Genomic DNA, 288,358 nt, shown 5'->3' on the forward strand with positions numbered 1-288,358 from the left:
AAATGGAGTGTTCATTATTGAAACTAGAGGAAACAAACTCTTATATGAGATGCTTCACACCTAAATCTAGACACATCATTTAATATGTGCCTTAGATAGGGTGCACATTCCTAAAACCAGAGAAAACAAACTCTTACATGGGATTTCCTTGAAACCAAGCATGTATATGTCTTAAATGGGGTTACACATTCTCGAAACCAGAGAAATCAAACTCTTAAATGAGATTTTTCCAAAACTAGACATTTGCCCCTTGGCATTTATACATTCATTCGCATATTCGCCCCTTGGCATTTGCATTTACATTATATGTCTTAAACAGGTTGATGCATGCTCAAAACTAGAGGAAACTAACTCTTATATAGGGTGCTATATACTTGAAACCAGACATCACTTGCACACACACACGAGGATGAGTCAAACTAGTGGAACATGGCTAGAGTATTCCTACTCTCCTCCTCAATATGGATCACCTAGAATAACATATCTATGGGCAAGTATCCATATACTTTAGATCATTATTCTTCTCATGGATCACCTAGGAAAACATATCTAGCGTGTATCAGTGCTCTCTCTTTCCTTCTTCTCAAGAACCCATAGCTATGCTATTGGTGGTTCATGGATGATGCTTGATTTTCTCTTTTATGTGGTCGATTGGGTTCTTGAGATGACACTTTTCAAGAATGATATTAGTTGTTGAGATATTTTGATATTGAGGTCTCTTTGGCAAGTTGACTTGAGGTCTTGTTTTTGGTCTTTGGCTTTTGTGTTTTGTGTCTTTTGTCTTTGTTTGTCTCTTTGTCTTTGTTTTTCTTTTTCTTTTTGTCTTGTTTTGTGTGCCCTTGCATACGTTTCAATGTGTTAAGATCCTAAGATTGGGGGATTGGTTCCTTAAAATTAGTGATGTCCTATACTCTTTATGATTATGCTCCTCATTTCTCCTCTCCTTCATCTCTCTTTCATCTACTTTACTGTGAGTATTTTCTTAGGCTCATACTCTCTCTAAAGTGGGGGATAATTGTACCATCCTAAATTATACTCCCTTACAATTTGGTCCACATTTTGGCCCTCCTCTTAGTGTTCATGTCTCGAATGCAGACTAGGACCTAATTTTGCCCATACCATTCAAATATAGCCTCCTTTTCCATTTCCACACCACATGGCCCTTTTATTCTGACCCTATAATGGAGTAGGACTAGGGTGTGACACCATGGTCCTCATTGGGACCAGGGCATGGTGTCATGGTCTTCATTGGGACCAGGGCATGATGCCTTGGTCCTCTCAAATAGGACCTTAATTTGGCCACTCTTAATAGTCACAATGAGCTATCCGGATTGTGATCTCCATGTTGACCTATGTTAGAAAAAATCAGGTTTTTTTCAATGAGAAAGTATATAAGGAGGTCCATACCTCTCATTTGAATATAACAAGAGGGTAATAGGAGAATCATAAAATATCCATTCAACCAATCTATCATTCAAGCATTGAAGCATTCGTCAAGCATCTTTGGAGGTCTTCAATGCCACATATTATTCATCATCCATTGTGGAGCAACATTACAACATTCATATGCAAGCATGTGTGTGTGATTAGGGTTTTGTCATGTTCATTCTGTGTACATGTAAAATTCATCTTAAAAACAAGCAATCAATTAGAAGCAAAAGGGAAATCACGAATCCCTCATAACCAAAGAATTTAACAAATAAGACAATGGAATAACACAATCAAGCAAATAGGAATTAAAATAATCAAATGAAATCAAAACTCCCTATCCCAAGATCGTGTATTGCTTCCATTGCTCTTCTCCTCTTTGTGGTATGATGGCTCTCAGATATTGCGTTGGTAACCTGCAAGTGACACAAAGATTCAAAGTTCATGATTGTAACAATTGTTCAAGATTGAGGAGGATTGAAAATGGAGATTGAATGCTCAATTTATAGATTTTTTGATGAGATTGATTGAAAGGTGGAACAGATTGATCAAGAGGTGGAACTCAGGTGAGCTCACATGAAAATTCCTATTTGAACTGCTGATTGTAGGAGTGAAACAAAATAGATTGAATAGATTAATTGAGTCAACTGATTAAGAAAAAGCTGGTTGAAGGAAGAAAACGAATGATTGGTGGAAATAAAGAAGATGACTTAGAAAACTTAATTTAGAAAAAGCTAACTGAAAGATGGAAATAGAAGTTGAAGAGATAAATGATTTAATTAATTAATTGATTGAATTAATTAATTTAGCATGTGCTTGCATTTAGATTTAGATTTTCAATTTAATCTTTGCATGAGATTTATTCAAATAATTGAATTTATTTAACTCAATTTAGTATTTGAATATATTTAGAACTTGACTTCGATTTTCAATTTAGTTTTTGAAATCATGCACATGTGATTGAATTTGGGAGAAATTAGAAGAAATAAGAAATTAAATGAAATTAGAATTTGGGGATTTGGAAATGGAAGAATTAATTAGTTAATTAAATAATTTAAAGAAACTATTTAATTATTTAGAAATGGACTTTAATTAAATAATAAAGATAAATATTTAATTAATATTTAGAAGAGGGTTGATGATTAGATGATTGGAGATAGAAATTGAGAATTAATTAGTAATTTAAATAAAAAATTAAGATTATTTAAATTGGGGAATTAATCATAATTAATTAAATAATAAATATTTAATTAACATTAGAGAATGATTAAAATGATTAAATGATGATAGAATAGAAAATAGAATAATTAATTGGATGGCGAGGAAATATGAAATTAGAAGAATATGATTAATTAACTTAATTAAATAATTAAATAATTATTTAATCAATTAGAGGAATAATTAGTATATGATCAATGAGATATTTTTAGGTGTCTACACATTCCATTTCATACAACACATGTGATTACATTCAAGAAGCAAAGCATCATTATCACTCATTGCATTCCAATTTTTGCAATATTTCATTTAGGGTTAATTCCTAAATTGGGGCTTGACTTAGGAAAACCCCTATTCCAAACCTCTTATCCCTTCTTTCTATGTGTAGGAAACAGGTACAAAATCATGATCTTCATAATAAGAATTATTCATAGTGACGAATCGATCCCTCATTGGAGTGCGAAAAGTTCGAAGGACCAGGGCATGGGCGAAATGCTCTCGGATTTTTACGAGCTTTTTTGGGGAATAACTCTAAATCAGCTTACATTGCTCAGATCTAGGTTTGTGGCTCAATCTGACAACTATAGCTCATGTTTTCACATTTTTACCTTCATTTTTTAACATCTTTCCCCTAATTTCAAAATATTCAACAACATAGTTCAACCCACAAACAATATCCCATCAATCCAATCAGAGTTCTCAGTCCCGATCCTAGCTGGTTTGTGACTGGATCCATTGGATTGCAATTCTCTTTTGAATGTAATAATCTTTAAGCAACAAAATTAGCGATTTCTTCCTTTTATGGTGGAAACCCTGATATATTCATCATTACAATATTTATATTAATATACACACACACACACACACATACATACATACATACATACATACATACATATTTTGTAGGGTAAAAATAGAATTAGGTAGACAAAGACCTAATTCCATTCTCATCCACACATTGGAATATGAAAGAGCCTAAGGAGATGATTCACTTTGACTATCTCTTGGACAAGAGAGTCAAGGAATATCTTTAGGGTTTCTATTCCTTTGTTGCAATGAGAGGAAATGTACAAAATGTAATGATATGACTAATTAAGCTAAGGAGATAACTAAACATGCAAATGTAAACTAAAAATGCAAAAATATATAGATATGAAACTGAAACACATAACACAAGATAGGAAATGAAACTTGAATGTGCACCTGTCATTGGAAATTAGGCCTGATTGAGATCGACCAGGGTGCCACGTCGTGGTCCCTGATTTTTTGCACCGAGTTGTATCTCTGGAATCCGGGAGCTGAAACTCTGCAATGTTGAACTTCCAAAAGAAGATTAAAAAGGTAGAGGACTAGGGGTGCCACGCCTTGGTCTTGGACCAAGGTACCATGCCCTAGTCTCAGAAAACTGAGACCTGCTTCTAGTCTGGGGTCTATAACTATGTGATCTTCCGGTTTTGATGATTGTGCCTCCGTCAAATTCTTATACCTGCGCCTGTAACTGGGAAAATGGTGTCTAGGTGGCTATTTAGGGTTTTTCCTTAGTTAAATCCCTTGCTAAGTTGGTGATTTCCACCTCCACAAATAGGTAATGTAATGTTGAAAAAGTGTGTGTGCAAGAACCTTGTGTGTATGCAAGATCCTAAATGTAAATCTAGAGTTATACCCTACACTTTGAGAGTAAACCCTAAATGAATGCAAAATGCTTCAAATCTCAAATGCAATAATGGATCTAAAGCATGAATCTACATCTAAAAACAAGTGTCATCAATATCATACAAGATATGAGAATAACATGTAAGCATACCAAACCCTAAAGGAGAGGTTCAAGCCAATCAACAGTCGGTGATCTCCTATTATTCTTCAATATCCTCAAAGCTCCACTTGATGATGAAAATGTTTGATGTAGACTTGATAGAATGCTTGATTTGATGATTGAATACTTATATAAACACCTGCACTTTCGCTTCACAAGAGGTTCCTCCAATTGCTAGTTATTGGATCCTTCAAATGAGAAAAGGAAAGGCTATATGTATGAAACCTTAGAATTTATTTTGATCATAGGCCAACCTAGAAATGATATGTTTTCGCACCAAGTCAAGTTTTAAACATAATAATACTGCCAAAACATGATCCCAAAATTCAGGGAGAAAAAGTGGGAACTGATGTGATTCACATCGGTTCGATCAAATTTTTTCCAAATTTTTAGAGATGCGAGATATTAAGATTATAATATATGATTCTCAAGAAGATGCGATGATTTGACATGTTTTGATATGCGAAATCAGACCTTGAAGATAAAAATAGGACATAATTAGGGCTTTTGATGAATTAATTAATTGAAAGAATAAAATGAAAAGGGGCACACTTAGGATTAAGGGCCCCATTTTATGACGTGTGAAGGGGTAAAAGAAGACTTTACATTTAATTAAATTAATTAATTAAATGCGTAAAATAAATTTAAAATGCAACATGAAAACACACTAAGGCGAGTGATAAACCTAAGGGAGAAATCATACCACCCAATTAAGGGTGTACAATTTATGATGCTACATTTAGCCCCCACTTTAGCGATCATATGAAACTACGTGCATATGGAAGCTAAAGTACAGAAAATTAAACATTTCATGAAAAAGGATATATCCATAAGGTATCGAATGGAGCTCCCAGCGGTATCTATAGTATATTGTTAGGAACCACATCCTTCAAGACCACATTGTTAGATAAATTCACAAAATTACCTAAATTATTACTAAGGAAATGATGAAATTTGAGGGTAGCTATATGCCCCCCTATTTCAGCTTGCTAATTAGTAAGTTGAAACATGGTATCATGTTTACCACATTGAATTGATGACAAATACTCACAATGAGGCTCGATTCAATTTCAAAGCACATCATGGAATATTTGGAAAGAAAGAGAACTAAAAAATGATTTCAATGCAACTAACAGTGCATAAATCAGAGTTCTCTAGCTCGAGATATGAAGGATTAAATAGAAAAGGAAAAATTAGGGTTTAGAAAAAGTCAAACCTTAAATAGTGACAATGACATTTTTTTTGTCATTTTCACTTTTTTATGTCTTGTAGCGCAAGAGAGGAGCCCACATAGAACCCAATATGCCTCAAAGATGACTGGAGAAGCCCACAGAGATGGAGATGACATTCATCATCCAAGATCGTGCGCTCGACAAGGTAGGTCCACTCAACGTGACTTGTACTTTCTCGTTGACTTTTTATTTGATCGAGTTGACTATTTGGGATGATTCTACATCTTGATGGCACATGTGCCCCCAACAGGGCACCATGGTACCTATGGGTGCCCTGGTCCCATTAGGACGCCCTGGTCCTTCCAGAGCACCATGGTCCTTCCATGGTACCTTGGTCCCTAGATAGGGTGACCAAGGGTAGTCACAAGACTAGGTTGGATTTGCGAATAGATTACTAATTCTTGATTGTTGATCTGTAGAAATTACCCTACATGAGAGAGCATACCGCTGGGATGACTTATAGGAATCTGCAGAGCTAAATTCCATGTCTATCACAGGAAGATAGAGACATGCTTCAGGCAGTAGGTTTATGGTAGATTTTTAATATGCCATCCATCAAGTTCCATCTGGCGATGTTGATGGCACTGATGGAAAGATGGGACCCAAACACCTCCATCTTTCTCCTCCCAGTCGGAGAGATGATGGTTACTTTGGAGGATTTATACCGCATACTTAGACTCCCGATTAGAGGATAGAGAGTTGGATATATGATAGATCGAACATTAAATACACAGACGAGAGAGCAAATATACTGCATCGGGAGAGTCATGCCATCAGAGATGATGGGACATATTCTTATCCACTAGCTACTTCATCCTATTGGAAACATTCCTCTTTCTAGGAGATTGATGATAGCCACTATGGGGCTAGCCATATGTCCTAATGGATGAGGCAACCACATGCATAGTGGTCTCACATATTGCGATGCATGCAATGAAGGAGCAATGCACAATATTCTCATGGGGACGAAGCATGTTAGCCCATATCTACCATGATCTCGACAACTATTCTTATGGTGAGAATCACAGCCTGATGACATGTACACTTCTTCAAATATGGATGTTTGAGCATATCGCATGTACGAGGCCACCTAGGTGTTTGATAGATTTGGATTTTCACATGCCTAGGGCTTATGCCTATCCACTTAATAGATGATGGCAGTTAGGTGATCTATTGCATTGGAGGATCACTATAGATAGGTTGAGATGATATGACATTACATGGAGACCGTACCGATAGATGGCCATATGGGCAAGCCTGGATATACAACTTTGCCTTATGTAGAGGAACCGTTACCTAGAGGGTCGCCACAATTATATTATCATCTCATTCTACTTTGATCGAGTGAGGTGACAATTTGGTTTAGAGCAACACATTCCATCAGTTGTGTCAATATTCATACGACATTCTATATCTGTCATGAGACCGAGAGTAGTTCCTAGGCCTACCACAGATGAGGTAGAGTTGACATATTCTGATGATGAGGAGAGAGATGTAGTAGTATCTTTTAATGATGATGTCAGAGTCTAGCGCAGTTACATCACATGGTGGGACCGGAACTATCCTAGAGATATATTCCCTCTGAACTGCCCTAAGGGGAATCCTGGTCCATGGATGAGATTAGTTGATTCCAATAGTGAGAACCACGAGCCGTCCGAGGATCCTGAGGATACTCAGGATTACTAGGATGAGAGAGAGGAGGAGGGAGATCAGGAGGAGGTTTACATGGAGGGGGAAGGATGATGGGAGGGAGATGGATAAGAGGAGGATGAGGGGGATGATGGAGAGGAGGAGGAGGATGCTCCCAATCATATAGAGCCTCACCCCATGGACCCATATCCTCTAGCAGCAAAGGAGAGGGTCGAGGATGCAGTGAGAACAATGAAGGATACCACATTAGAGAGGTCAATCTCCATCCTACGTTGATCATCTCAAACAACCCTACATCTTGGGATACCTAGGCACTACGATCATAGAGAGGGGAGTGACTCTAGACCACATACGACCATGACACATGCCCCTATTATATCTGGCCCACACTGCAGGAGGGTGAACAAGGTATATTCTCACCATTGCTTTAAATTAATTGTATAATTTTTTAAATGATGATGTTTATGTAATTAACATTATTCTCTCTTTTGCAGTCGGTGTTCAGGAATGGTGAGCCCTCATCTAGCAGACACTATCTGATATCATCACTATTTCACATATCCCTTGATCATCACAAGTAATGCATAGATATCAGAGGAGAGAAGGATGACATGAGGATCTATTTGAGTCTATGTGGATAGAGTTGGAGCTCAGATGAGAGGAGAGGGAGCAGCTACGACATGAGCTAGAAGAGGCCTGACTAAAGTCAGCCATGTATCGGGACATAGTTATGTACTAGGATCAAAGGAGCTCATCTAGGAGTCACTCACGATCCTTCTCTCACTTCTATACACCTATGGGACCACCACGACAGGGACCAGAGGGATCGGGTAGCCACCATCTATAGATGGCGATGATGTACTAGAGACCACACTTTGTATATAGTGGACTAGGATGAATTTAAAATTCTTTTTGATGATATGTGTGTGTGTGTGTGTGTGTGTGTGTGTGTGTGTGTGAGAGAGAGAGAGAGAGAGAGAGAGAGAGAGAGAGAGAGAGAGAGAGAGAGAGAGAGAGAGAGAGAGATGATCTTTTAATTGCAAAACAATGCATGTATATTGCTTTGATTACAAGTAACAAATTTGGAAATGTACATGTAAAATTTAATTCTTATGTGATTGATTTCTCAATGCTACATGATTAAATTGATACATGTGTGATCTAATTAAATAACTAAGTATTTAATTAATTACAACATTTGATGATGTACAAGAACATGTTTAAGTTAGAACTACATAAAAAATGTGATCTAATTAAGCATTTAATTAAACACAACATGATGCATCCTAACTCAAACACATAAAGAAAATTGCATGATAAGTTAGCATAAGAAATGTAAATTCCTAAAAATTTACACAATGAATTCAAGACAATAAGACTTAAAAAGATGTATGTCAAGAATGAAGCAATATAGATCAAATAATAATTACTTAATACTACATGCTTTAACAAAGACATGCCAACACATCATACAATTTTAAGAGACAGAAAAGAAAGGAATTTAAGAATAGTATCTACGAAGATGCATAGCATTTATGAGTTCCTTGAGAAGCGTACCTTCCATATCCACTATTTTGTAAGCCCCTGACCCATAGACCTGAGTGATGATATATGGTCCAAGCCAATTCGACCTAAATTTTCCTTTTTCTTCGAGTAAGGCATTCACGTTATGTTGATTCTAATAGAGCACTAAGTCACCCACAAATAAGGAATGTTGAATAACCTTATCATTGTAGCTTCGTTTCAAGGACTTATGATATGCTTGAATATGCTCAAGATCGTTTATACGAACTATTCATCAAGCATTTCAAGTTGTTGAAGACGTTATTCTCGATAAGAGTCATTGTACACTATCCCCTTAAGAGAAATTCTCAGTGAGGGAATCTCCAACTCTAAAGGCATAAAAACATCAGTACCATAAACTAGATTTTAAGGAGTAACATCTGTGGCTATGCGAACACTGGTTCGATAGGCCCAAAAGGATTAAGTCAACTAAGTATTCCAATCCTTACCAATCTTGTTCACAGTTTTATGAAGAATATGCTCGATGATACTATTAGAAGATTCAACTTGACCATTAGATTGAGGATAATAAGGAGTTGAAAAGCGATGTTGAATGTGATATTTCTCGAGGAATCTCTTCACATATTTTTTTTTGAATGAAGTCTCGTTGTTAGAGACTAAAGTGGAAGGTATACCAAATCAAGAAATAATATTCTCTAGGAGGAATTGACACATTATTTCAGCAGTAGTAGATCAAAGAGGTACCGCCTCTACCCACTTCGTAAAATAATTTGTAGCCGTGATGATGAAAGTGTACCCTTGGGAGGAAGGAGAAATTTTACCAATGAGATCCAAACCCCATAAGGAAAAGGGCCAAGAGGCCACTTGGGATCTAAGTTCTTGGGCAGGGGCATGGATCAAATTATTGTGTTGTTGAGACTGATGACACTTTTAAACAAATGCAAAGGAGTCTTTTTCAATTGTTTGCCAATAATACCTCATTCAAAGTAACCTTTGAACCAAGGATTTTCCACCAAAATGCCCCTCGCAAGTACTAGAGTGTGCCTCCCCCAGGGCGATAGGGATTTTGGTTTTGTTAAGGAATCATAGGAGAAGACCATTATAACCTCTTCTCTAAAGGACATTAGAAAGGATAATGTATCTAGCAGCTACCTTGCAAATCCTATCCCTGGTATTCTTGCTAGCAAAATCCGAAAAGGTAGCATTAGTCAAATATCGAAAGATATGAGAATACCATTCATCATATTCTAAAGCATAACAACAAGCTACGTCACTAGATTTACTAGAAATAGCCAATGAAGAAAGGTTGTGAATAATGAAGGTGAGTTTCATTGAAGGGTACTCTGAGGATACAAGGGAGGCGACACATGCCATCGCATTAGCATATTGATTTCCCTTTCGAGGAATTAGTTCCATAGAATAAGAGTAAAAAAATTCTAACAAGGATATAGCCAAGTTATGATATTGAGATAATTTATCTTGCTTAGCTTGATACTCTCGAGTAATTTATTTAATAATCAATTAAGAATCCCCATAAATATGTATATGTTTAACATTCAAAGCCAACGCCTCTTTAAGACCAGCTATAAGGACTTCATACTCAGCAATCATGTTGGTACATATAAAACTAAGATGGTAAGACAAGGGGAGAGGTTTTCCAATAGGGGATATTAAAATAACACCTGCCCCTCAACCTGTCCGACACTTAGATCTATCAAAATATAACTCCCAAGTTTCTTCAACATTAATAGGAAGGAACAATTCATCAGGGAATGATTCTTGATTAGGTAGAGTAAGAGGTGAAGGTGCATCCACTAAATGGTCAATTAGAGCTTGTCCTTTAATCACCTTTTGAGAAATAAATTTAAGGTCAAACTTAGTTCACATCATAACCCATTTTTTTAAATGCCCTAAAAGGTCAATCTTGGAGGAAATATGTTTTAAAGGATCAAATTTAATGATAACATGAATCTCATCATTCAAAAGGTAGTGCCTCAACTTTTGTGTCACAAAAACAAGAGCCAGACATTTCCTTTCTATCATAGTATATCAAACCTCATAATCGAGTAAAGTGTGACTTATATAATAAACCAAACATTCTTTACAATCACTATTATGTTGTGCCAATAAAGTTGTGAGAGCATGAGAAGAAGCAATAGTGTATAGAAGAAAACTGGTTGAGTCGAGATAGTGGGTTGTAAGATATGAGGGTTAGCTAAATAAGTTTTTAAATCCTCAAAGGCTTGCTGACACTCCGCATTTCATTGAAAGGTAGTGTTTTTCTTGAGTAATTGATTAAAAGGGAAAGTACGATCCACAAGTTGCGAGACGAACCTACAAATGGCTTGAATCTTTCCTTGTAAACTTTGCAATTGTGAGATATTTTGAGGAGGTGGCTTAACTATCACATCTATTTTCTTCATATCCACCTCAATTCCATGATGTGAAACTATGAATCCTAATAATTTTCCACTATCCACACCAAAACCACATTTCTAGGGGTTCGAGCGCATGTTATATTTGTGAATTCTTTCAAAGATTTGACGAAGGATCTTAACATAATCTTGGTGAGATATAGACTTAGCTAAGATGACATTAACGTAATCTTCTAAGATTTTATGCATATAATCATGAAAGATGAGATTCATAGCACGTTGATAAGTAGCACCAACATTTTTCAACCTAAAAGGCATCATAACCCAACAAAACGTACCCCATGGAGTAGTGAAAGCAATTTTGAATTGATCTTGGGGATTATTGAAGATTTGATTATATCTTGAGAAACCATCCATGAAGGATAACAAAGCATGACCAGTAGTGGAATCTGTTGGTGTAAATAATTATTCATCATGGATATTATTAGACTTTACTTAAGTTAACTTAGGATAATGCATCTCATCGTAGTTTGGATATGAGACACTTAGGGAAGTGTGCACATAGGGATATAGCTTGTAGGAGAAATTCCACCTTTTGTGCTCTTATCTTGCTGTTACACTCCACATTCGGTGGGGCATCCACCTCTTATGGAATATTATATTATTTCTCCTACCTACCCCTACTTTTTCTTACCTACCCTTGTTTCTCATTGAGCCACATGTCATGATTGTGTGCTCCCATATCCATATGGCCTTGCCTATATAAGTAGGCCCATATTCATTGTATTGGTTAATCCATTTGATCATTTGCATATTGATGAGAATACAATTTGTTCTTGTCATTCTTTTGTCTCTCTTTTATGCTTTTCATTGTGCCCTTGATCTTGGCAAAATCTCACATGGTATCGGAGCTATTGGGGCTTCATTGATTGGTTTTGGGAGACATCTTAAAAGGCTTCTATTTTTGGATCTGAGGTACTGCATGTTTTGGAGGCATCCTCAAGCATTTTCAACCTCACCATTGCGTCTCGGAGGCAATTTCCATAAAAATCGAGTATAAACTCGGCCTATTTTGGCGAAAGTCAGATTTTGGGTGTGGAGGAATTTTTTTGCCCAATTCGGGCGGTATGGTATTGAATTTTCGGATATTAAAAAAAATAAAAATATTTAATTCTGAGCGAAAAAAAAATTTAAAATTTTTGGGGGGGTTCTGTGACCCACCCCCTCCGTACCCGTACCGTGTCTGCAAATCTGACCTGCCTGACAGTCATCGTACTCTACACCTCAGCCACCACGCAACGTCCACAGACAACTCTTCATCCCTCGCCGCTCGTGACCTTCTATGACCACCAGCAACCACCGACAACCACCTAGATAGCCTTGGGCAGCCACCTCGACAACCCTGTCGACCCCGTCAGTCGCCTTTCGGCCCCAACAACCCCACTGGATTCCGGCCACCGGTCACCTAAAACATGCATACCATGTCCACCACGGTGCAAGAGGCCACTAGCTCGTAGCAAACCTTTCTGCCCATTCATCCGTACCTTTTGCCATGTCAGCAACGTGCAGTCAACTGCCACATCAGCCTTGTCTAGGGGGTGCGACGACCATTTTTACAGTCAGATGACTGTCAAATTTAACATATTGTTTTTTTGACATTAGCCTACATCAGCATCTTTTTGAAAATTTTAGACTCCTCTCCATTGAGCAATTTGGTTTTTTGGGTCAACTTTGGAGGCTCATAACTTTCTCAATTTTGCTTCTTTTTGGGTGCAATTTTATTTTATTTGGGCTAATATTTTGTGCTCTTCGTAGTGGTATGGTTATTTTCCGATTTTGGTGCATAGGTTTTTTAAAATTTTCAGATTCTCTCTGTTGTACCTGTCCAATCCTCAATTTTGCAACTTCAAAGGCTTCATTTGAGCTCATACGACCTCCTTTCTAGGTGTCATTTTTTTGAAAGTGCATATTTTTTTGTCTAGTTTCATAAGCTATGATCAGTTTTCAGAGATTTTGAGTGGATATTGTACTTTCAGATATTGGTCTTTTTTTGGCCTACTTGGTACTTGTAATTTGCTTTGATCTTAGTTTAGATCTCTTGCATTATCAGTTTGCGTCTCCTTTGGCCTTATTGAGGCAGTTGTAAAGTTGAAATCAAAAGTCCGCTTTGCCTTTTTTTGCAAGTGGCCCATTGTACACGCACTAAGTATAAAGTGCCAAATCATCATTTGGGGGGGGGTTCTTTGATTGAGTGAATTTGGGGGGGTGTCTTGTGTGATTGTGCCTCTCTTTCCTTGTGCTCTTTCATTTTTGTTGCTATGAGTCCTCGTAAATTTCCACCTTTAACTCCACATAATTATGCATCTTGGAAAATTAAAACATGGAGCAAATTAATCGAAAAAGGACTCACGCATTACATAGATGGAACAATAGTAACACCACCTGATCCTAAGGCTGATCCTAATGCTTAGTTAGAATGGCTCACTAAAAATTGCATGGCTCTTGGAACTTTGCGTAAGTATGTATCAGATGACCTCATTTTTTATATTGAGAAGTGTACTACAATCAAAGAGGCTTGGGAAATATTTTAGAAATTGTATGGTCAAATCAGCGGTTACAAGATTGACAATGAGCTCACCAACTTGGATCCCAAGAGTTTTGATACAATCCAAGATTATGTCACGAAAGCAAATGAGCTACGAGCAAAGCTTAAGGATTGTGGAATTGACAAAAAGGATGCTCAGTTGATATTCAACTTGTTGGACAAGCTTGCACTTGAGTATGTTGCATTTGTGTCTAGCTTCCAAACTCATTGTTTGACAGTGGGGAGTTCCTATACTATGCCTTCATTTGATGCTTTCACATAAATGTTGATATTGGAATAATCTAAGTTGTTGAACATGGGGCTTCTCATCTTCAAAGTCCAAGGCTTTGGTGGCTAATCAAGGAAGTCAAGGAAGTCAAGGCAAAGATTCCAACAACAAGAAGAAGCAATCTAAGTCAAAGCCACAACAAGAAAAAGGGCAATCATCCTCTCCACCACAAGGCAATTTTTCATTCTCTTCCAAGAAGGGGACTCCACCTAAGAAGGATAAACCAACTTGTGCTTATTGCAAGAAGTATGGTCATGATGAGCATCGATGTCACACCAAGAAAGTTGATGAGTTGACAAATCTTCTTAAGAAAAATAACATCAACTTGTCATCCGCCTACACAAAGAAGGATTCATCTCCTTCCTCTTCCTCACAGTCTAAGAGAAAAGGGTGAGCATTTGTGGCTACAATAGGTTCTTCATAGCAGTGGATACTTTACTTGGGTGCCTCTTATCACATGGGTTCTACTAAGGAGTAGCTTTCTTCATTGGAGCCATCAAAGGTACCTCACATTTACATAGGTGATGATACACAAGTTGAGGTTGAAGGGAAAGGTTCAGTTGACATGGATGATGGAACATTTGAGAATGCTCTCTATGTTCCTAACTTGTCTACCAATCTTCTCTCTATCTACCAAATCACTCACTATGGGAATGGGAAAAAGGTTGAGTTTACACCTGATTCGGTTGTGGTAAAGGAACTTGATAATGATGCCTTGGTAGCAGTGGCTTTATTCATTCTCCCACTTTTTGCGAAGTTCTCCTTTTAGGGCCTTGCTTACTCATTCAAATTTAGAAAGTAAGCTATGGCATGAGCGGTTTGGTAACCTCAACTATCGCTATCTTTAGCAGCTCAACACTAAAGACATGGTCATAGGTCTACCTCGAATCAGTTTTTTAGAGGATGTATGTTCAGGATGTTCCATGGGCAAGCATACCAAAGATAATTTTGATAAGGGGAAAGTTTGGAGAGCTTTGGAAGTTCTTCAACTTATTCATAGAGATGTAGCAGTTCCATTTCCATCACCTTCATTTAGTAAGGCCCACTATGTCCTCACCTTCGTTAATGACTACTCCCGCTTCACTTGGGTCTACTTTCTTATTCATAAGAGTTAAGTTTTTGATAGATTTCAAGACTTTAAGGCTCGTGTGGAGAAGCAATCCAGGAAAGTGGTCAAGATTCTTCGCACAAATAATGGAAGGGAATATGTGAACAAATGACTTGAGGATTTTTGTACATTTGAGGGGATTGATCTTCAACATTTTGTTGCTTACACTCCACAACAAAACAGAGTTGCAAAGTACAACAATAGAACTCTCAAATAAATGGCTAGTTGTATGATACATTCACGTTCTCTTGATCCCGCCTTTTGGGTAGAGGCTATCAATTGTGCCACACACATCCAAAATTGGGTTCCTCACAAAGCTTTGAGAGGTATTACTCCAATTGAGGCTTGGGCTGGTAGGAAACCGATTGTGAGATATTTCAGAGTCTCTGGGTGTCCAACATGGGCTCACATTCCTCCATAGAAACGCAAGGCATTGGAACCTCAGACTAGGCCTTGTCTTTTTATTGGATATCTTGAGGGTATTAAGGCATATCGATTGATGGATCCTGAGACACATGAGGTGTTCATTGAGAGGAGTGTTCATTTTTAGGAAAGCTCTCCTAGCTTAGCCTCTCTACCTCCCCCACCTTCCTCCTTTGTGGATAGTGATGCTAGTGATTCAGATGATGAGACTCCTTCAACTTCGACTCGCAGGGTTACACCTCTGTAGAGTCCACTTGCAGTTGAGGAGCCTTGTTCTTCACCTCCACCTAGACCTCGTTGGGCTCGACAGACACTTGAGTCAGCGGGTTCTCTTGTTGGGGATCCTTTAGATACATGGAGGACTCGATCACAACATCAGGACCTTCCACATGCTTTCATTGCTACCGCTTCCAATCCACAGACATGTAGAGAAGCATTGGGGGTTCCTGAGCGGGACTACGCTATGGAGGAAGAGTATAGTTCCTTGATGAGGAATAACACATGGGTGTTAGTACCTCTCCCTAAGGGGAGAAATATGGTTTGATGTAAGTGGATCTATCAAACCAAGTTTGCAGCGGATGGTAGTGTGGATAAGTATAAGGTTCGACTTGTTGTGAAAGGTTTCTCTCAGGTTCTAGGTGTTGACTATACTAAAACCTTTGCGCCCGTAGCCAAGATGAACTCTATTCGCTTGACGCTTGCTATTGTTGCAGCTCATGGTTGGGATGTACATTAGATGGATGTGAAGAGTGTTTTTTATTCATGGGGATCTTGATGAGGAGATTTATATGGAGCAGCCATAGGGTTTCATCCAGGATTCTTCCTTGGTTTGCAGACTAAAGAAATCTCTCTATGGCCTTAAGCAGGCCCCCAGGGCTTGGTATGCCAAGATGGATTCCTTTCTTCTCTCAGCAGGGTTCACTAGGTGTCATTTTGATCTGAATGTCTACATTTTGCGATAGGATGACTCTCACTTGATACTTGTGCTCTATGTTGATGATTTGATCATTACAGGGAGCACCGCATCCATCATTAGCAGTGTCAAATTTGCTTTGCATGACAAATTTTCTATGACTGACTTGGGTCTTTTGCACTACTTTCTCGGGATAGAGATTTCATAGTCACCTTCTGGGATTACACTATCACAACCCAAGTATGCTCTTGATCTACTTGCATGCTTTCATATGGCTGATTGTAAGCCTGCACCAACTCCCTTTCTTTCAGGAGTCAAGCTTGAGGCTCAATTCTCTTCTCCACCAGTTGATGCCACATTGTATCGTCAGCTTGTGGGTAGTCTCATCTACTTGACTCACACATGCCCTAATATTTCATTTGCAATTGGCATGGTTTCCTGCTTCATGCAGGAACCACACAAGCTTCATTGGAAAGCCACCAAATTCCTCCTTCATTACATCTAGGGTATACATCATTATGGGATTCACTATGAAGCAGGCATAGGACTTCGCTTGGTTGGTTACACAGACTTCGATTGGGCTAGTGATCTTGATGATCGTAAGTCTACTTCAGGTTACAGCTTCCACCTTGGTTCAAGCCCCATTTGTTGGTAGAGAAAAAAGAAACATGCTATTTCTCTCTCTTCGACTGAGGCTGAGTATCAAGGAGCTGTTAACGCAGCGACTGAGACCATTTGGGTTCAACAGATTCTCACAAAGTTTGGGTTCACTACTCCATGACCAACAATTCTACATTGTGACAATCAGAGTGCTATTACCATCTTGAAGAACCCAGTCTAGCATCAGTGAACTAAATACATCAAGATCCACATGCACTATATCTGAGAGCTGATTCAGGAGCAGGTCATTGATTTGCAGTATTGTCCTATAGCGGAGCAGGCTGCAGACATATTCACCAAAACTTTCACCGACAGTAAGTTCCAACACTTGCGAGGTCTCTTGGGGGTGCGCGATGTCTCATTAGGGGGGGTCAGCTGACTTCTCCTTCCTCTCTTATGAGGGGGACTTTCTCCTCTTTGAGGTTTTGTCCTTCTTCTTTGAGAGTCTTTTGTACATTCATCTCTCTTTTGGGGGGGATTTATTTCCCACTGGGTTTTCTCCCTTTCTTCGTTTGTGAGAGATTGCATTGCATAGTATTGCTTGCATTTGCATTTTGTACATGGGTACCTATCATGGCCTAGTAGCCGGGACCCATCTTGCATTTTTGACTTGAGTCTTCATTCCCCTAAGTTGCACTTAAGGGGGGTGTTGGAGTAAATAATTATTCATCATGGATATTATTACACTTTACTTAAGTTAACTTAGGGTAATGCATCTCATCGTAGTTTGGATATGAGACACTTAGGGAAGTGTGCACATGGGGATATAGCTTGTAGGAGAAATTCCACCTTTTGTGGTCTTATCTTGTTGTTACACTCCACATTTGGTGGGTCATCCACCTCTTGTGGAATATTATATTATTTCTCCTACCTACCCCTACTTTTTCTTACCTACCCTTGTTTCTCATTGAGCCACATGTCATGATTGTGTGCTCACATATCCATATGGCCTTGCCTATATAAGCAGGCCCATATTCATTGTATTGGTTAATCCAGTTGATCATTTGCATATTGATGAGAGTACAATTTGTTCTTGTCATTCTTTTGTCTCTCTTTTATGCTTTTCATTGTGCCCTTGATCTTGGAAAAATCTCACAGAATCTACTATCATATTAATGTTAGGAAGCGAAAAATCATCTTTCAAAGAAGCCTTATCAAGGTCTCGAAAATTGGTGCACATCCTAATTTTATTATTAGGTTTGGCAAAAATGACAATGTTCAAAATCTAAGGGGAATAATCAATAGGGAGAATAAAGCCTGCGTCTAAGAGCTTTTTAACTTTAGCTTTAACAAGCAAGGCTATTTTTAGGGTTCATATTTCTAATTTTTTGCTTCACCGGTTTAGCATCAGGAATTAAGATAATGTTATGAGTGACGATCATGTTCTAATGATAAGTCACTTTGTTCATTACTAGGAACTAGGATTAATGTTTTTGAAAATTTTGCAGATCAATAAGGACTCATCTAGTGGGTATACCTTTGATTTTTGCACTTATGTATAATGGGGCATCAGGTGCCTTAATGGTCTCACTAGGATCAAATGTTATGCACAAATCCTTAAGAGGTTCTTGTTGATCTACACGGTTTACCACATTATTAGATTCTAGGCCAACATCATTGGGAGAGAAAGCAAGGTGATCAGTTTCAATCACATTAGTGGAATGGGATGGTAAAGGATCAGTGAAAATTTGAAGGTTCTGATTAAGAGGATCTATGGATTTGTTTCCTTTATCATTCATACCTGCCACAGATATGACCATGTTGTTACCAACCAATTCTTGAATCTTACTTCTCAATGAAAAACACTTTTCAGTATCATGACCAAGTTGACGATGATATTGACAAAAAGATTTAGCATCAAAGTAAGGGGAAGTTGTCTTAGATGGATCAATTGGTTTGATTTGGGGAAGTTTTAACACATTCTTTTGTATTAAATGAGACATAATGCTATGCAAAGATTCATTCAAAGGAGTAAACTCTTTTTCTTTTTTAAAGAATTTTGACAAAGGAGGCACATCTGTAGCACCTACGAGTTGATTGTTGTTCATGTTGTCATTGAATTTGATGAATCCTTTGTTTGGTTTGAACTTCACAAACAGTTGTTGAGCACTATCATCCTTATCACTCGGAGCCATGAAAGGAGATGATTGTTCCAATTGGCTCACAGTGAGTTGATAATTGTGAAGCACTACACATAACTGTGGAAAGGAAGTAAACTTAGTTAAAAGAAGTTTATCCCTAATGTATTTTTGTAAATTAGCAATAAAAATATTTTGAATGTCTTGATCAGGCACATGAAAAGAAATATGAGAATATAAATGCTTATATCTAACAATAAGATCAGTCACTTTTTCTTTAACACCTTGTTTACAATGCATTAAATCAGTCAAACTAGCTTTAGGACCAATATTATTGTGAAATTGTTGAATAAAAGCATTAGCCAGTTGTTGAAAGAAGTAATAGAATAAGGAGGCCAAGAGCAATACCATTGCAAATCTCTATCCCTTAATGTTTTAGTAAATAATTTTATTAATAACCTTTGATCATGAGAAAAGTCACTACACAAAGTTTGGAATGTTTTAACATGAGTTAAAGGATCAATTTTTTCATTATAAAGTTCCAATTGAGGGACTTCTACATGTTTAGGCATGACATCTCTAACAATGTCATGAGATAATGGGCTTGCTACATCAAATGTGGGCACACTATACTTTGATTGATTCATATAAGCTATTTGTTGTTGTAAGCAAGATAGTGTTTGGGAAAGGCTATTGATTGTAGCTTCAGTAGAAGGATTGAAATTAGACATGTTTGATTGAGAGGGTGGAGTAATATTGTTGAATGAAGGAAGAGATTGAGAAAAATGAGGTGGAACACTATGATAAGTGGGTAATGGAGAAGATTGGGTAGCACATGGAAGACTTGTAGGAGGAACGAAGGAAGTGTGATTAAAAGAGTTGTCCCCTTGACTAACATTTATAGGTGGTGAATGTGATTGGGGTATCAAGAGGAACACTCATGGTAGGAGAAATGAAGTAAGAGGTATTTCCCCCATGACTAACATTTGTAGGTATCACATTTTATGTAGAAGTATCCATGATGTTTGATGTGAAGGTAGGAACACTAGTCATAGGAATTGTCAAAGGAATAGAATGATTAACTTGACTAGGAGGTTGTGTATAACCTAGGTTTTCAGTACAACTCTTCATAGGCATGATATTAGAATCAACAATATGAGCAATACCACACAAAATATCAACACCATGTTTATCACTTTGAATCATTCTTTTTAATCCTTCAATCAATGGGAGAGCTTCACTTTTCGTGTATTCTTAACTCATCCATTGTTGAATATTACCAAATTGGTTGTCCATCTTCGCCAATTGGTCAACAAATACTCTACTTAGTGATTCTTCCTCATTGTGAGAATTATCAAGAGGATAAATGAGAATATCTTAAGGATGGGAAGAAGCAACAATGTCCTCATTGAAAAAGCTAGCCAAATTAGGCTCCATTTCTTCGGTAATTAAACCTTGGGCAACCTTAATTCTACAACTTCTTCTAACTGGGATACTATAGGTAGGATTAATAGTAGTAAAAATCATGCACTAGGGAAAAGAAATTGGAAAGAACAATTCAATCATCTAGGAATTTGAAATTTAAAATTAGGGCTTTGCTTAAATAACCTCTTAATTTTAAAAGTTTGAAAGGAGAGAAAATCAAAATTAAAATTAGGGTTATCCAAACTTAACCTTTTAATTAAAATTTTGGAATGTTAAAATATTGAAGAAATCAATTTAATTTTAAAAATTAGGTTATGTATAGTGAACCACTTAATTTTTAAATTCAAATTGACAATGGAAATATTGAAATTCAGATTTGTTTTTGACCTTAGGGTGATCTAAAATCAATAAAATTTCACAAATCTCTGGAATTGTGCAGTAAAATATAGTCAAAATAAGCTCCTGAAATTTGAGCAGAAAAAGACAGGACCAAGTAGGTAGCGACTTGGTTTGAACACATGGTCCAACCAACTTTTTTCCAAATTTTCGAGGAAGCAAGATATTGTGATTTTTATGCAAGTTCCACAAGGGTATGGAAACTGGAGATGTCTAGATATGTGAAATTAAGCCTTGAAGGTCGAAATAGGACACACCTAGAATGTTTGATAAAAGGATTAATTGAAAGGACAACAGAAAATGGCACACTTAAGGGCCAAATTTTTAAGATGTTTAAAAGGACAATAAGAAGCTTTACATTTAATTGAGCCAATTAAATGCTTAAAGGAAAATTTGAATTTGCACAAGATTGATTTAATTTTAAAAATTAGGGTTTGTTGCATAAATAACTTAATTTAAAAATTTAAATTTGAAATTTAAATATTGCAAAAAGGAAAATTGAAACAAAAACCCAAATCTGAAAATGAATCCAATATCTACACAATCCACAATGTCAATTTTAAAATTAAAAATTAGGGTTTTGTGATTCAACCACTTAATTTTAAATTTTTTAAAAATTGAAAGTGTAAATGAAAACTTTAATTGTAAAAATGAAGAGTTATGAGATCTGAAACAATCAATCCAATTTAGACAAATTACAAGCTCAACATTCAATCTAAAAATCAGGGTTTTTTTGAATTAGCCTCTAAATTTTTTAAAATTGCAAAGAAATTAATCTTGTAATTGAAAATTTAAATTTAAATTGCATGCACTTAAATCTGAAAACAAAAATCAGAAGCAAGCATAAGACACATCGAGTTCACCAAAATGTAAAGTTAAAAATTGGGAACCTTAGCCAATTCTCCACATAGAGGGAAAGGTGGGAACTTCACTAAGGTTCAAATTTTACTTGGGTAGACTTTACATTCAAAAGAGGGGGATGAATCTACTAGATCCAATCCAAAGGATGCAAGGATTGAATACTAAGTAGATTGGAATGGAATTAACCCTTTTGTAAGTTGATTGATTTAACTAAGACAAACTGTTAAAAATGAAGACAAAGTATGCAAAAACAACGAGCTACAGATTCAGGATTCAGTCGTGCACCCGGATCTGAGAAGTTTGAGATGTTTCGGAGTTGCTCTGTGAAATCTAACAAAAGTTGCAAGGAGCGTGTGTCTGGACAAGGGCGCCCTCCTATCGGTCCTCCGAACTTTTCGCGTGTCAAAAAGGGTTTTTCTGTCTCTTTGAATAAAGCTTAATTCTAGAAGTACAACCGCACACCTGTTTTCTGCACACAGAAAGAGAGGGAAATGTGTTGGGAATAGGGGTTTGTCCTAAAGACAAACCCCGGTTTTGGAATTAACCAAGTGGTTGAAATAATGTAAATGAAATGACTAAAACTAGAAAATCCTCCTCTTTGAGGGAATGTTGAATCTAATGAAATTGAAATGCTTATACCTCCTTGTGAAGTTTTGCTTGCCTCCACATAGAATTAGAGTTTCATGAAGTAGAATGTTGATCTCCTCTTCAATGCTTGAAACCTTGTCTCTATTACTACTTAAAAGCTGAAGGAAGACTAAAAATGCTCAATTGCTCTTGAATGTTTGATGTCTTGAATGCCCAAATGCTTGATTGAATTTCATGCATATGTGTGTTGTTGTCAAATGAGAGGGGAAATCCCTCTTATATACTTGCCAGTAGGTTTAATTGACTGAGTTTTCGACTTGGGCCAACATGGGGCGGGGGGGGGGGGGGGGGGGGATTTTCTTGCTCTAATTTGAGATGAGCCAAAGGGAGGGACCACAAAATAGGTCCCAAATAAGGGATCCAAGGGTGCCACACCTTGGTCACAGTGGATCCTAGGGCGCCACGCCCTAGTCCTGCCCTATTTTGGGGCAGGATCAAGGTGGCTTTGAGGTGTAGGGTTGAGCACATTGCATGTTTTGACTTGTATGAGCATATTCAAGTCTTCAATCAAGCTGAGGGGCACAAACACTAAGGTGAAGACCCAAATGCAGTCAAAAATTGTGAGGGGTGCAATTTTAGGACGTTAGAATGGTAAAGATAAGCTCTTGGAAAATGAGGGGGATCTAAGGTGATATAAGTGTTAAGAGTTTGATTGTTAGTGTATGAAGCATGTCCCTCTTGTACCAAGTAACCTTATGAGAACAAGATTAATTATTCTTCTTTAATGTAATATCTCCATTGGAGAAATCATTTATAAAAATTATTTTCTCATGAATAAGATATAGTAGAGGAGAATTGCAAGAACTATTCATCTCAACATCATCCCTAGGTGAATTTATTAAAGTTACCACTTGAAACATCCACCAAATCTTTAATGAAATCCCAGCTTTTAATGAACACATTTAAAAGTGTCATCATATAGCAACATGAAACATTTATGAAAGATTTGAGAGATGAAGTGAATGTAGGAAACATATTTGAAACACTTATTATGTAATACATTAAAAGGCAATTAATTAATGCAAACAACATAAAATGAAAAGAACCACCATTCAACACGTGATTTTCATAAAATATAGCTAATAAACAACGTAAATCACATGTAAAATTGCAAACCAATAAAATTTTGTGAAATATCTAGTGAAAATTTAGATTTGAAAGTGAAAATAATAAGTTAATTCATGTATAAGATACATTGAGTTCACCAAAATGTAGAGTAGGTAAATTAGATTCACAAGTGTAATTATGTAAACTAGGAATCAAAAGCCATTTACACTAACAATACATTCAAGAATGAATCAATAAGCCAAACTACAAACCTATTGGAGAGTTGGGCACAACAATATTTATTATTTTTTCTACATGATTTGATTTGATAAGAGAATGCAAGAACTAGGTCTCATGATGCAAAATTGATAGAAATCAACATATACAATAAGCTACAAAATAGATATATAGACTTTGAGTATAGATCTTGAAATAGGAATCATAAAGGAACTTGTGTCTACAATTTAAGCCTGAAAGTGTTGGAGTATGTGGCTAGGTGTCCTAGTATTGAAGGTGTTTGATGCAAATTATATTGTAAACAAAATCAGGATCGGGATATCACTCAAGATACCTCCTTGAAATTTCATCAGAAAAGTGTCATACTATGTGGCTAAGCCACAATGTCCAGGGTTTTCTAGCTTCTTCAAAGTCTGGATCTCTTTAACTTAGTCTATACTTTTTTAATCTATAATTCTTCTCTATGAAATTTGAAACTTGCACACAAAAGAGAGGAAAATGGTGTTGGGTGTATAGGGGTTTTCCTAGGTCAAACCCCTAGTTTGGAATTAACCCTATAATGATGATGAATAGAAAAAGAGAGCTTTACCCTTGCAAGGCAAAGGTTGGAACCTTAAGGAAATGTTGAATTCACAATATTATACCTTAAGATTGATGTTCTTGGTGATAATTCAATGCTCTTTGGATATGACCCTCAAGTGTTAATGTAATAACATGACATGACAAGAGAATATCAATCATAATAGCTCACTTGCATGAATATTGTTGTAACACGTTGCTTCATAATACTCAAATCTATAGAAATTTACTCATAATAATTGCTCTAGGAGTTGGATGGAATGATGTGGGACATAAATAAATTAGAAAAAATGCTCTTATATATGGTTCCCAAGGCATTTCAAAAATTAGGCCGACCTCCAACGATCATGTTCAAATATCAAGATCACAAGTCAATTGGTGAGAACCAATACACTGATAAGTTCAAATTTGAGCCCAATTTGGGGGAACTATGACACCTAGCACCCTAGTCCACCCAAAAAGGGGTGGGATAAAGGTAGATTCAATATACACAGGCTCACAACAGAGAATCGGACCATGATATAATCGTATGACATATTTTTTCAATACAAAGCTAGAAATATGCTTGGAAAAGAGCTATGAAGAAACACATTAAGGCAAGGGACAAAAGAGGAGTGTAAAATTGTAATTTAAGGGGTTACAACTTATGACACTACAATTAGGTTGAGTATCCATTTTATAGGTATTACTAAATCTTAGGTATGGAAAAAATTCTAGGATGTTAAGCACTATGAAATGGATCTAATATTTATTATTCATTATACATCAATAAGAGTTGATTCCTTGTCCCACAAATAAATTTCATTCCACATCAAGATACATGTCCTCTTTCATTCCACATGCATTACTTGTTAGATATAGGTAGATACAGATGAAAAAATTAATGTTTTTGATTAAATAAAAGTAAGTTTTCAAGGGACCTGCAACCCACAACATGAGATATTCAATCAGGTTCATAAAATTGACAGAACTAAGACAAGACAAAACAAAACAAAGAAAGGGTAGAGACCCCAAAGAGAAAAGTTATCTGAAAAGTAAAACCAAACCATAAGCCAACTGCAGGCAGACCATAACAAACAAAGAGCAACAGAGAGTTAAAAGAAAAGAAAGTTCTAGCTGCCCACAGGGGTAAAGACAACCCCCCTAACTTAGGATTTCCCTATGGAACCCTTCTTATGGGATCAAAGGGTCATGTCAAAAGAAGGCGAGGACCACTTAGAATGTTTGCCTTTAAACTTAATCCAACTGTCTTCAATTTTAGCAGCCTCATCTTGCCACTCAAACGAATCTAGCATTGGAAACCCAACAACCATGGGGTTACCAGCATATGACACAGCTCTAGCAGGACAAACAGGGCTGGGGCCATAATCAACCTCGGTAAAAGGATCAAGCCAAGGGACCACACCAACCATCTCCCCAGAGAAAGGAACAACCCCAAAAGACCAATCAGATCCAACAACAAGGGTAGATCCAATAACCAAAGAGCCAACAACATCACCTTCCATCCTAACAGCAATGGGAGGGACAACCTCAATAGAAGAAACACCAACCTGCAACCCACAACCCCCAACAGCCACCTCAGGCTGCGAAGAAATAGAGCCATCCACCATGGGGGAAGCCACCCCATTTATCAATGGGACCGTTGTGGCAGTCGGGCTGTCCTGAGTAACCACTTGGGAAAAACTTCTTTGTGAAGAATTCTTCACAACAGAATAATGCTGAGTTGAAGCACCATTCCACCAAGACAAAGAGCGTTTCTTAGTAACACCAAGATCACATTTGGAAGCAACATGACCCGATTTAAATCACCTTCTACATCTGAAGAGAATCTCTTCATAGTCCAAAGGTTGAATCCAATGGCCCTTAGGAGACATAAGTTTTATCTTTGCAGGCAATCCCTTGCACACATTAATGTCCACCAAGATGCGAGCATAGGTAGAATGGCGAATATTAAAGGAATAAGAATCAAACATCAAGAAGTCCCCAAGAGCCTCACCCACTTCCTCCATAAGAGAATCCACCCAAAGATGAAGTGGAAGGTTAGGGATTCTAACCCATAAAAGCATCTTGTTGAAAGTTTCAAGAGAGGGATTGAAATCTTTGTGCCAAGGCTTAGCCATTAACACAAAACGATCATCCCAATTGAAGAAATGATCACACAAAATAAATTTTTTGTCCTCAATAATGTCAAATTTTGCTATGAAAAACCCTTTATCTAAAAGGAAAATATGAATTGTACAAGAAATGAGGGGCTCCTAGTGCTTGGAAATCCATGCATGAAGTACCAGAAGGTTGGGCCAAAAATCCTTGAATCTACAAATGAGACCATGAGCAGTAAAAACAAAAGCAACATGATCAATCTCGGCCACAGTATCCTCCTCCAAAGAAAGGGCAATGGATCTACAAACGGGAAAAGGCTCAACAACCTTCTTCAAGACCCCAGCATATGGTCGGCTGCCCCCAGGAGGTGGAGCAGGCAAACCACTTCCAACCACAGACATTGGAGCACAGGGAGAAGAACGGGAAGAAATCCCCTTTGAAATGGGGGTGGCCGCAACAAACTTTGCGTCCAAACCCACATTCCAATCGCTCCCATCAACAACCAATGACTCAGAGATGCCACATATTGCAAAGGAAGGAGCATGAGCAAAAAATGCAGGATTTGAAACACCCATCGGGTGGGAATCGACCGCAATGTTTGTAACACCCACTGGGCAGGAAGCGAGCGCAACCACAATGTTGTTTGTTAGAGACCTAACCCATTTCATTCCACATCCACCTCACACCCAAGATATCTTCTTCATATTGACATTTTGTAAAATTTGACCTCTTTTATTATAGGAATTCTTTGTTGCACACACTTCTCTATGCTCTTGTTTGTCTTCACCCATCTCATCCTAGACAGATAGGAGCACACACTTTTCATTAAGGAAATTGATTCTTGTTAGGAGCAAAAAAAAGAACAAAGGGGAATTGACACCAAATAGAAGTTAGTAAGTGATATTAATTATTGAAAGGAGGGGCAATGAACTACTCTAAAAAGATGGAAACCAACTAATGGAAAAGAGATCCACACAAATAGTAATTAAAGAAGTGTTCAATAGAGGGAAACCATCTAGTTGAGAAGGGATACTAACTTTTTTATCCTTTAATTGTGGTTGACTAAGATATTCCCTTAGCTATTGGTTTTTGATATTTTAATAATAGATTAATGGTGAAAAATTATTCACACTCAAACGTAAAGGGCATAATTGTTCAAGGCATTGTTCAACTGCTTGTTTGAGGCCTTGTTAGGCCTCTTTATTTGAGGTCGAATGACTCAATAGTGGTGGAGAGATGAATAGTGAATCTTACTAATTGTCAAATGGTTCAATTGTTATTGAAGGCCTTGTTTTAGGTGTTTATGATGTCATATTCTCTTGATCAAGGTGATGGTGAAGTGTTAGTATAAAAATGAATTTACCTCTAGAAGTTCTAGTGAAATGACCATGCAAGTACTTTATGATGTTGAAATGGTGGCTGTGATGTTTCCTATGCAAGAACCATGTTCAAGTAGAACATAAGGAAGTTGAAGTGGACTATATGTATTTGCATCTACTTGATCTAGTAAGTATTATATTCAAGAAATGGTTAGTCACTCGTAATGGGTAAATAAGTGGCATCTTAGAATATAACGAAGTTGGAATTAGAAATGGTGATCTAGGATGAAGAAGGGAAATGGTCCATAGTCTATCAAGGAAGTGGACAAATTTATATTAAGGAAGTGACCATGTTTTTTTTTTTTGATTGGTAAGAGGCTGAGGCCAAGAATTTTATTAATTATTTTGAAATTTTACATTACTCCACTCGTGCGGGTGCCGGTAGGAAAGAGTGGAGGCGAGAAAACCTCCGGCCTTGCCCGGGACCATAGTCCAGCTAATCTTATCTCAATATACAATAGTATCAGATTTTAATACAAGGAAGTGACCATGTTGCTTACACCATTAACATGTAATTAACAAGATCATGAATATAATTGGATCTTCTAAAGTTAAATATTGAATGTTGATTTTGATACCATGTATATATAATTCAATATGAAGTCCAATGATAGAGTTGTGGTGAGATAAAAACACTCTTCCTAATTGGTGAGCCCCCCTTATGGCCTACCCCTTAAACATAAGGTTATAAGTAACTTCTTTGAAAAAATATAAGAAACTACAAGATACTCATTTGATGTCATACTAAGATTATTAAATATTCAATCTCTCATTTTGAATGTGCCAAAGCTAGATCAATTATAAGGAATTATAAACTTTTCACACCTTGGGGATGCATTTTATTATAAATTATCCATTAAATTGAAACCCATTCCATTGTTATTTATTTTATTTTACTCAAATAAACTAGTTGATAGATATATGGAGAAACTACATCTAATTCTTGAGTAAGAGATTTTCTCAAGAACTAGGAAATAGTCAACTTGTGATTCAAGATCTTAGCGCCTCTTCAACATGGTTATGGGATAAATACAACAAGGTAGATCCTAGGATAGCAACATTATGTGCATAAAAAGCATTGTCCCACCCCAATCTTTTAACTTATTCTCCCAACTAGATCTTGACACCAAGCATTATCCCCTAGAGAAGAAAATAATTGTGCTAGTGCCCAATGGGTTCTTGAGAGTCATGGTGGGAGGGGAGAATGAGGGGTCCCCACTTCAAACCAATTAGAAAGGGCGGGCCCTACTATTTATAGGGGTTGAGGATTATATCTAAGTTCTACTTTTTTGTCTACATCAATAATCATTTTCCTTATATTTTTCTTGATGATTTGTCTTGATTAATAATTTGATGTATTTCTAAAAAGTTGCCTACCCTAGCCAAGTTGTTGAAAATACTATCTCATTATTTTGTTGATTTAACCTACTATTTCAATTAATCATTCTACCATTATATGAAATTGGGGTTTCCAAGGTGGAGGACCTTGGTTGGCAATAGGTGGGATTGCACAATCTACCCTTTCAATTTAGTACATGGGTGACACCTCATTTTTAAAGTGTCAAATTTTAGTACTTATTTATAGTAGGGGCCTTTTCCCATTATAGAAAATATGACTCTTTATAATAGTAGGGATATGGATAAAGGGTTTATAAAAGGTAATCTCTTTCTATATCTATTATAAAGGTATGGAAAATTGAATTCTAGACTCAAAAACTAAAGCACCCTTAATGAATCGTATCCCTCCCTTGAGAGGTCATTATTATAAGTCAGGGTGGGCTAAAATCATCTGTTGCCAACTTTCAACACTTTTGATCAACAAAGTCTACCCCTAATGAGTGTAATATGCTTTGCCTTGATCAATTTGGTTGGTTCTAAATTATATGTTATGAATGAGATGGGAAGGGTCAAGCTTAAGAAACTACTCCACTAAAGTTATTTATGTATTTTTCCTTGAATTTGTTGGAGGGGGGTGAATATATTTGCACAATGCCTACCTAAATGATTGGAGTACAAGTGAGCTCAATCAAGTCAATCATTCAATTTTCCTGGATTCGGGAGAGAGCATGTCTCCTATCTATCCTTTAAGGAAAATGGAGCCTCCTCTCTCCATATGTGGACATTACCTCCACTCTTATATATATCTTATAGATGTGATGATAGAGTAGATCCATTTGAGGGCTCCTATCTATACTATAATATCTATTTATTACATACATAATATAGGGCGCTCGATCTCTAATTTGAATAAGATCTAATTGGGTGGAGACAAGGATACAAACACTGTGTGTGTGGACAGGGAAGACACAACTAATTACACTTTTAGTATAGTCAATTTTGAAAAGGATTCGTTTATGACCTACTTAAAGATGACTTAATTCTACTAGCACCCAATTAGTATATATATAGACAAAAAAGACAAAACTAATCACACTATTAGTATAATCAATTTTGAAAAGGATTTATTTATGACCTACTTAAAGATGGCTTAATCCTACTAACACCCAATTAGTAGATTGGTTGGGGCAAAACTATAATCAAAACTAATATTAATGGTTGGTTAGGTTTGAGTTGCTCTCAAAAACCGCTAATATACAAAATGATGTCTCGCTTGCTTTATTTTACATTCAATATTCCATGAACACTAAGGAGGTTATTCCACAAAAAATAAATTGGCACACCACAAATGGAAAAAAGCCACCCACGCCCACTCTATGAAAGCCGAGAACGGCTAAACTTCAACGACTTTGCTGACTCCCTGGCATCTCCTCCATTTTAACAGGCGGGGATGAGTCTTAACTTCTCAAATCCTGCGGACAAAATCCACACTAGTTCACATTTATCCTGAAACGCTACAAGCTATATTCTCAAGTCCTCTGTCCACCGCCATAAATCTACTTATCCAAACCCATTGTAATCTGCATTCCATTCAACACTCTGTTCATAAAACCCATTCAATATCTTCCAGTTTTTCCTTACAATTCACCCCTTTTGATTGAATGATACCCAAAAAAATTCATGGCCTGGTCTTCATTTTCTGTTTGTTTGCTTCTTCTGTTAGCAGTAATGCCCTCTTTCCTCTGCAAAGAATGCACAAATAGTGGTTCTGAGCTTTCATCTCACACATTCCGCTATGAGTTGCTTTCATCGAAGAACAAGTCATGGCAAAACTCTGTGTTTTATTCGTATAAACCCCCATCTCACACAGATTCAAAGGCCATGCTTCAACAGCAGCAAGACTTTAAGTTTCTTGCAGAACAAGAATTTGGAGAACCCATTGCTGAAAATTTGTTGGAGGAGATTCCACTGCACAACATAAGGCTGGACAGTGATTCTGTGTATGGAAAAGCGCAGCAGACAAATTTGGAGTATTTAATGATGCTGGAGGTGGACAGTCTGGTATGGAGCTTTAGAAAAACAGCTGGGCTTGAAACCCCTGGTTCTCCTTTTGGCGGCTGGGAAGCTCCAGATATGGAGGTCAGGGGTTCTTTTACAGGTCTGTCTTCTAACCTTTGTTCCTCTGTATTGAAGTATCTGTTTGATTCTTGGCCTGTGGCAATAAATTTGATGGCCGTATGGTTGTATTTAAATATATATTTTTTAAATATTGATAAAAATATAAAATTATTATAACGTATTTAATTTATATACAATTTTCTAATTAAAGCATATTTTATTATTTTCAAAATCAATTAAATAACTTGAAATTAATGCTACCAGATTTCTACAATCCATATTATAATTCTTTCAACTTTTTCTCATTTGAAAATTTATTTAAATATGTAAACTTTTTTTAATTTAAAATGAAAAAGAATTATTATTTTAATTAAAAATATATTAAAAATTAGATTAATTTATTTTTGGATGTTACTAAATTATAACTAGCATATTTATAAGTAAGATATCACATTTGTTCATTATTCCACTGAAAAATTATTATATTATTATATTGTAATTAATATTAAATAATTATTATGATATTATCATGTTGTAATTAATATTTAATTATTATAAGATATAATTATATTATTATGTTTTAATATATTCCTAATTTTATGTATGGACACTTTCAATCTTTCATAATTAATAATATTAGATTGATATATTTATGAAATTAACCGTTGCATGATAAAGATTGACAAAATTGATTAATAATCATGTAATTAATATTTAATTATTATTATTATATTATTATATTATTATGTTTTAATATATTCTTATTTTATGTATGGACATTTTCAATCCCCCATAATTAATAATATTAGATTGAAATATTTACAAAATTAAAACATGTCAAATTAAATCCTTCTAGTTTTTATTGACGAACATGATTGCATCCATATGTGAATATAATACACCTTCAACATAAATATTAACATAAATATTAATGTAAATTGAAATTTTATAATAATAGGGAGGGTGGAAATGAGTATATGATAGGCTATGTTTTAAAGTTATTTTATAATTCATTATTAGTTGTGTATAAAAACTCTTTTGGCATGTAGTAATGTTTAGAATTTGAGTAAATGAAATATTTTTGTTATACAAAATTTTATGATCATTATTATTTGTTTAAAGAAAAAAAAATATGCTATAATATTTATTATATGTATTTAAGAGTGGTCTACGTTCTAGATTACATTGATTCGAGTTTTTAAAATATGAACCTATTATGTATATGACAACAAACACAATTAATTGTTTGAAAAGAAAACATGCTACATAAATTTTTTGATTGATATGCACATATAAAAGAGTTAGTTTGCTTATCATATGCTTAAAAGTTTTAAAAACTAAATAAAAATATCAATAAAAAAGATTTCTCATAATATAGAATCTAAGGATAATGAATTCTTAATCTTATTCTTCACCCTTAATTTTCTTATACTTTATTAGGCCAATTGTATAGATTTCTAAAATCAATATTTTAAGTCCATCTTAAAAATGTGTCTATTATATAATTATTGATAAACACAACTACTTAGAAATTCATATGATTTTGCATTGGAGGGGTTAGAAAAAGTTGGCAAGGTTGACAACATCAGTGTTAAATAATTTAGAAGGTATGAAGTCCAAATTTTAGATGAATTAATGATATACCATGTGCATAAGCTTTGGTTGGAGTTGGGAAGTAAATAATGTCATTAAATTTTCATAGTTGTGATAAAAAGATAATACAATAGGCTAGAAGTATTTCATTTTTATTAAATATCATTTTGATTTGAAAGATTATCATCTCTGAATATAGATCAATCGGTAATATTGTTATGAAAAATCAAATATTAGTTGTTTGTTTGAGGTTGAATTGAATACCACTATCAAAGAGTGAGTTGTTAACCAAAGAGTTATAATGGCATGTTAGACTCAAACAATTGCCCTGAACAAAGATACTTAAGGTCTACAATCAATTTCCCCCCTTATCATTAAAAAAATTTAATAGCTAATTTGAAGCATTTCGTCATGTGGAAATGTTGATGCATGATGGTATAATCTATTGTCATATGTAGTCTTTCATTGTCTACAATGAGGGTGATAATAAATATGGTTAGATGTCAACAAAATGCTAGCAATTAATTTGGCCAAATAAAGGAATTATATCTACTTATTCTTGTAGTGGAAAAATTCTATTTTCTAGCTTGAAAATCTTTTATGCAAGGAAGAAACCTTTTTTTTTTGGTTGGTAATAATTTGATTTTATTAATAAAAGTATTCAACTTACAGTGCACTCCAAAAAACCACCCTAAACTAAAAAACAACCCATACATCCATTCCGAATTAAAAAACTCCCCATATAAAACCGAACAGTTTTCAAAACGAGCTCAACTAATCTCGAGTATAGTCATATAAATAAAAATCGTGTAAATTCTAAAACTACCGAATTAACAAAGAACATATAATTTTTTTGATGATGCAACAAATATTTAAACATACACATTGTAAACAGAACCTTCAGGTGGAACCATCACACAACCTGGGATGAGCACCATCCGCTTCCATCTTCCTCTTTCTTGGCCTTAGCTTTCGTCCCACCTCCCGCCTAGCTCCTCCATTGCCTCCCTCAATTCCGCCTCCACTCACATCAATTCCATGAAGGTCTTCATTACCTTCCACCAATGTCGAGCCAATGCCCTGATCCTTTCTTTCAGGTCACCTTCCTACCATCACATAAATGATAATTTATCTGCGGGATCATCTCCATTGATTCCTTCGACCACATAGAAGCCTTCTCTAGGCACCGCCCATTCAAAAAAAAAGTCCATACCCAACAAATACTACTCAGGAACCAGTGCCTTCATCACCATCTTCACAGTATCAACCGAGTTTTCAAATTCCAAACCCCATGTAACCATTAATAAATATACATCCATATTTGTTATGTAGCGGTGGCTAATATGATTGATTCCCTCCCACATGACCAATTTCACTGCGTCAATGAGCCTCTTATCCTTGCACCGAAAGAGGCCCTTCAATCTTTTGTCGAAGACTCGCCCAAAAAAGGGAACCAACCACTTCTCAGTTTTAAACGTGAAGCTAGCCTCCATTGTCTCCACTTCAACAGTGCCACCACCTTACAACCATGCCCTAACCACTCTGGACCCAGTCTCTGAGAAAAAAAGGATGAGTTTGTAGATAGAAATGTAGACATCAATCAAAAGAATAGCCATTCTAAAAAGTTGTAGCAACTATCAATGTGTTGTCGTAAAAGGCTTTGTGGTAATCCTAGTGAGAATTGAACCGGAGTTGATGTATAGCACCAAGATCATTAGCCTAACACTACGCCTCACGACTCGTCTTCACACCAACTCGGCTACACACGCACCTGAAAGCAAGGAAGAAACCTTGTTCTTTATAGTGAAAATATGTATAAGGGATTTTCCTTTTATTTTAACATATAAGTGCATTTCATGGGATCGCGTTTAATTAATGCATTTTATTTTTTTTAATAAAAATTTATATGCATTTAAAAAAAAAATGTTATCAAATTTAAAATTTATAATAAGATTGATAGCCAAAAAATATGTAAGAACCATAAACAAACATACCAACATGAAGAAAAAAACAACACAAAAAATTATAATTAAAACACAAAATATTAACAACATAAAACAAAATAGCTATAAAATTACTTTGATACACATTGAAAGAATGGGGGAAATGTCCCTTGAGTTAGTATTTAAAAGATTTCTTACCATTTTTTTTTTTTTTTAATTAATCATTAAGTGCTATCATTTATGGGGATAGCTCCCTATATTGCTTGAAATTATAGAAATTACATTGAGTTTAGATATTATAGACCCACTAGTTCATATGCATCTAACCCTCTACATATATATCCTCAACTTTGCATAATAGAAACATAAAGTTTTCATCCCTACTTTAGCCAATTGTACCCCACAAAAAATCCTACACACCCTCGGGATTACACTTGTCCCCCAATGGCTTGATAGATTACAGCGGCAAACTCACCAATACCAATTGCTTTGCGGGTGGAGTTCTCCGGAATCCACCAGTCATCTGACTCAGTAACCCTTCAGAATGGTTCCAAGTTTCCATTGAAGACCGCACATCTATAGCTCTCCCATGCCTCTTCCCCAAACATCTTCAGTCTCGCCCGCTCTTCCCTCCAAACTTCTTTGCGGGCCATTTCTCGAACATCCTCACTGTTCATTGAATCCTCCTCTCCATCATCACTATCCTCATCAACTTCCCCATCCTCATTGTCATCTCCATCGCTCTCACCATCATCCTCTGAATCTGTGTGAAGGTAGTTCTCAAACTGAAAATAAATCTTCAATATACTCACTCTGACATCTTCCTCTATGCCCAGAATGGATTCTGCGACCGTGTCTACGATAAATGGTTTTATGAAGCCTGCTAACAGTTTGACCACACGCTCCTTCGTTTCTATGATATCCACTAGTGGCAGGAGGACGGCTTCCAACACCAAAGCATCACACCAGTGTCTGCCAGTATTTAGTGTAATGCCAACTAACCCCCTAACAGAGTCGTAAACATACTCTTCAGTGCAGAACAAAAGATTTCTTAGCATTATTATTGTGTCTATGATACTTTTGAATTCTTAGACTTTAATTTATAAGATCATGTTCATTAAAGGCATTTATTTATGTTTGAAGACTCTATACCATGTAGTAGAAAACCTATTTGTGCATTTATTTATGTTCATTAAAACTATAAAAAATATTTACTTTAATATATCCAATGCTTTTTGTGCATTTCCAAATATTATTATGGTCAATGAGATGACATTTTATGACCGTTGATTATCTTCAGACAATCTCCACATGTCTCTAGTTTAATCCTAGGTCTTAGTATACTTTACTTATTGCACTTCAAGTGCTTAGATTCATGATTAAATAAATTTATATTATTATACACATTGTTGGTTGTTCTAACCGATTGCCCAAGTAACCCCTATGAGGTAGCCAATTTCAATCAACGGGGACTTGGATCAGTGACCAACTTGATAGGATCTTTGATTAGGGATAAGGATCTAATCAAAGTCCTCTGCACTTTAGGCTCTGTTAAACCAATTTGGGTGTACCTATATCTATACCCTTATAATCCTAAATCCTTGTTAAGTAGGTATTGTGACATATATGATCTCAATGCATGGAAGTCAAGTGGATGTATGATATCAACTGGATTTGGCTATATCCTTGATTCATAAGCCTTGGAAGTCTTGAGAACATATATTTCTAACCCTAAAACTCTAAAACTAAAATAAACTTAAAATAAAATAACATGGAAATGAAATCCGTTTTTGATATTTTAATAATATGCTAAAGTCATGAAGCCAAGATATATGATCGGTGCCTACCCTAAGGCAGATAAAGTCATGAATAGAACAAAATCTTTGAAACAACCATAATGTGTTGATCAGAAACACATATATTTTGTCTTATTAATACCTTATAATTTATTGATCAAACAATGATAATGAATTACAATCTCTACTTATTATTCAAGAAAAGACTCCACAAAATCTTTGTATTTGATTCCAGCATTTAATCTTCTACTTTTGAAGTGGAATTCAAACGCACATAAGTAATAAAATGCAAAGACAAAATCAAAGAGGTTCTTGATCATTGATTTCATAAGACTTTGGTATACAAATATTAGAGACAACCTGTAAATTTATGAATCTTGATTTCAAGATGTCTTGATATTACATATGCTTCAAAATGAAAACTATACTCATGAGCCAACATAAGAACTAGAACAAAAATTTCTCATATTCTTGATTCAAAAACTTGCAGATAGTTATGTTCTTAAAAAAAATTCCTATATGACTTACTTGGATCACTAGAAAAGGACTTGGTACCCCTAAAATAAGGCCTTGAATTCCCTTTTATATGATAAGGGAGCAACGAGCTTTAGAATTTTTACAAAGGATAAGTGGCAATAGGTAATCACCTAACACACTAGAAGACAAATAAAATTTTGAGCTACTGACATAATCAAACATTCTCCTTTGAGTTCTTCGTAGGTGGTAATTGTTGTTGATGGCTTGAAGTATCCTTTTTTTGTCGAAAGTTTTCTTATCAAGTTGAAGAGAGTTTGATAACCCTACAGACACATTAAGACTACCATGAGAGAGAGCAACTTATTGTAAATTTGTCATAAATGTGAATTCAATGCACAAATCTTTGCAAGTATTCTTCAAAAATCGTCTTACCATGATTACAATTGACCTAAGAATAAGATCTAACTTATTTGTATCTCCCAAAAAATAAAAAGAGCAAAATTTACAAAAAAATTAAATTGGCAGGAAACAATGACTACTTCCTATTTCAAAATTACAAAATTTTTTCTTAGAGAGAAACAAAAGATCACAAAGCTTGAGCTCCTTCTTCCTTGAACTTTTGAATCCTTTGGAGATTCTCTTGATAATCTTCATCATCAATTCTACCTCTTTCTATCTCCATCTGTGTCAATCTTGATTCAAACTTTGATAGAGCATCCAAATATGAATCCAACTTCTACATTCTTTCTTTCTCATCCACATGTATGTCAACTATCATTGGATCTAGAATTGTCTTGATTTCTACTTTCCACTTTGCTTTTGTTCTTAATTCCTTCCTTCCCTCACTGTCTTTCTTCTCTTTATCAAATAAGGGAGGCATATGGTAGGTAATAAGGCTTCTAAGCTTGGAAAGCTCTGTTATGATCATGTTTATATTTGTGTAGTGAGTGAAAATCGTTTGAATCGGAGCATTCAACTCTATCTTCATGTCATTACTCTTCTCATAAAAATATTCAGGCAAAGGCTTCACAAGACAAACTCCTAAACCATCAATAAGCCTTTTCAAAAAAGAAATTGAGCAAGCTCAATATATACCTTTGCCACCTTACATGGGACTCATTAAAGTCCATGAACTCCTTACGCTCATCCCATGTTGCTTCTGTATGATCAAGGTTTGCATTAAATCAAAACTCTAAAAGAGTCTCAATCAACTTTGTCACAACCTCAATCTTCGCTAGATCTAGATGTCCTTGTAGAGTTGATCAATTTCTTGCTTCATCCTTGAGTTTTCAATCCTTGCAACTACTAGGTCATTCCTTAGACCTTATGCCTCTACAAAAGTTTGGTGTCCTAGAGCTGGTAAATATTGAAAAGGCTTTGAATATAACTTCTCTTCTAATTTCTTGACTCTATCTTTAAGAGTTTTGTTTTCTTCTCTAACCCTTTTGGACACCTTGTGTGCAAATTTAGCAACATTCACTGATAAATCGGTCACTTCTATGGCCGTGGTGTCTAAAAATCTCTTTAGAAATAGTTGTCCATACAATTCATCCAGATGTTGGACCATTGAGGGCTTCTGAGTAGCTAGAAGACCAAATAGATAGTATGTCTAATTTGTCATCAAAGGCAAATCCAAATAATAGGTTCTTAGCATGCTCAAGATCTAGACTTTCAAGATCAACGCCTTCTCCTCAGACTTTCAAAAGCAATGATCAAGGAAAGTTCCCAATCCTCTAGAAGTAGGACTCCATTCTTCTTGACAATTTATCTTCCCATCTCAAGAGCCACGTTCTCCAATTTCTCATTAGCATATTATAAAACTTCATCCTTCAATCTTAGCTTTTCCCTTTCATCAAGGGTATCAAGTTGTACGACTCTTTCTTTCTGAATCTGATTTGCAATACACTTAAATAAGATATGCTTGAATTCTCTAGTTTGAATGAAGTTCTCATCACTCATGAACTCCTCAAAGGATGTAAGCCTCACATCTTTAGTAGTATCCTCTCCCAATTTGAAGTCACTAAGAACCCTTTTAGGAGAAGGATCTTCAATATGTACCCACGATCTTGTATCAAATATATGGGGTGGCATAGCTTGCTTCTCTTGAACATTGAATCCCTTATAGGATTCAAATGGGATATCTGACCAAGAGATAGGGTATGCAAAGGTGTTATAGCTCTTGGACTCTCAAGGACAATGAGAGGTAGGATCTAACATAGGTCTCTTGGAAGATGAGGCAATGAATGACCTTGGAGGGGGAAGTGCAATTTTAGGAGGAGATTGTGGAACTAAGGGGGCAATAGAGATGGGTGATCCAAAACTAGGTGAGAGTGGTGGATGCTGAGGACTATGTGGTGGATAGGACAATCCAATAAGAGAGGAAATATAAGCTAGTGATTCTAATTTTGCCTCAACAGGAGGGGAACTGGACCCTTCAAGATGCATTTGTGCTATAGGCCATTCATGGGGCAAAGGCATTTCATCCACATCCTTATAAGAACCAAAAATCCCTTCATTTTTGCCTCAAGAATCAAAATCTTCTCCCAATGAGGAGTGTAGGAGCTATCATTCTTCTTCTTTAAATGTTTATTATACATTATTTTGTACCATCTCTCATTCTTCTTAAGGACTTCTTGATAATCTATATATTCCTAATTAGGTCCTCCTCTTGGTCCCACTCATGATTAGGGTGTTTTTTCTTTGTAAGCCCTCGTACAAACCATTTAGAATCATAAAACCCATGCTTAGAAAAAGGGAGACTATACTTACCAAGCATAGTATCTAAGATGTCAAATGCCTCCTATTGGTGAAATGATATCCTCCTACCTAGACTTACGATGGGAGGAATGATCCTTTCTTATGGTCTCACCCTATAATGAACTTCTCTGCTTCATAAAACTGATGCATAATCTCCAAAAAAACAACTCTATCACACACTGTGACTGGAAGGTGCCTTGAATAATAGGGATACCAAAAACCCTAGTGATTGTATGATATTTAAAATCTGGAACCAAGACCCCAATTGTGATCTATTACTTTCTCCGGGTCAAGATCCTTTGGTTTAAGGATTTTTTTTGCCTTCTCACTCAGATCCCATAACACACTCCCTTAAAGTAGGGCCATCATCTTCTTAACAAAATGATTTTTAAATATAATATGATGTCATGGAAATGGGGACAAGGCAACAACAAAGTTCAATGTTAATAAGTTAGTTTCAACCTAAAACCAAAACAAAGAACTAAAAACCATTCCAAACATATCAAAAGAGATTTCAAAAAAAGCATGAAAGAAGTTTAACAAAACAAAAGAAAGGAGAAGAGCCTCCCTAAGATGCTTCCATGGTGCCTTTTGATACTTCTCTCTTGTTTCTCCCCTCTCCAAGTCCCAAATGAGTGCAGCTCTCAGCTTTTAGCACTAGCCATGGATGTCATATGAAGATTCAAGATGGTTGGACGTGATAAACAAATGCTATGCAAGTGTAGATAGTGATGCTATGAAAAAGCTCTATGCTAATATCGGTATAACAACGATACTCTAATGCTTCCTTCTTTGCTTGAGGAGAAGGGTTCTATTTATAGAAGAAATGGGGAAATGAAGGGTTAAGATTGAGCAATTTTAACAAGGGTTAGGATTGAAAGATATTCAATCCATGTCAACCCAATCCCATGTTGACAAGTGTCACCATGAGGAGGCTTGAGAGGAGAGATAAGGAACATTAAATGCTTGAGGGGACATGATTGTTGCCCTAGGGGGTTGGGTTAGGGTTAGGTTAATGGATATTCTTTTTATCCAAGGGATAAATGAATGTGCAAGGGTTAAATGGTTGCCTTAGTCAAAGAAATAAATGCTTTGAAGAGACCCATGAGTCAAAAGGATGGTTAAGTTAGAGGAAAGTCTCTAACCAAAGGTAAAAGGTGAGTTAACCATAAATGGTTATGTAAGAGCCTTTAATGGTTTAGAAGACTTTAGAGGTTAACCATTTGAAGACATAAAACCTTTAATAGTTATTGAAGACTTTGGAGGTTTTTGAGAAGTGACTTCCTTTTATTTAGGAATGTGACAATGATTAGGATAGGATTAGGCTAATTAAAAAGAGTTAGAAGAATCTAGAAGGGATTTAGGTATGCAAGTGGATTTTGTAGGAGAATGCAAGTGGGAGGAATTTTGGGATTTTCAATTGAAATAAAATCATTTATTTCAATTAAATGGTATAATTTGCATTTGAATAGATATTTAAATAAATATTAATTTATTTAAATGTGAATGTGAATTTTGGATTTTATTTAAATAAATCTTAATTTATTTACCTGAGAAAAAGGAAGATAAAGCATTAAATGCTTGAAGACTTTGAGGGAAACCATTAAAGGCTTGAGAAGACTCTAGAAGGAAGCCATTAAGTTTGAAGACTTTAAGGGAAACCATTAAAGACTTGAGAAGACTCTAGAAGGAAGCCATTAAGTTTGAAGACTTTAAGGAAACCATTAAAGGTTTCAAGTGAGTGAGGATAAATATGATTTTAAATAAATAATTTATTTATTAAAAATAGTTGTGCAACTTGCATTTGTAGAAAAATGCAAGTGGGTGGAGGATAAATGTGATTTAAATAAATGTAAATGTTAATTTATTTAAATGTGAGAGATGAGATTTTGGGGGATTTAAATAAATATTAATTTTTTTAAATGTGAGAAAAGATTTAATTAAACAAATATGATTTATTTATTTAATTAATGGTCTGAATTTGGTTAAGTGAATTAAATCAAATAAATTGAATAACTTATTTAATTAATAGGAGAAGAGGGTTAAGATGAATTAATTAAATATTAATTTAATTAATTATTGATTGATGGTTAAATAATCAAATAAATACTAAATATTCATTTAATTAAGTGGACAGATTTATGTGACTACATAATATAATTGAACTGCTTGTAGTGCATGTCCCACAAATATGTCCACTCTTGGACAAGGAGATATTACCCTTCTACCATGGGTCTCACCCTAAGGTCTTCATGCCAAACCTTAAGACCATCGAACAACAAGATATGCATTAGAATTCAGTAATACCTAAAATGAATTGAGGAGACTGACCTACACTTAGAAAGTGCATTATGCAACTTCTATGCTAAATGGCTTGCATAGTCAAAGGGCCTATTGTGATCTGGGCTCTGAATATCCATACACAAGACTAACATCCCATTGGGAATGAAAGCATCTGCATCCAAACAAAAAAATTGACACACATCAAAGTAATTATCCTTGAAATAGCCAACAAACATATCAATACTGTAAGGAGGTTGATCCTTTAGAGTCAATGTCATTCATCATAGGAACTTACACTATATCTTTGGAACTTATTCCTCCTTGTGAAGGAAAGTAAAGTGGAATGGTCTAGCAACATGACCTATAATGATTCTCTAGGTGTCTGCATTAGTTTTACATTAAGGGGACATGACATTTGCAACTTCTTTTGTTCCTTGATATTACTCTACCCATCATTGATATCTAATTAGAGAATTCCTTTAGGGACCCCCTTGGTCAATTTGTTGTTCTTGGCATCATGCTTTGACTCCCCTCGTACCTTTGCATGTGCTTTAATTTGAAAAATGTTTAAAATAAGTTATATATAAATTCTTCACAATTTCTTCAAAACACATTATTAACACTAAGATCCAAGTGTACATATTGTATTTTTAAGTAGTATATTATTTATTATTAAAATTTTAAATGAGGATATTAGGAATTTAGATACATATTTTCTCATGACACAAAACTCATTTTATACATACAAAAATCAAAATTTTCTTTCTTATTAATTTTTTTTGTCAACATAAATTGAAACTCAATTACCTTCCTAATTAGGCTATGTGCAAGTTTTAAATTGAAATGAAAGGGTAAATTAACCACCTAATTAGGCTATGTGCAAGTTTTAAATTGAAATGAAAGGGTAAATTAACCACCTGATTAGGCTATGTGCAAGTTTTAAATTGAAATGAAAGGGTAAATTAACCACCTAATTAGGCAATGTGGAATTTGTGGTTCACTTTAAACTAAATTAACCAAAGATTTGATCATCATAACATCATTAGGGACTTGAAAACCCCACATGCAAATGATTTGACCTTTAGAAACCTACATGAAAGAGAAATTGATCAGAGAAACTCTGTATGCAAGAACAAATTATGACAAATCAACAAAAGGGTCAACTGTATTGGTCTTCTTTTTGGAAGCACAAAAGATGGAAATTTTGATCTTAGATACCTACATGCACTCAAAATCTCACAAAAAACATTAGATTGGATGTGTGTTCACGTCGGGTTCACTAGATGTAGATAAGGAAAATCAGGTTAGACGGTTAGGGAAATCAAACCACAACATAATCAAAGCAAATCATAAACTTCTAAAATAATTTTGGTAATCTATGCTAATGCTACCAATAGAGACATTGAAACAAAATGTAAATAATATAAAAACTAAATACTAAAATTATCATTCCTTTAATCTGGCTCCATTGTTCTTTCTTTCTCCTCTAATTTGATGTCACTCTCATTATGGAGGTGCAAGTATGAATGAAAGCAAGGGTGGTAACAAGGATAACTTGAAAGTGCGATTCTAAGATGAAATGATTTTAACAAAATGATGATGCTAATTGCTAGAAGGCTAAAATGCTCGAAAATTAGATGGATAACTGGACAAAATGACAATGCTAAAAGTTAGTTTATTGCTAGACAATTTGACATAATAAAATTACTCAAAAGTTAGATGAATTGAATGAAGAAAGAGGTCTTAATTTATAGAAAACTCGAAATTCAATGGATGAATAGGATTGAAAAGATTTTTGGTTAGATGGACAAACTTGATTAAGCACATGAACATAGCTGCCATTCGAAGAAGGATGAAGATGACAAGTTTTTATTTGAATAATATTTTTTAATATAAAGCAGAGGAAATGATTATGTTTTTCTTTTTCAAAGATGCACATCTCTTTTTCAAATTTAAAACTTAAAATTAAAGAGATATTTCCAAAAAGATTGATTTTTAAAAATCAAAGAAAGATATTAGTTTCCAAATTCAAAAATTAAGAGGATATTATGAGAAATATCTCCACATAAGAACATAAGATGATAAAACAAAAGAATAAAAATTAAGAAAAACAGTAAATATCCTCACATACAAAAAGTAGATAAAGATGAATTGATAAATAAAATTTATTAATTATCTTTATTTTGGAGGAAGATAAATATGATATATGATTTATTAATTTATTGCTCATATCTATGAACTAGTTAATTAAATAAAATGAATTTATTTAATGGACAAAGGGGACAAATAAATAAATTATTAAATTTATTTATTTAGGCCTTAGAAGAATTGTTAGTAAAAGGGGTTTAATTAATTAATTAAATCTAAGAGGTCAAATTAGTCAAATTGACGTCCAAAAACCCAAATTTGGTCAAATTAAGTCAAATTAGGTCAAATTTGGAAAAAAATTAGAATAATTGGGAAAATCGGGAAAATTGGAAAAAATTAGGTTTGTAAAGACTATGCGCACGATATGTTAAAAATACTTGACAAAGCGTTGACCACTTTCTAGTGTCTACACCTTCAACATCATCAATTTTTAACTTGCTCTTGGCAGCCATCGAAGTGCTGACTGTCATTAGAACTCCTTCTTAGCTATTAGGTAATGAACATAATAACTAGATTGCCTTAATCTCATCATTCAATTGATTGACTAAGGTATTAAATTCATTTAGATGATTGGATACAATCCCACCTTCCTTCATTTTTAAATTATACAATTTCTTCATGATAAATACCTCGTGCGAAGATGATGCCATCTCATACATAGCAAAATTTTTTTCCCATAACTGCTTTGAAGTCTTCTTCGTTGAAATATTGAAAAGAATGTTGCTTAACAACAGAAGAAATATTGTAGCTCTTGCCTTCTTGTTCATTTTTTCCCAATCTTTGTCTGTCATTGAATTTGGTTTCTTTGCTTTCCCTTCTAAAGAAAGTGAAAGGTCTTACTTAATTAACAATGATTCCATTTGCACTTTCCATGGCCCAAAGTTCCGCCCTGCGAATTTATCTATCTTCCATTTTCCACTTCCTCCATAGTTTTGGAAATTCTTCATTGATTTCCAACCAGCTTCACCATCAAACTCTGATACCAATTGTAAATTAAAAGTGTGAATAAACAAGCATAGTAAAACAAAATCAGAACAAAGAAGAAACAACCACAGACAATTTATAGAATTTATAGTGGTTCACCATAAATGACTACATCCACTTTGTAAGCAAGAAAAATCTTATTAATCTTTATTTGTAAAAAACAACACAATATTTTGTATCAATAAATAAACATAAGCCTCAATAAGAATGCCAACAACTAAGAGGTTGACTGTTGGGCTTCAGTTATCCAACGATTTGAAATATCCTCAATCCAAGAATCAAGAAAATGAAGATATATTGGAGTATCCACCAAAATTACTTTAAAATCCCCTTATGAACAAACTTATTTACTGACATGATCAACATTGGGTGTGGCGGAATTTGGTAGAGGCGAATCAAGTAGAGGCATAGAGTTATCTGAGATAATCTAAGATTTGAAGAAACCCAAGCAAGTGTGACAAGGATTCTGCTATGAAAAGAGGAGCGAGGAGCTAGAGACAAGGGAATAAATGCTAGAGGAGAGCGGGCCATAAGCAATACCTCCTGCGAAGCCCTAGGTGAATCAGAAGAAAGAAAGTCCTTTGATTCCTTAGACGCCTTGGTTTTGGCTTTGCCCTTGTGTGCACCAGGGACTCCTGCGAAAGCCAAACACCCCCACAAAGGCTCCATAATTTGTGCTCCCCTATCTCCCATCCGCTGCTTCCCTTATGCCACAACCATTGTCCTGCAATGCAAACAAATTTACTTCAATTACAATTAAAAAAAAGATTTTCCACAAATTTAGGAACTTTTATTTAAAAACTCCTAACAAAATTATTTATGGAGGAGAATGAAAAAGAAGATATGGGAAGAGCATCACAAGTGGATTGCGTTCTAATAATTAATCACTCTTTGTGCATTCAACCTTCTAATTACTAATTTTGAAGGAGCTAGAAAAATGATAATGAAAAGCTCATTAATAAGTTTCACATGTACCTTGATAGCCGATCATTTTTTAGCTTTTTTGATCTACAATTGGCCCATTTGTGCACCACTACTGAGACATTTATTCACAACTACTGGGACATTTGTCCACACGTACTAACAATTTTGAGTGGATGGTTATTGGAACATCTTTAATTAGGTATTGGGTGACACTTTGAAATGTATACTTTTTGACCCTTGTGCACATAATTGATCCCACAACATGTGTCGTTACTACCCCAAAGCCAAAGCCTTAGCTATAAGCAGTTAAGCCGCATATATAGATAACAAAAAAAAAATCGTTGAAATCCAATGTACTTTTTAAGATATGTCGGTGCACAAAGCTAGCTATATACCACTACTAATATGCTTCCCCTAAGGTGCAAAGAGGGCTAGAGCTTTTACTTGAACATCAAGACTTGCTTGGTGGCCGTAGTGAATATGGAATCAGTAATTTGGGGAGGAAAATAAAAATAAGAAGATAAGATGTAGAGAGGGTGTCTCCTATAATTTAAGGTAATAAGGTGATATTAGTTTAAAGGAAGTAGAGTTCAATATAAGAAGACTACTCATATTGTGGAGAGAAAAGCTTTTGCTTACTTTGGATGCCCAACTAATACAACTAATGAATATAATTACAATAGTTTGGGAAAGAAAAATAAAAAGAGAAAGAGGGGATGCGACCTTTACTTAACTTTGTAGACACCTAATATTGATCACTATCATCTGGTCAATTCTATTCACTTTATTCCTTTATTTCATGAGCCAATCCTCCTAAGGCAATTAATTAATTAACTGACCTTACCTTTTGCCTTTCATCCATTCCTTAAATAAATGTTTCATTTATTTAATTAAATTCCTTATTTCTCTCTCACCTCTCTTTTCCTCCAAAAAGAAATGAAATTAAATAATTTAATTCTTCTTTTCTCTTTCTTCGTAGTTGCATCCTCCAACTTTTCCTACTTGCACTCTAATTACTTTCTAATCCCTACTTAATTATCCCCTAATCATTTATACATTTCCTAATCTACGGATTAGTGAGGGGTCAACTCCATGTCATTTATGACCATCCACTTTGTCCCCTCAACCTTAAATGCTCTCTTCTTTTGGAAGAAAACCCACATGGGCCCTCTTCTACAAGGTCACAACACATAATTTTAAATTCCTTAATTCCCCAAATTCCCCTATCTTTGGAGTATGAGACAATGAATACCCTTTTGACAAGATATTCCACACTCCAAGCGTACCATCTTGCTCTCAAGCTCTCCAATGTTGCCACTTGACAACATCTCATGGCTTGAGAGGGAACTCCTAAGTCATTCTCCACCCTTGTATCCTAGCCCTCCATTCCTTTTTCCTTTCATTCACACTATCAACCATTTTTCAGATCATACACATCCAAATCCTTTGTGCACTGTTATGTTGTCAAAATTTCATGAGCACACATCAAAATTGAGCATCTTGGGCAAATCTACATGACGAGGAGCACACCATACTTTGTTTACAATGGATTTTACTATGGTTTGAGGCTCTTTTAGCCTAATCTAGATTGTTGTTTGGTTTTGTGTTGTTGAATTATTTTTATTGCTAATTCCAAAATCACTTTTCCTTGAACATAAACCTTATAGATTTTGTTGGTGTTCGCAAGTAGAGTAATTTGTAAAGGATAAAGAAAACAAAGAAGATGAGATATGGATGGTTTACTTGATTTTGTAAGATTAATTGATAATAAGAGTGATGTGATAGTTGTGTTGGGATAAAAAAGAAAATAGAGTGGAAATAAATCAGAATCTTAATTCATGGAAACTTTTACTTGACTTTGTATAATATCTATTAAGTAATAAATAGAACAACTGACATTAATAGCTTAGCTTAATTTAATTGTCAGATATTTATGCTACATACGATACTTACCCAATGATATTGTTCATTAAGTTTCATATCAACCTATGCTCAGTTGACGTTGAGATTCTACCTAAAATAAACAATTTTTTTTCAAAATCCGGATATGAGCCAGTCATGCTTTCGTTATTTTCCAATCACCCGCAATAATCTGCGCAACCGTCCGCTCTCCCACTGGGAAACTAGATAACTGCACGCCTATAGTTATTTTGCTTAGATATAAGTAAATTAAAAATAAACATTGGAATCTATCCAGAAGCTTAGAGAAAGCATCTAAAATGTATTTATTACAAAAACCCTCGAAACAATTCCCGTCGGTGTCGAAACGGTCGTGGGCCTTCTTTGAGATTTGTAGTAATCATCATTTCGAATATCTGGCTAATTATTATGCGTGCACTCAAAGATTATGGTCTGCGTCTACTTAAACCCTTGAAAATTACAGTTGAACTGAATCAATTGTTTTTATTTAGTTTGTCCGGGCTTCTCACTATGAATCTGTAAGATTGCATTTGAGTATTCGTTACTTTTACGACTTGGTCTGTAAGATTTTTGTGCCTTTTTTTAAATCAAATTTTTAAATTTCAATTTGTGGCCGTTTTAAAGATTTTCTGTAGCCACGTGGAAGGTTTAATGCTTTATCTCATGCTCAATAAGAATTTTGATTGTTGAAATTTCAGGTAGGCTTCTGAAATTTTCAATCAAGATTTTGTGGATTGCGTAGCCTGAACTATTTGAATTTCAATGAGATCTTCTAAGTTTTCTATTTTGTTGACTGTTTAGCCTGAAATATTGAAATTGCAAGGAAATCGTTTTTTCAGTCAATATTTTGTGAACCGTTTAGCCCAAGCTATTGAAACTTCCAAGAAAATTTTGAAGTGTTCATTCAATGTTTCGTGAACTGTTAGCCTGCTACCATTTCATTGAACTTTTCAAAGTTTTTCTTACCAGGCATTTTGTTGAAGTTTGAACCGATCACTCCTATCTATTTGAATTGTTCTGTGATTCTTTTTTATCTTTTTTCTTTTGGCTGCTATTGAATAAATCGATCTGAACTTACACATTTATGGACAAAACAACCAGACTACGTGTGAATTCTGTATTCAAATTGGATCGCTGTTTGTGAAACTTAGACTGGAGTTTGAAGGTCAAGAAAGAAGTGAAAGGCCTTTCCTTATTGAAATGGAAAGACCTGCATTCAGTTCATTTTTGTTCGTATTTTATGCACTTATACCCTGTTTTCTTTGCAAGGAATGCACAAATAGTCCTTCTCAGTTGTCCTCCCATACTTTTCGACACAATCTTCTTTCTTCCAAAAACAAGTCATGGCAAGAGTCAGTGTTTTCTTCTTATAAGCACCTAGTTCCTTCTGATGATTTAGCCCGTTTTAATAGCCCTCATCCCACTCCCATGTGGCTACTACAACAAGAGCAAGCTCATCTTGGTGCTGAAAATGAGCTCAATGTATATGCAATAAAAAATTCTGCACAAGCCAATAGAAGGATTCTAAATGAGATTTCGTTACACAATGTAAGGCTGGATGCTGATTCTATGTACGGGAAAGCGCAGCAGACAAATTTGGAGTACTTACTGATGCTGGATGTGGACAGCTTAGTGTGGAGTTTTCGGAAAACGGCTGGGCTCGACACTCCAGGTTCTCCTTATGGTGGCTGGGAAGGTCCCACTGGCGAGCTCCGTGGTCATTTTCTAGGTCTGTGTCTCAATTTCTCAAACTTGTGCATTGACAATAATTAAGTAGTCATGTTCTTCACATGAGTTTGTTCATGAAAAAATAGCAAAAGAGAAACGTAGGTTTGTGTCTCAACCTATACTTCATACATAGAAATCTGCAGTTTTCCTTCTCAAACTGGTGTATTAGCAATAATTAATCAGCTATGTCTTGTGTATAGGTTTGTTTATGTACGGAGAGTAAAGTAGAAATGTAGGTCTGTTGCTTTCCCCATGTTCTTGCATGGAAATTGTAGCGTTCCTTCTAAAATTGGTGCATTGACAATAATTAGTCAGACATGTTTTTTTTATGAATTTAATTTACTTATGAAAAAAGAGCGAAGTAGACAATCTAGAAAAATGCAGGATATTCTTGCAGTTCTCTGTTTTCTTTGTTCTTTTGTTGTAGTTTCGAGGGTTTGTTGCCAGTACGCTGAATTTGGGAATATATGGAGAGATAGAGGTTTTTTCTGAGTTATGGCTGGGTTTTTTGAGTTTTATAGAACAGTTCAGCTTGTGATTAAGCTTGAACATAATTTTCTTTTGTGTCAGAGTGAAATATTAGTGACCTTAAAGCTCGATTTATATTTATCATGAAATTGTAGTTATTTTGAAGCCTTTTTTGGGCCAATGTAATTAGGTGTGGGAACCCTAAACCTGCAAAAATACTTGAGTGATTTTCATGTTACCAGTAGCTCAATGCTCTTTGGCACCACACTAAATGTGTCATAACACACAAAAGAAAGAAATTATTGCCCTCCATATCACCAGCCTTCTATCAGCCACTCAGCTTTAGCTTATCTTCTCCAGTTGCTTGGGCTATTCTTTTTTCCTTCTACTTTTCTGCATTCCTTAGCTCACTTTATACAGGCACTGTTTTTCACACAGTAATTCATACACATTGGAAACTGCAGACTTATGCTGGAAGGGAGAAACAGAAATAGTACCACGTATGATCATTATTAACTAAACTTTTGTTAACTATTCTCAGAGCTTTCTACCTCCTTCCGCCTCTTTTTTCTTTTCATCATGGCAGAAATACCAAAATTGGCCATATGTACGGTCAGTATAATGTACCAATAATGACTCCTTGATTATTTTCCATAGGATTTTTAATGCCTTATTTTCACTTTCGGTGACCACCCCTCCACAAGATGATTGACAGAGGCAGGTATAATCCAAACTAGATTGCATTTTTGCATGTAAAGATACTGGATTTCTTGGGCAAAGGGGCAATGTGTAAAAATGTGTTTACTGGGTTCCTTGCTTTCCCTGCATAATACATAGATTGAGGGTCTATTCAATCCTTTCTTCAATAATTTGACAGGAGTCAACAGGCTTTTTGAATATAATCCATAAAGAGTTAGCCTTTGGGTGCCCCTTAAAAGTCTATATCCTTTTAGAAGGTAAGTGTTTACAATCTCTCTGATTCCAATAAAACCTTTTTGAAGGCAGTGTTAACTGAGACTGTCCCACTTTGACTTCCATACTATATGAGGTACCTTCCCTCCTCTTGGATGGGAGAGGCCAACTAGTAAAAGGTGGTTTAAAGCTTATACCTTCTCCTCTGATTCTCGGGCAGGTAAATATTTCCATACCCAACAACTATTTTCTATTGCTGTATATTCTCTTACATTAGCCAATTCATCTCAGAATGTTTGTTGAGATCTTGGAATTCCTCTTTATGAGATAGTGGTGTCTGCTGAATGCCCACATATTTATAGAAATGTATGTGAATTCTTTCCCCTACCAGCCATCATAATTTTGGCTTTATTAAGAATTTACAGCCTCTTATAAAATTCCATATGACTGATCCCTGTGGTAGGGATTCCTGTATAGATAACTGAGACTTGTCTTGTGGATTGATTTCCATCTTAATATTTTACTCCGTAGCTTGCCCTGCCCGTCATAATATTATCATACTAGTTTAGCTCCGAGAGTTCTATTTGTTGCTTTGTGTGTCTGAATCCTAGTCCTCTCGTGGCTTTAGGTGGGCATATCTGATCCCACCCTACAATCTAATTTTCCTTTAATTATCTGTTCCAGTCCAATGGATTTGACCTTGAATGGTTGTGATGGAGTTGACTATAGTCTCAGGTATTTCAAGTGACAAAACCAAATATGCAAGAATTGATTGTAGAGAGGATTGTATTGGCTGAATTCTACCAACCATACTGAGTCACTTTCCTGTCCAATAACTTTTTTTTTGTTCTCCCTAGATGCTTTCCTGTCAACCAATGACATTCCTAAATATGAACTCAGTAGTTTGTCCAATCCAATTCCAAGTTTCTTGTATTTTGCGCTTCCTGAAGTCTGGGGCATTGATGAATTATATTTTGGATTTGTCCACATTTGTTTTTTTTCCTTGCAGCTGAGCATCGAAAATACTTTTGAGCTTCCTTGCCTCATCTTGGGTAGGGAAGCCAACTAACACTGTATTATTGACAAACTGCATATGAGAGACTCTTCTAGGTTAATTACTAAACATGAGGATAGTGAGTCCCATTGTCTAAAGCTCATGTTGACAGGGAAGAAACCAGCAGGCATGTCATTAACTAAGGCTGACAAAGTTGGTGTTGAGATACAGCTGAAGACTAGATCTTTCCATTTTTTTGAAAAGCCAAACTTATCCAATACTTTCCTCAGAGTCCCAAATTCACTTTATCATAAACTTTATTCATATCTAACCTAATTATTATTCCCGGCTCGTGTGTCTGGGTGAGTGAATGGCTTCATGGGTGATTATTTCTTCAAGAATTTGTTTTCCAATCATTAATGTACATGTGCTTATCAAATAATATTTTCAACATAAGGGCTTGTATCTTTGTTGCAGTCTTGTGGATAGAATTGCATGATATAATTAGGTGGTAAATATCAAAGTGCTCCACATCTTGATTTTTGATTTTAATTCGTGTTTGTCTGAGTTTTTGAGATGGGTGAATCAGCTTTGGGGATGACGATCTTTTGTCTTCCAGATTCTGGGTATAGCAAGGAGACAACTGTAAGAATAATGTATAAAAAATATTATTAAAAAAATGAATTACAAAAGCAGTAAAAGAAGTTGCAATTTTTCATTTATGTAACATTGTAAACAATATGAGTAAAAGAAGCTGAAATTTATACAAAGTTACAGTACTGCAGGACATTTTACTGTAGAGGTTAGAAATTCATATATTACTGTCCAGTAGAAGCCAAATCAGGTTAATGAGACTGAGATAAATTTATTTTATATAAAAGTTTGCAAGAAAAAGAAAGATAATTCATAAATCACAATTAGGTTTTTTGTGCATTTTTTTTATTGAGGTGGAAGAAAGGAATTTGAAGGTGAACATTGAGACTAAGAACTGCATTGATCACTCTTATGAATGTGGACTCTATGTTGGAACATCTCTCTGATGAATGAAAGATAATGAATCTCAAATGTTTTCACCCTTAACATGAGTGGATTTTGTACCATTGACCAAGACTCCACTATTAGGCTTGGAAGGATCATCTTCTATATTGTCTGATGTCTCAATGTCAGCCATGCTTTTGAGCAAATTTTGGCATTGTTGCTGTTTTCAAAGATGATAAAATCTATTTCCTTTCATCATCCGAAAAATTCAAAAAGAATACTGGGAATCAATAGTGTTCATCAAATGAATAGAAGTAGAGACACCACTGCCAACCAAATTTTGAACGGGCCATGCTATAATATTTGTTAGGAGCTTCAGCATGTTCCCAGGTAAGGGATTTAGTAGAGAATAGAACTTGACAAAGAGGTCTGCAAGGAGTTGCAGTACCAATTTACGTGTATAAAAAATCCAAGCATCTTCACTAAGATCATTTTATTTACTTTCTAAATCATTTGACTGTAAACATAGTAGCATTACTCAAACATGAGATTGACTTGGTAAACTAGAAGTATAACTGGAATTCAGTTACTCGAGATTTAATGTAGTGCAACACAAAACGATATTATTTTGGGTTGCTTTTTCAAATAAGTGGGCTTTTTGGGGGGTAACAAACACCAATGATGTCAAGGGTTAGCACTGCTTATGGGCTCTAGGTGCAGCCCAATTGATGCCACAAGGACCTCCATGGCACATACATATTTATTATGTTAAATGACTTTTTAATTTTTCAGTTTGTAGGGGAGTTCCTCTTACTCTCATCCTCGTTTGACAATTGCAAGACTGTGGGCTAGGATATTTAATAGTCTTTTAGGTATGGGGTCTTGTGGTCCTTCCTTTTAGATTTAGGGTTAGGGTTTTGTTTTTATTTTTTTTAAAGGGAAAAGGGTCTTTTTTTTGATGTGGGACGTCTTGCCATCCTCAGGATGTTTGAGGGACATTTGCATGTCACTTGGCTGTGTTAAGGACATTGAGACATCCCTAGGCACCCCACTAGAGAGAAATGTCCCTAGAGATATCCTTGCATTTGAAACGCTTGTTACAGCTGTAATGTCCCCATTTTTGGAGAGGAATTAATTAATTAATTTAATTAATTAAGTTGTCCAAATTATTATTATTTTTCATGGATAGCTTAATTAATCATTTTAATTAATAATATTAAGTTAATTATTTATAAAGTTATCAAATAAATTAAAAATTAAAAGATGACTTTATATTTAATTAATTTAATAAAGTGACTTAATTAAATATTATATCATAAAGTCACTTAAGTCAAATAATATTATTTTAATATTATTTCTAGAAGCTTCTGGATGATGGACTAAAAAACTGTAAAAGGGGATCTAGCTCAGCTTCTCATCAGCCAGGAATTGATATTTTATATTGATTGAGTTTTGTGGAGCCAAGGGGTTTCTGCAGATCTTTTGTCTTTGGGAACGAAAACTCCCATTGATAGCATAAGTGAGGGAGTGAAAGATCTCTCGAGGGGTTGCATTGAGGAGGTGATACTTCAGTCATCTCATTGGTACTTAATTGTGGCCAAAGGCTAACCTGCTAGGTTCGAACTTGAGGAGACATTGGAGACTTTGGAGGCAATAGGACCTCATTGTTAGTCTACAAAGAGCTGGTTACATCTACTTCACTTCTGAGTTTAATCTTAGTAATTTTCAGACTTATATCAGATTGGAGGAGAGCCACGATTTGGCTCATTTTGACCCACACTTGCATCTGCATATTTTGGAGGAGATTTCCCTAGGAGTATTTTGGAGGAGATTTGAGGTGGTTGCAGGTTATATTTCAGTCTGAAGCAAGTTCATATCAGTCCACCATTTTCCACAATTTTGCTCATATCTCCTTGCTTGGGCACCGAAATCTACATTTGATTGGAGCACCCACCTTTGGGAAAGATCAGGATGAAGTTAAGTGCTTAAAGGAGGCTTTTTGTGCTGGTATTAATTTTTTATCAGACTGCAGATCAGAACAGGGGCGAATTTGAAAAAGGCATGATTTGGCAAGGTGAATGCACATAGTGGAGTGATATTGCTTGCTTCTTCATCACTACACCTAGGCGCTTCATTCCAGGTTCATTTGGCATTGTTTATCATTGAGTTTTCAGTTGTATGCAGTAGTTAATTAGCTGCCATTGTTACTTAGAAAATTCTGAAAACTATTATGTTGTAAGCCATAAAGCTGGGTGTTCATAGTTGTTTGGGATATGCCTTCAATAAGGGCTGTTGTTGGGAATCTAATGTTTGATGTAAATGAGCATTTATGATCAGTATGTGTGCCAACTGTTTGACATAATGTCATTTGGCTGTAAGTGTTTATTTGCATCAGTCATCTTTTGTCTTGGCCCTCTCAAGTATTTTATAATCAGTACTGCATTAAATAAATAAGCTGTGAGTTTTATATATGTTGTAACATGTTGTTCAAATCTGAGGATGCATGACAATTGTTTGACAAAATGTCAACTAGATGATTATAATGTTTGTATGCTTAATTAGTTGGTCAATCATCCCTTAAAATCACTGCAAGCAAAACCAGGGCAAACTGCATAACACGCAGCATTATACAGCTGTCCAAAACCACATAACGCACAAGTTATATAGTCTGAAACCTGAACAATAGGTTGTCCGACAATTGTTTGATAATATTTCCTTGCATTTTCAGTCCTATATAAGCAGGGAATATTACAACAGCCAAGGTGATAGCAAGGGAGTGTTTTGTCCCCTCCTTTCTAATCCCTTCATTTTCCTTTATTTCAACACTTGTTGTCATTTGATCTTTTCTATTTTGTTGTTATTTCATCTAATAATTGTTGATGACAATATAATTTTTTTTTTTCTCATATCCTGCTTTAGCTACTAAAGATGATATTTGTGTTTCCAATATGTCACTTCCATTATGAGCATCACTTTAGTTTTGCCATGAGATTTTTCTTTTACAGCTTGATCTTGCCTTTGTCTATCCTTTTCTATTTCCGTTTGGAGCTTTGATCTCTTTGCTTCACGTTTGCTGCTTTCTTTTGGGAAAAAAAATCTAAATTCTTTTTATTTCATTTCTCAACTTCCTTATTTACATTTTTGAGATTATGTGATAGGAAGAATCTTTAGAGCCTGTATGATTCAATCCACCCTTCAAATTCTTGAAATGCATATTGATGGAATTAGAAGATTGGGAAACACATAAATTTGAAGAGTCTTGAACTCCACATGCCTATTAGTCTTTCCTTAAGCATCTTTAGCCATCCAACTTTAGTTCTTCCATAAGCTATTCGCTAAACTTTCAAAGTCTTGGGAATTCACTTTAGTTTCCGTAATAATACGATGTTCAGCTTCCTTTCCTCTATTAGGCATTTTGTTGAATGTTCTATCCAAGGCATGTAAGCCTTTGACATTCCAACTAAGAATCTTCATTGCTCTTTGGTGGAAGGAATCTCTCTTCTCTTTCATCTACTATGAAAGCTGATAGCATGATTCCTTTGAGATCCCGTGTAAGAATCTTCATTGCCTTTTTCTGAAAGGAATGTCCCTTTCATATATTATGAAAGTTGATAGTGCTTTTTTTGGGTTTCCTTTTGGATTTTGATTGATGTTGGCTTCCTTTGTCTAGGGGCTGAAGCTCTAGTGTGAGGCTGGGTTTTGGTGGGTGGAGTTATTATGGTTTTTGACATTCCTCTTTTTGGTTTGCTTGTGGCAATTGGTATGTGATGTCCCTCGTATTGTTTTTGAATCTTTCTATTATTTATTCTTCTTTTCTGATTTTGGAAAACAAACTGAAATGTAGCTGCAATCTAAAGTAAGAAATTAATGCTGATTAAATTTATATCTGACTTGAAATTACACCATAAACCCTCACAAAGCTGCAAATGCTTATTAATTGCATGGGACATTACATGTGAATTGTACAAGTCCAACTTCGTCAAAACATAGTGCTGTTTTATGACTGATAACCCTAGCAGCAATATAACATTTCTGGGACTGATGCTATGGATGATAGAGGTGATTACAATGTTACTGTATGAGGCTGGAAACAAAGTTGATTATTGAAACAGCAATTCCACTCATAAGTCCTCCTTGGATGGTCAATCAAACTGAAAAGACACCATGCCTGACTTTAACAGATTTGAATGATGGCTATTTGAGAAGCTGTACGATTGTTCAAGGTGCTGGGTGATGAATGGCGATTGGCAAGGTGTCCTAACAGCAAGCAAACCTCTGCCAACCTCCCCAAATGCTGGTGCACTTAATAGTTGGCAAAAAAATACAGATCACTCTCTCCAAATGTGCTTTGAAAGTGTATGGCTGCCTCACAATCATTGCCCCAGACAGTATGTGGTTGTCCCAAGACCAGTTCTCCTAGAAATAGTTAGTATTCAGTAGTAAAATCTAATAGCCCCACAATTTTTTTTTAATTATTTCAGTTTACAACCAACACAAACAACCGTTAAGGGTAGAAAATGAAATCCCACTACCGCTGAAAGTAACTATTTCCACCTTTTGATCACCGAGATTAATCTGGGAAGGTGAGAGCATACAATGTAGAGAGGATCGTTAGATGCAAGAAACTGAAATTGAATACAATACTTGTGCGGCAAGCCAGCCCCTTCCACTTTTCAGCGGGATAATAAGAACACTGAAAGATCACTTGGCGGTAAACTAGCCAAGGACAAGCCAAGAAACTGAAGCAGCAATCACTCAACCACTTTTCAGTGAGAGGATGATTATTACAACAAGAAAATAGATCACTCAACCACTTATGCAGTGGGAGGACCAGGAATGAAACAACAATCACTCTACCGCTTGTGCAGCGGGAGGATAGTCTTACAAAATTCCAAATGTAGGCGGCAAGCCAGCTTCTTCCACTTTTTCAGCGGGATTTGCTTTACAATCCAGAAATGGTTGATAGTACTACTATCTAGCCTTACAATGATGAGATATGAATCTTAGAATAGAGAGAAGATACTGTCCATTACAATGAATATTTCCAAGCTAAACACACTTAACAAACTCAAACACACCCATAGAGAAATAACACACCACTGACTCCTATTCTGAAAAAGTAATGTGCAGTACGCATAACACGCAGAAAACAACCACTACCTAAATCACTGAAAAGCTCATAACTCGCCCAAAACACCTTCGAATGACACAAGAATAGAAGCAAATGAAAGACAAGACAATGGCGATAAGACTGGAACCCCAAACCTGCAACATAGACGCCAAAACCAAACAGCCTGCAACCCGAGGCAGCCAAGGAATGGTACAGCCCAGCTGAGAAGTACGATTTGCAATATAAAATTCAAATCAGCAAATGAGGATCTGCAAATTGGTAGACTCCATCACGTAGGGGAGAGAAATAATCAGAGCCAATACCTAGAATGACTTGGCGAACACACAGGGACCCACAAATAGATTTCCACTTCAGCACACACACCAACCAGCAGCACGAACACTCAGAAAACACTCCAAACATCTGAATCTGAAACACAAATCTGCAACATTGTTCCTCAAATCTACTCCTCTGGATGAAGAGCAGTCACAAGCTCAATTAGTTGTTGTATTGCAAGCAAGAAACCAAGTGGTAGCTAGGAGGTATGCATTCCCCTAAGTTTCACTCCAAATTTTGGTAGCACTTTGTTATATTTTTCTTCATAGATGACAAATGAGGAGCCTAGCTCTCATATTTATAGATTCAGAGATTCAAATTTACATTCAAATGGCGCCCAAATTCCTATCTTCTCATTTGATTTTCATTCCAAACATGTCTATGACTTGGCGTCCCCCTCCTCTTGGCAAAATAATAAGATTTAAGTAAAATATATTTTTCCCTTTCTTAAGTTGCCCAACATAAACATTAAAACATGAAGTGTTTTTTCATCCTCAATGCCATCTGACTTAGGAAAAATAATAAGATTTAAGTAAAAATATATTTTTCCCTTTCTTAAGTTGCCCAACATAATAAATAAATATTAAACTTAGGATAAAGTATTAATATTTAATAAATCAGTTTTTTTTTTCAAATCAAGACTCATCAATGCCAAATTGAACCCGAAATTGAAGTGCTGAAAACCAACAAAACTGATTGGGTCGAAGCTATGCATTAAATTGCTAAAAATAGCAGAAATGGCACTTACTAAAAATAATAAGTCTTGAAAACAACTCCAAAAAGATTGCTCTTCGAACCCTGAAGATGAGCTCAGAAAACCCAGAAAGACTTATAAATCCTATCAGCTGCCACCTACTTACTAAAAGTAGTAAGTTTAGAATTCTTCTTGGAACTGAATGCATGTTACATCTCTGCGAAGCTTTCATAAAACCTAGAAGCAATCCACAATCAAAATCATAGAATTGCAACTAGTCAGGCATCAAACATGTCACACAACCTCCTCAAAAATTGGAAACCCTAATTTTTGCTTCCAGATAGCCTACGGGTCTCCAGAATAGGCTAATGGCCCACTGAACTCCACCTCATTGAGAAGGGGACATTACAGTCCACCCTCCCCAAGATTGCTTGTTCACAAGAAATCGCAAGCCTGGATGCTGTAGAATCTCTTCACTCTCCCAAGTAGCATCCTCTGCAGGTTAGTTTTTCCACTTCACCAAGTACTCCTTGATTGTCCTTCTTCTCAAGGAGCGCTCTCTGAAATCAATAATCTCTTCTGGAATCAGCACCAACTGCCCTTCCTCATCCAAATGAGGCAATTCTGAAGAGACCACAACATTGTGTCCAAGCGCCTTCTTGAGGCGTGACACGTGGAAGACATTGTGCACCTTGCTACTAGCTGGTAGCTCCAACTCATAAGCCACTGCACCAACTCTCCGGATGACCCTAAATGGTCCATAGAAATGTGGCTTGAGTTTCTCTACTCCACTCTTCTTGAGAGTAGTTTGTCTGAAAGGCTGAAGTCTGAGATAGCCCATGTCTCCAACCTCAAATGAATGCTCTACACGTTGCTGATCAGCGTACAACTTCTGCTGGTTCTGCGCAATCTGAAGGTTGTTCTTCAAGGTGTTCAGAATATCCTGACACTGCTGCACCATATCTTTAGCTTGAGGGGCTTTGCTATCACCAAACATCAAATCAGTAAAGCTGGGAGCCTCGTAACCATACAGTGCCATAAAAGGAGACATGCCGATGGACATGTGATATGAAGAGTTGTAACAATATTCCCCCAAATGTAACCATCTCACCCATGCTTTCTGTTGCTCCGAGACAGAGTTCCTAAGATAGCCTTCCAACCATTTGTTCACAATTTATGTTTGCCCATCAGTCTTTGGATGGTAACTCGTGCTTGGAGTAAGCACTGTGCAACACAATTTGAAGACTTCCTGCCAAAAAGCTCTTAGGAACTTGCTGTCCCTGTCACTTACAATGTTCTTAGGCAGCCCATGCAATCTAAACACCTCATGAAAAACACATCAGCAACTTGAGCTGCTGTAAATGAGCTGGTAATGGCAAAAAAGTGAGCAAACTTAGTCAATCTAGCCACCACCACGTAAATGCAATCCTTGCCATTAGCTTTGGGCAACCCAGTGATGAAGTCCATCAAGATACTTTCCCATTTCTGATTGGGAATAGGTAGTGGCTGCAACAAACCAGCAGGTGTAGTATGCTCATCCTTGTTCATTTGACAGGTGTGGCGCTCCTTGATGTATCTCAAGACATCATTCTTCAACCCTTTCCAAGAAAAGCTTTCTCGGATCTGCCTGTATGTCTTGAAAAAACCTTGATGACCAGCAATGGGGATGTCATGGAAGGTTTGCAAAATCTTCCGTTTCAACTTAGATTTGGGCAAAACAAGGATTCTTCCTTTATACATAATCAGCCCATCCACCAATTTGTACTTTACATCATGAAAAGTACCCTCAATGATGTTGGTTGCAAACTGATTTTTAGCATAATCAGCAAGCAACAAGTCCTTCCAATTAGTTGTTAAATGGGGTCTTCTTGATAGTGCATCAGCTACAATATTGTTTTTGCCTTTGATATTCTCGATGTCAAAATCGTAAGCTTGTAGCTTACTTGCCCACTTCTGCTGCCTTTCTTTTAAATCCTTCTGATGCATGAAGTGTTTAAGACTATTATGATCTGTCTTAACCATGAATTTGCTCCCCACCAAGTATTGCCTAAACTTGGCCAACGCGTGCATGATTACAAGCATCTCCTTGTCATAGATGGAGTATGTCTTCTTAGGTCCTCTTAATTTTCTACTTTCAAACACAATCGGATGCTTGCCTTGCATCAATACAACACCAGCTCCTTCTCCCGATGCATCACACTGAAGCTCAAAAGGCTTGGAGAAATTAGGTAGAGCGAAAACAGGGCACGTGCTCATGATTTCCTTGAACTTGTCAAAAACTCCTTGTGCCTTTTCCGACCATACAAAAGCTCTTTTCTTAGTGAGGTTAGTGAGGGGGGCAGCCAACTGAGAATAACCCTTCACAAACCTTCTGTAAAAACCACATAGGCCCAAGAACCCCTTTAGATGTGTCAAGTTCTCAGGTGGAGGCCAATCGACAATAGCCTTGATCTTTTCGGGGTCAACCTTGACTCCCTCTGCATTGATGATGTGACCAAGGTAAAGTAGTTCTCTCATTCCAAATTCACATTTGGATTCCTTAGCAAACATGGATTCTGACTCCAATATACTGATCACTTCATCCAAGTGCTGCAAGTGCTCTTCACAGGTCTTGTTGAAGATGAGTATGTCATAAAAAAAGCTTCCAAAAAATCTTATTCATGCAAGACTGGAATGCTGCAGGAGTGTTAGTCAAGCCAAAGGGCATGACTAGGAATTCAAAATGCCCAAAGTGGCACCTGAATACAGTCTTCTCAATATTTGACTCCCTCATGCAAATCTGACAGTACCCCGATCTGAGATCAATTTTTGAGAAGAAAACCACTCCATGTAGCTCATCAATCCAGGGGATGGGGTACCAATTCTTGATAGTCTTCTGATTTAATGTGAACCCCTTTAGATGTGTCAAGTTCTCAGGTGGAGGCCAATTGACAATAGCCTTGATCTTTTCGGGGTCAACCTTGACTCCCTCTGCACTGATGATGTGACCAAGGTAAAGTAGTTCTCTCATTCCAAATTCACATTTGGATTCCTTAGAAAACATGGATTTCGACTCCAATATACTGAGAACTTCATCCAAGTGCTGCAAGTGCTCTTCCCAAGTCTTGCTAAAGATGAGGATGTCATAAAAAAATATTAGCACAAACTTCCTTAGCTGCTTCTGAAAAATCTTATTCATGCAAGACTAGAATGTTGCAGGAGCATTAGTCAAGCCAAAGGGCATGACTAGAAATTCAAAATGCCCAAAGTGGCACTTGAATGCAATCTTCTCAATATCTGACTCCCTCATGCAAATTTGATAGTACCCCGATCTGAGATCAATTTTTAGAAGAAAATCACTCCATGTAGCTCATCAATCTGAGGGATGGGGTATCGATTCTTGATAGTCTTCTGATTTAATGCTCGGTAGTCCATTCACATGCACATGGTCCCATCTTTCTTCGTAACCAAAACCACCGCTGAAGTAAATGGACTCTTACTCGGACGGATAAACCCCATGTCCAAGAGCTCCTTGATGGCCTTCTCTATCTTGTCTTTCTGCTTCTTAGGATACCGGTATGGAGTGGTAATAACCGGGTTTGCTCCTTCCTCCAACTCAATGATGTGTTCAGATCCCCTATTGGGAGGTCTCCCAGGTGGTAAGTCCTAAAAGAATTTGCTTCTTTTTGTGATACTCCTGAATATTTGAAGGATATTGCCCCTTTACTTCAATAGGATCAGATGATATAATCATGCACTCCGCTGCCCACTCAACTTGACCATGGCGAATCAGCTTTTCCATCCTTTTTAGTGACACAATACGAGGGCCTCCGTTTGACATCCCTCTTAATACTACCCTCTTTCCTTCAGACATGAATTTTAACTCCATGGTTTGCAAGTTAAGGGTGATCTCTCCCAGAGATCGCAGTCACTGTATGCCAAGGACCACCTCATCAGTTCCTCCAATGTTGACAACATAGAAGTCATCCTTGACTTCATAGTTACCGTTGTCACAAAAGCTTTCACCCTTGCTGAGCTATCAACTCAACAACCTCGTGAAATATGGAAACAACCCCGAAGAGTGGGACCTTGCGCAAGGGGGTTGAATCTCCGGAGAAGGCCGACTCCCTTCTCAATCCAGGTGCAGGTGTTGAACCAACTCAACACTTCAAATCTTACTTCTAAGCCTATCCTAACAACTTGCAGAGGAAAAGGGAAGAGAGAAATGCTTAAAATGAAAGGAGGTGATGCACCAAGATAAGAGATGTTTCTCTCCCCACTCGAAATGGCACAAAGAATCAACTGAAATACCCAAGAGATGCACAAACTTTAGTTGCATGAATGACCTTAATGCACATATGGAGGTTAGAACTTGCTGAATGTCAAGAGGGGAGAAGGTTTCCCACAAGTCACACCCAGAAATAGGTTAACACATCATATATGTGAAAGAAAGCTACAAACATACTCTTATAATGAAGGTAAGAACACATACACAACATTCATAAGTTGAAGTAAGGCAAGAGTGATGATTTCAATTCATTCAAAGGCCAATGGCCAAACTTACAGTTACAAAAATGCAAAATATACAAGTCTTTAAGAGAAGTGAAAAGCATAAAATATCTTAAGCCAACAAGGAGAGAACCCTTTACAATGAGGCCAAACAACCTTATATAAAAAAACTGGTTGCAAGAGTTGTTGGAGCAAACACCATCTAGAAGTGGGAAAGACTAAGGAAGGGATCTCGGTGTTGTTGTATGTAGCTAGGTCAGAGCCCTTCTAGGGCCGACCTAGCACACATAGCATGTGTATGAGCCTATCGACATTAAAAGGCGTAAAACATATTTGTATTAATCATGCCCTATGTGGACAACATGTGTAACTTGTGGATTTATCTTGCACCTAGCACGTTTTGTTAACCCTACCCTATCTTGCCTAACGTGTGGGGTTATTTGGTTTTGGCGCCAAATTATATTTTTGTATTGTAATTTAGACTCCTAGCCGACCTAAGGCAAACTGATGGCTAGAGTCTCATATATATGTAATGCTAATGCAATTGCTAAGACACACATTCGGCGAATACCTTCAATCTGTCATCAAGCATTGAATTGTCTTCAGTGATCAATGAATCTCATTTAAAGACAATGATTATCATTGAGAGCACAACGAATATATTTAGAAGACGACAAAACACCTTTGAAGCATAGAGAACACCTGTGGAAGGTCAGCGAACTCCATCCAAGGGCAGTGAACTCCATCCAAGGGCAGCGAACTTCTCTGCTACTGCTCCTTCTGATAGAATTCTTCATTTGGAAGGTCATTGAACTATCATTGGGCTGTGGACATCATCAACAACAACATCTGCAGATAAGTTCACTATTACAGTGTGCCCTAGGTTGAAGATATTACTGTGATTAGTTTGTTGTCAGCTTCAAGTGTTGAAGCTCATTGTAAATTCAATTGATTATTGCCTAATCAAGATCTGATTATTGTTGCTGGGTTTTTCCTCCAAGAGGGAGGTTTTCCCAGGGTATCTTGGTGTTCTTGTGTATGTGTATTTGTTTATTTCCGAGTCATGATAATTCTGATCACTAAAATCAACATGGTATCAAAGCTTTGTTTGTAATAGTTGTGATCAGATTCACCAATTACAATCATTTTTTAGTCTAACCTACTGCTCAAGTTCAGGTCAACATGGCTTCTTATCTTAGGGCTGAAGATAGGTTGGAAGGTTCCGCCAATTACACTTCTTGGAAGGTCAGAATAATGATGGCCTTAAATGACCTTGCTGAATACGTCGGCAAGGGTACTGCTGAACCTCAAGACAAAAAGGAGAAGGAAGAATGGAAGAAGGACTGCCAAGCACAAAGGATGATTATTGATTCCGTCAAAGATCACATTGTGTCATCCATCTCCAAGAAGAAGACTACGAGAGAGATGTTCAACACATTGGAGAAGATGTACAAAGTAGACAACACTAGCTACATACTTGCCTTAAGGAATTAGCTCTCTCACATCAGATTGGAGAAAGGAGAACTTGTAGCTGCTTACTTCATGAGGATCTTTGAGCTAAGGGATCAGATTTCCACCGTTGGGAAGAATGTTGAAGACAACGACTTAACTATGATGGCTTTAAATGGTCTTCCTTCTACATGGGAGCCCTTTATTAAAGGAATCAGTGCAAGAGTGGAGCTTCCTCAATTTGATCGATTGAGAGGAGATTGCATTCAAGAGGAATCTCGCTTGGCTGCGAAAGGAAAAATTAGAAGTCCTCATGACAGTGATCATCATGTCCTCACAGCTAAGAAGGAAGGTGGCCATTGGAAGAAGAATAATTTCAAGAGAAATAGAGATTTCAGACCCTCTGCTCCTGATTCAAGGAAGAAACCAAAAGACTTGTCTCACATCCAATGCTTTTGATGTAACAAGTTTGGTCACTTTGCAAAGGACTGTTAATCTCATCTTGAGCAAGGAGAAGCGAACCTAAATGAAGTCTCGGAATAGTAGAATAATGAAGACTTCCTCTTTGTCTCAGCCTTTTCAAGCAATGTTCAATCAGACAGTAACACTTGGTTGATTGACAGTGGTGCATCTAGACACATCACAGGCTATCGGGAGCATCTCTTAGATTTGGTGGAGAAGGAGTCCAACCTTCATGTGACTATTGGTGACAATGCTCGTTATGCAGTAAGAGGTTTTGGCTCTACTTAAAATTAGATTTTGGTATTTCCCTTCATCTCAGTAATGTTTTGTTTGTACCTGGAATAAAAAGGAATCTAATCTCTATATCTGCTCTAGAAGATAAAGGTTATTAGGTCGTATTTTTTGAAGGAAGAATTCTTGCATGGCCTAAGGAGTCCAACATCAAATCAGCTCGTGCCATCGGGATTAGATATGAAAGCCTATACAAGCTTTCAACTCACACTTTCAATTAAGGATATAGTTGATAGATTCTTAAAACTATGATAGGAGTAAATCAACTAGTTTTTTTGAATCGTGTGAACTTATTACTTAGATAAGGATTAAGAGTGAGCTACATATTCCCCATAATCCCTAGTGAATGCATTGTTGTTGATTATATTTAGTAAAGCTTGAACATGTTGCTGTTTTCTAGCCATTGATGTTGAAAACTGATTTACAAACAAATTAATATCTCTAGTGTTGGATTTGAGAAGTATGGCTAACCATTTGAATTCAAATCAGTTTTGAATTTATAATTGTTATATGATTATTGCAAGGATGTTCTTGATTATGATTCTATGATAGAACTAACATGTGTTCTCTCAAATATACTTTGGCCAAGAGGGAGTTTTCAGCTCCTATGATAACATTGTGTGTATCTTCCACCCTTTGCGGAGTGCAAGGTGGGACCACCCTCTGCGGAGTGCAAGGTGGTAGTTTCTTTGAGGTGTAATACCTCTTCCACCCTCTGCAGAGTGCAAGGTGACAGTTTATACTTCTCTGTAGAGAAGTTTTGAGGTGTAAGACCTCTTCCACCCTCTGCGGGCAATGCAAGGTGGATCCACCCTCTGCGAGTAGGCATGGTGGTAATGCACTCTTCTTTGGGAGAAATTTGAGGTGAAAGCCCTCCTCCACCCTTTGCGAGTAGGCATGGTGGATCCATCCTCTGCAAGTAGGCATGATGAATGTCATGGAAGAAATTCCATGATATACTTGTGTTTTTCCACCCTTTGCGAGTAGGTATGGTGGACCCACCCTCTGCGAGTAGGCATGGAGGATATGTTTCAGCACTTGTGCTTGTTCACCCTCTGGAAGTAGCTATGGTGAACATCATCCATGGGTTGTATCCATTTGTATTCTTCATGGGAGCAGCCATGTATCTCAGATCTTGTGAAGGTCTCCTCCCTAGCTAAGAGGGAGTGTTGTTGTATGTAGCTAGGTTGGAGCCCTTCTAGGGACGACCTAGCACACATAGCATGTGTATGAGCCTATCGACATTAAAAGGCGTAAAACATATTTGTATTAATCATGCCCTATGTGGGCGGCATATGTAACTTGTGGGTTTATCTTGCACCTAGCACGTTTTGTTAACCCTACCCTATCTTGCCTAACGTGTGGGGTTATTTGGTTTTGGCGCCAACTTATATTTTTGTATTGTAATTTAGACTCCTAGCCGACCTAAGGCAAACTGATGGCTAGAGTCTCATATATATGTAATGCTAATGCAATTGCTAAGACACACATTCAACGAATACCTTCTATCTGTCATCAAGCACTGAATTGTCTTCAGTGATCAGCGAATCTCATCTAAAGACATCGATTATCATTGAGAGCACAATGAATATATTTAGAAGACAACGAACAAGGTTTAAAGCATAGCGAACACCTGTGGAAGGTCAGCGAACTCCATCCAAGGGCAGCAAACTTCTCTGCTACTGCTCCTTCTGACATAAGTCGTCATTTGGAAGGTCATTGAACTATCATTGGGCTGTGGACATCATCAACAACAACATCTGTAGATAAGTTCACTATTACAGTGTGCCCTTACTCCATATGGGACCTACTGCGACACCGAACCAAATTCAAGCAATTAGTCAGGCCTTGGTGCATCAAACCCCAGTCCTGAATCCAATTCCGCAAGCAACATACCCTAGCGTGCAGCCATCAAACCAATTGGTACTTCACCTAGGAGTTCCACTTTCTCAAGCCCCACCAGTGCATCCAGTCTACTTGCAAAGTGCATCAACATCTACAAGAACACAAGAAGAAAAAGATGAAATGAAAGAATTGATTGAACAAGTAAAAAAGTTGTCAACTGAAGTGACATACCTGAGGAATCAAAACAATCAGTTACGGAGCATGCAAAGAAGTAATCAAAGTTATCAAGCAAACAATCCAAATCAGCAAGCAGGGAATAATCAAGGTTTCCGAAACAATCAAGGATATCAAAGAAGGACATGGAATACGGCTCCTAACAATGGGAATGTAATTTTTTGCTGCTGGATAATCCACCCAATTCACAAAATCAAGATAATCGTCCAGCTGATAAAGTGTTCCTGGCTAAGGCAACATTGTCTAGTTGGTGCAGATTGCATAATACAAATCAACACTCGGAGCTCCAATGCCCTGAATTCAAGATAGCTGCGGATATATTTCGACAAGAAATGTGCGACACGTAGGCACCTGAAAATCCTCCAACAACTGGATATGAAATAGTTCCTACAACGCGATATGATCTAGCCTTAGTTGTGGAAAGCTATAAGCCTATTTCAACATGCTTAGAGGATCAATATCCCAAAGCTCCAATGGTGCCTCTAGGTTCTCCATTTCCACCTACTTCTGCGAATGGGCCCGCTGAAGAATCAAAATATGCGTTCCTTCCTCTAAATAACAGTGTTCTAGTTGAAGGCTTAAAAGAAGTCCATACATTACAACAATCATTGGGCAATCAAGGAACGAAAGTATATCAGAGGAATCAGAGAAATCAAGATCCACTAACAACTTCCATTCCTCCAAATAATTTCTCAACTCCACCTGATTCGAATGCTAGTAATATTCTAAGCTATCCACAAGATGCACTAGAGTATAGACAAAGGAACAACCCTCCTCCTCCTAGGGACGAATTGAATAAACTCAGGTTATATGTGCTCGAGGAGTTCAAGAAGGTCAAAATAAGCCTTTCATTATTTGAGTTGATGAAGGTACTTGAAATCAGGGAGACATTGGTCAACAGTTTGAGTGATGCCACAACAGCAAGACCAAATAGCCAGAATACCTCCAATACTTCCAGAGGAACAACCAATGCTCCCCAAGCCAATATAAATGTGATCCAACAAGAAGAAGTGAATGAGGAAAAGCAACCAGATAGTGATGAATGTATGTTTCAAGTTGCATCCTTCTTGACCAATAAAGAAGATATGTTAGAGGGAAAGACTTTGCTCAAAAGGGACAATAAAAGGACCTTGGAGACCCTGAAGATCGAAGAGAAGCCCACTTTGAACGTGATTACCTCAAGGAAAGAGACTACCATCAAGAAGAACTCAAATAAACAGAAGGCGTCAAAACAACAAAGCATTGAAGAAGGAACTTCAAAAGGGAGTAATCTCAACCTAAGTCAGACAAGTCAGCAAGATGAGAATGAGAGGTCTACAGTTTTACATCAAGGAAAAGATGAATCAGCTCCATTCTTACTTTCAATAAGAAGTTTTGGGAAACTCCTACACAATTGCTTATATGATTCAAGAGCCTCAAGCAATGTAATGCCGCTAGCTATTTGCCAGAAGCTTGGTATAACTCCTACACCTACTACCAAAAAGGTGACGCAGCTAGACAGGACAAAAGTCCCAGTAGTAGGAGAGCTTACTAATATCCACATGCAGTTGGCAGCAGACTCTAGAGTTCAGCATTTCATTGATATTTCAGTAGTAGAGATTCCAGATACTTATGGTATGCTTTTGAGTAGGGGTTGGTCCCGCAAATTGAATGGCTATGTTTCAACAAATTTTTCTCACGTGGCTTCCATGGAGAGTAGTTCCCAACCAAATCAAAATTAACAGCACTCCCAGGTTGAAGTCGATGATCACAAAATATGGAGAGGACAATGAAATCTTATTCCTGGAGACCTAGGAACATACAAGCCCAAGATAGAAGAAGTCTTAATGTTACAAGGTCTTGAAGAAGATGACAATGTACATGAAATCACAGAGTCAACTGAGGCCATTATTGAAAGTGATCCTGATTCAGATAGCGAAGGGATGTTTGAAAATTTCAGAAGATTCGTTCAAAAGAACATTCAGCAAGGAATTGAATTTGGGGGCCCAACGTGTATCCAAGATTTACTACTACCAAATTGGTGTAGGATACATAATGCCTTCCATTCAGAGCTTTCATGTGCCATGTGCAAAATTGCATTAGAATAAGTTTACAAGAAGATTCCCGTGGCTGCAGTGTTTGAAGAAATTGAAATTCTGGAGAGATAGTTCATCTGAAGAAGACAGTGCATCCAACTCATCATTAGAAGAGAGCATTGAAGAAAATTCAATCACATCAAAAGAGAAAGAAAAGAAAGATGAAGATCAAGTATGGACTTTGAGATTTGATGGTTCAAAATCAAAACAGGGATCTGGAGCCAGCTTTGAATTAACTAGTCCCTCAGGAGAAACTTATTATGCTGCCCATAGATTGCAATTTGCATGTACAAATAATGTTACCGAGTATGAGTCATTGATTCATGGATTGTTGCTCGCTATCAAGAAGAAAGCCAAGATCCTACATGTTTTCGGAGATCCAAAAATTGTCATAGGATAGATAAAGAAGCAATATGCATGTCATGACAAGAGGTTAACAAGATACCACAATCGAGTAAGGGATCTCATTGAGAGCTTTGAAGCTTTCAACATTCAATCAGTATATAGACACCAAAATCAAGTAGCCAACTCCCTTGCCCAAGCTGCCAGCTCATTAGCTCTGCTTGCAATGGAAGGATTGAAGAAGCTCACAGTCGAGCTAACTCCAGTACCTTCGGTTCCAGATAATATTACAACTTTTCAAGTATTTGAAGACAACAAACATATATTGGATTTTTTGACCAATTCAAATGTCTTCCTAACACAACTCATTGATGAAGAAGATTTAGAAGGCACTGAGTTTGATCCAGAAGGCATTCTGAATTTGAAAACTAACACCATTCCAAAAGGCATGATAGAATTAGAAAGAATATTCGACCCAGATAAATTGCAGGCAATCAAAAGTCACAATGTAGAAGGAGATGCTTGTGAAACCATTAATTTGGGTTATGAAGAGCAAATTAAAAATGTATTTATAGGCAAAATCTGTACCCCACAGGAGAAGGAAGGAATATTGAAGAACATAAGAGATTTCCCAGATATTATTGCATGGAGTTATGAAGATCTCAAGACATACGACACTTCAATCATTACCCATACAATACCTTTGAAGCAAGGAAGCAAGCCATTCAGACAACGACAAAGACCCGTGAACTCGCTTTTGGAGCCTCTAATATATCAAGAAGTCAAGAAATTGTTGTCAGCAAGGATCATCTTCCCAGTAAGACATTCGACGTGGGTCGCCAACCTAGTTCCTGTACGAAAGAAGAATGGAGAAATAAGATTGTGTGTAGACTTCCGTAATCTCAATCGAGCTTCAGAGAAAAGATAATTATCCTTTGCCATCACTAGATGAGGTTTTACAAATTGTTAATGGGTTGTAGATGATGTCCTTCTTGGATGGATATTCAGGATATAATCAAGTAATGGTTGAGCCAGAAGACAGATTGAAAACGACTTTCACAACTAAATGGGGGACATTTGCTTACAGAAGAATGCCATTTGGACTTATTAATGCAGGAGCCACCTTTCAAAGGGCCATCGACATTGCTTTCAAAGATTTGATAGGAAAATGCATCATCATTTATATGGATGACATCACAGTATTCTCAAGAAAAAGGGAAGAACATGTGGAAGATCTCAGAAAAGTGTTCCAAAGATGTAGAAGATATGGAATTTCATTAAACCCTAAGAAATGTATGTTTGGGGTCACATAAGGAAAATTGTTAGGTCATGTAATCTCAGAGAAAGGTATCGCGATAGATCCTGACACAATTAAAGCGATATCAACAATAAATTTGCGTGCAAGCAAGAAAGAGCTCAAGTCATTCTTTGGCAAGATCAATTTTGTGAGAAAATTTATTACAGGCTTTGTAGAAATAATCAGGCCATTAAATGAGATGTTAAAAAAGGATGCCAAGATTGAATGGACTACACAAACTAAGAAGGCGTTTGAAGAGATCAAGCAAGCAATTGCTGAAGCTCCAGTATTAGTCAACCCAGATTATACAAGACCCTTCTATCTATACTCTTTCGCTTCAGAACACACATGTGCAGCTATTCTCACCCAGAGAAGTGAAGAAAAGGATGAAAATCCTATAGCATTCACAAGTGCTCCTCTCAAAGATGCTGAATTAAGGTATCCCAACGTTGAAAAGCAAGCTTATGCGCTCTTGAAAGCAATCAAGAAGTTCAGGCTCTATATTTTAAGAAGCAAAGTGTGCGCAATTGTACTTGATGCAGCTATAAAGACTCTTCTCATGCAAAACGAATTAGGAGAAAGGAGAAGAAAGTGGGTCGCCACTATTCAAGAATTTGATATTGAAATCCAGCCAATGAAGCTAGTTCGAGGACAAGCTCTTGCACAAACTCTAGCAGTAGAAGGGCCAGGACTCATTCAGCAAGTATATCAATTAGATGATCTCGCACCAGAAGAATGGTACAAAGATATTGTGACTTACCTGCTCAATCACAAATGCCTCGCATATATGACTCCCACACAAAAGAGAGCACTTAGATTAAAGAGTCAACACTACATGCTTCAAGGCTCGGTTTTATATAGAAGAAATCATGAAGGAATTTACTTGAGGTGTGTGGGTAAAGATGAAGCAAAACAGATTATGGAACATTTTCATAACAAATTTGGCACAGGACATGGAGCTGGTTTAACCACATCACATCAGATATTGAGGGCTGGATACTGCTGAAAGTAACCCTTTCCACCTTTTGATCACCGAGAGCCCAATCTGGGAGGGTGAGCATACAATGTAGAGGGGATCGTTAGATGCAAGAAACTGAAATTGAATACAATACTTGGGTGACAAGCCAATCCCTTCCACTTTTTAGCGGGATAATAAGAACACTAAAAGATCACTTGGCGGCAAACCAGCCAAGGACAAGCCAAGAAATTAAAGCAGCAGTCACTCAACAACTTTTTAGCGGGAGGACAATTATTACAACAAGAAAATAGATCACTCAACCACTTATGCATTGGGAGGACTAGGAATGAAACAACAATCACTCTACTACTTGTGCAGCGGGAGGACGGTATTACAAAATTCCAAATGTAGGCTGTCAGCCGGCCTCTTCCACTTTTTCAGCGGGATTTGCTTTACAATCCAGAAATGGCTGATAGTACTACTATCTAGCCTTACAATGATGAGATATGAATCTTAGAATAGAGAGAAGATACTGTCCATTACAATGAATACTTCCAAGCAAAACACACTTAACAAACTCAAACACACCCATAGAGAAATAACACACCACTGACTCCTATTCTGAAAAAGTAATGTGTAGTACGCATAACACGCAGAAAACAACCACTACCTAAATCACAGAAAAGCTCATAACTCACCTAAAACACCTCCGAATGACACAAGAATAGAAGCAAATGAAACACAAGACTGTGGCGATAAGACTAGAACCCCAAACCTACAACATAGACGCCAAAACCAAACAGCACGCAACCCGAGGCAGACAAGGAATGGTACCGCCCAGCTGAGAAGTACAATTTGCAATATAAAATTCAAATCAGCAAATGAGGATCTGCAAATTGGTAGACTCCATCGCCTAGGGGAGAGATAATTAGAGCCAATACCCAGAATGACTTCGTGAACACATAGGGACCCACAAATAGATTTCTACTTCAGCACACACACCAACCAGCAGCACGAACACTCAGAAAACACTCCAAACATCGGAAACTGAAACACAAATCTGCAACTTTCTTCCTCAAATCTACTCCTTTGAATGAAGAGCAGTCACAAGCTCAATTAGTTGCTGTATTGCAAGCAAGAAACCAAGCGGTCGCTAGGAGGTATGCATTCCCCTAAGCTTCACTCCAAATTTTGGCAGCACTTCGTTATATTTTTCTTCATAGATGACAAATGAGGAGCCTAGCTCTCATATTTATAGATTCAGAGATTCAAATTCACATTCAAATGGCGCGCAAATTCCTATCTTCTCATTTGAATTTCATTCCAAACATGTCCATGACTTGGCGTCCCCCTCCTTTAGGCAAAAGTTCGAACTTTTTCTTGGTATACAATTTGCAACATAAATATTTTAAACATGAAGGTGTTTTTTCATCCTCAACGCCATCTGACTTAGGAAAAATAATAAGATTTAAGTAAAAATATATTTTTCCCTTTCTTAAGTCGCCCAACATAATAATTAAATATTAAACTTAGGATAATGTATTAATATTTAATAAATCACTTTTTTTTTCAAATGTAGATTGATCAATGCCAAATTGAACCCGAAATTGAATTGCTGAAAACCAACAAAACTGACTGGGTTGGAGCTCTGCACTGAACTGCTAAAAATAGCAGAAATGGCACTTACTAAAAATAGCAAGTCCTGAAAACAACTCCAAAAAGATTTCTCTTCGAACCTTGAAGATGAGCTCAAAAATCCGAGAAAGACTTAGAAATCCTGTCTGCTGCCACCAACTTACTAAACATAGTAAGTCCAGAATTCTTCTCGGAGCTGAATGCATGTTACACCTCTGCGAAGGTTTCGTAAAACTTAGAAGGAATCCACAATCAGAATCATAGAATTCCAACTAGTCAGGCATCAAACAGCTCACACAACCTCCTTAAAAATTGGAAACACTAATTTCTGCTTCCAGGTAGCCTACGGGTCTCCAGAATAGGCTAATGGCCCACTAAACTCCACCTCATTGAGAAGGGGACATTACACATGCAATATCCAAAACAACACATCTCACCATGCTTCAATAAGTTTTGCATTTATTTTGGTAGTATCTCAGCAACAGTTTCACAAAAGTCTCTCCTTTACAAATGAAATGGGTAAGCTTTGTATAGAGCTCACAATTACAACCAAGGGCCCAGATTGAATTGAAATCAATGGCCAAGATTAAGACAACAAAGCCCTAAAGGATGGTAGTTATAACCATTACCCCAACAATTAAGCTGACTAATCAGATAAAAGATATCCTCAACAACACAAACTACGAGGAAAGAGAGCAAATAATTAAATCCCATGCTGACCAGGATTACACAATCTCTTATCTAGGATGGTGTGCCCTTTATCTCTTTCCTTGATGGCAAATTTGAGGAACTTGGACATGATAATGTCAAGCACATCGATTGGTGCACTTGGCATGTTTTCCACCTTATACTCATTGGCTGCCAAGTCAGCAGTACATGTGGCAAGAGTCTTTTCCCACTCCGATCCCAATTCTTGGATGCCATTCATGAAAATCAGAAGTGAAGCAGCATTCTCCATATGATCCTCTGAAATTTAATTTGTAACCTTGAAATAGATACTTTGCAATTTCTACTTTAGATCATTTACATTCAGGTTTTCTTCATCATTCATTCCCTAATTAAACATTGCTTCCACTGAAACAAGAATTTTATCTTGATCCTTGATCATTTTCCTTAATTGAATGCAATCATTTTCTACCCTTTCAAGGACATTCTTTTTTAATAATTAAAACACAATATTAACTTTGGAAATTACATGCTTGGTTCATCTCCATCACATTTCCATCAACTAAATTCTGCTTAGGAATGTTCATTAATAAATGTAGACGTGGAATAGTGTTCTTCTTGACAACACATAATTCTTGACATAAAGCAATTATTGCTTGAATTCTATCCAAGAGAGAGACAACTCTCCCATACACTTGAACTAATTCTTCCATGAATCCATTTGCTCTATCTAAAACACTTCCACCCCATCCTTTTGCTGCTTGAGCTGTTGACCTCATTCCCTCCAAGTCGTCAATTTATTCCTTTGGAAGTGTTGCAGGAGGTACAAATGTTTCCCTAGCTTGCCTGACATGATTCATCAAATGTTGTGTGTAGTTTTTCAATTGCTTGTTTTCTATATTTTGACTGATTCTTTTTTTCTTCTTCCTTTTTGAATCTTTCCGTAATGGTCATTACAAAACTGTGCAATTCTTCAATTTCCTGTTCCTTTGTTGTCAATTCCAAGTCAAATGTTGTAACATCATATTCTTCTGGAACGATATCCTCCTTTGCCTTATGCACTCTTGGAACTGCAATTTGGATCTTATGGGACTTGAAACTTTCCTTTATGATCTGGGAATATTTCTTCACTTTCTTCTTTTCAACAGTCTTGTTTATCCAACTCAGAAATTCCTCCAATTCATCTGTTGAATCACTTTCTACCATAGTTTTCTTCTTTACCTGCTCCTTCAAACATTCAGGAATTGACTGTTCCTCATCCTCATCTAACTCTTCTTGTTGTTGATCCTCTTGCAATGCCGATTTCAGAACTTCACTCTGCTCTTTTGTTATAGAAGTATTGCTTTGCTATCATTGGATTCTTATTTTTTGTGAACTAACATAGATAACTGTACCTTGTTTTTTCTCAAGTCCAACTTACATAACATACATCATTAACTGTGAAGGAATTTATGTGGATGCCACAAAGATTAAAATCTCTTAAAATTGGTCAATTTCTCAATTCTTGCAGCTACACTAATCATTTTTTTTAATGTAGGGCTTTCAAATTTTTATTGTTGGTTCATATCGTGAGTCTCACATCTCTTAGCTGATGAATCAAATCATGTGAGCTAGCTCAGCATTCTAGGGAATGTGGACACAATATCTAACATTTAAAGAACTCATAGTCAGATTTTGCTTTGAACCTATTATTTCTGTTTCTAAGTTGTATTTTAATTATATAGATTTGTCTGCTAGTTGTTTTGTAAGTTGTCTGCTATGCAAAATCCTAGGCTTGACACAGATCAATTAGATATTTACCTTCTAGTCTGTTAATAATTACTCTTTCCCTTTTCTTGATTTCTGGAGTCATTATAAATACTTATATGTTTCTAACTACATCTTAAAGTGCATTGCATTCCTCCTCTGGACATCATTTCTTTCTTGTTTTTTCTGCGAGCTCTCACTTTGGACTGTTGGTGGGATTGAACTTGAATGGTCTAGAACTTCCACTCAAATACAGAGGGCTGCGTTGGGTCCTTCAACAGTACATAGAAAAAATCTATTCTTTCTCCTTTCTGCATAGACTGCATTTAATGACTCATTTACCTGGTTGTAAACAGGGATAGAGCATGCAGTGACATGTGAAACTGCATTGAGCATCTTATGAATGCATACTCCATGTTTTCCGTGACGATACTGGCCCAATTAAAAGGTTCTTTATTCTCGAGTACTTGTATATATGGAATCAGTCATATAATCTCCTAGTAGTTGGAAACAAATGAAAATTTCTTGGAATTATCTTTCCAGTTTTTTATGTAGATGGTTTGCAAGTCATGGCTCTTCTTAACAGTTTCAATGCAAACACCATCAGGGATATTATTCTGACAAATCTAGAATAATATCCTCATTGTCTACCTTAGTGATATCTAGCTTTGTTGTGCTGGGCAGCCTTCATCATAGAGAAGTCCTTAGTCTCAATTGAATCCTCAGTAGGACAAGTTTTGACCAAATGTTTGGTTGCTATCATAGTTGCAGGGAGACGTGTCTCTGACCCCTTGGGATGTGTCTCGGGGACTGCAATGCGTCTCTTGTATTGGAGATGTCTCGAAATCTTAGAAATTAACAACATATGTGATTCTATTTTGTGATACTAATATTTTTAGTTTTACTGTTAGAAAATTAATAAATTATTAAATTATATTAAAAAAGTGGTGTCTCCAAGTACCCCCCCGTCTCCTATTTATAGATGTACTGCGTACCAGTCTCCTGTACTAGTACCAGTACCAGTCTCTTGGCAACCTTGGTTTCTACGTGCTTGGATTATAATGCATACACATACTCATTTGAATATTGCCATAGCTGCCATGCTATGGACCTTTGCACTTTCAGTTTATTTGCTAGAGTTTAGTTGTGGTCCTTTTTCAACTAATGAAAAGTGCAGTTGTTGAGAGGAAGAAACCATTACTGCTTCTTCAGGGCTGTTTTCTCTTTTCCTTGTCTAGATTTTACGCCTTAGTTGATTTCTTCTCATTGGTGTCAGTTAAGGATGGACATTGGACTGTGCTACTTTTCTTGTTCTTTCTTTTGTGTGGTTACTTGTCAAAACTCCTTGCATAGGAGTGTGGGGGCTTCACTAGTGCATTAAAGGGGAATTCTTATTTATTTCAGTTGAACATGAACATTGGACTGTGTTACCTTTATTGTTCTTTCTTTTGGATGGTTACTTATCACAACTACTTGCATAGGAGTGTGGGGCTTCACTGGAGCATTAAAGGGGATTTTTTTTTCTAAACGTCTTTGGCGCTGCAGTATCCTTCATGTTTTGTGGTCTGAACTTGGTAAATATAGCAACTTTTGCAATAATTTGTGAATATCTAGATAGGCTATGATGTCTGGAAAGAGTGAAGCTTGAGATGTATCAAAATTCCAATGGTTAACATTCAATCTCTGGCAACGTCATATCTGAATGTATGGTGAGGTGACTCTTGCATAAATGTGATAATATAAGACTTAAGAAATGTCAATAAAAGCATTTTCCAACATTAAGCAATAACAATGTTGTTAAAGGTGCTCAGATTGAAGGAATGTATTCCCGAAGAACATTACTTTGTTGTTTTTTTATAGCCATTTCAACTTAATAAGTGCTGCGAATAATTTCAATCATTCGCTTCTTGTGATTTATTGTATTACTTGTGTATTCTTCCTTTTTATGGGCCGGTTAAGAATTCCATGTTTATTTGCTTTTTTATAATAGGAAGATTTATCATTTCAAATGTATCAACTTGCTAGTAATGAATATTATTGTCTGCAAAAGAAGCTTTATTGTTGCAGTTGTTGGACAACTTAGTTGAATAGTCATTGTAGAATTTTTTGCAAAAACATTAGAATATTCAGTGATTGTACAGGCTTCATCTAGTTAATGATGGATGCACTGCAGGGCATTACTTGAGTGCATCAGCACTAATGTGGGCAAGCACTCATAATGAGACACTCTTGAACAATATGCAAGCTGTTGTTGATGCTCTTTATGAATGCCAGCTTAAAATGGGGACAGGCTATCTTTCGGCCTTTCCTTCAGAGTTGTTTGATCGCTTCGAAGCAATTAAACCTGTGTGGGCACCATATTATACCATTCACAAGGTACTACTTTATCTTTGTATTTTAATTTATTTCAACAACAGTCAAATGTTTACGTTATACTAGAAGGTGAGATGGAGAGATGAGCATGTAACTGTGTAACATCTTGAAATTAGAAACTAAGGCATGCTCAACTACAGATCATGGCAGGATTATTGGATCAATACAAGTTTACTGGCAATGACCGAGCATATAAAATGGTCATATGGATGGCTGACTATTTCTACAATCGTGTCCAAAATGTTATATCAACATACACAATTGAAAGGCACTGGCTTTCCCTCAATGAAGAGACTGGTGGAATGAATGATGTTCTTTATCGCTTGTACTCATTAACTGTAAGCTTTCTTAAATGTTCCATTTTGAGAAAACGATTCAGAAAGGAATTACTAGAATGTTATAAACATTTCTACTATGTTTGGTTCTACCAGTCTTATATTTCAATAACATATGACATGTGGTATCTGACTAGATGATGCATGCAGGGAAATAAAAACCATCTACTTCTGGCACATCTCTTTGATAAGCCTTGCTTTTTGGGCATGTTAGCTGTCAAGGTATTTGCTCTTTTAAATGGAAAACTGTTGTAGAGATGTACATTTTTAGTGTTTTTCAAATAGGAAATGGATAGTTTTATTTCCTACCTGGTCAAGATACATAGCAGGAGATCAGACATGGAAAGGAATTTGCAGAGGGCCTAGTGCTCTGTTTTTCTTGGTCCCATAGACTGATCAGTCTTGTGGACGTCAGTAAAATCATTCATTCATTCATTGCAGTGATAAAACAGAGTTTAGATTCTAAAATATTTCTATATTTATTGAACACCTATGTTGTAGGGTAGATGAATTTTTTGAATGTAAAAGTTGTGAAAGGCATGCATCCTTGATGATGTGAATTCTAGAATTAGTAATAGCTCTAATCTTATGAAATAACTCAAGTATGGAAGTTTGACAATATTGGCAAAGTTTCTTTAAATATCTGTTGATCAAAACTAAGCATTTACTGGATACACATACTAGATTTGAATCCAACAAGCTCAATCATGCTATACATAAGAAACACGAATGGGAAAGATATTGGTGGTACAAGATATATGAAAGTAACTTGGTATAAAGAATGAATATTTTGATCTGGATGAATAATGAGGTACACATCTCTTGTATACATAATAGTCATTACCAAATCTTTCATTTTATAAAGTATGTCACATTTATTGATAAATTATCCCAGTAGTGACTACAAGCTAGGCCCCAGCAAATATAGGCTCACTCCAAGATACAGAATGTAAGCCCAAGCTAGATCCCAAGTAAACTACAAGTAAACAGTCTTATCCCTACTATCTTTGCCGCTACAAGAGTCCTCTAAAATAAATCCTAACATGAAACATCTCCAAAGATAAGAGTCAACAATTCTCAAAGTGCTTCATAATTTTAGTCTCAAAATAGCCACTCCAGAGAAATCACAAGGTACCAATTTCAATGGTTGATGAGGAGTGTTCAAACACAAAGACCTTGGATCAGAGGAAGATTAACTTAACCAGACTAGGATGCCTAATTGCATAGGCAGACAAAGGTACTTACCACAAGGGGCCAAAGGTCTCCAACTGCAAAGATGCCAAATGTATCCCCATTTGTAGAAATAATATGCTCAATCATCACAGATAGTAAATATGTCCCATCCTTGAAGGGCCAAATAGTGCTTAGATTCTTTGGAAGGCTGCTGTTCCAGTATTATCTTTAGATGCTCCATCAATATCCACAAAATTGTTGTGAGGTGATTATTTATCGTGACAAATAATCCTTTATCAGCCTATTCATCAGGGAAAAATCAAATAGCTGTTATAACTGACATTTGTTAATGTCAATCAGAAGTCACTAACTTGCGAGTATAAGTTCTTATAAAGACAACTATGTAGTCTGACATGTTCTTCTAGATGTATATCTAGAGATTCTAGACCATTTAAATGTAGTAGTTGGTTTACTTTCTTATCTTTTAAAAGAATAAGACAGTTTACAAAGACTGATTCACATTGAGACAATCGATATAACAGAGTGGATTTATATGACATTATATGTAGTGATTTAATTGAAGTAAGTTCCATAGAAAAACAAATGCAAGCAATCGTGTCTATGAAAACAGGAAATCTTGTTCAAGAAAGCTTATATTTAACTCTCTTAGAATCTCTAAATGATTCAAACAATATATGTACAAATTTCTGAGTATTGATCTGCACAAAATAGGAATGATAACCGTTTAAGGTTTTTCTCAACAGTTATCTTGTCTTGGAACTTGGTTTGATGTGTCAGTTATCTTTTGGGGTTTGAATAACTTTAGTGTCACATACTAGTTATTATATTGCAATGGAATTCTGTTTTTGCTAATGGAAATTTGGTTTGTTCTTCTTCATTTGTAAATTACAGGCAGATAGCATATCTGGTTTTCATGCTAATACTCACATCCCAGTTGTTATCGGGTCCCAAATGAGATATGAAATTACAGGTGACCCACTTTATAAGGTATGCAAAATTTACAAATACACACTTTTGTAAACATGCATGTGTGATAAGATATCCCATGAGCTCATTTTATGGGCATCAGTTTGATATATGCAAATATGGCAGTAAATTATTTCCGTATTTCTTGTCAGTTAATTTTATCTTTTCTTATTTTAAAGTTCAGTTCCGCAAATGAAGTATACCGATGAGTGATGCGTTCTGTATTCTATTGGCTATCCCTAGGATATCAAGTGCTAGATTAACATATGAAGGCTTTGCAATTAGCTATACCGCATTGCTGTTTTCTTTGATGCCTTTGACTTTTAACTATTTATGATCTTTTTAAATGTGTATCAAAAAAGAAACTGCTGAAGGAACAACAAATAAAAATGATTCATTATTGTAAGTTGAATTAATATTGAAATATCATGATCTGCTTTGTCCATGCTGTGCAACTTGTTGTAGGGTCAAACAAACTGCTATATGTTTTATTTATTACTTTTTTATTAAATGTCATGAAAAGAGATGTCTTTATTTATGCTTATCTCTATCCTCCTACATACTAGTTGACATCCTTATCAACATAATCATGAACTTGATGGATAGTGAGACGTGGCAACTGGATTAACAGACCAATTATTGATCTGTAAACTAAGTAGGTTAGTCCTAAACAACTTACCAATAACAGATTCTGTGAAGATTGCTTCTCACAAACACCCCTGATTATAGTACTTGATGTGATTTCTTAACATAGATTATTACAAGAAACCTGAATTGAAGTTGAAGGGAAATACTACACAAGCAAGAAAAGCAATGATAAACCAAGGATAGCCTGACAATGACTGTACACAGGATTTGACCTGAAGAATCCCCAAGATTGGGAAAAAACTCCAGCAAGAATCTGTTATGTGTTCATCATCCCTACTTTAGAATCAATCAATTACAGTGGAGTAGGACTTACGCATACCCAACTAAGCTCAATTCATCAACAAGAAGCTTGTACAACCTTCAATGAAGTCTGCAATCCTCAAAATCCTACTGGTCTGTGATATTCACTTCAACCATGAGAAGCCAAAAGGAAAGCATGAGTGCCACCCTTTGTTCAATGTTCAAACATATTTATTATAGGTTCCTTCACATCTCTTTGAAATACAAACATGCATTCCAAGGCCAAGCAGCTGAAATGAATCAATGAAACTCTTCATATTCCAACCCTTGCCTGACCTGTGTTGAGTTTGCTGGTTCTTCCAGGGGGTGAACCTCAGTTTTGATAAGAAATCCTAATACTTGTGATGTTTGCAGATAGCTGCGTTTTCCTCCTCTTTGCTCTCCTTGATTCCAGCCATGTTGCTGCTGTTGTTTGCATTTCTGTGTACTATACTTGTGGTGACAGTTTGATGTCTTTGGCTTTGTTTCCCTGACATTAAGAACCATTGTTTGCATACTCGGTGAGTTGCCGAGTACTCACCATTTTTTTTCATCAAGTTTATACTGAGTACTTGCCAAGACTCACCAAAAAATTGGCGATATTTTCATTTTAACTCAGCAACATGTCAAAATTGAGGAAAAAAACATGGGTTAGACTAAGTTGCCTGTTCGGGATCAGGTTCAATGGTTTGTTTCGCAGGTTTGGGCAAAATTTTTTGAGGCTTGGGTTTGTTGAGACAAAAACATATAAAAATCAGAAATGTATACATATCTGCAGCAGTAATCAAGTCCAAAATACACCACCAGACTAATAGTCAAATAACATAGCAAAATACAGCACCATATTAATATTCAAATATTAGTCAAACTTGACTGTCGTGATATATATTAAAGTTCAAAAATAATAACGTCAGGTGTCAACAATCAGCCATCATTGATAAAATATCTTATTGGTCATCAAAAATATCACCCTTCTCCATATGAGATGATGTATATTGTGGTAAATTAGAAGAACCACAAATAGTGCCAGTAGCACTGGCACTAACATTGGCACTAGCACTCTCATGCTTACTAGGTGGCTCATAGTCGTCATCAACTTCAAGTGCAGCAAAGTGGGACGCGGAAGCATCCAAGTCAATGCACTCAGGCTTGATATCCCACTTATTTGTCTCCCCTTCTTCGTAGGCACTTTCTTTGTGTGTAAGGAGCCACAAGTTTGAATGCACAAACACCGAGTCCTCTGCCTTTTTGAGTGTAGTCTATTGCGCTTTATTGAGTTGATGAATAAGTATGTGCTCCAATTCCTCTCAAATACAAATAAACTAACAACCTATCAAGTCAAAATCAGTGAGTTAAGAGTTACAAAATAAAAAATTTAAATGATAAAATTAAAATATAAATAGAACTTAAAAGATAAAAGATTTTTTTATTTTTACTTTTTATAGAGCTTGCAATAAAATTTTGATCGCAAGAGGTCGTAGGTCCGTGTATGATTCTCCATGGAAGTACCACCAACTATGAGCATTGACCATATACTTGTCCTGAAGAGTGTCGAGACCACAATTGCTGGAGCATGCGAAACCCATGAACTCAGCCCTCACTATATCTGGCATTTCATGATTACCAAAGAGTTTGTGAAGTGGTGCCTTGTACCCTTGAGCAACTTCATGCAATGCCCTCTCCCTAATTTGCCCTAAAATCAGAATTGCAACAAATAATGGTTAGGGTTACATCTTACCAAATAAATATCTCTTCAATAATGTGATTCTGGATTTGATTCTTGCAATCACATGAACAACATATGCAAATATACATATATATATTTAATTGTTAGCGTTAGGTAAAATTGCAGACATCATACATGAATAAATCAAGTCTGACTAATATGGGAATCTTAGTCATAGAAGATATGGAGTAAGGAGGCAGGGTAGGGTGCCCTAAGACAGCTGTTCTCCCTCCATGCAATCCTCCACACATCCATGGCTGGAGATCCTTATGTTCATTAACAGTCTCTCAATGTAGGGATTGGAAGGAAAATGGCAATAGGGTGCCTTTAGCCATTCTCTCCCTTTCACAGTGCAGTAGGGTGCCTAATAGTTGTTCTCTCGCTACTGGTCACTGTAGCAGGGTGCCCTAAGCTGTTCTCCCTAATTGCAGATTTCTTCCTTACCCTACATGATGTATAATCGTAATCATATCATTAAATGCATAGATGTTTAGATCAGACATTTAAAGCTGCATAGATTTGGTATAATTATATATCATATATTCATATCTACATATAATTTGTTAGAGTTATCATGCATTAGCTAATAATTATTTATTTAATTATTAGTCTATTATCCTCTACGCTTAAGCTAAACTTAGGCAAAAAGCAATAATGGCTCTGAAGAAGAAGATTATCATTCATAGAGGGAATTAAGTAAAGAAATACAATACAATCCTTATAAAAGGAGAATATGCAACCCTAAAGATGTGCAACCCTAAAGAAACCCTAAAGGGATAAAGTGTATTTAATAATTAGAATAATTATTAAATACTTACCATATTATTAAATGCCTAAGTTTAGCTTAAGTGTGATATAAGTATATAGATAAGTAATGTGTCCATTTCTGCATACCAGAACGATATTATTATACAGATTGGTCTGCTACAAAGTGGAAAAATTATGATATTATTCGATGCTGGAGAAATGGATCTGCCTTTGGGGAATTTGTAATTCCTGTTGTTGTGTTTGAAGATTTGCTTCTATATTGTTCGATGATGATTTGTTTTGATTGCTTCTTTTTTGAAGATGTAATTTCCAATTGATTGCTGATTGCACGGTTGCTGAGTCTACTTGGTGATTGCTGGTCACTATGTCATCCGATATTCCTGAAGATATATTTTTGGAACGATTCCCCCCATCCCCATCTTCCACCATCTGTCTTCCTTCTTGTACCTTCCTTCATGAATGGATGTGTTGCTTGAGATAGACCTTTCCCTTGAAAGGTCGTGTCTCCTCGTCACCACTCAATCGTTGCTTCCCTTGACTGTTGTTTACCTTCACAAGTCATTAGGAGACTTAATGCATTGCTCCTTATGCTATTCCCTCAACACACAATTTTTGTCTCTTAATTGAAATGTATGCCATATCCTTCCGTTGTCTAGGTTGTCATAGGGGAACAAACAAACATGTTATTTTCTGCGAGGGCATGATAATGTTACGATCTGTTCTTTTCCTTTGTGCCTGGCTGTAAATACATAACAATGACTTCTTTAAGATTGACATGGTAGCTATAGGATCCCATCATAGATAGCATCAATGGCTAAGGAAATCGAACATTATGATAACCTTGAAATCCCTCATTTATCTTTTATGCTAAAATTGTGATTTCTTTCCAATGCCTTGTCTCATCGGGCACGGGTATGGTAGGTTTCAGATTAAGAAAATTGTGGAGTCCTATCAATAAGACAATTTTTTGAGAAACGGTAATACTCAATCTTATTAGGAAAAGCATGTACATGGACTTGTTATTATTTGATTTCTTCCTGCTTAAGAGTGATTGAGAGACTATTCCATATCGGGTACATGACTCTTCAGGATCTCTATATAGGGGAACTCTTGTGCCAACATAAAGAAGCTAAGAACTATAATATATGGGACCCAATGCAAAGGCAAGAAGATGCAATGTAGTGGTCATTTTGTTCCATCTCTCTACTATGATTTGGTGTAGTTCTTTGAATAATTTTTCTTCAGGATCTTGCTCTTTTGCATTTATATTGACTTTCATCTTCGCAATCATTGAGTTGATCCCATTATATACCTCACCTAAACAAGGCCTATCCATGTTAGTATAATGGATCATCCTCAATATGGTCTTAATGAAATTGGGGAGATGCTCATCACGATCTGACTGAATGGCATCTAGGTTATTTGCTCATAGCAGCAAAAATCTTATGGGGAAAAAATTGGCAAACCAAAAGTATAAGATTTTTTGAAAAAATGGGAAAAATCAGATTTCAAAAAAAAAAAAAGTTAAAAATTATAGAAAAAGAGACAAACTACTTTTAAAATTTTTTTATGGGCATTTCAATTACATAGAGATACATAGAGAAAATAAAATAGAGAGTTTAACCCATGAATTGTTGAAAATAGATTCTTGCTGTTCATATTCATATGGCTGATTACATTGGATTGCACAAAGTATGCTTCATAGTGCATAAATAATAACTAGATGGTGGTAGTTGTACAAAGTCAATATATAAACTAAGCATGAAGTTCCAAAAAATCAAATGTACCCAATGAGCATTGCTATTGCAAATAGAGCTGTGCTAGAGGGTAGGAAGTCCTGATTATGAATCTCCTAGGTAAGAACCTGACCTAGCTTATTCAATTACATGAGGATCCACATTGACCACCATTAGGATCTCAAAATCATCAGTTTCAAGAAAATTATTATTAGAAGCAATCCACTTAGACTTTGGATCAATCTCATTAAGCTCACTTGGCTTGTGTTGATGTGTTTTTTATGACACCTTGAACACATAATAAAATACTAAGTATTCTATCCTCTATCGAACAAAGAAACCTTATATGCTAAACAATGTGATCAAGTAAGGCTACTCCAAGGTTTCTATAGTTAGGTCTTGATGTGCAATTGGAATCTGGATAGACTCAGTTGAAATGATGTGATATGCTGATAATCACAAAGGGACTTATGTTTTGTTGGAACTGGAATACTAAACTGACTTGAACTTCAAATAAAAGACAAAAGGAAAAGGTTTTAGAAAAATCTAAGTTAACACCTAACAATGCAAGAAATGCTTGCTGACTTAGTGAAACCAAAACAAGCTTTGCTTCGCCTTGACGAAATAACTACACAAAGATGGTGCAATCTCCAAAGGGTATGCAAATGATTTTCAAACCACTTTTGCACATCAACACCATGAACAATGAGCATAGAGCAATTGAAGTTAAACCTTCAATACGAGTTAAGGCTAACCATGCATTGCGATTTGCAATCAACAAAATGTATGAACATCTTCACCATTAATCAACAATAAGATCTTCCATTCAACTAATCAACTCCATGTGAACAAATCTGAAACTTGAGAAATAGAAATCATGCAACATGTTGAAACTCATACAAAGATCCATCATATCTTCAATGAAATCATGTATCTTCAATACTAAACTAACTTGAACTTCAAATAAAAGACAAAAGGAAAAGGTTTTAGAAAAATCTAAGTTAACACCTAACAATGCAAGAAATGCTTGCTGATTTAGTGAAACCAAAACAAGCTTTGCTTCGCCTTGAGGAAATAACTACACAAAGATGGTGCAATCTCCAAAGGGTACGCAAATGATTTTCAAACCACTTTTGCACATCAACACCATGAACAATGAGCATAGAGCAATTGAAGTTAAACCTTCAATACGAGTTAAGGCTAACCATGCATTGCGATTTGCAATCAACAAAATGTATGAACATATAGGCTTCACCATTAATCAACAATAAGATTTTCCATTCAACTAATCAACTCCATGTGAACAAATCTGAAACTTGAGAAATAGAAATCATGCAACATGTTGAAACTCATACAAAGATCCATCATATCTTCAATGAAATCATGTATTTATTCCAACATAGTCTTGGCAACAATTTCTTGTCTCCTCTAATCTATTTTGCTCTACGACTTCCTAATTTCTAATTAACCGCTTATAATTGAATAGGCTAAGTCTTTTATAGACTTTGTGTTACAATTCAAGGGCCTAGATTGATTTGAAATCAATGGTGAAGATTTCAACAATAAAACCCTAACGTGGGGTAGTTTTAACTACCACCACTTACATTTAATATTTGACCAATGATATGATTACACAACTTTGGACACGTTTCCTTCCTTTGAGTGTGGACCATTGAGAGATGAGGTAAGGTATAATAAATAATATTTAAATGTGACTCCACATGTCACTTTCTTCCTTGGATGAATTAGGTTCAATGCACTTGGACATGTTGAAGTGGCATCACTTGATTGGTTGAGAATGATTAGGCACCACATCAATGTAGATATCTCCTGGTACTCAATATCATCATCTTTTCGTATGAATGATTGTGATAACTCATATTCCCAAATTGCATCATCTTAATCAAGTTTCTAACTTTGATTAACTCTTTTGAAACTATCACAATATCTTCCTTGATCACATTTCATCTTCATGTTTTGGAATCTCCCTTGTGTTTGCTATTTTGCCTTTCCATTCTCATCCTTGGAATCATGAAATTCTTCCTTCTTGAACTTGTCTTTCCTTCATTTGTTTGCCACCATTGTGAAGTCTTCTTCAGGGCTTGAGCTTTGTCCTTAGTTGAGCAATCCTCCATATTGTTGAGTTCCTTCCTTTGATCATTTGGAAATCCAAGGTCGTTGTAGAATCTTCCTTGTAGTGCAATCTTTGAACAACTCCCTCTTTCATGTTGTAAAGTCCTTGTTGTCTTTCATCCAATGCATCATTCCCTGCATGACTTGATCCTTGATTCATCCTTATTGCATTGTTGGATTCTTCTATCCGCCTCTTCATTTTTCAATAATTTTCATCATCTTTCCATTCCTTTGCATGACTTGGACTTTGACCTTGATCTTCTTGTTGTCTCCTCCATGTGGCTGAGTCTTTCATTTAACTTTTTTTTATCCTTGCATCAAACCTGAAAAACAAACACATTTTGAATCAAAACACCATGGAATGAATGAAAGTAATATTTCACAAATCATGCTTCTTAAAACCTTCCCCAAATCTGGAAATGACACTTTAAGCCTAGAAATGTTGATGCTTCAGATCTGGAAATGATTTTTGAATCTGGAAATGCTCCATTCTATTATGGAAAACTGCTCCTAAACCATTGCATTCAACCTAGTCCACTATGTCAATGCCTTCTAATCAAGTTCACATTCCTTTTTGCTGCAACTCACCTCTTTCAGGTCTGATCTGCCTCTCATTCATCTTCAATTCACCCTTGAATTTCTCTCTTAACTCGCACTTTGAGTTGCTTGTGAATGAGGAGGTTCAAGGATAAGGTTTGCTGGTTTGACAAAATTTTGAAAATGGATTTTGGGTTCATTAGTACAAAAAATCTCTCTATATATATTTACATATATATATTTTATATTAATATATAATATGTATATTATAATATATATTATTATATAATATAGTATATATTATATTATATAATAATATATATTTATATTATTATATGATATAATGCTATATTATATTATATGATAATATATATTCTATTAATATATAATATGTATATTGCTCCCACGGGTTAGAGTAGTTGGTCCTAAGTCTTGGGTTTGCTCTCTGGGGTCTTGGGTTCGACTCTCTCTCCTAGAATTATTCTACCACGGATACAGTGGGGCGGTGCTGATGGCACCGTGGCCGCAGGGATTAGTCTCGCCCCCAGCTTGCCCCTTGCCTGAACCAGGGTAAGGTTAGGGCGTTGGGCTGGGGCTGCGGGGATACCCTGACGACAATAAATATATATATATATATATATATATATATATATATATATATATATATAAAATATGTATATTATAATATAATACAATATATAGATATATATTATATTATATTATATAATAATATATTATAATATATTATATTATATAATATATTATATTATATTATATAATATATTATAATATATTATATATACAATACAGTATATATTATATTATATTATATAATAATATATTATAATATATTATATATATCAATGAATTATGAATTTATAAAAAAAAGTTTTAAAGTTTAAAATTAATAAACTAAATGCTGAATTTAATATATTATTAATACACTATTAAACTTTAAAACATATAACACTGTCATTGCTATTAAGCGTGTGCAAAACATAAACTCCTTTGACCAATTGCGATTGCAAATGCCTTGTTGACTGCTAGAACCCACAAAAAACCTAGCTCAAACAAAAACCCAACTTGAACCCGAACCCACATCCAGGTTGCGAGTGCTAAACCCACTAACTCAGAGTATTATTGAAATCTAAAATTCATCTTTAACAAACACTCCATGAATTTCATACCATAACCATTAAAGTGCATATGCAAAATCTGGATGTTTCCACCAAATCATGGGCAAGGGTAGATCTTCCACCATCGTAACGGATCTTGCCAAGAGGGTTTTCATCCTCTAGAGACAAAAATGAACCACGTTAGATCTCCCAAACCGCAAGGGTCTTCTCAATAAGAGAAAATAACATATATTGAATAATTTGTATCATGCCAAATGAGCTTCAATCCCCCCTTATATAAGCTTTTCTAGGAACTTTTTGGAAACTCCATTATTAAATCATTTTGTTATTTGAATAAGCCTTTTAACTTCAAAAAGTGATTTATTTTATCTTTAAAACATTTCCAGCACTTAAAGTCACCTTTTAGATATAGCTCATAATTACACCCAAGTAGTGACGATGGTCGAAATGCATCAGAATTGAAAACTGATTGTGCAAGAGTGATACCGATGATGAATGATTATAATTGGACCCAACCGGGCAACTTACTAGAAATAGACGCTCCCTCCAAGAATCTTGGAGACCAAACTGGAAGCTAAAAACAACATTTTGGAAGCATCAAATGAATCCTCTACATGATCTAAGCTCACTAGTAACATCAAATTATCTCTCTAATCAAGCTGACACAAACCTAGAAAGTTAGCACCAATTGCGAAGCATGACAACCCAAAAAAAGGGACATTATAGAAGGCTGCAATGAACAATGAACAAATAGAGTTTTGAATGCCTACCTTGTAATCTTGAATCACTCTTAGTCTTGAATCTTGATGCCCACTTCCTCTTGCAAGAATCTCCCTCTTAGTTGGACATCCCAAAGTCCCCATTTCGGGCATTTTCAAAGGAAATGCCTTAGAGACGTCCCCTCTTAGAGGGAAACATACTGAGGATGGTGGAGATTTATGATGGATGCATCCCTGTGGATCTATGCTAAAAAGAAAAACAAGAATTAAATTTAGAGTACCACATATCATGCATATTCTAAGCAACACTTAGAACTACGATAAATATTACATAGAGATATTCAAAGATATTAAAATAGAGAGTTTAACTCATGAATTGTTGAAAATAGATTCTTGTTCATATTCATATTGCTGATTACATTGCTGAGAGAACTACTTATTGCTCCCATTGTGTCTTTGGCTTAGGAATGAGTTCATAAAGATGAGGCAAAAGATTAAGCCACTTGCAATGTGTTACAATGCCTTTTTCCCATTACTCATAATTGTCCTTTGTCAAAGGGATTACAAAAGGATGAGTTACATAACCCAAGATTACATCAATGATTCACTTCTCAAATGACAAATTAGAGATCAATTACATGAAATATAACCGAAATGAAGTAATTGGATCAAAGAAGCACCTCAACTTTCAAAATGTCCAAGTAATCCACTAATATGCAAAAATAGCAACACTGAATCACACATGTACTAGGAACAAAATTTGGAATAAGTGCATGGATGGCTTTGTAGAGCTCCTCAATACCTTTCCATTTCTGCAAGAATTGCAAAAATTGGAGATCGTGGCAAAAAGTTATGAGCTCAGGAGCAAAAAACAAAGATCTGACTTCAAACAACAAAAACACTGCTCAAACAGTAAAATTCTGAGAAATGATTGCCGACATTGGAAAATATGTGGAACCAACTTTTTGTTGATATCTCGTTTGTTTAAAACCAACTCCCTATCGAGAGTTATGCTAGTTTGAAAAAAATAGTCTATATGGAGCCTTAGAGGGTCAAAGGTGACCAAAAGGCTAATAATAATTTTGTTCTAATAAAGTGCTGTCATTGGTGGCCATTTTGCTGCTTAGTGGAGTGGTGATGGGGTGGTGGATGGCGTGCGCCCCCACCATAGCACTTAGCTCTCGGTCACAATGTGACAACACAGAGGAATTAATGCCCATTGATAAATAAAGACTGGTGGTATAAATTATACGCTAACATAGAGGATGATGCATGGTGATGTAAGTAGATGCAGGTAGCGGAATATTCCATGGAATATGTCCAATTTTTTTGTCAACTATGCTGATGCAATGATGGTACGATGCTGGCACAAGCACATAACCGTACATATGCATACAACTGCAATAATGGTGGAAAATATTCTCAGTGCATAGTGTCACAATGGCGGATTTTGACGATTTGATAGTCAGTTTTAGTGTTTTTGGGCCTTTCGAACACAATGACAGACTTTCATTTTGCCCAATTTGCTTGAAAACTTCAGCTTCATCCTAGATGAACAACTTTCCCAAGCTTCAAATCCTCGTAACTTCTCCAAAACACAACCAAATTTGACAAAACAAAAGCCAATCTTGACTTTCTTCGATGCCCTAGATTCAACCGTGATGTCAATGAAACCCCAATCTGCACCCAACAAAAGCTTTAAGACAAAACATAACTCTCAAATTTGGGAAGGAGTCTTCAGATCTGGAGCTCTAATACCATGTTAGTGTAACATGCAACATCATATGCAAATTTGAAATAACAACTTACATCTTTGCAATAGAAAAGAAGGGAAAAACTTGCAACTTTTTTTGTGTGTGTAAATAACATTGAACTAAACTTGAATTTAAAATTGAAAACTTGAATTGTTCAGAGATCTATGGTATGAGCAATATTAGAAGATACTACTGAAAACTTAACATTTCAAATTGAAAAGTAAAGAGAGGTTTAGAAGATACATTTGTCCAAATGCCAATAATCTGAACTCATAACTTTATCAATTGACCAATGAGGAGAGAAAGTATCATCAGGGCGCTTTTCCGTCCAACCATAGACTAACTAGTCCCCCGTGCCATATCCGATTGGATTGGCCCGACCCTTCGCAGGGAGGTAACAGGAGTATGCCATTAGAACTGATGGATAATCCTACACAGATTCCTTGTCGGTCATACGCTATAGGCTACCCCTAACTAGTTTGGCCTTCTGACTGGATTGTGTATTTGGATTAACAACTAGTTGATGCTTACAGAGATAACATCACCTTGGCTGAGGGTTTCTATATTAATGCATTCACGCTAGATCATGAAGTTAATTGTTTTTCGTCCTTCTTGGTTGGATTAAATTCCTAAAGGTATCCGAGTCCTCATGTCTGTCTCTATGCTACTGCATTCTGACTCTATGAGACTCATTGGCTGTCATAAATGTTTGGACTCAAGTTTCTCATGCTGGTCAACAAAATTGAGATGACTTACACTCTTAGAATGTAATCTTCCTTTGACGGAACCCTAGATTAATTTAATACAGAGTTTATACTTGTACCCTTGAGCTAGCAACTTGCTCTCTCATGAGTACAAGGATGAATAAAAGGTTAAGGAACATGTAAAATTCATTGTCCTTTTTATGAACCAATGTTCTATACAAATTTACTAAGCTTAAGTACAATGGTTAAATAGTCCGTAATTCACACAGTCTCAATGTTGTTTACACAAGAGAAGTAGCCCATACTTGGCCTTTATTAAATTGCATCCATCATTAAGTTGCAAATGATAAACATACGATGCCTTTCTCCACACATGAATAATACATGAATATCAGCAGTCAATAGTTCTCCCTAGTCTGGCATGTTTAATTGTATCGGCTGGTAGTCCACCTCATCCTAGAGTTCAAGGCCTTACTTTATATAAGTTGTAAATTGTTCCTTTTAGGTTTTATTGAAGCATGATTTTAACCGGTAAACTTACCTTAGTAAGGAAAAGATGAGATAGACAACAGACTGCTATCACCCTCATCAACATAAGCTTCTATGTTTTGTGCGTATTATGAGGATTCATGCTGCTACTATATTGTTTAGTGAAACTATTTATTTTGTTTGAATGCCAAACTGCATTAGGAAGCTTGGAAACTATGTATCTCTATACATATGACTATCTGTATTTAGAGGCGCTATAAGCTCCCTTGCCTATCACATCTTTTCGCACTACAGAAGGTTTGCTAAATGTCTAAGTGCGCACCTGTAGCATTATTATGCCCAACTGCATTAATGAATACTGAAATACTAATCTTGCTTGTCGTTTCTTACTAAACTATAGATAAATTTACCATCTTGATTGACTGTTAATCTCAAGTCTTTTGAGCAGCTTCCACAGCTGGAAGCTAGTACCCATCTCATATATAACTTTAATGTCTGAGCTAAAAATGCATTCTATACAGTTCATACAATTCACTTTTGAATAAACTTAAATATAAATGCTCCTCAATGATTATAAGTGTTTAATTGAGATTCCAACCGGGGTTTCATAACACAAGACTGCAATGACCAATTAAATAATTTAGGCAAATGTTTTCCCATATCATTTAAGATTGAAATTCCGCCATAAAATACACAGCCATACTGTAAAACACATCATTCCAGTTGTCAGGGGTTTACTCTCGGCTGGATAATTAATAACCAGCCATACTGGGAATGAACAGCCATGCTGTGAATGCAGAGTCATACAGTGTATTCACAGCCATGCTATGTATTCACATCATGTTCTTATATATATATATTTCTTATGCCAACAAGAAGGAAGACACAGCTATACGTTTAATAACATTGTGAATGTAAATTTTTTCTACTTCCCAAGGCATTATACACAGCCATATTTAGTTTAGCTTTAGAAATTTACTTCTATCATTCTGCCATTTGCTTAATACATAGTTATAAAAGATTTTTGTCATTTCTTTCAACCCATTCCCTTTAAGAAATTAAACTTAAGAAAAGAATGTTTGCACAAGCCTTGCTAGGCGTGGGTATAAGCTACATAACCTGGTGTAATAGGCGAATGTGATCTCCCTGTGGTCTCCTACCGATTTTTCCAGCTTCCACAGTAAGATCTGAAAGTCGCCTCTTCATTTTTATTTTTTATTTTTTTGATTTCCCTTACTTAGCAAGGAGAAATCCTCCACAAAATGGATGCCCCTCTCCTCCTTTTCATGCCCAAAATAAAAATATCTCCTTACGTGGCCACACCAAAATCATCCCTCCCAAAATGCTTTCGAGCCTCTCCCCCCAAGAATCACGCCCAATTTCTCTTTTTCTGGGCGAAGCTAAAGGTCACGCATAAAGCCTTCATGTTATTCTCCTTATTTGTTCCCGCTTTGCTTTGTGTTTTTAATCATTTATAATTCCTTTAGTTTCCACCCATCAATATATGGCCTAATACCAATATAAAGTTTAGTGGAGCTTATGAATTATTAGAAAATAATCTTAATTCAAGTGTCAAAGCACCCCTTTACGTACTTAGCTTTATGTTTTAAATCTATATAAGTATCATCGGCTTAGGAATTTAAAATAAATAAACTTCCATTGCTAAACATTAGCATTAAAACACCTATATATATATATATATATATATAGACACACACACATACATATTTACAAGAGGTTGCCCATTGCAAAATTATTTTCTTTTTAATTATAATAAAAAAAGAATTAAAATAATAATAATATTAATGAGAGAATAAATAATAACTTAGCTTGAAATACCTATTCCAAGACTTAAGATGCGAAACCCCAGACGCCTATTCAGACTGGAATAGGGTTACCTGTTACAACAGGTTGACGAAAAACATGGTCAAAGAAAGACAACTTGACTCAACTTACGGTCAGGGTTTTTCAGATGGCGTGAGTCCTCTTCTCTTTACCTCCCGACGTGATGATACTTCCCCTCTCTTCTCGGAGGACGACGAACTCCTGCACACACTTGGCCCAGTTTAAACAATTAGTCTGAAATCTTGTCATAACTTTGACATTTCAAAAATATTATTAACATAAATAAAACATCTTAAATTTCATCATGATAAATATCAAAAATTTACTCTAACCGTTGTAAGTCCTCATTTCGCCGTATTGGCACAAATACCATCTAGGGCATCATTACCCAGTTAAACATGAACACCTAGGGCACGTTCATTTAGTTACATCATGAAAAATCTAAGGCACGCTTAAACATCTCGCAAGTATAACATAGACAACTAGGGCACACATATAACATGGCATAATCACAACATATTAACAACTAGGGCACAAATGGGATGTAATAGTTGGAGTAAATAGGTGACTCCACAAGATCCTTGCAAGACCAAAATAACTTCCACAAGAGAGAATGAGAAGAATAGCTAACTTCAACAATGCAAGATGATTGAATATGATAATGGACATGTTAATGTACATGAGAGTCTTTGCTTATATTGTTATGGGACATTTTCCCGTGGAATGGAGTTATAATAAATAGTATTAAATAAATATAATTATGGACATTATAATTATTATGAAGGGTGATGACTTTTGTTACCACCCTTGAGACATTATTTAAAACCTATGAATCAATAAAGAAGGATACACGGAGAATAATACAGAGAAGGATTAATTGAAAGGAGCACAAGAGAGGGGATAGTTAAAGGTCTGGTGGTTGGGCATTGGGCATTGGAGAAGGGGCATACAGTGTGTGTCCAACTCGGGGTACAGCGTACACCTGGGAGTGTCCTGGCCAGGGCTGTGTTTATTTCATGCTATGAAGGCATGTGGGGTTCTGTGTAAGAACCGTGTTTATTTCATGCCGTGAAGGTATGTGGGGTTCTGTGTAAGAACCGTGTCCTCCTGGAGTGCTCCCTTGCCTGGAAACCCTATACCTATAACTAATCCTCTCTCTACGTGCAGGAAAGCAACCTCTCTGCGATTTACAGATATGTATTAATCAATTTTATTTATAATCATTGCCCTAATGTTTCATTGCTGCAAATTATTATCTCAATATTTTATTATTGATTATTGATGTACATTCATGTTTATAAAAGTTCATCCTTAATATAATTGTTCTATAAATGTTTGGAAGGTTCATTCAATATAAAATAATATAAATTAATGAGTGATTAGTTATCATTGCCTTGAATAATTACTTTTGAAACTTTATTAAAATATTGTGCAAACACTTCATAATAAATAATAAATTAAACACCTTTCTTTTAAATTATTTATCTTAGGTAAAATGTTAATTACATTAGGTTTAACTTAATATTTGCTTTATTTAATCTGTTGCAAATACTTAATTAATCATAGGGGAAAAGACCATTACATATATAGGCAAGGTATGGTGAGGTATGACAACTACCCTTGATACAAACATTAAATGCATGATGCAAATATTAAATGCCTAGGTAACTAAAAGTAAATGAGGTAAACATGGCTCCCTTATAACTACTTTTAGAATGGCACCGAGGATATAAGGACAACTAACTTAGGATGTGTTGATGTGTTTTTTATGCACATGCGAACACAGAATAAAATACCCAAAAGTATCTTATCCTCTCTTGAACAGAGCTTCTCAAATGCCGAAGATTGGCTTAAGGATCACTTGAGACAACTCCAATGTTTATAAATGTTAGGTCTTGACATGTGGATAAGCACAGTGGTTTGATGTGATTATGCTGGAATCACAAGGGGACTTACGTTGAATTGTCGAATGCTTGAATCACTGGAACTTGATCATCTGATATTGCAATCTTGTGATGTTTTTTATCCTAAACTAGCCCGAATTGATAAAAAGGGTGAAAGATGAAGGGTTGAGAAAGTATATTCTAAGGCCTAGAATGTAAGAAGATGGGTGAATGATTAGATGGAATCCTACTGGGCAAGGTCTCACCATCAACTTGAACAATTTGACACAAGCTCAGTGCAATCTTCTAAGGGATAATTCAAAGATATTCAAATCATTGTCATCAAACATTGATCACCATTCAAGTTAATGCATAAGCAATGGATGTATAACGATTTGAAGTTAAGCTCATATCATTCCAGTTGACCACACAAGGCGCACTTACAATGAGCAAGAGGCTAGTGGTATGGACTAAAGGATTCCACACAAATGCATTCAACAAATCTTTCCATTCAATCTAATCAACATGAAAGTGCTGCAAGAGTGCCTCGTACAGGTCCTCCTCTGTAATGTGGGAGTCCATCTTCAGTTTCAGATTCAACTTCATTATCCTCTGAATCTACATCAAAGATAACCTCAATGTAATGTATTTGTCCTTTGCCCAAACATTGGTGTCTTGGTTATTAGATTAATATTTGCCATATTTAATATTAATGGTCAATTATCTAATAGTTAGTTAAGTTAGCTAGTTTCTAAATTAGTTTTTTTGTTTCGTTTCGAAACTTCTTGTATGTAATCTCTTTATAAGAGTTTTCTTCTTTAATGTTAATATATATGATTACCATAACATGGTATCGGAGCTGCAAAAAAATCTTGGGTGAATTTTTCAAGTTTTTAATTTGTGAATTTTTTTTTTTCGTGTGAGATTTTGTGAATTTTTTTGGGCAATGCTTGTTTGAAATTTTTTGAGGGTTCTTTTCTTTTAAAAACCGCATCTGAGTTTCAGTGGTTTGTGTGCGGATCTGTGGATGAGTTTTGCTCGTGTGTAGGGTTTTCTAACCCGCGCGAAGTCGTCCTTCGTCGTCTGTGTTTCACGATGCAAAGCCTGCGAACTTTTGGTTTTCATGACTGTTTTTTTGCTTGCGCGATTTGGGTTTTAATGCGATTTTTTATTTCGCGTTTTCTATCTTCAACTCCGGTACGACGTTGGTTTTTTCCTTGAATCCATGACATTTTTTTGGGACCATTTTCTACGCGCGACACCTCTGTGGCCATTTTCAAGCACGTGGTATTTTGTTCTTTTTGCCGATTGCTGCCATTTTCTGCCCTGCGATTTCTACATGATGATTTCTGGGATGATCTCTGCACCAAACTGGCTAGGGTTTCATTTTAACCCTCTGTATTTTCTGCGCTTAGGGTTCTATTTTAACCCTCTGCTTTTTTTGTGCCTAGGGTTCTATTTTAACCCTCTGCTTTTTTTGTGCCTAGGGTTTTAAAAAACAATTTTTTTGGGCATTTAGTGCAACTTGACCTAGGGTTTCTAGAGTTCTACAGTGGAATTTGTGCCAGTTTTTGCTACCTCAAGAATTGTGCCATTTTTTTTTTTGGTTTTAGCGATTTCTTAAAAATTGTGAAAAATCACATCTTTGACAAATATTATGCTTGAAAGTAGTCACAAATTCAATGGGAAAAAGTATAATACTTGGAAGTAGCGCACGATGACTATCTTTGAATATCGTTGCTTGGCAGAAGTTGTTCTCGGCACCACCTCTCTCGTCCTACCATTGCTGGAAAAGACCATGACAAATGGATGAGTGTAATTGGGAAGCTGTCATGCTCATAAAACTTTCAGTCGCAGATGATCAGCTCCCTCAGGTGCCATCTAGTAAAACTGCTAAGGAAATCTAGGATCATTTGAAGGCCCTTCATGAAACCTCTGACAAGAGATGAGCATTCTTTCTCAAGAACACGCTGTTTTCCATCATGATGGATGAGAAAATGTCCTTACAGGAGCATCTGACAAAGATTAAGGACATTTGTGATTAGTTGGAGTCGATTGGTCGAACAATGGAGGAGGAAGATATGTTAGTTATCACTCTAAAGAGTTTGCCAAAATCTTATGAGCATTTCATTGAAATGCTCAACATTACTTCAACAAATGTTGATTTGAAGTTTGCAGATCTTTGTAACAAGCTTTTACAACAGGATTGTTGGAGACAACAATTTGGGAGTAGTGCCAGTTCATCCTCCACTGAGCATGCGTTCTCTGCTAAATCTTCTGCTAAGACCAAAGGGAAAGGTCAATCTTTTCAGCTGAAGGGCTCAGGTCCTCCTCAGGATACTAAGAAGAAAAAGAACGTTCAGTTCAACTATTGTCACAAGTATTGTCACATTAAGGTCGACTGTGAATATCGATTGGCTTCTAAGCAAAAGAAGCAAGGAGGGTCTCAACCCAAAGAAAATGTCGTAGAGCACTTTGATCAGAAAGAATCTGCCTTCTACGCCTTTATGGCCAAAAGAACTGCAAATCCAGTAAAATCTTCTGCCTAGTATATAGATTTAGGGGCTTCTTGGCATTTTACTCATCATCGGGATTGGTTCACAAAATTTGAACCATTCTCTGATTCAATGATCTTTGGAGGAGGAGAGGAGTATATTGTTGCCAGAAAGGGCAACGTGCATATTCACTCGGGAGGGAGAAATTTGATATTTATCGATGTATGCTATGTTCCAGGCATGGAACTTAATCTTCTCTCAGTTAGCCAGATCATGAGGCATTCTCCCTAGTTGGATATTGTTTTCAGTTCCCACACTTGCAACATTGTTGATAGGGAGACCCACACTGCAATTGCTATGGGACTTGAGGATCATGGTCTTTATAGACTTGTTGATTTAGGTGATTCTTGGGAACACGCCATGGCAATCTTTGGCATCAGCGTTATGGGCACTTGAATGTGCACTACCTTTCTCAGCTATCTTGGGAGGTTTTGGTTGCTGGTTTACTTGAGATCCAAACTCAAAATCATGGAATTTGCAAAGCTTGTTAGGCTGGGAAGCAGCATGGGTCACCATTCTCAGATGGCTATTCTTGGTGAGCCTCCAAGGTACTTTAATTGGTTCATGCTGATGTATGTGGACCAATGAACACTCAGTCTGTTACTGATTAGTAAGGTTCCTTGCATGAGAATCATAACTTTTCCTTTGTTCAGTTCTGGTAACATCCATTTGCTTAGTTTTTGCTGTAGATGTCTTAGGAGGCATTGTATTCTTTGGAAAAGGCCTTTTGGGCAGCATTGATGGGGCTGTCTTCTTGCCACTAAAACTATCTCTTGCTACTGAATCTTCCAAGTTAAGGGCTCTAGTAATGGCTTTTTAGAGAGTTATAGTATTTAAGGCTTTGAGTAGCCCTTTGAGAGGCTCAGCTAGACCTTGGGGAATCATTACAAGTCTTTTCCGTGACATGGGGAATCATTACAACCAATTTTTGGAATTCTGCTACATAATCCTCAACCTTGCCTTCTTGTTTCAGTTGTGCAAGGTCCTCTGGGTCTATCCTATCATATCTTTCAACAAGCTATTGACTAAATTCTTCTATAGTAGATAGAATCATGCCCTTGAGTCACCATCCCATGGTACCACCACTTGTGAGCTATTCCTTCCAAGTGCAGGCTGGCAAATTTTATGGCCTCCTCTTCGAGCATAGGATTCAAGGAGAAATATGTGCTCAACTTTCGTAGCCATGATCTTATTGATGTACTGCTTGTCCCATTGAAATTGGGAATGGTAATCTTTCCCAAACAGTCCTGGATATCTGTCCTCTCCTCATACCCTTTCCTCCTATGTGTTGAGACATGGACCAACTAGGACTCGAACCTAGCACCTTCCATATGTTGCTGGAGTGCTCTACCACTGAGCTACTGGCCCCTCTTAGACCAGTCCATCATCGGTCCGGGTGTGGCTTATTTCCAACAATAACACCCCCCTTAAGCCACACCTCTCGTGTGCTTGGGGCTCCTAGCCTGGACCTGGCTTTGATACCATGTTGAGACATGGACCAGCTAGGACTCGAACATAGGACCTTCCATATGCTGCTGGAGTGCTCTACCACTGAGCTACTGGCCCCTCTTGGACCAGTCCATCGTCGGTCCGGGTGTGGCTTATTTCCAACACCAACACTATGCCCTTTGGCTTTTAGTTCACAATATTCAGATAAAGTCATATCGTTCTTAACTGCTTCACTCAGAGAATTGTATTCACTGTGGAGGCAATCCATCTCACTAGTTTGATCAGGTTGGCTTTCGCCAACATCTTCATTTGTCAGAAATTTTGCCCTGAATGATTTGACTGGAACTCATTCTCCTTCTGCAACCGATTTCCCTCCATTGGAATTACTCCCTTCACTCCTCTTACTCATGGTCTTATCACCATTTTGTTTCTAGGTGAGACCTCTCAGCAACTGAGTCATTTCTCTTAACGTTTCCGACATTTTAACATGTAACTCTTAAGATTTTTTGAAGAATGCCCTAGCAGCATCGTCATTTCCATCCCCAATATTGCGGACTTCTTTTTTCGCTGTAGGTACCTCTGAGTTCTTTCGCTCATCAATTGACCTCATAGGCTGGCAGGTTTGTGAACTCTAATACCTCTGAAAGATTCCCACTTGTGCAGATAGGAAAAAGTTACTAATTTGACAATTTTATCATCAAAACTAAGCAACTAAATCTCAGAATCAGAAAACTTGATGATTCCAAATCCAATATCAGATTACATAGAATGCCAAAATTCACCAATTTAATCTATTAATCAGACTGGAACATAATTACAAATCTTGAAGCTTAGAATCCAGTTTACAATGTATATTAGAGATAGAAAGAAATCATCAACTTACTAATCCGTTGGTAGACTTAGTTTCCAGAAAGGCTTGAGGTGGTACCATATGTATTAGTGTTTGCGTTCCTAGGCGCAAGCATCGATTTGCCTAACTTTTTTTAGTGTTGCTGGATATTAGTTCTGACCATGGGTATTAGGAAGTCCTTAAAACAATGCGAGACACGCAATGGATTTCAAAGAATTGATTGATTAATCAGAATGAGCAAGACGCTCATAAATAATACAAAGCTATTTACAAGAATAGCAAGTTTCTAATAAGAAACTACTGAGAAGATCGAAGACGATCTGTCTAAAATAGAATATACACTGAATGAGCATTAATACTAAAATTAACATATTTTAATATTCTATTACCCTCCCTTAATGCTCAATCTATTAACTACACCTATAGACCCCCTGAATTTTACAAATTTATCAGGACCAAGGGGCTTGGTGAAGATGTCTGCTGGCTGCTCCGAGGTAGGAACATACAGCAACTGGATGGATCCGTCTTCAACCAGCTGTCGAATATAGTGACAATGCGTTTCCACATGCTTGGTTCTTTCATGGAAGACTGGATTCTTGGCGAGTTTGAGCACTCCCTGATTATCACAGAACAAGGGAGTAGGACTTGCCTGGGAGACATGCATATCCGCAAGCATTCGTCGAAGCCAAACCGCCTCACAAGATGCCTTAACTGCTCCCCGATACTTTGCTTCTGTCGAGGAGAGAGCCACAGCCTACTGCTTCTTACTAGTCCATGTGACAGCACCAGATCCCAAACTAAACACATACCCTGCTGTAGACTTACGGTCATCAACCGAACCTGCCCAGTCAGAATCTGTGTAACCACTGAGTATAGGATCAGAACTCCGAGTGTACAGAAGTCCATAATCAGGAGTGCCACTCACATAATGCAGCACACGCTTCGCTGCTAACCAATGATCAGCCTTGGGAGCTGTCATGAAGCGTGAAATGTAGCTCACTGCAAAACTGATGTCAGGTCTAGTGGCAGTAAGATAGATGAGGCTGCCCACTAGTTGCCTGAACAGAGATTCATCCACAACTGGTGAAGATGACTGAGCTGAAAGTTTGAGCCCGGGTTCCATAGGAGTAGAGGCAGGGTTGCAATCCTGCATTCTGAACCTGTCCACAAGACTTCTGGCATACTTGGACTGAGAGAGAAAGATACTGGTCTCAGTCTGCCAGACTTCAACTCCTAAGCAGTAATGTAGAAGTCCCAAATCTGTCATATCAAAAGTGCGGCACAAATCCTGTTTGATCCCAATGATCAAATGTGCTGAACTGCCAGTAATGATTAAGTCATCCACATAGACAACCACAAACAGAATATCATTACTAGTATGCTTGATATACAGGTTTGCATCAGATGGACTCCGCTGAAAGCCATGATCTGTCAGGTACTTATCAATTTTCATGTACCAAGCCCGAGGAGCTTGTTTCAGACCATAGAGTGCTTTGACTAATCTACAGACCTTCTGTTCTTGACCAGCAACCTTGAATCCTGGAGGTTGCGTCATGTAGACTTCTTCCTGTAAGTCACCATTCAAAAAAGCACTCTTGACGTCCATCTGATGGACTTTCCAACTGAACTGGGCTGCCAAGGCAAGAACGAGCCGTATGGTACTCATTTTGGCTGTAGGAGCAAAAGTCTCCTCGTAGTCAATGCCTTCTTTCTGTGAGAACCCACGAGCAACAAGACGAGCCTTATACTTGTCTAAGGTTCCATCAGCTTTGTATTTTACTTTGTACACCCATTTGCAGCTAATGGGCTTCTTCCCTGAAGGAAGATCAGAAAGGGCCCAAGTGTGATTCTTCTGAAGACTCTGGAACTCAGCTTCCATAGCCTGTTCCCACTTAGGTATACCTTTAGCCTCTGAATATGTCTGAGGCTCAAAAACACTGTGTATGTTAGCCATGAGAGCAAAATTGACTGTATGCTGCTGTTTGCTCTTATTACGAGAGGTTCTACCCTCAATGAGCTCAGTATCCCTGAGATCACCAATGGTCTTGGCCCACCATTTAGGCCGGAGAGTAGAAGTGCGAACATCTGGAGGAGCTGGAAGAGGCTCAGGATCAGGAACAGGAGTAGCAGGAGGAGGATTATTCTCCGGAGGGAACTCAGGTAGTGCATCATCGAAAATAGATTCTGCATCATCCCTCCCATCAGGCGAACCTAATGGAATAAGAACACTGTGAGGCTGATCCTCAGATATCTGCTCAGAAGAAGAGGACTGAAAGAATCCTCTGTCTTCATCAAATACAACATCACGACTGAAGATAAGACGTTCAGTGTCTATATCTATCAGTCTGTAGGCCTTATGGTGATCACTGTATCCTGTCATCATGAGTTTCTGACTTTTGGAATCCAACTTGGAGCGCTTAGCATCTGGAATCCAAACATAGGCAACAGAGCCAAAAACCTTCAGGTGGTTGATCTTCGGCTTCCGACAAGACCAGACCTCTTCTGGAGTCTTCCCCTTAACAGCCTGAGTAGGAGAACGGTTAAGTAGGTAGACAGCAGTAAACACTGCTTCAGCCCAATACTTATTCGGAACACTCCTGTGTTGTAACATAGAGCGAGCCATCTCAACAACCGTACGATTGCGACGCTCGACAACACTGTTTTGCTGAGGAGTGTAGGGTGTAGTCAATTGGCGTTTGATGCCATGGGTATCACAGAAGTTGGAGAATGCAGAAGAACAAAATTCCCCCCCGTTATCTGTCCTAAGAGTGATGATACTATGTCCAGACTCTTTTTCAACAAAGGACTTAAACTTCTGAAAGATACTAAATACATCTGATTTATGTTTAAGAAAGTACACCCACATCTTTCTACTAAAATCATCTACAATAAGCAAAAAGTATTTGCAACCAGTAACAGAAGATGTATTCATAGGACCACAAATATCAGCATGAAGTAATTGAAGTACCTTAGATGCGCGCCAAGACTTTCCATGTGTGAATGAAGTCCGATGCTGTTTGCCAGCTTGACAGGCGCCACATACTCCAAGATGCTGAGTCTGAATATCAGGTAACCCTGAAACAAGTCCCTCCTGAGATAGCTGAGAGAGATACTGAATGTTGAGATGTCCATATCTCTGATGCCACAAAGTGCTGAGAGGAGAAACACGAGCTGCCAGAGCCACTTCAGGAGAATCACCAGTGTCAAGAAGCCTATATAGGCCATGATCCTCTAGACCAACAGCAATAGTAAGACGAGTCTCCCGATCAATGATGGAGCACTTGTGAGCACTGAACACCACATCTAGTTGAGGAGAATTCCTCATAATCTGGCTGACAGAGAGCAGATTAAGTTCCATTCCAGGAACATAATACACATTCAGAAAAAGGAGAGTCCTGCCACCAGACTGTATCTGAACAGTGCCTCTGCCAACAACTGCATACTCCTCACCTCCGCCAAATACAATGGAATCACTGAAAGGAGAGAAGTCTGTAAACCAGTCACGCCGATGAGAAAAGTGACGTGATGCACCAGAGTCGATGTACCAAGCAGAAGACCTGGCATGATCTGAAGACCTCTTAGCCATAAAGGCATAAAAGGCAGATTCTTTCTGCTCGGAATGTTATGCAACATGCGCCTTCTGGTGTGACCCTCCCTGCTTCTTTTGTTCAGAAGCGAGCCTCTGACGGCAATCTTTCTTCATATGGCCGTACTTGTGACAGTAATTGCACTGCACATTCTTCTTCTTAGCTCCATCCTGTTTCTGAGAAGAGCCTTTCTGCTGAGAAGACTGAGAGGACTGAAATTTGCCTTTATCCTTCTGAAAGGATTGAGCTGTGAAGGCATTTTCCGAGGAGGCTGATGTAGTACCACTACCAAATTGCTGTTTCCAGCGATCCTGCTGTAGAAGTTTGGTGCACAATTCTGAAAACTTCAGATCAACATTAGTGGAAGTAATATTGAGGGTCTCAATGAAGTGTTCATACGATTTCGGAAGACTTTTCAGAATGATTACTACCATGTCTTCTTCCTCCATAGTCCGACCAATAGCTTCGAGCTGATCTCGAATGTCCTTAATCCTCGTGAGGTGTTCCTGTAAGGACATACGTTCGTCCATCATAATGGAGAACAACTGATTCTTTAGAAAGAATGCTCGGCTCTTGTCGGATGTCTCATGCAATTCCTTCAGATGCTTCCAGATGTCAGAAGCTGTCTTGCCGGAAGGAATCTGCGGTAACTGATCATCAGTCACTGAGAGTTTGAGAAGCATAACTGCCTCCCGATTGCGTTCATCAAACTTATCTTGGTCTGCACCAGGTGTACCAGGACTGAGCTCTTTTCCCAAAACAAGCTAGTTAAGACGCCTATATTCAAAAATGGTCAACATACGCTGTTTCCAGATGTTGTAGTTGTGACCATTAAAGCGTTGATTGCCTTCTAACATCAGATTGGTGAGAGAAGCCATTTGCACGTTTCCCAAAAAAAATTTCTGGCTGACCTAGAAAAATCCAAAGACAGCCCAGAAATGCGTGCAAGAAACCCAGAAGGATTCTCTTGTCAGAATCTGGATCCGCGGGCTCGAAAATTGAGGCACCCAGAAAAAATGGACAACAACCCAGATTAGGGTTTGAAAAAACCACCACGAATCTGCAAGAAAAATTGAATTTCGATAAAAACTGGAGGTAAACACCTCAATCGAAGATTGCAGAGGTCGTGGGCGCCATTGTTTGCAGAGAGTGACGAGTTGCAGGTGGCGACGCTGGAGGTGACGACGCCGAAGCCTGCAGACGTGCACAGAGCCGAAGTCTGCTGCCGATCACCGAACAACGCTGGGAACAGGTCGCAGGTGAACGACGCCGGGAACAGGTCGCAGGTGAACGACGCCGGGAACAGAGAGTTGCAGGTCGCGCGGGACGTTGTAGGCGGAGGTCGCGACGCGGAAGTTACAAACGGTAAAACGCGACGATACAACCCCGCAGGTCCAGAATACAGGTCACGGGATAAAACGCGACGCCGAAAAAAACGACGACCCTGCACGAACACAGGTCACGACGACCCTGCAAACAGAGGTTGCCCAAAAAACGACGAACCTGCAGGTCGAAAACCGACGATTCCACCCCAGAAGCCAAAAAAAACTTTGATAAATTTTTCCAGAAAATAATTTCGAAAATTTCCACTAATTGGAAATTAGGATTAAAAAATTTTCGAAAAAATTCCTCCTATGGCTCTGATACCATAAAACAATGCGAGACATGCAATGGATTTCAAAGAATTGATTGATTAATCAGAATGAGCAAGACGCTCATAAATAATACAAAGCTATTTACAAGAATAGCAAGTTTCTAATAAGAAACTGCTGAGAAGATCGAAGACGATCTGTCTAAAATAGAATATACACTGAATGAGCATTAATACTAAAATTAACATATTTTAATATTCTATTAGTCCTTTTCTAATCGGATGAGCTTCCTCGACAATATGGGACACTTCTGTCCCGTGAAAGAGTCTCCAAACATCCCTCGCTATGGCACTGGTTCTATTGCATCAAACTCAGACTTTGCTTTTTTGTATAAAAAGCAAACTAGATATCGTCTCCCAATCACAGTGATGTGGCTTCCCTGCGATTTGTCCCTTGATGTATGGCCGCCTCACCTCCACACAATGCTCAGTCCTATGCGGCTCTATCTTGTTCCTCATTGAAATGGACGTTCCAGCAAGTCATGGTGCACACAGGCACTTATCGTCATCATCTAAGCAATTTGAAGTTATGTAACCTGCTTGCCTGCAATGGTGTTTGTAACACAATTCTATGTGTTATTACAAGAAAGATGGTTTAAACTATAACAAATCAAGGAATGGGTTTTGTCCTTAACCTGCTATAGGTTATTGCGGGTGTCCTCCCAATACGCCTGCGTGCAGTCAGGCAAAGAATTATAATGCAAGCATTCTTCAATGAGACTCAACACCCACCTTTATAGAATTCCTGTGCTGTGTTAGGACATCACTGACTCTAGGTCGGCCCAAACAAAAACTTTATTAAAATTACTTATTAGACTAAAACTATCCTAGGCGGCCTAAAGACGACATAGGGAATTTAAACAATTTCATTTGTTTAAAATTCCCAATTATTTAAAATTGATAAAGCAAACAAAAGGAAGAAGGGTGTTGTGAAACACCGCCGGGCCCAAAGTCCTTCCCTCAAATTGGGAACATCATAGGGGGCCCAAGAGTAAAACAAATAAATCGAAGCTAGCTTTTTGATTCATATGTTTACTTAAGTTGAATTGTTTGGTGTGTTTTTTTAAAATATATTCTTAAATTCTACAACATTCAACTTAACCTTTTGTCTTTTATTAGATTCCGGAACATAAATTGCCTTTTACTAGTTTGTCTTTTACTATCTTTAATGATTAAAAATGCATTTTCCTAGTTATGAAGACAAACTTTGTTGTTTGCTGGTTTTTAGGAGAAAGCTCTTGAAGAGAAAGGGCATGTTGTGTAGAAATTTTCAAACCACAATAGATAGATTTTGCACTCTAAAAATTTACCTAATTGCAAAGTGTTGCTATGGATGGGGTACTCACATCTAGATAGTTAGGTTTACTTAGGGCATTTACTGTTTTTCTCAAGCCATTATAGTTACGACAGGTGTGGTAAAACATATGCTGTCCTAAATATCGCCCTTGCTTATATATACAATGGTTCACTTGTGATGTCGCAACTTGAAATTTCTTGCTATTCCACTTCAACAATGAACAAGAATGAATTCTTAACACTTTTAATGAATAAGAAAGCTTTTGGTAAAAATCAACTGTGCTATTTTATCATTAGGATAAGCAAATGAAGTGATGGTGTAGAACCAGACCAATATACCTAGAGATGCCAAAAGGATGTGTAAGCCAAAGCAAAATAAAATAAAATGAAATGACAAAATGAGGAGGGAAAAACACTAAACATTGGGGGTTATAGAAATAATCATAAGAGGATAATAAAGTAACATGAAATAAAATACTATAAAAGTATATGATGTAATCTAATATACTAAAAATATATAATATAATAATATATAAAAATCGAGAATGATGTTGAGAGAGCAAAGGGAAAGGAGGAGCAATTAAACAGAAAAGGGGAAATTACTAGAAAAAAAAGCCTTAAGTTTGAGCAATATGGAAAATGGGAAAAAACCAGAATGTAATCCTGTGTGGGTAACAAGATGATGCCTAATCTTTGCAGGAAAGAAGCCTAAGATAGGAAAAGTAGGAAGAGGTCCCAACGGGAAGACAAAGTAGAAATAGGAAGATAGGAGAGAAGAGCCGGGGAAAAAGGAGAAAAGGAGTGATGAAATGAGCTAGCTCACAAACAAATAGGAATCATGAAGGTGTGCTGCTAATATGTTAAAGGGAGTTCATGATGGGTTTCCATGAGAGGATAAGACCTCACCCCTCATCTCTATTAAGATTAGGTAGGTGTTTGCAAATTTCCTTTGCTTCCCTTAACTTTCTCTTGCAATATCTTCTTTCAAAAGGACGTGGGTGGCTTCTAATTTGATGTAGACGTTTAAGCATTTGAGTACTGGAAAAATTCAAGGTAGTATTCTTGTGTAGAAGTTTTACTTGATGTAAGAATATTCACTAGCGTCTAAACTAGTTGGTTTCATGATTGGAAGAATATTTTTAAACTAGTTGGTTTCATGATTGCCTCACAATTTTGTATTTGCTTCTCATATTTAATCACAGTAGATGTTTAGAATATTTATGAATGTGAATTGAAAAGTAGTTTGGAACCTGTTGACGTGTATTTTGTACACAACCAAACACAGAATAAAATACCTAAAGGTACCTTATCCTCTCTTGAATAAAGTCTCTGAATGTTGAAGATGTCGCGAAAAGGATCAATCGGGATGACTTCAAGGTTCTTTGCTGTAGGATCTCTATGTGTGGATAAGCTCTCTGTGGTATGATGTGATTTGCTGGAATCACAAGGGGACTTACACTTGATGACCTAAACGTCTGATTTGCTGGAATCACAAGATTTTACTGGCTTAGATTTAAAAAAAAGGAAAAAGGACGAGGGCAAGGAAAGGATCTAATTCTGATACTAAGAATGTAGGAGCAATGAATGATCTTTGATGAAATTCTAACTGAGTCTTGTTTTGACATCCCAGGACCATCTCCACAAGGTTAGTGCGATCTTCGAAGGAAAGCTTTATGATGTTCAGATCATCACTACAGGCATAGACACCATCAGGCTGATGCATATCAATGAAGAAGCGACAATTGAAGTTAAGCTTAAGCTGAATGATTCCAGTTGACTACACAAGGCAAGTCTGCAATCAACAAACTGCTAGTAGTATGGATATACGAATTTCACCATCAAACAAACACATTTCTTCCACTCATCTAATAACAAGAAATCAAATATGAGAAGTATAGAGACCATACAAATTGTTGAATCGACCCATGAATTTCACCATTTCTTCAATGAAGTTTTACAAGTCTTTTACAACAACATCTTGGCAACAATCTTTGCCTTCTCTCTCTACTCTACCTTAATTGCTATACTATTAGCTGACTAATTCACTATTCTAACTCTTCTCTATTCACGAACTCCTTTTTATTAGCCTTTACAAATGAAGAGCCATGGCTTATATAGTGCCCTTCATACAATTCAATGGCTAAGATCAATTTGAGATCAATGGCCGAGATTCAACAATGAAAACCCTAATTAGGGTTTGTTACAACAAACTCAATTCTGACCAATGAAATAATTGTATTAATTGGACACATGTCTTCTCTGGAAAATTCGACCAATGGATAGCTGGGGTAGGTACATCGAAGTCTGTGCCACCTCCCATGAGTTAGGTACATTGAATCTGGACATGCTGAGGTGGACCAATCCGACTGGAGGAGTGATGACTGGGATGCCACCTTGTCTGATACTTGCAACTTGGTAGATATCCAATTCGATGATGTTGCCGAGAAGCTAGCTTTAATTAACTCTTCTGAAACTGTCTGCTTCTTCAACGAACCCTTGCTCTAACCTTATTTTGTCTTTGATGTGCAGGATGATGATGTACCTCGCCCTGGAACACTGGATTGGAAGAAGTTATTCCTGAGGATGCTTGACCGAAGAAGGCCGTCCTTGTCGATGCTAGACGGGAGGAGGTTGCCCTTATCCTTGCTTGATCTTCTTGGAGGAGACCGTCAAGTAGTTGATCTTCTGACTCTGGGGCCGCCATTTGATGCCTACACAAAAATTCCAAAATTAGTCTTTAAGCATTATATCTTAAAATGTAGAAATTAAGACTCTCCAAAGGGAAAATTCAAGATATTGATTAGGAAATTTCATGATAAATCTAGAATTCTTCATTTCGTAATTAATTAATCAATACTTAGACTTTTCTAAAAAAAGTGCCCCAAAAATCAAGTCTTGAACAAGGATATTAGGATAATTTCGCCATACCTCCTCTTGAGTACTTAACTCTAAGACCTTTTGAAAATGATGCAAGAAAAATGGATTTCGCTAGGCAAGTTTTAAATCATAGCCCTCTTGGATGAATTGCGCCTCCTCTAGCTTCAAAGAATAAATTCCACCCTCCTTAGTCTCCACACTTAGCAAAATTTCGCCTTCAATCCTCTGGATTTCGCTCCTCAAATTGCTCCTCAATTTTGCACTTTAGAAGGGATGAATGAATGATTTGAACTTGTCCACAACACTCCTCTCTTATAGAGCGCTCACCTTGATTTACCATGAGGCCGACCTAGCAAATAAGGGGTAAAATAAATAAAATTTCCTTGAAAAGGTGGCCGACTTGCCTATAAAGGCAAAATAATGCCTTTTGAGCGCTCATTTGTATTTTTTTTTTAATTTCAAAATTAATTTTAGTGCCTCCAAGGTGGATTTTTTAATTATTTCAAGGCTTAAAATTAATTTATTAAATGCAAAATGTTTTAATTAATGCGCATTTAATTCAACCTTCCAAATGTTTCGAACTTGGCAAATTTGGTGAAATTTCGTGCAAACTGGAGAATATCAACGTTTGATCAAGGTTGAATGATAGGTTTGCTAATGATTTCGCCCTGGACCCTGTCCAAGGGTCAGGAGCGATTTTCCAATTTTAGCCTTGAATACTTCGCATCTTGACTCGAAAATCTCCTGGAGGGTAAATTGATATCCAGTTAAGGTGTTGCACTTCAAATTTTGACATTTTGCATGAGGAAAATAGGTGGAAATGTAGATTTCGCCCTGGACCCTCTCCAAGGGTCAGGAGCGGTTTTTTCATTTTAAGTTGTAATCCTCCTAAATTTGATCGTTGAACCCTCTAGGCCACTCCCAAAGTCCATTTCCTTGCACTATGGAGTTAATTCATCAACAATTTTGAAGGAAATGATGTCTTTAGAGGAAATTTCGCCCTGGACCCTCAGCAAGGGTCAGGAGCGATTTTCCATTTTTTTGCTCAAAATTAGCATTTTTCAACGTTCAAAATCTCTTCAAGACATTTCAAATAGATCTTCTCACTGGCCTCCAGACTTTGCTCTATCCAACTTGGGACAAAAAGTGCAATTTTGGTGTTTTTCGCCCTGGACCCTCAGCAAGGGTTAGGAGCGATTTTTTCAATTTTGACCACAAATCCTCATTTTTTTGTCAAAACACTTCTTCACCAAGCAAGATTATGTTAATACCTCCAAACTAAGCAAGAAAATCTCCCTTCCAGATTTTTCGCCCTGGACCCTCAGCAAGGGTCAGGAGCAATTTTTGCAAATTTAGGCCCAATTCATCATCATTTTTCGTAGAAACTTCATTCATCATGAGGTAATGTCCTTCCTCATCCACTCATTCAAGCTAGTTTTGTTTCTGTAAGGCAAAGTGGAGGTTTTTCAAATTTTCGCCCTGGACCCTCAGCAAGGGTCAGGAGCGATTTTGAGTTTTTTGAGCAAATTCTTGATCATTCAAACTTCAATCCACCTCACCATGTTAGGAAATATCTTTCTTCTTGCTCCCAATCCAAGTTTGATTTCGTTTTGCAAGGCAGAATGGGAGATTTTGAGATTTTTGCCTTGGACCCTCAGCAAGGTTCAGTAGTGAATTTCCTTTTCTAAGCTTGGTTCTTCCTTTTTCAAACTCGAAATCACCTCAATTTGATCAAACAAGGCAAGAAATGTCCTCTACTAAGATTTTCGCCCTCGACCCTCAGCAAGGGTCAGGAGCAAAATTTTGGTTTTAGACAAAATCCTTCATTTTTCAAAGTTAAAACTTCTTCAGGAGGCAAGAGGAAGTTTTTCTTGTTTCACTCATGCCTAAAACTTGACTTTTTTTTGCTGCAAGATGAGAGAAATCCAAAATTTCGCCCTGGGCCCTCAGAGAGGGTCAGGAGCGAATTTGCTTTTATTGCCCAAAATTCATCATTTTTCAAGTGTCCAAACCTTTGAATGATGTTCAACCTTCCTTCCAGGAGACCCTGCACATAAAAAATTTAGCCAAAATTAGTGATAAATAGGCTCAAATAGGATTTTCGCTCTGGACCCTCAGCAAGGGTCAGGAGCGAAATTCACAATCTAGGCTAAACTGCTCAGTCTTCAAGTTTCAAATCACTTCATAGGGCAAGGTAAGATCGTTTTCAAGGCCAGGAACAAGGTTTCAAGCTCAAACAAGGTGGCAAATGAAGTTTATAATGAATTTCGCTCTGGACCCTCAGCAAGGGTCAGGAGCAAAATTCCTAATCTTGGCCAAAATTCATCATTTTCTTCAAGGTTTTCAATCAATTCCAAAATCCCTTTAAAATGCCTTGCAAGTCAAAATTTGGTCAAATAAGGCAAGAAATAAGTCCTAGATTGATTTTCGCCCTGGACCCTCTGGAAGGGTCAGGGGCGAGATTCGCCTTGGACCTCCTAAGAGGGTCAAGAGCGAAATTCGCTTTGGGCCCTCAGGAAGGGTCAGGAGCGAAATTTGACTTTTTGAACTCTCCGTTAGGATAATTTTATGGAATATAACATTTAAGTATACTTTAAGTTATATTCCATATATACTTTCAGGATGTTTGAAAGTGGTTTCAGACCTCCAGGAGCTATATTGCAAAATCTAGTTTTTAGAGGATTTTCAGTTTCCAGACTTAGTCAAATTTCAAGATCAGGACATTCCAGACTTAGCCAAATTTCAGGATCAGGACATTCCAGACTTAGCCAAATTTCAGGATCAGGACATCACTCACCAACTTGACCTAACTCAAGTAGAACCTGCTATCCAGGTGATCCCCTTGGCGACACTCAAAACGCAAAGGCTGACAGACAAAACCCTAAAAGACCTAGAAAACAAACCCTAGAAAGCAAAAAGCAGGGGTCCCCATTTGCAATGGGGCGATGTGTGAAATGGTCACAACAGAACCATTGTGTACTGAATAATGTTTTAGAATGTATATTATACCTCGGTGTGAAATATAGGGATGTTTATAATTTTTGTTAAGAGGTTGAAGTATATAGATGAAGGTATTGTGCATATATAGGCGACATGATTCTGAATTGTTAACAAAGTATGTACTGCTTTTGTATTTACTTCTCGTATTTAATCACAAGAGATGTTTAGAATATTTATGAATGTGAATTGAAAAGCATTTTGGAACCATTGTGTATTGTATAATGTTTTAGAATGTATATTATACCTCAGTGTGAAATATAGGGATGTTTATATTTTTTGTTAAGAGGTTGAAGTATATAGATGAAGGTGTTATGCATATATAGGTGACACGATTCTGAATTGTTAATAAAGTATGTACTGCTACGTTGATTTAGTGCCCATCTTGTTTGTCCACAACATGCAAATCTAGAATTTTGTTTGCTTTTGTGAACTAGTGGATTAGTGTTCAGAAGTGTCTGTCTGAAGTGTAATATGGGGAACTCAAAGTGTTAAATTAGTTATGGTATCCATTAATGGAATTGATTTTCACAGGAAATTGGAACATACTTCATGGACATTGTTAATTCATCGCATAGCTATGCCACTGGTGGAACATCTGTTGGTGAATTTTGGTAAGTAGTATGAAAGTGACGAGTTTCACCTTCTGTTGAGTGTAAAGGTTGCATTAAAATTTCTTTTGTATTCACTAAATATTATTCTTTTTAGAAAGCTAAATATTCTATTTCTTTCAGTCTATAGTTGATTACATAGCTCCTCCAAATGACAGTGGATGGCAATAATTGAGTGAATGAAAAGAATCTGTTCGTGTTTCCTTTGTCTTGTAAATGGGGGAAAGAAGTCTTAGAGATTGAGAGAAATGTTTTAGATTCCGAGTAGTGCATTTTTTATTTAATTATAACCCATTTTTTCTATGATTTGATCATTCTTTGTCTAGCATGCTAAAATATGCCATCTTGTTGAAGGACTGATCCAAAGCATCTCGGTAGCACACTTGACACAGAGAATGAAGAGTCTTGTACCACCTACAACATGCTAAAGGTCTGTATTTATTCTCTTTGAAATGAAGGCAAATGCATTTGACATACATTGAGAAATTCCATAGAATGATTTTTAAGCCTACACACTTTTTTGTTTGGACAAAAAGAGAAACTTTATCAAAAAAGCCTTGTTACATTTTACAAGACAAATATTTTAATATAGTTAGAGCCTTAAGTGAAGCAAAAATATGGAAAAACTAGATGGCTTTGTCACAAGTCCATTGCCAAGAACATCCCAAAGAGCTCATCAAATAGGCATAGATCTCCATGAATGGGGATCTTTGATGAGAAAAGCTGATATAAACAGGGTACCAAACACGCCAAAGCAGCCAGCAAAGCTAGTGAATCTAGTGGTAGAATTTTGGGAGAAGTTCCAAGAAAGGTGACAATCCTCAGATTGGAGCCACTGTAGAGGTGTGAGGGAATCATCTAGATTGATCATTGTGAACAAGAACAAGAAGCTGAGAAGCTTTATTAGGAGATAGAGATCCCCACTCATAAACATTCCAATTCCAATTTTTGTTAGTAGCCCATTTGGCAAGACAATTTGCAACTGAGTTGGCTATTCTATATATTTCTGCTTGTACATGGTCGGGACTGCATATGTGAATTCTTGTATCTATTGCATAATCTCATGAATAAATGAATGGGAAGACAAATCTTTATGAAATCATTTTTGTGAATTGTCACTATTGTCTGTATCTATCATTCTGTTTACTTCCCTGATACTCATTCCAGTAGAGTTAGCGAGTAAACATCTACATCAATGTTTAGACAAAAAGAAACCAACATCATTCACCACCACAACACCCCAAAAGAGAAAACATAAACATGAAGTAAACCTAAAGCTACAATAGACCTAGAGGAATTGATTTACATAAGAGTGAAATAGGAAAAAACCCATAATCTTTGTCATCATCAAAAGGAGAGCAAACAACACTAGTGCTACCTTAAACAAAATTACTGTGCTTCCAAAACAACTAATAAAATTACGGAGAAGATGGGTGAGGAGGCATCCCCGGAGTTGGGTACACCGAAGATGAGGGAGTGGATGTTTGAGTGCCGATTTGGCATAGTCTAGAAACCTCCTCTGATGCACAGCTTGAGATGATGAACTGCTAACAATTCCCTTTCTTTCTCAGCCTTCACCATCTGTGCAGCCTCCACCAACTGGCACTTAGTCTGGGAAATCTACTTGTCTTTCTCTGCTAGTTGGTTATCTTTCTCTGCTAACTCTGCCTCCTTAGTCACCATTTTTGCCTTTTCAACTTCTGTGTAAAATCGCTTGCTAGTTGTGAACCAAAATTTTGCCCTTTTAATAGTTCACTTGGTATCATGAATGCACAGTTTCAGTTTTCCAAGCTAATGATGCTGGTTTGTATGAGCAGATTTATTAACTCAGAAATAAAGGAAACATGTATCGACTGGACAAACAACGTATAATCTTCCACATTGCATGAAGACTGAAATGGAAGAGTATTTCTTTTATTGCAATAGCTGATAAAGTTTACAAGGACAGAGGTGTAATTTCTGACCTTTCATTACATGTATCAAGTTGAGATATACAACTGCAAAATTACATGCACCAATCTGTAATTCACAGCAGCAACTGATATTCACATTAAATCCTTAATAACTTCTCTAACTCCGTCAACGTCCAGGTATGGAACACCAGCAACTGCATATCCTCTATGACAGTCTTAATCACCTAAGAGAATGCACCCACGATCAGCATAAAGGAGCATGAATTGCTCTAATTTGTCCCATTATCACTGCATTCCAATGTCAAGGATAGAAACAGCAAAACGTCCCTTTTCAAGAGCACCTCTTGGCCATAGAAGCTCACACCTGTAGCAAGAAATGTTACCAAAGAGAAATCAACCAGCATAGAAGTTTAAGATTACTCCACTTCTCTTATTAAACAGTCAATTTGCTGCAATGTTACATGCCTGGCCTGAGGTAACAGTGCCTATCTAGCAGTGATATCAAATAAAACACACACTTTGCCCAGCCAAGTATTAAATATGTCATCCACATAAGCACAACTATAAACTATCAATATTTGCAAGTATCTTAAAAGACTTTGGAAATTTGTCTCTACAAGGGACTTTACAAATTTTTTGATCTCATCTGTTAAATCCAAAGTGAGAAATCTGAATAATCTCTCCAACAGCTAGCTAGGCTAGAATCTTGCACTACCGAAACTGGCATGCTTCGGGTTTTCGTGCAACGGTTCCCATCTCCTCAAGAAGCTCTACATATTCCAAATGGAAGAAGAATAATCCAAGCATACCAAATGAGCTCCAACGACTTTCTTTATAATCACCCTTGAAGCCTCTAGAAAAACTTTTCTAATTCGTACTCTTTCTAATATTTCATTTAAATCCCAGAAATAAAGTGACTTTATTAATCTCCTTTAATATTAAATCACTATATTAAATTAATTGAATAATATTACCCATAAAATGTACTTTGTTAGATAACATTAAATAATTAAATCAAATTATTGTCTTCAACTTGACTTTAGCCTATGGGAATTAAGTAGGCTAATTAGTCGTTCCAAACTACTCTTTAGAAGGGGACATTACATTCTATAAGATGTGACTGTTGAGTGAGTTGTTGCTGGCATTTTCGCAAAAGCTCATTTGTCCTGGCTCATACCTTCTGTGACATGTTTACAACTTTATCTATTTAATGTGTAAGCTGAACAGTGGAAACTATTTGGCGTTTCAGCTTTATAGAGCATCTCTTTGTATGTGGCCCCCATCTCAAATAAATCTGCAATCATTTTACCATCCTTCCCTCCGACAGTAGGTTTGGCAGGGTTCCATACTGCTATACTCCCTAAGACAGGAATATGTTGTTGAATTCTCTCTTGTATCCTTCATGAATGCCATAATGTGTTGGTCCTCTCGCCACACTAGAGGAGACTGATCTTGGTCAAGCCATTGAGAGATATCTACTACTTGTATGAGAGTGGTTACTGACTACGAAGTCCTATATATCCTCCTCCTTAATAGGTGAATCGGTAGGGACATCTGTGGGTAGCTCATGGGTGGTGGAAGGCAGCTCTTTGGAAACAATGTTCCTTAATCATCTTTTTCAATTTCCTAGATGCGTAGCATATTGCAATTGGGTTGGAATATTTCATAGTTTTATTGCCAGTGAAAGAGTCCATTTATGGATCTTTCAAATTACAGTGAAACTAATATGATTATCTTTGTACTACAATAGACCCTGAACAATGTTTTTTTTCCAATCTTGGTTTGTAGATTTGAGCACTATTAGATTTGAGCACTATTGCTTCTCTTGTTTGAGTCATGTCTTAAAGTTCTTTTTAACTCTAGCATTTTTCTCTAGTTACTAGATGTACACATGACTTGTGTTGGTGGCCTATATCGATTGCTTATGAACTTTAATATAATGTTCATCTTTTTGCCGTGTTTTTCATCAAAAATGTTATTTATGGCCTTATATTAGTATGCTGAAGCTTTGCATTATTTGTTAATTTGGATGCATTGACCAAAATTATTGGACATAGCTTTCGATTTGTAATGCCTTTCTTCTTGTTGATATAAATACTCAAATATCGAAGTAGCATAAAAATGACAAACATATATGTTAATTGTAAATTTTGAATTAATTTACTTTATCCTTTTTGGCAAATCTTAGGTAGCTCGACATTTATTTCGTTGGACCAAAGCAATGCCATATGCTGATTATTATGAGCGTGCCTTGACTAATGGAGTGCTTGGAATACAACGAGGTGAGGAGCCCGGAGTCATGATTTACATGCTTCCTTTAGCTCCTGGAGGTTCAAAGGCTGTTAGTTACCATCGTTGGGGGACACCATTTAACTCATTTTGGTGTTGTTATGGGACAGGTAATTTTTTTGTTGTTGTAAACTCATGTGCTTGAGTTTCTATATAATAAGGTTGCCAAATAATGTTCTATTAGCTGCTGTAATGTAACTCATGCTTAATTTTTAGTGTTAAGTTTTCCTTCTCTCGAACCATTTATCTCTTGTTTCAAACCCTTGTCTCCTGCATGCCTCCCAGTATATAAAATGGTCTGGACAATGTATCAGACACGAGTTAGGTGATGTGAGTCTGCATGGCATACTGAGAAGAATGAGAGAAGAATTTGCCTGTCCCATTGTGAAGAAAGTCATAGAAAGTGGCCTTCTGGAAGCTGATGGTTTTCTACTTCTTGTTCCTTGTCTTGAGTTAATTGTTTCTTGTGCCAACCATCCCTGAATCCCATGAAATTCGAACTTCCAGCGGTTTGGTATTTGCTAAAATTGACCTTGAAATTGTGTCTTGAGTGCTCAAGCTTCCTGAACGGGAGCAATTTGTAAATGAAGAGCACACGGTTACACTGAGAGGAGGAGGGTGAATCAATGTAACAATGATCTTTTTCAATTTAAACTTTTTCAACTTCAATCACAAGTATATAACTTATCTAATTAACATATTCATTGCATTCCAACATTCATATGTGATCTAATTATTATGAACACAAATAGAACAAAAGATATATACGTGGAAACCCTTATGGGAGAAAACCATGGTCAAATCAATGCTTTTTTATATATTTATTCTTTTACAATATTTGTAGGCACCAACCTACTAGAGGCACCAACCCCTAACACTGTTTGTGAGCACCAACCCACTGGAAGCACCAACTCCCAAATCTGATTTGTGAGAACCTACCCACTGGAAGCACCAACTCCCAAATCTGAATTTTGTGAGCACCAACCCACTGGAAGCACCAACTCCCACTTCAGAGTTCGTGAGCACCAACCCACTTCACATAAGTCTGATTTTCCACCTTAACAATGTTGCTATAACAATGGATGATGGATGACTTTTTCTTCCACAAACTCTCTTCTTCAAACTAATATTATGGTGACAATAAATCTACCACAATATGTTCAGAATTTCTGCCTCTAACTATCTCCTCTTATAATCTGCAGCCAATCCTCTCAAGATACTATGTATCTTCATATATTCTTCATATAGATATTGCTCATATTCTTCATATACTTTTCTTCAACTTTCTGCAATACTTTTCATATTTTCTTTACATATTTTTACTTATATTTCTGTTTTATATTATTTTACATCTGCTCTACTAAGAATGATTATCTCATTGTAGACCCAACACTCCACACACACAATACTTCTAACTTTTTAGATTATTACATCAGCATTTTACATCACAACATTCACTTTATCAATCACCAAGTATAACCCTCTCTATATGCCGTTACCAAGAGGGATATATATTTCAAAAGATACAACTCAAAGTAAGTCACAAATCTTTACAAAGCTAATTACACCTTTTCTTAATGAATCGTACCCTTTTTAGATGTTTTAATACTTCTTTTATGAATCGCTTTAATTAATACGTTGCTTATTTAATTATACCTCTTTATCAAATGTGTCTTGAAGAGACTCTACAAGTCCCATCCTTCCTCCTTAACAAAACACAGCCTTTAGTGAACAAATTGCCATCTGTTGATTCAACACACCTTTTGATAAATACATGGAAACGGGTATTAAGTTTGTTTTGTTGTTATACTATGTAATCGACTATCATGTGATTACTTTTCTTTTACCCGTGTATTTACTTAATTATATTATTATCACTCCTTGTACAGACTTGCAGCATGATCAATTTGCAACATGAACACGATTTGCCTCAGAAATAATTTGTCATAGCAATCATTTACTAATTGCCACCTTAGCTTCCTTTGAAAATAGTCAATGCTTAAACAAATACTGTTATAAAGTCGCTGTCTTTATTTCATCGTTGCCTTTAGATTGTTGTCTTTTTCACCACTGTATACATTGGTCTTCTTTACTGCATAGTAATCATGTTTCTTTGCGCTCCTATAAAATCTCTTTTCGTTTATATTAATTTCTTAGATTCGCCTTACTTCTGAAAAATGAGAGTCAGCCATACAAAAATTCCAAATGGTAACTTTCTCAGGTACAGGTGGCAACATTATAATTGTGATTGATCGATGATAAAAACAGATTTATCTGAACACATTATTTGATATATTTGGCCCGAATCAAAATATTTCTGACAAAATGATGCTCATTATTTCATCTTGCTTATTAGGATTCGGGGGTTGCAGGTAACAATAAGCACACCAATCTGTGTATAACTGAAGCAAGGTTCGATAATATCTCACAAAAGATCAAACTCATGAACTCGATGAAACCCAATCTGGGAATGATTCAATGGCCTTCACAAAGATGCAACTTTAATTCACGTATTAGATATCTCCGTCTTCTGAACTTTGATATACACAGACCTTGGATATCTAACAAATCATTCCTGTCTAAAATATCTTCACTGTTCATAATATATCGCTGCATAGTAATCTCTGTCTCTGTTATAATGTTGAATGGTAAACTTTCCATAACTGATATAATCTGCAATTGATATGTTGTCTAATACCTTCGTTGTTCTCTTTTGTTCTTATATTAATCTTCTGATACAATCGCTGCTTTATTAACTCACCATATTCTCTTATGACTTTGTTTTTGTCATAAACGATGGTATCTGATTTTGAATTGTGAAATAGTCGTTCTCCTTGAATCAGCTTTGCTTATAGTCAACTGTCACATGATTTTTTATTGCTATCTTTATCTTCTATCGCTGCTTTAAAACATAAAACATTGTTCCTTTCTTAATCTTTATCGGGTTTGTTCCTTACCGCATTAGTTAGTTAATGATATAAATTTCTTTATGTTCCTTGTTTATAATTAACATATACACCTGTTATTACCAGCGATGCTTTATGGAGTCTCAATGCTGCCTTGTTCTTTGTCTTTAGCGCTGCCCTTTAGACACTATACTCATCGCTGTAAATAGACTTTCTCCGTTGCTATTTTCATGGAGTTGCTGTTTTGTTGATCTCTGATCATGATAGTATTCATGTCCTTGAGTCTCTCCACTTTAATTGTCGCTGTCTTTGTCTAGGTGCTATGTATTACTTACACGGTACTTCAATATTAATATCAACTTCAATACTGATTGTCGAAGATCCCGTGTCTCTTTATATAATTTAAATGACAATATCTTTGACTGAACCTCCTTCACAGTCAATATGATCTCCATATATTTATGATATATTTGTCAGTATTCTTTCTATATATCATTCTATGGTTTTGACATCAATAATAATAATTCCACTCTTGACATTAATGACAAGCTTATCTATAACATTGTCTACTTACTTTCTTGACATCAATGACAACTCTGTCTTTACTCCTTTGACATCAATGACAACATTTCCTACAGTAATTATATCTGTGGAGTCCGGGTGGGATTACTTTTCTGATAAAAAAGAATGGTGCCTGAGTCGAATTGCAACCGGATGGCTGAAAGTCAATAAGAAGGGCAAGTCCAGACTCCCTTCATTGCTGAAAAGGGTTCATTTATGAAATCTCTGATGCAATTACCCTTTTGCACTGTGTTGTGTGAAGTGCCATATTAGAGGAGTTTCCATTTTGGATTTGCTAGTTCATGATAGTCATTTGTGGTGATAATAAATACATTGATTGGGTGAGGTTAATAAGCCAACATTTGCATGAACAAATAGCTAGTTATAGCTAGAGGGCTTCTTTCCATATGTGCTCGTTGTTGATGTACATCCTTGCAAGCAGAGAATTGACCTAGCCTGACATACAAACCCTAGAGTCTCCAATGGTAGATGCACCTGTGTACGATTACTTCCCTCAGTTACAGAAGAAGGCAGGTATGAAATATTATCTTTGTGTCAATGATGCCTTTCTGTGGGTACTAATTAAGAGGATTGAAGGGTCGCCGAAGAAGAGGTTTTCTTTAGAAGTTGCAGCCATGGTGACTCAGTACGACAGCTATTTCATTCAATTCAACAATTTCTCCTACTTGAGGATTGGGGGTTTTGAAGATGCCTTGTGTAAATTGCCTAAATATGTTTCTAATTATTTTGTGTTTCTAGAAGTATGCCACCAAATGCCAAGAGTAAATGTCAAATATATAGAGCACATGAAGAAAATAGGGCACTCATTCCCTATTTCCTTGACAGATTTCGCTTGCAAGAGAAATGAGGCTGCCAAGACGGCAAGAAAAGTTTTATTGAAATTCAGTTTCCAATTTCTATCACAGAGGCCTTACAATGATAGTAAAGGCTATGTTCAAGCCCATTTTCATGGAGGAAAGATGTACCTACATCACCAATGGCTAGAGGACTACTGGGAAGATTAACTAGATGCTAGGGAGGTACAGAGGAGAGACTACATGAGGCTGACCCTGGATCAAGTCAGGGCCTTTAAGCCACCTCTTTCTATTCCTGAAAATTTGGTTGATGATGGTTCAGACATGATTGTTGAAATTTATCAAAATATTGCTCTTATACCCCTCCTGTAGCTCTCCTAGTTAGACAAGAATACCATGGATATAAAGAACAGGATCTCACATGTGCTGGAAAGAATAAGGAGGTGGGTTGACAAGAAGACAAAGGAATGTGCTAGTTCCCCTGCATTAAAGGGTATGTCAAACCCAGAACAAAGTGCATCTCATAATTCCACCACCTCTAAAGCTCCAACCATCTCAACTCCCACTCCCCAAAGAAGTAATTCCCAGTCTGGAGGTGATGGAGAGCAATCAAAGGATAATATGAAGTTGAAATCCGTATGCGAAGAAGATTTACTGACCTCCTCCAAGGGAAAGGCGGACAAAGAAGTTTCTGTTCCTGTTTCCCCCACACCTGACATGTCAACTATTGCGAGGATTGCCCAAGAAAATGATTCTTTTATTGTCAACCAGATTGGTGGAGATAATATTGCCAACACATTCTTTGATAGCTCCGATTTCTCTATACTCAGTGATTCTACTCCTACTGATTCTGCACCTCCACCACCCACTGATGCAATAACTAGTGTCCCCAGTTCATCCGTTGTTACCTCACTTCTGTGGCTAAAGAAAGTTGTAGAAAAGAAAAAGAGGTATATGTCTATGCCAGATATGGAAGTGGACACAGTGTCTAAATTGTTATAGGAAAGTCCCAAGCCTAAGAAGGCTAGGAGAATGTCTAGGATGATTGCAGACCCTATCTTAGGTCACAGACTCTTGGAAATCGCAGATCCCATCAGAGATAAAAATGAACATGAAGTCACAAAGCTGGACTTTAGTCTAGGTAGAGTAGATATGTGTTTGACTATTGTTGAAGGGGATATCTATCATGCGAAGTTTTCCGTGGGTTCTGTTGTGACGTTATCGCACATCACCCCATTCCAGATGTTGACCCCCTACATTTTAGGCCCTCTCGGACTTTTGGCTTTTGTTTGTTGGGTCTTTTCGTGATAGTCTCTTTGGTCTCTTTGTTTTGCAGGTGTTTGGGGGTCGATTTGATAAAGTTTTCTTTTCGTTTGGGCAATTTTGGCTAAGTCTAGGGCTTGTTTTGTTAGTTTTAGGGTTTTTCCTTCAGTCCTAGATTTTAGGGTTTTTCGAAAAATTGAATGTAGTATTGGAATCGGAACCCTCTAAGGAACCTACACATGAAATTTGAGTGAATTCTGAGCAACTTTCTATTTTTAGAAAGTTCCTATTTTTTAGGGATTTCAATGTCTCCCGGAATGTCTTCATTTCACCAAAAATCAAATTTACTATTTTTAGTAATTTCTATTTTTTAAGTTTCTATTTATACTGTCTGTGTCCTGTTTTGGCTCTAACTCTGACAAATTGAAACACTTTCTATTTTTGGAAAGTTTATTTGTGGCAGGTTCCTCGCAGGTAGATACTGAAGACTGAGCATTCCTGGACACTCCTAAATCCGGAATGTCAAAAAGCAGGCTAAATGGATCAAAAAATGGCTAAGTATGGACATCCATTCCAGAAGGGGAAAGCATGGAAAATCTTCTAAGTCTGGTCCATGGAAATCACTTCAATTCCCAAAATGATTGTCATGGAAAGTTCCAAAAATGCCAAATTCCTTGACCAAGTAAAAATAGCGCCCAAGTCAGGAATGGAGCGCCAAAATCAAGATGTCAAGGAAAAGCTTGAAAAGTTGAAATTTCCTCCATGACGAGGATTCCATGCCCAAGACAAAAGATGAAAATTTTCCAAGGCAAAGAAGAAATTGGAGGTCAAGGATAGATTGAAAAATAAATTCCCCTTGAGGAAAAATTTGAAAAATCCTCTCTTAGGCATCAGAATTCGTTCGAATTTCAAAATTTCTTTAGAATCGGCTAAGTGAGAGAATTTTCTCTCTCTTGGACCTTGGAACTCAAATTTGGAAATAATTCCCCAAAAATAGGAGATGCGAAAAATTGGTCAAAAAGCTCCTTGTGGACATGATGAATTCAAAGAGCACAAAAATTCCTTCTTCAAGGAACACATTTCTAGAATTTCTTCTCTAGTTCCAAAATGTGCGCAAGGTTGGAAGCAAGATGTAAAAATCAAGGTTCAGAAAGAAAGGTTCAAAATTCAAAGAAATTCCTTAGGGAAGAATTGTGCCCAAGAAGAAGAAATTCCAGGAAAGTGAGAAAATTGACTAAGTGTTGGGAATTCCTTCCTTCACGACATAATTCTTGGAAAAGGTGAAAATTTGGCCAAGTGTTGGAAATTCCTTCCTTCACGACATAATTCTTGGAAAAAGTGAAAATCTGGCTGTGTGGAAATTCCTTCACGATAAAATTCTGGGAAAAGGTGAAGATTCGGCTGTGTTGGAAATTCCCTCCTTCAGGACAAAATTCCAGGAAAGGTGAAAAATTGGCTAAGTGATGGAAATTCCTTCATGACAAAATTCCATGTAAAGTGAAAAAATGACTTAGTGTTGGAAATTCCTTCCTTCACGATAGAATTCTTGGAAAAGGTGAAAAATTGACTTGGTGTTGGAAATTCCTTCCTTCAGAACAAAATTCCAGGGAATGTGAAAAAATTGACAAGTGTTGGAAATTCGTTCCTTCAAGATGGAATGCCAAGCAAGGAAGAAATCACAGCCAAGGATGAATTGAAGATAAAATTTTTAAGGCAAGGAAGGAATCAAGGATGAACTGAACAAGAAATTTCCCCTCGGGAAAAAATTTGGAAAATCCATTTTTCGAGCATCAAAAATCATCCGAATTTCAAAATGTGATAGATTTGGATTCGTGAGATAATTTTCTCCCCTGGAACCTATTGGTACAACTTTTTCTCATTCACCGAACGTTAGAATAAAATGTCAAGGACACTTTACCCTCTCTTGATCAAAACCACTACGTATGCCAAGATTGCACAAAAAGACCACACGACGACTCCAAGGTTTATATATGCGAACAAGCAACTTTATGTGGATAGCTTCCTTGGTTATGTATGGTGAAATACAAGGGAACTTATGCTCAAAAATATCATTCACAAGCTAGGACTTAGACAAATTTGTCAATAAATGCTCTTTCTTCTCTCTTTTTTAAATTTTTTTTCGGATTTAGACTTTCAAAAAAGGATAAAAGGGATAAGGGTTCAGGAGGTCTATTCTACTCCTAGGAAACTTGAGAGACGGTATTGACTAGGTGAACTCAATAACCACACTTTGCTTTGCAACGCTTAGGACAACTACACAAAGTGATTGCAATCTTCAAGGGATGTGTTTATGATTTTCACGTCATGAATAATTACCATCAAATCGAACAATATTTATCTAGACAGAAGTTAAGCATCCACAAAGTAAGCTCAGACTAACTTTACACAATGAACAAAAATCATCTATTCATCAAAAGTATGAGCAGAGATTCTCCACAAATCAATACTTATCAGATCTTGCATTCCATTTAACAACTTAAAAGAAAATTCTAATCTATCGTGTTGAAGAAATTGTAAACCATGCCAATCATTCAGATAAAAGAGATTACAAGGCCTAGAAGCACACAAGCAATGTATTATCCAAAATGACCTCTCGCAAAATTTTATCAAAAACCTCACACTCTCCAAATGAGAGGAGGAAACCTTATATAGGCACACAAAAGTTTTGAACGGTCGGGATCAAACAATGATCAAGGGCCTAGATTGAAAGATCAAAACCCTAATTAGGGTTTCCCCAAACTTTATTAGTTCAAACAAAAGAGAACAAGACAAGTGGCATAGTTGCTATATTCAAGGAAGTGTGTGTCTAGTTTCCTTTTTGGGAGCTACAAATTCAATGTATCCGGACACGAGCAGTTGAACCTCCTCCATGGTGACATGTGGCAAACTGCTAAATTGGTAATCAATCATATCCATGTCATCAGTACACGTGGCGAGAGTGCTCTCCCAGTCAGTGGCCTGTGCTAGGAAGTTCTCATCAATGAGCAAGAAGCTCGAAACTCTTGTGAGATCATCCTTGAGAATCTACCTTGTGAAATTGAAGAAATTTCCCTGAATCTTGGCCTTAAGATTCTCTGCACGTAAATGCTTCTCGCGCACCTCATCCTGCCGTAGTACCTCAGCTGGTACAAGGAAAACCTTGTCCTGAATACCCCAGATGATCTTCTCTATCTCCACACACTTAGCTTCTAATTTCTTGAGAGATTCAACTTTGGTAGTCAAGGCAAAGTACCAAGTGTTGAAGTCATATATGTCATCGGGCTGAATAACCTTTCCATCAATTAAATCCTACTAGGGAAGCCCTCTGATGGTCTTCAAGCATGGGATTACTCTGTTCAGAATGTCCTCAATATCCTCCCAAGCTTCAGATATATCCTGGATTCTTCTTAAGAGGGAAGAGGTAGAGTCGTATGCTGACACTAAGTTCTCAACAAGTATATCAGCATGCTCTAAGGCATCGGAAGTCCATCCTTTGACTTCTCTAAAAGTGGTTCTCATGTCCTCATAGTCTTTCATTGATTCCTGTGGAAGGGACATGGGTGGAGTAAATGGGACCTCCTCCCGATCAATAGGGTTTGTCAAGTGTTGGACATACCTCTTTCACTGCTCATTTTCAGCCTCTAGCTTCTTTGTCTTCTCAACTTCCTTGTTTAACCTCTCCTTAAGGGTATTACAGGAATCATCAAACTCCTGGACTTCCTGAATTTTGGTGGTCTTACCCAGGCTTATTGTAGTGATCTCATATTCTTCAGGTGTGATATTGTCTTGAGCTTTATCTACTTTAGGCACTACTACCTGAACGGATCTGAATCCTGCACTGTTCCTTTAAATCAAAGAGAACTTCTTGACTGGTTTGGGTGGTCTCATTTTACTTGGTTTGTTCAACTCAGCCAAGAGTGTTGCTATATTATCTTCTTGATGAACTTCCCGAGGAACCTTGGCTTTCATCCTCTCTTTCAACCAATCAGGGATGGTTGACTATTCCATGCCGCTATCATCAAAATTATCTTGAACTCCTTTCGTTGCAGAGATTATACCATCTAGGAATCCTCCTTCAAGTTCAGGGTTTTCTGACTCTACAACTTTAGTGGGAATGGGCTCCTGAATTGGTTCCTCAATGATGGGAGAAGGAACTTCCATCTCATTGCCTCCCATTTCGTTATCTTGTTCATCAATCAAAATTCTGACTGGAGCTGTGGACGAAGCACTAATAGTAGAATGACCTTCATTGGACTTTTGCCGCCTGCTCACATCCTCTTCTCCAGTAACTTTTTTTTCCCTTTGCCCCTACTGAATTCTCAGTGGGCTCCTTCCTTTATCTTGATCCAACACTTTTTGGATTCCTTGGACCATTGGATGTCACACCGTGATTAGAAGACATGGACTCATCAATCCCCATGAGATCATAAGTGAAGGTTATATTCCTTGCTTTGAGCTCCTTTGTTTTCTGAGCTGTCCACCAATTAGAATATTCAATCACGGGCCTCATTAGATCACCCAAGTTAGATCTCTCAGAATCTGTCCAGTCAACTAGGGCAAGAGGCTTGTTCTTCAGGTTGGCATAGTGTGGCTACTCGTATTCATTATCTTCTTCAAATTGATCTGCCACACGGAAGACTTTAGATGACCTAATCAAACTCAATGGGATTCTAGACCAGAATCTTCTTCTTGTATCAAAGTTGTTAGCAACGTTGGCCCAATAATCTTCAAGATCTGGCCTATGCTCAAACTTCACTCCATCACCTATTCCCATTTGATGAAAAGGATCAAAATGACTCTCTGCTTGATACTGTAGGAATGGGTACCACTGAATCTCCTTATCTGCATGGGTATCCGCTTGGGCCGATGGACAAAACTCCAACCCTTTTCCAACATTAAGAGGAAAAGATGCTCCCGTCTTTTGCTTTCCTGTTTGCACAATTATAAAAGTCTCCAATTGCCTTATTACCTCAAGTAAAACCATCCTGTTTGTGGGAAACATGGGCAGTTTGTATGGGGGTTCAGCGAATCCTTGGATTCAGAAATATGTGAACTTGGGGTATTGGATACACCAATATCCAAATTTGCTTATCAAATCCTTTGACTTCTGAGAGAGTCGCTGATGAAGGCCTCCTCGAAGGGTTCTTGTGCATCATTGACCCTATTAAAATGAGATTTCTCCTTCAGGTGCAACTGTGGGTAGCAATCATAAACAACGAATTGGTTCTCCTTGTTTCCTACTATCCCTTTGCACACTAGGCCTCTGTATCCATATGTTCTGGCCAAGGAATAGATCAAGTAGGAACTCATGTAAAATGTTCCATTCTTCTTCAGGTGCCTAAGTTGATCGTCCAAATTATCACTGATGATCCTAGCCTAGCTTTTCATTTTCATGCGAGCTGTAACTTCATGGATAAAGTAGTACATCCATGGCTCGAAGGGAGCACCTTGGTGGCTGCTCATAACTCTGTTCAACAAGACAATAAGGTCGCCATAGTCTTCCTTGAAATAAGGTCTGAGAAGGGTCTTAGGCATCTTCGACACACTCTTCCTAGGTTTCTCCAACCATGAGTGGTTGATGTTAGCTTCATACTCTTATGTGTTGTCTTCATATAGTTTGGTTGCTTCCTCTTTGGTCATATAGACCGTGTTGTGATATTCGGGGATGCGGAAGGCCTCTCTTATTTCCACTTCTCCTATATTGGCGAGCACTCTACCATCAGAGGCTACAATCTCTCTATCCATAGGGTTGTAGTGTTTGGACTCTCAGCGATCAGCTTATTACAGTGGACTGCTAGAAGAAAACCAGCAGCTTGCGAAATTCCGTTTCTTATCATTCTCCGAGCAATTGGAGTGGGTAACTTTGTGTCTGTGCCATGCATTCTCTTCTTGAATTCACAAAGGTTGATGTGTCCAAGGTTGGTGTCTCCAACCTGCTTCCACTTTCAGTTCATCTTGGATTTTGGAGGGGAATCCTTGTCTACTTGGAACTTCATTTGAACTTTTCGCGATGATCCGACTCCTGAGGTCATCCAAGTCTGTAAAAAATAAAATAAAGAAAATAAAGTTAAAACCCTTGTTTTAAATGTGAATTTGGAGGTTTTAGCAGCTAAGTAAATTCTGATTTTTTCAGATTTTTCCAACACTTGCATCTTGAAGAGGTTTTCAATACTTAGATGTTCTGAAAGATCTTATGAAAACCTTGAAATATAACCAAATTTGGGAACCTTGGGTCCAATTTTGATCAAAATCAGACCTAAGAATGAAAATCTAAGTCCAAAACTTGACTAAGTATGCATCTATATCTAGTTCAAGGGGCAGAAAATAAGAAAGAATGGAAGGAATTTGTAGAAGATTAGTTCCTTGTCTTGAAAAATCTTGAGAAATCAGGTTTAGAAAACCTGATAATCTGCCCTTGAAACCAAATTTCACCTTCAAGAAAAGATAAGAAAGAAGGGAAAATGCTGTCTGTGATGAAAAATCAGAGGTTGCACTTTGAAATATTGTGAAAATAATCCTCAAAACTGTCAAAATCCTCTTCCAAACTGTGTTAAAATCTTCGAAATGTTGTTGAAGACCTTCAAACCTGCGTAAAACCCTTTAAGAACTTCCCAATTTTCTCTCCTAAGTTCAAACTTCTTGTGAGTGAATGAGAGAATGAAATGCTATTTGTATAAAGTCCTCATGAAGTTCGAATTTCCAAGTTAGAAACACAAAAATTCTTCTTTGATTTGTTTCTAATTACTCCTCAGTCTTTGAATTGCAAAAGAAAGTTTCTATTTCGAGTTTCAGTTGAGTTGGAATCCTTTGGGCAGGTTCGAATTGTGAGTTTCAGTCCAAAAGAAAGTTTCTATTTTGATTCCAAGTTCATACATCGAACTTAATCTTCAATCTTTCAATTTTAAAAACTTTTAAAATTCATCCTTAGTTCAAACTTGGATAAAATATCTTGTTGACAGCCATGAGAATATTCTTTCATTCCCAATTTAGCAAGTTTCTTAAGTTCATGAAGGCGTACTTGAAGAAGTTCTTTCCTTTGTATCTAGGCGGACTTCATGTGACTTGCTTCCTTAACTTGTAGTTTCCTCAATCCTTCGACGGACTTCCTTAACTTTGTGCACTTTGACTTGTAGGAGGGCCGACTTCCTTGACTCTTTGCACTTCCTAACTTGCTTCTTCTTTCACTCTAGGGCGGACTTCACCACACCCTTGCACTATATACCCTCTCCCTAGGGCGGACTTGGTTTGTTTCATTCCTTGCTACTATACTTCAAGGCGGACTTAGACATATCTTTGCTCTTACTACATGGCGGACTTGCTCATTCTGTGCACTTCACAAGGCGGACTTGAGGGGAGTTGCGCATCTCTTCTTTGTTAGGAGGACTTCTCAAGACTTGTACCCCTTTTGCATGGGCGGACTTCATTCATTCTATGATCATGCCAAGTCTCTTCCAAGGCGGACTTGATCAATCTTGTGCATAAATTCCAAGCGGACTTCATAACATTTGTGTACCAAGTGGTAGTGGACTTCATAACATTTGTGCATCAAGTGGTAGCTGACTTCATAGAACTTGTGCACCAAGGTGAGCGGACTTTGCAAGGCTCATTCTCCATGGAGGGTGGACTTGAAGAGAGTTGATCCCCATGATAACCAGATTTGAAACCTTCATAACTTATGCAATTTTACTCGGATCATCTTGAAATTCGAAAATCACACACCATTTTACTCTTGAATCCCTATCGATCCCTAAAATTTAGGAACTTAGCTTTTTCGGACAAAATTTGAATTTTGGGTGGAATTCTCAATCAATTTCAATATAACTTAGAGCCAATAGTGCAAACCCTAGATCCCCTTTCCAAAAATAGAAAAATCAAGGTTCCCTAAAAAATAGGAAAAACTTTCTAAAAATAGTCATTTCAGGGATTGTTCTTAAAGTGCCAAAAAACGAAACTTCCTAAAAAGTAGGAAAAAGTGAAAAAGCAAAACTTCCAAAAAATAGAAAGTTGTCCAAATTGACCCAAATTAATTGCAATCTTCGTCCTTCAGACCTTCTAAGCACATTGACGGTGTCTAGACTCTGTTCTGACCATGGTTTGCATAGACTGACTTATGACTTCCAAAACTCGGACCTTTCAAAACTGACAAAATGGTGCCGGGAAGGGTTGTGAGGCTCTTACAAAAACCCTAAAAAGAAAAAGCAAGGAGGGTCCCCATTCTTAATGGGGTGATGTGTGAAAAGGTCACAACTTAACCCTAATTTGAAAATTTTCCTAAAAAATACGAAATGTGCAAAATTGATGAAAAGGCTTCCCTGGAACAAGGTAAATTCGAAATTTCTGAAAAATTCTTCATGGATTAGGTTTTCTCTCTCCAAGGGTTTCTCGCCAAATGGCAGCCGAGTGAATGCATGAAGAATTAACGGAGCATCTTTTGCATGCAACCACCGCATTTATGATTTTATGACAGATTCCTTTCGCATGTCACTGTCACATGAAGGAATGATGGGCATTTATGATAGCGCAGGCAATTTTTGCATGGGATATTCAATGCATGTAGGGCGAACTTGATGTAAATGGTGCATTTAATGCATAAATGGATGCCATTTTGGGCATGTTTGAATTAATTGTATATGGGTTTCATGGGCATTAATTATTGATTCCCACCTTGTTGGATCATGTGAGGGGAATCTTTTGGGGTGAAACCCTAATTAGGGTTTCCATGCCTCATGGTTTGAGGCCTATATAAAGGGGTGACCCCCTCATTTGTAAAGCAGGGAGATTTGTATGAAATTGTTGCGATAAGTTTTTGAGATAATAACAGTGAAACATTGTTCTCTGATGGTGTCCACTTATGTTATTTTTTCAAAACTTGCATGGTTTCACCTTCCTCACTTAGAGTAGAAGTAGTATAGTGTTTTGGTTTCAATGGAGAATGTAATGGTGTTTGATGAATATCTATGGTTCATACTTTTTGCATCTTGTTGATTATAAGTTATAGTGTAAAGTTAGTTTGAACCCCCAAATTTGTGCTAAGTTCGATTGTGAATAGTTGTTTGGATTGTGCCATGTTGGGTATCCAAATGCACTTTTCCCAATGTAAAAATCCTTCAACATCCTCAGAAGATTGCACCAGTTCTTGCGGAGTTGTAGTAAAGCTTGGCGAAACAAAGCTTGGTTTATTTGGAATTCGTCCATCAGAGCATTATCTGTTGATATCACTACCCTTAGGAGTAATTTAGATCTTTCTAACCCTTTCCCCTTTAAATTCCAGTTCATTCTAGTTGAGTTCGTTCAAAGCATTTGCATCATAAAATTGCCATATCCAATGATGAAGTTCCATGCCACAGAAGGCCCCTTGGATTACCAGCAAATCACATTGGCCAACTAAGTCATGTATGTAGCATAAAGGAACCATGGAGTTAGCCATTTGATCTTTTTTGCAATCTTAGCACACGGCCTAACCTTGATCAAGAGAGAGTGAAGTGACCATTTAGGCAACAACTTTATTCTGTGTTAGACGTCGTCATAAAAAACACGTCAACAGGCTCATTGTCAAAAAAAGTCAAACTTGAGGTGCAAAAGAATTTAGTGTTGCAAAAACAGGTGAGCATTTTGACTTCCTTTATTCAATCCATTTTGCAAATAAGTGACCAGCCCATGGATCAAACTGGAAGTATTCCTATTGAGGAGTTGGACCCCAATAAATTGAAACAAATTAAAAGAAGTCAATCCGTCACTTCAACAGTAGATATGTGGGCCAGTAAAATTATATTGGATGGAATAATATGCATTGAGGAATCTATGAGAGCGTATACTCTAATATCGGAGAAGATGAAGGCTTGGAACAATGATCAGAAAAATGTGAAAGGGAGAAAAGTAATCTGTCATTGATTCTTCATGAGTTGCAAGAAGTTTCAAAGTTACCCCCCCTCCATTTGATTAATAAAGGAATAATTAGCAATCAGAGTGAGAATGAGTCTACCACGTGGGTAGATATATTGGAGTGGAAACTCTCCATAATTGATTATCTGAACATCCAAATAAGATTGACCTTGGCACAATCTCGGCTAGACATCAAGGATTTAAAGAATCACTTGTCTACTTTGGAGGTAATTGTATTCAAAGGAGATGGGGATAAGCTATGTAAGAGCACTGATGTATCCCAGAGCTTCAAGACAAGAATAACTGAGGAGTTGTTCGCTGAAAGGGTGAGTGAAAAGACAATGGAAACTTTGAAGAACTTGGCATCTTGTTGTGCATTGCACACGCTCCCTGTCGCTGGCAGGGTCCCCCTTCCTTTTTTGGGCCTTTCCGCCTCCGCCCTGTTGAGTTTCGCGCAGAGCCTCTCGCGTCCTTTCGAGCGAGCCCGCGTTCAGTCCATAAGATGACAATGATTGAGCAAAAGAGGTCGATAATTCCATTAGGTCAGTTGAGCCCTCGGGCATGAATTCCAAGAGATTGTTGAAACTTGTGAAATCGCCTTGAATAGGCGTGTGATGATGAAGCATCCGAAGTCCGCTGAGTAAAAGAATAGTGCATCCTGAAGTCGCGTAAGGACCCAAAGTCGCCAGTTTTCGCGTAGAGCGATGAGAGAGATTACAGGAGGTTTGTTTTTACAGAGTTTACGAGATTTGAATGAATGACGATTTTCGCCAGCTGGAAGAGAAAGAGGAGCGAATTTTTTTCTGCAAAGTGCCAAGGTTGACAAACTCACCCTAGTGCCAAAACTCGCACTTTTTGGTTTAAAAGGTAAAAAATTGCCAAAATCGCCCAGAGGGCTGAATTTTGGACCCTGGGGCTAAAATTTCAAAAGTTCAAAAGGTTGCCAAAATCGCCCAGAGGGCCGAATTTCGGACACTCGGGCTGAAATTTCAAAAATGTAAAAAATTGGCAAATCTCCCAGAGGGCCGAATTTTGGACCCTGGGGCTAAAATTTCAAAAAGGTAAAAAATTGCCAAAATCGCCCAGAGGGCCGAATTTCGGACCCTAAGGGCAAAATGAGAGAAAAAGTTTAAAAATTGACAAAAACTCCTTAAGGTCCGAAATTCGCTGAAAGTTGGCAAAAGTGCCAAAAGGTCCGAAATTTGCTGAAAGTTGGCAAAAGTGCCAAAAGGTCTGAAATTCGCTGAAAGTTGGCAAAAGTGCCAAATGGTCCGAAATTTGTTTAAAGTTGGCAAAAGTGCCAAATGGTCCGAAAAAGTTCAAAATTGCCAAAAAGTTCAAAAGGTCCGAAAAGGATAAAAGCGCCGAAGTTCGCACTTGGGGTAAAAACAAAGTTTAAAGTTTTTAAAGGGCCTCCATATCCTTGAAAGTCGCAAGCTGGAGGAAAAGCGCGAAGAAGCAAAGGTGAAAATTGGCGAAATGACCAAATGGTGCGAAACAGCGAAATGACCACAAAGTTCGCATTGCTCGCAAAACGTTCTTAAGGTCCGAAATCCGCCATATAGGCAAAGTCGCAACGCGTAGGGCAAATATAAGGAATTCGAAATTGGTAAAATCCCCCATTCCTCCGAAGATCACAACGCAGAAAGTGCAATAGGCAATAAAACGCGAAAGCACGCGAAGTTCGCGATTTAGGAGATGGAGATGTGAAGTTTAAAAGTCTACAAAAATCCCCCATTCCTCCGAAGATCACAACGCAGAAAGTGCAATAGGCGATAAAACGCAAACGCACGCGAAGTTCGCGATTTAGGAGATGGAGATGTGAAGTTTAAAAGTCTACAAAAACCCCCCATACCACCGAAGTTCGCGTGAGAGAGGATCGCGTAGGGTTTGAAAGGTGGAGCCAGAAAGCATAATTTGCATCCAAGGTAAAAACGCTGACATAAACCCTTCTAAACATCCAAGTTCAAATTGCCATTTCGCCCAAGGTAAAAAAATCGCTTAGGCTAAAACTCATAATTACAAATTCTTTTCCAACCACAGCCATGAAAATTTGAATTAAAAAGTTAACCGTTGGAATTCAAAATTACAGACCCTCCCCTTTAAAATTTGTAGAACTATCCATCCGTTCTTGCGTGGCAAATTGGGCAATTGCTCACCGTCCATTTTCACCAGGTAAGTACGCTTTGTCTCTCTTGATCATCTGAAATATTTGCAAATTGGATGGATGTCTGTGCGAAAAATTGATTAAAATGCTTAAATCTCCAAAATTCGCATCTTTTTTCCGCTTGTAAGGCGTCATGCAAAGCAGTTGAAACCAGAACTTACTCCTAAGAATCAGCTAGGAAATGCATTTTCAAACTCACGAAAATTTCTCAGCTTTGTCCATTTTGAAAATTAATCCCAAAAATGCGTAAGTATAAATTCGCGATCAAAAGCTTTATAAATACTTTGGTTTAAATCAATCAAGCTTTTAGTTAGCAATATCACGTTGTTTCCAATTCAATTTTTGAATTAGTCCTTGAATGTTGGCATATTCTCTATCTAACCTGCCTTACTTCTTTTATATCGCCTCGTAATCCGCGTTCAACTGTGCAGGATAAATGCCTAAATTGGCGGTGGAATCATCAAAGACGCCCGCTACAGCCGAGACATCGCGAGCATCCAAATCTGATATCCCACGCAAAGTTGAAAGGATGAAATATCAATATCAAAGAGGGGGACTGAGGGAGTCAAAAGTTCAGAGTGTGTGGGACAGCGTCAGTGATACCGACCTAGGCCATATTGATATCCAAGATTTCAGGAATCGGGTCTTCTCCCCTAACGCTTATGGCAGACCTAGACAGATGATGGAAAGTAGCATCGCCCAAGCGGCGGGATTTCCTCCAGCAGTGCAAAACTATGAGTTAGTGGTAGAAGTTGCCCGACATTACCAGCCAGGTTCTAGATTGGTGCTCCTAGAGAACATGACCCTTGCCAACTTCACTCCTGAGGCCATTGGTGACGCATTTGACATTCCCTTTCCAAACAACCCTATAGCAACAACTATGGACGAAGCACAGGGGGTGTACGATATGAATCCCACCAGGTGCAAAACACTAATGAATGAAAGAGTGGTACAAGGAGAGAAGACCTCCAAGCGTCAGAATTGGGAAAAAGACCCCTAGAAGCGACTTTCACAATGAGCATGGGGACATGGTTACATTGCTCAGCAGGATTATGGGACTTCCCCAATCCAACTACTTTGAAGAATGGATGTTTTACTTCACAGAGCAGGTCTTTGCTGGAAAATCCAAGTTTGATTGGGCCCAGATCATAAGCGACAACATCCACACTCAGCTGATAGAACTTGAAACAAAGAAATACTTCACTATGACCTCCTATCTGGTCTACATGTTCGCCAAGAATCAGCCACTGCCAGGTTTAATAATGAAAGGTCAAATTGGGAATGGGCCTGGTCAGGTAAAAGTGTATGATTGCTACCCACAACTGCATTATCAGGATATAGCTCAAAGAGAAAAGAACAGCCCGACCTATGCGGTTGGTCAATATGAGTGCGTCAATGACGCCTTCACAATGTGCCTAGTTAGGTTAATGCAGGGGGGATTGCATATAAGGCTCTCAGAGAAAGCTACTGTTCTGGTACAGAGATACGGAGCCTGGTTCATCTAGTTCCCAAGGTTCTCCTACATTCGGATAGCTGGCTTTGATGGTGCCCCTCTCCGGCTTCCACGGTACCCAACCGACAAGATAGTTCTTATGGAGGTCGCAAGGCAGTTGCGTCTGGCAGGCAGCTTACTCAGAGACAGGAAGCTAGCTGGATTTGCATTCCCCATGATTTTAGGCAATCAAGATGTCTATCTGAAAACCCCATCTCAGGCGGAGGAATCCTTCGTGGAGCTAGCCTCATATGGCCTACAAGAGCATTTTTCGAGGAAATGCTTTGATCACGATAAACTGGCGAAGAGAGCCTATGACAGGCGCTACAGAGCAAAGGAATCAATTGAAGATTATTGGAAAAACTGCTCTGATGACTATGATGTCCGAAGGCGTGAATATTCTAGGCTGAGTGTGCATCAAATGCGACTCTTTGAATATCGCTGGGTCCCAGATCAACTCATAGATTCAGGGAATTGTTTGCAAGTCCAGGAATTTGAGGCAGTAAGGCATCTTTTGCCAGGTGTTGATTGGTTGCAAGATCCGATCACTGATTTTGAGGCAGTCATGGCAGCCCCAGCAAGATATACAGATCAATGGTTGCATCAGCAGATTGAGCGACTGATTCATGAAGGAGTCCAGTTCACCTACCACTTAATGGGTAGCCTCGATTCTCAGTCCTCCGAAGATGAGGGAACTTCGAGTGCACCCAGGGAAGAAATTGAAAAGTCCGAGAAGAGAAAGAAGGCTAAGGCTTGCAGAGGGACTCGAGCATCCAAGAGAACAAGAAGGGAAAAGATTCCCATTAGGAGACCAGAGGTCACTTCATCGTCAAAGGACCCCAGTTCATCCGACGATGTGGTAGAACTAGACTATATACCTGCTTCGCCTTCCCAGAGCGACATTGATGCATTTGGAGTTGATGACCCTCCTGCACCCGACATGCTAGATGTTGAGCTAAGAGCTATTGAATCAACCGAGCCGGGTAACCAAATTGAAGAAGGAGAAATTCCATCCATTCAAGGGATTGAAGTGCACGAACCCACCCAACAGAGCCGCCATGAATTGCTGCTCCATAATACTACCAAAGATGACTCTATTGTTGAAGGAAAGCAAAAAACAGAGGAGACCCACGAGCTCAAAAGGACTGAAAAGCAACCATCACGTGAAGGCACCAGACAATTGTTCAACGAAGTGGGAGAAAATTCAGCTGCAAGCAAGGAACTTGACACCTCCTCCACCCCTCCGGTTCAACAACAAATTTGTGATGAGACGGCTAGGAATATCAAGGAACAAAGTGCAAATTTAACCGTAGCACCAGCTCAGACTGTACCTCAATAATGGTTAATTGCCAGAGCCCAGCGCAAAGCTGCCACCAAACCACCTATCGATTTGGAGGACATCTTCTCACGCATAGACCAAGCTAAAGCTAAGGGGAAGAAAAAGTCCAAGGCATATTCCAGAATCACCAAAGATGAGCAAAGGAACCGCACTCTTCACATCGCTACCCCGCCTGTAGACAAGCCAGCAGATCAGATTACACTGGCCGATTATAGCATCACGACTGTCCCCATCGGACGAGCCACTAAGGAGCAAGAAAAAGCCCAAGGCATATTCCAGAATCACCAAAGATGAGCAAAGGAACCGCACTCTTCACATCGCTACCCCGCCTGTAGACAAGCCAGCAGATCAGATTACACTGGCCGATTATAGCATCACGACTGTCCCCATCAGACGAGCCACTAAGGAGCAAGAAAAAGAGGAATTCAAGGATTCAGTGCAGAACATACTCAGGCAACTTGAAGAAATAATAGCTGAAAAGGATATGTATCGAGCTCGTGCTGAGCAAGCCGAAGGATACATCGATCAACTCTTGAGACCATTACACAATGCTTCTGAATCCCATATTCCCCCGATAGCATTAGCACAGAGAACCACAACAGAATTTGAAGGAGTGCGAGACACTGCAAGGGCCATCAGGGAATGGATACAAAACATCAAAAGAAGGGGAGAACGAATCCTTGAGGAAGTAAAAGAGATGGCCCACCATCGGGAGACCACCCTGGTCAAGCTGTTGGAGGTAAAAAGGGAATCCCTTAGCATGGATGAAGTAGCTGCCACTACTCTTCCCCTCATGAATGCTCTCTTTTGGACCCAAGCCCAGATCTTTGCACTCTCTGACATCCTGCACCCTCATGGTATCGGCGTTTTCAAAGAGTGGTACTGGATTGTCAACATGAAGAATGATGCAAAATAAATTATTGATAAAGAACACGATGCATGCGAGGCAATCCTGAAAGGCATGCAAGAACTTGGCAAGACGATCCTCCGATCAATGGTTTCAGGATGGGTAAATGACCAATCCGATGGTGTGATACAACCGGATTGGGAAGAAAGACTAGGGACGGATAGGATTACCTATTCAGCTAGGGACTTGAGTTTCGCTGGTCAGTTCCATTCAGACATGTTGTGCTTCGAGCATAACCGTTCCAGCTGGAAGGATGGTTTGAAGCACGTGGACCAATACCTCGAAGGCATGCAATATAAAATTCACCATCCTCCTATGCCTCCATTCAGTCTGCTATTCCAATTATGCATCAGGTTCCAGGAGTATGTTCGTGAGGAACGTGCGGCAGGTTGTGATCTTTGGCAGGAGTTTCTGCATGGTGAAGATGAGTTCCTGGAAAAAGAATGTGAAGCTGAAAAAGAAAAAGTGCTCTCCTAAAGTGCTTTTCCGTTTTAATTTTGAAAAGTGCACTTTTAGGCCAAAGGGTCATATTTGACTTCCAAGTCAAATAAATGTAAAACTTTATGTATGCACCTTTTGGATTATTTTGGATAAGTTTTAATTATCCTTTTTGGGTAGTTATTACTCCCTTTGGGGTGGTTGTTGATATTTGCCTCTCATTTATGGGTATGGGCAGCCATGTTTTATGGATGAATCTGGGCCACTTGTTTAGATTAAATCTTGACCATTCATCCATTTTTGAAGCCTATTTAAGGGATTGGTTTTCCCTCTTTTTTTGTAAGAAGTTCTTGGATTGTTGTTGAAGCTCTGGCGAAATTTACAGGATTTAAATCTTGGCCATTCATCCATTTTTGAAGCCTATTTAAGGGACTGGTTTTCCCTCTTTTGTTGTTGAAGTTCTTGGATTGTTCTTGGACTGTTTCAAGTTTCCTTGTGAGTGCATGATCTCCTTCATTAATTTAGAATTTTTCAATCATGTTTCTTTCCTTTATATAGCATTTTTAGATAAATATCCGATAGAATCCTTGCTGTTCACACCATTAGGGAATGGCTGATTGTCTTTCCTTCTGCATGGTTAATCTGAACCTTTCATATGCTTAGTTTGGTTATTGAATGCTCACTGAATGAATGTAAAAGTTCTGATGTTGTATTTGATAGCATGAAAATTCAATTTTCCTTTGAAGATCGCACTAGATTGATGCAAGTATTGTGCTTAAATGGCTGGTAATGCTTAGTCTAGTTATTTTGGAGGTGTCTGTCTGTTTACTGAATCGGCTATCTTAGTTAAAATTTATATTCTCTCTCTCTCTCTCTCTATTCCTCCTCTTTTTTTTTCTTGTTTTTACCAAGAAAATCCGCAGTCCTACTGAAAATAGTATCAACCCAACTTAAACCATTTGATAAGCAAGACCATTAAAATTCCAGGGAACTCATCCAGCAATTACCTATCCTACCGTAAGTCCCCTTGTGTTTCCAGCAAAAACACATCAAACCACTGAGCAATCCCGCAGTCAAGACCTGACAAACGAAACCTTGAGGTTGTCCCCTTTGATCAAACGAAGAAAATAGCAATAGGGATTTCCTTATTTCAAGAGAGGATAGGATACTCAGTAAGTTTATTCTATTCTGTGTTGGCCGTATGGAGTTTGCAGCAATGCGACTTTAGACATGTCAACACATTTTATCACCCAACTTTTAAAAATGAAGTCGATGATGTGTGCCCAAAAATCATGGAAGTGGATCGGAAGTTAAGTAAATATAAGTTGAGGGGACATTACAATAAATAAGTTGAGGGTGAACATTACAGTAAACCCTAATGCTAGATCATCATTTACATTGATCGTTTTCAAGTACAGGGCATACAGGGCAAAAATGCTAGCATGAGCGGCGCAAGAAGCACTTGTGAACAGTGCTGTAGAGGAGGCACCACGTGGAGGAGGAATTGAGGATGGAGGGGCTATCATCATTTCTTGATTTCTCGTTTTATTGTTGTTTCTACATTTCTTCCCTGTTTGGGTACCCAAAAACTATTGGCTCTTGAGGGCCGTTATCTTGTTTTAATTTATGTTGACTTTTTAGTTGCTTTAAAAACGGTCATCTTTAAGAGGTTGTTAGTTTCAAGACAGTTAGGCAAATATAGCTATATATGTTGTATAGATGCTTATGAAGATCTTTTGGCTATTTTTTCATATACTTGATTACCTTTGAATGGATGTTAATGAAAGAAATCTGAATGCACATTCATAGATCGTAAACTTTGAGTTATGGTTAATGGATTGGTTAGTCTTCCTATGTTGAATACTCTGTTATTTGGATTATCTTTTCTCGATATCTGTTAGATGCTTTATGAAAATAGTATATGCACATTGTTGTGAATGTTTTGGCTTTGAACAATTGGAATAGAGATGTTTTGGATGTTATAAATCCTAATATTTTGAGATAGAATCTTTGTATCCTACTCAGTTATTGTTCTGTTATGATTTTCACCTTTTAAAGCTTTCTAGTTAAAAAGCTTTGCCTTATTTGCTTTCTGGCTAGAAGCATACTTGGAATTTATTCCTTGTATATTATTAGAAGGTAGCTGCACCTTGTAAAATAAGCAGAGAACAGGTGAAGAATATCATTACACCTGGCTTAACTGTTAGTTTCAGTTGTCACCTCGATGGGTGAGAGAATATAGAGTTAGGTGACAAATCTGTTAATCAACAGCATATATGACATTTATATTTTTGTTTCTTGTCTAATGACTTTATTTCTTATATATCTGCATGCTTATGCACAAAGTACACATTGAAGGGAACAAAGAAAAGCTAACTAATGTTATTTTCTACTTGCTAGGTCACTAATTATGAATACACATCAAGGAGAATGGATAAAGGCTAAATGACATTATTTTCTCCACTATTGATATTCCTTGTAGGTTTCGTAGTCATTTTCACTTTTGTTGCGTATGATTTTTTAAAATATTCTGTAGTTTGCTTTGAAATTTTGCACACTATGAAGCTAAATTAGACTAGTAATAGAGCCAAGAGCATCAGTATCATATTGGTGCAGGTGTGCTCATGGTACTGATTTAATGAGAGCCATGTGTAAATCAGGCTCCTCTGCAAGCACCACACCAAACAGATGCCAGCCAACAAAATAAAAGCCACCATTGATGGGTCTAATCAAAGCAAAGGATGCCACACTCAAGAAATAAGCTCAATCTACCAGAATACCTTTTCAGACTTAGCAAAGCCTTGATAAGCATTCTCCATTCTTATAGTCATTCGTCTGTTACATATAACATAGTACAATACTACTAGTAGAATTAGCCTCATGAGTGCCATAAATAGAATTGAAATTCAGAATGGTGATTGCCATCAAAATGTATGATCTGTGACAATTAATTGATGTGTTTAATATTAATTTAGCAAATTTAATATTGAATACATATCCACAGACCTCAATGGCATTAGGCAATAATTTGAAATGTCTGGTTTTCCAATTGCATTATACAATACTATGGAATCTGTAGCATTATTGCACCCTGTTGATGTGTATTTTGTACACGACCAAACACAGAATAAAATACCCAGAGGTATCTTATCCTCTCTTGATTAAAGTCTCCGAATGCTGAAGATTTCGCGAAAGGATCAATCGGGATGACTTCAAGGTTCTTTTTGTAGGATCTCTACGTGTGGATAAGCACCAGTGGTCGTTGTGTATGCTGTTTCTTCAAGGGGCCTTATGTACTTTCAGAGAAAGCTTGTCTGTTTTACTCTCTTTCCAAATGAAGGAACAGGATTTTCCTAACACTTAACAGATTTTCAAAAAATGTCAAAAGGTAAGGGTTTCAAGGAAGAGATATTTAAACTATTCCTAAGAATGACTCAATGAAGGCTAGACTTGATAAGATTCTACCAATTTCAGTATCGCCAAGAAATTACAACTCTACTGGAATTGATGTGATCTTCTAAGGGGATTCAATAGTTTTTCAAATCATCAAGGATATAGATACTATCATAGAGATACATATCAATACTTCCAATAATGATTGAATTCTTAATCAATCTTAATGTCTCCAGTTGACCACACAAGGCGTCCTCACAATTAGTAAGAAGCTAGTGGTTTGGAATATGAATCTTATCAAAGGTCAAGCACAACAATTCGCCCTTCAAACTTAAAATCTAAATGCTATTTCGACTGAGAGTGATTCAAGAAGATAAACAATCATGAAGATAACCACAAGTATTGCAATAAAACACCATAACTTCAATATTTTATTGATCTCATAGCCAAATGGACAACAATTGTTCAAAATTCTTTCTTCACCACTCAACCTTGCTACAACAATAACTTTCTAACTTTCTTCTCTCTAAGCTCTCTCTCTTTTCTCTAACTTTTAAAACTCTCTAAAATGAAATGAGTGAGGGTATATATAGCATCCTCAAATACAATGAACGGCTTGGATCAATTCGAGATTAATGGCCAAGATTTTACAATGAAACCCTAATTAGGGTTTGTTATAACAAACTTAATTCTGACCAATGAAATAATTGCATTATTTGGACACATGTCTTCTCTGGAATATTCGACCAATGAATAGCCGGGGTAGGTACATCGAAGTTTGTGCCATCTTTAAAGAGCCAGGTACATTGAATCTGGACATGGTGAGGTGGACCAACCCGACTGGAGGAGTGATGACTAGGATGCCACCTTGTCTGACACCTTGTTAATGCTCAATTCGGTGATGCTTTTTTTCAAATGCTGGATTGGAAAACAGATGGAGAAGGTCGTCCTTGTCTTGGCTTGATCTTGTTTGATGAGAGTCTGCCAAATAGTTGATACTTCGGCTTTGGGGGTCGTCATTTGATGCCTACACAAAAATTTAAAATTAGTCTTTAAGCATCATACCTTAAAGCATAGCATATAAGACCTTCCAAGGGAATAATTCAAAACAATAATTTGAAAATGACATGATTCCTCAAATTAATTATGAATGAAAATTAGATCTTCAAGATTTAGACTTTAAAAATTTGCTATGAAAATCAAAATAAGTCTTGAATAAGAACTTCAAACAATTTGATTCTTCATACCTCTTTCTTTGAAAGCTTAACTATGAACCTTGGAAAATGGAAGAAAGAAGATCAGATTTTGCTGGACAAAAATTGAATTTCTGGCCCTCCTTGGATGAATTATGTCTTGATTAACCTTCAAAAGAACTTCACCTTCACTAGCCTCCAATACTTAGAAAATTCTGGAAATTTAGCCTCCAACTTGGTAATAAATTCGCCTCCAATCTGCTAGATTTCGCTCCTCCAATCTGCTCCTCAAAATCACATTTAGAACAATGAATGAATGATTTGCATTTTGAAACAATACTCCTCTCTTATATAGGGCGCTCACCCTAATTAACCATGAGGCCGACCTAGGTTTTTAGCAATAAAACAAATAAAATTCCCTTTAATAAAAAAAAAAGAGGCCGACTTGCTTGTAAAAGCAAATAAATGCATTTTGAGTGCTCATCTATATTTTTTAAATTTTAAAATTGATTTTAAGGCCTCCAAGGTGGATTTTGTATTTATATTAAGGCTTAAAGATTAATTAATTAAATGGTAAAGGCCTTAATTCTTGCGAATTTGATCTAGCTCCCCCAAATGTCTTGAATTTGGCAAATTTAGTGAAAATTTAGGAAAATGGAGATTTGATTGAGGCTTAATGAAATTTCCTTTCTCCTTAGGCTTTGAAATATTCCAAGTGATGAAGGTCTAAATTCACTTCAAGACTTGTTTGAACCCCTTATCCATGCTTGTTCTCTTGATGAAATTGAAATTTTCTCAACCTACATTTGCAAATTTCCATGTCTTTGTCTTTACAATCTTGCAATTTGCCCTAAACTTAATCAATCAAGGTTGAATGATAGGTTTTTTGATGATTTCACCCTGGACCCTTTGGAAGGGTCAGGAGCGATTTTTCAAATTAGGTCTTGAATACCTTATTCCCTTCATTCCAAAATCTCCCGGAAGGCGAGTACATGTTTGCCTTGCCCAGATCAAAGTCTTGTATTTCAATTTTTAGTCTTTCACATGAGGAAATTAGGTGAAACTGTGAATTTCGCCTTGGACCCTCTGGAAGGGTCAGGAGCGATTTTTACATTTTAGGCCAAAATTCATCTTAGTTTGATCATTAAACTCCTCCAAGGCAATCTCCAGGGTTCATTTCTCTCCATCATTGGGTTAGCTCATCAAAACTTTGAAGGAAATATTGCATTTTTGGGAATTTCGCTCCGGACCCTCTGGAAGGGTCAGGAGCGAAATTCTCTCTTGAGCTCAAAATTCTTATTTTTGAAGGTCCAAAACCTCTCCAATGCATTTCAAATGGGTTCTTTCACTGAAGTCCAGGCTTAGTTTTACTTGAAGTTTGGAGGAAAAGGTGACTTTTAGTACTTTTCGCCCTGGACCCTCTGGAAGGGTCAGGAGCGATTTTTCTTGCTTAGGCTTACTCCTTCATCATTTTGTCTTGAATCCTTCACTCAAAGCTAGGCAATGGTCTTCTTTATTCACTCCACCCAAGCTTGGTTTGTTCTTGCAAGGCAAAATAGGGGATTTTGAGATTTTCGCCCTGGACCCTCTGGAAGGGTCAGGAGCGATTTTCCTTCTATGACCTAGAATCATCAACTTTTGGAACAAACATCTACTCGAAAGTGGTCTCAAAGGCCTTTTCTACCTTGGTCTAGTCTTGCCTTAGCACAAACTTGAAAGGAACATGTTGGTTTTAGGATTTTCGCCCTGGACCCTTTGGAAGGGTCAGGAGCAATTTTTAGGTTTTAGGGCAATTCCTTCATCCTTTCAACTTCAAATCATTTCCAAGGCATAGAACATGATGCCTTACTCCTCTTTGAGTCCTGAAAACCAAAATCTAATCTTGAACTGCAAGGAAAATAGGAGGATTTGGAAATTTCGCCTTGGACCCTCTGGAAGGGCCAGGAGCGGATTTCCCTCTTGGCTTCAAAATTTGCATTCTTAGCATTCCAATTCCACTTCAAGGCAACTCAAATGTCTTCTCACACCCCTGCCTAAGCTTAACTCTGCCCAAACTTTGGAAGAAAGGATAGTTTTGGAGATTTTCGCTCTGGACCCTTTGGAAGGGTTAGGAGCGAAAATCATGGTCTAGGCTTAATTGCTTCCTCTTGACAATCCCAATCATCTTCAAAAGGCAAAACACACTTCCTCACACCCATTCAAGCCATAAAAACTAAAAAGTTGCCTTGACCTTGCAAGAAAATAGGTGTTTTTAGGAATTTTGCTCTGGACCCTTTGGAAGGGTCAGGAGCGAAATTCATCATTTGTCTCAATTCCTTCACTTTTTGATGATTTCTTGCAACCTCAATTCACTCCCAGGGGTAATTCTTTCTATGTTTGACCTTATCCCATACTTGGCTTAACAAAATTTGATAGCAAAAGGTGATTTTGAGAAAATTTGCTCTGGACCCTCTGGAAGGGTCAGGAACGAAAATTACAATCTTGACCAAAAATCTTCATTTTTTCACCTTAAAACTTCTTTGCCAAGTGGGATTTTATGTTTCATCATGCTAGGATTAAGGTTTCATATCCAAGAAAGGCTAAAAATGTGTTTATAAGGAATTTCGCTCTGGACCCTTTGGAAGGGTCAGGAGCGAAATTGCCTTTCCTGGCCAGAATCCTTCATTTTCTTCATTTCTAAACATGCCCAAGGTTTTCAACATGCTCATTCTTCCTTTTATCATGCCTTTGACAATTCAATTCGACCAAACTGAGCAAGAAATGTCTCCTATAGAGATTTTCACCTTGGACCCTTTGGAAGGGTCAGGAGCGATTTTTAGGTTTTAGGTCTATTCCATCATCAGTTCAAGTTGAATTCACCTCTCAAAGGAAGAAAACACTACTCCTCTCTCATCCAAACCATAAAAACCAAAGAGTGACTCTATTTTGCAAGAAAATAGGTGATTGAGGAATTTTCGCCCTGGACCCTCTGGAAGGGTTAGGAGCGAAAATTCTCCTTTTGGGCAAAATCCTTCACTTTCCAAGTTAAAACATCTTCAGGAGGCAAAAGCAAGCTATTTTCGTTTCATTCATGCCCAAAACTTGACCTTCTACATTGCATAATAAGAGCTTTTGGGAATTTCGCTCTGGACCCTTTGGAAGGGTCAGGAGCGAAATTTCCCTTCTTGTCCAAAATCTTACATTTTGCAAGCTTCCAAATCTTCAAATGTGACAGGAACGTCCAATCCTCCCTCCAAGATACCCTGCACATCAAAACTTAGCCAAAGTTAGTGAAAAATAAGCTCTAATAAGATTTTCGCTCTGGACCCTTTGGAAGGGTCAGGAGCGAAATCTCCATTCCAGGCCAAATTGCTCAGTCTTCAAGTTTCAAACCACCTCACAAGGCAAAGTTAGATCATTTTCTAGGCTAGGAACAAGATTGCAAGTCTATCCAAGGCAAAAAATAGTGTTTAGGATGAAATTCGCTCTGGACCCTTTGGAAGGGTCAGGAGTGAAAATCCTCTTTCAGGCATTATCTTGCTCTTCAAAAAACAATCAAATCCATCTTTAGGCAAGAACATATCAATTCACCTCCAAACATGCCCTAGAAAGCATCATTCAGTCAAAAATGAGAAGAAAAGGAGGTCTACAAGGATTTTCGCCCTGGACCCTCTGGAAGGGTCAGGAGCGATCTTGACATTTCCAGGCTAGATGTTACCTTGATTCGCTTCATCCTCCATCAAACTTAATCAGACCACCTCCTTCTCTTCACTGGCTCTACTCAACTGACTTAGACAGGGAAACAAATAGGATCCTAACAAGAAAAACTCTCTTTCAATCTAGACCTGACCTGAGACCTATTCTTCCTGTTCCTTGATCTAACCAACTTGACTCTCTTGAAAGGCATGCTTCATTCTGACAATCTTGAGGCTTCAGGCAGGCGACTAACAACCTCCCTAAACAAGACTAGACTTAGCTTGAAAGAAACCCTAAAACGAGCTTCCAAGGTTTAGCCCTAATCTAGCCAGCCCAGGCAGACCACTCACTCACTCAAAACCCTAAAAGCAGAGAGAAAAACAAGCAAAGAGAAAGCAAAACCTAAGGCAAAAAGAGGGGGTCCCCATTCTAATGGGGCGATGTGTGAAATGGTCACAACACACCCCTACAGTGTTTTCAAAAGAAAAACTAGTTTTTTAATAGTTAAACTCTAAAACTTGTCATTATTCCTCTGTCCATCCACTGAGCAGCATTTCAGGGCATCCAAGCCCTACAGAAATTTCGAAAGTAAAACTAGTGTTTTTAATTGTCATATCCCCAACCAAACAGGCATCACATACCAATGACATACTGATGACCCAAGGAGATCATTTCATAGCACTATAACATACATTCTTTAGAATATCGATGACCATGAATACAATCGGTACGCATGCTGTCAAGGAAGGCCATACCATTGTCAAGACCCATAAATAACAGTCAGCAGCCACGGGAATCATCAACACTTAGTATTGATTGAAGATAGGTGTCAAACAATACTGATTAAAGACTTACCAAATCCATCGACTAGTTAAAGTACATGATTATAACAACCAATTACAAAGGGGTGCGATTAATCATAAATAATCAATGTTCATTTACCATTAAGTTTGAACCATCTAAATAATTAATTGACAGCGATTTGGGAATAATTAATATTAAGCAGCAATTCTGAAACAAACTGTGCTATCATGAAGAGACGTGGATTATGGGGCATATCTCTTAAGGCAACCCTTCCCATCGTGCAAGATATATGATAAAGTTGGAATCTATTCAATCGGGGGTAAGAAGAAAAAATTACTGTAACTGCTGGAAAAGTTTGAAAGAATTAATGTCGCTGTCAGAGGATTGGGATTAAGATCAGTCCGTTTCTAAGGGGCAAAGACGGAAGGATACATCCAGCACCAGCACCCACATTAAGAGGATAAGAATCAGAAGGGCTATCTAATTACTCTTGAGACTTCATTTTCGAGATTGAAACCAGATATCCTAGTAAATAAAAAAGACACAAAGAATCAGTTACATCATTAAGATTGATTAAGGGTCATACTGTGACTACAGCCAGCCCAAACTGGGCTTATTATTTATAATTAAAAATAAGTTTCAGAACAGTTGGAATACTATTTTGTATATAAGAGATATATTTACTCTCAGACTTTATATAATTAACTTATATCAGACTTAATAGCCGGCTCATTCTGGAATCAATTTCTTCAATTTATCTATCATTCATCAGTCCAGGAGGAGAGTCTCTACTGGGGACATGTTGATGTGTATTTTATACACCATCATACACAGAATAAAATACCAATAGGCATCTTATCCTCTCTTGAGAAAAAGCCTCTAACTGCTGAAGATTCGCATAAAGGATCAGTTAGGAAGACTCCAAGGTTCTGGTTAGTAGGGTCTCTACGTGTGGACAAGCTTCCAGCGGTATGATGTGATTTGCTGTTTCCTTCAAGGGGTCTTACGCATCCGAAAGTTTAAGATTTTACTAAACTAAAGAAACTTTCAAAAAATAACAAGAGTAGGGTTTTCAAGAGGTCTAATCTAGTCTAACCCTATGAATGACTTAGTATGGACAAGACTTGGCAAGATTCAACCAACTTCAATTTTGCCATAAGATAACAACTCAATTGAAATTGATGCGATCTTCTAAGGTAATAAAATGATATTCAATACATCAAAGGTCAAGGACACTACCACGAAGGTACATATCCAAGATACAATAATGATTGAAGATTAAGGGACTCAAAGTATTCTCTAGTCGACCACGCAAGGCGTTCCTACAATCAGCAAGAAGCTAGTGGTATGGAAAGCAAATCCTACCAAAAATCGAATCTCACACTATGTCCTTCAAATTAACACACTACCTTGATTGAGCATGATTCAAGTAGATTAAACAACCATGAAGATAACCAAGAAAGTTGCAACAAAACACCATAACTTCAATATTTTATTGATTTCCAAGTCATCATGTACAACAATTGCTTGAATTCCTCTCTTCAAAACTTAATCTTGCTACAAAATAAAATTGCTTCTAACTCTAATCTCTCTAATACAACAAACTCTCTGAAATCTAACTATTGACTATTACCAAATGAAATGAAAAATGGGGGTATAAATAGCATCCCCAATTACAATGAAAGGTCCAGATCGAAAGTAGATCAACGGTCAAGATCATGACACCTAAACCCTAATTAGGGTTTGTTACAAATGGCCTCCTTTTTACTGAACAATATTAAATACATAGCCAAATATTAAATTTGGCACAAAAACCTAGGAGACATAAACCAATGACAAATAAGATGCCATGTCATCTATAACAACCTTTCATCTAGAATCTTATTCCCTTTCCAATGTTCCTTTTTGGCATATGCAATGAATCTTGTCACGATTCCTTCGATTTCTGCAATTGGAATCTCGGGAAGATTCTTCATACTCTCTTCCAAGTGGATGACCTGATCGAATGCATCTAGAAGAGTTGCATCCCAAGTAGATTCAAGTTCCTTCGTTCTTTCAATCAGGAGCATGGTGGCAAACATCTGATCATATTGCTCATCTGTAACATTTGCGTCCTTGCAAAAGATGACCTTGATTCTATCCTCTAATTCTTGCATATCCACATCTGTCTCGACCTCGATCCTTCTACCAAGAATGGTACGAAGTACCTCAAATGCTCTGTCCTGGATCGGATTGATCACCTCTTCAACTTGGCCACATCTAACACTGATGTCCTCGAAGAAAACACTCTTCATATGGAGTAAGGTTGACCACTGAAACAAACTGTGAGATTCTCCATCCAAGATCTTCTCTTGCGCTAAAACTTTCCTTGATGTGTGTCTAATTACCTTCAAGACAGGAATGACAACATCCTTGGTATGGGCAAATGCAGCTACTGTTATCATCAAATTGTGGATTATCTCAAGAACTTGGATAGCTTGATGAATAATCTTCATCATCCTTGTTACAAATTCTATGGCCACTGTATGAGATTTATCCATCCAAGTACTTGTACGTTGGACCATGTTCCTGAATATTTCTGCTTCATTGATTGATTGAAGTGGAAGTGCTTGCATTGGTGATCTAGCTGGATCCTGACGTCCCAAAGGTTCGTTGATGTGACTGAAATATGTCCTCCATGCACCGACCTCTCTCTCAAGCTTTCTATTCTTCTCCATTTCTTCTCTAAGCTTGTCCTTCAATGCCTCAAATGAGTCGGTAGCATCATCTAGTGTCTGCTCTGCTGTAGAGGGTCCTAGCTCAAATGTCTGTATATCATATTCCTCTGCTAGGATCTCACCTTCATATTTGTTTACTGCCGGTGTAGCTATCTGCAGTTTTCTGGATCCAGTCTCATCTCGAATCATCTTGGACATCTTGGTAGCCTTTCTCTTCTCTGTTACTTCGTGTGAACGTCCAACAAGGCTCTCTAAATCAATTGCACTGTCCTCGTCCTCTACTACGATCACCTTAGTTAATCTTTCCTTCAACCAATCTGGGATAATCGATCTTGTTTCTTGAACTTGAATCTCTTTGTGCACTATTTCTTCTTGTCTGGGAGGAGATGTCATTTCATTGTCTTCTTTATCTTCATCTAACTCATAGTCCTGGAGAGATCCATCTGGTGAACCATGCTGTGCCTGTCCTCCTTCCTGCCTGTCATTCTGTACCATAGACTCCATGGATTCTTCCACTTGAATTGTTCTCTTCTCAGGTCTAGAAGAAGTACCGGATGATCGATCTCTGTTAGCCTCTTGTTTCTTCTTGGAAGATTCTCTCTTTCCAGGTCTCTCTTTCCTCTTCGAACCTCTTGGATGGAGATTGCCCTCACTGGCACATCGAAGGTTACCTTCACCTGAATTTCTAGGATTAGGATTGCCTTCACTCACACTAGCTCCACCTTCGGCTGGTTTCTCTTCCAAAGTGAAAGACATAGCTATGCCTTGTTCTCTCAACTTCTGATGTTGTATGTCAATCCATCTGCGAGTACAAGACAAGATTGGTGCCGTCAAAGTATCTAGATCCATGACCTCGGGCTCATTCCAATCTAACCTTATTGTTTTGCTTTCTCGATCATAGGAAGACTGGATATGTCTGCCACTGTCCTGAGCTTGGTCGGCCACTCTGTAAATCCTGCATTTCCTGATGAAATCCAAAGGCAATCTAGAATGCATTTTTCGTTTCACTTCAAGATCATCTAAGAGATTCATCATAAAATCTTCTATTTGGTACTCATGCCTAAACTTTCTGCCGACTGTCTCCTCTAAATGTCCATGTGGATCAAAGCTTTCTCTCAAAGCAAAAGATGAAAAAGAATACAAGGCTAACTCCTTCTCTGCGTCATCCATGGCTAAAGCATTAGGACATACCTCAACTGAATTGCCCAAAATGATAGGTACTAGAACTCCATTCTGATGTCTGTGTCTGAATGCCTTCGCATATGCTGCCAACTGTCTTGTTACTTCAAGTAACACAATTCTGTCTGTCGGATATCTCGGCAACATGTATGGAGGTAAAGGACATCCATGCACTCTAATATAAGTGAACTTGGGAAACTGAATGAACCAAGCACCGTACCTCTTTATGAATTCCTGTGCATCCTGAGATAACCTATTGTGAATTCCACCTTGCAACGTCCTTGTGATGTGCATCGTGAAGGTATCATTAACTAGCTTGTAGTTGCTCCCTGGCGGATGATGCAAGTAGACATAAGAATCACAAACTCTGACCTCGCCGGGTCCTCTTCCAATCACTCCTCTGTGAGGTAGTCCTGCGTACTCAAAACTCCTGATCAATGCATAGATGACGTATGAACTCATGTGGAAGGACTTGGTAGCCTTGAGTCTCCTCAACTGTACGTCCAAGCAATGGCTAATCATTCTAGCCCAATGTATCGTACCTTTCCCTTGAACGATCACTTGGATGAAGTAGAACATCCACTTCTCAAAATAGAAGGCATGAGGGGCTCCTGTAACTCGGTTGAGCATAGTAATCAAATCTCTGTACTCCTCCTGGAAATCAATCCTGTGCGGTGTGTTCGGGATCTTGCTTAGACGGGGACGACTCTTGAGTAACCAGTTCTTATTGATTATGCTTAGACAAGCATCTGGATCATCTTCGTACATTGACCTGGCTCCTTCTAAGCTCTTATATATCATGTCCCTGTGCTCTGGAAGATGGAAAGCTTCACTTATAGCTTCCTCTGAAAGGTACGCCAAAGTGTTTCCCTCATTGGATACGATCGTTCTGGACTGTGGATCATAGTGACGAGCACACTCGATCATCAACTCATGGCACTGAATAGCTGGAGGAAAGCCGGCCGCCTTAATGATACCACTCTCGATTATTCTCCGGGCGACAGGTGATGGTTTGCCAATGTAAGGGACCTCTTGAAATTTCTTCGTGCTAAAGTTGCCTAAGTTTGTATCTCCAATGTTGCTCCACTTGGACACGATCTTAGTCTCCACTTCTTCGGTCTTCTGATCTTCTTTCATGAGAGCTGAACGACTGGTGGATGCTCCCGCCTTCGGGGTTGCCATACCTCAATAGAGAGCTAACTCTAGAATGCAAAATGAATAAAATTCGCCTAGGCAAAATTGACGTTAGATAGCTTTGATGTGATTTCTTCTTCAAAATATCAACTTCGCCACCTTTGATATGTCCTTGACGTGGTCTTCAATGTCTTTGATAAGTTCGCACAAATGGATCTTCAAATTCGCACCTCTTTGGATAGTAGTTAACGCCTTGGATGATACTTCGCACCACCTTGCATAAACTAAAATTCGCTCCCTGAATACAACTCGCACCTTCTTTGTCTTCCTCAAATCGCACTTGAGATGGTAAAATGATAATGTGAAAATGAAGATTTTCACCTTCCCTTTATAGCGCTTACCTCTCACCTCCATATAGGCCGACTTGGTAAATAATAAGGCAATTTAAACGACTTTTTAAACAAATAACAAAGCCGACCTTTATATACCAAGCGCAATATTTAATTTTTAATAATAATTTAACAATTAATTATTAAATGCCTTCATTTTTAATTAATAGACTTCGATTTTTACAAGGCAAAATAATAAAATAATACCAAGCGCAATATTTAAATGCCATTTAATCGAATTTTCAAAACATATCGAATTTTAGCATTTAAAATAAATTCAAAAATATTTGTTTTGGGCGCCAAAATTTGAAAATGAAATATACATACCTCATCGCCCTGGTCCCTGACTGAGGGACAGGAGCGATCCATCAATTTGGTCTTGATCTTTGCATTTTTGACATCCAAAGTCTTCATCTCCACGTTCAAATCGACATTTTAGCTGGGTCCTTCGAGTTCGATTGACTTGTTTGTGCGAAGGAATGTCTTTAAATGTGATATCGCCCTGGTCCCTTGGAGAGGGACAGGAGCGATCCTTGTCTTCTAGCTTGAAATTCATCGTTTTTGATTCTAACTCTTCGTTCATTGCCTTCCAAATGGCGTTTTAGACCCTTTGCAACTTGTTTTGTTATGATCTTCGAAGGATAATAGGTGTTTTGGCAAATATCGCCCTGGTCCCTTGGAGAGGGACAGGAGCGATCCTCATAATTTCTCCTTGACCTTTGTAAATTCGAGCCTCAATCATCTTTGTGAAGGACAAACAATGCTATTCTTTCATTCCATGCTCATTTCGCTTGAATTCCACAAGACATTTAAACGTTGGAAGGATCCTTGCCCTTGTCCCTTGGAGAGGGACAGGAGCGATCCCTGTGTCTTGGCTCAAATTTGCAAACTTTTGATCTTGGTTCTTTGTTCATTGCCTTCGAAATAGCGTCCTTGATATTGCCTATCCTTGCCTTGTCTTGGTTTTGACGGGACATGAGTGTTTTAGTAAAAATCGCTTTGGTCCTTGTCCAAAGGACAGGAGCGATATAGGCCTTTTGTACAAATTGGTAGCATTTTAACGTTCAACACCTTGGTATATGACCTTCAAAGGACGCCTTGAACCTTTTACGTCCTTGTAAAGTCTTGACTTAACGTGATTTTTGCATGAATTGGCCAATTTATTCAATATCGCTCTGGTCCCTTCCTGAGGGACAGGAGCGAACTGGGGGTCTTGATGTAATTCGTTCAATGTTGACGACCCTTGATGCTTTGTGCTTGATGGAGATGCCTTAAGACGTCCTTGCCACCTTGTTCTCCATCTTAGAAAGTCTTGAATTTGGAGGAACGATAGTATAATCATTATATCGCCCTGGTCCCTTGGAGAGGGACAGGAGCGATCCTGGCCTTGTGGGCTTCATTTCACTTTATCATCTTCGAAAACTATCTTCAACGGATTCGTAATGTTCCATTCCATTCACCCATGCCTTGGGGTCCATTCAAATTGAGCAAGAAAATCATCTAAAGTAAAAATCGCTCTGGTCCCTGCCTGAGGGACAGGAGCGAACTTAGGTATTTAGGTCCCTTGTTGATGTTTGATAATCTTCAATTTGTCTTCAATGGGTTCAATTCATCTCCTTTCTTGCCTTCAAACTTATAACTTGCTTGATTTTCGTCTGGATTTTGCCTTATGAAGAACTTCGCTCTGGTCCCTGGGAGAGGGACGGGAGCTACAAAGAATTTCGCCCTGGTCCCTGACTGAGGGACAGGAGCGATTTTGGCATTCTGGGTCATTCTCCTTCATGACGGCACTTCAAGTTATATTCATTTGATAAAACATATCTCCTTGGACCTCTTCAAATCGTCAAATCATTAAAATCCTGCAAGGACAAGGTAATATTTGATTTGTAGCTCCAGTCCTTCACTGAGGGACAGGAGCGATTTTGACTCCTGGAGGCACTTCCGTGTTTGTGAAATTCTTCAATTTATATTCAATGGAAAGATCACGCCATTCTTCATCACTTGCAATTCGAAATTCATCTTGACTCTGCAGGGACAGTAAGATATTTGAAAACTAGCTCCGGTCCTTCACTAAGGGACAGGAGCGATTTTGCTCCTACAGGTCAAAATATCATGATTTTGCACATTTAATCATTTCACGAGGCAAAAACAAATCATTCCCAATGCCCGGGATCAAAAATCAAAAAAGTCAAAATTTGGTCAAAATTACTCATTTGGACAAAAATTCACACTTCATCTTCAACACTTACACAAATTTAAGCTCAGCACTCAAAAATTCCAATTGAAAATAGACCACTATGGCGAATTCATTTCATTCAAAATTGCATCCTACAAAAGGAAGCTCAAAAAGCTCTCAAAACTGACTGGATTCTGGCCTGAAAAGACGGCAATTAAAACCCTAAGGCTTGACCCTAAATCCAGACAATTGACTGACTAACAAAACCCTAAAAGCGAAGCGAAAAGCGAGCGAAAAAGGAGCAAAAAAGAGGGGGGTCCCCATTTGCAATGGGGCGATGTGTGAAATGGTCACAACAGGACATTACATTAATAGAGTCTATCTGTTGTTCCAGCAGTAACAAGGCTGAGCTGTTTTGTGTCAAATCAAATAGAGTTTGTATATATAAACACTAAAACTTGTCATTATTCCTCAGTCCATCCACTGAGCAACATTTCAGGGCATCCAAGCAGTCAAGGAGCAGGTTTGTGAACAATTTAAATGACAAAGGTTAGAAGGAAGAGTGCTTCAGCAATGATAAACAATCTAATTAGGGGTTGGATGAATTAAGAGGAGGCACCTTTGCATTGATCAGCATTTCTAATGGACATAAGTCAATCTAGTTTGTGTTCCAAGTGACAGATCATATAAAATTGTGTGAAAGTCACCTGAATAATTGAGGGGGCCGTGAAGGCATACTTGGGAGGAACCCTGAGTTGAGTTAGTGGCATAAATGCTTACGAGAGCACCAAGATGTTTCATTGCTGATTTGAAGTGACAAAGGTCCCTCAAATGCATGTCTCGTTTTGTCTTGCATGCTTCTAATGGCTAAAGGAGGGGAGGAGTGCACTTATGCATAGATGATGAAAATAGGTGCTTAGGATAAAAGTTGAAATCTTTAGGTGACTTGGATGTGTGAAAGTTGCACTTGAATTTTGGTAAATGCCTAAATGATTAAGGTGTGCATCTAAAGCATCTCTACCAATGTAAATTGATAGCTATGAGGAAATTGTCTGATTGAAGCGTTTGTTGGTAGTAAATATTGTATGCCCCCAAAATGGAGAATTTTATGTTAGGTTGTGTGTTCATGTTAATGTTGTCCTATGTATATAATCGATTTGAGAACTATTCTAAGGTCTCATGTGTATTTTTGGGATTAAATTTGAGCATTGGTCTATATACTATATTTGTGCTCTTGTGCATTTCTTTGTGGTCTACAGATTTTGTGCATGCCTTGGAGGTTTGTTCATTTGGGCTTCTTTTTCCTTCAACTATGGTTTGTGTGTTTATGTTTAAACCTTAAGCCCTAATTTTCAATGCCTTAGCCTAATAATTGTGAAAAACCCTACATGTTAAAATTCAAATCAATTAGCCTAATGTTTATAAAAGCCCTACATGTCAAATTTTATTTCAATCAACTTTCCCAAAACACCCTTGGGCTTTTGATTTAACTGTGTGGCGATTTGCACATTGTCATCTTAAAACTTAGGGAGCATGCCTTTTTCATTAGTGATACTTTTCACTGGCTTTCCTTTTTTGGTGCTTAGTGCATAACAGTAACCATTGTCGATGTTCATCGATTTTTGCTTGTTGATATTTTTTGCTTGCTAAGGCTCTTGATCACTCCCCTAGTTATATTAAACACCATTTCTACTCGTTGTCGGCTCCCTTCACCAAGCTTGTGGTTCCTCGTGTGTCCTTCATTATTGCTTATGCCCCTGCCACATGTCACATTGTTATTGCAATGTGCAAGTGTCCTTTACTGTGGCAAATCTTTCAAGCACTCTCTTCCAATCACTCGAGTGCTATGTTGGTTCATGCCATCAATGGTGGTGGTGTAGTAGTCTGTCCTCTTTGCTTGGTGTTCTTCATTGGTCCATATGGACTCCTTGACATGTCATCATTTGCCATGTTTGCCTTTCGATAGTGGTGGGAATAGTCTTTCTTCACATGGTAATCCTTTTATTGTGATGCAATATCATGTAACAATATTTGAAACTCTCAATGAGGACAATAGGCTCAATATCTCACCACAATTGCTTGAATACACTAGGATGTGTGGCATTATTGGTTGACAATGCATATAAGCACTTGATAGTATGCATCTTGGTCATGAACCATGCATTGGCTATTGATCAAAACAGTTTGCATTGCTTGTCATCAAGATAAGAAAGAGGCCTTTCTGTATCATTTGGCAGAATGAAATGTATATACCAAGTTTTTTTACCCCACACAGTGTTTAGCCAGTTGTCAAAAAATCTTTTGGTGGGAGGGGTATTGCTATCTAGACAAGCAAAAAAAATAGCCACATTCTTGGGTCTCTTCTCCTTTCACAAGGGCAACAATCATTTCCTCATTAGGATCAACTTCAAAACCCTATGCATGAGAGGGTCTGGACCTCCTCTGCTTGGATACTACTATCTCCTCCTAGACTGAATCCTCTGAATCCCACATCGAACAAAGATTTTTTCGATGGTTCTTCTAAATCTTTTGCTTGCAGGGCTTCTTTGAATGTTTTATTGGCTTTGAGCCCTTCATTATGCTTGGTATGTGATGTATCCTTAAGGTCGGTTTCTCACTTCCCTTCATCCACAAGACTACTATACACATGGCTTGCATCAACAGTCAACACATTTGTGCAAGCGATCAATCACCTAGGCAAGCAGGGTACACATGGTATTCAATCAACAATTCAAAAAATTGGAAAATAAAACCATGAGACATCAAACTCTCAAATCAACTACAAAAGCATCAAGATCTGACATTCGGAACCTTGGAGTCGTCCAGCTGATCACATTGTTTAGCATTTGGGAAGATTTTGGCCAAGAGAGGATAGAATACTTTGTATTTTATTCTGTGTTGCATGAAGTCATAAAACACTCATCAACACTATGGCTGGAGGAAAAGCACTCGAGTGATGCTCTCCCTCACACAGAATCACTTTGAGACTTGAGATTCATCTCCCACATCTAAACTATAGTAGTATCTTAACTCTTTCTCTCTTCCTTATATGCTATGCTTCATTAATGCTTGAATTGAATAAAAGAAGAAAATATGATAGATGTATATGATTATTACTTGTTTAGTATTTGCTTCATGCTACTAGATGTTCATAGATAATGGTATGTACTTGTTATCTCTTGTTACAATGCTTAAAGTAAGAAAAAATTTTACACGCAATTTTTAGTTAGCTTCTTTTACTTAGGTAAATGTTATTATTTATTTACTATTCCATCTTAGTAGGAATATGCTGTTACATATGTTATTAGAGCTACTAGGTTTAGCACTGGACCTAGGAGATTGCCACTTAGAATTTTAAAAATCTAAAATGTAGTTAACCAAAACAAGGAATATGTTTGGTGTATAGAATATGGATCATAAAAACACCTAGGAAGAGGGTCCGCTTCCCATGACCTAAATTCCATCTGAAACACAAAACTAAGTACGATTATTTAGAATGCACCCTATTGACAAATACCAAAACATTGGCTGATGCAATTAAGTGACTTTGAAAGGAGAGGAGAAAATGGCTTAAAGAGAACAAGAACACTCCAAGACCTTCATCTTTTCTAAAGCTAAATGAAACGCCTAAAGAAACTCATGAAACCCCATCAAAGGGGATAAATGTTGAGGAAAAAGGGGATCTACGCGTCCCTACTCCTAGCTATAAACTTATACCATTAGATTTCGAAGGGTAGGAAGATCCCATAGAGACATCCTGCACTAGCGGAGATAATAGCTCTTAACTTGCAACTCGTGTATTGTACAGAATGGAAAAGTACCAAGATATTGTAAATATTGTACATATTTTTTTTGGAATGAATAGAAGGAGAACGAATTTTGTTGTGTGTAAATATTTATTTTTCAATTTAAAAGTTGGAAATGAAATGTCAATTGCTCTTTAATTAATAAGTATCCTTATGCATATCAGCAATTATTGTAGATATAATGGAACAATCAAGAGACAACTTTGGAGAGCCTCAAGGGGGGCCTAATCTCACTGATACCCCTATGGAAAAACTGGACCAGTTATTGCCCATTATGAATGATACCTTGGCCAGGCTTGTTGACGGGAATAATCATTATGTTATGTTGGTATATTATGTTTATGTTGTCGTCGGTAATAATGAGTTACGGCGGTCAGTTAGTTAGCCGACGGGTAGGTAGTTGGAGTCGCGACGGTTGTGTCGCACCCCTTCGGCTGTCATATATTGTACCACCTCCGAGTGTTGGAGGAGATGTAATATTGACGACAGATATAATATGAACATCCTTTGACATTAATGGCAAGATTATTCTGGTACTTCTTTTGTATTTGCATTGTGCATTACTGTTCGATTTCTGTATTCTTCCTGTTTACCCAGTGAGGTAAACATTTGGCGCCGCTGCCTAGACGAACTCGAAACGGAAGACACGGGTGGCGCACAGACCCAATGGGCCTACCCGTTGCTGAAATAAACCCAGAAGTCGACGATGCCCAAATAGAACTCTACGTAGGAGAAGACACCTACCGTGAGAACTGACGACAGCAAATCTTACGAGAATTTCATGAGCGCCAGGATGACGGACGTAGGGAAGACCGACGAAGGACAAATAATCCTTAAATTGTGAAGGGAGAGAAATAAAGAACATTGTTAGAAGCAGAAGAATTATGTTGATTGTATACAAAAGAATGAATTAATAAAGACGTGTTGTGTTTTGGTTTGTGTTGTGAAACATGAAATTGTACCACAATTAATGCCCAATTTACTGAATAAAGACAGAAATAAGAAATTAGAAACCGACGAGTGGGAGGCTACGCAGAAGGCTTTGATTCTGGAACAACGTGTAGAACGTAGACGGAGGCTGAGGCAACTTGCCGAAGGACGACCTGCCGAAGGGTTGCCCGAAGGGAACCAAGGAGGTGTCACGGAAGGTGCAGAAGCCGAGGGGAATTTCTACGCGTCGCCAGACTACTGTAGAGCGAGAAGCCTCGAAGAGTTTCTGGAGGAAACTAGGTCACGGAGAGAACTAGTTGAAGAGACACGAGATCGGTTCAAAAACTTATCTCTCACGCCACAAAGGGAGGATCACCGAAGGGAGCCGGACACAGGTGACGGCGAAGGGGGAGCTAACCGCACGGTAGTCGCTCTCACGCCACAAAGGGAGGATCACCGAAGGGAGCCGGGCACCGGCAAAGGGGAAGCTAACCGCACGGTAGTCGCTCTCATGCCACAAAGGGAGGATCACCGAAGGGAGCCGGGCACCGGCGAAGGGGAAGCTAACCGCACGGTAGTCGCTCTCACGCCACAAAGGGAGGATCACCGAAGGGAGCTGGGCACGAGTGACGGCGAAGGGGAAGCTAACCGCACGGTAGGTACAAGGCAGAACACCGTACCTTTGGTCACCACCACAAGAGACATCAGCGGCATCGAAGGGAGCAGCGCCGGAGGGCAGACACGGCCACAACCACCTCCAAGTGGACGACTTCCATCAATGGCGACCAAACAGAAGTTGCCCAAATTCAACGGGGATAGCAAAGATGATCCCGCACGGCATTGCCGTACCTGCGAAACCATCTGGACAGCCAACGGGGTGACTGACCAGGATGAATGGATGAAGCAGTTCCCCGCCACACTGAGAGGAGTGGCTATTGACTGGTATTCAGACTTGGATAAAACCGGGGTAACTACGTGGGATGAATTGAAGAAAGCATTCGAGAAGGAATTTCGGCTTCTCCGAGATGATAATGAGATAGTCTCGGAAATCTATGGAACAAAGCAAGGAAAGAAGGAGATCGTACGGGCATATGGCCGCCGGCTAAAGGAATTAGTCGGAAAGATGGAAAGCCAACCGGCTGATGGCTTAAAGAAGCGGTGGTTTGTCGAGGGTCTGAACCCTAAGCTACGACGAAAGATGAAAATTGTGCCTCCGACATCGTACGATGATGCATACAACCGGGCCATGGACTTGGAAAGTGAAAATAAGACGGCCAAAAAGAAGAAGAATAGATCTTCGTCATCCTCTGAAGATGATACGTCGAAAGAAGAGAGTAGCAGTGATGAGAAGCCGAAGAAGAAAGTCACGGCCCTTCAGAAGGATATGGAACGGATGTTAAAAGAGTTTAAGACAATGAAGGGGACCACAAGCAAGGATGATGAACTGTGGTGCACGGATTGTAAGGAGAGCGGCTACACAAAGGGTGCCTGTCCCAAGAAGGCATTCTGTGACATCTGCCAGATCATGGGACATTCTACGAAGGAATGCCCATACAATCTGAAGGCACGTAACCAGCAAGTGCTCTTTGACGTGCAGTAGCCCAACGTGCCTTGATCCTTGAACAGCAAGCGGAAAGGCGATAGAGGTATAAGCGAAGAGAGGAGGAACGCTCCGAAGGGGACGGTGAGGCCAGCTGCCACCCACGGAGTCGGGAGGAGTTACTTGCGGAAACCCGCCGTAGGATAGAGTGTACCAAAACTCAGTTGAGGGATTTGAGGGACTTGCCACACACACCAGAGGCTAGGAAAACTCCAAGGAATGGGGAGGAGGCAGAAGAGGGAGAAGACACCAGGGCTGCCAGGAGTGTCGGAGGGACACCGGGGCACGGCGGTCAAGCACCCCTTATAGGATTTGACCCATCCGGAGTAGGACAACAGCCACCAGTAGTAAAAAGGCAAGGTATGGCACAAAAACAAAAACTTCCAAAGTTCCATGGGGATGGGAAAGAAGACCCTGTCCGCCACTGTCGCACTTGTGAAACAATTTGGGGAGCGAATGGTGTTACCGATGAGGACGAGTGGGTAACACAGTTTCCCGCAACCTTGAGGGGCGTAGCCATCGACTGGTTTTCGGATACGGATAAGGCTAAAATTAGCACATGGGCAGACTTGAAGAAGGAATTTCAAGCAGAGTTTCGTCTCCTAAGAGACGATAATGAGATCGTAGCCGAAATCTACGGCACGAAACAGAGAAAGGACGAGACTGTTCGAACCTACAGCCGGCGGCTCAAAGAGTTGCTAGGAAAGATGGAGAACCAGCCGGCAGACGGACTGAAAAAACGGTGGTTCGTGGAAGGTCTAAAGAAATCCCTTAGACGAAAAATGAAGATAGTACCTCCCTCTTCATACTCCGACGCCTATAACAGGGCAATGGATTTAGAAAGTGAACAGAAGACGTCCAAGAAGAAGAAAAATAAATCCTCGTCGGAGGATGATTCCTCTTCTGACAAAAGTGATAGCAGTGATGACGACTCTAATCGGAAGGTACGGGCTCTCCAAAAAGATATGGAGCGAATGATGAGAGAGATAAAGGCAACCAAAGGAAGCACAAGCAAAGGCGACGAAGGGGATTTATGGTGCACGGACTGCCGTACCGACGGACACACCAAGGGGTCTTGTCCGAAAAAAGCATTTTGCGATATTTGCCAGATTGCCGGACACCTTACCAAGGAGTGTCCGTACAATATGAGGACCCGTAACCAACAGGTTCTCTTTACAGAACCATTTGCGTCAGCCGGCACGTCCCAACCTGCAAGCAACAACGCCTCGTCTGGCGACTATCGAAACAACAGGCGAGGAAGAGGTAATAATAACAATAACAATAACGGAAGCCGTATCCAGTATGACGCCAAGGGCCGGCCATTATCCAATGTAGGGCTTGTAATCAGTGGGGGCACTTCGCCCGTGATTGCACGAAGGAAGCCACCCCTCAGCACCTCTGCCGTTGGTGTGGGCCAGGCGACCATGAGGACGCAAATTGCCCGCAGGCAGGGGTTAATCTCCTCAACATTGAGAAGGCTGAGAAGACTGGTGAGAAAGAAGTACTGGCGATCACCCGCGCCCAGACGAAAAAAGCCACTTATCCCGACCCCCGTACGGAGAAGGAGCGATTACGGGAGGCAAAGGCCAATATTGAACGTGAGATGACGACCGAACGACGGGACAACGAGGTGGCGAGTACATCATTCCGTACGGAAGTAGAAAATAACATCATTGGGCAAATCTTGCAGATGGAGGTGCCGATAAAGGTAAAAGACCTTCTAGACTCTATGCCACAATTGAGGACTGCCATCCTCACCAATGTGCAAAGCACCGCATCGTCGAGTGCACCACAGGTAGGGGTTCCCGCCACCGCTACGAAGAGTACACCACAGGTGGAGGTTTCCGTCAGCCCTTCGACTGACCCGATGTTACTAGCCATGAGCAGTGGTAGACACCCAGCTGTGGTAGAAATGCGTATCCGTGGGACCATTTTGAAGGACACCATTGTGGACGGAGGATCTGGGGTGAATGTACTACCAAAAGAAACATGGAAGCGGCTGGGGAAGCCCACCCTGTGGCCACCCACATTCAACCTGGTGGGAGCGGACCAACACGGCATTAAGCCACTCGGCCTGTTGATGGCCCAGCAAGTGACAATTGGTACGCAACCATTCTTGTTAGATTTCGTGGTCATTCCCTCGAAGAAGAAAGGCTATGATGCCATCCTGGGGAGAGTGTGGTTGATCAACGCAAGGGTAAACCACAACTGGAAGGAAAATACACTTTCCATGGAGAAGGGAGGGCGAAAATATACCATTGACCTACACACCCAAAATGTCGGCGAAGAGCTCGCCTCTTCCGACTCGGAGGACTCTAATAAAGGGGAAGGGGGTCCCGATGAAAGTAAGGGCAAGAACGCGATGGAGCCGAACAGTGAAGGGGTGCTAGAATTGGAGGGATGTTCTGAAGATGAGGTATGCTCGACTAACGGGCTCTTCCACTGGCAAATGGAGGATTACGAAATGTTCCAAAGCTACAGGCTCGAAGTAGAGGAACCAGAGCAACCAATAGAGGTGTACCTGCCGAAATACAAAGAATATTGGAAGGGAGACGCCCCAAACCCTGGCGACGTAAATAATCCGAAGAGTGTTGGCAACGATTGGAACCCTGTGTGGAAGACCGCAATCTTCAAAATCCTTATTATTCTTCTTCTTCTTATGTACGGGAAGGAGACCATGGTCCCTGTAAAATTTGTGATTCCAGGTCTTCCTATGGCCATTGAAAATAGACTTGCCACCAACGGGTACAAATTGAAACCCTACCACGCGAAGCGCGCAAGGGACCCGAGAGGCCGAACGGACACCCGAGAGCCCGAAGGGGGACCCGAGAGGATGGAAGGGGACCTAAGAGGCCGGGCAAGCAACTCGAGAGGCATGGGACAAAAGCAGGAGACTTTTGGGCGAGAAAAACCGAGAAGGATGAAGGGCGATCCCAGAGACAGGGGACCCGAGCCGAAGACTCTCTAGACAACTTCAAAAAAAAAAAAAAAAAAATTGAAAAAAAAATCGCACGGTTGTACGACAGCGACCGTACAGTCAAAAAAAAAAAAGAAGGAAAAAGAAGGGGAAAATGGCCACCGTACGGTGGGACCAAGGTGACAAGGTGACACCACCGTGCAGTGGACGGTGCACCATCGTGCGGTGGAAGCACCGACGGTGGCACCACTGTGCGGTGGACGGTGCACCACCGTGCGGTGGAAGCACCGACGGTGGCACCACCGTGCGGTGGAACCACCGACGGTGACACCACCGTGTGGTGGAACCACCGACGGTGGCACCATCGTGCGGTGGTCACACCGTGCGGTGGGAGCCACCGAAGGCGGTCACCAAGCAGCTCACGGAAGAATAAAACGCCGCCAAACATCAAAGACGCCGCACAACACCACTGCGACGAAGAACAAAACAACCCCGCACACCACCATCACCGCACAGCAAGGGGTAAAGGGAAGAAGACGCCGAACACTGCACCACCACGTGATGCGAAGGGTAAAGCACGGGCCGACCGCCACAGGTAGACCAAGCAGCCGCACGATCGGAGGTGCCAATGCTGTTGTTGACCGTATAGGGAGGTTGTATGGCCGGGTAGCCATCGGGGACATTACAGTGCCCTTAAAAAAAAACAAAAAAAAACGACGATGACCAGATTTAAAATGATTTGCTGACATCTGGAGCCTGGACACTGAAAATATTGGAGTGTAGAAGAAGGGTTTTGACATCATAAAATATCACAGAAATGATGCGCTGCCCCTCGACCCCGCGGGGGCGTTGCCCCCTCGACCCCGCTGGGGGCGTTGCCCCCAGACCCCCAGTTTATTTTGAGCTACAGAAGACCACGGGAAGTGTTGTGCCTGCAGCTAAGCATTGGCAGGGAAGCCATAAGCCATAGAGGGAGACGGATTTGGAGGTTGGGAACAAACAGAGTTTGACGGAAGGCATTGCAAGTCTATGCAGTTGTATGACACCAGGGAGTTATTCAGTTCAGTTTTTAGCCTTTGGGGAGTGTGATGGAGGATTTGAGGTGGCTCCTAGCATTTGTGCCAACGGATTGTGGCCACCTCCAGGCATGACTGGTACGCTTTGAGGAACTCGGAGTATGTTTCGGCTGGACGTGAGGTTGCCTTGGTGGATGCACAGAGGGCTCGGGAGGAGCTGACCACCAGGTTGGAGGCACTAGTCGCGTGAGACTTAGTTCAGCGTACCCAGGAGTTGGATGCCGGGAGAGCAGCACAGGTGGCTATCGAGGACAAATTGGCTAGGGAGACAATATCAATTGAGTAGCAGTTGGTGGAAGCTGAGACTGAAAAACGTGTTTTGTAGACAAGTTTGGGTTAGGCACAGGAGGATTGTGATGGCAAAGGAAGCAATATTGGTGAAATCCACACTTGAGCATCGGCTGGTAGCAGAAAAGGTTTTCAGGCGAGGACGCAGCAAGTGTATAAGATCCGGGCCCGATTGGTGTCAGTAGTTCCTGCCGTTCATCTCTATTTTGTATTAAGTCGTCGGAGTCGACTTCTTTTCTTGGGGGGGATGATGTTGACGGGAATAATCATTATGTTATGTTGGTATATTATGTTTATGTTGTCGTCGGTAATAATGAGTTACGGCGGTCAGTTAGTTAGCCGACGGGTAGGTAGTTGGAGTCGCGACGGTTGTGTCGCACCCCTTCGGCTGTCATATATTGTACCACCTCCAGGTGTTGGAGGAGATGTAATATTGACGACAGATATAATATGAACATCCTTTGACATTAATGGCAAGATTATTCTGGTACTTCTTTTGTATTTGCATTGTGCATTACTGTTCGATTTCTGTATTCTTCCTGTTTACCCAGTGAGGTAAACAAGGCTTAGAAACCTTGAGTAGTAGGTCTTGAGTCAAGAGTAAAATGGGGGGAGTGAACAAGAAACTTAGAATAGGGAAGCCTTTAATAGGCATGAATGGAGTACATAGAGTCAGCACTGAGAGGAGCACTTGGAAGCCTGAACCCAAACTGAAATGAAAAATCAACTAGCTTTTGAACTCTCTTACGATATGAAGAAGGTCACACCCCCAAAGTTTGAAGGTTCGGTGTCAGGAGACACTGCCTGGCTCACTAAAATGGAGTACTTTGAGATCTGAAATTACTCGGACTCTCGGAGATAACCAAGGTGGTGTGGGGAGCATTTCAATTGTCTAGGGAAGCCGCAATCTAGTGGGAAAACAAGAAGACCCAATTAGGCCCAAAATCTACACTACATGCTCTCACCTTTCCATCGTGGGATCTTGGTGATTAAAAAACTCTTAATATTCTATATTAAATTTGTTTTTGTGGTCATCATAGAAGGTGTAATAATGATGATCTTAAATTGACAAAGGTACAAATTTAAACACAGAAAGTACCACTACAAAATCATGAAATCTTTTGTTTTGATTCATACTAGATAACCTGTACAATTTTGTTTAATATCTTATATGCAAGTTTGTTTAAGTTCCAAATGTTCAACTATGATTTCTAACTGTTTTGCCAATGCTATAACCATTTATTTTTTGCTAATGTTCTTACTAACTCAGTGAATTTTGTTTAGAACTGTGTATTTTTATTTAGGTTTTACATGTTCAAGGACATGTCATAATTTCTAGTGTATACAGCCACATCTAATTGTAGTTCTTCGAATTGTTTTCCGAAATAACCATTTATTTTTGTGCTAATATTCTAATCCTTATTTGATGAATTGGTTGTTTTATGTAGTTACCTGTTTGCTATAGTTATGATATGCTTGTGTAATGGGTGATTACATACATTATTGAATTTTAGGAACAATTACATGTGGAACGTGTTCCTTAGTTTAGCGTGGCACTAGATACATAAGTTTTAGTTATTTGATAAAATACATAAAGCTAAATAATGTTCAGTCTAATTTATTTATTTTTGAAACTTTCAATTCTTTAAAAACTGAATTGCCTTTGTTTGTGTAGGCATTGAATCGTTTTCAAAATTGGGAGACTCAATTTACTTTCAAGAGAGAGGCAAATATCCCAGTTTATATATTATCCAGTTTATATCGAGTACTCTAAATTGGGATATAGCAGGACTCACTATTAAACAAACAGTGAATTCATTGTCTTCGTGGGATCCATACCTTCATATTTCACTGGAGTTCTTCAAACTAAAGGTAGTCTATAAATTCATAGTTTACTACAATGTTAACTTGACATTAGCTAGCACGCTACTTGGAAAGTCAAAAGTATCAAAGCATAAGAAAGGGAGGAGCAACTTTGTATATTCAGTCAACAATCCTTTTGCATTTAAAAATAATTTACTGGCTAATTTACTGGCTTCTAGGCATTCTATGTTCGTAACTATTTTCCCTCTTTAATATAATGATTTAAGTATCATAAAAAATAAATTATGTTTAAAATTAAATCTGTTCTAGCAAATTATATGAGGTTTTCTTTCAATGAAATGAACATGTAAATTGAGAAGAGCAAATAGCAGGCAACGATTAGACAGAATTCTGAATTATTTGGAAAAAATTATTCAGCTGGACTTATGTCTATTTTCTATAATGCACTGAAAAATTAAATCTCTAATTTAAATTCTATGTTGTTTTCATGTTGAAATAATTAAGGAATTGGAAGAAAATAACACGGAATCTACTGTGAACATACGAATTCCATTTTGGACATTCCTGAATGGTGCTGAGGCTACCTTAAATGATGAGAAGTTAACACTGTTGGAACCAGGTACTAAGCAGGGATCATAGTTGAATTTATTTCCATCTTCCTGCAATTCTCTAATTTTCTCTCATCAACTGTAAGCTATTTTAATCTTTATGCTCCAATTCCAACGAAAAAAAGGAGAAGAGAGAGTTGAGAATATTAAATGTATAATTTTTCTATCTATTATTTGTTTCTCTACCATCTCTATAAACATTATTTCTTTTACTTGAATGCTAGCACATTTACAGCCTTTTATTTAACAATAGGTTTTCCTATGTTAGAGCATCTAATTACTTCCCCACTTGGACCTAACTAGACATCATTTTTTTTGCATAAAAAGAATGAAGCTTTCATGCATATTTATGGATAAAAATTTCGGCACACTATACTAGCATGGTTTAGGGATGCACTCAATTCCATCCAATATGTATTTTGTGACACACTATGAGCTTGGACTACATATCTGCTATGTTGGTGATGCCCAATTTGCTCCATTGAAATTCATTCCTTATGTGCTTGCATTCATTAATTAATCACAATATTGCTATCTCATATTGCTTAATTGATCATGTCATAGCTATTTCATATAGTTTTCTCATTTGGTTAATCAATTACATCATTGCTATCATTGCATCATAATCATTTACATTTGCAATAATTTTTATAAAGACATTAAAAGCATAAATCAATTTCCTAATCTTTGCCTCTTGTTTTCCTCTATTGCTTTCTAGAAACAATTGTGTTTTTGGAGCTTATACTTGTTTATGAGCATCATAACCCATTGTTTTCAATCTGAGATCCCTACAAGAAGTTGTCGACTCTTGGCTTCTCGTGGTTTAACTAGTAACGGTGTTGAGCCTAGGTTGCATGTTAACTTGTTCCCACCAAGAAACCTGAGAGAACCATCCTGCCTAACACACCTGAAAATCATTCCCCTCACGCTTCTCATGATGAGCTAACGAGCAATTGATGAAGGTTGACAAGGAGTTGGAAGGTCATCAACAATTTGTGAGTAGAACACTTGGCTGAAGAGGTAGTCACCTTGATTGAGAATCTAAGTTGATACAAGGTGATGCACATGGTGTGGATGTGCTACATAGCGTAGCTCACAAAGTGGATGAAAACACTACGATTGTAGCTAGTTACGCATAAATGCTTGGATATACTGCTCCTATAAACCAAGTTGAGATACCACTGCCTATGCCTACAAAAATGCCCACTATTCCTACATACACATACCAATACACAAAATGGTAATACCATTCATTTTAGTAATGGATCTAATCCTATGAATCAATATATCTATGTGCCATTTTCAACCAATCCCCCTTTTGTTTCTCAAAACATCCATCAACCATCTCCACCACCCACTTACCATATTGTTCCACATACCTACCATAATATCCCTTCAAATCCACCATCGCAATCCAACTTTTCACAAGTCAATTCACCTACCCAAGCCTCCATAAACCAATTGTTGCAAAATGTATAGCCCAATACTGATCAATTCTCCCATCATATGCACAAGTAGCCCACTTTCCATTCTGATCCTTTAAGATTCCCATCCCAAAACACATAGAGATTCGAGAGATGCAAAGGGAAAGGTGATCCTAATACTCACGTGTTGACATTTACTACTTTATGTAGTGATTTCATCTTTGAGGATGCTATTCTTGCAAAAATTTTCCCTAGATCTTAAGATAAACTGCGTGGGGTTGGTTTTTCTCTTTGCCTAATAATTCAATCAACAATTTTAAACAATTGATCAATCAATTCTTGCAACATTTTGAAAATAATATTGGGCCACAAGTTACATTAACTGATTTGGTGCACAAGGTGTTAAAGGGAAAGTGACTAATATCATTGGTAGATTTGAAACTTTGTATTCACAAATTTCTTATTCTCTTCCTGATGTTGATGTTGAGAGATTTTTCTTTGGAAATTTATAACCGCATATTATAGATAAGATCTTGTTTATGAAATATCCCTCTTTCACACAATTGTGCACAACACTTCGTGATCATCAACTTTAAGTTAGTCAATATGAAGGTTCTTCATTTGTGACTCTATTTGACAAGTCCAAAGAGGCTCATCAAACTTACGAAGGCTTTAGGAAGCACAACAAAATCTTCATTAAGATAAACCAGTGTTCCATGGGCGTTGTGTTGACGTGGCTAAAATTGTATCGCTACAACTCTATCCGGCCAATGCAAAATAGAATTTACTCGCTGAGTGCCCTATTCTCTCTTGAATTAAGGAAAGCCCTAATGCTGTTTCAAATTGATCAATGGGGATGATCTCAATGTTTTGACTGTCAGATCATGATTGGAGGATAACTCAACGGTCTGATGTGTTTTGCTAGAAACACAAAGGGGACTTACGATTAGGTAGAATCGGTTCTGTATGTACGGGTTCTCGAAGACTCTATAGTCTTGATTCCATCAGATTTTATCTTTGACATGATGCTGTTTAGGCTTCAACTTTGATAAAAAAATGAAAAAAGGAAAGGGAAAGAGAGAAAACATATTTAATTAGTCTATCTAAGATAGCATATTTAGGAAAATAGATGGAAACCTTAAAAAACCAAATTTAACATTATTAGCTAATAAAGCACAATGATGTAAAATCTAGTGCAATCTTCTAAGGGAGTTGGATTTTCATGCTACTAAACATAAATGCAGAATTTGACATCCATTCATTTGATGTTTAACAACCGAACTAAGCATATAAATTGGTTCAGACTAACCATGCAGGGGAAAATGGCACTCAGTCAATCCTTAATGGTATGAACACCAAGGTTTCTATCAAATATTATCCTAAAAATACTATCTGAAATCAAAATACATAACAGGAAAATTAAATGGTGAAGCAGGAGACCATGCACTCACAAGGAAACAAGACAACTTTTAATTTCCATTAATTCTGCATAAATTTCGCTAGAGTTTTAACAACAATCTTAGACTTCTTACAAAATGAGGGAGAAACCATCCCTTATATAGATTTTCAAAAATGGATGAATGGCCAAGATTTAATCTTACAAGTGGCCCAGATTCATCCTACAAAGTATGGCTGCCCATACCTATTAATAAGGAACAAAATACCCCCTACCAACTACCAACTAACTAATAGCGCACTCCTTCGAATTCAGCTGTAGTTTTCTGTGCCAACGCGAGTGGAGGAATATGGGACTCAGCAGTATGTTGTAGCTGTCTTAACAGGTGGTCTACGTATCCCTCGGCTTGCTTAGCACAAGCTCGATACATATCCCTTTTAGCGGTTATTTCATCTAGCTGCTTGAGCACATTATGCGCAAAATCCTTGAATTCTTCTCTCTCTTGTTCTTTGGTTGCTCTCCCTATTGGGATGGATGTGATGCTATAGTCGGCTAATGCAACCTGATCTGCTGGTTTGTCTGTGGGTGGGGCAACAATATGTATTGTCCGATTCCTTTGCTCATCCTTGGTGATCCTGGAGTAAGTTCTTGGATTTTCCTTTCCTTTATCTTTTACTTCTATTCGAGAGAATATGTCCTCCAGGTTAATTGGTGACTTGACAACCGCTTTCCGCTATCAACTAGTCGTGAGGGATGGTTTGTCCTGATGTGACTACCAAATCCCCACTTTGCTCTTTGGATGCCTCAGTTGATTCACTGCCTATCCGTAACTGATCAGACTTAGGTGGAGGATTGGGTGCAATATCTGGTCCTTTACTTACTGTTGAGTTTTCTCCCACCTCACTGAGCAACTGATGTATAGCTTCTAGTAGCGTCTTCTCCTCAGTTCTACTGGGTTCTTGGGTTCCATCTTCTTCCTTTTCTCCCTCAACTGTGGTGTCATCCCTGTTGTCACCTTCCTCCTGTTGCAACTCATGCCTGCTCCCTTGCGTGGGCTCTTGTTTGTCAGTCCCTTGATTTGGTATAATCTCTCCATCTTCGACCTGATTTTCAGGTCTCTCCAAACTAATGATTTGTGTCTCTATTTCTTGCTTACTTTGCGTCTACGGATCATCGATGCAATTGGATCATTTTGTGAAGGTGGAGTTGGTAGATGATCAAGCTCGACTACATCATCATCCGAACTGGGATCCTTGGATGAGGTAGTAACTTCTGGCCTCCTGATTGGTATCTTTTCCCTTCTTGTTCTTTTTGATGTCTGGGTTCCCCTACTAGCCCTTGCCTTCTTTCTTTTCTTTTCAGGTTTTTCAACCTCCTCCTCCCTTGGCGCGTTTGATGTTCCCTCGTCTTCTGAAGACTGGGAATCCAGACTACCCATCATATTATAGGTAAATTGGGTCCCCTCATGGGTCAACCTCTCTATCTACTGGGATAGCCAGTTGTCAGTGTATCTTCTTGGACCCTCCATGACAACCTCAAAGTCCTTGATTGGGTCTTGAGCCCAATCAATGGCTGGCGGGAGGTCTTTGACTGCCTCATACTCCTGAACTTGCAAGCAGTCCCCATAGTCTGTTACCTGATTTGGGACCTGGCGATACTCATAAAGTCGCATTTGCTGAACACTCAATCTTGAGTATTCCCGCCAGCGTACCTCAAAGTCATCTAGACAATTGCTCCAGTAGTCCTCTATGGACGCCTTAGCCCTGTAATGCCTGCCATAAGCCTTCTTTCCCAATCCAGCAGGATCGAAGTACTTCCTAGGGAAGTGCTCCTACAAGCAATATGATGCCAACTCGTTGAATGATTCCTCGGCTTGCACATAATTCTTGAAGTGCACATCAAGGTTGCCGATGATCGTTGGGAATGTGAATCCTGACTTCTTTTTGTCCCTGAGTATGCTGCTTGCTGGGTGTGCCTGTCTTGCAACCTCCATGAGGACCAATCTGTCTGATGGGTAATGGGGAAGCCGATACGGTGTTCCCTCAAAGCCTGATATTGTGATGTAGGAGAATTGAGGGAACTGAATGAACCACGCACCGTACTTCCAAATCAGTGTGGTAGCCTGCTTTGATAATCTTATGTGTAACCCCCATTGCATCAATCCGACCATGCGCATTGTGAAAGCGTCATTTACACGCTCATACCGACCAATTGCATACACATTGTTGTTTCTCTCTCTTTGAGCTATGTTATAGTAACGCCGCTGAGGGTAGCAGTCATACACTTTCACTTGATTTGGCCTGTTCCCAATCTCACCCTTTTTGATCAATCCTGGTAGCGGCTGATGCCGAGCAAAGATATAGACTAAGTAGGAGGTCATGGTGAAGTACTTTTTCTCCTCGAGCTCAACTAGCTGTGTGTGAATGTTGTCGCTGATGATTTGAGCCCAGTCAAAGTTAGCCTTCCTACTGAAGACTTGCTCGGTAAAATAGAACATCCACTCCTCAAATAGGTTAGAGTGGGGAAGTCCCATGACTCGGCTAAGTAAGGTAACCATGTCTCCATATTCGTTGTTGAACTCGCTTCTGCGGGTCTTTTTGCCAATCCTAGTGCTCGGGGCTTTTTTGTCTTTAAACCATTCTTCATTTATCAGTGTTTTGCACTGACTAGGATTCATGTCATAAGCGAGTTGGGCTTCGTCAATGGTTACTGCAGTGGCGCGCTCAGGATGCGGGATATCAAATGTTTCTCCAATAGCCTTAGGTGTGAAGTCAACCATTACCATCCCTCTTACCACCACTAATCTGGTTTCAGGCTGGTAGTGCTTGGCGGCTTCAACCACAAGCTCATAATTTTGCACGGTCGGTGGGAAACCAGCAGCCTGAGCAATACCACTCTCCAACATCCATCTGGGTTTGCCATATGCATTGGGGGAGTGCACCCTGTTTCTGAAGTCTTGAATGTCTATGTGCCCGAGGTTTGTATCCCCTATATTGTCCCAAATACTTTGGACTTTTGACTCTTTGATCACTCCTTGATATTGATATTTCATTTTTTTCAAGCTTACGAGGGATGTCAACTCTGGAGGTCTACAATGCTCCTAGTGCATCAGGTGCCTTTGAAGATTCTGTCGCCTGCTTAGGCATTTATCCTGCACACTCGGACACGGATTACAAGACAGGTTTTAATGTGAAAATATAGGTTAGCAGTGCCCGAAGATGGCGTTAGCATGAAAAATTGTTTAATAGCGAGATAATTTAGAACTTGAAAGCGTGTTAAAACAGGGTATTTAAACTATTTTTATTCCGTGTGTTTTAAATATGATCGGGACATTGAAAATTGGTTGTTTGGTTTTCTTGGTTTGAGCAGATTTTGAAAATGTTGCTCTCTATGCTGCTGAAGGGTGGAAAGTTACAACGATTAATTGGTTAGCACGAATAAGCGTATTAAATTTTCAATTTTGGTTTGTGCTGACTGTTTTGAAAAATGATCATGCGTGTTTTGAAAAGATGATTCTGTGTTTTTGCCAATTGGACCAAAATTCCTAAATTTTGCCTAAGTTTGAAGATTTTTTTGGTTGAAAGGTCAATTTATCAAATGATAGTTGTTAATTGCTGAAGGGTGTTTAGTTTTCAAAATTAATTTGAATTGTTTGTAAACCCTAGGTTAACAAACATGACCTTTGCACAAATTCAAACCATTTTGAAGAGAAAATTCCGACTTACCTGGCAGTGAAAAGCTTGCTGATTGCTAAAGGTTGAACCTTTGTGCTGAAGGAAGAAACTCGACACTTTGAGTCTTGAACGATTTTCGTTTTCGGCTAGAAGAGCCGATTTGTTAACTCGCCTTTGAAGACTTGGCTTATGAAACCCCTTTTGGTGTGATGCTTTGGATTGTTGAATGTTTTTCAGCCTTGAAGAAAACCCCTTCTCGTTTTTGGTTTGCTTCTACTATTCGACTAAGCAAGCTAACTTGCACGATTTTAGTTTACCTGTCTAACTTTGGCTTAGGAGATGATTTTGCGAGCTTGCGAAAGCTTTCGGCCTACTAATGCTTTTTGCGCGAATTTGAAGCCTTTATGCGAATTTGATTTTGGCTTTATAGCGCGATTTGATTCTCTCTAATTTTGGCCCAAAAGTCATTTTTGTGCGATTTGGAAATTGTTGATCATTTTCAGGCCTATGAAGTGTTTGGCGCGATTATGAAATGTTATCATTTTCGGGCCCTAAGGAGATTTTGTGAACTTGAACATTTTCGGCCTATAAGGTTTTTTTGCGAGTTCGCCTTAGTTTGACATTCTAGGCTTATAAAGGCGATTTGTGAACTTTTTGAGTTGTTACATTTTCGGCTTTTTAGGCTGATTTTATCTTTATCTAATATTTCGTCTTATAGAGCTGATTTGTCAAATTTGTCCTTATTTTCGGCTTATTAAGCTGATTTTGAGCCTTTTAACGATTTGAATTTCGGCCTTAGAGGCCGGTTTGACAACTTTGTCTCACATTTCGGCATTGGAGGTTATTTGCGTGATTTCGTCTCTCTTTCTCTCATTTTGGCTCTAGAGCCCGAATTGTGTGTTTTTAAGCTTTTGTGACTTCGGCTTAAGTTTTCGGCCAAAAGAGCCAATTTGAAAGTTTTAATCTTTTCGGCTTATGAAGGGACTTTGTGAGCTTTTTCTCACATTCCGGCCTTGGAGGCCGATTTGTGAGATAAAGTCAAATTTTGGCTTCTATTGTTATTTTGCAAGTTTTGTTGATTTTCGACCCACGGGGCCTTTTTGCAAACTTTGTCTCCCACTTCGGCGTAGGAGGCTGATTTTCCAATTTTTCTTTGAATTTCAGCCTTGGGGGCCGATTTGTGAGCATTTCTTTCATTTTGAGCTTAGAGGCCGATTTGTGCTTTTAAGTTGCCTTTTGACTTGAATTTCGGCATTTGTAGGCCGACTTTTAAATCTTTTACTTACATTTTGACCCTTTAGGCTGAATTTGAGAGATTGGTTTTAAATAACTTGCTCTTAAGTCATGATGCCTTGCCAATTTTGGGCATCTTAGAATTTTTGAGAGATTTTGACTTTAAGTTAATCATTCAACGAATTTGCTCGGCTAAATTGGTCATTTTGCGAGAAATGTCTTGTTCACTTATCCCACTTCACATTCTTTAGTCACTTTGCAATTCGGTCAAAAGGTGCACTTTTGATTTGCCTTAGGGATCCTGGCTTCATGCTTCAAACTTGCTCATGAGCAATATTGACTTGACAATATTTGCGATTTCACCTTAGGTTCTTCGTTCAACTTTCCTTTGCCAACAGAATCGCGGTCAACTTTCAAGGTGTGAATTCTCCAGGATTTAGGACGCAACAAAAAAGAGAAAGGGGGCCACTGTTGACGACGGGGAGTGTGTGCAAGGCACAACATGTTGGGGACGGGGGTATGGGTTTTGGGATGGGGGGACAAAGGGCCTAAGTTTGGGGACGGCGGCAAGGGGGTGATGGGGTGGTGGTGCTGATATAGTTATACATATACTTATAGTACTTGAAAAACTACTTTTGAAAAGATGTATAACAATATAACAGTATAAGAATTACATTTGAAATGAAACTATAGGAAATTAGTAAAATTATAACATAGCAAAATTTGAAATACTAAATCTAAATACAAAGATTTCTTGAATGTTAATTGCTAAATAAAATTTGACAAATTAAATTGTCAAATTGGAGATTTCTATTATATCGAAAATATGAATATCTGATGTGATATGAGATATCACAAAGTCTATAAAGATGATTAGATGATTCATCATTACAATTGTTAGATTTTAGTGATCAGATTAGTAGTATAGAACATAAAATCAGAATGCAAAGTAAATCATACACATAACACACATGTAACCTGGGAAAACCTTCCTCTTAGAGGAAAAACCCAACAATCAAAGATCTCAGATCTGATTAGATCAGATATAGCAGCAGATTACAATACTGCCCTTCTAGGGCATACAAAGAACTTATCTGAATCACCGTTCAGGTCAGATTTGAACAATCGCCCATATTGTTGATTGCAGATCATGTGAGGGAGTTCGCTTGCCCTAGAACAGATGTAGCACAACCTGAAGTAAGTTCAGCAGCGTTGGAGAGGCAACCTTGGGGCAGGCTCGACAGACCTAGGAGCAGGTTCGGCAGACCTAGAAAGATGTTCGCCCAACTAGAAGACAATTTTGCTAACTTCAGAATGTAGTTCGCTGATCTTTTGGAGTAGAACAGATCACATTAAGGCAGATGATATTCGCTTATGTTATATCACTTGTGACCTCAAGTCACTTCCTTTATATACATGCCCTTAACCCTTATGCCTAGGTCGGCTTTGGCGCCAAATTACAAATTCACAAGTTACTTATAGGGTCAGACCCATTTATAACCACAAGTTACATTTGCCATTATAGGGTCAGACCAATATCACAAATTACATCGGTTAGGACCTGACCAATAACACTTTACAAGTTACATATTAATAGGTCCTGACCTATTGAATTTACAAGTTACACAATATCCCAAATAGGCCCATTAAAAATTAATTTTAAGTCCAAAGGCCACATTAAAATTTACCAAGCTAGGTCAGCCCAATCAAGGGATACGACCTAGCTACATTTTCAACACTCCCTCTTAGCTAGGGAGGATCCCTTGATTAATCAAGTTACATCGTGACCATGCTTCATGGACTCTTTCCATGATATCCACCATGCATTCTCATAGAGGATGAATTCAATATACATCATGGACTCCTTCCATGATATTCATCATGCATACCTGCAGAGGATGAATCCTAAGTACATCATGGACTCTTTCCATGATACCCATCACGCACAACCGCAGAGGATGGATCCACCTTGCATTGCCTGCAGAGGGTGGAAAAGGTCTTACACCTCAAAGAAACTACCACCTTGCACTCCGCAGAGGGTGATCCCACCTTGCACTTCGCAAAGGGTGGAACAACTAACCTCAGACTTCTCCCAGAGAAGAATGCAATACCACCATGCCTACTTGTAGAGGGTGGAACGAGGGCTTTCACCTCAATCTTCTCCCGGAAGATTGCCTTAACCAAGGATATGGCTTCCTCTGAAACTGAAACAACAAACAAGCTCCCTCTAAAGCTGAATACAACAAGCTCCCTGTGGAGCTGAAAACAACAAGCTCCCTCTAAAGCTGAATCTGATCGTAGTATCATCAGCTAAGCTATGTCTCTTAGTCTTCAGCCTGTGATGCTTCCTCTTAGGATGTCTCAAAACCTTCCTCTTTTGAATACAATCATCATCTTTATGCTCCTCAGTCCGTCCTGAAAGCATTTATGAGAGGTTACTAATAGTTCAAGACTATCATACATGATTCACTATCCAATGAATTGATAACAACATGAAAAATTCAAAAAATACTTCTCTTATAAGTTGGTCCTCGACATTCTTTCATAATTTTGCTTAGCAATGAATTTACCATCCACTTAGGTCATAATGAAGTATCTAATGATGATTGCGTGGCCTTCGGGCCTCACCATCACTTATCATCTATCTTCAACTTAGTGACGACATGTAGGAGTTGCATGCAAGGATCACTCAAAGCTGTCAACACAGCAGACTGAAATAATAAAAGTAAGCTTGATACTAATTTGCAGCATTGTCAACTTGCACAAACCAAGTATCATGCCAATGTTGGGAAGTATTGTACCAAATTATAGCTTACCAAAACACTCATAATATTATTGAATAAGGACATTTCAACTTGGTAAGAGTTATTTTATGAAAGAGCAGATTTGTTAACTCAATCTGGCCAAACAGCTAGGTCAGCCAATAACAAACTTAATTAAATTCAATGAAACATCAGATGTTCACCTTGCAAGTGACTGGAAACTACATGTAAACTCAAGGAGCCATATAAACATTTATGATTAAAGGCAGCGATTCTCACCATGTTCACCCATCCTTACCTACTGACTATTATGGCCTGCTAGAATAGTAGGGCCCCTTCAATCTTCCTCCTTTCTGATCTGTTTCCAAACTTTTAGCAAGTGATGACATAATCAGCATAAAGGTATGGCCAGCATGAGGGTACGACCAGCTACAGGAGAACTGAACCACCAGTCTTTAAGCCTCTCAAACACCTCAAAAAACTTCCGATATACTTCACGAATCTATTAATCTGATTATGCTAATATGAACCTGGCTCTGATACCATGTTAGTTTTTAGTGATCAGATTAGCAGTATAGAACATAAAATCAGAAAGCAAAGTAAATCATACACATAACACACATGTACCATGGGAAAACCTCCCTCTTGGAGGAAAAACCCAACAACCAAAGATCTCAGATCTGATTAGATTAGTTATAGCAACAAATTACAATACTGCCCTTCTAGGGCATACAAAGAACTTATTCGAATCACAATTCAGGTTAGATTTGAACAATCGCCTAGATTGTTGATTGTAGATAATGTGAGGGAGTTTGCTTGCCCTATAACAGATGTAGCACAACCTGAAGTAAGTTCAACAGCGTTGGAGCAGTTTTGGCAACCTTGGGGCAGGCTCGACAGACCTAGGAGCAGGTTCGGCAGACCTAGAAAGATGTTCGCCCAACTAGAAGAGAATTTCGCTGACTTCAGAATGTAGTTCGCTGATCTTTTGGAGCAGAATAGATCACATTAAGGCAGATGATATTCGCTTATGTTATATCACCTGTGACCTCAAGTCACTTCCTTTATATACATGCCCTTAACCCTTATGCCTAGGTCGTCTTTGGCCCAAATTACAAATTCACAAGTTACATTATAGGGTCAGACCCATTTATAACCACAAGTTACATTCGCCATTATAGGGTTAGACCAATATCATAAGTTACATCGGTTAGGACCTGACCAAAAACACTTTACAAGTTACATATTAATAGGTCCTGACCTATTGAATTGACAAGTTACAGAATATGCCTAATAGGCCCATACACAATAAATTTTAAGGCCGAAGGCCACATTAAAATTTACCAAGCTGGGTCGGCCCAATCAAGGGATATGACCTAGCTACATTTTCAACAACAATGAGTAGCAAATACAGATACTAATAGCAATAGCATCACAAAAGACAAAATGCCAAAATGTCAAAACTCAAAATGTAGTGAAGGGAGGCCTAATCATCTGCAAACTCCTTATCATTGGAACTGCTGGACTCCACAAGATCAAGATCCCTCAAGCTCACACCAACCAGCCCTTCATTTGAAGTGGTAGGATCATCCTAATCGATTTGTGTTGGCTCCTCTGGCTCCACATCCCATCGTGTTGCTGGACTCTCCTTGTACACAAGTGTCTTGCGGTCCATGAGATGCAAAGCACTGTGTACAACCACAAGCTTCTTTGCTCTCTTAGAGGTAAGACTGTTCCTCTTAAGAGAGTGGATGAAGCTATATGTAGACCAGTTCCTCTCAACAGCTGAAAAATTGGAAACCTGGGATAACAGACGGATAGCTAGAGTGGTGGTCAAATGTTTCAGATGATGACAATTCCACCACAAAAGTGGGTCCTCTTGTGCCTGTGATGTCCCCGTCAAATTAATACTATTTGGTATTAATTAGGAATAAAGTGAACTTTCCTTATTTTATATTAGTTCTAATGTTGACTAATATATTATAATAAGAGTTCTTTGTTTTTTCAATAAAGATTAAAGTTAAATATTAGTTTGCTTAAAATACTTTTCTTAACTATTATTTAATTATTTAATCTTGCGGGAGTTTGTTTTCCTACGGGAATTTTACTCGCTTTTGTCTTTTAAATAAGGATTGACAAATAAGGAGGATAATTGAATTATATACAAACAACGCTTGAAGAGAAGTTTGATTATCTACGAGATATCAAAGCTTGTTAATGAATTCCTTTCGCCAGCCATAACTGGCCTATTGAAACTATAAACTGAGTGTTGTTCTATGGCGTGAGTATTGCTCGAAACTACTGAAACACATATTCATATACACCAACTGGAGGAGACTTTCAGAGGTTTGACAAGGTGACATACATATTCCATCTTTCATGAAGATTAAGGACAGTGTAGCAGAGTGCCTTACAAATCAACATTTTCCATCGTCTCCCGATATCGGGTGCAGAATTTAATCCAATCACTTTTCCGCTCACGTAAGTCAGAGACTCGATATCGGGTATAACTCCAACTTGTCCCTGCAATCATGAGGGTAGCATCATTGAGGGTGTAGCAGGAGTCACGTGTTAATGGTGTAGCCGAAGTTTCATAATTAACGGTGTGCGGGAGGATCATAACCGTGGTGTGGCAGAAGCTGAACAACGGAAGTATCATTACCCCATGTTGTAGCAGACGTAGACTATCGAAAGTTTCGCATCCGTAGTGGAGTCAAAAGTAACGTATCCGTGGTGGAGCTGTCGCAGGAAGCATACGTTTAAGGAGCTCCATCTTCTTTATACTTCACGGTGAATTTTCTGTAGATTTCTGGTAACCAACAACACGTGGATATCATCAACAGTTATAGCGTGGGTATCAGGTGCACTATATATACACTTCTTGAATAATGAATGACTTCTTAATGAATGCCTTGTTTTGTCAATCAATGAAATACCAGCAAGTGGGAAGAGAAATTAAGTTAGTGTGAATGAAAAATATCACTGTCTGAATGTTATTCATTGTTCTGCCAATAAATCACTGGGTATGTTGAAAAACATATTGCTGATGAACTGGATAAATATATTATAGATAATTAAGGAATTTTATAGTGGTATCAGAGCTTTTTGAATCTCGCCAGCCCGTAGGGTGTTTGGAACTTCATGAAAACTTACTGCACAGTTGAGTATGCACCAAGGAAATTATAATTTCCGAAGTACTAGGGCCCGTCAAAATAGATTTCAAAACTCTCCTTTAGCATAGAGTAGTTCATCTATTCCGTTTGAAATTGAGGATAGCCACACGGAAACTGACGAGGAATTTATTTTTGAAACCAACATGGGAGACCCGGATAAGAATAGTGACCTATTGGCTGCATTAATCAGAAGTCAGCAAGATATGCAAGATAATGTTAACAGAATGACCAACTTGATGACCCAATTTATGGCTAATAATATAAATCAGCACCAAAATAATGGAAGACAAAATAATGAACATCAAAATAATGGGGGAAACAATGGGGGTAGAGACGAACAGTCTGTCAATAATCAGCCAGAAAGAACAGGAACAGCTAGACCATTTATGTCTACATTTACTGCTAGAAACCAGCCGCCTGAAAATGAACCTACAATAAGATAATTATAGGAAGAAATACATCAGGATTGGTTAGGTTCTGGAGAAGAATTCAGATCAACAATGACATTTAGAGAATATTTAGATGTTAGAATGAAACATAGGCCAAGAGGACAGTGAGGAAACAACAGTGAATTGCAAAGGAAAATTGGAAAAATGTCCATTCCTTATTTTGATGGAACAGGTAAAAAACTGCTTGGCCATGGGTGCAAAAATTAGACACATACTTACAATTAAACCCTATGTTGGAAGAGGAGGCAATTAAATATGCCGCATTACATCGTGACGGTGTAGCACATGAATGGTGGCATCATGGGCAAATAACCTTGGGTCATAATTTGATAGGTACTTATGTTGAGTTCACTGAGAAACTTATTGATAGGTTTGATTCTAAAGATCCTGAATTACATCTTAAGGATTTGATTCAGCTTAAGCAAACTGGAATTGTTGAACAATATATTTCTGAATTTGAAAAATTGGCAGTCTTAGTTACTGAAATTTCAGAAAGACACAAGATTGTAATGTTTATAGATGGATTGTCTGATTCCCTCAAAGGTTGGGTTAAGTCCTTAAACCCTCTTACCTTACAAACAACTGTCAAAAGAGCAAGAGAATTAGAACCATCTTCAAAAGGAAATTTTTTTAATAAAGGTCCACCTCCTAAACCAAAAAAAGACAAACAACCCTTCAATAAAGATAATTTCCCTAAAAATAGGCTAGATAAAGAAGAAAGGGAAGAGCTTAGAAGGAAAAAACTATGTTTCAGTTGTAGGGAAGCATGGCAGCCTGGACATAGATGTTTAGGGAAGGGAAAAATTCATTATATTGAGGTTATGTCTGACAGTGAGGATGAAGAGAATATTGATCCTAACATAGAACAAGCATCACAGAACACAGAATCAGAAACAGGTACTTGCTGTGACGTATTCACACATCGCCCCATTGAGAATGGGTTCGCTTTGTGGGGTTTTGCTTTCTAGGTTTTAGAGTTTTGTCTGTTAGCCTTTGCTTTTCGAGTGTCGCCAGGGGGATCACCTAGATAGCAGGCTCTGCTTGAGCTAGGTTGAGTCTTTGGGGCCCCAGAATTAGGGTTTCTTTGAAAGTCTTCCTTAGGGCTTGGTTTTGCTCTTGTTGCTAATTGTGTCTTGCTTGGTGAGTGAGTATCATTCTTGAAGGTCTGAGCTAGGTCAAGTTGGTGAGTGATGAAGTCTGGAATGTCATCTTGATCTTCAAATACCCTAAAATTTGGCTGTCTGGAATGTCCTGATCTTGAAATTTGGCTGTCTGGAATGTCCTGATCCTGAAATTTGACTAAGTCTGGAAAACTGAAGAATCCTCCAAAAACTAGATTTTGCAATATAACTCCTGGAGGTTCGAAACCACTCTCAAACATCCTGATAGTATATATGGAATATAACTTAAGTATAAAAAATGTCACTTATACTTAAATGTTATATTCCATAAAATGATCCTAACGGAGAGACCAAAATGTCAAATTTCACTCCTGACCCTTCCAAAGGGTCCAGAGCGAAATTCTCCATAAGACATTCTACTTTGACCAAAACCTAGAACTAACGCATTCCTAGGCTTGAATGAAGGTAAAAACGCTTGTTTGAATGAGGAAATGTGAAAATGAAGTCAGGATTTGAGCCCAAGGATGATTTTCGCTCCTGACCCTTCCAAAGGGTCCAGAGCGAAATTCATTTTTCTCCACTTTGCTATTTGACATGACCAAGTTTGTTGATTTCTGGGGCGTGATGGGAAGGTTTTGATGCACATTTGTCTTTGAGAGGAGATTTGAGGTGACAAAATGATGGAAATTAGCCTAAAGTAGGAATTTCGCTCCTGACCCTTTCAAAGGGTCCATAGCGAAATTCTTGAAAACCTCATTTTCTCCCTTGTTTAGACCAACGTTCTAGTTTTGAGGTGATGGGATGTGAAAATGTGAAGGATTTTGGCCAAGATTAGGAATTTTGCTTCTGAACCTTCCAAAGGGTCCAGAGCAAAATTCTTGAAGACACTCATTTTTCTTTTAGCCAAAGTCAGGACCAAGGTGGAAATGAAAGGAAAGTAGTCTATGTTTGCCTCCCAAGGAAGATTAGAGTTTGAAAAATCAAGAATCAAGGTCAAAACAAGATTTTCGCTCCTAACCCTTCCAAAGGGTCCAGAGCGAAAATCCTTATATCTCTTGTTTTCTTTCTTATTTTGGCTTAAGCTTTGGCATGATGAAGAAGGAATTAGTATGTTCTTGCCCTGAGAGGGAGTGGGATGCTTTGGAAGATCAAGATTTTAGCCTAAAAGAGAATTTTGCTCTTGACCCTTCCAAAGGGTCTAGCGCGAAATTCACTATAAACCTCATTTGCTTCTTGATTTGGGCATTAATCCTTGTTCCTTAGGTGGAAAATGATCTAAGTTTGCTTCTTGAGGTGGTTTGAAGTTGGAAAAGTGAGTGATAAAGCCTAAACTAAGATTTTTGCTCCTGACCCTTCCAAAGGGTCCAGAGCGAAAATCCTCCTAAGACTCATTTCTTCCCTAGTTTGACCAAATTTTGATTTGCAAGACATCTTGAAAGGAAGAATGGACATGTTGTGGCCTTTGGGAATGTTTGAAAGAGTTGAGGAATGAGTGTGACCCTTCCAAAGGGTCCAGAGCGAAATTCCTTACAAGCATATATTTTTAACCTTGCTTGAGCTTAAAACCTTGTTCCTAAGGCGAAGAGAGAGGAGATTTTACCTTGCAAAGAAGATTGGGATTGAAAGAATGATGATTTTGGTCTAGAAAGGGAAATTCGCTCCTGACCCTTACAGAGGGTCCAGGGCGAAATTGTGCAAAACCTATCTTTTCCCTTAGTTTCATTCCAAATCTAGTGTGGATCATGATTAAAGAAGGCCTTAGGAATGACTCCAAATTGCCAATGATTATCAAGATTGAAGGAATTGAGCCAAATGATGAAAATCGCTCCTGACCCTTCCAAAGGGTCCAGGGCGAAAATTCTTCAACCACCTATTTTCCCTTGCAAAATCAAGTCAAACTTGGGTTGGATGTGAGAGGAGAAGTGTTTTCTAGCCTTTTGAGGTGAATTCAACTTGAAATGATGGAGGAATAAGCCTAAATTAAGAAATTCGCTCTTGACCCTTCCAGAGGGTCCAGGGCGAAATTTCACCAAAACCACCTTTTTTCCAAATTTGTGACAAGACAATTGCAAACTAAAGTGAATTGGGATGGAAGAAGTCTTTAGGAGTAACTTCAAGTTGCTAGGAAACATTGAAATTGAAGGAATTGAGCCAAATTAAGAATTTCGCTCCTGACCCTTCCAAAGGGTCCAGAGCGAAATTCTAAAATCCACCTATTCCTTTCACATTTAGACCAAGCCAGACCTAGACAAAGATGATAGAATCCCTTGAGATTGCCCTTGAATGGATTTTGGTCTCCAAAAATGATGATTTTGGGCTAGAGGAAGAAATTCGCTCCTGACCCTTCCAAAGGGTCCAGAGCAAAAAACACTTAAACCATCCTTTTCTCCAAATTTTGTGCTAAGTCAGGTCTGGACTAGGGTGAGAAAAACTATTTGGAATGCCTTGGAAAGATGTTTGACCATCAAAAGTGTGAATTTTGAGCTAAAATAAGAAATTCGCTCTTGACCCTTCCATAGGGTCCAGAGCGAAATTCATCTAAATCACTATTTCCCCTTTGTGTCAAGACAAGATTTTGATTCCTTAGGCATGAAAAGACTGGAGGGAGGTTATTTAAGCCTTGCAAGATGAATTGAGGTAAAGGAAGTGTAAAATGAAGCCTAAAGAAGGAATTTCGCTCCTGACCCTTCCAAAGGGTCCAGAGCGAAATTCCCATTATCACCTAATTTACCCATGTGAGAGGCTAAAAGGATGGATCCCTGGACTTTGTTGAACGAAAACAAGCACATGCTCACCCTCTGGAGAATTTTGAAGTGAAAAATGGAGTAATTGAGGCCTAATCAAGAAAATCGCTCCTGACCCTTCCAAAGGGTCCAGGGCGAAATCCTTGAGGAAGCCTATTTTTCACCTTGTTTGGGCCAGGCGAGCAGCTGGTTGTGAGGTAATGTTGAAAAGAGGTCTAAGTTGGCCAGGAATGCAAATTTCGCTCTTGACCCTTCCAGAGGGTCCAGGGCGAAATTCTTATAGGGCCTGTCCCTGGGGAAAATCTTGAGTAAGCTTCATTTTAATATCTTTTGTTGATGACTTAAGGTGTAAAATACTATGTTGAAATGAATTTATTATATGTCCTTAATCATCTTTTGGTTTGTTTTGCAGAGGAAAGAAGACCAGATCAAGGACGACCACCTCCAGTCCAGCATCATCGAGGACGACCACTTCCAACCCAACATCATCAAGGACGACCTCTTCCAGTCCAGCATTTGAAGGAAAGGTACACCATCCATCCTGCACATCAAAGACAAAGGAGGTCAAAGCAAGGGTCCGTTGGAGAAGCAGATAGTTTTAGAAGAGTTAATTAAAGTTAGCTTCTCAGCATCACCAAATTAAGCATCAACCAAGTGTCAGACAAGGTGGCGTCCCAGTCATCATCCCTCCAGTTGGATTGGTCCACCTCAGCGTGTCTAGGTTCAATGTACCTGACTCATCAAAATGACACAAACTTAGATGTACCTACCTCGGTTATCCATTGGTCGAATATTCCAGAGAAGACATGTGTCCAAATAATGCAATTATTTCATTGGCCAGAATTGAGTTTGTTGTAACAAACCCTAATTAGGGTTTTCATTGTAAAATCTCGGCCATTGATCTCAAGTTGATCTGAGCCATCGAATTGTATTGAGGGCACTATATAAGCCTTGGCTCCTCATTTGTAAAGGCTAAGAGTTAGTAAATAGTTGATAGTCGGTGAATAGGTAGTAGAATAGCAAATAGAATAGCAATTAGAGTAGACTAGGAAGAGAAGGCAAGACATTGTTGCCTTAATTGTAAAGACTTCTTTTTCATTGAAGATATGGTGAAATATGTCGTTTCGTTTCAATATGCATGGTCTCTTGTTGAATCTTCATTTTAGATGATAGATAATTAAATTGAATGAAAGAAGTTGTTGAATGCACCTGTGTGGAATCCGTCTAATCCATACCACTAGCCTCTTACTGATTGTAAGTGTGCCCTGCGTGGTCAACTGGCGTAAAATGAGCTTAACCTCAAGTCGTTACACGTCTATTGTTCATGCATTAACTTGAGTGATGATCAGTATCTGATGGTGTTCGATTTGAATATATTTGAAGCACCACCAGAAGATCGCACTGAGTTGGTGTTGAATTGTTCAATCTGATGGTGAGACCCAGCCCATTAGGACTCCAGCTAGTAATTCATCCATCTTCTCGCATTCTAGGTAGTAGAGTAGACTTCCTGGACCCTGCATCTTTTGCCATTTGTTTGTCTTCCAGTTATTTAATAGGACTTGTGATTCCAGCAAATCAGATGTTCAGGTCATCGAGTGCAAGTCCCGTTGTGATTCCAGCAAATCACATCATACCGTGGAGAGCTTATCCACACATAGAGATCCTACATAACATAACCTTGGAGTTACTCCGACTGATCCTTCGGCGAGATCTTCAGCAGTCGGGAACTTTGTTCAAGAGAGGATAAGGTACCTTTTAGGTATTTTATTCTGTGTCCGCATGTGCATAAAAAACACATCAACAATACTAAACAAGGAGGAGTAATAGCATCCATGACAGGAACTCCCCATTATAATATTTTCAGAGTTAGAGGAGTTTTGAATGGACAGCGTGTGATTGTTATGTTGGATAGTGGTTCTACACATAATTTTATAGATGCAGCACTTGTGGAAAGACGTGGTTTGCAGACTGAAAACATGAGGGATTTGATGTTAAAGTAGTAGGTGGAAGTAATTTATTTAGTACTCAAAGTTCCTAAATTGAATATCACCAAAGTTACCCCGAGTTTCCGGGACGAAGACGGCAGGGGACGGCGGGACGCGTTTCCGGGACGACAAATTTTTTTGCCAAATTTGGGGACGACAGGGGACGGCAAAGGGGACGGCTATATAAAATATAGGAAAAATTTAAAATATATAGGAAAATTTCAAAATTCTAAATGTTCATATGAAAACATGGATAAAGCATGCATACATACATTATATTCATATGAAAACAATAAAACATGGATATAGCATGTTTATGATACTATGAAAAGTTGGAAATCATTTTAGAATGTAAATTCTGAACATACAACATTGTTAATACTCAATAGACAATATGCAATTATGCATTCATAAATCAGAATTTCAATTCATTCACATTGTCAATATGCATATCAATAGACTCGGAGGTTAAATTTTCTCTACTTCTATTGACGCAGTTTCCCCCCATATTTTTCAACGGGGGTTTGGGGGCAGCGCCCCCAAGGTGAAGTCAAGGGGCAGTGCCCCTTGCGCGCTCCCTGTCGTGATACAGGGCGGGGTTGAGGGGCAGCGCCCCACGAGGCCAAAAAAACTTATTCTTTAATAAAGGCGTTGGGTGTTATTTTTCTATTGACTCGCCGAGTTGGCGATTTTCTAATCTCTGTGTCAAAATGCCCAAAGGCTACACTGCTGCCATATAGTTTCATTGTCAAAATTATGAATTAAATTAATAAATTTAAAATTTAATTAATGTTATCTTTTAATTTTTTTTACTTTTAATAACAATTTGAATTAATAAGGGGCCTATATTAGAAAATTTAAATAAAAAATTGAGAATACAACTTTTTAAATTTTTTTAATATTTTTTAAGGGCCTTAGAATGGGGGACGTCCCAGCCGTCCCCGGGACGTTCGGACGTCCCCCAGAGCTAGGGCAGGCGTCCCCCCGTTTCGGGGACGTCCCCTCAAAAAACAGGGCAATTTGGGGACGGGGTGAAACGTCCTCGGGACGGGGACGGGGGTTTTCAGGTCGGGGACGCGTCCCTGGGTAACTCTGAATATTACCCTTGGCAATTTCACTGTTACTGATGATTTTTATGTGATTGATTTGGTTGACACTAATGTTGTCTTGGGCATACAGTGGATGGAAACATTAGATGAATATACATAGAGTTTTAAAAGAATGGAATTCTCTTTTAAAATTGATGATAAGAAGGTAGTTCTTCGTGGTATGTCTAACAACGGTCCCAGGATTGTTAGTGCTAAAAGAATGGAGGCTATTTTCAGACATGGAGATGTGGCATGGTCAGCACAATGTTTAATCTCCAACAAGGTATCACGCTTTGAATCTAAATCTTATCAAGCTGATTTGTTAAAAGTCTTAGATTCACATCATTTGGTTTTTAGTGATATTCCTCTAGGAGTCCCACTTGATAGAGGATTTGAACATACTATTGAATTAGAAGAAGGTGCTAAACCAATTATCACAACTCCTTATAGACACCCTAAAACATTCAGGGATGAAATAGAAAAGGCAATTAAAAAATTATTGGATATGGGGCATATCAGACCTAGTTCTAGTCCTTTTGCATCATCTGTAGTGTTGGTAAAAAAGAAGGATGGAACTCTTCGTATGTGCATTGATTACAGAGCACTTAACAAGAAAACAATCAAAAACAGGTATCCAATTCCTCGAATTGATGAATTGTTAGATGAATTGCATGGTGCTGTTTATTTTTTCTAAAATTGATTTGAGATCAGGATATCATCAAATTAAGTTAAGAGATCAAGATATTCATAAAACTCCTTTTCGCTGTTATTATGGTCATTATGAATTCTTGGTTATGCCGTTTGGTCTAACAAATGCTCTGGCAACATTTTAGTCTTGTATGAATCATATCTCTAACAAACAGTTAAGGAAATTTTTGCTAGTGTTCTTTGATGATATATTGATTTATAGCAAAACTTGGGAAGAGCATTTGAAACATATTGATATAGTTCTTGGTATTATGGAATCTCAATCACTGTATGCAAAGGCGTCTAAATGTGAATTTGGAATGATTGAAATTTTGTATTTAGGGCATATGATCAGTGCCACAGGGGTATAGGTTCATCAAGAAAAGATAAGAGCCATTTTGGATTGGCCACCACCATGGAACCTTACAAAATTAAGGGGATTCTTTGGTTTATGTAGTTATTACAGGAGGTTTGTCAAAGGTTTTTCACAGCTTGGGGCACCCTTGACAGATCTTACCAAAAAGGGGGCATTCCGATGGACTGAGGAAGCTCAACAGGTATTTGAGAAACTGAAAGAGGTAATGAGTTCTTGCCCAGTACTTGCTCTTCTAGAATCAGCCTTTTGTGTTGGAATGTGATGCTTCTGGTGATGGAATAGGGGCAGTTTTAATGCAAAACAAACATCCTATAGTTTATGAAAGCAGGAAACTTAATAGCCTTGAGAAATTGTATTCTATCTATGATAAAGAAATGTTGGCAATCATGCATGCATTGACAAAATTTAGACAATATTTGGTTGGTAGCAGATTTGTAGTGAAAACTGACCACAACAGTCTGAGATATTTCTTGGGACAAAACGTATCGCTAGGTAAGAGAAAGGTTCACTTGGAAAGGATTAAAGAACGACGTCCTCCGCTATGTCAAGGAATGCACCACTTGCCAACAAAATAAAGCAAAGCAAACTTATCCTGCAGGTTTATTACAGCCACTACCTATACTAGATCAGAAATGGGAAAGTATATCAATGGATTTCATCACAGGTTTACTGAAGTCCCCAGGTAAAGATTGTATTTTTGTTGTGGTTGATAGATTAACTAAATTTGCACACTTCTTTTATATCACTACAAAATTTACAGTAGTTCAGATTGCAGAGTTATTCTTCAGAGAGGTTTTCCGTTTACATGGTTTACCAAAGACTATAATCAGTGATAGAGATAGCAGATTTTTGAGCATATTTTGGGGGGAGCTTTTCAGATTGACAGGTACAGAGTTGAATCATAGTACCAGCTATCATCCGCAAACCGATGGACAGACGGAAATAGTGAACAAGTGAATCGAAGGTTATCTTCGTAACTATGTAGCCGGTTATCAGTAGGCTTGGGTTCGTTGGTTATATTTGGGTGAATATTGCTATAAAACTACCTTTCATATGTCAATTGGTATGTCTCCTTTCAAAGCATTATATGGCTATGATGTACTCTCTTTTCTTGACCTTGCTTTTGAGTAGAGCAATGTACCTAAAACTCGTGATTGGCTTCAAGAAAGCCAAGACATTTTGTCAGCTCTTAAAGAGAATTTGCAATGTGCTCAGAATCAACAGAAAATCTATGCAGATAAAAAGTGAGTTGAATGCCATTTCGAAGTGGGAGATTTTGTTTTTCTCAGGTTGCAACCTTATTGGCAATCTTCTCTCAAACGGAGTGAGTTTGAAAAATTAAAACCTCGGTTTTATGGTCCCTATCAGGTAGTTTGGAAGGTTGGTGCAGTAGCCTATGAACTTGATTTACCAGTGGATAGCAAGATACACAATATATTTCATGTATCTTGTCTCAAGAAAGCTCTGGGGCAGCAGGTGTTAGTTTCCGAAGATTTACCTCCTTTGAATGATGAAGGGAAGCTCGAAATGATTCTAGAAGTAATTTTGGAAACACGGGATAGGCAACTGCGGAACAGAACTATCAGGGAATATCCCATCAAATTGAAAAATCTGTCTCAGGATGATGCCACCTGGGAAAATGAAAGAGTTTTGGAGTTGCTTGAGGGCAAGCAACACGAGGCAGGGGAGATTGTGATGTCCCCGTCAAATTAATACTATTTGGTATTAATTAGGAATAAAGTGAACTTTCCTTATTTTATATTAGTTCTAATGTTGACTAATATATTATAATAAGAGTTCTTTGATTTTTCAATAAAGATTAAAGTTAAATATTAGTTTGCTTAAAATTATTTGCTTAACTATTATTTAATTATTTAATCTTGCAGGAGTTGGTTTTCCTACGGGAATTTTACCCGCTTTTGTCTTTTAAATAAGGATTGACAAATAAGGAGGATAATGGAATTATATACAAACAATGCCTGAAGAGAAGTTTGATTATCTACGAGATATCAAAGCTTGTTAATGAATTCCTTTCGCCAGCCATAACTGGCCTATTGGAACTATAAACCGAAGAGTGTTCTATAGCGTGAGTATTGGCCGAAACTATTGAAACGCATATTCATATACACCAACTGGAGGAGACTTTTAGAGGTTTGATGGGGTGACATACATATTCCATCTTTCACAAAGATTAATGGCAGTGTAGCGGAGTGGCTTACAAATCAACCTTTTCCATCGTCTCCCGATATCGGGTGCAGAATTTAATCCAATCACTTTTCCGCTCACGTAAGTCAGAGACCTGATATCGGGTATAACTCCGACTTGTCCCTGCAGTCATGAGGGTAGCGTCATCGACGGTGTAGCAGGAGTCATGTGTTAATGGTGTAGCCGAAGTTTCATAATTAACGGTGTGTGGGAGGATCATAACCGTGGTGTGGCAGAAGCAGAACAATGGAAGTATCATTACCCCGTGTTGTAGCAGACGTAGACTATCGAAAGTTTCGCATCCGTAGTTGAGTCGAAAGTAACGTATCCGTGGTGGAGCTGTCGCAGGAAGCATACGTTTAAGGAGCTCCATCTTCTTTATACTTCATGGTGAATCCCTGTAGATTTCTGGTAACCAACAACACGTGGATATCATCAACAGTTATAGCGTGGGTATCAGGTGCACTATATATACACTTCTTGAATAATGAATGACTTCTTAATGAATGCCTTGTTCTGTCAATCAATGAAATACTAGCAAGTGGGAAGAGAAATTAAGTTAGTGTGAATGAAAAATATCACTGTCTGAATGTTATTCATTGTTCTGCCAATAACTCACTGGCTATGTTGAAAACCATATTGCTGATGAATTGGATAAATATATTATAGATAATTAAGGAATTTTACAGTGCCATAGTTTCTATATCCATCTTTGCTTCATCTGAATAGCCTCTAAGAGTGGCAAATCTTCCCCACTCAGTGCAAATTATGCCAGCATCTCTAGAATCATACATCTTCTCTATGCACATAAAGAAATCCGCCTTCACCTCATCATCTTGAATCGGTGTCACTCTACCCGGTCTAGCCTTGTACCACTTAGGATTCAAGGCAAAGGCAACCATATGCAAAGGAGTGTTCAACGTGTCCCATCTACAGTGAATGATTGACCGGATGTGCTCATTGTAGAATGCTAGAGAGGGGTCCTTCACTCACACAACAACCCTCATTTGGTCAAGCATAGAGTCGATGCACTCATACACTTCTCTAAGGTTAGGTGCATCCCATCTCCATATCTGATGGCCTGGAATACTAGAGAAATGATGGGGACAGTATATTTCGCATCAATCCAAAACACATCACTCTTCACTGTCTCCTTCACCCTGCTCCCCTGCTTTGTGTTGGCCTCAGCCCACCTATTCCATTGATTAGTCGTAACCATGAGTTGCAATGCTTCTTGGAACTCAATCATTCTCTCCAAGAGAATGAAATAGGATGCATATCTAGTCTCAACTAGTTCAATAACTCCTTTGTGAAGGTCCTGAAGAGTGCATTTGAAGTGTGGTGGTTGCAGATAAACATCTGCACATCTCTTGCATCGTTGATCACTCCTCTAATCCAGTCAATCTTTCCCATGTCCTTGTGTGCATTGTTCATGGCATGCACACAACATGGGGTCCACCAAATATGTCTATAGGCTACCTCAATGAGTTTCCTTGCTGCTCTACACACATGGGCTGCATTTGTCACTACTTGGACCACATTTTGTGGCCCAACCTCCTCAAAAGCTTCCCTGAGGATCTGAAACTGAAAATCAGCATCTTTGCGATGCCCTATACAATCAACTACTCTAAGGAAGTATGGGCCCTCTGCACGTGTGACCATGATGTTGATGAGTGGACGATGGCTAATGTCTGTCCACCCATCCATAACTATGTTGCACCTAGATGCCACCCAACATGCCTTCATCTTCTCCATCAAAATATTGATCTTGGAATAGCTCTTATCCAATATCAAGGTCCTCAATTTTGTCTCAGCTAGTGGCACATATGATTGTCCTCCCTTCGCCACCATAGACATCATCTCCCTATAATAAGGAGACTGTGCAACATGAAATGGGATGCCATTGGCAAATAAGAACTTGCCAATGTACTCATCTATCTCATCTCTCAGCTGCACATTAAACATATCAGCTATGGGGTTACTCTACGATGTTTGCAACTTGCGTTTCCCTGTCCCCCTAGCCTCTCGTGATTGGGGCATGGCACTAGAAGTGGAAGTGGATGGTCTAAACATCATTCCTCTTGTCTGCGATACATGAGGAGAAGTATGTTGCACTTGCTGGCTTTGCTGAAAGGCTGCTCTAGTAGACAAAGAAGTAGGGACTGAAGCATGTGTGTCATCTGGACCAACCCAAATCATCTCAATTCTGTAGTCTATATTTTTAGTTTCCTTCAAAAAATTACAATGATCTACACCTTTTCCTGTCCAAAAAAGTAAGTGTGCATCCAATCTAGTGATGCTACCAAACCATTCAACCCCACAAATGTTGCACTTCCACTTCCTTGTTCCCCCACTTGTACGTGATGTGCCTTCTACTCTTGAAGCAAATTGTCTTAGAGGTGATCTAGGATCATAAGCACCCCTAGCAAACTATGCCAACAACTCTAAAGGGCAACTTGTACTAGCTGTTGCACTCGCCATGGAACTAGATTGGGCTCCAGGATCAGCCCCATGGTCACCCCTCTCATTCTCCGGTTCAAATTCCGAATCATGTTCACTATGAGAATGGATTTCCATCTCATTCTCACTCATGTCATGGGAGCTCATTGTGATAGTGACATTGCATTTTACAAAATAAAATAAAAATAAATTCAGCACAGTTTAACAAATTGAAATACAAATTTGAAACTTCAATTTTCAAAATTTACAATTTATAATTTATATTATTTAAAATAAAAATAATAAAATTTGATATTGAATTTTAAGGGCAAAATGATGAATGATTCATTCATCATTTTGCCCTCAAGATTCAACATCAAATATGATTTTGAGATTAATAAATAAAAAAACATGTATAAACAAACAAAGAATTGAAAAACATAAAAAAAAAACAAAAAAACAAAAACAAAAACAAGAAAATCTGAAAAACCCAACCTTGTGCTTGAAAAATCTCTCCAAAATGTTGTAGAATTCTCTTCCTCCTCTTCTTGCTCCTTCTCACTCCTCTCACACTTGCACTCACTCTTTCAATCGCACTTCTCCAAGTTTTTCCTCCTCTTTAGCTTGCTACAAAAAAAAATCAGACTTTGAAAATGTGAATGAAATCACCAAATATGGTGGTTTTGTGTTGTTTTGGGGGAAGGGGTGGGGCTCACGTCATATTAGGGTTACCCCCCAACCCCCCAAAATAACACTTTTAAAAAAAATAAAAATATTTGCATTGCTTTTGACGTGTGGGTGATGGGAGACGTCTAGACATCTTCCCACCCCTCGAGAAACGGCTAGGTGTCTTCCAAGGAGACTTGGGGAGGTCTCCATGTCTCCTTGGGAGATGAGGAGACATTTCTCCGTCTCTGGTAGAGCACCGGTGGCGGTGGCAGGACGGCAGGAGATGTCACACCCTCGTTTCCCTGTCCCAGAAACGTCCTTGTCTCCGAAACGTGGCTCAAAAGGGGGGAAACACGTTTCCGTGGAATACTGAGATAAACACTCATTCATCCAATAATTGCATATGGATAAATCATGGACCCGATGAATTGCCTCGATAATATTGCATGATGTTTTGATTGATTATAAGAGTTTCAAAGTGAAAGACTATTTTTCCAAATTCAAAGATGAGTTTGCAATACTTCGAACCATGATTGAGGCCATGTTATCATTGAACATTCTGAGAAATCATGCAAGGTCATGTATATATTTAGGACTTTTGAGTCTTGAGTGTCATAAGTGTTTTGTACATAGCTTAGGGTAGGTTTTCTTTCTGTTAGTTTTAGTTTAGTATGCTTTTGTTGAGCCAAGTTGTTAATTTTCTTTGAGTCATACAACTCGAGATTGTTAAGTGGCTCAAGAGGTCGATTTTTTTGGTTTGTTTTCTTTAGTTTAGTTTTCTTTGAGTCTTTTAGTGTTAGTTTGTTTGCTTAGTTTAAGTTTCTTTTGTGGGAGCTTTGTTTGTGAGAAAGGAGTTGTGTTGTGTTCGCATATGCTAGCATGATTCCTATCTTATGTTTGGTCCCTTTCTTGGATAACTATTTATGAAGTTCTTTAGAATCCGAGGTTATTTTTCTCTAATTTTATCATTTGGTTAGGATTTGTGTTTGACTTGGAAGGGAATCACCTATTGTGCCTTGATACCAAAATCTTTTGATTACTATATTTTACAAATTTAATTAATTGCTCTAAGTCATTGCAATTTATTAGGAGAAGTTGTGGCTAGTGAAAAATCTTAAATCCTACTTTAGCACCATTGTAATTCTCGACCCCATTATGAGCTTCACTGCTTATGAGCCAATTTCGAAATGTGAAAAAATTAAAGAAAAGAAGTATCAAAGAAAAACGAAAAAAATGAAATGAAAAAGAAATATCAAAGTATTAGGCTTTGGGAACATGTGAATAACTCCATTGGGGCTATGGATGCCCAACAATATTTGTGAGATTACAATGATAACCTTATCGGGGCTCTATCTAAGATGCTTTTGAAGTTAGGACTACTCACATAGCTTGTCATGTTGGATTCTGAAGGTCACAATGGCCTTTTGAGAAGGAATGAATACATTTGCACACACCTAGGTAATCAAAGATGTGGCGCCTTGATCTAATTTGTGATTTTTCTTCCCTTTGAGAATTTTTTCTAGTTACTTGATAGGTTAGATGGAATTATTCGGAGGTTCTATGTGTGGATTGAGTCTTTATCTTTGAAATTTTTAGGAACATTTACTCAAATCAGCACTAGATGTGACGTTTTCACACATCGCCCCATTGCAAATGGGTGCCCCTCTTTTCCCTAGCTAGGTTTGGTGTTTTGTTAGTCTAGTATTTTTGTGGTCTTTAGCCTTAGAATGAGAGGGTTTTGTCTTGATAGGTCCAAGAGTGGGTTTGAGATTGAGCGAGAGGTCTTGAAAGATGAGGTTGCAATATTTCTTGCTTTAGTTGTTGCAAGAGTGGAATTTCAAGGTGCCCTTGCAGTTTCACCCAAATATTGCCTTTAACCTTTGTATCCCTAAGTTGCATTACAAGAGTTGCCTAAGTTGTGAGTGCCAAAAGTGTTTAAGTGATGAAAACTATGCGTGAGCACTGCACAAACCCACCATCCCTGCGTGACCATTGCAAAATCCTTGTTTTATACATGAAGTGCTCAAAATTCCTGTTTTATGCATGAAGTGCTCAAACCCCTGTTTTATGCATGAAGTGCTCAAACCCCTATTTTATGCATGAAGTGCTCAAAATCCCTATTTCCTACATGAAGTGCTCAAAATCCCTAAATCTTACATGGAGGTGAGTAATACCCTAAATCTTACATAGCATGCCTCCATATCCGATTTCATGCAAGATTGACTCAAAACACCCCAAAACCCTTGTGTGAATGCCTTGTGTTCTTTTAAAAAAAATCATTAGCTAAAGAGTTAAATGTTTTAAAACAAGTGGAAAAGAAATGACTAAGTTCAAAATCAATGCATGACAAAATCTTACATGAGCATTAAATAATCTCAATTTTGTGCATGAGAATCCCTAAAACCCAAATTCTTGCATGGGAGCTTGAAAAATTCGAAATCCTACATGACAGGGTGAAAAGTCCGAAATCCTACATGAGCATGTAGAAATCCCAAACTCATACATGAGGGCTGATGAAACCCAAAATTGTGCATAAAGGCATGAAATTTTCGAAAATGAAGGGGTGAATGCTTGTTTGTTCAAGTCGGCTACCTTATGGTGCAAGGTGTGTGAGGAGTGGTTGAGGCTGGAAACACGGTGATGGTCGACTTTGAGGAAGGCTATAAACTCTTTAGAAATATTTAAATTAATTAAAATCTGCAAAACCTTGCAAAGGCCGACCTAATCACTTCCCCAATGCATATAAACGCAAGGTGATGCTTATTCATTCTCGCCATTCAATTCCAATCCATTCAAACAGAGATAAGGAGCAGACCTGCGAAAGAGGAGAAGAGCAAACTTTATCAGCAATTGTGAAGGTAGCTTACAGCCTGTTGACGTGTATTTTGTACACTATCAAACACAAAATAAAATACCTAAAGGTACCTTATCCTCTCTTGAGTAAAGCCTCTGATTGCTAAAGATATCGCGAAAAAGGATCAATCAGGATGACTCCAAGGTTCTTCGTTGTAGGATCTCTACGTGTGGATAAGCTCTTTGTGGTATGATGTGATTTGCTGGAATCACAAGGGGACTTACATTTGATGATTGAACGTCTGATCTGCTTTGAATATTGCTGGAACACAGGCTCTTACTAGCTTTGATTTGAAAAAAAGGAAAAAAGAGGAGGGTGAGGAAAGGATCTAATTCTAATACTAAGAATGTAGGAGCAATGAATGATCTTTGATGAAATTCTAACTAAGTCTTGTTTTGACATCCCAGGACCATCTCCACAAGGTTAGTGCGATCTTCGAAGGAAAGCTTTATGATGTTCAAATCATCACTGCAGACATAGACACCACCAGGTTGATGCATATCAATGAAGAAGCGACAATTGAAGTTAAGCTTAAGCTGAATGATTCCAGTTGACTACACAAGGCAAGTCTGCAATCAACAAACTGCTAGTAGTATGGATATACGAATTCCACCATCAATCAAGCACATTTCTTCCACTCATCTAATAACATGAAATCAAATACGAGAAGTATAGAGACCATGCAAATTGTCGAATCGACCCATAAATTTCACTATTTCTTCAATGAAGTTACAAGTCTTTTACAACATCTTGGCAACAATCTTTGCCTTCTCTCTCTACTCTACTCTAATTGCTATTCTATCAACTAGCTAATCACCTTCTAACTACTCTCTATCTGTCTTCTAACTGCTTCCAACTATATTCTAACTATCTCTTTTACAAAATGAAATGCCAGGGCTTATATAGTGCCCTCAATACAATTCGATGGCTTAGATCAATTCGAGATCAATGGCCAAGATTCAACAATGAAAACCCTAATTAGGGTTTGTTACAACCATTACATAACATTTAATGCTTGACCAATGATAAAATTGTATTGCTTGGACACATGTCCTCTCCAGAAAATTCCACCAATGGATAGCTGGGGTAGGTACATCGGAGTTTGTGCCACCTTCCATGAGTTAGGTACATTGAATCTGGAAATGCTGAGATGGACCACACTGACTGGAGAAGTGATGACTAGGATGCCACCTCGTCTGACACTTGTAACTTGGTAAATATTCAACTTGATGTTGTTGAGAAGCTAGCTTTAATTAATTCATCTGGAACTATCTGCTTCTTCAACGAACCCTTGTTCTAACTTCCTGTGTCCTTGATGTGCAAGATGATTGATGTACCTCGCCTTGGAATGCTGGATTGGAAGAGGTCGCCCTTGATGACGTTAGTCCAAGGAAGGCCGTCCTTGTCGATGCTAGGCTGGAGGAGGTCGCCCTTGTCCTTGCTTGATCGTCCTTGATGGGAACCTGCGGACTTGTAGATCCTCCGGGCTTTGGAGTCGCCATCTTGATACCTACACAACATTTCAAAATTAGTAATATATCTTGAAATCTAAAAATTAAACTTTAAAAGGAAGACTCAAGATTTTAATTAGGAAACTTTATGATAAATCTTTGAATTATCATTTCCTAATTAACTACGCAATACTCAGATTTTCCAAAACAAATGTCTAAAAAATCAAACCTTGAACAAGGGTGTCAAGATGATTTCGCCATACCTCCTCTTGAGTTTTAAACTCTAAGAAATGATGTAAAAAAAAAAAAGATTTCGCTAGGCAAAGTGTAGATCAAAGCCTTATCTTGAACAAATTGCGCCTCCTTTAGCTTGGAAAAGAACTCCACCTTCCACTAGCTTCTTCAAGATTTGGAAATTCGCCTTCAAATGTCTTCAAAAATCTGGAAATTATCCTCCAATCTAGCAAGAAATTCGCCTCTCCAATAGCCTTCAATATGAATTTTGCCCTCCTTAGTCTCCACACTTAGTAGAAATTCACTCCACTCCAGCTAGATTTCGCACCTTCAATTAGCTCTCCAATTTCGCACTTGAAAGGATGATTGAATGATTTAAATTGTGAAAAAACACCCCCAATATATAGAGCGCTCACCTTCTACTTACCCATGAGGCCGACCTAGCAAATAAAAGGTGAAATAATAAATAAAACCTCAAAAGGAGTAAGCCGACTTGCCAAATAAAGGCAAAATAATGCCTTGTGCACTCAACTTTTAATTTTTTATTTCACAAAAATTAATTTTAAATGCCTTTATAATAGAAATTCGATTTTTTGAGGCCCAAAATTAATTTATTAAATGCCAATTTAATTAATTTTTTCAAATATTTTGAAGTTGATGATTTTGGCATTTCATGCGATTTGGAGGATATTAACGCCCAAGTAGAAAATAGTGAATGCCAATAACTTCGCTCTGGTCCCTTGGAGAGGGACAGGAGCGCCTTTTCACTTTTGTCCTCAATCCTTCATTTTTTAATTGCCAATTCACGTTGTGGGGCTAGCAATGATCCCTTTCGTCCCTTCAGCGCATGTTCAACTCATTTTTTGCAAGGCAAAATTGATGTTCTAGAGATTTTCGCCCTGGTCCTTCAGTGAGGGACAGGAGCGCCTTTTGCATTTATTGCGCAAATTCTTGATCATATCAACCTCAAGGCATTTTAAACATCATTTCAAATTCGTGCCTTGGCTTAGATTTGTCCAAACTTGGCGAGAAGGACTGGATATTATGTTTTTCGCCCTGGTCCCTTGGAGAGGGACAGGAGCGATTTTTGCAAATCCAAGCTTATCTGTCCTTTGTTAGCCTTCCAAATTATATTCAATGGATAAATCATGTTTTCCTTGGTCTCTTCAAATCATAAAATTGTCTTGATCCTGCAAGAACAGTGCAAATTTGAAATTCAAGCTCCGGTCCTTCAGTGAGGGACAGGAGCGAATTTTGTCTTCTAGGCCAAAATGCTTCACTTTTCACCATGAAATGTCTTGGCTAAGGAAGATATCATCTTGTTACACGCCATGAATAAGAGTTCAAGTCTAAGAAAGGTCTAAAAATGTGTATATAAAGAAAATCGCTCTGGTCCCTTGGTGAGGGACAGGAGCGCTTTTACCTTTGTAGACAAAAACTCCATCATTTCATTGTCTTTGATCAAGTCTGGATGCTCTATCATGCTCATTTTGTCCTTCACCATGCCTTTGATGTTTCAATCTGACCAAACAAGGCCAGGAATGACTCAAATAAGCCCCTTTCGCCTTGGTCCCTTGGTGAGGGACAGGAGCGCTTCGCCTTGGACCCCTGGAGAGGGACAGGAGCGCTTTTTGACTTTTTGAACTCTCTATTAGGATAATTTTTATGGAATATAACATTTAAGTAATGTCACTTATACTTTAAGTTATATTCCATATATACTTTTAGGATGTTTGAGAGTGGTTTCAGACCTCCAGGAGTTATATAGCAAAATCTAGTTTTTGGAGGTTTTTCAGTTTCCAGACTTAGTCAAATTTCAGGATCAGGTCATTCAGACTTTAGCCAAATTTCAGGATCAGGACATCACTCAAGCCGGACTTGCTATCCTATTGATCTCCCCAACAACACTCAAAATGCAAAGGCTAACTAACAAAACCCTAAAAGACCAAAAAACAAACCCTAAAAAGAAAAAAAGCAAGGGCCCCCATTTGCAATGGGGCGATGTGTGAAAATGTCACAACATAGCCGCAAGACATAAATCCAATCAAATATTTGTGAGTGCAAAGTGTTGATGATCAAAGCCAACAAGGGAGCAGTTGAAGTGTTGAGACATGGACCAGCTAGGACTCGAACCTAGGACCTTCCATATGCTGCTGGAGTGCTCTACCATTGAGCTACTGGCCCCTCTTGGACCAGTCCATCGTCGGTCCGGGTGTGGCTTATTTCCAACACCAACACCCCCCCTTAAGCCACACCTCTCGTGTGCTTGGGGCTCCTAGCTTGGACCTGGCTCTGATACCATGTTGAGACATGGACCAGCTAGGACTCGAACCTAGGACCTTCCATACGCTGCTGGAGTGCTCTACCATTGAGCTACTAGCCCCTCTTGGACCAGTCCATCGTTGGTCTGGGTGTGGCTTATCTCCAACACCAACATGAAGAAGGGTTAAAATCAGTTTCTACAGCAGAATATTAAACATTTCCAGATCTGCAATAAGAATTTCAAGGGGTAAAAGTGTTATTATCAGTCTGAGGGGAAGTATTTGTGGAGCAATCTTGTGTGAATTAGTAATACTGTTTTTGATATTGTTTCACATAACATGAATTTGTAGTGCAAGACTTGAGCTTTCATTCATCATAAACCTTTTGCTTGGCCTGTATTTGCATATGATTACAATCTAAGGTATTTTGTCTATCTTTTTGTCAGGAATGATTGAAAAGAATGATGGAAGAAAGGAGATTAAGTCATGCAAAAGTGGATTTCACAATGCAAGGGAGGAGATTACTGCATTTAAGATAGTAGTAAGAATGAGCATTGCAAAGGACTCACCAACAACAATGCTAATGCAAGATCAAGAACTAAGACATGGAAGACATCCTAACCTTGTAAATGGAAGATGCTATAACAATCTTGTAAGGATCTAGATCAAGGTTAGTACAACAAGGAGGTAATCCCAGCCAAGGACATCATGCATAAGTGATGACAAGAGAAGAGTATTGCAAATGTGAATGGAGGATACACTTGCAACGACAACACACATGAAGATCAAGCATTGACATCATGAAGGCAAGAAAGATGAAGGTGGAATGCAAGTACTAAGGACGAAATCAGTGAATGCATCTCTCAAGCAGATAGTTTGAGAAGAGTTAATCAAAGTTAGAAGATGATGCAATTTGGGAATATGAACAATCACAATCAATCAAAAGCCACATGATTGTGTTGAGTATCAAGAGATATTGCTTGCGATGAGATATCAAGTCTACAAGGCATGCAAGTAGCTGAGGTGGTGACAACTCACCTTCATCCACCAATCACATGCTTCCAAGTCAAAGCATCCATATTCATTGAACTTAGTTGAAGAAAGAAAGTTACAACTTATTTCTCATTGGTCCTAGGACACGTGTAATAAAAGAAATGTAATTTTCTCATTGGTCAAGGAGGAGTTATTTATAACTAACCCTAATTAGGATTTCATCTTGTAATCATGGTCATTAATTTCAAATCAATCGGAGCCATCCATATGTATTAAGGATGTCTATATAAGACATTGCCTTCTCATTTGTAATAGTGATGGTAGAATAGTTCAGCTGTAGAAGAATAGCTGGCTAAGTAGGAGTAGTGTAGAAGGGAAGACAGAGATTGTTGCCAAGAATTGATGGAATAAACATACTTCTTTCACTGAAGATATGGTGGATTTTGTGTGGGTATTTCAACATGTTGCATGGTTTCTTACTTCTGAAGTTTCAATTCAAGTTTTGGATAAAGTTCATCGATCTTAATGGAGAAATGCGATGATTTGTGATGAATTCCTTGGTTCATACGTTGTGTGGTTTGCTGATTGTAAGCTGTAGTGTAAAGTTAGCCTGAACCCCTTGTTACTGTGGTTAAGTTCGATTGTGGATATTTGTTCAAGTTGCACCGGGGTCCGGTATTTGGTATTTGTATGAATATTTGCAATAATGAATGGAGATTGCATTAGTTTTGTGTAGTTGTTATCATGACGAAGCAAAGCTTGGTTTGAAGGAGTTTCCTATGAAAGCATTATTCATTATTATCATTATACTTAGGATTAGCATAGTTTCTCTAAACCCTTTCCCTTTTGCCTTTTGTTTGAGTTTGAGCTAGTGTAGGAAGAAAGAGTCACTGAATTGCTACATCAAATGATCAAGTTCCAGCTGTGATTCATAAACGTAAGTCCCTTTGTGATACCATCATATCACATCATACCACTAAGTATATTTATTTCAATGTCAAGACTTGACTAAAGAAACCTTGGGGTTATCTTTATTTGATCACATTTTTTAGCATATAATGTTTACTTGTTCAAGAGAGGATAGAATACTTAGTATTTTATTCTGTGTTGGCAAGTGTCATAAAAAACACATCAAATTATTAAATTCTAGCGTTCACAAGCAAAGATTAATTAGAATCGCCACAACTTGATAAAATGTTATATTTATTGGCCCGAGAGGGAGGAGTTATTAATCAATATTTTTAACTTTCCAAAGTTCGGCTAATATTTGCAAACTAGGCGCAATCATAGAAATCCACGATTTCAAGAAAACATTTGCCCAAAGAAAACATTTGTCCAAATAAAAGACCCTGTGCAATCAAAATATGAGACACATCAATAATATTTGTGCAAGTACAATGATAATGGCCAAATATTTTAAACAACTCCAATATCTTAAAAAAGGGAAGTTAATTTTATTTGGCATAATAAATCTATGTATTTGGAAAAAAAATGTATCTTTGAACATAATTTATCTTCTGAAATCAACATTTGTTCTTTGGGCAATAAATCTCTCATGAATCCAAAAACCTCTGGAACAACTTTTTATTTTGGGAAAATAATAAAATAGCTTTTAACATTATTCCGCAGAACTCCCAACCATTACATACCAAATGAGAAGCATGTCTATCTTCTCCAAGTTTCACCTAGAGTAGATCTTCCTCTGTTGAAGTGGTGTTCCCAGGTTTCCGTCCTGAGCCAAATCTGAGAATTTCCTCAAAAGCAATACTGTGTGAAAAAACATAAATGATTCCATGTTTTCCACAAACTCAAAGTCTCCCTTCTATGATCTTAATTTTCAGACGCACTATTAATGATTAGTGACTCTAATTAAACTCGCTTTATTATTAATTAATATTATTTTTAATTATGCTTTGCATCATAATATTAAATAATTTAATTCCCCTTTTAAACATTTAACTTATGGAAATTATATATTTAATTACCCAAATCTGTCAAAATTGGGACATTACAAGATACAATATGGCCATATTTTTTTTTTCTGCTTGGCAAAAGATATTTGTATTATTTTGAAGATTAATAATGTTGTTCAAGCATGTCATGTCTGGTTTATTTCTGCTGTCTGCAATTTTTCTTTTTAGATTTTTGTTTCTATTAAATATAATGAGTTCGCAATCCAAAATATAACATCATCAAAGGTCTCCCAACCAAAGGTAGAACATACAGTAAAATCTTACTGCAAGCTAAAATATAAATCCTATCAGAGTCTCAGAGTCCTAATTAACCAAAACAAAACACCACAACTAAGTTAGAGAGCCCACTAATCAAGCTGTACATCATTGCTATTACATATAATTATTGCAGACCATAAAAGTTCAGAGAAAGGCTAATCAAAAGATATCTCTCCATTCGAAGAGCTGGAGTCTCCCATAGTTTCCACCCAAGCAGTTTATCCTCGCGGACCATCACACCACATCAGGACCTTGCCCCACAGTATGGGATCAATATACGGATGGATGAAGGGTTCAACAACTGGAATGTTGTGAGCCTGCACTTGGTAACCTCTGTCATGCTGCGTGTCGAGTTCTCTCATGAAGTTCTCCAAGCCTATCTCAAAGGGGGATCTGTCTTTGGAGGTTCTGGACCAGGTAAATCCATGAGATATCTCCCAGATGAATATTCTAACAGAGCCATCTTGCAAAAACCTTTCAAACTTCCTCCATGCTAACCTCATGGCCACAGTTATTTGCACATCAATGTCATGAAAAATGAGTCTTCTCAGAGACTCAGTAAGGTTCCTATCCTTGCCATTAAAGAGATTATTGTTTCTATATTTCCAAATCAGCCATAGTATTTCAGCAGAAAAGACAGACCAAAAAATATTAGCATTTTTCTTTAGGTTTTGGATATAACTAGTTACAATATCAGGGATCTCAATATTAATACCAATACACAAACCAAATATTTTCCACACTTCATTGGCAAAAAAAAATAAAAAAAGATGTGCTTGACAGATTCAGAAACTCTGCAATAGCAGAAAATACTGGACTCCCCATTGTGCTTATTGATGTGAAGCTTCTGAAGGATAAATTGCCAACAAAAATACCTCTTTTTGGGTTCAACAGGTTTGCACCAAAGGGCCTCAAATGTCTTTTGCCAAGAGGCAGTATCTAGGTTCAGATTCCAACAAGAGTTAACATGGGAGAGGATAGATTCATCATCAACAAGAGCCAGAGAGTCAGAACATGATATTTCTCTACTACTATTAGATTTTGAGAAGGCTTATGACAAGATAGAATGGAGTTTTGTAAATATGATGTTGGAGAGTACAGGGTTTCTTGAGCATTTATGCAAAATGGTAAATACACTGATGAGAGATGCTAAGGCATGTGTGGAGATCAATCGTAGTAAATCAGACAATTTTGACCTATCTAGATCTATTAAACAAGGGTGCCCCTTAGCACCAGCTATATTTCTGATTGCCCTATACTACCTGCTAAGAGATTCTATTTGTTCCCCCAAGGTGAAGGGGATCACTCTACCTAATGGGGAAGATTTATCTAAAATTCAGTTTGCTGATGACATTGCTATCCTTTCTAGCTTGGAGAAAGACAGTATAGATGCATTAATGGTCAAATTAGATATATTTTGTAAAGCTTCAGGGAGTAGAATTTCACTCAAGTCTATTTTGCTTGGATGGAAATCACAACCTCCTGATTGGTGCAGTAAATACTTTCTTGTGGGGTGGATCTAATTATTTGGTTATATACCTTGGTATACCATTTTCCATTGAACCAAATCTGAAGGATATGTGGGAATGGATTAGAGGAAAGATAGATAATAAGCTTAGAAAATGGAATAAACATTTCCTTTCTCTGGACGGGAGAGTGCAAGTCTATCAAAAAATTCTTTCCTCCTATAACATTTATTAGACTTCAGCTTGGCTCTTTAGTGATTACCAATTCTTTCATATCTAGAAGTTGATGTAATGTCCCCATTTTTGGAGTAAGAGTAATTAATTAATTTAATTAGTTAAGTTGTCCAAATTATTATTATTTTTCATGGATAGCTTAATTAATTATTTTAATTAATAATAATTAGTTAATTATTTATAAAGTTATCAATAAATTAAAATATTAAAAGATGACTTTATATTTAATTAATTTAATAAAGTGACTTAATTAAATATTATATCATAAAGTCACTTAAGTGAAATAATATTATTTAATATTATTTCTAGAAGCTTCTAGAGATGGACTGAAAAAAGTATAAAGGGAGATCTAGTTGAGCTTCTAATCAGCTTGGGAATTGATTTGGATATTGATTGAGTTTTGTAGAGCCAAGGGGTGTTTGTATAATATTGTCTCTGGGAACGAAAACTCCCATTGATAGCATAACTGAGGGAGTGAAAGATCTCTCGAGGGGTTGCATTAAGGAGGTGATACTTCAGTCATCTCGATTGTGCTTAAATTGTGGCCAAAGGCTAACTTGCTAAAGTACGATTTGGAGGAGTCAAGAGGAGACATTTTGGTGTGGAAGACTTCAAAGGCTGTTCTACATTAATGCTGTCTATACCTTAAGTTCACTGAGTTTATATCAGTCATCTTCAAACCTGCCACGGCTAGGGTGAAAATTACGATTTTGCTCACAGGAGATCATATTGGCACCGATTTTAATTGAGGACTCAAGGCAATTTCAATAGGAGATTGATTGAGGTGTAATTTGGGAGATAGCTGACCTTGAATCAGGTTTGAGACAGTTCGGATCTTTCCCTCCATACCCACAATTCTGCTAATATCACAGTGCTGAAGCATCATAATACACATTGGAGGACAGCGCTCATATTTGGGGCAAAGGGCGATTCACTCAGGAGTGTTTGGAAGAATCAATGGAAGGAATTCAGTATCCAAATCAATTCTGAGTCCAAATCGTACCAGACATCTAACTCCCATGGATTTGCATCCTAGTCTTCCATCTTGGCATCGAACTTATAATTCGGCAATAGCGATTTAATTGGGATATGACAGCGATTATTTTAGGAGTGGAGAAGAGAAGTTTGGCGCTGGAAATTGATGAGATATCAGATCTTGTATCAGCAGCAGGGGCGATCTGAAAAGAGGACTTTAATTGTCCAAGGAAGGCTCAAAGGCTAGTGATATTGCTTGCTTCTTCAACTATTCAGATAGGCGATTTTCCTTAAGGTTTCTTTGGTACCATTTTTATGTACTTTTCAGATAGTTGGTTAAGGTTCATGGTGTTGAGACATGGACCAGCTAGGATTCGAACCTAGGACCTTCCATACGTTGCTGGAGTGCTCTACCATTGAGCTACTGGCCCCTCTTGGACCAGTCCATCATCAGTTCGGGTGTGGCTTATTTCCAACACCAACATCCCCCCTTAAGCCACACCTCTCGTGTGCTTGGGGCTCCTAGCCTAGAAATGGCTCTGATACCATGTTGAGACATGGACCAGCTAGGACTCGAACCTAGGACCTTCCATACGCTACTAGAGTGCTCTACCACTGATCTACTGGCCCCTCTTGGACTAGTCCATCGTCGGTCCGGGTGTGGCTTATTTCCAACACCAACACATGGCTGTCTAATGTCCTCAGAATTTCTGAGTAATAAATGTTAAGAGTTTTGGCCATAAGAAAGGGGAATGTAAGAGCTTATTTGATCGTTGTTTTCTTTGAATGAAAGGAGGAATAAGGTTGCATCATAATTGTATGTTGTTTAAAGGTTTCATGGCAATTGTTTGATGGAATGACAGCTAGCTGTAGGTACATGGTTATGTGTCCAAATTGGTGTAAACTAGTGTTGTGACGTATTCACACATCGCTCCATTGCAAATGGGGACCCCTACTTTTTTTTGCTTTCTGGGGTTTGCTTTCTAGGTGTTTAGGGTTTGCCTGTTAGCCTTTGCATTTTGAGTGTCGCCAGGGGGATCACTAGATAGCAGGCTTTGCTTGAGCTAGGGTTAGTCCACGGGGCCCCAGAATTAGGGTTTCTTTAAGAGTCTTCCTTAGGGCCTAGTTTTGCTCTTGTCGCTAATTGTGTCTTGCTTGGTGAGTGAGTATCATTCTTGAAGGTCCAAGCTAGGTCAAGTTGGTGAGTGATGAAGTCTGGAATGTCATCTTGATCTTCAAATGCCCTGAAATTTGGCTAAGTCTGGAATGCCCTGATCCTGAAATTTGGCTAAGTCTGGAATGTCTTGATCCTGAAATTTGACTAAGTCTGGAAAACTAAAGAATCCTCCAAAAACTAGATTTTGCAATATAACTCCTGGAGGTCCGAAACCACTCTCAAACATCCTGGAAGTATATATGGAATATAACTTAAAGTATAAGAATGTCACTTATACTTAAATGTTATATTCCATAACTTGATCTTGACGGAGCGTCCAAAATGTCAAATTTCGCTCCTGACCCTTCCAGAGGGTCCAAAGCGAATTTCGCTCCTGACCCTTCCAAAGGGTCCAGAGCGAAATTCTCCATAGGACATTCTACTTTGAACAAAACCTAGAACTAACACATTCCCAAGCTTGAATGAAGGTAAAGCGCTTGTTTGAATGAAGAAATGTGAAAATGAAGTCAGGATCTTGACCAAGAATAGGGATTTCGCTCCTGACCCTTCCAAAGGATCCAGAGCGAAAATCCTTGAAGACCTCAAATTCTCACTTATCAAGGCCAAATTTCTAGTTCCTAAGGCATGTTTGAAGGTTTTTTTTTGAATGTTCTAGCCTTGCCAAGATTGAAAGATGCAAGATTTTGGCCTAAAGGAGAATTTCGCTCCTGACCCTTCCAAAGGGTCCAGAGTGAAATTCATCATAAACCCTATTTGTTGCCTTGAATGGACTAGAAACCTTGTTCCTAAGGTGGAAAATGATCCAATTTTGCCTTATGAGGTGGTTTGAAGCTTGAAAAGTGAGCAATCTAGCCTGGAATGAGATTTTCGCTCCTGACCCTTCCAAAGGGTCTAGAGCGAAAATCTTCTTAAAGCTCATTTCCTCCTAAGTTTGGCTAATTTTTGATTTGCAGGGTATCTTGGAAGGAAGTTTAGACATCCTTGTTTCCTTTGAAGGTTTGGAAGCATATGAAAATGAAGGATTTTGGACCAAAAAGGAAATTTCGCTCCTGACCCTTCCAAAGGGTCCAGAGCGAAATTCCTAAAAACTCATATTTTTTGCATTGAAGAAGGTCAAGTTTTTGATTTGTTATGACGTGGATGGGAGAAAAATAACTTGTCTTTGCCTCTTGAGGTCGTTTTAAAAGGGAGAAATGAAGGATCTAGCCCAAGTCAAGATTTTCGCTCCTGACCCTTCCAAAGGGTCCAGAGCGAAAATCTCTCTAAGAGACATTTCTTGCCTTATTTGGCCAAATTTTGGTGTCCAAGACATGATGAGAAGAAGAATGAACATGTTGGAATCCTTGGGGATGTTTAGAAGTTGTGAAAATGAAGGATTCTAGCTAGGAAAGGAAATTTCGCTCCTGACCTTCCAAAGGGTCCAGAGCGAAATTCCTTATAAACCTACTTTTTGACCTTTCTTGGACATGAAACCTTGTTTCTAGGGCAATGAAAGATGAAATCCTACATTGCAAAGAAGTTTCAAGTTGAAAAAACGATGATTTTTGGTCAAGAATGAGAATTTCGCCCCTAACCCTTCCAAAGGGTCCAGAGCGAATTTTCTCAAAACCTCTTTTTGCTATCAAGTTTTTGCTAGATCAAGTGTGGGATAAGGTAAAATCAAGATGAATTTGCCCCTAAGACAGACTTTGAATTGCTATAAACCATGAAAGATGAAGGAATTGAGCCTAGAAGTGATTTTCGCTCCTAACCCTTCCAAAGGGTCCAGAGCGAAAATCCTTAAATCAGCTTTTCTTCCAAATTTTGAGCAAAGCCAAGCTTGGACAAGGGTGTGAGAAGGCATTTGGATTGCCTTAGAGTGGATTTTGGTTGCCAAGAATGCAAATTTTGAAGCCTAATGAAAATTTCGCTCCTAACCCTTCCAAAGGGTCCAGAGTGAAATTTCTAAGATTCCCCTTTTTCCTTGCAAATCAAGACAAGATTTTGGTGTTTATACCCTAGAGAGGAGTGAGACAAGATGTTCTATGCCTTGGAGGAGATTTGAAGTTGAAAGGATGGCAAAATAGCCCTAAAACAAGATTTTCGCTCCTGACCCTTCCAAAGGGTCCAGAGCGAAAATCCTAAAATCTACCTATTCCTTTCAAATTTATGCTAAGCTATGCCTAGACCAAGGTAAAAGATGCCCTTGATATTGCCCTTGAGTTGATGGTTGTCTCCAAAAATGATGATTTTAGGCCAGAGGAGGAAAATCGCTCCTGACCCTTCCAAAGGGTCCAGGGCGAAAATCCTAAAAACTCCTATTTTGCCTTGCAAAAATCAAATCAAACTTGGGTTGGATGTGAGAGGAGAAGTGTTTTCTATCCTATTGAGGTGAATTCAACTTGAAATGATGGAGGAATAAGCCTAAATTAAGAAATTCGCTCCTGACCCTTCCAAAGGGTCCAGAGCGAATTTTCTCTAAATCAGCTTTTTTCCCAATTTTGTGCCAAGTCAAGTGCTGACTAGGGTGAGTTTTGATGGGAGAGGTCCTCAGGAATGACTTTGACTTGGCAATGATTATCAAACGTGAAGGAATTGAGCCAAAAAGTGATTTTCGCTCCTGACCCTTCCAAAGGGTCCAGAGCGAAAATCTTAAAAACACCTATTTTGCTTGCATGTCTAGTCAAACGTTAGGTTTTCATGGCTTGGATGGATGCGAGGAGACATGTTCTTGCCTTTTGAAGTTAATTGGTGTTGAAAAATGATGGAAATTAGCCCAAAACAAGATTTTCGCTCCTGACCCTTCCAAAGGGTCTAGAGCGAAAATCCTAAAACCCATCATTTTCTCTAAAATTTGTGCCAGGCCAAGCTTAGACCTAGGTAAGACAAGCCCTTAAGATTGCCTTTGAATGGATTTTGGCCACCAAAAATGTAGATTTTGAGCTAAGCAAGGATTTTCGCTCCTGATCCTTCCAAAGGGTCCAGAGCGAAATCCTAGATAGGTCCTGTTCCTGGCTAAGTTTTTGAGCGAATTCTCCTTTTTGGGCCTTATGAAGATCAAACCAATGTTGCCAAGTTGAGGAGTGGATTCAATATGAGGGAGTCCAGATGAAGTGAAGAAGATGAAGGACCAAGCTTAAAACTTGAATTTCGCTCCTAACCCTTCCAAAGGGTCCAGAGCTAAATTCCCAAAATCACCTAGTTTGCCCATGAGGAAGGTCAGGTTGTAGATTCCTAGCCTTTGGTGAGGAGAAGGATAGCGTATGCTTGCCTTGGAAGACATTTTGGAGTAGAGACATGATGGAATTTGTCCAAAAATGCAAAATTCGCTCCTGACCCTTCCAGAGGGTCCAGGGTGAAATTCTTATAGGGCCTGTCCCTGGAAAGAAGTCTTGAACTAACTTCATTTTAATATCTTTTGTTGATGATTTAAGGTGTGAAATACTATCTTGAAATGAATTTATTATGTCCTTAATTATCTTTTGATTTGTTTTTGCAGATAAAAGAAGATCAAGCCAAGACAAGGACGACCTTCTCCAGTCCAGCATCAAAAAGGACGACCTTCTCCAGTCCAGCATCAACAAGGACGGCCTTCTCTGGTCCAACATCATCAGGGACGACCTCTTCCAGTCCAGCATTTGAAGGAAAGGTACACCATCCATCCTACACATCAAAGACAAAGGAGGTTAAAGCAAGGGTTCGTTGAAGAAGCAGACAGTTCCAGAAGCGTTAACTAAAGTTAGCTTCTTGACATCATCAAATTGAATATCTACCAAGTTGCAAGTGTCAGACAAGGTGGCATCCCAATCATCACTCCTCCAGTCGGGTTGGTCCACCTCAGCGTGTCAAGATTCAATGTACCTGACTCATCAAAGATGGCACTAACTTCGATGTACTTACCCCAGTTATCCATTGGTCGAATATTCCAGAGAAGACATGTGTCCAAATAATGTAATTATTTCATTGGCCGGAATTGAGTTTGTTGTAACAAACCCTAATTAGGGTTTTCATTGTAAAATCTCGGCCATTGATCTCAAATTGATCTGAGCCATTGAATTGTATTGAGAGCACTATATAAGCCCTGGCTCCTCATTTGTAAAGGGGATAGTTAGTCAATAATAGCTAATAGTTAATAGTTAGTAATAGAGGCCAAAATAGTAGAATAGCAATTAGAGTAGATTAAGAAGAGAAGGCAAGACATTGTTGCCTTAATTGTAAAGACTTCTTTTCATTGAAGATATGGTGGAATATGTTGTTTCTTTGCAATGTGCATGGTCTCTTGTTGAATCTTCATTTTTGATGATAGATGATTAGATTGAGTGAAGAAAATTGTTGAATGCATCTGTGTGGAATCTGTCTAGTCCATACCACTAGCCTCTTACTGATGGTAAGGCCACCCTGCGTGGTCAATTGGCATAAAATGAGCTTAATCTCAAGCCGTTACACGTCTATTGTTCATGCATTATCTTGAATGGTGATCATTGTCAGATGGTGTACGATTTGAACGTATTGGAAGCATCCCTTAGAAGATCGCACTGAGTTGGTGTTGAATTGTTCAACCTGATGGTGAAACCCAGCCCAGTAGGACTCCACGTAGTCATTCATCCATCTTCTCGCATTCTAGATAGTAGAGTAGACTTCCTGAACCCTGCATCTTTTGCCATTTGTTTGTCTTCCAGTTAGTGAATAGGACTTGTGATTCCACCAAATTAGACGTTCAGGTCATCGAGTGTAAGTCCCCTCGTGATTCCAGCAAAATCACATCATACCGCGAAGAGCTTATCCACGAGTAGAGATCCTACAAAGTAGAACCTTGAAGTCCTTCCGATTGATCCTTTTTGCGATATCTTCAGCATTCGGAGACTTTACTCAAGAGAGGATAAGGTACCTTTAGGTATTTTATTCTGTGTTTGGTCGTGTACAAAATACATCATCAACAACTAGTTGCATAACCATCCTAGACAATCATTCTATCATTAGGAAGTTGTTTGCCAGTCATTCATTGATAAATATTTATGGTTAACATCTCCTCAAGAAGTCTGAAAACTCCGAGACAGCTGAGCTGCATAACACGCAGAATTATACAGCTGTCCACAACCGCATAACATGCAGGTTATACAGACAGAAAACTAGATCAGCAGGTTGTCCGTCAATTGTTTGACAATATTCCTTACATATTCAGTCATTTATGAGCAGGGTATATTACAGTTGATCAGGGAGTTTCTTTGGTCAGATGGGAAAGGACGCAAGAAAAGACATGCTGTGAAATGGTAGTGGTGCACTATGAGTAAGAATAAGGGTGGTCTAGGCCTTAAGGACCTAAGATGGCAAGGAATCTCCCTTGCAGTTAAATGGATTTTTTGAGCTCTACAGGGAGAGGAACCCTGGAAAATTTTGATTAGACATAATCTTAGTAAATCCACCCCTAAAAGAAGCCCTACTTGGAGAGGGTTGGCATTAAGTGATATCATTGCTGGGGATTTTGAGGTTAGACCCTCTGGATCTCCTGTCTTCAGATCAATTTGGAAAGCTTGGGAGGTGGTAAGAAGCCATATTTCTCACAATAGTGTTATTTGGGAGAATGGGGAAGTATGTGGTGAACGCTCTATATGGTGGAACTTGAAGTACAGTGGTAAACCTCTGGCTTTAGTACAGGGATGCTCAGGCAAGTCTTGGGCAGGGAAAGGATTGTAAAAACCGAGGGATGCTCAGCCAAGTCTTGGGCAGGGAAAGGATTGAAAAAACTATCTGATGTTGTTAGAAATGGACACCTCTTGAGTTGGAGTGACATCATGATGGAGTATGATGTGCCCACCTCTCAAAGGAAGACTTACACTATGTTGAGAGAGGCCTCTTCACCTCTTAATCTCCCCAAACCTTGCTCTGATGACAGTTCCAGGTTTTGCCTTTTTGGATTTTGGATTTAAGAAATCCAAGGATGAATTGACAATTAAATAGCAAAACTATCTGCTAGACATATTGAGAATTGTAGTGATACAGTTAAACGGTTAATCTGCTGAAGGGCTTGAATGAAGGAAAAAAAAAAGAACTATTTGAAGTGTTCTGAAAGGAAAGATCCATTAATTATTTTTTGTACATCAATTTATTTGATTGCTGTTTTAATCAATTGTTCTGATCACAGTACTTATCTGTATAATATTTTTAAATAGTCTGTCTATTGATTGAGTTGTTGAGAATTGAAGTGATACAGTTAAACAGTTAATCTGCTGAAGGGCTTGAATAAAGGGAAAAAAAAGAACTATTTGAAGTGTTCCGAAAGGAAAGATTTATTAATTATGTTTTGTACATCAATTTTATTTGATTGCTGTTTTAATCTATTTTTCTGATCACAGTACTTTGTATAATATTTTTTAAACAGTCTTTATATAGATCGAGCTGTGTCAAAAGTTTTAATTGGTCATGCATTATAATTTATTTTCATAAGAGACGATGCTCAGAATAATATTAATTCTTATTCCAATGTTTGAAGGGAACTTCCTGACTATTACAAGGGAATGGAAAACCGGAGATAAGTTATCTCTATTGTTTCCTGTGGGAATTAGAACTGAGAGAATCAAAGGTCTGTATTACTAGTCCAAGTATGTAAATTCTCATTTCTGTGGATCATCTTTTAGTACTAAAAGACATTGTCTTCTCCTAAATAACTGGTTACTGCTTTTAATGAATTTCATGTTTTACAGATTACCGTTCTCAGTTTGCCTCTGTCCAAGCAATTCTTTTTGGACCTTACCTGCTGGCTGGAATGACTCGTGGGGATTCAGATCTCAGTGTAAAGAACAAAAATTCACTTTCAGAGTCAGTTACTGCAGTTCCCAACTCATTTTCTTCTCAGTTGTTTTCCTTCTGTCAGAAGGGAAAGATCTCACATTCTCCTGTTGTGGACAGCTCTACACTAGTCTTCTCTGAAAGCAATAATAGAATTTTGATGGAACCATTTCCAATGGATGGGACAAATAATGCCACTAGTGCTACTTTTAGAATAATAGAGCTTCTTTCAGAGACCAAAAATCTTGAGTTCAGAAAAAGGGAAGTCAGTTCTATCAAGGATTTTGTGGGAAGTGAAGTTTATCTTGAGCCCTTTGCGTTGCCTGGAATGCTGGTCTCTCATGAAGGTGTTAATAATCCCGTCTCTATAATAAATCGTCCTCAGTTTATTGTTGGAGATGAGCAGCCTTGTACAGCAGGTATCTGCAATCTGCAGTCCCCAGAAATGGATGCTGTTTTCAAAGTACGGTTAGGACTGGATGGAGAAAATGACTCTTTTTCTTTTGAGTCTGCAAACCTTCCAAATTGTTTCTTGTATGGGATAACAAGTTATGAAGTGGGGCAGGCTGTCCAATTACGTTGCAAGCCAAGTGCAAGTGATCCAGCATTTATTCATGCAACAAGCTTCACCGTGAGTGCAGGGATTGCTAAATACCACCCAATTAGTTTCATTGCTAGAGGCTTAAGGAGAGCTTACCTTCTTTCCCCTCTCAATGCCTTCAGAGATGAATCCTATACGGTGTACTTCAACATCACATCATGAATGCTCATGATATCAGAAATACTTTACATGTTATCTTAATGATATTTGGAACTGTGCTACCATGATTAATCTTCCAACCCTCGCTAACTTCTATCTGATTGATAATATTTAGATCCAGTTGTCAATGATTTTGCTTCTCGGAAACAATAGCTGTTTCCCCATAAAAGAATGACGATTTCAGGTAGGCTAGTTGGCTGCAGAGATCTGTAGAACCATGGATTGAGTTGGGAACCAAAATTGCTTAGTGGCAAGTTTTATGAACTGGCAAAAAGTAGTATCTGTTAAAAAACACTCTAAATTAATAATTTGATAAGTCTTCTTTTTCTTTTGTATGGTGATGGAAATCAATCTTCATTCTTGGTTGTATGCATGGTAGAAGGAGCATTGAAATTAAAAGAATACAAATAGCCGTTAGAAGACAAAGGCGGATGAAACAAGCAACGATTCCTTTCACTATTTTTATATTATAGAAATTTGAAGTACTTTGGTTTCTGTACCCGGTTTTCAGAACTTTGTAGTCTGTGGCCAAACTTTTATCAATTATAAAGTTACTGCATATATCTGTACAAGCATGTTGTAGAGAACAATGCTACATTATCGAATGGCCTATGAAGTTGACATATCAAAGGGAGAAACTTACAAATAGTTATTGGTCGATTAATGGTGGTTAGCAAAAGATAAATAAGAACCAATAAAACATAAGGAAATCTGCTAATTAACAAATTAATAGAAATTAATTTGCCTAAACAGAAGAAATTAATATTTGCCTAAATGAACTTCACGCCTGTTTTTTTCAAAACGTTAATACATTTTTTCCATCTTGTTTGCACGATTGTTTTGTATTCAACTTTGATGCCTAATTCTTGGTTATCTCATATTTGTAGATAGGGTCTTCACTTTCTATTCTTCACATGAATGTAGATGAGACAATGGTGGGCCTTTTCTTCCTTATCTTTGCATGGACGTAGACAAGATCATGGCAGGTCTTTTCTTTCTTATCTTCACATGAACTTAGTGGAGAGTATGACAACCTTGTCTTTGTTGATTAGATAAAAAACATGGTAACTAATGTTAAAGGTGATTGCAACTTGCTTGGTGTTACCATGGAAGTGACTTAAGTTAGTCAATGCACATCAAAAGCTTAGTGTTCAAACATACATATCCTACATAGCAATCTCCAACTATGTAATAGTCACTTTTCTATAGCCAAAGACTTGATATCTATATCAGACTTGAAACATCTGATGATTTTATGTGCGATACCTTGATTTAGAGTTTAGGAGGGTTGGTATGAGTTTGTTGTTGGATATTCCATTTGTACTCCTATAGTTTGTTTGATTGGTTATAGTTTGTTTATTTGTTAGTATAGTATAGCATATGGTTAAATATTTTGTTATACGGTTGGACTTGTAGATGCTATTTAAAAGCATACAGTTCATCGATATTATTCTTAAATATTTGTAGACCTTCAGTGAGAATGATATGGACGATATTATAATTCAATGATAATCTCTCATATGGTATTAGAGCAGGGAGGATACCGTGAGATTTATTTTTTCTTTTGTATTTGATATTGCTATTATCAAGGTGCAGATTATGCCATATTAAGATTATTTTATTTCAGCATAGGTGTCGGAAGAGGAGATTTGGTTTCTGGAGTCTAACTCGACTATGGAGGATATCTTGCCATCAATATCTACTGGTTTGCAGTGTAGAGCAATCGCTACTCCCTCAAGTTGGTGAACAATGTTGAAGGCCTGAATCAACGCAAAGGAGAAGCGGATGTCCTCGGCCCGTTTCATATCGACCAGAGTCATTTGAGACCGGGTTTTTATCATATCTTGCCCGAGCACAAGATATCGACCTCAATGAAATGATCCTGGTACATAAACTACTTTGAGATATTTTGATCAGCCCCATTCATTTAGCCTTTGTTCTGCTTGAATCGCATCACTTTCTGCGAGAGAAAGGGCTGGATCACATCGCTATCTACACAATAGGCTGTGAAGATTTTCATTAAGATCGTATCTCTACTTCCACTTCTACGAATTCCATGATCAATGACAAGATCAGAATCAATTTGTGGTTTTTTCACCCATTGCTACGTTTTGTTAGTTGGGACATGGTTAATGTAATCTGCTTCTTCAACCAATCGCCTTCACGACACTTGCTAGCAAAGAAACCTGGTGAATACTTCCCCTGATAGCGTAATTCTGGTGCTCGAAATCCACTGGGCAATTTGTTTTGGCCTGTTTATCATTTGGCAAGCCCATTTATTAGGTTCAATCTAGTTCCTGATTTTTATCACAATAGCAATTAGATTTGACGGGCTGTATTGTCAAGCACATTTATAGTTTTTGATGTGTCTATGCGAATATGTAGTTCTAGTCTGCTATTACTCCTTGTGGCTCGTTGGGTGAATCGGTGACAAGAGATATTGTATCCCTTTGCATGTCTACTACTGCTGTATTCAAGAGTTTGAGGATCTCGATGAAGACACGCCTGCAAAAGTGCATAATGTAGACATGGCAACTTTTGGCAAATGTGCATATGATAGAATTTTTTTGAGTGTAGGAGTGTTCTTCCGTCGGTGAGTCTACTGTAGCTAGGGAATTTAGGTTGTGTACAACAAAAAAAGAAAAGGATAGTACTCTTTATTTGCTTTAGTTTTGTTTTAATGTACATAGTCGGGTATTAGTGTTTGCTTATCATTTTGGCAAAATGTTTCATTTTAAGTCATTAATTGTCATGAATTTATGTCAAAATGTAATAGCTTCAAACCTAGCCTAGGAGACATTTATAATGAGGAGTTGTAAGGTTTCTTTGCAAGCCATATTTTAATGGTGTTTTCTGATGAGAAATAGGATAAAACGATATCTAATTTATATTAAGCTAACAAAATGGCTAGCGGTTCTCCAAAATTCCTTCTTGCAAACCCTCAATTGCTATGCGAAGATAACTATTCTGCATGAAAGACCAAACTCAAAACTCAACTCGAGTTTGAAGAAGTTTGGGATGTGGTCAATGGTACCACAACACGCCATAGGACAAATGTCGATGAGCAGAATAAATTTGATCAAGCTGATAGAAAGGCAAAGTTGATCATTTTATTTAGTGTCTGATGAAGTTCAACCTTTCATCCGAGACTCATCCACAGCCAAAGATGCATGCGATAAGCTATGAGGCGAAGAATAAGAATTAGATCATGAATTTGCAGAGTTAGCTACATAGCCCGAAGATGAAGAATGGAGAACAGTTAGAATTCTTCTTCAATAGGATTGTAAAGTTGAGAGCTTTCGTACAAGCATTGGGAAAAACGATTGATGATGTGTTTTTGGTGTCAATTACTCTACGAGCACTACTTGCCAGATATAAAGTCTTTGTGACGGCATTAAATGTCATAGAGACAACACCCACTTTTGAGAAGTTGGTCAATCTTCTCCAAAAAGAAGAGTCTATAAGCTAGGAACATGATTAGGATGATCATGCAATGAACAAACGAAATAAAGGCAAGAAGCCTATGAAGCAGTCTAGTGAACCTCCCAAATCTAGTAGTTCTTCCAATACGTGAAAGAGTTGGACATGATGTGAAAAAATGTTGGTGCAATAACTTCAACAAAGGATCATCCAACAAATCACATCAAAAGAAGCCATTCCCAAGTGACAAACCACGATGGGAGAAAAAGGACAAATAGAAACAACAAAGCAATATTGTTGAAGCAAAAGATTCTCCAGATGAAGAATACGTTCTTTTAGCCCACTTTAAAAGATGGTTCATAATCAACCTCAACATGGTATGTGGAATCAAGTTCTATAAAGCACATGATTGGAAAAAAGAAGTGGTTTCTCCCATTGAAACCTCATCATGGTAGAGTCACAGAGACGATACCACTCATGACATTAAAGGTATTGGTGACATCTCTTTGAAGTTTGGCATACATAGTTACAGGCTTACTAATGTTTTGTACATGCCAACACTTACCAAAAATCTTCTTTTTGTTAATCAGTTTCCTCATCATAACCTTAGGATTGAGTTTGATACCACTTGGGATAAAAAGATTTGTCTTATCAAAGATAAGTCTAAAAATGAAAAGATTGTTGGTAGTGCTAGAGAGATTGGTAAAATGTTTCAATTTGATACAATTGCTAATAATCAAGCTTTAGTGACTAAGGACAATGATCTTGCTATGCTTTCACATCATAGATTTGGTCATTTGAGTAATAGTTACCTGCTTAAACTTAGTCAGAAAAGCATGGTCAAAGGGTTTCTGTCACTTGAGAAGTCAAGTGTTCTTTGTTCTAGCCGTCTTACTAAAAACCAACACATAGCACCCTTCTATCCAAATGAGCATCATGCCAACCAACCTTTGCAACTAGTGCATACCGATTTGTGCGCCCCATGACACCTAGTCATAATGGATACATGTACTTTTAGTTTTTTATTGATGATCACAAAGGAAAATGTGGGTATATTGCTTGTAGCATAAAGATGAAGCTTTTTCCTATTTCAAAGAGTTTCGCACTCATATGGAGAAAGATACGAATCATAGTATTGGTGTTCTTTGCTCAAATCAATGGGGGGAATGCACAAACATAGAATTCTCCACTTATTTGAAGGAAAATGGAATTGACGTCAATTGACTGTAGCATACACACCTAAACAAAATGGAGTTGTCGAACGAAAAAATCGCATCATTGTGGAGATGGTCCACAATATGTTGAAAGATTCTCAACGAGAACATGCATATTGGGCTGAAGTTGTGCACATTGCAGTTTATATCTTGAATCGTGCACCAACTAAAGCACTTGATGGCATCACACTAGAAGAAGCATGGACGGGTAAAGTCTTCTATCTCTCATCTTCGTGTATTTGGATGCAGTGCCTATATGCACATTCCTAAACAAAAAAGGAAGAAGCTAGATGATAAATCAATGCAATGTATTCTTCTTGGATATAGTAATGAATCTAAGGCATATCACCTTATGGATCCTAAGACAAAGAAGATATACATTATTAGAGATGTATTTTTTGATGAGAAGAATGATGTAAGTGCTCTTCCCACATCATCATATGCTTCAAATAGTGCTCCTATATTCAACATGGATGGTAAAAATAATGAAAACATTTATAGTCAATCAAAACCCACCATTGTCACAAAACCTTTACCAAAGTGGTATACTAGTACCCTTTGAGATGCAAAGCTAGACGGAGTTCCAAACACCTCAACTTTAGGTCCGAGGACTCGTAGCATGACTCAATGAGGTAAACTTATCTGTAATGACTATAGTTGTTGAGAATTTTGAGCCATCTAATGTTTAGGAAGCACTAGAATCAAGGCCTTGGAAAGAGGCTATAAATGCAGAGTATCAAATCTTTGATGAAAAATAACACTTGGGAGCTTGTAGATCTACCACCTAGTAAGAAAGCTATTGGATGCAAATGGATATTCAAAACTAAGTATAAAGTAGATGCTAGTATAGATAAATATAAGGCTAGACTTGTAGACAAGGGTTATGGCTAAAAAGAAGGGATAGACTATGAGGAAACATTTTCTCTCACAACAAAAATTTAAAACAATTAGAATGATTGTTTCTTTAGTTGCACAATTTGGATGGAAATTGCATCAAATAGATTTAAAAAGTGCATTATTTCTCGATAGAGACCTTAAGGAAGAGGTCTATATGACCCAACCATAGGGATGTATTGCACCTGGTAAAGAAGAAAATGTATGCAAAATAGTCAAGTCCCTATATGGTCTGAAACATCCCCCCCTCCTTGGTGATGAGCATGTTACCCCCTCTACCTAGCTTTGTGATAACATGTATCCTGGTTGCAATAGCCATAACTCTAGTTTTAACAATGATAATGTTTTTTTTTTGAGATTATCACTACAAATCCTCTTATCATAAATACGATACCCAATGGTGACCATGGCCTAGCCATAGTTCCATATGATGGGTCTTGGATGAGCTATAGTGTTGTTGACACTAAGCCCACTCATTAGAGTCAGACCTAGAAATCATGTCTATGTCTAGTGCCTCATCCACTAAAGAGGACCAATTTCTAGGCCAAGATCTAAAAAAGGGTTCTACTAAAGAAGATTATGAAGTTCTAATTCTCGTTGGGAATGGGTAGTTCACTAAGGCTAAAAGAAAGAGGGGGAGACCCAAAGGAAAACAATCCCCTCTCCCTAAGAGGAAGGACAACAATAAAGATCTCCCCAAATGTTTTGACTTTTAAGGCTGCTAAGGACATCATTATCTAATGTTTCTGATGGTTTTGAATTGCATTTCTTGGAATGTTAGGGGACTTGAATCCCTAGACAAGAAACATGTGGTTAAGAGATTCTTGAACCGACATAAACAAAATGCTATTCTTCTTCTTCAGGAAGTAAAAGACATCCATTTCATTTTAGAAATGAATCTTAAATACATTTGGAAAGATGGACTGCAATTATCTACTAATCATGACAAAAGGGAAAGGGTGAGTTGCTATTCTAATTGAGGAAAATGGACTAACAAGGTCATTGGTAATGGCTCCTCCCCATGTAATAGGGCTGTGTGGGCCACTAGTAACTATCATGATTCTATGTTGGTGTTTGTTCTTTGTATGCCTCTAATGATTATAGAGATATGATTGAATTATGGAAATGGTTGTTTACTCTTCCAGACATTCCCTGGATTGTTGGAGGAGACTTTAATATGATTGAGCACCAGGAAAACAAATTAGGTGGCTCAAATTTTGTTTGGAAGAGTGGTGAAAAGTTATATTGTTCTCGAATGAAGGAAAAACTCAAACTGTTTGACCCCCTTGAAGGGATGAAGAATAATTATGGGTCAATTTGGTATATTTGTTGTAACTTCCAACAAAGAAGGAAAAGGGTCTATTGCAAAAGAGAGAGATTCTATGCTAACAAAGACTTTTCCTATTTCAAGCAAGATGTGGATGGTACTATGATTAGAGTATGTCCATATACCCTCTCAGATAACCATCCCATTGAGGCTCAAATTTCTTTAAACAACAATATAGTCTCTCCTACTAAGAGGGATGGGAACTTTATCCTCAACACCAACCTTCTAAAGGATCAATAAAATAAGTGTGCTATACATGATCAAACATAATAATAAATGAGATAACCACATCCATTATGGTTGGAACAAAAAGGCTATTTGTTGGAAAATTCCCCTCCAAACACTAGGGAAAAAGAAGCCGAAAGATGAAAGAAAACTTGAAAAAGACATGGTAGATAACCTCATGGCTTTGGAGCCGCAAAACTAAGTTGATCCTACTAATCTAACTCTTTCTCAATCTTTGTCCCAAACCAAAGACATATTAAGAGGCTTACAACATAAGAAGATTCAAGAAACCAAACTGAAATGATACAAATTATAACGAACACAATACTTTATCTTGTGGAAATCCAATGGGGAAGAAAACCACGATAAATTATTTAAAAGTTTCTTTTACAATAAATTTAGAGGTACACAACCCCTTACTTGATTTGTGGGCACCTACCCACTGGAAGCTCCAACTCCCCAAACTGACTTTGTAGGATCCAACCTACAGGAAGCACCAACTCCCTAACATGACTTTATAGGCTCCACCCTACAGGAAGCTCCAACTCCCTAAACTAATTTAGTGAGGGTTAACTCACAAGGCTGAAGCTTCAACTCCACCTAATCCTTTCAATCTCTCTGTAGTTTGAGAAAATTTCAGACTTATTTTCTTCATTGATTTGGACTTACATATTCAACATAATATTTAGTCACCTATATACTTCAGAAATTTACATAGGATTTACAATATCTGTCTGATACACAAGTTTTGCACATTCTTATTATCCATATACATATCACAATTCCTTTTTTATTTTTTTGGGAACCCTCTATTCTTAGAGATATAGATTCAGAAATATATTATATTAAAAAATTATTTCTATATAACTTCTTCAGCATAGTTTTCACACTCCTCTTCGACAACCTTTTCACACACACAAATATTCGTGAAGAATTATGACCTTTCAAATAAGGTCACACTTATTCATTTGAACCATCACGTCCTTCATATCCATAATACCTTTAATTATGCTTTGACTAATTACGGACGTGTTTGATAGGAATTATCTTTTCTTAGTCACCGATAAGGAAATCACGATACATGTCTTGTGAAAGATGATAATACATCTTCCGAATAAACCATCATAACATGTTCGAGGATTTCTGTGTACACATGACACATATTCAATAATTATATGACGATTTCTTTCTTACCATGAAATTATATCTTTGCATTTTTGAGTCACGACAATGACTCTTAAAAAGTCAATTCAATGAATTCCGACGCCAAATAACACGACCCAATATATTCACCGCTTAGCATTGATTGTGACCGAGTTATTCAGAATATGATCTTTGAACAAGTCGTCTAAGAGTTGTATTAATTTACAATTTAAATGTTATCTATTAATCCCCCATGTATTGGCACTTGGCATTGTTTGAAATAAAATTTATCACTGGAATGTGGTCTTCGAAGGTGCATATCTGTATAAGATGTGGTCTATGTATAACTTGTATATAATCTGTGTATAATGCGGTGTGTATATACTGTAGTCTGTGTATATGATGCGGTCTATGTATAACTTGTATATGATCTGTGTATAATGCAGTCTATATGTGTATCTCTGTATATATATATATATATATATATATATATATATGCCTTCCTAACACTAACATGGAGAACATAACCCATGATTGTAATCTTCGTAGCTTTTCTCTGTCTTATGACATCTTAAGTATTTAATGATACTGTATATTGTCTATATTATAGTATATATATATACACACATATAAGGTATATTGTTTGAGATTACACAATCATATTGCTACTACTACGTATGCTTAATAGCATACAACCTTCTTTGACATCAATGACAATTTTTCATCAATCTGCCCCTTTGTCATTGATGACAACCTTGTAGAGGTATGATGATTAATGTTCCTCCTTAGTCCAATTTCTCCCCCTTTGACATCAATGGAAAGGGGTATTCTGCTGCTTGTAACCTTCATTTTAATGAAAAGATGAGAGTGATGTTACTCCCAATTTCTCCCTAAGATACTCAAAAGTCTCTTTTGGAAGAGGCTTTGTAAAAATATCTGCTATCTGCTCCTTGGTTGGGACATGTTCCAACCTTACTTGCTGCTCAAGAATCTGCTCCCTTAGAAAATGAACTTTGATTGGAATGTGCTTTGTTCTGAAATGCATGAATGGGTTCTTTGACATGCTGATGGCACTCATATTAGCACAATAAATGGAGATAGGATGATCATACTCAACTTTAATATCTTGCAAGGTTTGTTTCATCCACAATACTTAGGTACAACATGCTGCTGCAATATACTTTGCCTCTACAGTAGATAGAGACACTAAAGCTTGTTTCTTGCTTAGCCAAGTTACAAGATTGTTGCCAAGGAAGAAAGCCCCTCCACTAGTGTTTTTTCTATCATCCGTGTCACTCACCCATTTTGCATCTATGTATTCCTTGAGAGTGAAATAATCACCCTTTGGGTACCACAACCCAAAATCCATAGTACCTTTCAAATACTTGATGATTCTTTTCACTGCTTGCACATGTGTTTCCTTTGGTGCTTCTTGATACCATGCAACCACATCAACAACTTGCATAATGTCTGGCCTTGTAGCATTCACATAGAGAAGACTCCCAATCATAGATCTATATTGAGTTTGATTCGCATTAGGAGATTCATCTTCTTTACTAAGCTTGCAACCTGTGACCATGGGGGTACTCATAGGGTGGCAATCCTCTATTCTGAATTTTCTCAACATCTCCTTAATATACTTTGTTTGTGAAAGAAATATTCCATCACTTGATTATAAAATCTGTAATCCCAAAAATAAGGAAAGTTCTCCAAGCATAGACATTTCGAATTCTTTTTGCATATTAGAGGAAAATTATTCACACATCTTATTTTTGCTACCACCCAAAATAATATCATCTACGTAAACAACTACAATCAACAAATCATTACCTTCATCTTTGAAGTATAAATTGTTGTCTGCAACTCCTCTTTTGAACCCTTGTTTTTGAAGGTAGTTGTCTAATTTGGAGTACCATGCTCTGGGGGCCTATTTGAGGCCATAGAGAGGCCTTTTAATCTGCACACATAATCTTTTTGTTCTGATAGAATGAATCCTTCAGGCTACTCAATATACACTTCCTCTTGTAAATATCCATTCAGAAAGGCTGATTTTATGTCCATTTGCTAGACCTTGAAACCTTTATGACTTGCAAGGGCCATAAACATTCTAATGGCTTCTAATCTTGCAACTGGGGCAAATGTTTCTTCAAAACCGATCCCTTTCACTTGTGCATAACCTTTACACACAAGCCTTGCCTTATTTCTTGTAATTTCACCATCCTCATTCATTTTATTACAAAAGACCCACTTGGTTCCAATAACATTTTTGCTTTTCGGCCTTGGAACAAGCTCCCATGTGTGATTCCTTTCAATCTGGTCCAACTCTTCATTCATAGCTTTTATCCAAAACTTGTCTTCACTTGCTTCATCAAATTTCTTTGGTTCTATCTTGGAAAGAAGGCAAAAATGGACATGCTCTGTTGTGTTGGGAAGTTTTCTCCTTGTCTGAACTTTTGTATCCAAATCTCCAATTATCAAATCTTCTGGATGGTTTCTTTGAACAAATTTTAAAGGAGTCTTTGATGGTGTTTCAAAACTATCTTGTTATTGTTCTTCATCCTCAGTTTCCTCCTTTGATTCTTCTTCTTCTTTTGTTCCTTAGGATGATCTTCTATAACTTCCTCAAATTGTTTAGCTTCATCAATTTTTACATTGGCGCTTTCGACTATTTTTTGAAGCCTTTTACTATAGCATTTATATGCTTTGCATCTTGTGGAGTATCCAAGAAATATTCCCTCATCTGACCTAGCACCAAACTTGCCCAAATCTTCTTCATCTCTCCTAATGTAACATGTTCTTCCAAAGATTCTAAAGTATTCGACTATTGCAGGCCTTCCTTTCCATAATTCATAAGGTGTTTTATCATTGTTCACCCTGATTTGTGCCTTGCTCAAAATGCACGTAGCTATGTGAACACCTTCCTTCCAAAAATTATCAACTATCTTGGATTCATTCAACATGGCTCTTGCCATTTCTTGGACTGTCCTATTTTTCTTTTCAACAACTCCATTTTGTTGTGGAGTTCTTGCTGCTGAAAAGTGTCTTCTTATCCCATGCTTTGTACAATAATCTTCAAACTCATTTGAGGTAAATTCCCCTCCTTGATATGATCTAAGACATTTTAGTTTTGCCTCCATTTCATTTTCAACTAGTTCATTGAAGGTTTTAAACTTTTCAAGGGCCTCTCATTTTTCTTTCAAGAAGGTGACCTAGGTCATCTAGGAATAATCATCTATCAACAACATAAAGTATCTTTCCCCTTGCAAGCTTTTTGTTTTGGTTGGTCCACATAGATCCATATGTACTAGTTCTAAGGGTTTTGAGGATGAATATTCTTTAGATTTGAAACTTGATATGGTTTGTTTCCCAAATTGACATTGTTTGCAAATGATATTTGATGACTTTGTGATTATTGGTATATCTCTTACTGCTTTCTTTTTACTTACCTTTACCAGATTCTCAAAATTAAGTTGACCTAGTCTTTTGTGCCATAGCCAACTTTCATCTTCTTGTGCTAAATTACAAGTTTCATTTTTTGCTTCATTTAGAATATATAATTTTTTTGTTGTTCTATAGGCATTTGCAATTAATTTTTCATCCTTCTTAATTTCACATTCTTTAGACAAGAAAGTTACAACATGTCCTTGATCACAAAGCTAACTTACACTTAGTAAATTTTCTTTTAGTCCCTTAACATATAACACATTTTTAGTTTTAGTTTTACCATGATCTAGGCTAAGTGTTCCTTTACCTCTTATTTCCCTTTTGGTATTATCACCAAATCTTACTGTTCCTTCATCTGCTGGTTCAAAAGTGATAAATTTTCTTTTATCACCTGTAATATGTCTTGAGAAACCGCTATCCACATACCATCTATCCTTCTTGTTTTTGGCATGTAGAGCTATTTGAACAAATAAGGATTCCATCTCTTTTTCTTTTCCTTTCTCTTTTTCTTGCTGCTTTCTTTCCCAAGTCATTTTGGGATACACATCATTTTTGATCGGTACAATCTCCTTTATGTTTTGCTTTGGTGGATCAGCAAAGATAGTTCTGCAAAAATGATCTTTGTGTCCAAAATTGTGATATTTGTAGCACATAATATTACAATCCATTAAAGGAGAGAATGGATTAGTATATTTTCTACAATTAATAGCTTTATGACCAAACATGTAGTATGAAAAACAATGTCCATTGAAGGGATAAAGATTGTTAGTTACAAGTGATTGTCTGTCGAGTGACCCTCTCCCTTTATTTGAAGGAGAAGTAGTCACTTGATAATTTATTCTATTTCTTTTATTTTTAACCACCTTCCATGAGGTATCCATGGTTCTTGCTGTTTGATTTTTCACAGAATTTGTATTGGTAACTGTGGGCCTTTAAGAGTTAAGAGATGTGTCAAACTCCTTAGATTCTTTATTCTATTTTAAGAGGACAATTTCCTCTATTAATTTGTTTCATTCTTCATCTTTTTCCTTGAGGTGATTGATTGTTATTTCCTCCACTCTTTTGGCTTCTTCTATTTGCATTTTCAGGTCTTCTATAAGCTCAATTGATTCTTGACATCTTGTTTTGTATTTTGAGACCTTTTCCTTTAACCTTTCAATTTTCTTGTATGCATAGTACAAATCTTCTACAAGATCTACATCCTCTTCAACACAACTCACATCTTGTTCTTCTTCTTTCTCCCTTTCATCATTTTCTTCCAATATGGCCATGAAAAGTATTTCTTCTTGATCACTGCTAGAGCAATCCTCAAGACTCTCTTCAGATGAGCTAGAGTCTTTCTTAGAATAGAGACTCTTATTATGTTTGGAGTAGTTCTTCTTATATTTTTTATTACCTTTCCTTTTGGAATAAGTCTTCTTATCATCTTCACTACTTTCACTTTCATTTTGAGGATAATTTAAAGCATAGTGTCCAATTTTCCCACAATTGTAGCATCTAAAGTTTCTTTCGTTTTTGCTCTTACCCTTTTTGAATTTTCTCATGAAGTAAGCATTTGTTTCTTCTGATTCACTGCTTGAACTTTCATTTGGTACATGATGTTTATCCTTCTTCTTTGATTCCTTGAAGGATACTTCCTTTTGTGATGGCTTGTCTTCCCTTCTCATTTCATAGGTTGTGAGAGTCCCATACAATCCATCCTTTGTTAGCTTGTCCAAATCTTTCATTTCTTCAAGCACATAAATATTGGAGTCAAATTTCATTGTCAAGGATGTTGTTAAATATGGATCGAAGAATAATGACAACGATTTTGGAAGATTGATTGCCGTGAGTTATTGATCGTCTCCATCATTGAATCCGGTTTAAATACAAGAGGAAAGGTTGCCTACGTAGGGACATGTCCATACGTGGCAGTTGCCATGTATGGACATGTCCCTATGGAGGCAACCGTTCATAACAATTAGTTTGTTTATGTTTAATTTCCAAACTATATGTTCTGTTAATATATCACTCTCTAGATGATAATCGATTTACCATTAGTTAGATTCATGAGGGCTATATCTTAACACTCTCTCTTAGCAAGAGTGGATCTAAGTAATTTTCTTGGGAGCATATTCTGTCATGACTTCCGACACAATTCAGGACAACATTTAATATAGTCTTGTCATGACAATAAACTCAATATCATGATATCTGGCTCAGTCTGGGACAATCACTTAAGAAGTCAATCATGAGATGATCACATACTTTAGGATCAAGATATCCGGCACAGTCCGGGACAACAACTTAATGTAGTCAATCTTGACACTTGGTCAACTATTGTCAAGATTGTCACCTTGAAATAGTAACCTTAAACATAAGAAGATCGTCATCTTCTTGAACATAGTTAGAATATTGCAATATACATTTTATTTATTTATTCATAAATAAATTACACATGGTAGGAATTTCATCCTAATAATCTCAATTATAATCTATTCATACCAAGTTTACTTCTGAAGTATTCTATCTTCAATCTTGCAAGTGGCTTGGTGAAGATATCAACATTTTGTTCTTCAGTACTGATGTACACTAGTTTTATGACATTTCGATCTACCATATCTCTTATGTAGTGATAAGGGATCTCAATATGTTTGGATCGATTGTGAAAAATTGGATTTACTGAGAGCTTGATACAACTCTGATTATCACAGTGAATTATTGTTGAATTCAAAGTTTTTCCAAATAATAACTTTCTTAGCCATACCGCTTCACGAGCTCCCATGGAGGCTGCCATATATTCTGCTTCGGTGGAGCTTTGTGCAACTGATGACTGTTTTCTACTGAACCAAGATATCATAGCAGAACCAAGACTGAAGCAACACCCTGTAGTACTTTTACGGTCAGTGGTACTTCCGGCCCAATCAAAATCAGAATATCCTTCAAGTTGAATCTCAACATTTTCATACTTTAAGCCAAGTCCGATTGTGCCTCGTAAATATCTTAGAATGTGTTTAGCAGCCATTAGATGTATCTTCTTAGGTTCACACATGAAGTGACTTAATACATTTGTAGCATAGCAGATATCAGGACGAGTATTTACCAAATACATGAGTGAACCGACGATTTGTCTGTAGAGTGTGGGATCTGTAGGTTCTGAATCTTCTGCCTCAATTTTCAGCTTGTGCAAATTAGTTTCCATCGGTGTAGCTAATGGATTACACTCCATCATCCCAAATCTAGTTAGAATATCCGTGGTGTACTTTCCTTGATTTAGGAAGATGTAGTTTTTCTTCTGCCATACTTCTAATCCCAGAAAATAATGTAGAAGCCCTAGATCCTTCATATCGAATTCTACTGCCAGATCTTGCTTACATTTCTTAATGAGATTATCCTCTCCTGTTATCAAAAGATCATCCACGTAAAGGACCAATATAATCATATTGCCATTTGAAGCCTTGAAGTAGATGTTGGGATCTGCTAGGTTCTTGGAGTACCCTAGTTTGGAGAGATAGTTGTCTATCCTTGCATACCAGGCCCTAGGTGCTTGTTTTAACCCATAGAGAGCTTTTTTTAGTTTACAGACATAGCAATTTTTATCACGTATGGTGAATCCTTCTGGTTGTTCTATATATACTTCTTCTTCAATTGAACCATTTAGGAAGGCAGTCTTTACGTCCATTTGGTGAATTTTCTATCCTTTGGATGCTGCAATTGCAATGATTGTTCTTACTGACGTATACCGGGCAACTGGGGCAAATGTCTCTTCATAATCAATTCCTGCTTTTTGAGAGAATCCCCTGGCCACAAAGCGAGCTTTATGTTTTTTAGTGCTGCCATCATATGCATATTTGATCTTGAATAACCACTTGGATGAGACAACTGATTTGTCTTTTGGTCTAGGCACTATATCCCAAACATCATTCTTTAGTATAGATTGATATTCTTCAACCATAGCATCTTTCCAAGCCTGTTTTGATAAGGCTTCTCTGACATTTGTTGGTTCAGAATTTGTGAGTTCGGTTAGAAGTGCAGCATAACATTTTAGAGTTCTTGTTCTCTTATTTTCTTTGGAAATTTCATTTGGTTCTACATTATTCTCTTCAATCATTTTCCTTGCCCATAGAGGTCTTTTCTTGTTATTGAGTGTTTCAATATTTTCATCAACAAGAGGTTCATAAGCTCTTATGATGTCCTCCCTCTCAGTGTCTGAAGGTTTGGAATTTTCTATGATATTCTCCCTCTCAATCTCAGTTATGTGATCTTCTTCTTCTTTAGTAATGTTATCATCCTCAGGTTCTTTGAGTGTAGTGTTTTCTTCAAACTTTACATCTCTACTTATCTCAACAGATTTTTTCCCTAGAATGTAAATGCGATATCCTTTAGTATTTTCACTATAGCCAATGAAGATACCTCTTTTTCCGGATGGTTCTAGTTTTGTCCTCTTTTCTTTAGGAACATGTATATATACGGGACAACCAAATATCCTTAAATGACTTAAGTCTGGTTTGTTCCCTGTAAAAGCTTCTTCAGGAGTTATATTTTCTAGAATTGAGTGTAGACATCTGTTTTGAATGTAGACTGCTATATTTGAAGCTTCTGCCCAGAATGAAGTGTGTAAGTTTTGGTCATGCATCATGGCTTTTGCTGCTTCAATTATGGTTCTGTTCTTTCTTTCTACTACTCCATTTTGTTGTGGATTATATGGTACAGTATACTCCCTCTTAATCCCAACAGAATTACAAAAGTCTTTGAAGTCGTCAGATGTATATTCTCCCCCATTGTCGGATCTTAACACCTTAATTTTCTTCCCTGACTGGTTTTCTACTAGTGCCTTGAATTCTTTGAACTTAGATAGTACTTCATTTGAGTCTTTGCACTTTAGAAAATATATCCATGTTTTTCGAGAGTAGTCATCAACAAAGATTATGTAGTATAAGGATCCAGTTAGGGATGGTGTTGACATGGGACTGCATAGGTCTGAGTGAATTAGTTCTAAAATAACTTTTGATTTGTGCTCGCTCGAGGGAAAAGAAACTTTCACATTCTTTCCTAAGGCACATCCTTTGCAAATGCCTGTGTGTTCAAATTTTAGCTGGGGCAGTCCTGAAGTAATCTTCTTTATGTTGGATAGACCACTATATCTTAGGTGTCCTAATCTTTTGTGCCATAATTCATTATTATTTGAAACTTCAAGATTTAGTGCTTCCTTTTGATCACTGCATAGTTTGTATAGGCTACCATCTCTTGAACCTACTGTTATGGCATTTTTGATATTTGTATTTTTAGGCCAGAGTAGAACTTTATCTTCATTGAAGGTAACTCGATATCCTTGATCAGCTAAGCCTGAGATTGAGACTAGATTTCTTTTTATTCCAGGTACAAACAGAACATCCTTTAATTGTAGAGATACTCCATTTCTTAGTTTGATAGTACAGGTCCCAATTCCTTTCACAGGATATGTGGAGTTATCTCCAATAGTAACCTCTTCACTTGCGTGCCCGTTAAGTGTTTCAAATTGATTTCTGAATCCAGTTATATGCCTTGATGCTCCACTGTCTACGATCCAAGTATTTTTATTTGTATTTATTTCGCTTGATAGGGCTAAGAAGAAAAGTGAGTTTTCTCCTTTGACTTCGGCTAGACTAGCTTGTGTTTTCTTCCTTTCTGGACAATTCCTGTGAGTGTGCCCATATTTGTCGCATTTGTAACACTGAATTTTAGACATATCTCTTTTCTGATGGTTTTTATTTCCTCTCTTCCATTTGGAGAACTTTTTCTTTTTGTTGAAGGTATTTGTATTAAGTTCTTGGATTTCTCCTTCTTTATTTGTCCCTAATCCTCTTGAGATTAGTCGAGATTCCTCTTGAATGCACTCATTCTTAAGTTGTTCAAATTTGGGTAAGGGGGGTGTTCTACTAATACATTGAATGTAGGATTCCCATGAAATTGGTAATCCTCTTAGGGCTATGAGAGAGATTTCTTGATCATCTACATCATTTCCAATAGTTTGTAATTGGTCTTTTACTTCAGATATCCTTGAAAAGTATGTAGATATTGTATCATCTTTATTCATCTTTATGTTTAAAAGTTGTTGTTTCAAGGTTAACATTCTGCTCGCATTGTTAACTTCATATGTATTTTTAATGGTTTTAAATACTTCATATGCTTTAGGCAGTTTGGCTATAGATGGAAGAATATGATCTTTGACTGAGTCAATAATTATTTTCTTTGCTTTATTATTACGCCTTTTCCAGGTAGATTTCTCTGGTTCATCATTTGGCATGTCTAGATTTTCTTCTATGTAAGACTCTAATTCTAGTTCTTCAAGAATGGCAATGATTCGTATCTTCCAGGAAACGAAGTTGGAGGCTCCTTCGAGTCTATCTTCCACTCTCATATTACTTTACATTTTGAATATTTTCTTAGTCGGATATATCCTCTATGTATATAGCCTCTGCGTTGATTTGTTATTTACTTCCGATAAATGCTTATGAGTAATATGGCTGTCTTATTTATTCTCTTAATATGCTGGCTCTGATACCATGTTGTTAAAAATGGATCGAAGAATAATGACAACGATTTTGGAAGACTGATTGCCGTGAGTTATTGATCGTCTCCATCATTGAATCCGGTTTAAATACAAGAGGAAAGGTTGCCTACGTAGGGACATGTCCATACGTGGCAGTTTCCACGTATGGACATGTCCCTATGGAGGCAACCATTCATAACAATTAGTTTGTTTATGTTTAATTTCCAAACTGTATGCTCTGTTAATATATCACTCTCCAGATAATAACCGATTTACCATTAGTTAGATTCATGAGGGCTATATCTTAACAAAGGATATAAGCAATTTTCTAAGAAGGGACTTCTCTTCAACTTCTTCACCCAAACCTTGGATTGCATTTACTATTTCATTCACACATAGAAAATAAGTTACACCATATTCATCTTCCTTCATTTTCAAATCTTCAAATTTCCCCCTAAGAGTTTGTAGTTTTGCTTCCTTCACCTTTTCATCTCCTTCATACATTTTCTTCAATTTTACCCATATCTCTTTAACTGATTTGCAATGCATGACCTTCATGAATTCAAAATCAACAAGGCTACATAGAAGTGCATGTTTTGCTTTTGCATTATTCTCACTTCTTTTCTTTCCCGCTTGATCAGTTGGTGGAGTGGATGGAGATGTATAACCATCTACCACTAATTGCCATACATCAAAGCCAAGTGCATTCAAGAAGGCTTCCATTTTGATGCTCCAAAAAGCATAGTTTGTTCCATTGAAAATTGGATTTGTAACTGAAGCATAACTATCTGCCATGGTGCTCTAGAGGATCTTCCTTTGAGTTGTAAAGCTCTTGTCAAAGGAACCTGCTTTGATACCAATTTAAGAGCACTCAAATATACTGAGGGGGGGGGGTGAATCAGTATATTATATATTTTTATTCTTTAAACCAAACTAAAATGATACAAATTATAATGAACACAATACTTTTTCTCGTGGAAATCCAATGGGGAAGAAAACCATGATAAATTATTTAAAAGTTTCTTTTACAATAAATTTAGAAGTACACAACCCCTTACTTGATTTGTGGGCACCTACCCACTGGAAGCTCTAACTCCCCAAATTGAATTTGTAGGATCCAACCTACAGGAAGCACCAACTCCCTAACCTGACTTTGTAGGATCCAACTCCCTAAACTGATTTAGTGAGGGTTAACTCACAAGGCTGAAGCTTAAACTCCACCTAATCCTTTCAATCTTTCTGTAGTTTGAGAAACTTTCAAACTTATTTTCTTCACTGATTTGGACTTACACATTCAACACAGTATTTAGTCACCTATATACTTCAGAAATTTACATAGGATTTACAATATCTGTCTGATACACAAGTTCTGCACATTCTTATTATCCTTATACATATCACAATTCCCTTTTTAATTTTATGGGAACTCTCTATTCTCAGAGATATAGATTTAGAAATATATTATATTCAGAAATTATTTCCTTATAACTTCTTCAGCATAGTTTTCACATTCCTCTTCGATAGCCTTTTCACACACACACATACACACACACACACACACACACACACACACACAAATATATATTTACTCAAACATTATTTTCAATGATTTGGACTTACATATTCAACATAATATTTAGTCACCTATATACTTCAGAAATTTACATAGGATTTACAATATCTAATACACAAGTTCTGCACATTCTTATTATCCATATACATATCACAATTCCTTTTTTATTTTTTTGGGAACCCTCTATTCTCAGAGATATAGATTCATAAATATATTATATTCTAAAATTATTTCTATATAACTTCTTCAACATAGTTTTCACACTCCTCTTCGACAACCTTTTCACACACACACACAAATATTCGTGAAGAATTATGACCTTTCAAATAAGGCCGCACTTGTTCATTTGAACCATCACATCCTTTATATCCATAATACCTTTAATTATGCTTTAACTAATTACATATGTGTTTGATATGAATTGTATTTTCTTAGTCACCGATAAGGAAATCATGATACGTTTCTTGTGAAAGATGATAATACATCTTCTGAATAAACCACCGTAACATGTTCGAGGATTTTTGTGTTCACACGACACAAATTCAATAATTATATGACGATTTATTTCTTACCATGAAATTATATCTCTGCATTTCTGAGTCACGACAATGACTCTTAAAAAGTCAATTCAATGAATTCCGACGCTAAATAACACGACCCAATGTATTCACCGCTTACCATTGATTATGACCGAGTTATTCAGAACAAGATCTTTGAACAAGTCGTCTGAGACTTTATTAATTTATAATTTAAATGTTATCTATTAATCCCCCACATTTGGCACTTGGCATTGTTTGAAAAAAATTGTATCACTAGAATGTGGTTTTCGAACTTTCCATATCTGTATAAGATGCGGTCTGTGTATAACTTGTATGTAATCTGTGTAAAATGCAGTCTGTATATACTGCAGTCTATGTATATGATGCGGTTTGTGTATAACTTGTATATGATATGTGTATAATGCAGTCTATATGTGTATCTTTGTGTATATGTATATATATATATATATATATATATATATATATATATATATATATATATATATATATATATATATATATATATGCCTTCCTAACACTAACATGGAGAACATAACCCATGATTGTAATCTTTGTAGCTTTTCTCTATCTTATGACATCTTCAATATTTAATAATACTATTTTAATGATACTGTATATTGTCTATATTACATTATATATATAAGGTATATTGTTTGAGATTACACAATCATATTGCTACTACTACATATGCTTAATAGCATACAATCTTCTTTGACATCAATGAGAATTTTTCGTCATATGTAAGAATAGAATTTGTAGAAAATTGAATGTAGTTTATAATCTACTAGTTATTTTCTGAAAAAAGATAAATCTATTTGATAAAAAATTAAAATTTTAATGTAGTAGTACTAAAATTTCAAGAAAAGGATAAGAAGCAGGTGTCTGTTTGACCACCCTAAACACAATCAAATCATAATATTTTTTTATAAGATTTTATCTATAGGGTATGTGCACAAAGATGGTGGTTAGAAAAATGGACACCATATAAAAAAACATGAAAAAACAAGAAGCGTGTATGCGGTATTAAAATTTGAAATCACCATGTACACGCTTACGTCCGTTGTTCCCGAACCTAAAGAAAGATACAATGTATGCGGTGTTTTTAGGAAAGTGAGTGCGTACGCGGTTTTAAGTCCTAAAAAACCGTGTACGCGGTACCTGTAAAAAAAAGTTAAAAAAAAAAGGTCCGAGTCTTATTTTCCCCATGATTGCAATGTTTTTTCCTATATTTTCTCCACAAAACCACGCACGGGCTGCCACATTTCTCCACCAAACACTATGGATCAAGGTTAGTTTAGCATTAAATTTTATCTTTCATTCTCGTTTATTCAATTTTTTTTACGTTTTGAATTATTTCATTTATTTTGATTAGGTTTTTTTATTTTTTGTTTCAAAAACCAGATTCTGATAATCCACAACAACAACAAGAAGATGCACCTCCTGAAAACCCTGAAAAAAACCCATAAGATACACCTCCAGTTCTTCCTTTTGATCGTACACCCGAAACAAAGGAGCAATTGATTAATCAGTTAGGGCAAAACATGTCTAAAAGAAATAGACTGATTAATAAATTGAAAACATTTGAGGTTGAGCATCATAAATTCCTTGCCACTAGCCTAGAAACATTAGCTAGTGGTGCCACAGTTGTTTCCACACAAGTTACAAAATGGGAAAACTTTAGGGATATGAGGGAGTGAAAAACAAAAATATTAGTAAACAACAAATATGTGCCCTTTTTGTTGATCCTAAAATTGGTCAGTTGTTACCTTTTAATACAAAGAAGTTTCCCATACATTGGTGTACCAATGTACAGATGAAGAAACTTTTTTGGCAGAGGTGGTGGATGGTCTTTGATGATCCACCTTGTAATGATTATGAGGTGCCATTGTTTTTTTTGAGAAAAGTATACTGTGAGTTTGTCCTCAATGTGTGAGTGACATGAGAGAGTTCCATGGTAGAGGCGACAGATCTGCCCAAGATAGACCTAGAGCCCATAGGCGATTAGCCTCGGAGAGTCGCTGCCCCCTATCACCCAAGGCCAAGGTGCATCAGGTTGTCCCAGTAGAGCTGAAAGAGTCGATGGAGCTACAGACTCTTTAGAAAGCCAAAACATTGACTGGTTGCATCTTCCAACATGGGACATAATTAGCACACCCTCTTATACTGGATGATGAGCCATTAGTTGCTCCAGGTGGTGACAGGGAGCCCATTCAACATGTGTGTGTCAGTTGCTCGAGGATATACACATGGACGGATGACGAGGTCGCTGCAGATGGATCCACATCTCATTCGTGCATGATTTGCAGCAGTAGATGTCAAACCCACACGACTGAGGATGTGGCATTGACAAAGGAGTTGATGGACATGTTGTTTGGCCATCATCTGTAGACACATGTGTGTTGATTTGAATTCATAACATTTTATTTATCAGTCACTTTAAATTTGTAATTACATAAATGAATTTTCATTTATACATCGATTTAAATTGATACAAATAATATGCATTTTGGGATGCAGCAGTGATATCCCATACTCCTCTCATAATTACTACAACTTCAACTTCGACGCTTGAGGTATAAATTTTGTAACATGTTAAAATAGAATAGTACAATTTGAATAAAAAAAATACAAGATATACTAACTATCTTTAATGCTTGGTCCAATTTTTGGTTTGTAGGTGTTGACAGGGGACCAAATCTCCAAGATTGATGACATCACGTGTAATGCCCTGCTAGGAACCCTAAAGGAAAACAACACAACTAGGCAACTACAGGGTGAAATATTTAAAAAAAAAAGATTAAGTGCATTAATTATAACCATTGCACATTTAATAAAACAACGAAATCCTAACACATGATTTCCTAAGGGTTACCAACGAAGATCAATTCGTAGATTATATTAACACCATGGTTAATCCAATTATCCATTTAATTAGATAAATTAAATTCTTAAGATTAAAACTACACATACATATAAATTCCATAATGAAAGAATCAAAGTATTCCAATGCATTTATTTATCCATAAACCATCTATACAAAAGATCAAAGCAACTGAATTAACATACAATCTACTGACATAATATTACAATATCCATAAATACATTGCTTCCAAAAATACCACGGAATCCAAAATTTACAATATCAAGGTTACATAAAAGTTTGATACAATGACCACAAGGTCTCAACTGAACAATGATCACGAACATGAGCTGGTACATTAATCATGAACCAAGAAACACTAGTGAAGCCTTTCCTCGCCTGAAGATACAATCCAGAACATCCGATGGGAAGTGACACTACCACCTGACCATGTGATCCAAAAATGGAACCACCCCATCGTGCTAGGAGATAGTAGAAAACCATCAAGCAAGGAAAATAAGACAAGTACGAAAGAACTACAGGACTCCGCAAACATCCATGTGACTCAACTCACAAACACTAGTGACTCTAAGGAGAGAGTGTCATCGTATGGCTTATGATGGTTACCTTGGTGGGCCTCCATAGGTCCCGACCCCCATCTTGGGTTATCCTGGTAACCTCTCCCGAACCTCCGACTCCATCTAAGTCTCATGCGGACCCTACCAATCCTTTCGTGAAGACAAGGTGGTAAGTTTGCCATTCCAGGCCTTCTCACCACATCCTGAGCCTATACAAGCACTCAACCATGTGTGAGGTACATTATCTTAATTAATATTATAAACTACCCACCCCCTAATCAATTATTAGGTTATCACTTTTTAACTGACTTTCGATGAGTTATCCTGCCATCCACTTCGGGCGCGACGCCCACTCAAAAACCACTCTCTCTCATAGGACAATAACAGGAAAGGTCTCTCTCTATGAGAACTCTACGACGAAACAGTCAGCCATATCTAATCCTGACAAACCACAGGTGAAGGATACACAATCACTAACCCAAGATTGACCATTTGGAACAAAACACACAATGGCTCACATCAGCAAGGTTATACAACAACACCTAACCAAGGAGATATAACAATATATGACATAATGACAACTCAACCAGAATTGCAACGAAATTAAGCTTGACCGCAAATACCATTTACACAAGATCCTAATATAGACAATCTTTTCTTTAAACAACCAAAAGCATAAAATACTTGCAATTAAAGATTTTCCAGAAACTAAGAAAATACAACTATATTAACACAAGGAAATCAATGTTGTCGTTTGTCCAATAAGGTTAAATAAAATCACATAAAAATTAACCCCCTAACATATATTCATGATTAATTAATAAAATAATCTAAATATATGCTTCCAAATAAAATAAATTAACTCCAATAAGTATATATATATAATAATATAATAATATAATATATTTATATGAATATAAATATCATACAAACATATATCATATTAAAAAAAAAAAATATATATATTAAAATATAAAGACTAAATTCCACGATTTTAATTCCATTCTCAAATATTATAAGACTACCATTCTTTTAACAAAACCTTATATTTATATATATATATATATATTATTTATTTATTATATATATTTAAAAAAATAAAAAAATTTAATAACAACCATCTATAGATGCAGTGCTACATGCACAAAAAAAACAAGGCGATGTGTCGAAGCTCTTGGTAGCTTTGCTGCCAAATGGTAGCGCTGCTACCATACGACAACAGTCGCTACCAAATGGTAGCGCTGCTCCCATACGGTAGCAGCCGCTATGCTTGGGTAGCGCTGCTGCTATAGGTAGCAGTCGCTACCTTTGGGTTCGGGTAGCTTATGCTACCGTGGGTAGCAAGCTCTGCCTCCCCACTCAATTTTTTTTTTTTTTTTTTTTAATATATATATTTTTTAATTAATTTCTTTAAAAAAATACAATAGCATAAAAAAAACAATAACTTCCAATTCCAATAAAATTTATTTTCACAGAATTTTAATTTATACAATTTTTCCCAAAATAAATAAATAAAACAATTTTTCCAAAACTTAAATAATCCAATAAATTTAATTAATAATTAAATTTATTTCTAAAGTAAATAAATAATTTCATAGAGATACACAAATATTAAAAAAGATTGCCATAGCTAAATATCGAAACAAAAATCAAACAAGAGAGAATGATTTCTCTGGTAAATCCCATTCCTCCCAAATCTTGCAATTTCCATGCACAATAAAAATCTTGGCAAAATTTGCCATATTAACTTTTCCCAATCTTTTCAAAATTTTAATCTACAAACATCCAGGAAATAACTTCTTTCCATAAACTAGAAATTAAATTCAGGAATGGACTTAAGCCAAGAACAAGAAATAATCAGACGGGATTTTAGATTTGACAAACATTTTAACACATATCATTCAGAAAGAAGAAAGAAATAAAATATTTTCTTTAAAACAAACAATCAAACAAAGCCACCCAACCTGGTATAGCTTTCTTGGAAGAAAATTTGTAGAAGAGAACCAATCCTTCAACAAGCTTCCAAATAAATTTCTCTTCACCTAAATCCTTGACCCGTTTCCTGTGTCCCCCTAAAATAAAGACCTATTCCCCTTTTTAAACTAAAATTCTAGGTTGCATATATTTTTTCCCAAAAAACCCTAATATTTAATTTTAGTAATAAAAGCAACTTTATTTTCTTTTCTAATTTTCTAACAAAGGATAAGTTAACATGCAATAATTAAAAAACATTTTTCTTTCTTTTCTTTTCTCATGCAAATTAATTAATTTTCTAAATAAAGAAATTAAAGCAATACTTCAATTCTAATTAATTCTTTTATTCATTTATTTATTTAAAATTCTAGGAAACAATAAATGAAATTAATTTAATTTATTTTTCACTAAAATTTAAATAAAAAATATTTTTAATATCATGCAGCTTGCAACTTAATTTAATAACTTCTTTTAAATTAACTAAATTTATAATCTCAATGCATAAAATACATAATTCCCGAGATTACCAACTATGAGACAAATCCATAAATTTAATTAATTAGTTAAAACCACTAAACACACAACTGAACAAACCCCAAGCAAAGACTCATAAAAAAGTCAAACGACAATAAACGAAGGCCGAACAAACTGATAGGACGACCAACTAACGACACTCACACGAGTGTAACTGAGTAAAATAAGGTCGATTACTACCTCCTACACTTCCATCAAAAAATATAAGGCACACTCAGACCTGTGAAGCCAGGTGGAGACGATACCCCGTACCTACCCGGTACTTGTACCTGCAAAATCCTGCATCACCGAACCACACATGCATATATATAATATAGAAAGCATGACATACACACTGATGAAGGAGAATCACGATGTTCCTTGTCTCACCGGAGTGAGTGAAGGAAAATCATCCCCTTGCATCCAATACACTTGCAGACACGCAACATATAATTTCACATTGCATAGATAAAATAAAGTGTTAGTACATAGCAATAATCCATAAATGCCATAAATCACAAGTACTAAAATACTGCAAATAAATTATGCATCTCATATCCAGATAAAGCATGAAATAATGTCATATAAATTTGAATAACACATCATGGTAATGTATCCATTGAAAACAAACAATAATAAAATATGAGTCTAATGAGTTCAAATGAGGAGAGGTACTACATCACACTCTCAGCGATCGATTTTGGCCTACAAGGGTATACAATATCATATTTTGTATACCCTTTTTTATGTATTGTTTTGATGGAATATGCAAGTCATTTTATTTTAGATTTATAAAATTATGTTTAATATATTATCTGTACTAATATCTCATGTTAATTTTATTTTTCTATGGTACCCCCTCCACGTTTAGGCCTTGTCCTAAGAAAAAGAATTCCTCGAAGATGCCAAAACATGGGAAGAAGTTAATTGAACACATTTTTAGTTGTACAATTGTTTGAAAATGTTAAAATCGTCTTAGTTGGGATTTGTAGATTGATTAGTGTTTTTTGTCTATTTTACATGTACAACGACCATTGAGCTATGTGGATTTGTTGAATGCACTTGATTCGCCCATGGATCGAGAGAGGACAAAGGTATCTATCTCTACTTTATTTTCTTGATTTCATGATTATATGCACGTGTACATGTGAACTTGTGATAAATTATAATCTTATAATTTTGTGAACTTGTGATAAATTATAATCTTATATCCATAGTTGCTTCATCAATGACGAGCCCTCCTTTGTGCACTGGAGAAACATCTCAAGATCCGGTACACTTTTGTTTGATATATTACATTAATTTTTTTTAACCTAAAATATTTGTCATTATATTAATTGTATTTAATATTTGATCATTTTTTGTATAGGTAATAGCAACAATTTCTCCATCGATGGTGAACCACCCTCACTCCATTGGAGAAGCATCTTAGGCATCGGTACATCATTGTTCTCTATATTATAGCTTTTAAGTATTTTTGATGTATTTATGTTAGTACATTGTATTAATTGTACATTTAATCTACAATAGCCCCCTTCGCAGTTCGGCCATAACGTGGATCCTTTTAAGTTTATCTTGAAGAAAACTCCTAAGACTGACAAGGAGAGGAGAGAAAAGACATTAGATCTAAGATCAACTGATGAGGTAATCTACATCTCAATTGCAAAGAAATTATAGTTAAATGCATAGTTATGTTGTTAATTGTGAACTATTTTCTACAAAAGAAATCTAACTTGGTTTTTGAATTGTGATTTTGCTGTCATCTACAGAACCACATACTGCATCGAAGAGGCTCGATTTTGATGATCCACCACAAGTTTAGGATCACATAGTGTTAGTTGTGGTCATAGAATGACCAATACATGTAAAAATATTCTACATTTTTATTGTATATTGATTTGGACATGGCATATGCCACATTTTTGTAATACTTGTATTGACTTGACAGACATGCCTTTTTTTCATATATATATAAATGTTGATATTTGATCCAATAAATGTGTACTGAGTTCATTATTATGTATTCGTTGTATTTCATGGCTTCCCTTTTATAAAGTTAATTGATAATTTGCCTATGTAATCAACAATATGAATATAAACACAAAAATCTATGATATATAAAACATTGCAATCGTGGAATATTTGCTAAAATTTCTAAAATGTTGAATTAACCCTACAAACTCCTTGTATTCAGGTCATTATTGTGTATTCGTTGTATTTGGTGGTTGTCCTTTTATAAATTTAAATGAATATTTGCCTATGTAATCAACAATATGAATACAAACAACAAAAATCGATAATATGAATATAAACAACAATATGTGTGTGGTGTGAGAGCACCCTCATGCTCGCAATGGTCAAATTTTGGTTCTCGTGTTTGGGGTCATTTCGATCAAAGCTGTAAAAGTTTCTCAATTTTTGTCAAAGTTGCTCAATTGTCATCAAAGTTGTCAAATTTTGGCTTCATTTGGATAAAAGATGTAAAATTTGCTTAGTTGTTGTCAAAGTTGCTCACTTGTTGTCAGATTTGCTCAGTTGTTGTCAAAGTTGCAAGACAGGCTAGAATTGATTCAGTTCGTCATGTGTACAAACCAACATCAAGAGCATGCTCAGGTGGGAAGGTTTATGATATGCATGCTCCTCTCGTGCATCCCAAAGTGTCCGAACGTCAATAGTCATACCCTATCGACGCGATCTCTCAAGTGCCCTGAGTCCAAAAAATTGTCAAACTTTGACAGACTATTTCTTCCAATCCAAGATACATATGATTGATCCATTTGGACCTATGGGGTCGAGTGAGGCTCCTCTATAGTGGACTATCTTGATTTTGACGACTTGAAGCCATTTTCAATTGGTAGCATTTTTCTCCTGCTGCAAAAACTGTCAGTTGCATGAAATGCAAAGTTGCAGGATAGGCTAGAATTGATTCAGTTCATCTCGTGCATAAACTGACGTCACGAGCGCGTCCAGGTGGGAAAATTTATGTTAGGTATGCTCCTCTCATGCATCCCAAAGCACTGGAACGTCAAGAGTCATACCCTACCGACGCGATGTAGAAGTTGCTTAACAACTTTTTGACAACTTTTTTGACAATAATGACAACTTTTGCTCAAATTGTATCGAGACTCAATCTATGACTCCTATGACCCGATAATGACTCAAATAATTATCCATGATTATACAAGAATCAAGAATGCTCATGATTTACCTTATTGATAATGGTCATGATTGACCTTATCACAAAACATAAACACAAAACATAGTCACAAAACATAGACACAAAAAATAGTCACAAAACATTGTCACATATTATTCAAAAAATTTGCCTCTAAATATGGTCAAATCAGCTCTTGGCTATTTGAATATACAAAAAAATGTCTTACAAATCATCTCATGGGATTTTATACAAAATTTGGCATTACAATATGTGCGATTCAACTTATCGCCATTTTAATATACAAAATTTGACATCTAAATATGTACAAATCACCTCATTGCCATTTAAATATACAAAATTATGCCCCTAAACATGTACAAATAAGCTCATGGGTATTTATATATACAAAAAATCAATATAGAACATTTCGTTGATGATATATACAAAATTCTCAAAATAATTCTACTCTCAACCATAGAGTCAATCAAGTGAGCCTTCAAGATCGACTCTAACCCGTATCATGTCAAGTATTGCCTCATGGTCAGATTCATGAACTTTCCATAAAATATTGTTTTGAGGTCTACCACGATACTTCATCAAATAAATATTTATTGCAACAACAAGGTTAGAGAAATGAAGAATATGTCTATGTGTTTGAAAGTCGTCAAACAACCAAACATCAAATTCTTGATAGGCTATCTCCTAAGCCATGTTCTTTTCACGACAATAGACCCTATTGGGTACTCAATACCCTCTCTGTCAATGATTGTGGTTGTCAATTTTCTTTTAGGCTCAACACAACGACACAAATAGTAATCCGTTCCTTCTTCATTGTTCTATTCTACAACAACTGAATACACATTACCTGCATTTTATAGTGATAATTAATACCAAAAATAAAGTGTGATGTACAACAAAATGAACCAAAAAGAATACTTGCAAAACAATTAACTCAAAAAATCACCTAAATTCACTAGGTCAGATACATGGTCCAAATCCACTGATGTCTCCATCTGGCTCAATTGTAGTGTTTTGGGAATTTGATATGTATCAATGGGAACCAACAGTCTTCAAGACCATTTGTCAACCCACTCTTGTGATTCACATTCTTCCCACAAAAAAAACATGCATGAAGAGTGAAAACATACCATCTGTCTCGTATAAATTACTAGTGAACTTGCATTTGAACTCATAAATGAGTGCATGTCACTCGATCCTGCAACTGTACAACAATCTAGATATTTTTCAATGTTAGATTCAGTGATCAACCAAAAATATCTACAAACCATTGATGTACCTGGATTACCTGAACCCATCACTAATACATTTGGTCTAAAATTCCGACGAAGGTTTTCGACGGAGAAGGCATATTGTGACCAAATTTGATTTTTTTTTTGAAAAAATGCCTGCATTCGTCAGAATTCCGACGATAATTCAACATTTGGTTTTGACGGAGAAGGAATTGGCAATGAAATTTGTGTTTTTTTAAAAAAGTGACCGCGCTCATCGAAATTCTGACGACCGCGGGCATTACTTAAAAAAAAAAAAAGAGCAAGTCATTTGATAAAGATTAATCCCGCCTCTTTGTCCTGTTGACCTCTTCCATATTCACAAAAAAAATGGGCATTACAAGGAGGGAAACAATTCTGGATTGCGGTGCCGCCAAGATCTGGTTGAAGAAAAAAGGTAGGGCAATCAACCAATTCATTCACAGGATTTTTCTTGAAGAAAAAATTGTTATGTTTATGACAATGAGTCTAATTTGCTTTATGTAGTGATGAAATTGTTTGAATTTTACATAGGAGGTTGCATTTGTGTTGGTTGATGATCAAGTTTTATCTTTATTATAATGAATTTCCCGCTCATAATTTTTTTTCCCTAGCTCATATTCATTGTCTGGTAGAAAAAGATATAAATAAGATTGATTTGGATGGTTGATCAAATGAAATGATCAATTATCCTCTTTATAGGCATAACCTCTTAGTGCAGACCCTAATTAAGGAGCGGGATGACCTAAACCTGCGTGATCAAATAGCGAAGAACATAGATTGTGCCACTCTTGTATCCGACATCCGTTGGAAGTGGCCTGAACATAGGCTCTAGTTGAGGAGCTTACCTTGGGTATGAATGATGGTATATATGGTTGTGATAGAAACTCCCTGCTGCAAGACTATCAGACCACTGTGTAGTGATTGAGTGCCATTTTTTGTTGGTGTTTTGGAAGGGAGGATAAGCGTACCATGATAGGAAGGTGGTATAAAATGGAAGCTGAGAGGTATAAGGTTATGAGGTGTGGGTTAGGATAAGATAGGGAGGTTAGTGATGAAGGATGTAATGGTGAAAGAGTAAGTTAGGATATGTTAGGGGTTTGGAAGGTAGGAAAGTGAATGGGGGGAGATAAAAGGATGTGAATGATGGAATGGGGCTAGGTAGGAGAAGTAAAAGTAAATGTGTATGAGGTTAAGGTTTAGAATATGATGTAGGAAAGTGAAGGAGGTTAAGAGAGGGGATATGAAAGGTAGATGGAAGATAATAATGATAGGAAGTGAGGTAAAGGTTAGAAAATAGGGTGTAGGAAATGGAAGGAAGGGTCATCCATGCTGTAGTACTTCAAGAGGAGCACATTCACATGAGGGACATGAAGAGTAATTTCACACCATAGTGTACCTCCTTAAACCTTCCACCAACACCAAAATCAATACCAAACTCTTTCCCAATATCGCTAATGGACTAACTCAACTCACTATCAAATTGTGACAGTCAATGCAAGGTTTAGGACAATAGTAATTAGGGTCTTCTAATTATGGTGGGGCCTAGCCAACATAGGGTTATATGAGATAGGAGTAAGTTCAACAGTGATGTGTATTAGATTGTCATCAAAGTTTCCTGTTAGTGTTACTTTGTATCAACATTAACCACTTATTGTCATTTCATTATAATCAGTTTGTTATTCCTTATAAGAATTTACAGTATTACCATAATTTGCATAACCTGAATCTGATTGTATTATGTATTCTTGAGATTATGCACGCACGCACACACACACACACACACACACATGTTATGTCTGGTAGTAACTGTTAGGATTCCCACAGATACCGAGAGGGGGGGGTGAATCAGTATCTAATCGGTGTATTGAATTTCTTAACTTAAAACATGTCGAGCATATTATAACAGTGTACCGGTAAGCAAGAAATAATGCAATAAACAGAGATAAGAACAACCACTTGAAAACACACCATAACACAAGGATTTAACGAGGAAAGCCGATGTCGGAAAAACCTCGATGGGATTTGTGACCCACAATATTCACTTACTTGCCAATAAGAGAGTATTACTGCTACAAGAGGGGCCTCCACATGCAGGAAGGCCAAGTCCCTAGAGCTCACTGCTCAAATACAAAATAGGAAGTCTCACTGACTTACAAAGTGGATTATATAAATCCAGTGTCTTGTACTGCTTCAGAATAGCATCTCTAATGCCAGATCCAGTACTAGTTTCTGTTCAGCTTCTTACATAAACCCTCAACCTATAATTCGCATAATAGGTCTGCCTTATTTCACCTAATTATATTCTACCATCTCTTTTTCAATGTCCTAAAATAATCTCTTATATATATGAGTCATTTTACAATGTTGCCAATTTGGCTCACAATGATTTTACAATAATACACAAAATATATTATGACAAAAATCCTATCGGCCTCTGTGCCGGTATGCTTCCTTTCACTACTGGTGGAGGTAGTCTTAGTGCCGGTGTAGAGTCTGATTTGTTGGTGCTGGTGAATGTCTTTGCCGGTCTCATAGGGTTGTAAGGTTGCCATCAATGACAAAACCTTCAATCACCTACAATGTCTCATTGGAGTGTGCATATGCCAACAATCTCCCCCTTTGGCATTGATGGCAACACTCATGAGAAAATAAAAAAATGTGTTATCCAAAAATATGTGTCCAAAAAATATGTGAACCAAAAATGTGTGAACTCCCCCTGAGTAGATGATTCTTTACTTGATTATTTTCTCATACCACTACTCCCCCTTTGGCATCAATGACAAAGGTTGGCAAGGTGTCAATGGAGTATGGTTTCATGTGTCAACCTTGAAGCTGGGTGGTTATAATTTGAAAAATATTCACCAAAACCAAATTTATGCTTTCCATAAATTTCTTACTGTCTTTCAAAGCTATCTCTGTTCTTTGAACTGTACCGGTGAGTTGTTGCATATGCTCTGTCGGTGTTTTCTGTCCTTGTATTAATGCCTCAAAAATTTCTTTCCTCAATGATGCTAGATAGTCCAGTCTTGGACTCAATCTTAGTCTTAGATTCTTAGCCTTGTTTATTATTGACTCCTTTTTTCTTCCTAACTTAAGTAGTTCTTCCTCAAAACTTGTCATCTTTTCTTCAAAAATTGATAATGTATCAGGTGAGTTAACAAAATTGTCAGCAAGTTTATTGATTTCATCCTGTACCTTGCTCATTTTCTTATCTATGTCAACTGTCAAAAAGTTTGTATTATACACGTCTCTGTATAGAGTTTTGAATTCCTTTAATGAGTTGCATAGTTCCGGTAGAAGTGTGTCAAATTCTCTAGTACACTTCTTTATTTGATCTTCAAAGAATTTTTGTTTTTCTTTTTCCAACTTTTCTTTGAGCGCATCTTCCTTTATTTGGTCAACCATTACTGTGTTCTTAGTAATGTACTTTGACAGGGTGTCAAGTTGACTTAAAGAATCCTTGTTATCTATGTTACAGTTGGGAGCTATCATTTTCAAAACTGGGATTGTATCATCTATAGCTTTGTAAGCCTGTGAGATACAATCTGTTATCCTTTTAATGGAGTCCAACAGAACTTCAGTTACATTTGTTGATTTGTAACCTGCTGAGGAGGAACCAACATTCTGAATTCCACTGATGGAGGATGTAATGAAGCTTGTAGTGACCTCTGGTAGGTCAGTCTGTGTTTCTGTTTCCTTAAGCAAGGGTTTTTGTTTCTCTCATGTTGCCGGTGGCACTGTTTCCATTTGAACCTGTTCCTATTTTGGAGCCTGTTGCTCTGCTTGTCTCTCTGTTTGTTGGCTTGTCTCTGTCTCTGTCTCTGTCTGTGGACCGGTGCAGTCATCTGCCAACTTCTCTGTGTTATCAACTTTGTTAGTTACCGGTGGCTCACTAGCCATGTTAGTCTTTCCGGTTGAGTCCCTGTCTACTACAATGTTGACTATGTGAGTGTTAACATTTACTGTGTATAGTACCTCAGGATTAGGATTTGTATCCTTTATATCCATACTTACATCTGCCGGTTTGTCTTCAGTTGTTGTTACCGGTGGAGTAATCAGAGGCGGTGGGGGCAAGTTATCTCTTACTTTGATGTTGGGAGGTCCACCAACCTTTCCTTTACCCTTATCTTTGTCCTTTTGATAGACTTTGATGGGCTTGGGGTTCCGGTACTCTTCCTGTTTTTCTTTCTCCACAAGGAATATATCCCATGCATTTTATGTTTCCTCTGTTATCTCATTTACTCTTCCAACCATTAGTCCAATATGCTAGTGTGCAGTACAGAATACTGACCGGTTGGCTTCTGTAATTAGGTCATCTATCTCCTTTGGTGAGTTTACTGGGTAAACAACAAGTAATTTTTCAACTTTAATTTTCTTATCAAGATCTACAACAGCTTGTCTTCTTGCTTCCAGTCTCTTAAATAATTCATCTGGTATGTCATCTACTACTTCCATTAAGAACTTATAGATGTCCAGTGTATAATGACACTGTTTTCAACTTTGTCTTTCTCATCTGCTGACAGTGTATCATACATTTTCTCTATGTTCTTGATTTTTCCCTCTTCTATGATTTGATTTAGTAGTCTGTCAAGAGGAGCAATATTTTGTTTAGTCTTCTTCTTCCTTGGTGTTAGCTTTTTCTTTGGTGTTGTCTTCTTTACTGGTGACCTTACTGCCTGTTGTTTTTGTCTAGTTCTTCTAGGCGAAGGTGTGGATGCCGGTGAAGGATCCCTTTTCCTTACAACTCTTTTGAATGTTGCTGGCATGTCATTCACTGAAGAAGTTGCTATCGGTGATAGGTGAGTTTCAGGCTGTAATGCCTCCAACTCATCTTCAGTGATACTGGTTTGCTTCAGTACATCTTCTTTAATAGCCTTTGCTTGCCTAGATCCTCTTCTCACAACTGCTTCAACCTTTTTCACTCTCTTCTTAGATTGAATTTGGCTTTCTATGGTCTTAGCACTACCAAAGAATTTTTCTTCTGGTTCCCTGGGTGCTTCAAGAAGAGCTTTTGCATAAGTCTCAATGATGTGATCATCAGTTTCATAGCCCATCTCAGTAACCTAGATTGTTCTTGGGATTACTGCTTCCATCCAGATCTCATCCTTTTTAATCACAAAACATATATCATCTTTGTACTTGTCAACAATTTTTTGTGACAGTCTGATCCTTTTGTTCATTTTGGCTTTTAGTGCTTGAAAATACTCAGTAATGTTCTTTTCCTTGTTTTCACCCATGTTGTTGAGTAGGTTTGACAACTGTTTCCCTATCAGTATATCAAATCCAAGGCTTTTGTTGCCTATACCGGGAACCTGTTTGGTTATGTGTAGCATCAAGTATACAAGTAGATTACCAAATCTAAAAGTTCCTTTCTTATCCTTCTTGATTTTTCCTAGATTATCAATTAACTCATCCTTTAGCCATTCATAGACATCAATCTTCACATTTTCCTTAGCCATATCATGTGCACTCTTTATGCATAAATTGGAAACTGAGTTAAGTCTATTAGCATGAGTTGCTTTGCACCCTAAAATCATGCTAATGAATCTCATATTTGTATCAGTTACATCATTAACCCTCAATGATCTTTTGTTGGATGTTGCACCAGTTAGTTTTTTTACTAGGTCATTTGAGACCTTCTTTGTTTTCTCTGGCCTATTACTGGTGGAAGGTAACCCTGTTACAGCTTTCACAACTTCCTTTGTAATTTTGTGGACCGAATCAAGCCAAAAGAATTCACCATTTGTTCTACTCAATACTATCCTAATCACTTCCTTGGGAAATTTTGGAATGCTAAGGATCTCAGTGAATCCTAGGGTTTCAACATTTTTATGTTCAGGTTTTACATTTCCGAAATCATCACAGATAACTGTTTTGTACATGTCCTTGATTTCTTCATCTCCTAGTTCTTCCATGTGACAGTGGATATAAATTCTTGGGTCTTCTGCATAAACAACTCCTTTGGGAATTTGGGAGAATGCACCTACATTGTCATCCTTCTTTGCTATCTCGGGAACTAATTGAAACACGGGCCTAGGGCATTTGATAACCTCGACTACTGCAGGGTTTGCTATGAATTCAAGTGCAAAGGAGGATGCCATGATAATAAATACCTTTATTTGCCTTTGAAAAGATGAATGTTGAAATCCTTTGCTTCTTTGCTCGAAATGCCTTAGCTCTGGAGATTTCGCGCTCTTCGAGTGTTTGAATTCATAGTGAAGTGAAATGAAGCCAAAACCACTAATTTATAATGTCAATTTCGCTAACTACCACAATTAATGCATGTCGGTTAAGTAGTTACTTAAAATTGTCTGCCGGTATAGAAGTAATTTTCAACTTCTTACAATTAACCGAGGGAATAATAGCATATGTCTCATTTGATTGCCAAATCCTCAAAGAAAATTTTCTTCAATTTGATGAAGAGCTTCCTATCGGTGGAGTACTACTCTATTCTGCCGGTGGAGTGTTGATTGGTTCTATCGGTGGAGGAGTATTTCCAACATTATTTAGGTCTGACTTTCTAATCCATTGTTTTGAGAATTCTTGCTTAACCTCTTCAACTTTTTCTTTTCCTTTCAAACTAGAACTTTTGTTGTCTGCTGTTTATCCTTTACTTCTGCAAAATTTTGCAATATGCCCAATCTTGTTACAAGCATAACAGGTCACATTATTTTTCTAAATATCCTTTCCATAACCTATACCGGTTTATGTTCTACATTGATTAGATAAGTGTCCAAATCTTCCACAAACATAACATCTTACATTCATTCTACAATTTTCAGAGTTATGACCAACTATTTTTGCATTTTGAACATTGACCGGTGGGTGTGTTGATGTTCTGATAATTTCTAGATTTGCATTGATTTGCTCTATGACCATATTTATTATAGTTAAAGCATTTTCCATTGAATTTATAAGCATTAGGTTGCCTTACCGGTTTGCTATGATCCTGAGTGTTTGCAGTACCGGAGCTTTCACCAACTTCAAAGCCAAGCCCATTAGTGTCATCATTTGGTTTTTGATTTTTCAATAAGTCGCCAAGTTCTTCTGAGCTTTTCTTGAATTTATCTTTGTGCTGATTTGCAGTATCCAATTCTCTTTCCAAGAATTCTTTCTATTTCATGAGTTCATTTGAGTCATTCTGTGTATGCATTAGATCTATCTTCAACAAATCATTTTCATAGATAAGTCTGGTGTTCTCATTTGCTGCATCACTTGATCTTCTAGTCAAATCTTCTTCATTCTTCTTTCTATCTTCAATTTCCTTACAAAATCTCATGGTCATATCCTGCATTTCATTCTTTGTTGTCATGTTCTCTTGCTTTAGTTTGCCTATCATATCATTAAGAGTTTCTTTTTCATCATTCTCAAATTGCTTCTTTTCACAAAGTTCTCTTCTCTTGTTTCTTGCAATAGTAAGATTTTCTTGAAGTGCTTGAATAATATCCTGAGCTGCCTTTAGATCATCTTCAAGTTTGATTTTTTTCAATTTCTCCGTATCATAGTCTAAGAGAGCCGCTTCATAATATTTTCCATCTCTACCGATGTCAAGATCTTCCTCAAGCTGTTAGGCTTCTGAAAATAGAGGATGAAGCTTTGATACCAATTGTTAGGATTCCCACAGATACTGAGAGGGGGGGGGGTGAATCAGTATCTAACCGGTGTATTGAATTTCTTAACTTAAAACATATAGAGCATATTATAACAGTGTACTGGTAAGCAAGAAATAATGCAATAAATAGAGATAAGAACAACCACATGAAAAACACACCATAACACAAGGATTTAATGAGGATACCCGGTGTGGGAAAAACCTCGGTGGGATTTGTGACCCACAATATTCACTTACTGGCCAATAAGAGAATATTACTGCTACAAGAGGAGCCTACACATGCAGGAAGGCCAAGTGCCTAGAGCTCACTGCTCAAATACAAAATAGGAAGTCTCACTGACTTACAAAGTGGATTATATAAATCTAGTGTCTTGTACTACTTCAGAATAGCATCTCTAATGCCAAATCCAGTACCAGTTTTTGCTCTGCTTCTTACATAAACCCTCAACCTATAATTCACAATTTCACCTAATTACATTCTACCATCTCTTTTTCAATGTCCTACAGTGATCTCTTATATATATGAGTCATTTTACAATGTTGCCAAGTCGGCTCACAATTATTTTACAATAATACACAAAATATATTATAACAAAAATCCTGTCGGCCTTTGTGCCGGTATGCTTCCTTTCACTGCCGGTGGAGGTAGTTTGAGTGCCGGTGTAGAGTCTGATTTGCTGGTGCCGGTGAATTTCTTTGCCGGTGTCATAGGATTGTAAGGTTGCCATCAATGGCAAAACCTTCAATCACCTACAATGTCTCATTGGAGTGTGCATATGCCAACAGTAACGTTATGTTATTTTAATGCTGTTTGAATAAATATATAAAATTTACCTTCTTAACTTAATATGATATTAACTGTCACTGACTTGATTAAGAACATCTTAATTTATATTCAATGATGCACAAATCTGAATTTAAATATGTATATCATACTGGCTGATATATACTCTAATGCTAACTTAAGAAATTCATGCTTATATGTACCTGACACTGAACTTATCCCTGTCTTTATCCCTGCTGATAAACTATCATTATTCATCTTGCATGGTCTCTAAACTTGGGCATTAAGGTTGTCCTATGCATTATCACATGACTATTTTTTCTTGTTCTTAGGGTTTCCTATTGCTCTAAACATGATTAGGCTTTTTCACTATGTTGACTACCACCTTTAATGGACTTCCATCATGAAGACTTTTACTATTGCCCTCTTTGACTGTCACAAGATGACTAAAATGTTTGCATAGGTGACTAGATCTATTCATGTGAGTTCTCTTCATAATATTGGTAATTGTCATACTTTGATCGTAAGGATACCACCTTAGCAGTAGTGAGAGAAAAAACAATGATCACCCCATACCCAAAACATGGTGATCTTGTAAGCTAAAGATTAGAACAAATATGGAAATACAGTGCACAATTAATTCTACAAGAGCCTTCATGATCATTGAAAAGACAAGATAGAGTTGCAGACTAAATCTTCTGTTCAATTATCCTAAAGTGTTTTGGTGTTTTGAGACTTCTCTCTTTCCTATTTGATAGTGAACATCCGTTTACTACTTTATCTCTATTCTTAGATTTGGTCTGAGTCTTTTATGTATATAATTTGACAATGATTTTATTATTTTGACTATGTTTCCAATGAAAATGATGGGCCATTTTTATTTCTTTGAAACATTGAATCTACAATAAATATTATCAAACACAATAGATAGTGATGGCTCTTTTTTACTGTGTTTGCCTACATGTCGCCCTCCTACCAGCCAAATATATATGTTTCTCTTAACACTATCGTAGAAGATATTTACTATATTTTCAATGAAACTTGGCTTTGTTTACTTCTTATTCACTATTTTGTTGGTGTAGCTATTCCTTTCTATGTCTTCTTTTAATGTGTGCTTCAAAGTGATGTGTTGCTCACAATTCTTTTCCTTAGACCTATACATAAGGCTTGTCATTGTCATCTACATACTGCAGTTATACTATGCTCTCAAACTTAGGCATATCTATGTTTCCTTGCACATTTACAAATGTGCGTGAGAGTCCTCTTGAACCAGTTCTAGGGAGGTATCTAACAGAGGAAGCCCCATAAAATTACAGTTTGTGTTAATATGTTCCAAACATATATGTAAATAAAAAATTGATAAATATACCTCAATTTTGAAATGCTTTAATGTTTATAGAACAGGTTAGTGTATGATTTCATCATGGAAAAACATAATGTAGTTGATCATAACTAATGTAATAGAGTTGTATTTTTGAATGCCTTGTTCCTTGATTATAGATCTACGCTCAATTGATTTGAATTGCTTGATTGAAAATTTGGTAGATGTGGATTGGAGTTTATAGGGGTTTGAAATGAGAAGTAGACTTGTATCTATATGCAACTTGCACCTTTTCAAATTGAACTTTTGGAAAAGTGCAAATTTGGAGAGGAAATTCCTACTATTTGTGAATCCAACATTCATCTTAAAAAATTTAGGTCCAATTTCCAAGAATAAGGGTTCCCAAGACCCTAGTCCTATAAAATTGAGCCATGAGGAACATCATGAATAAGGGAATGAACCAAATTTATGGAAACATTCTGAAACCTATGTACAATTAGGCATAAATAAGGCACAACCACTAAAGTGAGTCCAAACCTAGTGTATATTTATAAAGAGATACAACTTATGATGCAATATTTAGCCCCCTTTTAGCAAGAGTGTGAAATTATGCTCATGTACTCTTGGGAAAATATGGAGAAACCAAATATTCTGAAACCAAGATATTGAAGAGTCAAGATGACTACAAGTTTGGAAAGGTGGTAGCTCCCAAGACTTATGATATTGTCAATCTACAATATTGAGATAAAGGGGAAGTACAAAGTGAGTAATATGAGTAACATTGGTAAAACACATGGAACATGCAAAACACAAAGTTATGACTTTTAGAACTAGTAAGATTCATATACTCTCACTAGGAACCATATAAAAAAGACAAGGCATATATCTAGTACTAGTTAGATCCTTATATAGTTACTAGGAGTCATATCAGAGACATATAAAAGCATGATACCCAAGTTAGTAAGATCCTCTAGTACTTAGTCATAGATCACATTACTAGGAGTCATATCAGAGACATATAAAAGCATGATACCCAAGTTAGTAAGATCCTCTAATACTTAGTCATAGATTGCATTACTAGGAGTCATATCAGAGACATAAAAGCATGATACCCAAGTTAGTAAGATCCTCTAATACTTTGTCATAGATCACATTCTAACAACAAATAGAAGGTCATATCTTGGTAACCTAACTAGTCCATGAGTATTAGCTCAAAATGTTATCAAAGATAGGTTAGGTTAGGAGCCCCAAGAAACTATAATGTGTCTTATAATGGGTGTTGAAAATAATCTACACTCAAGCCAACAATGGAATGGTAAGAAAGGGGGCAGTAGCTCAATGGTAGAGAAATTTATTAACAAATAGAATGCCTTAAGTTGGATTCCTAGCTATTTTATGAGTATTAGCTTAAAATATTTTCATGTGTAAATAATATCTACTCCCACCTCTACCATAGATCCAACTTCCACCATTTCTCCTTCCACAACCTCTAGTCACCTTCATGTACCAAAGCCATTAGTGCCACACCTTTAATACTTACATCCTTCACTTATCATCCACCATATGGCCTATTTATCAAATTTATTTCTTCTACATGTAAAAGCCATATGCACAAGATGGAATGACAATTGGTAGATTTAAAAGCCATATTTCACAACCTTTGCTAAAATCCTTTCTGCTAGTGCCAAAATGTGAGGTTTGTAATGGGGTGTGACATCCATCAAAGCATAACAGAGATGAGATTTCTAACAAGATGGCAGATCAAACAATGTAGGAAAGCATCAATTAAAAATAAATACAAGATTGCAGTTTATAGAGTTAACTTCATTTTGTCTTTTTGTGGCATTGAATTTCATAGTGTTTTAAAGAAGATATCATAGTTTTTCCAAAAAATGTCAAAACCCTGCCCAGTGTCTACCGAGAGGAGTAAATAATGTATAGTTTGGTCTCCCATGCATATAAATTCATCCAAATGTGTGGGAAGACCTTTTTTCATGCTATGTATCATATTATGTTGTGTGTAGGTCTCCAGATTAGATTTGGTACGTGTTTGGGCATGAGGACAGTCTGATATCTCTACGTATCAGATAGTAAAAGGCAGCAAGAGTGAAGAATTTGGTGGGAAGACCAAGCGATTGGTATTTTGAAGTGGTTGATGATAGAGAGAGGGGTGAGGCAACCCTATGGAACCTTTGGAAGGGTTTGTGGATCAAAATGAAATGAAATAGATTAAATTTCTATGACTGTCCTAAGGGTATTGATTGTCACAGTCATAGTTTTACTAGTGATATTGTTTTTTTTTGTCAGAGTCATTTTTGTAAAGCCAAGTGTGGACATGTAATGGATTCATGAGATGCCTTAAGACTAAATCAATACTTAACAATAACATAGTGTGTAGGCACCTAAAATATGAAAGGACTACATATTGGAAGGAGCGTGTGATGATGCCATGAAAGGTTTGATATCCCTATGTATCAGACTGAGAAAACCAGTGAAAGACAAAAAAAATGCATTGAGAAGGAAAAAGGCTGAATTGCCTAATGTTTGTTGTTGAAGTGATGTGTGGGGACCCTGCCAAGTCAAATACCTTGTTGTAGTTTCAAAGGGTGGAAAAAGAATAAGCATTTTATTTACCGTCCTAATAGACCATCCATCATATCAATGATTACCAATGATGTGTGCGTTGAAAGCAAAGTTATAGAGGCAGACTCTTTCTATTGTAATAACAAGTGAGTGTTCATAGACCTTGTATAGGGTCCTCCAAGCCTAGAGTAAGGAGTTCGAAGCCTAGATACATTGATTTGGCCTTGTGGCCATCAATGAGTGTTGACCCAATAGGAGAAGTCTTGAGACTGACAATTTTGGAAGTGTGCCATTGTTGAGAGCCAACACTTAAGTGTGAACCCCATCTTCACATATTATGATTAGTTTCCATGATACTTGACCCTATCCTCATGGTGTTGGATCAATTCATATTAGTGTATTTTGTTGAAGAAACATGATGTGAGAAGTTTGATGCAGAGGAAAGGGTAGACCTCAATATTTCATATTAGGACAACAATCACATTGGTTAGGCAATTAGTTAGATAAGGTCTCTCCAATGTTTAGGATACACAAGGGCATCATTAGTCATGCAAGTATGCATGAGAATGGGAATGGATAGTTACTTTCCTTTTAGACTGATTTGGACAGTATTGAGAGGATCCTATAAGGAATGACTATCACCATACCCTCGATGACTTCAAAACATTGATAATGAATTCACATTAGACAATCATGGATTACCCCAATTACACATTAGTCAACTTAAGATATGATACAAGGATTGCATACCACAAAGCCATTAGAGATGTTTTGAGATGAAAAAGAAGAGTTAAATGGTTTTGGTTGTGGCCATGAATGAGTGTTGACCTAATAGGAGAAGTCTTGAGACTGACAATTTTGGAAGTGTGGCATTGTTGAGAGCCAACACTTATGTGTGAACCCCGTCTTCATGTATTATGGTTAATTTCCATGATACTTGACCCTATCCTCATGGTGTTGGCTCAATTCATATTAGTGTTTTTTGTTGAAGAAACATGATGTGAGAAGTTTGATGTAGAGGAAAGGGTAGAACTCAATATTTCATATTAGGACAACAACCACATTGATTAGGCAAGTCAGATAAGGTCTCTCCAATGTTTATGATACACAAGGGCAACATTAGTCATGTAAGTATGCATGAGAATGGGAATGGATAGTTGCTTTCCTTTTAGTGATTTGGATAGTATTGAGAGGATCCTATAAGGAATGACTCTCACCATACTCTCGATGAATTCACAACATTGATAATGAATTCACATTAGACACTCATGGATTACCCCAATTAGATATTAGTCAACTTAAGATATAATACAAGGATTGCATACCACAAAGACATTAGATATAGTTTGAGATGAAAAAGAAGAGTTAAATGGTTTTGGTTCAATTTTGAGTGAGGGAAATGCAGGAATAAAAAATGAAAGTGAGACATGTAGTAGGTCTACAATAGGGAGATCAACAAGAGGTCAAACAATTAGAAGAAAATTCAATAAACACATGAAATTTTTCCTTGCTCAAGGGGGGTCATGTTCTTATGATGATGAGGCCAAAGGCAACATTGAGGTTCCATTGAGGTACAAACATCTATAGAAACAATGGGTGCCCAAGGATCTTCCTCCAATAAACACCGATTTTTGTGTTAACGATAGGATATATTGCATAGCACCTTCGTCGTTACATGGTTTTGGCCTATTTTCCATGGACGAAATAAAGGTCTGTTATAACAAAGTTTCTGAATTGATGGAGTTTGTCGTACCTTGTTATAATTACAATAATTGGATGCAGATTGTTCGATATAAAAAAAGTATGTGTAGGTATGCACGATCAGCAAATTATATACAACAAAAAGATAATGATCAAAGTAAACAAGTGGCTGTATATATTGATGGTCGGCCAAAAGCAATAGGGAATATTGCAGGTTTAATAAATAGTACATGACCTGGGTCAACTAATAAACAACCCAATTGTATATTTGAGGCGCATGAGGAAAATCATGTATTCGTATGTGCGATAAAATCAATAAGTGCAGGTGAAGAGATTCTAATCAATTACAGTTTGAATCGTATAGATACAAACAAAGTTAATATCATGGGGGTGGTACGTACTATATACCATTTAAATTAACCAACCTCCAATTAATGAATCCAATATACCATTTTATTATCAAGTTTTTTTGCTAAGTCTATTGGTTTAATTTCACTAACATTTTTTATTATGAAGTTTTCTTTGTCACAGGGCAACATGGATCCATCACATAGCACAGACAGGGATGTAGGTCGCGACACTTCTACTGAGCAGGTAAACCTTATTATAATTGTACAAATTAGATTGAAGCAAACTATTACATTATTATGTTATTTTTTTGAGTGATTTAGACTAATTTTGTAATTGTTAATGATATTCTTGACACAGACAAATGTTTGGGGAAAGGGAAAGGGAGCTGCAGTACCTGAGCACCTCTCTAGGGATGTGGACTCAATAGGATTAAGCGATGATGACCCTAAAAATTCCAAACACCCTATGGAATTCATAAAAAAACCTCTTAGAAAAATTAGTAAAGAGATTGTTACTTTGGCAGTCGTGCATCCTATGACTCCTGAGATACGAGAGAGGGTGCAAGTATTTATTCAGACAACAAAAAACTTGCAAGTAAACAGTAATGAAAGATTTAATTATAACAAAAGTTCAATAATGGTTTATATTTTATTCTCTTTTATGTTATTAAGTAAAATATGTACGTGTTGTTTTTACAACAATTTATGCGCCCTCATGAAAGTGGTAGCCATGATTAGGGTGTTGTAGGTACTTTAGGTGGTGACAATTTTCTTGGATTATCACTTGCTTGGCTTATCACTTTGAGTACCCAAGACACATCATACTTGATACTGTCAATGTTTATAATAAAGGTTCATCCTTGTTTACAATTCTTGCACTTTTCATATATTTAATGTTTGATATATTTAATGTATTATTCTTCAGGTGCTGTCAATGTTCCTGTGCAAATGTCACTGCCACCTCATCAGAGGTTGGCCCCACTTGTATTGCCGACTGCAATGTCAGCAACATGTAGCATGCAGATATCCTCTATTACACGTCATATTGGCCTACCCACTATTGGTAGATCCCTCTTTTTCTCTATCTTCTGTTATGTGTTTATTTCCCTTCAGGCGTTCTTTCTTGGGGCCATTTCATAGTGGATTCATTTTCTGTAGGAGGAGATGAACATGAGGATGCGCTAGAGGCGACTACTACTGATAACATACCATCATTTCCTGGATCTTCTCGTATTGCTAGTACGGGAACGTTGCAAGCCACATTGGTGGTGAGCGATGAAGAAACGATTCCCTTAAAGATACAGAAGGTTCCAGGTACTTTAAAATTATTATTATATATAGTCTAATTGTAATTTACTTTATGATCCCTTGTTTTGGACTAATGATCCCATAAATTTTTTGAAGGAAATGATATTTTTTATAAACATCTTAGTGACATTGCATTGCAGATATTTGGGCCCACCATACGTAAAAGGTGGTACATCATATGTGAACTAACCCTAATCCACTATTTTGATTTCATATCATTGCTAGAATAGTTTTCCTTTGATCCATTTCTTGAACTATAATAAATGTAGCTTCAATTCATTTCTGAATCTAATAGGTTTGTTTTTGCTTTAAAATGTGGAATGAGCAAGAAAAAAGGTTAAAAGATGAATTGGCAAACCAAATGGTTGAATGGTTTGGAAATGACACCTTTGACAAAACCAAGCTCCTTGAAAAAGATGGCACATATCTAAAGTATGTGAGAGACCAATACAAGACCCATTTAGAGAAGAACCTAAAGTACGAGCATCCCCCCATAATTCTAGAGAGGGAGTGGAAGGACCTGATTTTGGATGCCAAGGAGAGAATTGAAAGGACAAAAGGAAATACACCACCAGATGCCAAAAGAAGGTACGAGATACTATTAAGAATGTAATTATGTACTAATTAATTACTCTTTATATTTATATAATCTAACATATTTCAAACTTTTTATAGACTGAGTGACACGTCAAAGGCAACCAAGGAAAGACAATAAAAGCATGGGCAACACAGACTCGGCTTTGGTGGTTATATGAAACTTGCTGCACAAATTGTAAGTATCTCATGTAAATTAAATATTGCATCAAAATATTAATAAATTGTAAACGATTTTTTTTTATCAAACAATGCAAGCAAAATTCATGATACCAAGCAAAAATTCAGGGCTCTGAATTCAATAGAGCGCCCATAGAAGATGACAAGAGAATTGCCTACCAGCAAGGCTATATAACCGTGGCTAATCAGCTATGAGAATTGAGTGGGCACACACAATATTTGAGTGAATCCGTCACACAGGTAAATATGTTAAATGGAAATTGTTTCAAATTGAACTTTACTAATAATCTAATTGATGTTGAGTTCCAACATAAAGTGACTATATTTGTTTTAAATAAGCAAGCAATGATAACATTGTGCATGACATTGGAATGCAGCCTACTAATCGTGAAAAACCACCTGCACATGAAGGTTCAGATGTGCAACCCAGTAGTGGAAGTATGCATTTGCTATTCAAATTTATTTATGTAGTTATTAATACAATTAAATATCTTAATTTGTAATTAGAGTAGTAATTAATAAAACCTTTTTTGTTAATATTTTAGAGCATGTAGTTGGTGGTGACCAAGTGGAGCATGATCTGGGTACACAACATCAGGAACGTGATGTTCTCTAATCAGGTAAAGAGGACCACTGTTATTCCTTTAAACAAATATAACTACAATTGGTGTTCAACATTAATGTAACCTTTACCATTTCAACTCCAGATGATCTAGAGGGTGTTCAACATGTTGAGGTTGAGGCTAGACAAAATGATGTGGCCCCATCAGGTAAAGAGCGGCGCAAAAATTATATTCTCTAAATTAATGAAATACTTGTAACAATAATAAAAAATGTTTTGAATTTAACCCATTTATTTTTTATTGTAGAGGACCCCCCTTCGCTTGAGTGGTCTCGTCCTCAGTATAGGACTAGGCATACATCGAGATCATGAGCAGAGGGCAGAACAACTGCAAAGGGGGGAAATGATGAAGAAATAGATGTTCCACTTAGTCTTTTCATAACTTCAAAGAAAAAACAAAAAAGCAAATGATTGTAATCTACCTTATTTGATAATGACTGATTTTTTATGTGTTAATGAATGTAATTATGTGCTAATTAATGGTTATGCATGATATGTGTTAATTAATATTGATGAATGTTGCATGTTAATTAATGTTAATCAATTTTATGTGTTAATGAACGTTATGTGATATTAATGAATGAATGTTATATTTTATTAATGGTAGAAATAATGAATGGATGAATGTTATAAGATGTTAATGGGGAATTTAGAGTGATGTTAGGGAGGGGGGGGGAGGGGCCAAATGAGCTTCCACCTTCACGTGGTTGGCCCTATTAAGTAGAGAATATTAAACTATTCTCAAAACCAAGTGAAGCTCAACAAGATAACACACTTTTCAATATTTCATTATGTTGCACAATTAATCTTACTGAATAATGTATATTGAATCTTAATTGCAGGGTCCAACAGAGCCAACACGAACAACAACACCACAAGTTGCTGGGTATAATGAACTCCCATATTGTCTTGTATGTACACTAACAATATGAGTTGCTTCTAGTGTTGATATCCATGGCGGGACTGCAAAAGTCATGAATATGCCTCATCCTTGTAAGTTTTTTTACTACTTGTCATTTTCTTTAGAATTTTGTTACTTCATGAATGAGATGTTTTTAGATGTCTATTCCATGAATACCTCTCTATTGTATGCTTCATGATCGATGTGTCTTCAACATGTCCACTCCATGAGAACCTTTATCATATATGCTCGTACCTTATGTGTATTTATGTATTACTTCATGGTTTACATGTATGATTCATGCCTTGCATGTATTCATATGTATGGTTTGTGCTTTACATATCTCCTTCATGCCTTATGAGCATTACTTCATGCCTTGAAGTCTTCTTGAAATATTGCAAAATCATTCAACAAGAAAAAGAGTAGTAGAGGCTACATACCAAAATAAATTAGATCTCCCTCTTTATTTCTTCACTTTCTTCCCTATTTTCTTCCTCCCTTCTTTATCACTTCCCTTTTTCTTTATTTTTCCTTGACAGAACGAACCTTTTCTCCTTAATGTTCTTCATGAATCCAAAGACTCCTTTACACTCGCCACTTTACATCCATGACAAGTACCTCCATAACTTCACTTAGTGTGAAGAAATTATTCTCCTTACATATATCTTTCATATATCCTTACATATATTACCATCCATATATATATCGACCTCATTCTAAGACTTTGAATATGCCTCTTCTACCTTATTATGTGACAACAAAATGTGAGGATTTAAGAGAAGCTTCGAATCATAATAGCCCTCAGAATTGGTTCAGAAAGAGTCTCATATTATGCCTCCTAGATTGGATGGCTCTGATCCTCATCACACTATTCATCTTTGTCCTCCTCATTGGATTGTTTGCACTCATGATGATAGAATTGTGAAGATTATATTTCAATAATTTTTCATTTTTTTTCTCGCTTCTTTTTTAACTCTTTATATTTCCTAAAATTGTATGAGCCTAATAGCTTCTACTCTTGTTGATAGTTTGGTGGCTTCAAACAATGGCTCCTTCGAAGAAGCGTGATCCTTGTAATTTTGGCCTTCCTTGTAAATTTGGCCTTCCATGATGTGAAAAAGAGGTTATTATGAATAATGGTCCAGATGATTTAGTTATTTCTTATTATGTTGAGTATGAGTAAATTTAGGCTTCCTTGGCTATGGCCACTATTTTGTACTAAATATTGTCATTTAGTATGATTTGAGCATGGACTTCAAGTAATCATGAGGGTGGAAACAATATTCAAGTGTTAGGGGGTACGCGACCTTGACCAAGGGATGAAAGTATTGCAAAAGTACAAGTGATTCATGTGTAGATCAATGTATCATTCACCTATTAATTCCTAGCAACATTGTCAAATAAATAAGCAAAAAGGTATGTTGAGTGCATATATACATTTTATGTTGCCATGATATAAGTAAGATATCAAACATGTAACTTAGATTGATTTGCAATTTAATTCATAAATATTAGATCTTCCTTGTGGATTTTTGAATGCATAATGTCTCGTTGATTTCAATATCTTTACTGCAAGTACTCTTTTCAGCATGACACTCCACTCATTGAGGTCTCTTACTAAATAAAAGTCAGTTATCCTATCAGTGATGATACATTTTGCATACATTTTATGGGGAAATCTTATTAATAGATATGGTTGGGTTGTTAATTGTTTTGTGAAAATATATACAAGTAGATTAGGAAATTAGAGTTATAAACATCGTAAATTGTGTTTGAGATCATTTTCCTAATTATAACAGTCAACCACCATTGACCCAAGGCTAAACCAACACCATTGTGACACCAAGGTTTGTGCATAATGGTGTAAGGGCTACTCTTAGGACATTTCATTACCATTACATATACACACCTAGTAGGGTTTCCAAACACAACTTGTTTGAGTAGGCAGTATCACTGGTAAACTTGTGATTGTCACAATTGGTACCCTTAGGAAAGTCATTAATATTTGGTCTATGACACTTTTTTATGGCTTCTTAATGCTTCTATGGGGTGTGTAGGGGTCCCACACATCTCTTCCAACATTCCATCCAAGGCACTTCACTCTCACTTGTCTTATATTCCACTTTCTCTATGCTGCTATCCTAGAGGTCCGATACATGCTGTTAACATTGCTTTGATAACTCCAAATTCATATCTAAGCTCATCCTAAGGTAACATCTTCATAGTCAATCAATAAAATTTCTCTATGTGATTTCAAGTAAGATATTGATCTATATAGTTAATTTTGTGATTGATTTGAGAGATACATCCATTGTCAAACCTTAAGAAAATTTTGTTCCATATCCTAGATTTATTTGTTTTAGTTCTCAATGAGTAATTTTCAATAGTAATAAAGTGGTATATATCCTTATATTTCAATGACAAAAGATCAGTTATTTGAATAAATACATATAAATCTAAAACATATTTTTCAAATTGCTTTGATATATTATGTATAACAAATTGCTATGGTTGCAAATTTCTTTGATATGGTTGCAAATTACTTTGATATATTATGTATAACAAATTGCTATAACTGATTTTTTGTGCTATACTCTTGGATCCAATACTCATGATTTTGGATTTTAGATAGCATGCCTCACTAAATTACTTTGGACTATAGGTGTAGATTCATTATGTTTTATGCTAAAAGAATTCAAACAATTGTACATAGTTTATGGGTAACTTCACTTAAGACACTCATGTCTCATCTCAATTATGTTCAATTACATTGTCAATTTGAAGATTTGGTCAAGTTTGAGGTAGGAACTCAAATTCCTCCTTTGTTTTTCAATTGAATTGATTTTAGTTTGTTGCAAATGAATTGTTGAGTGAATTAAAGTATTATTCCAATTTAAATCTCTTCATTTGGATGATTATATGATTTGTATGAACCAAATTAGGAAATTATGAGTATATATGAGGTTATGCTGTTCAATTCTATTTGGGATGTTGAAATGACAAATCGAGGGAGTATTGTATTGTTGAGTTGATTAGAATCAAAAGGCTATTCTTGCATTTTCATTTTATGCACTTTGAAATTTCAAGGTTTTTGAGGTCCATCAGGTAAGGGTTTTTGTCTTGGTCCCATAGACTATTTAGTCTCATGGACGTCATTAAAATCCTTCATTCATTCATTCATCAATGGTAATTAGCCTCATGACTGGTTTTTGGTCCAAACTTGGGAATTATTGAAAAGTGGTATTTGATGATTTTGAGATGATATTCTATTATGGAATCATGATAACATATATGTGAATTTTGATAAGGGATCAATTGGGATCCGTTCTCTTGGTGTTGTGCCCAATTGAGTATGTCTTGCTTATGTATGAAAATGGAATTTTGCAATTGAGATAATTTGATGTATTTGAGATGTCTTGCATTTAGATATGGCATGCACTTAGTCCTAAAGTGAGTCTAGGGACTAGCTCCCACTCGTGTCCCTCATCTGAAAGTGGTACACTTGGCATTCGTGTTGTGAGATTGATGTAACTGAACATAATTGATATGGTTTATGCTAACTTCACTTAAGTATATTATGGGCCCATAACCCATAGGTCCCAAGATCAATTTCATAACTAGAAAATAAGATATCTAAATGAGTTGAAATTTTTTAGGAGTAAACATGTGGGCATGTTGAGCTATACAGGGGGAGAGAATACTTAGTATGAGATATATACATATCATTCAATAGGTATATGTCATGATTATCGTCTTTGAATATATGTCATGAGAATGCATGATTATCGTCTTTGAATATATGAATATATAATAACGAGTGACTACTTAGTATGAGATATATACATGTCATTCAATAGGTATATGTCATGTATTGACATAGGATGACACTTAATATGAGATTATCAATTTGGGATATACTTATAAGAAATATGTGTATATATAGTAGATAAATTCATTTCATGTATATATATATATATATATATATATATAGTAGATAATTTTTGGTAGCTCCCAAGAACAACTAACTTAGATAAGGTAGATAAAGTCATTTCATCTCCCTGATTGGCTTTAAAGGCTCTTTGATCTCTCCTTGCTGCCGCACACAGTCACTTGACTTCTTTGTTTTTGGGGGAGTATGGTGTAGGAGCACCTAAGGGTTGGAATGCCCTTAACCAGTTTTGGTTTTTGAGACCTTCTAGTGTTCATGTACATACATAAGGACTCGCTCTAAGTCCATTTGTTTGGTTGTTTATGGCAGTTTTTGAGATTTTCCTTATTGGCAAGACCTACCTCGATCGACAAGACTTACCTCGATGAGGTCGCTAGAGTATGGAGTGGAGTCATTGGATATCAGAGGGAGCAGTTTCACATTACCCTGATAACCCGATGAGAAAGCATTGGGAGCGGAGCGCTTCATATTATTGTTAGCGGGTATCGGGCCAAGTAGTTTTAAGCTACCCCAATGACTTGATGAGAAAGCATAGGCGTGGAGTGGTTGTATCGGGTATCAACAGGCAAGGTTCTCACCTATGTTGACGCCCGATATAAAAGTGGACAGACCAGAGTAAGTCATCTTCTATCGAAAGGAACGCTTCAGTGTTACCCCACTGACCCGATGATAAAGAACAAGTTGAAGAAGATGGGATCGGCCATCAGGCTAACATGTTTAGAGGAGACCCGATGGAAACTCCCATGAAGTAGAGGAAAGCATCGACCATTAGATGAAGGGATTTTTTGCTATCCTGACGCCTGATAGAAAAGTGCAAAGTGGTGTGTGTCACCATCGGACATTGGTAACTCTGTTCTAATGTTACATTGATAAACTGATGGAAAGTGCGAAGCAGAAGTGTGAAGACGTCGGTCATTAGTAGCCCATTTTGGTGTTCCACCGAAGACTCGATAGGAAGTGCGAAGTGCAGAAAGTTGTCATCGGCCATCAGAAATCAAGATTTATTGTTACACTGATGTTCCGATGGAACCTGTGAGACAGGTTACAAATGGAAACCATTGGTAACAAGATTTATCTCATCCAATAGGAGAAGTTCATAACAGAAGAGAAAATGAATAAAAAACCCAATGGGAATCTGGAAGAGGTTAATCATGAATCGTTGATGTTTGAGTCATTGATTGTCGATTGCCTCAGAGAACCAGATTGTTTTTTTTTCTGAAATGCAATAGAGAAGTCCATTTTCTGGTTTCCAATCAGAGTTTACCTTCTATTGTGATTTGCAATAATGTGTTAAAAATATCTGAAGTTCTCATATGCTGTTAATGTAAAGATTCTTTTCTCTATTCTGAGAGTTACTATCTTGAATTCATGAATAAGCTCAGTATATGTAAATAAAGCTTTCCTTTTCAGTTTTTGTTCTCTGTTTGCAATATTGACATGGCTCTGACTTGAGACTCCACATGATTATTGGAGATTGTCAAGCAGAGCCAATTATGTACAGTAGGGTTTTATTGGTAAGAGTCCAAGAGATGGCATTAGCTATTCCTACAAACTGGCCCTAGGAAAGCTTGGTGATAGTCTAGCTAGGTATTAGTAACTTAAAGGAGATAACTTGCAGGGGGAAGAAATTTGTCAAGAACTGGAAGAAGATCCAGAAGGCTATACGCTTGAAACTTAGACATTATGTAACTAAAAGGAGTGTCTTTGCCAAACCAAACAAGATGGGTGGTTTTGCAAAGAGAGAACACGTGTGTGTGTGTGTGTCCTGCACCCCTGCAAGGATATAGTGAGCAATCTTACATTGTGAGCTTGAGGAAGGTGAGATAAGCAAACAAATGGTAGGGAATCCCTTAGAAGTCTAAAGGGATAGACTTGGACCCCAGGAAGGGATAGAAGCAACCATCAAAGAATCCTAATTGATGGTAAACTAGGTAGCCTCCCTATCATATTGGTATCAGAGCCAGTTTAGAATTGGGAAGAAAGTAGTTGATGTCAGATACTGAATTAGTAGGAGAAAATAGTCTTAGAATGGTGACTAATGCAGAGTTAGCCAAGAAGGTAGAAGATCAGGAGGAAGAAAATAGACTCCTGAAAGAAAGATTGCTACAATTGGAGAGAAAACTAGACATAGTTGAAGACAAAACTGAGAAAGTGACAATCAAGGTCAATGAGGGGAAAGGCAAAGAAGTTGTAGAAGAGGACATGACTCCTGAACTAGACCCTATTCTATGTGAAGAACCTTTCCTTAAATAAATTAAAGCCTTAGGAGGAAAATCCCTAGAACGAGTGCCACTTTTTTGTGGAAAAATGGAACCCAAGGTAGTCCTGGAATGGATAGAGGGATTGGAGAATCACTTTGAATGTGATGGAATCAGTGAGGCACAAAAGGTGAAGGTGGCCAAGTCTATATTGAGAGGGGCAAATTTGACTTGGTGGAAGTTTAGCCAAGAAGAGAGGCAAAAAGAGGGCAAGAACCCCATTGCTACTTGGAAGGGCATGTTAGCCAAGGTGGTAGAGGATGAGAGCATTAAGGTAGCCAGATACTTGAATGGTTTGAGATGGAATATTCAAGAGGATTTGAGTTTGTTATGTCCTAACACCGTGCATAAGTGCTATCAATTCACATTGAAGGTGGAGGAAAAGAGAAAAAAGAAGCAAGAACAAAGCAACAGAGGAAGAGGCAGAGGAAGAGGTAGAGGAAAAGATGGTAGAGGCCAAAGAGGCAGTTTTGGTGGAAAAGGATCAGATCAAAAGTCCCAAGGAGAGTCCAAAATTATAGAGAAAAGTGAGGATTCACATAGCAAGAGCAGCTATAGGGGAAGGGGATCATCTAGCAACCCAGGAAGAGCTAGATCTAGTGGATCAGGAAGAGGGTCCTACTTCTCCACCATGAAGTGTTACAATTGCCAAAAGTTGGGTCACCCTGCCTATAGATGTCTAGAGAAATCCTCTTCTTCTCAAGGAAGTGAAAGAAGAGTGACATATGCGCAAGAAGATGCAAAAAGCAACAAGACACAAGATGTGAGCTTAGCTCATGAAGATGGAGAAAATTTAATGATGAGAAGAGCCTTGATTAAGGAGCCAATAAAAGAAGAACCAACTCAAAGAAGAGCTTTGTTTAGAATCAAATGAAAGGTCCTTGGTAAGGTTTGTAGAGTGGTGATAGACTCAGGATCTATTGACAACATTGTGTCAGAGGAAGCAGTAAATAAACTAAAATTGAAAAGAATTCCACATAGTAATCTATATAGGGTCACTTGGCTCAACAAGGAGAAACATGTGGTAGTAAATGAACAAACATGGGTTGAGTTCAACATTGGTAGTTATAAGGATAAAGTCTTGTGTAACATCCTGCCTATGGATGCTTGCCATCTACTTCTTGGAAGACCATGTCAGTTTGATAGAAAGGCCATTCACAATGGAGAGAAGAACTCTTATTCTTTTTAGAAGGATAGAGTTACATACCATATTCAGACCCTAAGTGATGAAGGAGAGAGAAACAAAACTAATGGCCCAAATGTGTTATTGGTGGGTAAAAAAGAGTTCATTAACACTCTCAAGGAAGGAGAAGGAGTGGGGTTTTCCCTTATAGTGAAACCAAAGGAATTAAAACAAGAAAAGAAGGTTCAAATACCTCATGAAGTGCAACAGATACTAGACAACTTCAAAGCAATCATAAGTGATGGAGCACCAACAACCCTACCTCCTATTAGAGCCATAAGACATCAGATTGATTTTATTCCTGGAGCATCATTACCCAACAAAGCAGCCTATAAGATGACTCCAAAATAGAACAAGGAAGTTTCTAGACAAGTCCAAGAATTGTTGGACCAAGGGTTGATAAAGAAGAGCATAAGTCCTTGTGCCGTATCTCTAGTGTTAGCACCCAAGAAAGGAGGAACATGGAGGCTATGCATAGATTCAAGAGCCATAAATAGAATCACTATCAGGTACAAATTTCCTATCCCAAAAATTGAAGAATTGATGGATTGCTTGGGAGGTGCAAAGTACTTCACTAAGATTGATCTCAAGAGTGGATACCACCAGATTGGGATAAAAGAAGGTGATGAATGGAAAACATCCTTCAAAACCAATAAAGGACTTTATGAGTGGCTTGTTATGCCATTTGGTCTTAGTAATGCTCCCAGTACATTCATGAGACTCATGAATGGAGTGCTGAAAGATTTTATTGGTAAATTTATTATTGTATACTTAGATGACATCTTGATTTTCAGTAGAATTAAAGAGGAACATCTAGAGCATCTTAGTATTGTATTACAAAAATTGTATGATGAGCAACTAACAATAAACTTGGAGAAGTGTGAGTTTATGAAGCAGGAACTTGTCTATCTTGGATTTGTAGTTTTAGGAGGAGATTTGAAGATGGGCACATTAAAGGTGGAAGCCATCACAAATTGGCCAACACCAAAGACAACAAGTCTAGTAAGAAGTTTTCATGGTTTGACATAGTTCTACAAGAAATTTATCAGAGGGTTCAATGAGATTTGTGCACCCATGCTAGATACCATCAAAGGAGGAGTTAAAAATAAGTTTCAGTGGACCAATGTAGCTAACAAAGGGTTTGAACTTTTGAAACAAAAGGTAGCTATACAACTAGTACTCATTCTTCCTAGTTTTAAAAAGTTATTCACAATTGAATGTGATGCAAGTAATATAGCAATTGGTGCCATTTTGAGTCAAGAGAATAAACCTATAGCTTTCTTTAGTGAGAAGCTCAATGATGCCAAGAAGAAGTATTCATCCTATGATCTCGAGCTATATGATCTTGTTCAAGCTCTTAGGAAGTGGAGGAACTACTTGTTACCTAAGGAGTTTGTTGTTTATACAAATAATCAAGCTTTAAGTTTTCTGAATTCACAAGATAAGTTGAGTCATAGGCATGTCAAATGGGTTGAGTATTTGCAATCATATACTTTTTCTATTAAGCATAAGAAAGGACAGTGTAATAAAGTAGTATATTCTTTGAGTAGAAGGCTACTAACAGTCTAAGAAGTGCAGATTCAGAGTATTGGAGTTGATTACTTCAAGGATTTGTACCCCAATGATGAAGATTTTGCAGCCATTTACAAGGTTTGTCAAGAATTTCAGAATCACTTTCACAGTGAGTATGCTGATTTTACTTTGCAGAATGGTTTGTTGTTTAAAGGTGAACAACTGTGTGTTCCCAAAGGATCTATGAGGGAAAATATGATCCAAGAAAAGCACAATGGATGTTTGAGTGGTCATTTTGGCCTTAATAAGACATTGGAACTTGTTCAAAGGTTCTACTATTGGCCCATAATGTAGAGGGATATCAGAAGGTATGTTGAGTAGTGTATGGTTTGTCAGAAAGATAAAGTAACAACTATTAATGCTGGTTTTTATCAGGCATTACCTATTCCTACAAGGCCATGGGAATGTGCAAGTATGGATTTTGTGGTTGGATTACCCAAAACTAAGCTTGGCTGTGATAGCATTTTTGTTGTTGTTGACAGATTCAGTAAAATGGCACATTTTGTTTCTTGTAAAACTGCTCATGATGCTAGTCACATTGCACACTTGTTTTTCAAATAGGTTATAAGATTCCATGGTTTGCCGGTAAGTATTGTTTCAGATAGAGATGTCAAATTCCTTGGACATTTTTGGAAAACTCTTTGGAAAAGATTGGGAACTAGTTTGTCTTTTGGTTCAGCCTATCATCCCCAAACAGATGGTCAAACAGAGGTGGTCAATCAGACACTCGGAAACCTTTTAAGGTGTTTGACAAAAGAGTATGGATAGAGTTGGGATCAGGTTCTTCACAAGGTAGAGTTTGCATACAATGACAATGTCAACAGGTCTACTGGGAAGAGTCCTTTTGAGATAGTGTATGATATGCACCCACGAAGTGTTATCGAGTTACGAGACCTTGGTAATATATCACATAGAAGTGGTCAAGATGATGATGTCTCTCAATCTATGAAGGAGGTTCATGAACAAGTTAGGCGAGCACTCCAAGATTCTTCACAAAAAGATAAAGCCAGAGTTGATGCTACACAGAGAGATATGCAATTTTCAGTTGGAGATTTGGTGATGGTAAATTTGAACAAGGCTTGACTTCAAAAAGGGGTTCCCAACAAGCTACAAATGAGTAGACTAGGCCCATGTAAAGTTTTATCCAAGTATGGCTCTAATGCCTATAAGATTGATTTTCTATCTGATATTGCTTTGTCTCCCATTTTCAATGTTGCAGATTTGGTTTCCTACAAGGGGAAACTTCCCAAGGAGGATGCACAAGTTTCAGATGTTCAGTAGTCACTTGCCAACCTACCCTTACTTTCTTCTTCCATGCCTCAGGCTGAAAAAGTGTTGGATTTTCGCGTTCTCAAGAAGACTAGACAACATGTCTACATGGAACATTTGGTCAAATGGATGCATAAACCTGATTCTAAGGCAACCTAGGTCCTTGAATCAGAATTTGTCTAGTCAGAATTGATCTCTCCTTGATGCCACACATAGTCACTTGACTTTTTTTTGTTTTTGGGGGAGTATGGTGCAGGAGAACCTAAGGGTTGGAATGCCCTTAACTAGTTTTGGTTTTTGAGACCTTCCAGTGGTCATGTACATACATAAGGATTGGCTCTAAGTCCATTTGTTTGGTTGTCTATGGCAGTTCTTGAGATTTACCTTATTGGCAAGACCTACCTTGATCAGCAAGACTTACCCCAATGAGGTCGCTAGAGTATGGAGTGGAGTCATTGGATATTGGAGGGAGCAGTTTCACATTACCCTGATGACCTGATGAGCAAGCGTTAGGAGCAGAGTGCTTCAGAGTATTGTTAGCAGGTATCGGGGTGAGTAGTTTTAAGCTACCCTGATGACTCGATGAGAAAGCATAGGCATGGAGTGGTTGTATTGGGTATTAGTAGACAAGGTTCTCACCTACACCGACGCCTGATAGAAAAGTGGATGGACTAGAGTAAGTCATCGACTATCAGAAGGAACGCTTCAGTGTTACCCTGCCAACCTGATGACAAAGCACAAGTGGAGGAAGATGGCATCAGTCATCGGGCTAACATGTTTGGAGGAGACACAATGGAAACACCCAGGAAGCGGAGAAAAGCATTGACCATTAGACGAAGGGATTTCTTTCTATCCCGAAGCCTGATTGAAAAGTGCAAAGTGGTGTGTGTCGCCATCGGACATCGGTAACTCTGTTCTAATGTTACACCGATAACCCGATGGAAAGTGCAAAGCAAAAGTGTGAAGACGTCGGTCATCGGTAGCCCATTTTGGTGTTCCACCGAAGACCTGATAGGAAGTGTGGAGTGCAAAAAGTTGTCATCGGCCATCGGAAATTAGGATTTGTTGTTACGCTGATGTTCTGATGGAACCTATGAGACAATTACAAATGGAAACCATTGGCAATGAGATTTATCTCATCCAATAGGAGAAGTTCATAATAGAAGAGAAAATGTATTAAAAAACCCACCAGGCACCTGTAAGAGGTTAATCGTGAATCATTGATGGTTGAGTCATTGATTGTCGATTGCCTCAGAGAACAAGATTGTTTGTTTTTCTAGAATGCAATAGAGAAGTCCATTTTCTGGTTTCCAATTAGAGTTTACCTTCTGTCGTGATTTGCAATAATGTGTTAAAAATCTCTGAAGTTCTCGTATGCTATTAATGTAAAGCTTCTTTTCTCTATCCTGAGAGTTACTATTTTGAACTCGTGAATAAGCTCATAATATGTAAATAAAGCTTTCTTTTTCAGTTTTTGTTCTTTGTTTACAATAATCACAAGGCTTTGACTTGAGGCTCCACATGAGCATTGGAGATTGTGAAGTAGAGCCAATTATGTACAGTAGGGTTTAATTGGTAAGAGTCCAGGAGATGGCATTAGATATTCCTGCAAACTGGGCCTAGGCGAGCTTGGTGATAGTCTAGCTAGGTGTCAACAACTTGAAGGAGATAACTTGCAGGGGGAAGGAATTTCCTGAGAACTGGAAGAAGATCCAAAAGGCTATACGCTTGAAACTTAGACATTGTGTAACTGAAAGGAGTGTATTTGCCAAACCAAATAGGACAGGTGGTTTTGCAAAGAGAGAACACATGTGTGCGTGTCTTGCACCCTTGCAAGGATATAATGAGCGATCTTACTTTGTGAGCTTGAGGAAGGTGAGATACGAAAACAAATGGTAGAGAAGCCTTTAGAAGTCTAAATGGATAGAATTGGACCTCGGGAAGGGATAGAAGAAATCATCAAAGAATCCTAATTGATGGTAAACTAGGCAGCCTCCCTATCACTCTTGTATTTGGTTTAGCTAATTCCCTATCAGCACCATTTTTAATAGGTTTACTAGTACTCAGTGGTTCATACAGTCCTCTTAGGAGGTGGACCATCTCAACCATGGTGCGCTTGATCATATTAGCTTGAAACCAATGCATCTCATATTAGTGTGAAACCTATTCCCCCTATTGGTAGCTGATGGGGATAGAATATCATTCACTGTAAATATCAATGAGGTGTGCTTTATGTCTAGATACTAATAATTTTTTTTTAATAATAAATAGCCGTCGTAATTATGACAGATACTAAACTTTGCACTGACGACGGAATCGTCAGACCAACAACATTCTCATCGGTGCAAAGTTGTAGGATTCTGTTGAAATTCAGATCCCAACTAAACAAACATCTGACGAGGATGTTGTATGTCTGACGAAACTTCCTTGTTGGATGGTCATCGGTGCATATTAGTAGACCGAGGAAAAAATCGTGGGACATACAACATTCTAGTCAGTGCAAAGTTTCAGACTTCCATCAAGATTTTGATGAAATCTAAACAAACATCCGACGAGGATGCTATATGTTCGATGAATCTTTTAACCGGAAGAGTGATCATTCTTGCCATCGACAGAGTGCATGGTGTCGTCATAATGACGACATTCAAAGGCATCATCGAAAAGTCCGATGATGAGTTTTTGACGGCTACTTTTGTTGGCATTCTAATGAAAAGTAGTCAGAATTCTGACAAATGGCCATCAAAAATTCGCCCCGAATGTACTAGTGATATCATAGAGTTACACCATCACACAATTGTTTCTTCATCTATCAACTCAACACCACCTTCGTACTTCAATTCTTCTCTAGCTAGGGCTCTCTTTACACATGCTCCTACACCATCGTGCTCTCCCTTACCATGTCTAGCCTCAGTAAAATTCCAAAAATGTTGTACACTACTTGTCATATGCATCCTTGTCAACCAATAAAACATCCTTGCATTCTTGAATTGTGCGGTGCAATTATCTGACCATATTAAGTGTCAGTTGTATTGTATGTTTCTTTCCTTTAAATTGTCATAGAAAATTTTAAAGCATCCTTGTACAAACTCTGATGATTGAGTACGATCATCACTTATGTAGAAGTGATACTCTCTTACAACCTTTCTATCCTCCTCTGTGCTATCAACTGCATGCAAGAATGTTATGTGTATTGTATATGGTGAAAATGGATAACAATAATAATGATATTGAAAGGCTAAATGAATTCAACCACAAAACCCTAGCCTAACAACAACAAAGATCCACCATAACATATGAAGATTACCTAAGACAAAGCAAATCAAATGAAATCACAAAGATTATACCATCACATGTCCAATAGGGTTTGAATCTCCATTCTTCCTATCCCATTGATCTTGCTTGATATATTTGCTCTCAAATTTTATGTGCACAAGAGCTCAACAAATAACGAAATGTGGTTGCAAGTAGGATCTCCTATGTTCAAAAGCATAGTGTAGTCAAGTAGTCAACGGGGGGTTTGATAATGAAGGAAGCATCTCCTTATATAGAAGACACTATATGAAATGGAGGGATAAGATTGAGAGGTGTAAAAGGAGGTCGGCTATGATTAGAGGGTAGGTAGAAGAAATAATAAAATAATGAAAGGGGTAGGTATTGTATGAATTAAGAGATGAATGGCATGTGTCATGGGTAGAAAAGGTTAATGAATTAATTAAATAAATAAAGATTTATTTAATTAATAGAAGGAGTGAGATCAATTAAATAAATAAGATATTTATTTAATTTAGAAAAAGGATAATTTAAATAAATAAATGTATTTATTTAAATGAGAAATAAGGCTAGAAGAGGATAAATGAATTAATTAAATAAATAAAGATTTATTTAATTAATAGAAGAATTAAGCTTAGATAATTAAATAGACTGGACAATTTTGGGTGTCTACATGTACAAAAATAGAAACTTGTGTAGAATGATAATACATAAACTGCACCTGATTTTGAGGTTGTAGTATATAATTTTCAGCAAAATCAACAATAGAGACAATGGTACCAAGAGGAAATGTGTCCTTACATAACTTGAATTTCTCATTTAACCATCGAGCTCTATGTGTATGCATTTTGTACTCATAAACTAGTTTCTCTTGAAACATTTTTATAAATTCAGCTACACATATATTATTTTTCACTAACTCACATCTCTTCAAATCTTTTTCATCTTTAACTCCGTATATGATGGTCTTGTATTTTCCAAAAGAAACTAGTTTCCTACCAATTTCATGTGTGCTCTCCAAATGTACACATCTTGGCAAACGTTTCAAACCACCACATATTTATTTAATTAGATTGGACAATTTTGGGTGTCTACATGTACAAAAATAGAAACTTGTGTAGAATGATAATACATAAACTGCACCTGATTTTGAGGTTGTAGTATATAATTTTCAGAAAAATCAACAATAGAGACAATGGTACCAAGAGGAAATGTGTCCTTACATAACTTGAATTTCTCATTTAACCATTGAGCTCTATGTGTATGCATTTTGTACTCATAAACTAGTTTCTCTTGAAACATTTTCATAAATTCAGCTACACATATTATTTTTCACTAACTCACATCTCTTCAAATCTTTTTCATCTTTAACTCCATATGTGATGGTCTTGTATTTTCCAAAAGAAACTAGTTTCCTACCAATTTCATGTGTGCTCTCCAAATGTACACATCTTGGCAAATGTTTCAAACCACCACATATAGCACAAGAACCTTCCAAACAAGGCATCTTATAATAAATGCAACCATCATGTCTATTACATAGCACACTTGAAATAAATTCTCTTACCGACTTAGGAGGTGCTTGTATATTGCATTCCTGCAAAACATTGTTAGTGTGCAAAGTAGAACAAATATGACAAAAAATATCATAGTGCATGTAAACTTCAATATGCATCCTACAAAAACATGTGGTGTGTACATGATTCCATTTCAAAAAATCTTTGAGAAATTCTTATTTGAGGAAACTTTTCAAGGAATCTTTCATAATAATTTTGTTTGAGTCATATCCAAATAGTGTTTGGCATGTGGCTAATGATTTATAGACTCGATTTGCCTTCTAACAAGTACATCTCTTTGGTTGGGCAAAACTCTTGTGTTGTCATGCCAAATTTTTTTAATTAATGTTCTTAGTGCATCAACAACAACCTTGTCTTTGCGTGGTAGTCTACCCGAGAATACCCAAAGAGAATTATTGTTAGGTTCATCTATTTTTTCTCACCTCTGTAATGCTTTACTTAATGTTGTTCTACTAACGTTTAATGAATTACTTGTTTTGCTTATCAAACAATCTTTTTTTATTTTCTTGCTCATTATGGTTGATCTAATGACATGTCAAGTAACATTAGAATGTTTAGTACGTGATTTTGAACCAATAGCTTGATATGCATCAAATATATTTCTTACAATAGTTATTTCATTGTTACTTTCAGATGATCTTAGGCCTAGAATTTTTATTGTCTCTCTAAATTTCAAATTTTCAATCATTTGAACAATTGATTGACATCTTGCGGTTTGATTTAATTTTTCAAAATAGATTTGCCATATTATTTTAACCATTCTCCTACAAGTTTGTTAATTCATTTTTTCAAGAATTGGCTTCAATATATTCTCATCAATGTCAATTAGATACTTTGGTTTCCTACAAATGATTCTAGGAGGTGTTAACATCGGTGCATTGTGTACATTCAATTAAAAAAGTAGAGCAGGTGTATGTTCATCATTTAATTGATTATTCAATGTGGTCTCTTATTCAATTGCATTAGGTGCGTCATGTTCGTTTGGTAAATCGAATTGAGATGTTGAGGATGACACACCTTCTTGTCCCATTGTTCTTATGTCACGTAATTTCCTCATATGCTACCTTTGTCTTTCCTTTTTAGCCTCTCATTGTTCCATCGCTCCTCTCTTGCTCTTTCCCATGGTTGATATCGGTTGTCCTAAATAGAATCACATTACATATATATGTAAACAAAAGTTCATAAACAATCAAATAACCATAAATATGCATCTTATCATTATTTTTTTGAATCAAAACTATTAAAAAATCACAATAATATTGACAAAACTAATAAGAACAACAATTCAATCGTTTGAAATCATGCAAAAAAAAATCACTTACTTCTATGTATAAAACAATGATAAAAGTGCAGACACAGTTGCAATGGGGCCTTCAACGACCTCAAAAACTTGTTTTGAGGCCATTGAGGCTCTTGAGCAAATAAAACTATGTCTAAGTACTGTGTATGTGCTATTAGTCCTTAAATGCTGGCAAGCCCAATGGTATTTTTTTTTACCCCGTATGTGCTTAGAAATCATAAATACCATGTACTCACTCCTAGGCCTTAAAAATGTTATGGCAAGGAAACCAACTAATAGGCTCAATACCTCGTACGTGCTATTTGTAGTAAAGAAAATGTGAAGGAAAAGGGAGGGAGGGAGAGGGAGAGGGGGAGAGAGGGAGAGGGAGAGAGAGAGGGGGGGAGAGGGAGGGAGAGAGAAAGAGTGGGGAGGGAGAGAAGAAGAGAGAGAGGGATGGGGAATGGAGAGAGAGAGAGAGAGAGAGAGAGAGAGAGAGAGAGAGAGAGAGAGAGAGAGAGAGAGAGAGAGAGCAATGGGTTTTGTACACTGAGTCAAATGCTAAGTCTATCAAGGAAAGCATAGCCTCTCGAGCTCAAATTGTGGACCTTGGGATTATTAGGTCTACTGTTCATCCAAATGGTGACCACTAAATGGCAGACCTAATTGCAATAGAAAAATATAAAGTAAGGGATATAAAGGGGGTAGGGAGAGAAAGAGTGGGGAGGGAGAGAAGAAGAGAGTGAGGGATGGGGTATGGAGGAAGGGAGAAGGAGAGAGATAGAGGTAGGTAGAGAGAGAGAGAGAGAGAGAGAGAGAGAGAGAGAGAGAGAGAGAGAGAGAGAGAGAGAGAGAGCAATGGGTTTTGTACACTGAGTCAAATGCTAAGTCTATCAAGGAAAGCATATCCTCTCGAGCTCAAATTGTGGACCTTGGGATTATTAGGTCTACTGTTCATCCAAATGGTGACCACTAAATGGCAGACCTAATTGCAATAGAAAAATATAAAGTAAGGGATATAAAGGGGGTAGGGAGAGAAAGAGTGGGGAGGGAGAGAAGAAGAGAGTGAGGGATGGGGTATGGAGGAAGGGAGAAGGAGAGAGATAGAGGTAGAGAGAGAGAGAGAGAGAGAGAGAGAGAGAGAGAGAGAGAGAGAGAGAGAGAGAGAGAGAGAGAGAGAGAGACCCTGTACGTGATTGAGAGGGGGAGATAATACACATATGTGTATATATATACTTAATATATTATATATTATATAAAATATATTATATATTATTATATACATATATATACATTATATATATATATACACATATTATATATATAATATCATATTATACACACTCCTAAATTTAAAAAAAATGTAGAGCATACGCGCTGTTTTAGCTTTATTACAGGGCACACATTGTTTATAGTAAAGACAACGTGTACGCGCTTCTTATATCATAGGTACCCCGTACACACTTTTGACTATTTAGGCTTGGAAATAGGCCTGAATGACAAATCTATGGGTTGGAAGTTTGATTTCCCTCCATTTCCCTCGTTTTTGACATGTTTTATTTTATCAACTTGGTTTCCCGACTTTTTCATCAGTAGGTTTACACTTCATCAAGTGGGTATTTCTAAAATTGCCACCATATTTTCACCCTTCTTCTGAGATTTCTAACCATATAGTTTTTTTTAAATTTGAACAACAATAACATTATTATTGAATTTCTTTTACTAGTGTCTCCATAGTTCTCACAAACATGTGTACCATTTTTTTAATAACTTTTGATCTACTTATCCAAATTTTGAAAAACAATTATATATTATTGTAGTGCACTTGATTCTTTACAATTTAAAAAAAATAAATTTGTATTTTCAATTTTTTTAGTGCAAGTTATGCTTTGCGCACAAATAGGTACCTAATTTTTAGGATTTGCTCGATTGGAAAAATCATAAAAAAAATAATACTCAACAAAAAATTACAAAAAAATACACAACTTCTAGTGCTCACTCTTAACTATCTTTCTGCCAAAGGATTTGTCAATATACAAAATCTAACTATGAGTTTTTTGATGCTCACGTCAGACACTATGTTATGTTTTTAAAAAAAAATCAGGGTCTATTTTTCATGCGCGAAGGATTTGACCCCCTTAATCTTATCCAATTTTGAAAAAAATTAGTAGTTTGGAAACTAGATTCAGAGTACTACAATATTTGGCTTTTGATTATCTTGATATCTTGAGTGGATGACTTTCAAATGTTGCCTCCAAGTTCAGGTTCACTTGATTTCTGAAAAAAAGTGTCCACTTATACCCCCATTTTTGACCACCATCTTTGTGCACTTACCCTATAAGTAGAAGAGTCATGTCTAGATGTGACATATTTTTTGGTATTTTTTTGAAATAAGTAATTAATTATGAATGTTTTACTACAAGTTTTTAAAAATATAAAAAACTCGTATGTCTGACCATCATAACTTGGTCAAAACTTTATGAAATTTATTTCTTTTAATCCTATAGTATATGAAGCATAAAATGTGATGCATCTTTCAGATTCAAAAAGTGTGATACTGTTTGAAAGTTATAGATATTTTTCAATCAACCTATCAATTAGGACTTTAGTCAGAATATCACCACTTTTTGGCCCCTCATTATCTTGCACATACCCTTTTTGATATCTAGCATGTACATGACAATATATATACTGTGGTTTGTATATTTTTGCATACAATCTTATAGTTTTGATGTCATTTTATATAAACTATGTATTGTTGTATGATTCTTTGATATCTATATATTGGGACATAGATCCAAGTTTTGTGATAAATGGAGC

The 288,358-nt window shown here is 37.4% G+C and overlaps 3 protein-coding genes across 4 annotated transcripts; 1 reads left to right on the plus strand and 2 right to left on the minus strand.

Annotated features, from left to right (window-relative positions):
• Nucleotides 1-30,749: 30,749 nt before the first annotated feature.
• LOC131046047 (uncharacterized) lies at nt 30,750-220,896 on the plus strand. 2 transcript variants are annotated; one of them, XM_057979706.2, is made up of 12 exons: nt 30,750-31,463; nt 79,130-79,332; nt 79,470-79,667; nt 79,815-79,886; nt 81,750-81,845; nt 115,978-116,057; nt 116,409-116,484; nt 120,156-120,366; nt 170,979-171,175; nt 171,632-171,746; nt 219,506-219,595; nt 219,717-220,896. In XM_057979706.2, the coding sequence occupies exons 1-12, from the start codon at nt 30,986-30,988 to the stop codon at nt 220,562-220,564; spliced, it is 2,664 nt and encodes an 887-aa protein (XP_057835689.2). In that variant the 5' UTR covers nt 30,750-30,985; the 3' UTR covers nt 220,565-220,896. The 2 variants fall into 2 exon arrangements, with proteins under 2 accessions (XP_057835689.2, XP_057835688.2); XM_057979705.2 differs by lacking the exon at nt 30,750-31,463 and adding an exon at nt 48,381-49,977.
• Nucleotides 220,897-229,937: 9,041 nt separating this feature from the next.
• On the minus strand, nt 229,938-230,363 carry LOC131046062 (secreted RxLR effector protein 161-like). The gene has a single exon (XM_057979719.2). The coding sequence runs from the start codon at nt 230,361-230,363 to the stop codon at nt 229,938-229,940; it is 426 nt and encodes a 141-aa protein (XP_057835702.2).
• A 2,875-nt stretch (nt 230,364-233,238) lies between these two features.
• LOC131046061 (uncharacterized) lies at nt 233,239-233,991 on the minus strand. The gene has a single exon (XM_057979718.2). It carries the CDS (start codon nt 233,989-233,991, stop codon nt 233,239-233,241), a length of 753 nt encoding a protein of 250 aa, XP_057835701.2.
• Between the last annotated feature and the right edge of the window lie 54,367 nt (nt 233,992-288,358).

This window comes from Cryptomeria japonica, chromosome 7 (assembly GCF_030272615.1).
Source record: "Cryptomeria japonica chromosome 7, Sugi_1.0, whole genome shotgun sequence".
In the NCBI taxonomy this organism is placed as follows: Eukaryota; Viridiplantae; Streptophyta; class Pinopsida; order Cupressales; family Cupressaceae; genus Cryptomeria; species Cryptomeria japonica.

What these genes read in the sequence shown, in the direction of transcription:
- LOC131046047 (XM_057979705.2), top strand. Translation starts at nt 49,449, where the DNA reads ATGGAAAGACCTGCATTCAGTTCATTTTTGTTCGTATTTTATGCACTT. An exon ending in GCTCCGTGGTCATTTTCTAG is followed by an intron (nt 49,978 to 79,129) that starts GTCTGTGTCTCA and finishes GATGCACTGCAG; the next exon opens with GGCATTACTTGAGTGCATCA. An exon ending in CAGGTGACCCACTTTATAAG is followed by an intron (nt 81,846 to 115,977) that starts GTATGCAAAATT and finishes TGATTTTCACAG; the next exon opens with GAAATTGGAACATACTTCAT.
- LOC131046061 (XM_057979718.2), bottom strand. Translation starts at nt 233,991, where the DNA reads ATGAAATTTGACTCCAATATTTATGTGCTTGAAGAAATGAAAGATTTG.
- LOC131046062 (XM_057979719.2), bottom strand. Translation starts at nt 230,363, where the DNA reads ATGGTCACAGGTTGCAAGCTTAGTAAAGAAGATGAATCTCCTAATGCG.